At 44.7% G+C, this 288,358-nt stretch overlaps 1 long non-coding RNA gene across 1 annotated transcript; it reads right to left on the minus strand.

The window, feature by feature from the left end:
• Nucleotides 1-46,686: 46,686 nt before the first annotated feature.
• Nucleotides 46,687-189,488, minus strand: LOC146859742 (uncharacterized). The gene is made up of 5 exons (XR_014979051.1): nt 189,034-189,488; nt 180,740-180,791; nt 179,885-179,929; nt 73,963-74,106; nt 46,687-46,976 (listed from the first exon to the last, which is right to left on the minus strand). It is a non-coding gene; the product is annotated as an uncharacterized LOC146859742 (long non-coding RNA).
• Nucleotides 189,489-288,358: the final 98,870 nt, after the last annotated feature.

A 288,358-nucleotide genomic window follows, 5' to 3' on the forward strand; every position in this document is an offset into this window, starting at 1 on the left:
AGGAAGAGAAAAGTAAGGAGAATTCAAATAAAGTTCGAGAAAGTGTATTAATTGAAGAAGGTAATCGAGTAAAGTCAGAACAAACAAACAGACAAAGAAATGCCCTTGTGAATGGTATGTATCCTCTTCTGGCCGAAGGATTACCTAAGGCTACTCCGGAAATACCAAAAGACTTGCCACCCCCATTGTTTCCGATAAAAGTACATCCCAAAGGGCATCCCAGATCCGCAGAAGATGTTTTTCTTTCCTCTTATTTAGACGACGCAGCTCCCGAGTATGCTAATGCTGCGCCACATAGATCGTCTGCCGAGGGGGTTCGACGCCAAGACCCTCCTTCGTCTGTACCTCTGCAACAGCAAACCCCGACACAAGTTCCGGCAAGCACATCTGTTTCTACATCTGCATCCACACCTATGGTTGCTATATCACGTTCAACGAATCCTTTCACATCCAGCACCCCAGGTGGTGCTACCGGAGGTACATCAAGCATTTTTTCTACGCCACCCAGAACAAGCAAACTTTCCTTTCAAGAATTAGCCCACCAACGTACACCCAAACTAGTAACTCCCAACACGCTCAAGGAACTTCTAATAGATTGTAGATATGACCCTGTGCCCGGAAAAGGGGACGAAATGATGCTGGCATCATTACGTATCCGACGAGCTGCAATATATTTAGGGAAGCTACCAGGAATGACTGCACATTTAGAAAATATATATCATTTTGTCCAGTCAGGGCGAGACCCTGAGAGTATTACCAGAGCCATGGAGTACCAAAAGGTGGAAATACAGGGGGAACTGTTACGTTTCCTCATAAACTGTGTGATCAGAAATCAAGATCAACCAGGGGTAAGTCCGGAAGAAATGCAAATTCTTACCACATGGGGTAAGAATATATCAGAGGGGAGACACGATAAACGATCATGTATAGTAGCTATGAGCCGAAAGATCCGCAAAGAAATAGAACGAATACACGAGGAAAGATTAGCAGTAGACAAACCTGAACAAACCGAGGACGAGGAAGAATTAGAACTGCCCACAGGACAGTTAGAAACTATGGCCTATGTAGGTAGAGGAAGATCTTGCAATGATACTAGATGCTTTACTGATCCGATATGTCCGATACGTTCAGATAATAACAGAAAATTCCAAACTCCTATAATAAATATAAGGTCCCCCGAACATTCATTCCAAGCCGCTGACAAATTACTCCGAGAACGAAGGGGTTATCATATACTCGATTCCATGGACGAACAAGAATTAGCCAGGTCAGCTGTACACTGGGTTGATAGTCCTGGAAAATATGGTGATGATACACTAGCACATACGTTTTTGAACCTCGCCCCAGATGAACAGCGTTTAGCTGGTATCTACATGATTCAACAACTCCTTATATTATATAAAAGCCAACACTCCGATCCTGGCCCCTTACCTGATATATTGACTGAATTACTCACGAATAAATGGAGAGGTTCCGGTACTAAGTTAATTAGAGAAATACTAGAATCTAGAAGACAGTATATTCTTTTTGTATGTCCTGAACATGTCTCACTGCCCATCAAGGAAAGAACGACGTATTACATGGATAGACAGAATCCCTTACGCGAAGTGCACCCGATAAAGGGTGATGACAATGAGTTTAAACGTGTGTTTGTATACATACCCATATCCAAAATAGAACTATTAGAAATGAAGAAAGTGGTACCCAGTCATGACAAAGACCCAGCGGGTTTCCACCGTGAAATTAAAGATATGTTACTCATGGGAGAATATACCTACCCCGACATTATGACAATATTGAAGGTATTAATGCCTGCGGGCATTTACGAAAAACTCAAGGAAAAGGATTGGGAGGTGGGAGACCAGAAGATAGATTGGACAGCATTAGAAAACGAAGAAAAAGCTCGAGGTCCAGGTTCAGGGCTCGGGGACAAGACCAAAGCACTACCAGGTCTACTAGTACAGGTACTGCCACGTTTATTAACTACGAAAAAGGAAGACTGGGGTGCAATCTCAGCCTGTAAACAAAAATCAGATGAAGACACTATTGATTTCTATTCCCGATTTGAGAAATGTTTTGGTATAAATAGTGGAATAAAAGCAAGTAGCGAGTCGTATCCACACCTGTTTGTGACAAAACTGGTTGAAAATGCCTTGCCCCAAGTTAAGAATAGAATATTGAAGTTCGAGAGTACCTGGCAAGGTAACACTCCGTCACAAATGTTACAAATGCTACAGTACCATCACAATAGGATTAGAGAAGAACAAGAACATGAACATAGACGCATGAAAGACACGAAAATGAAAATGCTAGTTTCCCAGACAGTGCCAGCTGACGGTCATAAGAAGGGTATAACACAGTCCAGTGGTTCAACAGGTCCTGTAAAAGGGACATGTAACTATTGTAAACAGCCAGGTCATTATGTACACGATTGTCCAGTTTTAAAACATAATATTGCCATAGGTAACGCAAAAGAAAGACCACGACCAATTAGACAGGATCAGAACCAACAAGGAGCCCCGCAGCATGCACAGTCCATGCCAGCTCCGCAACAGTCTATGCCAGCTCCGCCACCGCAGCCTATTGCTGCCACACAAACAACGACCCGACAGATGTATCTGACCGCACAGTATGACTATCCTGATTATCAACGATATTCATGAAACAGCCTAGAGAGGGAAGTTGGCTTACCCCTTATTGAGGTCCCTGTAGATCAAGAAGGACCTTATGTACACAGTGAACTGTTAGGTCAAGATAGAAAATTCTTACTTGATACAGGGGCAAGCCGAACAACAATAAAACGTAGTGAAGTACCAGGGGCACCCCTCTCAGGCACACAGAATATTTCCCTTGGCTTTTCAGGAAAACCTATCATTAACGAAGTAACGCAGCCTCTTCCACTTACGATCGGTCCCTTGACACGAACTACAGATTTATTACTTACTAAATCATGTCCAGAAAACTTGTTAGGCATAAAAACTTTGAAAGCTCTAGGAGCTATTATATGTTGTTCTCCGGAAGGAGTAAGATTGTTTTTACGTGATTACAAAGGGTACTACGTGTCCCGAGACATGGATCACCGACTACAGACTTTACCGACACATTTATGGGCACAAGGCCCTACAGATGTTGGTTGCATGAACATTACACCATATCGAGTCACACTAAAGGCAGGAGTGGTACTTCCACGAATGCGACAATACAAGTTACCCCCAGATGCTGTAGTGGCTTTACTACAAATCATTGACGAGCTTATTACCCAAGGAGTGGTTGTGGAAACTGACTCCAATGTATGTAATTCACCGATAATTCCGATTCTTAAACGAACCGATCCAACAGCCCCGCCAGTATATCGATTGGTTATTGATCTGCGCGAATTAAATAAATGCATAGTACCACAATACCCCGTAGTCCCAGACATTTCTTCATTACTGACAGCCATTGATTCCGAAGCAACGTTCTTTACTGTAATTGATCTCAAAAATGCCTTTTTCAGCGTCCCAATAGATCCGGAAAGCCAATACTTGTTCGGATTTAGTTTAAATGGACGTAGCTTTAAATTCACACGCGCACCTCAGGGATTTACCGAAAGCCCCAGCATCTATAGCCAAGCACTGAAACGAGAACTCAACAGTATCCACATGCCAGTCAACACTGCCCTGCTTCAATGTGTCGATGATCTGCTGATCACCGCTAGAAGCGAACCTGAATGTGAAAAAGCCTCACTGACGGTATTACAATTTTTGGCCGAAAAGGGGCACAAGGTGTCCCCTTCTAAGCTGCAATTCTGTGTCCAGCGAGTTGTTTACCTTGGTCACTCGCTGTCCAAGGAGGGAAGGCAGCTTACACCAGATCGCATCCAGTTAATTGCTAATATGCCAATACCCAAGACACAAAAGGAGGTGCGGGCTTTCATAGGCCTCACTTCATATTGTAGGCAGTGGATCCCTCAGTATGCATTTCTAGCAAAACCACTCATTCAATTGACAACACAGGGGGCAGCCACATCGACTGTTCTCCCTTGGACTCAGGAACATACACAAGCTTTTGAAAGCCTAAAGAAAGCCTTATGCCAAGCACCTGTTTTAGCAACACCATGTTACAATAAACAGTTTACACTCTTCGTTACAGAACGCGAAGGTACTGCCTTGTCAGTACTCACACAGGAACAAGCAGGATCACACAAACCATGTGCTTATTTTTCTAGTACATTAGATCCCGTAGCTCAGGCTTTGCCTGCGTGCCTGAAATCAGTGGCAGCAACAGCTTTAGCAATCAGACAAAGCGATGCCATAGTATTAGGACATCCATTGACAGTACAAGTACCACATGCAGTAGAGGTTCTCTTGAACCGCACACAAACACAACACTTGACTATAGCACGACTCACTGGTTACGAATTAACATTGTTTCAGCCACATATAGAAATCAGACGTTGTAGTACCTTGAATCCTGCCACACTGTTACCTATAAATGGAACAGACCCACTAGCACATGATTGTATTGAAGTTATCACTATCACGACGAAACCCAGACAAGATTTGACAGACGTCCCATTGTCAGACCCAGACCTGACGTTGTATGTAGATGGTTCATGTATGAGAACAGGTACAGGAGAGCTAGTGGCCGCTTACGCAGTCACAACAGACACTGAAATAGTTGAAACTAATTGCATAAATACCTTGTCCGCTCAAGCCGCAGAGCTCATCGCTCTGACACAAGCCTGTATTCAAGCCACAAATAAAAGAGTCAACATATACACTGATTCACGTTATGCATTCGGAGTTGTACATGACTTCGGCGTGCTGTGGCGAGAGAGAGGTTATTTAACTTCTCACGGTGCCCACATTCAGCACGGACCCCTCATTCATGCCTTATTAGATGCAATACATTTACCCACTGCAATATCAATTATGAAATGTAAAGCTCATACGAAAGTTACTGATATCATTTCTCAAGGCAATGATCTAGCTGACAGAACAGCTAAACAGACCGCTCAAACTCAAACATCCGACATGACAAAGACAATAGTCCCGACACCAACACATTGCATGATGGTTAAGGATCCCGCTCTTGACGTAATTGACATACAGACACATGCTACACCAGACGAAATAAAGAAATGGACTGAATTAGGAGGGATCCAAACGGACCAAGGATGGATGACGAAGGAAAAATCTGTGTGGTTCCTTCCTGATTCAATGGTCCAAGTCGTTATTAACAGTGTACATAGTCCAGCGCATCTAGGAGAAAAAGCTATGCTAGACAGCATTCAACACATTTGGTTCAACAAACATTTACGAGCAGCAGCTAAACAAAAAGTTCGTACCTGTATGATCTGTTGTCAGTTTAACCCAGGAAAAAGCATTCCCGTAGAGCAGGGTGGATTTCAGCCTCCTGATCACCCTTTTGAAGTCCTCCAGATGGATTATATCCAGATGGAACGATGTCGAGGATTCAAATATGTTCTCGTAGTTGTCTGTGCTCTTTCCCGTTGGACAGAGGCATACCCGGTTTCAGATTACACTGCCCCGACTACTGCCAAACAGTTAGTTCGAGAATTCTTCCCACGGTACGGTTTACCACGTGTTGTCTACTCAGATAACGGCCAGCCGTTCTCATCCGAATTAATGAAACACGTTTCACTTTTGTTAGGCTATCAGTGGAAATTCCACTGTGTCCGACACCCCGAGGCAGCAGGTCTCGTGGAACGACATAACCAGACCCTGAAAATTAGATTGTCCAAAATTTGTAGAGAGAAAGGTGTCGACTGGGTAGTAGCCTTACCCGTTGCACTCTTTTACATGAGAATGGTAGCACACTCTCGAACAGGGCTATCCCCTTATGAGGTGATCTTTGGCAGACCACCAAATATGTGGGGGACGCCTATACCACGCAAAATAACTGATATTGACTGTAATATGCTGACAGATTACTTGGCTTCCTTGATGTCTGCACTACAATCTTGTCGTTCACAGGTAGCTGCAGCCTTTCCCAACAATACCGAGGTGAAACCCCATGACGTAATTCCAGGGGATTTGGTTTTAGTGAGGAACTTTGATCGGAAGTCTCAGCTGGATCCTAGGTGGAAATCACCTCAGCTCGTACTGCTAACGACGAGGACAGCCGTAAAGATCGAAGGACGAAAAGGCTGGATACATTCAAGTCATATCAAGAAATTTCATGGACTACCATCAGACGTAAACGACACACCTTGCGTGTCTTCCCCGATTGACTCAAAACTTCCTTTGGTTGAACTGAATAACCACGAACTATATAAACTAAAACTTAGGTCTAACAAGTCAGGCAATTTGATTGTTTAAGTCCTCTCCAAGGTGAATCGGTCGAATTTGTCTCTGACATGTATCCCTTGGACCTGTATAGAAAAAGAAACAGAAGGATAAAGTTGAAACGACATGCGTACTATAAATCACTGCGTAGTCATTGCACAGTGACGTTATTAATTTTGTTTTTCTTAAGTCTTTTAATAATTACTGCAAGTATATTTTTGCACACATATTATCCTATTTCTAGACATGTTTATAATGTTACTGCTGAACATTCTTTTAGTGAATTACCTCCGCATGAATTGTCTTATAGATTTGCGCTGCGCAATAACACGTTTATTAGTATGTTACATCATTCCCATCAGGTTAGCAATGCTACAAATTGTTGGATATGTGGTCGACTCCCTCCCTATCAGAACTATAAAGGAATTCTACCTCTCTTTCCATACCCGTTCACACACAACGGCTCCTGTGGAGCATGGTTTAGTTTAATTAATTCCCTAGATTCGAATTCTGCAGTTTACCAGAATAACTGGGTATGGGGAAATCTGAACTTAGTTTTACTCAAAGTCTGCTACCCTAACAAGGAGGGACTTCCCAAAAGAACAGGAACTGATCTAGAAAATGAAGTATATGGATTAGGTAATTTTACGCTTAATCTCATGATCCTGAATGTCGAATCCGAAGCTACACCAATTTTGCCCGCCATGTCAGTATTTCCAGTTAAAGGTGAATTATGTGTAAGAAAGAATGGTTCCATACATATGGGCCATAGTAGATGCACCACTGTGATAGAATTTAGTGACCAAGGCAAGTCTACATTTAGAGCTTCCCGCCATTCCTACTTCATATGTGGTCAGACGGCATACATACGTTTACCTCTAGATTGGGATGGTACCTGCTACATCGGATTCCTTTTACCACCTGTTTTCCTAGCTCCTCCTGATTATTATAGAAATACTCATTTAGTACACAATAGAGAAAGGAGAGATCTCCCAATAGTCGATTACACTGAGACCGCATGGGAAAAATACACAGATTTCAATAAAGGTCTCTTTCCCTATATAGGTACAGTTACCAATAGTAAGCTGATACGTAGATTAACCAGAACACTTGAAGCAGTAGTGAACGAAACTATTTCCGCCTTAGGCAATTTAACAGAAGAGCAGTCTGCTATGCGGATTGTTGTGCTTCAAAATCGTCTTGTCCTTGACGTCATCCTGGCCGATAGGGGCGGAGCTTGTAGGGTCATCGGATCAAGTTGTTGCATTTTCATACCAAAAAATTCGCCATCTGTATATAAAGCCATAACTCGCCTTCATAAGATTGTAAGCCAGATACACCAGAATCCAGGCACCTGGACTTGGTCCGGTTGGTTTTGGAGTGTATTATCTACCTTTGGATGGAAGGTCCTATCCTTCCTAGGTATTGGCTTCCTCATATTATTCAGTTGCTGTCTATGCCTACAATGTGGACCAGCGATCTGTGGTCTGTGTGCCACATCGTGTATTCCACCACCAAGATTTCATTCATCCCAGAAGAAAAAAGAAGAACAAATGATGCTATATGAACAGATCAACGGATTGATGAAGATTGATATCTCTTGACGGGCAAGTAGGGGACAAGGAGGGAATGTGGAAATATGGATTTTTATGATCAGTTATGTCCCCTATCTTGGACCCCAACGGTTTCATGTATAAATCACAAGTACATGTATGTTCCCTCCAGTTCCAGTTATAAAGACGCAAACACATGTGCGTCCACCGCCAACATGTCCTCTTTCAGATCCGCCATGAATGGGCCGGAAATTCCATTCCTAAGTACGAAAGGCCACCGGCTTTATATGGTTCACTTATGCCATTTTTACAGTCCAGGCAAGTAGGCCCTGATTCTGCCATCAAGCTTTTCCTGCCTTCTGCCTCTGAAAGCTCCAGTCTGAGCTCGCATCTGTATCCATGAACTTTGTCCTACTCCCTGCGCAGCTAACGGTGCCTGACATCAGCCTGTTGCCTGCCAAAAACTGTATTTCACCTTCGAAATTATCTGCTCCGCTCCCTACCCAATGCATTCCTGTCTAGTAGTTTAAGTAAACATTCTTCCAGCTACCGAGCAAAAGGCCCGGCTTCTCTGTCTTTATGCAAGTAATTCATAGCCCTGTTACTATGAAAGATTTCTGCCCCCGCATCTAGTGTAGACACTTAGACGCTTGTACACGCACTCACAGTCAGTATAGTCAGTATAGAATAAGATTCTACTCTAAGAAGGCCTCTCTTTTGGATAACATAGTTCTTTAAACATAGGATGTTAGATATGATTTGGGATTAGGTTGACTTGACCCTCCAGACTTCTGTCGCCACATGTAGAGCTAAATGTCAAGTCCCCTTCACCCCCTAGTTGCACGACAATCACACGTCATGCTGCTGCGCGCGCATTTCTGCCAAGTATTTCTGCTGACATTGCGAAATTCTTTCATGGAACCACCCTATTATGACATCATACCTGATGACGTTCCTTAGTTACACCCAGTTACACCCACTTTTGCTACGCATGTATGTTTTATCTTTACTATCAATTGTTACGCCTCCTGCATTTGCTTCACTGTAATGCCTATTGTATAAAAATGATTACTTATCAATAAAGTACGGTCTTCACTTCCTGAACCTTCGTGGTGATGGAATATGGAGCTCATCGATTTAAATTGATTATGGAATAAAGCCCGTTCCGAACCTCTAATACCACGGATTCTGCCTCTTATTTTACTGAGCTATTGTTATAGATTTTCCGCATCAAATTAAGTTCCGGTAATTAAATTATTTACCACAACAATTAACACATTGGACAATTCTCAAAATTACATTCAGGCAAACAAACATTTTTAAAGAATAAACATTGGCAATGCCTAAAACGGGGAACTTTTTTCTAACAACACCGAGGAACCACTAAAATCTTACTTCCAGTGGTTGAGGGAATTGGACTAAAAAATAAATCCCCCTCCCTAATATACAAAACAGTTCCCCGTGTTAGGCATTGCCTTGATGTTTGGCTTAAGTACAAATCAGGAGGCTTGGTATGTGTTGATTATACATGGTGCAAAAAAAAAAAATTTTTAATTTATGAATGGTTGCATTTTTTCAATGTTTGTTCTTAAAAAAACATTGTTTGCTTGAATGTAATTTTGTGCATTGTCCAATGTGTTAATTGTTGTCGATAATTCAAATATATGTGGATCTTCTTTTCCTACTGTTGAAAACAATGTTTTGCTAAAAAAGATTTTAAAAATTCAAATATACTGGCTGAATAAATAACCCATAATCAAACACAAGTAAGATTCTTGTTTGATAGTTGCTATAAAGAAATTAAGGCAAAAAATATCGAAGGAGTCAGGTTTTTGATAACTTTTAGAAACTTGGCATTTTCGTTGTCTAAACATTTGGTGCCTGCAGCATGTTTCCTGGATCAGATGCCTAGGTGTAGCTGACAGTTGGTCTTTGTATATTGTTTGCAGATAGTGAGACAAAGGAGCATAGGCGTTGGCAGGATGGGCCATCTCTGACTTGATGAGTGAGAGGAGTTGTATCCTTCTACACTTTCACTCACAAAGCCTCTGCCTGAGCACACTCACAAAGGGTTTAACAGTAGTCTATTGTGATCCTATACAAGCTGGGTATAGGGCACGGAGGCAGGAAATTCCAAACACCTCTGGATGTGGAAACCTCCAGAACCTTCACATACTTCAAAGGGCATCAGATATAAATAATGGACCCTCGGACCTACATTTTCAGTACACCTCTGGACTTGTGGAAGACTCCGATGGACTGCTGTGCTACACTGTAAGAAGGACTGCTACTCTAGTACCCTGCTTCCCTGCTGCCTGAGTGAAAGGACTGGACCTGCATCTTGAACCCAGAGCCACCAGAGTGACTCAAAGGACAATTTGGCTGGCCTCCTGATCAAAGCCTCAGGAACAGAAAAGGCTCCAACCACCTTCAACCCAGCACCCAGACTCTGTCTGCTGTGAGTTCTACTCCCTGAGTGGTGCCACCCCAGTCCTGGGTCCTTGGAGATAGGCCTAAAGGTGATCTGCTAGCTGAGCTGTGGTCTTGTGAGTAGAGCCAACGCAGGACGACACATCTCGCAGCTCTGCTTTGGGACCGCTGAAGTGGGATACTTCCCTGATACAGGACCTCACATTGCAGCCTGCAGTCTCCTCAGAATCCACTGCGGCATGATGCATCCTCGACACAGGCCCCCACATCGTAAGCCTCTCATTGACTGCCTCCTCGACAATGACGCAGAACTCCTCATCGCAATCCTACAGCTTCATCAGAACAATTGGTGCGCAACGCATCTTTGATACAGAATTTCGCATTGCAAGCCCTTTGTCAACAGCATCCTCAAAAATGACGGAGGACTACATATCACAGCCTCACAGCTCCTCAGAACGTTCGCTGCATGGTTCTTGACACGGGATCTCACAACACTACACAACCAGGCTTTAAGGTACTGTTGCTCAGCATGCAGAACTTGATCCCTGTATCTGGTCCGTTCTTCATCGCAGTCGGCCTGAACTTGTGACTTAGTTCCGGTCTGGCGTGACAAGATAACCAATTTTGATTCACTATTTTCCGTAAAATCTTTAAACTTGCATAGCTCCCGTTCTTTGAATTGGATTTTGTTGTTTTGGTGTCAAATAATTTAATACATTTTAATCTATTTTTCCAAAGTGGTATGGGATTTTTCTTGTAATTTTACTGTTTGAAGTGCTGCATCAATACCTTACATATTGCCTTTAAGTTAAGCCTGGATGTTTTGTGCCAAGCTACTAGAGGGTTAATCAGAGGTTAATTTGGTGTTTGGATGTGTTTCAGCCTGACAGAGATTATGGTTGCTCCTTGAGTAAGGTTTTACCCTCTTCAACCAGTAACCAATTGCTAACAAGCACAGACTGTATGCCTGAAGAAAGGACAAGCAGTTTGACCGGAGGGGGACCTAGAAATGAAAGGTGGCCTAGGAGTGAAGAAAATGGAGAGTTTCTGTGCTTGAAGGATGGATTGCTTAAGTCATCAATGAGGAGTCAGAGACCAGTGAGCAGAGTGACAGTGACATTGAACAGCCAGTAATCAAAAGATTGAAGAGAACACAGGTGCCTAGTTGAATGTACTCAGCTCGTGAACCGACGTACTTTTCCGAAAATGAACCTGACGTGAGAATACACGAGAATGATGACTGACAGGCTGTTTTCGAAAAACGTCCATGATCCAAGCTGCAATATTTGGACATTGACTGAGTTTTGATTTTTAATGAATCAGAGTCAACTGACACTTCTGAGTGAATGAACTTTTACATTAATCTTTGAAATCCCTTTTAGGGCCCAGGCTTCATTAGAAGAGTAGGGGTGTCACTTTAGGATGAGGTGATATAGGGCTAGGGATTACTTCTGAAGTAACTGACTTAATGCATTCATCAGGAATCAATCAACAGTTAGCAGATTAAAACCTTAAGAAGAAACAAGTTAAAGTGCTCATTTGACGCTATTTTTGTTTTTTTCTTTTTCTTTCTAATTGTAGAAAAACCATGGTGATTCTTTCATTGAATCAAGATGGAGCACTAGTGATTGTTACATCAATGATTTATGTTATTCTTATGATTGCCTTGTTAGCAAGTCTAATTCTCCTTTGGAAAACGTGTAATATTTTACTTGACATAAGCAACAGCCATTGTAGTGAAGATCGTTATCTACCTATGTACAACGCTAAGTTAGCATAACCGCGTTAAATGTTAGAAAGCCATCTTGCCGCTTTTGCTGCTTCTGCACACGACACTGTAGTCACATGTTATTAAATTGAGAAATGCTTATTCGACTTTGCTTCACATGAGAACTGTCTGTTGTTAACATCCCAAACAGTGAATAGCGACCTTGGTCTGTACACAGTGTAACAGAAACAGTCTGGGTCACTAGACGGTGCATGTTGTTGAGTTCAGGTAGATCGGCCCACTAGTTTAGCCATAACACGCACGCAGCTGCAAATACCTGAAAGTCGAATGCTTTTAATATTGCAGTGTTACATGTTTTCATTACATTCGGAAGAAGAGCGTTCCTAGGAGCAGAGCATAGCTGATCCTGTGATGTGAACTCTCTGAGCTGATCTATACGGTATGGGGTTCCCCATTCAAGCCTAGAGACCTTTTATTAATCTAATATTACTATTAGTGTGTTAGAGAAAGGAAGGTGGCCTAGAGCCACTGTCATTTTAGTATGATTACTCCTTTCATTTTCTATGGTATTGTAACTATGCTGATGGTTTTGATTTTAATCGTTTGTCTGCTAATGTTAGCCAAACTGCTGCATATTAGGACACGAGGTTTATAAAATAAACTCTTTAAACTTTTCCCGTATCTCTGTTTATTCTGTTGTGGACTGGTACGAGAATAATTACGAAAAGGTATTTCTGATTCCCACCATTCCTGAGAAATATACTAAGTCGCTTGTTCTGGGTTGTCTATACATTGGGACCGCCGAGTTAAACCTCGGATAACGAATGGGACACTGATGCTGGCCGGATAGGGGGCTCTGGGTTCTGAGGTGAGGTTTTGGTACACCACAATTCACTGAGGGCCTGAGTTCCTGCGCATAGTTCTGCGCATAAGCAGAATCCCTGCAACATGGCGCACCTAACGTTTGGTCTATTGATTTAAGACGCCTTAGTAGTGCTTGTATTAGTCCACAACACCCTCACTCTGGTTTCCGGATAACGGGAGTGACGGTTTAATCTACCTGTGTTTCGACTAAAATAGGTTAATTCAAGCTTGATCATTAAAAAGGTTATTTAATCTGAACCCTAGTGCTACTGATATATTGTAGATTTACTGTTAGTGTCCTGATGGCGGTCGAAATTCCGGCTCATAGCCGGGTGCCTCTGAAACATCATCTGGCGCAGTATGGGGTGTCAGACGATGGTATGGCTGTGATTTTTGTAGTAAGTGCCGATGCGTTGTTCCCATTTGAGTTGTTTTACTCTTGGGTTACTTTGCCGGCGGTGAGTGATGACGATGATACATACCACACTTATACTCCCACGGCGCTACCAGCCAACTATACGCCATATAGGACTCAAGAAATTCCTATTTCTGCCTGGCAGCATAACATTTGGTTTAATGGCACCCTTCCCCATGCGGTTACACCGGCGAGAATGGGCCCTTTGTCGATCGCAGGGGGCCACATGGCCGGTGTTAGCCGGATATACGCCTCATCCCCGCTACCTGCAGGTAACGGTGGATCAGTTGCGTGTACTGCACACTGCCTTATTACAGTGCATAGGGCTCTGGTGCAGTACGTGTCGCGCAACGTGCAGGTGGTCGCTACTGCTGTTGCGGCGCAACCTACGGACCACCACGCGGTGGTTATTAGTCCTGTTATGGTCAATTCGGTAGTGGGCAAGCGACCCCAAAATAGGGATGATTTCCCTTATTGGCTTGCTGAGAAATTTGATCAAATAGAAGCGGTTTATCCGCGTACATCTCCTGTGGAGAAGCACAGGATCCTTACCATTGCTTTGCCTAAAGACTTAGTCCCAGATATGGCAGATTGCAAAAACTGGGGTAAGGTCTTTGCAGCGACATACTCGAAGTGCTTTGGCACTCCGTCTCTGTCGGTACTGCCCTCCGTGATTAAACGTGTTCAAGAGAATAATGGTGCGGAGGCTGCTATTGAATTAGGAATGCGGCTTGTTGGTGTGTTCGATGTGGTTGCTACCATGATCATGGGCAACCTCAAAGGAGATGCTATGCAATTCCAGGTGCTTAATAAATTAGAGACGGTGAACGAAGACGAAAAGCCGAGGGAATTTGCGAAAATTATCGCGAATGCCTATAGAAAAGTTGGTCGTAGCGCCTTAGGTGTTAAACCAACTGTGAAGAATCCTGATTTGATTCAGCAGACGAAGGCAAACTCGTCTGGTAAGGACGATCGCCCTAATTTTCCAAAACAAAGTTGGAGGGCGAAAAAGCAGGAGAAGCAGCAACAGAAACAGGGGTCACGTCCTGCCTCTCCAGTTCAGTCGAGTAGTGAGCGCACTTATGATCTGCGTGATCGTGCTACTATTAAGTCACCTGATCGATTTCAGGTTTCTGACCAACGTTCTCCTCGTTCTTCACAGGAAACATCGGCTTCACAGTCCGGTGGCGGAGGCGGTGGCAAAAGTCGGGGTGCACCACAACCACGTGAGCAGTCCCGACAGACTGACGGCAAAGGCAAGCAAGAAGACTCTGCACGTCAACGACCCCCGTTTCAGAAGAAAAAAGTTGCTGCACTGACAGCGAGGTATGCCTCAGATGGTACGGACGCTGCTTCAGAACCTGACATGGGCGCTAACGCTGCTAGACAGCGCGGCATAAGTTACAGTAGTGCGACAAGCACTGCGTCCATATCTGGTGGCGACAGCAACTGATATATTTGTGAATATTGAAACTGCTGACACTCGAGTGTCTCCCCCGGATAGACTGTATAATATAGTCGTTCACATTGAAGGTGACATACAACATACAATTCAAGTTTTTTTTTGGGATAATCTGACCACTACCTATGATATTCTGTTGGCGGAGGCAGATGGGCCCCCGGCTTTCGTTTTAGCTGCTCCTAGAGGGGAGGAAGTGATCCTCCCGTCCTTTGCGCACACAGTGCCTAAGGTCCGGGCTGATAAGTATGCCAGGGAATGGGTTCAGGTGCAAGCGCCTGCGTTATATCGAACTCAAGTTGCCTGGGATAAATTGTCCCCCGGCCATGAGATTCCGTTGCGGACTACGCCCCAACCACAACCCCAATACACCATGCGTCGTGAAGCTAGATCTCACGTAGCATCGATCCTTGAACAATTGGAATATCAGGGAGTAATCGAAACATGTGTGTCACCTATGAATAATCCCTTGTTCACTGTGACGAAGCCTGACGGGTCGTACCGCCTAGTTTTAGATTACCGGCACCTTAACTCACACTGCCGAACCTGTGCAGTACAGAACACCTATAGCTCGGCTCTCGTCGATAGTCTCGTGAGAAAAAGGTTTAAAACCACGCTTGACATTTCCAATGGCTTGGATGTGGTGTCTATTTAAGTTTCCTTCGTTAATTCTTTCGTCTTTTCACTCTGCCTGTGCTATTTATTTTAGTTGACTTCCTGACTCAGCTAAAAGCAATGTACGTGCTGAGAGTTTGTAGCTGCCAGAGCACCTGGTCTCAGATGTTAACTGTCAATCATTTATTGCTGCCATAAGCACTCCTGCTCCCCCTCCCACTTTGCTGACAAAGAGGTTATTCATCTGCCCTTGTTTGCTGAAAACTATTTCTGAAACTTGTCCTCCCTATTTCTGTTCACATGCTTACAGTGCAGAAAACCTATATAAAAGCCCTGTGTTCTGTGACTTCAGTGTACTACCTCAGGCAGCACTTGAGAGTGCTGTGTGGATGTGGTCCCACTCATGAGTGATTATTAAACTTGGTATTTATTTCCTTATCCAGTGCTGATCTCTACTTTATTGGTCTTTGAACCCGTGGACAAAAGGGTGACCCTGCACCAGTTTATCCCTAAAAAGGTGCATTTCCACACTCCTGCTCCGAATGTTTTTAACCAAGCTAAATCTAAGACTAATGTTACGCACAGAAGAGGCATGTAAAACTCATTTTAAGATTTTACATACATAGAAGAGTCTAGTTTAAAATAAGTATTAGTATTAGAGATGCATATGGTTAATTTAGAGCTTTTGCATGGGAAAGAGTCAGAGGGTAACTTTTTGAATAACGTTTTCTTCAAGCTCTTGCATTGATATTCATAATTAATAGGTGCTAAAGGGTGATATGTGTGTACGGAGTTACCAACATCTTTTACTGGTAGTGTGATCTACCACCACATTCTACTAACTTATCCCCTAACTTGTAGCATAATCACTAGTTTGTTTTTGGTAGATTAGGTTATAATGTTTTGAATTTTGACAAACCCATAAATGAGGTATCTACGTTTAGAGAGGTGAGTCTGTATCCTGCAGTAAGAGCTATAAAGGAAATGGGATACTTTTTGGGTGGTGATACTGGTGCAGATCGGAGCTTCCGAATCTCCTCTACTTCCAAGGACGGAGTGATCTCACAGTCACACACACACAGACACATCACACGCTGGTGGGGCCCATTACACCAACATTCATCCTACCACTCTATCAGTGCCCTGTAAAGGAGAAACACTTTCAATACCTATCCAATCTGCATGTACTTTGAGGTCAATGGCATCTGCTTAGTTGCTTTTAAATCTAGCGAAACATTTCAAAGAATACACACTAAATTCAATAAACATGACCAGAAATAATCACCCGACACAGAGATTCAAACAGAATTAATTATTTATCTAAAATTGTAAGAAAAGCCAATTAAATGCAAATTCAGTTATCTCATATTTACCTATTCTGTCTAAATGTCAGATCCTAAGTCAGAAACGGTCCTTAGTAGAAGAAAACAGAGTTTCCTGCCGTCATGTAGAGTCACCGTCCTCTCCGTCAGCATAGGGACCTCGGATCATCAGTTCGGGAAGAAGTGGCCCTAGACCTCTCTAGTCTACTAATATTTATACTAAAATTTACATTCTATAAAGTTACAATTCATTGTTCAGAACGGATGAATGGCGGAAATAATGTCATCTTGGTACATTTGTGCTACAGTGCAAGATTTTCTCACACTTAGATTGTCCCAAATAATGAATAGGAAATAAAGATGTCCATAACTAATTCGATACTTTACGGATGTCTTCCCAGATAGAAATGTATCCCAATCATGGGATCACTAGTTCATAAGTTCAGCATTCATAGTTGCAACTATTTTCACGTTTCAGGGGCTCTTGGCATCTTTCCTGGGTTTGTCGTCATGATCATGGCTTTTCAGTTTTGTCGAGTGGGCAAGTTCACAGGCAGCACGAAGCATCCTTGCAAAATTTCCATCAACTCGAATACAGGCTGCGGGTGGTGGCCATTTTATAGCAGGCCACAATGGTCAACTTAAGCGAAGGAAACACAAAACATAATTACTGCACGGAAATGATTATACAGTGTTATTCCCATGCTAATACCCCTATGTGTGTGTATTTATCTAGCCATTTGCGACATCAGAAGCCATTAATGCATATTAATTATAAGCGCAAAACACAATAACATTACTTTAAGCAACATCTAGTTCTGTCAGTTTGCTCACCAACTTAGTTCACTTATTATTTTAGCCATGCAATAGCATTCCCGCGTGTAATCCTCTTGTTAATAAGGTTGGTTAGACAATACTTGACAAACTTTTAATAATTAATAATTAATCAGTAGTACTTTTAATTATAACATGCGAAAATGAAACAGGTATTCGGGTTTGGAGTAAAAACCCTGCTCCATCAATACACCTCTGTCTTATCAGTGCTGAACAGAATGTTTCAGAAGAACGGAGGCAGTAAGGGAACAGATTGCAAATGGTTCACCGAATAGTAAGACCAATACTTGGGACAAGGAAACACAGAAATTAAAAGATGCAGGAATACAACCTAGATCGAGTCTGGATATGGAAAGGAAATGGAAGCAATTTTTTATAAGATCAAAACAATGCATTAAAAATCCACTAGATAGTAAGGTAGGCTAGAGTAACTGTAGAATGCAGCTCATTTACAAAGAGGAAACAACTAGGAGAAATAAAGATATCTTTTCTTGTTAGACCGTTGTTGTGAAGGCATAGCATTTTGATGCATTCCCAAGTTTATCAGTCTTGGTAAGTCTGGGCATGCACCAAAACCCATGGGTGGATGCGTGAGAACACCCATGCTTCACCCATGAAATGCCTTCCCAGGACTTAGTAAACCTAGGTAGCGACTTGAGCTGCCTTGCGTTACTCCAAATTTAACAAACAACACAGGGTCCCTCAAGGAGGTCTTGCATTACTTGGTAAATATGACTTAAGGTTTGAGTTGCCCTTGCAACACTATGCTATTGTTAGACCTGGCATCCTTGGGGTGGTTTTTCTCTAACTTTTTGCCTTCATGCCTCCTGTTTTTGCTGACTTCGTTTATGCTGGCCTTAGGACTCTTTGCAATTTACCACTGCTAAACAGTGCAAAAGTGCTTGTGCTCTCTCCTTAAAACATGGTAAGATTGACTTATACCCAGTTGGCATATTTAATTGAATTGTAAATTAATTGTAACTTGAATGCTACTAGTATGTCTGCAGCACTGATTGTGCCACCCTTCTAAGTAGCACTTTAAACCTGTCCGAGGCCTGCCTTTGCAGCCTGTATTTGCAGTCTTAAACTGCCATTTCGATGTGCAAAATAAACCTTTTGTCAGGCCCAAATCTCCCATTTTAATACATAAAAGTCACCCCTAATGTTGACACTTGACAGCTCCAAGAGCAGGGTATAGTGCATTTAAAAAGTTGTAATGGTACATTTAAGTTTTACACGTCATGGCAGTGAAAAATGTGGAAAATCGTATTTCACTACTGCAAGACCTAACTCTCTGATAGGATAATATTGGAATTAACATTTTATAAGGTAATTTCCAAATGGGAGTAGATATCCCCTTACTGTTTGGTGTTCCTGGAATCACAATTTAAAATCCTAAATTATGTTGAAGTCAGATTTTAAATTACAATTCTGAAAAAAGTCCACTTTTAGAAAGTTTGCATCTTCTGTCTTTGTCATTTAGTGATTCTGGCCAGTCTCTGGGTTACATTTTATTTATAGAGTTTTATATAGCGCGGACATGACCCAAAGGTATCACAGCGCTCTACAGTTGCATGATTTAGATCTTTTAGAGAACAACGGGTACAGCAGTAATTTACATATGGATCTAGTACGTGTCTTACGTATCAGTTTCCACGATAACAATTAGTATCAATTAGGTGTACACGGTATAACAGTATTATTATACGAAAGGTTCCGATGTGTGTCTTCATATCATTATTATCAACAATATTGCAAAAGATCTATTAGTTGTATTAGTGTATAGTCTACAGTGTCTTCGCCGCTAACTGGTGAGTTTGCCCTTATATTCCTTATTGATCACAATGCTGATGGTGATCAATCATTGTTTAGGGTAGGAACGTGCTCATCAGGAATATTTTTGCCTCCCATTTGAAATTTGATGTGTTTGGGATTTTTCTAATGTTTAGAGGGAGGGAGTTCCAGATTCTGGGGGCCGCCCCGGAGAATGCTCTGTCATATATTTTCTTCTTCTGAAAGATGGGAGGTTTTAGCAACAGGTCTCTGGCAATCCGGGATGGTCTGTTTACACCTGATAATTCAATTTTCTGGGCTAGGTACATTGGTGTTTTGTAGTGGAGTGCTTTGTGGGTGATACATGCCAGTTTTAGTTGAATTCTGGCTTCGTATGGTAGCCAGTTTAATGCCTTGAGGTGTGGGGAGATGTGGTCATATTTTCTTCATCCTGTAATGAGTCTTGTGGCCGCACGGAGACAAGCATTTAGTGGTGCTGTAGATATTTTCGATAGACCTGTTAATGTTGTGCAGCCATATTCAATCCTTGATATGACTAAGGACTGAACTGCCAGTTTAAGGTCCGACGTGGTGATAAATGGTTTCACTTTTCTAAGATAGTTCAGGTGAAAACAGGCACTTTTTGCCATTGATTTGATGTGGGCTTTCATGTCTGGGTTCTTATCCAGTGTTATTCCTAGTGATTTGGTTGAGTCAACTAGGATAAGGGTGCAGTTTAGCGCTGTGATCAGTTTGGTGCACTCCTTCACATCTGCAGAGCTTTTTGGAGGGGATATTAGTAGGAATTCCGTTTTTTGCGCATTTAATTTCAGATGATTGCTAGTTAACCATTGTACTGACACTTGTAAGGCCTCATTCATTTTCTTGATCTCTTCAAGTGACGAGATCTTGATGTAGATCGGAGTATCATCTGCGTACATGTGATAAGAGATGTTTGCTTGCCGGAGAATTTCTGTAAGGGATTCGACATATAGGTTGAATAGTGATGGAGTTAATGTGGATACTTGTGGAACTCCAATCGAGTTAGGGCATGGCGGGGATAGTGCTTGGTTTACCAAGAATCTTTGTGTTCTGTTCTGCAGGAAGGATTTAAACCATTTCAGTACAGTTCTAGATAGCCCCATCCTGTTTTCGAGCCGTTCTAGTAGTTTTTCATGATTTACCGTATCAAATGCGGAAGACAGATCCAGAAGAACTAGTATACATGTTTCATTCTGATCAAGAGCCTGTGGGGCGTCATTCACTATATGTAAAATCGCTGGTTCCGTACTGTGGCCTGGTCTGAATCCTGATTGGCAGTCATCCAATAGGCTGAAATTGGAGATGTGGTGGCTCATTTGCTGTTGCACGAATTTTTCAAGCAGTTTGGCTAGTAATGGAATATTGGCCACAAGACAAAAGTTGTTTTTGTCTGCCGGGTCCCTGGTAGGTTTTTTGATGATGGGGAGGACTTGACCTGTTTTTAGGCACTCAGGTAAGGTGCCTTGAGAGAGTGAGGCATTGATTATTTTCGTCCATATGGGGATGACGATGTGATTGATTCTTTTCAGGCATTTTGATGGGAGGGGGTCATTGTAGTGGTTATTTGGTTTGATTTCTGATAGAATTTTGCAATGGTATTCTGGTCATATAGCTTGAATGTCGACCATTGTGCTTTATTTTTCTTTATAGCTTGAGTGATGTGCATGGCAGAATCAGCTTGTGATGTTAATGGGCTATGGAGGTTGTCAGCTGCCAATCTTAGTTCCTTTTCTAGAGAGTAGGCCTTGTCTGTGAAGAAGGTTGAGAACTCCTCGCAGCTCATTTGGGATTTTGTTGATTCCTGAGCAGTTTTGGCTAGTTTATTGGATTGCTGTTTTAACATCTCGAATTGTTTCCGTGGTCTGTTTTTAGCATTGTCCAGCTCATTTCTACAAAAAAAAAATTGGGATCTGAGAATGCTTTTGTTGTAGTCGTTTCTAATATTCCTGAGAGTTTTTTGCTGGGGGGAGGATGGGTGCTGTCTCCATTTTCTTTCTGCTAGTCTTAGTCTCACCCTTTCTTCATTTAGTGATCCATTAAACCAGGGATATTTATCTTTCTCTGTTATTCTTTTCAGTTTTAGCGGCATGGTGGACTTTATTATGTTCGTCATTGATGCGTTGTAGTGATTTGTGAGTTCTCTAACGTTTATCAAATTTTTGGGTGGATTAAGATCCTTCTCTCATCTTTCTACTAATTGCTCAATATTATGGTCATTGGTGTCCTGACTCCACTGTTTGAGTTTGATCAGTTGTGTGGTCTTATTGTTTTTTACGGTAGATATATAGAAGGTTATAGCATGGTGATCTGACCAGTCGCATCAAACAATTGAGTGCATTGTAGTAGCCTTAATTCTACAGATCACCCAGTCTAAAATTGACCCTTTCGACTGTGTTGGCAGTGTGCAGGCTTGAGTAAGGTTTAGGTCTGCTAAGAAGTATTTGAGTCAGTTCACCTGTTTGTCATTATTATCGTCCCAGTGTAAATTAAAGTCACCTAGGAATATATCTTTAGTGTGAATGTTAGAGTTAGCTGTGATGATCTCCATTAGCTGGTCTATGAAGGATGCATTGTTTCCTGGTGGATGGTAGAGTGAATGCAGATTGCATCTTTGATTATCTGTAGTTGTTATAGTGAGACCGAGGTATTCACAGGATTCAAGAGGATCAGATTGTATTTGGCTGACTAAGATATTCGAGTGATGTATGCAAGCTATACCACCTCCTGTCCTCTTTTGTCTGTCCAGCCTCACAATGTTATCTTGTGAAGGCACCGATAGCTCCATGTAAGGTGAAGAAGACTCCATAAGCCATGTTTCTGTTAAGATTGTTATGTCTACTTCCTGACTAATGATGAGGGCAGCAATGTCTGATGCGTGTTTTACTGCAGAACGGCAGTTTAGCAGTAGGCAAAGAAGTGGTTTCCCTGAATTACCCGAGTTCAACTCTTGAACACTGGTGGTTAACTTGACTTGTTTTAGGTTGTTAGGATTAAGTCTTCTGTTATTAGGCATTGAAGTTCTATTTGCATCGATTGGGACTGATTTAATTTCTTCACCTTTATTGATGGATGTAGACTCATATGAGATATTTAAGATTTTTGTATGGTCGATTATGTCTATTGGATAATGGCATGGCTATCCATTTACTTTTTCCTGAATATCCTTCATTGATTCTTGAATGAGTTCGACTTTGGATTGAGTCCTTACTGTGATTTCTAATGTTTTCTTCATAACTTGTAGAGTATTTAGAATATCTTGCAATATATTGCTCACTTGTATGCTAAGAGTTTCGATTTCCCTTTGTTTAAGGGGTGATATACCAGAAGTGAACATCTGCCTACTTCTTATTTTGTTTGTGTAAATTCCTTCATTCTGGCGATTCTGATCATTGCCTTTTTCAGTGATCCTTTCTTTTTCATTAGGTAGAGTGTTTGAGCCTTTTCTGTGTATGAGATGCGATGGGCTCCAATTGTCCTGTGATCTTTTGTTCGAGCTAGTTGGATCCGAGTTTCGTACATAAGCAGATGCTATTGGTACTGTTGTAGTGAAGTGTTTGGGGGGAGGGTTGGTCTCACTACCCTCTTTAGCTGGATAGGGGTTTCTGTTAGGTGGTCTCTATGTGGGAGTAATCATATCCTGGTGGACAGGTGCGTACCTTTCCAGGTGTACTGGAATAGGGACGATAGGTGGATAGGGGTTTCCATTAAGTGGTCTAAGTGTGGGAGTAATCCTATCCTGGGAGAGAGGTATGTACCTTTCCCGATGTATTGGCATAGGGATGATATTGGCGTATTGTAGTGATTCTTCCTCTAGATCTGTTAGGTTAATGGCCATGTTGTCTCTCGACATATTTGTAGGTTGTGGCTGTTGGGGTTCTTCTGATATTACTGTGTCTATGGAGGTTGCGTTAATGGTATATTGGGTGACTGCTTTGGTGCTCCAGCGTTGTTGGGAAGTTGTGTTATCTATATCGCCTTTTAAGTTTGCAAAATAGTCGTCAAACTTTTTCAATTCGTTGTTGGCTGCATGTATAAGCACAACCCCGTTCTTGTATATAGTTATGCATAGTTCAGCTCTTAGTCTCGGCGAAGGGATGATCGATAGTTTAGTACCATGTGGGATATTACTTATATTTTTTATGTTAAGCATCTTCGTCATGGCAGTGTGCCATTTCGCAGTTTTTCTGGTGAAAAATATCAAGTCATTTACAATGGTGCCTTTTTTTAGATTGATGGAAGGGTCAGAGACCAACGTATCTGGGGTTTTTCTAATTAGGTTGTGTTTGAATTTTTTGGCTGCGTTCTTAGATAAATTAGGTGGGTATATTATGGTGTAGGAGTTACTGCCTGATGATTTTAGATTTATGCCTGCCATAATTTACGACAGCGATATATAACACTCCTGTGTGGTCCTTGAGTGGTGATACCAGCTTAAAATAAATAATAAATCTCTGAAATTAGTGCATGTTCAAATCAAGTTTTTCATAGAAGACTATAGACTTGTTAGCGAGTATGCGTAGAAGTAAATCGCTGTACTTATATCATATCCAGCCTATTTTCCATTGACTACTCTGTACGGTCATAGCCCTTCTAATATGGCCACCACCTTGTCAGGTTTGACTCAGATTGCTGCTGTAGTCATTCGTTTGCTTTCCTGGTGTAGTCCTCTTTCCATTCCCATTTGTTGCCATTAATGAAGGGAGTATCACCATCTGAGAGATCATCTCTGTTTACCCAATTGTCTGGTTGAGTCCACAAAACTGCTGTATAACTGTCCTGTACATTTATACAAATTGCTATTGTTTCTGATGTTCACTGCTGCTCCCGTTAGGAGTCTCTCCTTAGCAGTGCCGATGTCTAACTTGCCTAGTTCACCCAATTAGTGCAAATCGCTGGTGTGATGTATTGTTCCTCAAGCGGTGCGGGCGCTGTGATAAATAATATTTTCAGTCTTGAAATTATCACTCTCTGTAATATTGTCATGGTGTTTTTGTGCCGCAGCCATATTAAAGTTAGGCAGTATAGTGCGATCATTGTGTCTTCCTGCTGCCGCCATTTTAGGGTCAGGCATTGTTCGTCTGTAGCTGTTATTGCGCTCTTCGCAAAGCTTGGTGCTCTGTTTTCACATTGCTTAATTATTCACTTTTAAGTAGCCTTTAACATTAACACGGAGCCCCGGATTACTTATGGAGCCGCCATCTTAATTATAGGCATCATTTATCTTATTGTTATCGTAGCATGCATATACTACTAGATGCATTGTAAATACCTTGCCGAGGGTGAGTCCGGTCGCGGTCTTGATGGTCGGATATTTGATGGGGTAGGAAGGGTCAATAATTGATATTAAATGCTCTTAGAGTGAACATTGTTCGGATTCGGCCATTTTGTTCGGTCGTGTTCAGGTTCGACGGATTGTTGGTTCGGTATGACCCTCCTGGTTTTGGTTGATTATGCATCATTTGGTCCTTCCGTCACGGTGATCTGAACACTGCAGCGCTGTTTATGCTTGTGTGTGCAGTTCCGGTCAGGGCTTGACTCCAGTACTGGTGCTCTCACCGGGGAATTTATTCCTTGATATTGGTGTTTTCACTCAATCCAATCCACGTCTACTCTAGTGAGGAGTTGCGATCTCTGAATCCCCTGAGTTCACATATTCATGGAAAGTCCTCCAGATTGATCGAGTCTTCTAGTAATTATCAGTCCACCACTCACAATAGTAAAGAGATAACTGCACGAACGCACGATATAGCGGACACCTGTGCTACAGATATAAAAGCAGTTCCTAAACCCCTCTCGGCGCTATATCTGAATGCTAGGTCTATACCTAAACATGCCCTCGAACTCTGCAGCCTTTTGGAGGCGGAAAAACCCAATATATGTTTCATAACGGAGACCTGGCTTCACAGCCTAGCTTCATCCAATGTTACAATAGCGTTCCCCCTTCAGTATCATCTAACAAGATTAGATAGAGATATGGGTAGAGGAGGAGGTATTGCAGTTGCCACTAAGGCCCCCTCTGAGATTAGAGTATTAGAGTCTCTCATACCTAGGATGTTGGAGATATTGATTTTTAATAAAGTCATTCCTGACTCGGAAACCAGGAGTGGAGCCCTAGTTTATAGACCTCCAGGACCAAAAACGCATTTTGTCAACCATTTGTTGGAAGCAATAGTGCCTTATGTATTAGATACAGATAACTTTATCTTAATCGGAGATTTTAACTACCATGCGGAGTTACTACTGGACACTGACTCCAGCCACTTAATTGGGGCAATGATACAGCGGGTAGTTGGCCCAACGCATCTAGCTGGACATACATTGGACCTAATTTTCATGAACTCTCTCAAACTGACTATTGAACCTCCCTGTCCAGTATTATGGACTGACCACTTTATTTTAAAATTTGGCGTGCCTACAAGCACACATAGGAAACTAAAGTATTCTCATTCGTCCCTGGCGTAAGTTAACTCCTGACGCTTTTTTAGCGCATTTTGAACCCCCGCAGTTATGTCAAACAGATACTGTGGAACAGGCTGCTAGCGCTCTAGAAACTGCCATTATATCGGCTCTGGATAAAGCTGCCCCTTTTTCCAAGGTTCAAGTAAAAAATAATGCTTCACCTTGGTTTACAGCGGCATTAAAAATTGATAAACAAATAAGCAGAGCTGCTGAACGCCAATGGAGGGAAACCAAAACTGACGAAGATCATAGGAATTATAGGCACTGTCATTTAAATTATATAAAAAACATCAAATTAACTAAAAAGACCTATTTAACCCAGCGTATAAACAACACCGCACACTCGATTCAAGAACTTTATAAAATATTGAAAGAATATACTTCCCCCCGGGTTGAGCAGTCCTCTCTCCCTCCTACTCAAGAGTGGGTTGATTCAGTCTCCTCTTTCTTTGATAAGAAAATTAAAACAATATATGCCTCTTTTCCTCACCAGGACAGTGACCTTAACTACCCAACCAGTAATATGACCAAGACACCTCCTCTGCTGGAAATAAATGACGTTCCCCTGTTAACCCCTTCCCCGCTCATGACGGAACCGTTCCGTCATGAGCCACGGTTGCCATGTGCTCATGACGGAACGGTTCCGTCATGACACGCCCGTTGGCGGCCGCTCCGCCTACGCGGCGCTGTTTCCCCGCCTGTGTGGGGGGACAACGCAAATGGGCGGAGTCATGACGGAACCGTTCCGTCATGAGCACAGCTCAACTGTGGCTCATGACGGAGCGGCTCCGTCATGAGCACAGGCCCACCGCGCTGCCCCCCTGCCCCCCCCAGCGCTGCAGCGGAATGTCCGCAGCAGCGAAGGGGTTAATGGAGTTCGAACCCATAACCACTACTGAAGTAGTGGAAGGTTTAATTAAGATCAAGTCCGGTTCTGCAGCTGACCCTTTTCCTCCTCGATCCTGTACTAAGATTACACCTCTGTTCGCGAATGTCTTAACCATTATTTTTAATATGTCACTAGAGCAAGCCAAGGTTCCGAATAGGTGGAAACATGCTCATGTTAAGCCAATCCTTAAAAAACCTTTGGCTGATCCCAATCTACCAGTAAATTACCGTCCCATTTCATTGCTACCTTACTTTGGGAAGGTACTGGAGCACTTAGTTAATAAACGCCTTACTGTCCATCTAGAGAACCACGGCCTCCTTGATTCCTCGCAATCAGGCTTCCGTGCTGCTCACAGTACGGAGACCGCGGTTGTTGAGATAGTGGATAACATCAGGCTTACTCTGGAAAAAAAGAGAATCAGCAATCTTGGTCCTCTTGGACCTGTCTGGTGCTTTTGATACCATCTCCCACATTATCTTGAAACATCGACTGTGGGAGGTGGGTATCAGAGGGATGGCCTTGGACTGGTTTGAGAATTACTTGGCTGACCGATCCACCACTGTTCATGTAGATGAAATGGTCTCGCATAGTTACCCAGTAACAGTTGGGGTCCCTCAGGGCTCTATTCTCAGCCCCATGTTGTTTAATCTATATCTAACACCTTTAGCGGGTATCATTAGATCGTATGGCTTTGAGACTGTGTCTTATACCGACGATACCCAATTGCTTGTTACATGTGGCTCTGATTATGGTGGCACACGATCCCATTTTAAGAGCTGCATGGTCCAAATTAACAACTAGATGAGCTTAAATAAACTACAGCTAAATGGCAGCAAGACTGAGATTATTCTATTTGGAAGAGCTGAGCAATTCTGGACGCAGGATTGGTGGCCCTCGGAGCTAGGTACTTGTCCTTCTCCCAAGGTAGCAGAACGCAACCTAGGCATTACCGTCGACAATTCTTTGTCCATGAAAGCCCACATTAACCAGGTTTTAGGCGTCTGCTTTGGGATTATGCGTAATCTTCGTAAAATTTTTAAGTGGCTACCCATCGAAGCGGGGAAACCTTTGGTACAGGGTCTTGTTATTAGCCGTCTTGATTATAGCAATGCTTTGTTTACGGCACTTAATCAAGATTTGCTTTCCAAGCTCCAGATTCTTCAAAATACAGCTGCCAGACTTATTCTCAATCTTCCCCCCAGATCTCCTTCCGCCCGATTCTCAAAACTCTTCACTGGCTCCCGGTGCGTCAAAGAGGCCATTTTTTTAAATCTTAAGTCTTACACACAAGACAATGTATTAAACTGGTCCTGGCTACCTAGCAAAAAAACTGCAATGGTATGTACCTGGACGTTCCTTAAGGTCTGATACTAAATCATAACTTGCTTAGCCGTGAATTCGAACCTCTCGTAATGGTGGCCGTTCATTTTCTTACCTTGCCTCCACGCTTTGGAATAAACTACCATCAGATCTTTCATCCATAGCTGATCATAAATGTTTTCGTAAAAGGCTGAAAACCTGGCTCTTTTCACAATAAGTTTTCGCATTAGGTATCAGGTTATTGTCTGTTTCTCTGTATTTTTTGCTGCTAGCACCTTGAGACCTTCTGGTGATTATATGTGCTTTATAAGAATGTTTGACATTGACGTCGGACCGTTGTGGACAACATTGCCATTCCGCCAGGGTGGCTTGGGGGTTGTGTTGTCTTGGTCATTGTTGCGTCGATTCTGGTGATGTATGTGAGTCCTGGCCAGAAGTCAGTTCATATTCCGGGGGCCGATGCGCTTTAAACAGACGATTCACCTCTTGTTGCTGAAAATCTCCTGAGGAGCCTCGAGCCGTGGTAGAGATGCGGTTAGGAGATGCAGTCGAGCTTGGTCAGAAGTCGGGACGTAGTCTCTGCAGTCTCGGTTCCAGAGTCCTGAAGTCCGTCTCCGGTAGGTTTCCGATCAAGGCTTTAGTTATTGCTGCATTAAGTTACGGTTTACTTGTTTCCTTGTTTCCTGGTTTGTGATGTCTTGCATTGGTGGTGCTAGTACGGGCTAAAACAGGGATATTTAGATAAGCTTCGATCCCCAGCGAGCGGAGCTCACTCCTTGAGCTCCTCACCAGTCACCATCTTGGGACTACATGACTAGGTGTGGTAACAGTTGGGCATTGTGTATCCCTCCTAGGCAGCCACACACAAGGGGATACTTCGGTGTGACTTGATGGTCCATCACTGACAGAATGGGAGGTAGAAGTTGTTCCCATCCCCTCTTAGACTTAAATAGTCTGTGTCTTTTCTCCACACAAAGTGTTGCATACCCCCTTTAGTTAGTCTGGAAACAGGGCCAGGAAGGCAGGATTCCTGTGCACTTCAAAGGCATGCCTCTAGGATATTGTCCCCACTTCAAAGGCACAACTTCTGCATCACTGCCTCACAGCTCTTTGAATCCGACTCATCCCTCCGACTGCGTGCCACATCCTCGATGCCGGACTTACCATCGCCAGCCCCATTGTTGGGATCCTTGGCGATGACGTAGGCCATCACATCTCAGCCTCTCCACATCTCACCTTCACTGCGGATCCTTGTATCGCTCTGCAAACTAGGATTTAAGGTACTTTGTTCAGCGGGCCTAACTGCCTCCCTGAAGCCAGTCTGCACTACATTGTGATCAGCCTGAACTTGTGACTTTGTCCTGGCACTGTGTGCTATTTTGCGCTATTTTTACTATGTGTAGCCCCAGTTCCTTTTTAGGTCGAGCATTCAAGACCTCTTGTATATACTTTAGTATATACTTATATGTGTATGTACTTTGTGGGCTCTGGAGATCAGCCCCAGGACTTGTCTGCTTCAGCTTAGGGACTTTTTTTCTGTTCAACTGCCTCTATTTAACTGTCTTAATAGAAAACGACCAGTAGAGGTCAGTAAAATACCAGAATTGCTTTCTGCTTGTTCAACTGCCTCTATTTAACTGTCTTGATGGAAAACGACCAGTAGAGGTCAGTAAAATACCAGAATTGCTTTCTGCTGAGGGATTTTTTTATTTTTAGTTTTCTGGCAACTGCCTCTATTCAACTTTGATAGAAAACGACCAGCAGAGGTCAGTAAAATACCAGAATCACTATAGCATTCTCTAGATTCCAGTCCATAGAAAATGTCTTCAACGAGCACCCATAGACAATAATATTTTTTTCAAATCTTGTATTTTCAGTGATATGACCACCAAAGGTCCTGATTTTATATTAAAAAAAGAGTTTTGGACTATACCATTTCCCGCTGAAAGGGAATATTTCTCTTAGTGTGTTCCCATACCTGGCGTGTCACAAAGTTTGGCGCAATGATGCAAGAGTCTGGCATTGTATTAGCTGTGAGAAGGAGGCTGACACTAAGGGGCATATTATCAAGACAGGCGATAAAATTATCGCCGCTTTAGCGGCAGAAAACTGCCGCTAAAACGGCGATAATGGGCTTGATAATATGCTCTATGGAATTCCAATTGAAGCCCATGTTAGATGTGAAGGGCATCTAACCTGAGTTTCAATTGGAATTCTATAGAGCATATTATCAAGCCCATTATCGCCGTTTTAGTGGCAGTTTTCTGCCGCTAAAGCGGCGATAATTTTATCGCCTGTCTTGATAATATGCCCCAAGTACTTTGGGAATGCTGATTTTGATTGGTGCTTATTATAGTAGGAACTGTGGGAGATGTATCTTCTCTTTCATTTGAATGACTTAGTTGTATGCTTTGGCTTTAGCTAGATAGACTTACACCTGCCCTGCTTTTCAGGTGGACATCTCTTTCCTTCTCTTGAGACCCACGTGCTCCTAATATTTCTGCTCATAAATATACTTGGTAGAGTAAGGGCATCTCCCCTTTTCTTATTTGGAACCTTCATTTGCTTCTACTTTGGATGCTAGTTTTGCTGACAGCAGCCGCTTCAAAACTTTCTGGCTCAACCACAACCTTAGGCTTAGCATTAGGGAGTTTCCCTTAAAGGGAACAGAATGTTATCTCACTTTGCATATGCTCTGCTTAATTACATGCACTTGCATTTGCTGAATTGAATTGGCTGGATCATATTCATACATGCAGTATTCAGGTGACTACTGATTTTTGCAAAACTGATTACATTTGAGATTGTAACTTTACTAAAATGCTAATAAACTTTCATTGTTTGCACAATTTCCTCTTTGTCGTTTCAGTGGCCAAAATCTGCTTCACTATCACTGAGATGTTACTGAGTTTAGATTTTAGCCTCAGCTTGAGACAAAGGTCCATGGGGCATATCAGCAACACCCGGCGATAATTATCACTCAGCGCTCTTAGTGTGAGGATAATTATTGCCGGATAACGAGGATTTTTATCGCTGAGCTAGTGTGCTATTAGCAACGCTTATCTCCTCAGCGATAAAAATCCTCACTCTAACTGCCCAACGCGAGATTATCGCTGGAAACCCAGCGATAATCTCACGCAATGTGGTGTTAGCTTGATGATAGGGACTCACAAACTTAGCCATGATATCCACCTTCCAGAGGATATCATGGCTAAGTCAGTCCTGAAGCAGGTGTAAGGAAAGTAGCGATAACAGGTGTTATCTCTACTTTTCCTGACGCTATGCTTCATAGCGTGGGGCTTGATAATAGGAGAAATGTCGCTTAGCGACATTTCTCCTGTCATGTTAGGTCAGGAACGCCCACTTTGCATCTCATTAGGGATGCAAAGCTGGGCGTAAAGAATCCCCACGCTAAAGCAAGGTTTCATGCGTTAGCGTGGCCTTTCTAAGCAGGCGATAAAATTATCGCCGCTTTTCGGCCGAAAATGGCTGCAAAAGCGGCGATAACTTTTTATCGCCTGCTTGTAAATATGCCCCCATGAGAGTGGACATAGCCGAGTAAAGGGTTTGAATCAAGTTATCGTGGTGCAAACACCATCCTTATCTCTCGCCCTTTCACCCTACACTCCTCACTTTTGCTTCAGTCAGACTATTGGTTTCTACCCCAGATCGATGATGTACACCGATAGGCAACCGGTAGAGGTATACATAAATACCCAAACGAATCCTCAGCCGTGGCCCATGCAGGTAAGAGAGGTGGGCCGGGTTGGGAAGGGGATATCGACAGATGACCACGAGAGCAAATTAAATAAATAATACATTTTCCCTTGTAGTCGTCTGTTGAAATCCCCCCCATCGAGCCCCACCGCCCCCCTTGCTCTTAGCTGCACAAGCCGCGGCTGCAAATCCTCCCTCAAACTACCAGCAGCCTTCTTTTGGGATGAAAGGGCAGTGAGAGTGATTCGCTCACACATTTTTATTCTTCACGCTCTGGTCAGGGTCTTATTCTCCTAATTTTCTCTAAAAATCGCTTTGGCTTAGAGACAGAGATTCAAATTTACGATGAATCTGCAGGACGTGATGTGCTTTTATAAATTTGTAATGCAGATCAGATGACAAAACCAGCTGGTTAAGGATGAATCCATCACTTTGAAGAAGGCATCAGACGCCTGTGTATCTTTTTTCAGATTTAAACACCACTTAATGTTCACCAAACGTGTTCAGATTGAAAAACTTGCTTCTATAAATAAAACAGAAATGGAAAGTATGCCACCCTCTCTGCAGTGGTGCAGCTGGTATTTCTGCATTAAACGTTACTGCAAAGTTCCTGCCCAGAGGTAATGTCTTTAAACCCACTCTTGTGACCTTTTCAAATGATTGATTAACTTGTTTGTAACTCAGTTATTATGTTTATTACATATCTACACTAAATAGCATGGGGCAGATTTATGTTGCACTTGCGCCACTTTTGTGCCACCGTTGCGTCACTTTTGTGACGCAGCAGCAGCGCAAATCCTGCACCATGGTGCAGGGTATTTGCAACGTGATGCATCTGGGAGATGCGTCACGTTGTAAAGCCCTGCGCCACATGTAGGCGTTCCAGGGCAGGTGGGGGCGTTCCGGCGCAGGAACGCCTCCTAAAAGTGGCTGAGTGAAATCTACAAGATTTCACTCAGTCACTTTTGAGCCCATGCTGCGTCAAAACCCTGCGCCTGCTTGAAGCAGGCGTAAGGATTGACGCAGCATTGTACAGATAGGGCCCCGCAGAGCATTGCTGGAGCTGCGTCGTGCTTGCGACGCAACTCCAGCAATGCGCCACTTTTACGGCACAGATGCGTCACGCATCTGTGCTGTTTTTGCCCCATGGTGCGCCGCATTATAAATGCAGCGCATCCATGGTGGCGCAGCTGTGGCGCATAATAACTGGCGCATCCCTGCTGATATGCAGGGATGCGAGAGTTATCATAAATCTGCCCCAGAGTGTTTGATTTAATCTCTAACTACACCATTCGCAAAGCGATCTGATGCCTCAACAAACTATATATAATGCGCTAACCAATGTGCTAAATCACTAAATAAAAATATGTATTCACTGGAAGCCTTCATAGACCAGTTAATTAATACTTCAAGGATGTGTCTGGGCTAAGAACTGCTACAAAGAGAGCTAAAGGGCATAATGATATGTCTGCATGGATCTGTAGACAATACCAAGGTCACAGGTTTGCAGCCCAGCAGTTTCTCCCTGGCTTTCATTGTTTGGAGGTCGATAAATCAGGAAGGGTGGCTCGGTGAGTTTCTGCTCGACGCTAAGCATGCAGTGAGGCCCAGTGCACAAACCTGAGCTTTAGCTCGGTCAACTGACCACCATTAAACTGGGTCGTATTAACACCTGGTACATACGATACTTAGAAACATCAGAAGTGGAGCATGAACAGCTGGATAAAAAGCAAGTCATTATTAGAACCGTAGGGCATATATCATTAAAGCTGCCATGAAACAAATACAACTTATAAAAATCACTGTATGAAAGGAGGGAAGGTTTTACTCTATTGAATATTTGTTGGAATTCTACTATTTCTCTCTTGCAAGGGCCTTCGGTGTGTCTTCTCAAGTTCACAGATATTCAGCCGTGCCTGTAAATTCCTCGCTGCTTCACATACGCAACACATTTTGCAATTTTCCAATTCCTAAGTAGAAAAAACCAGAGAAGATTGACCTGTAGGTGATTTTAATAAATGTTGGACATTTTGTAAGGTTAGCTCTATATCCCTCTCTTTTGTATACATTTATCTCCAAAGCTTAATATAACTCTAATGCAGTGGCGGATGATGACATTTAAAAGTGGTGGCGTAAAATTAGCGGCTGAGTGCACTGGGCGAGCGACCGCAGCGAGCGTGCCCAACCAGCATAAGAGGGGCGTAGGGAAATTCTCCCTTCCCCCCCCCCCCCCCCAGAGAAAAGTTTGAAAAATTAACGGGCAAAAGCAAATTTGAAAAAGCAAGAGGGTTAATAAAGCAATTGTGATAGACCAGGGGGCAGATTTACAAGTCCCTTGCACCGCAGGTGCATCACTTTGCGTGACGCACTGGTGGCGCAGCCTGCTAAGTGATATTTACAAGAAGAGGTAAAGTCACCCTGCGTAACTTAACCTGTGCTTGTAAATATCACCCCTGTTCACGCAACACTTTGCATGTTAGGGGCGTGACATGGGTGTTGCTGTGGGTGTTCCCATGCACCACCCATGTCCACTTATGCATATCCATATTACGAGAAATCATAAATCTGGAAATGCATCAGAATTCTACGCCACCCTAGGGTGGTGTAGCGAGGTGCAAAGAGGAGACATTTTTCCATTTCTCCTCGATTGTTTCCTCTCTCAATGCGTGCTGCATTCTACAGCACACGTTGGAAGAGGAAATCACCTCAAATGATTGTTTTTGTGCAGGAAGGTGCCCCTTCCTGCACAAAAACAATCCCCCCACGACGCAGGGATCCTTGCACCATGGTGCAAGGGTGCCTGCGCCGGTGCATAGCAGCAGTTTGTGCGCCAGCGCATGGGGAAGCACAGAGATGCAACTGTTGTGGTTTTACTTATACAATTCTTTTCTTTTTATATAACTCTGTTCCTGTTTCACTACTTCTTTCCCTGTGCAGCTCGTTGCATTCTATGTTCTATTTGTGACTAGCTTGGCAACAGAATGTGGGCAAGGGAGAGTGGAGGTTGGTGTTGGAGGAGGCGGTTAGCTGTAATAAGGACTGGTGGTTTTATCCTTCTTACTGGAAATAAAGTTACTGAAATCTACTTGAAGTCTACCTGAATTTCGTTGATTTTACACTGGCGACGAGTGACCTGCTTGGGGACAGGAATTGATGCCACCAGTTTCCCCATACCGAACCTACTGCCAAGGGATACTTATTTCAATTCAGCTGAATCTGGATTTTGAACGTTGGTGCACAACAAGAATTGATGTCAAATACTACATAGAGACATCGAAGCTGTACTTGTGTATCGATTTTCGTTTGGTATTCTAAGCGCTGCTCCACAGTACAGCTGTTCACTGTGTCAAGTCAGCACGGAAATCTTTATGGGCGAGAATATTTCTATATTTAAATATTTTGTGGATGTCAACATGAAGGCTTTGCTGATGGATACCGATGTTAACTGCCCGTATTCAAGGACATGGAATAAATCTTAACGGCGTTCGTGTTGCCGTACTATCGTACTGTCGTGGGGGAAGACAGATTTGTTGAACTGCTGTGCTCACGTACTGACTGAAGTGAGGGGAGACTGATCCTTTGAAAGAAAAATTCAATTTTGCGCTAAAATATTGTGTTTTCTGATGGCCCCACCAACGTTGAATGATTACATTTGAATGATGACATTTGAACGATAACGGCTCCGCGAGCTGGACTCACCTGCACGTGCGCTGCTCCCGTTGCTGTCGAGTCGAGTAGCGAGCGGCAGCGTTGCTGCGAACCACCCGGCTCACGTTATGTTAGCGTCGTGATCAACGACGTTGCTGGCGTTTCATCGTGTATCAGTGATACACACACTGGATATCTACGGCGTTTGGCTACGTTTCGTTTTCTCGAATTGGGAGGAGAGCATGTTGTGTATCAGTGATACACACACTATTCACGCAGAGGATTTATAGAGAAAGGTTTTAGAACAACGTTAACCTTAAGTTTTTATGCAAATTTTGGACAAAACTAATCTTTATATTCAATGTATTGAGATTAATGACAACTAGTTTTTTTTTTGTTTTGTTTATTTATTTATTTATCTTTACATGTGCATGAGTGGTTACTCTTTTGGTGCTTATTCATAATGACTGCGTCTAGCATGTCGCAACCTCCTCAATTTTTGAGTGATGTGGGTGACCCCATGTTACCATGGAACAGATGGAAACCTCTCTTTGATTCGTATTTACTGGCTATTGGGGGAGAAAAGTTCTCAGCAGTGCGAAAGCAAGCTACACTGTTACACAATTTGGGGATTGAGGGTAGACAGCTGTTCTTAGACAATGGAGTGTGGGTGATGTAGTTTTGGTCAAAAGACCTGGGCTTTTGAGGAAGGGTCATTCACGTTATATGGGCCCATTCATTATCAAAGAAGTGAGGAAGAATGTCGTGGTATTGGGTTCTGGGGAGGTTTGGAGTATGTCTCGGTTGGTTAAATGGGTGCCAGGTTCTGAAGGTACGTCTGATGGGTCTACTCATGATTCTGCCTTGACTCATCACGATTGTACTCCGATGGCTATGCACCATCCTGGCAACCACCGTAGGATCAGGTTTACGCCATCTTGGCATAAAGATTATGAAATATCTTGAGGTTATCTTGACAAGGGGACTATAAGATGTCTGGACTGCAACAATGGTTATGTTGTAAGTTTTGAGGTTTTGTTATTGCTTTTTGTAAGTTGTCTTGTAAATATAAGTTTTAAATATTGTGGGGAGGAAGATGTGTTGTGGTTTTACTTATATAATTCTTTTCTTTTTATATAACTCTGTTCCTGTTTCACTACTTCTTTGCCTGTGCAGCTCGTTGCATTCTATGTTCTATTTGTGACTAGCTTGGCAACAGAATGTGGGCAAGGGAGAGTGGAGGTTGGTGTTGGAGGAGGCGGTTAGCTGTAATAAGGACTGGTGGTTTTATCCTTCTTACTGGAAATAAAGTTACTGAAATCTACTTGAAGTCTACCTGAATTTCGTGGATTTTACAGCAACATATTGTTGTAAATAAGTTGCATCCCAGTGCTTAGAAAATAACGCAGCGGGGCGCAGCAAAATGTCTTGCGGCACCGCTCTGTGTTAGTTACTTGTAGATTTCCGCCATGTGCATAGTCATAGCCCTTAACTACTTTGTAAAAATAAAGTAGGTATCAGTGCCCTTACCTTAAACCCTGAAGTTGTGAAAAACAGAAAAGGAGGTTGCGTTCTATGCAACCCCTCTCTGTCCAAAAATTACGTGCACTTCTTCCGGCTGTAATAAATGCAGAAAAGCAACATATTACATAAGTAGCGGTGGCAATCATTTCTAAAGTGGTCTTGTGCCCATTCCATGCCCATTACTTCTACAATATTCAAATCAGTCTTGACCCTGCTCCATAGGAGCAGTCCAGCCTAAGAGAGTGAAAACATCTGTTAATGCCCTGAACACAACCAATCCTTTAATATCTGACAGTGGGATGATATATTTCTACTGTGAGGCTAGCAGAGCCAATTGATGTAATGAAAGCAGCCGTGTCAAGTAGAAAAATTAATAACTCTGGAAATCACTTTTAATTGCTTACATTGGCGATGGAGTGGGCGAGCATGGCCGAGCATGGTCTTCGTCTGGTCCTTCATGGTCGGATGCCACATTTCTGGAGTGTCGCCACATTCTGCGATTCCATGAAGAGCAGACCTCGTGCAAACACAGGGAATGGAGAGCACACGCTGCTACAGCTGTTCAGAACTCTCAGCCATTGCTCTTGGAAGATGTGAAGAGGTAGCACCCAGCAGGTGGTCAACGTAAAACCAATACTGCATCTGCATAAAGATTGTGTTGGCAGTTTATAAAGTATGAACCTAGCTGGCAACAACACAGTGCTGCATTTCTTGGCATCAGGGCGCTAGAATTTGGAAAGGACATGATTTAAGGATGAGGGAGTCATCAATCTCTCGGAAGAGGAAGGTGATGTAGGTCCTTATGTGTGGATCATCTTTTCATAGTGTTTTTATGTCAATTGGTGGGAGCACACTGAATTGAATGTCATTGCCCCTTAGCAACAGTGAGGTCAATGCCCAGCCCTACCTTCCCAGGCAGGAACTCATAAATCCGTTGCCATTAAATCCACAAGAGATGGAGCATGCAAGGCTTTTAAAAAGTGCCCCTGTACATAATGGCAACAGAAACAAGTAGACTAATACACAGACACACTCACAGCCCCATACAAAGACACATCCAAATACACATGCTAAAACATACACACACCCTAATGTACACACACAAGCCGCGTTCAGACGCACATTGATACACACAAACTCTCAGACACTCTCTCCCACAAATTCAATGCTACAAACAGATAACTCAGCTCTGTTAAAAGCTCTGCTGGTTACCCTGGAGTGCTGAGACGTTCCCTGCATCGATATGCAGCCCTTGTCCATCTGCAGTGAGTGTCTATTTAGTGACGTGTCTGTCCGGCAGTTCAGGCATTCAAGTACTTTCATTATTACATTTCATTTTGATCCTCATCGCAGGAGCAACGGCCCAACACGGCCCTCGAAACCTTGATACCATGGAAATAAGTGAACAGAAGGCTGAGGGAAAAGTTCAAAAAGCTGCCGTAAAAACAATGCAAGTGTAAAGATGAGAAAAACTGCAGTACTGAGATGAAGAATCGTCGCTGTGTATGAGTGTGAGTGCTTGTTTATGAAGCGGGGTGTAATGGAAGGAGAGAACTTGAAAAAATGCACATATAGAAGCCCTATGTAGTGTTTCCAAAGATTGGATGAGTCCATTTTGTCCGATCGCACGGGGGGAAGCAACCAGGACTCCCATGTGCGTGATGTAAATGGAATAAACGGGCGTATGCCAGTCAAAAGTGAAAGGGAAAAAAAGCCCGGGACTCCAGGCAAGGCTCAGTTATCTGGCCACTACCAGACTGACAGCCACATGCTTCTTCACTTGGGAGAGGCAGACATCCGCAAGCTTTCAAAGAGAGAACCGGAAGCAGGTCCCCCGTGAACCTACACCACCATGCGGACTGCCATCACTGCGCCTTTTGAGCCACACACCAACCCTGACTATGAGCCATTTCTCCTCCACCAAGCACAGCAGCTGCCTGACGAATCGGTGGATGTCCTCTATGGGCGACTGAAAGAGCTAGCCAGCATCTGTACTCTTCTCGATCAAGATGACAAAGTCCAGGCCCAATTTATTCAAGGGTGCGCCTCTTCCAAGTTGCGTGAGCTCATCCTTCAAGTACACACCATGCCCATAAGAGACATTGTGACATTAGGGCGTTCCACAGAGCTATCCAATGCCTGGGTGGCCCACATGGACCCCCACTCCTCAGCTCCCATCAAAGAAGAACCATTCAATGCCATCCAGACTGAGACGTGCGGAGGCAAACCAAAGTCCACCACCAAATTATCTCCACATCCTACCAAGCAAGGACCACGGAGTCGCACGTTTGGATGGTGCAGAGGCCCATACCTCCACAACGTAACCTGCCCTGCTGAAGACAAAACATGCAATGCGTGTGGTAAGCAGAACCACTTCTCCAAACTGTGTCACTCCTTGCAAGGACGATGATTATGGGGCCCAACAGAAGCTGGTGAGCACGGTAGAGCCACACCCAGACGAGACATCAAGCAGCGACATGACGGAAGATGAAACAGCCATCATCCACGAGGTGAGAATATTGGATATGCTCAAGGCCACCCAACAGACCACACCAATGTGCAAGATCGGAGTGCAAAACCACCCAATTGCCGCACTCACAGACACAGGAGCCATTATCAACCTCATGGCCGCAAACCTCTACGACAGCCTACCCAACCCACCAGCACTTTGCAGCAAAAGCGTGCAAGTATAAGCTTTTGGCAACCTCTCATTGCTGAATCTTTGTGGCGTGTTTCAGGCAGATCTCTCCCATGACTCCACACACCAAAGTGCTAAAGTTTATGTGTCACAAGAATGGTCAGAATTCCTGCTCAGCTGCCGCAATTTGCATTTGATGTGTACGCACACGATCTTGATCGCCTACTACAGGATTTGCTGCCTGTTCCATAAAGGAACAGACAGTGCATGACTGCAGAGAGAAAAAAAAACACGAGAAGCATGAAAGAATATTGAGTAGGCAAAAGAAGTGCGACTCCAAGGAAGATGTAGAAAACAGGAAAATAAAAGGGGTGTGAAAATAAAATAAAATACACACAGCACAGACCGATTAACATAATCTCATTTTGGATTTGTTTATATTTATTTAATGTTTTTACACGGCTGCCAGCTTCAGCGTTTCTGAGGCTGCCTCCAAGACAGTGCTGCCGTGAAGTGAGCCTCAGAGCCGTCCACACTTTAATTCCTTGTCGTCGTGCCTGCACTGAGTGCAGTCCAGAAAACAATGCTGACAGTGGTCCTGGCTGGAGTCAAATACAGAGGACCCGGAAGATGATTCAGACTTCAGCACACAACAGGGGTAACGGCCAGTCACTGCATGGCTTCATAATAAAGCCATACAGTGATTGGTCACGAACACCGTGAGCCTGAAAGGATCTCTCCCACCCACCCCCTGTGCACGAGAGACTCAGAGAGACTTACTAACGCATCTCACAAGCGAATCCTGACAATGCTGTCTTGCTGAGAGCAATGCTAGGGTTGGCTTGAGCAGGCAAAGTTAGTTCTCATTAGGAGATCGGGGGTCTGCAGCTGGGATTCCCCCGGCCCACTGATTGAGCAGGCGAGAAAGGCTTCAAGTGCGCACGTAGGGTTGGGACGGCTGCCCTCTACGGCCAGCCTGACATGCGCACTTGATTGAGTCAGTTTCATGTGATGTTTTAGTTTACTTTGCGTGTGTAAGGAAAGCTCCACCCACCTCCCTCAGGATTGGATTCAGGAAGTTTATCACTTTATATAACTGGCCAGCGGCTGAAAAAAGCTGACTGCTATGCTGCGGCCAGGAACATTTTTTTATGGACTATTGCACTTTTATATCTATTATTACTGGGGATGGGGGCACAAATATGTAGGGGGGCAACACCAATATGCCCTAAGGGATGCACAGTCACTGCTCCAACGTAGTAGTTCATTATAGGTTTCTTCAACTGTGCATTTATATAAAAAATGCTTATCTAATCACTAAAATTTAGCCCAGAAAGAACCTCAATCTACAGAAACATCTTCATTCTGGTATGCGCACCATTTCGTCAAAACTCCTTTTTCTTTGCAAAGGCAAAACGTAGAAGCACATACGAAGGGCGGTATATTGAGATTTACTCACCAAAAGTGTAGCATAAGAACTGAATTATACAGATGCAGAAGGAAGCAACTCAGTCCCAGAAAATCATAACCCTAGGAACCTTTAGAGAAACCCCCATCTAAAATGTATCTATATTTAGGTATTTTCATAATGTGTTTTTTTTTGTTGTTGCAATCTTTGTATCACGGAGTTCACACTTTTGGCCTACAGAGCTGGGCTCTTCTCCAGTTTCATCCCCTTCAACGAAGAGCCTCAGGGTCACAATCAACAATGACTTTTCAATAAAGTCCCAGATTGGAACAGTAGCCTCAACCGGATTCCTCCAGTTGCGGAGGATAAGTAAAATTAGTAGATCCCTTACTAGACAAGCACTGGTGCATGTTGTCCTAGCCCTGGTCATCTCCCACATATACTACGCAAACTCCTTGAGTCTCCAGTTGCCAGAGTATTTAGTCAGGAAACAGCCAGACTGGTCTTCCATCAACCAGGATGGCAACATGCCACCCCTGTTATGCAAAAACTACAATTGATGCACAGAATGCAGAACAATGTCATACACCCCAGTACAGAGATCCGGGCCTAAATCCATCTTTTTTTTGCTCACCATGCCATTCCATTTTGGACCTAGCCATATGCAAATCAGTCTTGACCCTGCACCCAATGGAAACAGTCCAGCCCGTAATGCCAGGCCAGGTCCTCCCTGGACTGGAAACAAGCATCCTAGGACCGGTTTCGGGCTTTCAGCCCTTATCAGCCAGGATAGCTTGACTCCAGTGGCATGGAGAGCACGGGACCCACGTCTGGGCATACCCGTCCCACTCGGGGTGACACATTCAAAAACAATAATTGATGGACAGAATGCATAACAATGACATACATTCACCTCAGTACAGAGATCTGGGCCTAAATCCATCATATCTTTGCTCACCATGCCATTCCAGTTTGGACCCAGCCATATGCAAATCAGTCTTGACCCTGCGCCCAATGGGAAAAGTCCAGCCCGAACTGCCAGGCCAGGTCCTCCCTGGACTGGAAACAAGCATCCAAGGACCGGTTTCAGGCTTTCAGCCCTCATCAGCCAGGATAGCTTGACTCCAGTGGCATGGAGAGCCCTGGACCCATGTCTGGGCATACCCGTCCCACTCGGGGTGACAAATGCAGAAACAGCAATTGATGGACAGGATGTAGAACAATGTCATAAATTCACCCCAGTACAGACATCTGGGCCTAAATCCATCGTTTTTTTGCTCACCATGCCATTCCAGTTTGGACCCCAGTCATATGCAAATCAGTCTTGACCCTGCACCCGATAGGAACAGTCCAGCCCAAACTGCCAGGCCAGGTCCTCCCTGGACTGGAAACAAGCATCCTAGGACTGGTTTCGGGCTTTCCGCCCTCATCAGCCAGAATAGCTTGACTCCAGTGTCATGGAGAGCACGGGACCCACGTCTTGGCATACCCGTTCCACTCGGGTTGACAAATGCAAAAACAACAATTGATGGACATAATGCAGAACAATGTCATACATTCATATTGTGTGTTCTTTGCCTCCTCGCCCTAAGTGCGCCGGGTATGCCCAGACGTGGGTCTCGGGCTCACTGTGCACTGGATTCAAGCTATCCTGGCTGAAGAAGGGTGAAACCCCTGAAACCGGTCCTAGGATGCTTGTTTCCGGTCCACGAGGACCTGGCTTAGCAGTTCGGGCTGGACTGTTCCCATGAGGCACAGGGTCAAGACTGATTTGCATATGGCCAGGTCTAATCTGGGGTGGCATGGTGAGCAAAAGAAAGATGGATTTAACCCAGATCTCTTGACTGGTGGTGAATGTTTTGATTTGTTCTGCATTCTGTCCATCAATTTTGTGTCCTTTGACCCGTTTTATGCCGCAGCTACACTTACTCCCAATACCACAACGCTGTGCTTTTAAGAGTGGGTGCCTCGTCTTTTGATCTCAACAGGATGTGGGCCCAAAATTTGTCTCTAACCTTATTAAGAGACATGTACCCATGCGCAATCTGAGATCTGCCCACAAGAACTTACTGGTCAGTCCTCCTTATAAACGGAAGAGACTAGGTGGCAGCAGGTTCGCAGTATTGACTACCGACTTCTGAAATGCTCTCCCCTATGAAATCAGATCCTGCACAGATTTACCTGTATTCAGGAGACTTCTCAAGACATGGCTCTTTGTTCAGGCATATGAATAGATTTCCCGGGCTCAGCTACTTCTATACTAGCGTCAAGAAACCAATCGGTGTACGTGCGCTCCAAAAATAATTTTAACATAACACACGATGGAAATTTTTGTTACAGAAGCACAGCTTCTTCAAGACATTCCTGGAAAAGGATATTTTTCTTTTAAAAAGCTGTATTCACTATTCAGCATATGCTGTCCATCCCACGCTGCAAACTAGCTAGTGCTCCCCACTAAAACAATGTGGGTATCCGACTACTTTAAAGTTAGCTGTCAATCATCCTACTGCAGTGCCCACTGCAGATAGCCTCAATTCTTCCTCAGCTGTCCTGTCACCAGACTCTGCACTGTCATTTGGTCAGGAAATTGGCTATCACAATTCAGGGAGATGAGTCAGCCTAGAACAATCTAGAAAAAGAGAAAACAACTCTTTTCAGCTTCTTCCACCACTTTCCTTTCAGCTTCATGGTGATTCAAAGTGTCAACAAGGATTGGGAGCCCAGGTTTGTAAATCCTAAACGTATTGAAGTAACTCTCTCACGCTTGTGGTGCACCAGACCTACAGCTTCCTTACATTGGCCTGCACACCTTATTCCCACAATCTAATATCACCAAATGATGAGAGATTTAGGTTTGTGAAGCCCAAGCTGCACACCGCAATTCTCTTAGACTTCAAGACACGTTGCATTTTGTGAGAAGCTGGCCTGGCATATGATGTCAACTTATGTAAGTGGGCACCCTGCACCACTCCAGACAGCTCTTATGGTGATTTAAAAGGTCTTAGATAACCGTAGAAAGTGATCCAAGTGGTAGCTGCGGAGAGCAGCCTTCAGGCTTAGTCCAGAAGGAGTGCAAAGTAGCTTGTTTTACCAGAATGCAATATTATATTATAGATTAAGTGAAAAAGAACCACACCAAGTATTTATAAAATTATGTATTTATTATATAATACTCTCTAGTACGTTCAAGTATCTCCCACACGGAGATAAACACAATGCACACAATACTGTAGCAAGAAATACAGTAAACAGCACAAAATAAACTGAGGTCCCCAGGGCGGCACCAAACCATATATTAAGAACATAGAATAAGAACCACGACTCAGGTCAGGATGATGTTGAGAGTACATAGAATTGCTGGGGACTCACAGAACCATTTAATCACAAAAGGAGCTAGAGAGGGAAAAACGTGCCAGAACGCCCTCCAATCAACAATAGTTTCAACAAAAAAGTACTGGCACACTGTAGCAAAAACTTCCTTGTTATTCTGGACTAGGTAGGAGGAAGTGTGCTTTATCACAGACCTCCAACACTCATTTATATTGTATGGAGACAGCCCATCCAGAATGCTACAAATTTAAAAAAAATTAAGTAGATAAGAAAAGTAAGAAGAAAGGAGAATGTGCAGTCAGTCCACAAAAGGATACACTCTACAGAAACCCTCAATAGTAACGAGGTGAAAAAATGTGTAGAGAGAGAGAGAGTACCTCACGTGCGCACCACCAGAGGAGCTACTGGTTGGTTCTCACCAGCTTGCCCACGTTTATTTCATCATCGGTCACTCTCTCTCAAGAAAAAAGTGTGCAGTGTCCAGTGGAAAAACACATAACACAAGACAGTGTAGTGTGAAAAACAAAGAAACACATAAATTGTGCAGACAACGACAATAAAAAATGGTGAGGGTATATAGACTCACAAATGATTGTTTTATTCTGGTTAGGAGTCTATCACCCTGTTTAAAAACACAGCATGTTGCATACCTTAATAATGACGGCCAACATGTTTCATTGCCAATAAAATTTGTGGCAAATTCATCAGGGCAAGAAGGGGTCAAGAATCACCTTCTCTGGACACACACCTTTAAAAGGACTAGTTGGGGCTATGGGCCCACATAACAGCCACCAACCAGTCGCAGGGGCGTTCTAAACTTTTTACTATCGCCTTCCTGATCGGCAAAGCACGACCGTCGTTGGTGCCTGCACCCTGTCCCTTGTACAACCAGGCGGTGCCTCCAGTGTTGAGGTACCGCCTGGTTGTACAAGGGACAGGGTGCAGGCACCAACGACGGTCGTGCTTTGCCGAGCAGGAAGGCGATAGTAAAAAGTTTAGAACGCCCCTGCGACTGGTTGGTGGCTGGTATGTGGGCCCATAGCCCCAACTAGTCCTTTTAAAGGTGTGTGTCCAGAGAAGGTGATTCTTGACCCCTTCTTGCCCTGATGAATTTGCCACAAATTTTATTGGCAATGAAACATGTTGGCCGTCATTATTAAGGTATGCAACATGCTTTGTTTTTAAACAGGGTGATAGACTCCTAACCAGAATAAAACAATCATTTGTGAGTCTATATACCCTCACCATTTTTTATTGTCGTTGTCTGCACAATTTATGTGTTTCTTTGTTTTTCACACTACACTGTCTTGTGTTATGTGTTTTTCCACTGGACACTGCACACTTTTTTCTTGAGAGAGAGTGACCGATGATGAAATAAACGTGGGCAAGCTGGTGAGAACCAACCAGTAGCTCCTCTGGTGGTGCGCACGTGAGGTACTCTCTCTCTCTCTACACATTTTTTCACCTCGTTACTATTGAGGGTTTCTGTAGAGTGTATCCTTTTGTGGACTGACTGCACATTCTCCTTTCTTCTTACTTTTCTTATCTACTTAACATTTTTTACATTTGTAGCATTCTGGATGGGCTGTCTCCATACAATATAAATGAGTGTTGGAGGTCTGTGATAAAGCACACTTCCTCCTACCTAGTCCAGAATAACAAGGAAGTTTTTGCTACAGTGTGCCAGTACTTTTTTGTTGAGACTCACAGAACCACCCAGGGTTGGTCGATAGGGACCCCACAAAGAGCGTGTGCAGTTGTGAACACAACCATGTTCTCAGTACAAGTCTATTTGCCAGACACAATTGGATTTTTAAAGGCTAAGGATCCTTCCCTGTGGACCTTAGAAGAACCTCTTGGAAGACAGATGGTTGGAGAGCCACCCCATCCGTGGATAACCTAGTACCGACATTACCTCCACCAGGGAAGCCAGGTGCGTACGTGTGGATTGGTGTCGGAAATGGCAGTCACTGCTGGAAGAGGAGAAAGTGTCTGTGGGAATCCAAACATGGATTCTTGAAGGGGAGTACCTGAAAGCAGAGGGGCAGAGTCTATGTCACTCAGGAGTCCCCAGGAGACTTGGAAGACGAATGCTGTCTGATGTAAGGTGCTTCAGGGAAGATGACGATGAACTTGACTATGCAGCTGTGAGGGTCAGGCAATGCTGAGGAAGCTCACTCAAATAAAAGAGAGGGGCCCCGTACCACAAAAAGGGGTAGAGCACCAAATAGATTGTAGTCAAAAGAAATGTTCCCCTTGTTGGCTCATATGAACTGTCACACACTCATTCACAAATAAAGCCAATCTGTCACCAGAACAAGACACCAGAGTCTGGACCCAATCAGATATTCATATGAAAAGAATCAATGTATTTTATTAAAATATGGCCATGTAATTTTACACAATAACAAAATTCATGCAGCAAAATTTAAAAAGTTAAAAACATAAATTGATGTTCATTATCATGGATGCTCAATAATACAAAACGTAGGGAGAAAAAGTAAGAAAAAATGTTTTCTTATCCACTAGAGTAGGAAGACATATGATCAAGATCAACTATTCTCCTAAGCAATTATACAATTCGGAAAACAGATGTCGTTACAATCTATAGTCTGCCCACTGGACTTGCGTCGACGCGTTTCGGTTGGAAATCGAAAAATAAAAGACCACCTTCTTCAGGACAAATATTACAATCTCCCATGAAGTGTACGTGCAATCTAAATCAAATAATAAAACAATAAAATATAGACATTAAAAACATTTTGAACATTAATGCATTCAATACACATCTTAAAAAGGACAATTATTCAAAACAGACAGTCAAAAATTCTTCTTCTTTGTAAGGACATATCTGTCCGACTACATTGATTCCTGCCAAAAGAACAGTCCTACACATTAAAAACCACTTTCAAATAAAACAGTGTTGTTCTCCTGGTGACTAGACATACAACTCATTAATGCTGAGGAAGACCAGGACCAGGGTACGTGCTGTCCCATGAAGGATGTTGAGTGCTGAGGGGTCGGTGTCCAGTGGGAGCACCAACAGATGCAGCCCATGTCGAGAAGGTAAAAAGTTGGGACCAGCATGGTCCAAGGGACTCACCACAAACAGGGGAGTCAGGGTAGATCCTGAGCAATCAGGGGAGCCCAAAAGTAATAAGTGTGACCCTCAAATGGACCCACAGGCCGGAGGCATTGAAGTCCAGAGAGGACCTCAAGCAGCTCACCAAAAATGAGGGAAGGAAGACCTAGTTAGGCCCAAACGAACTCCATCGAAGTCCAGAGGGCCCAAATGGTAGAAGTAGATGTGGTGTCTGATCTGAATCTTATCGCATGATGAATTTAGGGACCTACACCGAGGTAAGCCCTTAAGTATCCTAGGGAAAGGGTTGGGACGATTGAGGGGTCCCTCCCAGGGGAGGGTCTGGACAGGGGGGATGTACTCCCATGTCTTTTGTCCTGTTTCTCACCAGAGCTGGAGCCAATGGCTCCCAGGACTGGTTTGAACTGGACTATGCATGGGGACACCAAATGTGCCCCTTATACTGAATTTCTGGTGCTGGTAAGCACACCCACCCAGCCTAATACACGAAATCCTGTCTGGGAGGTTGTTACACCTCCCTGTGACAGGATGCCTTTTGTTCTACCTTCCTCTGCTCGAGCTTGGCTCAGCAGCAGGAAAGCAGAAATGTGTCCCTGGTCGGCAGCAACCATTCTGTGCTGTCCGAGTCTGGAAGGCTAGTACCAGGAACACTGAAAGACTGATGGAGGGCTCTCCCAGTGCTTGGAATCATACCTCCCACACTGATTACAGTGTGGGGGTATGATTCCACCATGTTTGATACCAAACCTGATAGGATTCATTGCAGCCGATTTTGAGATCGACTTCGCGTAATTACGCGGTGCCCCTCTACAAATCATACTGCTGCTTCACTGAAAACCTGGGAAAATGGACTTCGTAGGCTGCAGGGGTGTCCTGCTCATGCAGGGGCACCCTCTCACTTAGAACTAAGCACCCTGCCTTCAGGATTTCTGGGTCCCCTCCAGGGAAATCAACTAACCCAGGGTACTTTTAAACTACCCATGAGTTTGGAAGTAAAGGACGCAAATCTGGCGTGGATACTTTATGTGGAAAAAAAGTTAAAGGGGCCTAAGCACAAACTACCCCAAATAGCCAGAAAAAGGGTTAGCACAGGAGGGAGGGGGGTGGCTATCAGCGAAAGGGTTAAAGCCACTGTTGGTGATCATAACAACGACAATAATTATTATTTTACTAACAACAACAACAAAACAGCAAAAAAAAAACAATACCAACAACAATAATAATATCAACAATAATAATAATAGTAGTAATAATAATAAGAAAACCAATAACAACAACAACAATAATAATAATAATTATGTACTAATGATGTGTATAATTTACCTCACAGTGAGAGACAATTAATACATGTGTGCATGCTCTTCAACTAAGGGCACGTGGTAATATGGTAATTAAATAGGCTCTTAGTTTAAATTACATTTAGATTGTTACTAGACATTTTTCACCTGGAGTTTCAAGTGTCTTCTTTTAATTTACAGATGGATCCGAAAGTTGATATTAAACAATCTTTTTTTCAATTTGAGTCTGCATTTTTTTCACCTTTCACCAAAAACCTTTCACACAGACCACAGACAAACACAAACATTTACAACTATGCACATGCGTTTACGAAACGCATCAAAAAGACAAGCACAGGGAGACTCAAATATATATGCATTCACACATGCACACGCAACACACATATAAATTTGCATGCTTAGCTCATGCAAACACAGATGCACACATATGAAAATTCAAACTATACACACTTATTACATGAATCGCACACAGCTCACGTTCACACAGCACAAATACCTACAAAAACCAATGTATTTATGCACACAGAAGCAGATACATGCATGCAAGCAGATTCCTACAAACACGTTTACACACAGGCAACATGTACAGAATTATGCACACACTTAACACACAGTTCAACACCGGCACACCTAACAGTTCACATTTATCACATAACATATACCACACATGTACTAGGTCACACATGGGCAGACCATAAGTGGATAAGAGCAGAGGCAGACCCCTCTATGCATACAGAGGCACATACCATCCAATCAAACTCATGTAGACTCCCACACACATCCCGATGCAGTACACACGTCCACACAAAAACACACACATGCACACATGAACAGATGCACATGCACACATCCGAATCCATATGCGCCCTGCAGACAGCTCAATGAGGCATACATAAACACGCAGGAGTAGAAACCCAGCCACATATTGGGGCAGATTTATAAGGACTGGCGCATCTCTGCATATTTGCAGGGATGCACCAGTAAAGATGTGACACATGAAGTACCCTTGTGTCACCACGGATTTGTCGCATTTACAATGCGGCGCACCATGGTGCAAGGATAGACAGACGCATGTTGCATCTTCTGTCGTAAGGGCGGTGCATTGCTGGGGTTGTGTCATTAGCGTGACGCAACTCCAGCAATGCTATGGGGCGGCCTATACTTGCTGTGCTGCGTCACTCCTTATGCCTGCTTTAAGCAGGCGTAAGGTTTTGACACAGTATCGTTGTAAAAGTGCCTCAGTGAAATCTTGTAGATTTCACTGCGTCACTTTTACAAGGCTTTCTTGCGACAGAACGCCCACGCTGCATGCATTATACCTGACGCAGGTATAATGTGGCGCAGGGCTTTACAACGTGACACATCTCCCTCGATGCATCTCGTTGTAAGTATGTCGCAATGTGACGCATTGTTTACTATGCCGCTGCGTCACAGAAGTGACGCAACGGCGACGCAAATGTGTCGCAAGGAGCTTGTAAATCTGCCCCATTGTCTTCATCAGGGTGTGCAAGTGTCATCCTGAAGGTCAGCAAACATGATCATCCCTCCAGCAGGCGATCCTTTGAAGCTCTTATGTGCCAATCTTTTCCGCCAAGCCATCCGACACATTTCAACTGATGCTGAAAGAAGGCTTTTAATATTCACATCTGTCATCAACGACGAAAAAAGAGAAGAAAATAGATTGGAATCCAGAAGTGCCTTTACTTAGAGTCGATCAGGTCAGGAGCTTGCCCCTGCTTCTCTTGCTTGCCGAAATCTGCATGCAAGCTTTTACCGTCTGTTTTCCTTCGCTGAACAAATATGCCAATTTAAACCTGTGAAAACCTACGTGATTGCAAAGGTTTGGATGTAGGGAAATTCTATCGAAACAATCTTCATCTCCAAAAGCACTTGACACCCTGCCAATTCCATGGAAAGTCAGTAACAATGGGAGTTAGGCCCGGGGGACAAGGCGCAGACTGGGCCGTAAATATGTAATCAACAATTGGGGTGTGACTTTGCCCTACGTTGTTTACGAACGTTATTAAATTTACGTTGGAATCAAACGCATTACTTTAGTTTGATCCGGGTTTTCTTTAAACCTTTTTATTTTACAAATTTTAATTCATATTTCTCTATTTGGTCACGTAAAGGACAACAGTCTAATTGATTCTCTGTTGTAGACATTCATAGATCATTCACACATACATTTAAAGGGCATACATGTATAGAGCTGAACGCTTTTGTGAACATACATAAATACAAAACATTACTGTGAAAAAAGATGATATTGCTTTGACAAACATCCGATACATTACAATTGAAAAAACATTCAATACATTAATATACTTCACCCAACTTGAGTGGTGTACTATAATATTGATCCTAGACTATCTGAAAAAGTCTATGTCAGGTATCCCAAATAACACGGGGAATATTGTATTGTCTATAGCAAGGAAAATTCTCTTGGTTTACAGACTGAAAATTAAATTTTTCTTTCCTCCGTGTCTGTATCTTATGCCAACGCGTTCGAATCCCGGGCATTTAGTACAGGGACTCTCGCCAGGGCTCTTGCGTTCATGGGCGATAATGTTTTCTGTAGTGGATGTACAAAACCAAAGGTTTAGAGCTGTTTATGACGCTCCCTCCTATTTTTTGTGTTACTAGTATTTATACAATCTCTTAGTCTCTTTGCAAGGTCGATTATACCTGTGAGTTAATGTCCTTCTCATCAGTTTATTGCATCCGCTGGATACATGGGCACCGTGTGGTGTGGTATCTATTTAAAAATAAGGGGGCAGATTTATAATAACTGGCGCATCCCTGCATATCAGCAGGGATGCGCAAGTTATTATGCGCCACAGCTGCACCACCATGGATGCGCCGCATTTATAATGCGGTGCACCATGGGGCAAAAACGGCACAGATGCGTGACGCATCTGTGCTGTAAAAGTGGCGCATTGCTGGAGTTGCGTCGCAAGCGCGACGCAGCTTCAGCAATGCTCTGGGGGGCCCTATCTGTACAATGCTGCGTCAATCCTTACGCCTGCTTCAAGCAGGCGCAGGGTTTTGATGCAGCATGGGCCTAAAAGTGACTGAGTGAAATCTTGTAGATTTCACTCAGCCACTTTTAGGAGGCGTTCCTGCGCCGGAACGCCCCCCCCTGTGCAGGAACGCCTACATGTGGCGCAGGGCTTTACAACGTGACACATCTCCCAGATGCGTCACGTTGTAAATACCCCGCACCATGGCGCAGGATTTGCGCCGCTGCTGCGTCACAAAAGTGACGCAACGGCGGCGCAAAAGTGGCGCAAATGCAACATAAATCTGCCCCAAGGTACTTGTAAAAATCTTGACTTCAGCTCATTAGCTTTAGCGTTAGGAGTGGTTTATATTAACTCATACCTCTTTTTTTGTGGAAAGGAAGGGCGTATCCTGATGTTTTCTGTCACTGTTTGCGCAAAATGGTGTTTCCATAAGAAATACATTAGTATTGGTACTCTAATTCATTCTGTTGTGCATTTGGCCTTTCATTATTTTATTCCTGCAGTTGAAGTTTGGGCATACCTGGATATTCTTTACTTTCATCCAGCAGCCGTATTCACGTTTCCTCCGATTTTAGGCATTGGATGCTGCAGAGAGCAAGTTATATCAGCCAAATGTCTCATAGAAATAATGCGTCTAAGCAGTGCTTTATATTTTTGTTGTTTTACCTTAGCCGGGGGTGTTTGTGCCCTCGGCCGCTATCCTTTTGTTTGGGGAGCAGTCTTCAGCGTTTATTTATTTCGCGTTTCTGAAAAGGAATTTCAGAGCGCGTTTAGCTATTTGTGTCAAGGCTTTCTAGTGAATGGGAATTGTAGTTTAGAGCGGTTTAACCAATGGCAATGCCGTAATAGTTACTGAATATCCGTGACTCGGTGTAGTGGATTATGGGTGATGTAGTTTTTATGTTTTTGACAATTCTGTCATATTATTCAGCCCTGTCATTACACTATTAAATTTAAGGATAAGATATGCCCCTTTTTGCAGTAGGGCATTATCTACATCAATCATCCGATTTGATGAATTTAGTGCTGCCAGGACTGTCCATTTGAATTGATTCTCACTATGAGATTTTTCAATGAAGTGTTCCACCATAGGGGCGGTAACAACTTTCTTTTTGATCCTAGACTTGTGTTGTGTAATTCTTGTATTTACCTATTAGTTAGTTTTGAATATGTAGATTTTCATGCAGTGGCATAAACTACATTTTTTGTCTTGCAATTAGTGAAATATTTGTGTTTCCATTTAGTGCCATGGTGTGTGAATTCCGTGCCTTCAATTATGGAATTGCAGGCCACACAGTTGCCACACTTCCGGTGGCCTTCTATTGGTTTAAGGTTCCACTGTGCTAATAAGTCACTTTTTGGTTTGGGTATCGAGATATCAGCTCGCACTATTTGTTGACCTATGCTTTGATTTCTCCTCATGGCGAACAGTGGCTTTGGAAAAGGATATTCAAGGTTCTCAAGCAGATGCCAGTTTTTTAGTATAATTTGCTTGGAATGTTTTAACAACTTTTTTGGGTAGCCTCTTTTTACCATTTCGTTACAGAAAATGGTGGCATGTTCTTCAAAGTCAAAGGGCTGTGAGCAGTTTCTCTTAATTCTCAACAGTTGTCCGTATGGGAGATTCTCTTTGAGGCTTCTTGGGTGGGCACTCTGATGATGCAGAATGGTGTTTTTATCTGTCTTTTTTTCTATGAAGGGATGTTATCAGGTGATTCTCAACTGGAATAATCTCTACATCCAAAAAACGTCATCTTGGTCTTACTAGATTGGACCGAGAACTTGATGTCTTCATGCCTTAAGTTTAGCCATTCGTGAAATGACTCTAGCTCTATTTGGTTCCCCTGCCACAGGCACCAGATATCGTCAATTTATCGTAGCCATTGTAGTATATTTCTTTTGTAAGGGTTGTTGTTTTCAATAAAAAAAAATCATATTGGGCCATATAGAGGACCGCCATCTCTGGAGCGAAGGGACAACCCATGGCGGTCCCCTTCACCTGGATATAGAATTGTTCGACAAATCTAAAATAATTCTTCTTCAGGGCCACCTCTGCTAATTGCAGGATAAAAGTTATGGGAACGTAGTCTGTTTTCAAGATATAATTCAATCACTTAGTGCGCCTCATCTTGAGGTATCTGGGTGTAAAGAGATGTGACGTCAAATGACACCATCAATTGTGACTGCTCATCAAATGGTATTCCTTCAATTTTTGTAATGAAATCTGTGGTATCTCTCAAATATGAGGGACTGCTATAAGAAAAGGTTTTAAGAAAAAGTCAACATATTTAGAGATTGGCTCCAAGATAGCCTGAGACTATTGGTCTCCCTGGCGGTTCTTCCAGATTTTTGTGAATGTTTGGCACAAAATATAATATTGGTGTTCTTGGAAATTTCTTTGTCAAGTAGTCAAATTCATTTGGCCCCAGAAAGCCTTCTTCCAATCCTGGCTTTAGTATTTTAGAGATTGTGTCTTTTATTTGTTGCATCGGGTGTTCTTTGACAGGTCTGTACCAGATTTGATTATTAACTTAGTTCCTTCCCTCAAGTAGATACATCTCTCTGGGCCAGATAACTACTGCTCCGCCTTTATCTGCCTGTTTTATCACCACAGAGGTATCTGCTTTAAGTTCTTGTCAGGCTATTTGTTGCTTAAAGCTAATGTTCTTTTAAAAAAAAAATGTTTTAATTGATTTTACAATATACAGCACAGCATATGTTAATCACGGTTAAAGATGAGGAATAATCAAACCAAATTTACAAAACAACGTTGGGTTTTCGGAAGTTTTAGCAAGTATAAACCCTAACCAAAGAGTTTCTTTAGTATGAGGAAGGAAGCAAGAGTTGGGAAAAATAAAAAACAGAGTTACCAACATATAACCAATAGGGAAGACACTCCGAGTGAACAAATTTATCGACAAAATTATAACCCAACTACAAGATACCTGTCATTTTAATACATAGACCTATGGGCCAGTATGAGACTAGGCTTCCTTCCAGCTGTAGATGGGAGCCCATATTCATCTACTGAGTGATTTTGCTCTTTTGCCCTTCCTTTCATATATTCCCCTCTCAAGATTAAATACTGAGAGGAGCCGAGCGAGCCATAACTGAAATGTTGGGGTAGCTTGATCAAGTCAGCCTGCAGCTACACAGATTCGTAATACTGCCATAGCCAGAAAAAGAAAACGGTAGGACACGATTTGCCCCTGGCTGTTATCAACCCCAAGAAGCATTACAGCTGGGGTTAACTTAACTTTTACACCCAGGGTAGATTCAAAGAAACCCATGACTGAAGTTTTTAGCAAATCAAGGTGAGGGCAAGTGGAAAACATATGGATATGATCCGCGTTAGCAGAGTTACACCGTGGGCACCTAGTGCCCTCCTGCCCTCCCCATTGTGCAATTTTTGCCGGAGTATAATATAGGGAAAAAACAGTTTTGTAGTGCTGGGCCTGTAGCCCAGCAGAGCATAAAACTGTCTGCCCCAGTTCTAAAGACTGGGTGAAGTTATCCGAATCGATGCTCAACCTGTCTTCCCATTTTTTGCCATGCTTTTCTAAATCGTCTGGTTTAGTTGCCATTAGTTCAGCGTAAATCCCTTTATTAGAGCAGCCATCCCCGCTTCTTACTACATCAATGGCTTTCACCTTAGTGAATCTGTTAACCCCGCCCACTTTTTTACTAAAAAAACTTCTAAGTTGGAGATATTAAAAAAAATACCGAGTGTCAATGCCAAATTTGTCCTGAATGTCCTTACATTGGCATATTTGAGAGATACCACAGATTTCATTACAAAAATTGAAGGAATACCATTTGATGAACAGACAAAATTGATGGTGTCATTTGACGTCACACTCAGATACCTCAAGATGAGGCGCTCAAAGTGATTAAATTATATCTTGAAAGCAGACTACGTCCACATAGGGTCCCCACAACTTTTATCCTGCAATAAGATGAGGTGGCCCTGAAGAAGAATTATTTTGGATTTGACGAACAATTCTATATCCAGGTGAAGGGGACCGCCATGGGTTCGCTCCAGAGATGGCGGTCCTCTATATGGCCCAATATGATTTTTTTTTTAAATTGAAAACAATTACCCTTACAAAACAAATATACTACAATGGCTTCGATACATTGACAATATCTGGTGCCTGTGGCAGGGGAACCAGATAGAGCTAGAGTCATTTCACGAATGGCTAAACTTAAGGCATGAAGACATCAAGTTCTCGGTCCAATCTAGTAAGACCAAGATTACATTTTTGGATGTAGAGATTATTCCAGTTGAGAATCACCTGATTACATCCCTTCATAGAAAAAGACAGATAAAATCACCATTCTGCATCATAAGAGTGACCATCCGAGAAGCCTCAAAGAGAATTTCCCGTACGGACAACTGTTGCGAATTAAGAGAAACTGCTCACAGCCCTCTGACTTTGAAGAACATGCCACCATTTTCTGTAACAAAATGGTAAAAAGAGGCCACCCAAAAATGTTGTTAAAACATTCCACCAAAAGAGCGTGATATACACCTCGAGAGAGTCTACAAGTCAAACACAAAGAACCACTACAGAAAACATTATCGCCCATGAACGCAAGAGCCCTGACGAGAGTCCCTGTACTAAATGCCCGGGATTCGAAACGCGTTGGCATAAGATACAGACACGGAGGAAAGAAAGATTTAATTTTCAGTCTGTAAACCAAGAGAATTTTCCTTGCTATAGACAATACAATATTTCCCGTGTTATTTGGGATACCTGACATAGACTTTTTCAGATAGTCTAGAATCAATATTATAGTACACCACTCAAGTTGGTTGAAGTATATTAATGTATTGAATGTTTTTTCAATTGTAATGTATGGGATGTTTGATCTTTTTTCACAGTAATGTTTTGTATTTATGTATGTTCACAAAAGCGTTCAGCTCTATAAATGTATGCCCTTTAAATGTATGTGTGAATGATCTATGAATGAATACAATAGAGAATTAATTAGACTGTTGTCCTTTACGTGACCAAATGGATAAATATTAATGGAAATTTCTAAAATAAAAAGGTTTAAAGACAAACCCAATTCAAACTAAAGTAATGCGTTTGATTCCAACGTAAATTTCATGGAAAGGGCAGACCAGTTTTAGTTTTGTGGGGAAAACAATTGCTTTAGTGAAAGGGACTCAGAACACTGCTATCAGCTGCAGCATGTTATGGATAGACTAAAGTATTGCATGTGTGTTATGATGATGAAAATCGATAAAAAGCACCTCTTACCCTAAGAGATGTCTTGGAGCTAACAGAGGAAAACTTGATTCACTGTACATTCTTAGAATCTAAGGGATTTCTTACGAGTTCAGAATTAAGGAATTAAGGGCCAGATGCATCAAGCATTTTCTCTTCGCAAACAGGCCTATTCTCCGAATCTACCTGTTTGTGATCACAAAAAATCCTTTTGCGATGCATCAAACCCAATTTTCCAATTCGGTAGCCTGTTACCGAATCGCAAGATGGGTTTGCGATTTGCTATTTGGAAGAGGTGTGTTAAGGGCATCCCTTCCAAATAGCGAATCCTAACAGTATGCATGAATGTTTTGTGACAGTGAATGCGATCGCAAAACATTCGCATTTTACCACCTACTTGAAGTAGGTGGTAAGACATTCGCAAATGGGAAAGGGTTCCCAAGGGACCTCTTCCCCTTTGTGAATATTTGTAAAAGCATTTTTAAGAGCAGGCAGTGGTCCCACGGACTACTGCCTGCTCTTAAAAAATGAAAAGAAAACTTTTAATTTTCCTTTTTGTAAAGCATCTCGTTTTCCTTTAAAGAAAACAAGCTGCTTTACAAAAAAAAATGATTGCTTTATTTAGGTTTAACTTTGTTTTTTTATTGGCATTCAGCAAATAATAACAGATAGTTCCAGATATCAGTATAATGTGTTCGTAAAACAGGACTACGTTTAGTACCTGCTCAGTCTAGACATACATTACTTAGACGCCCCTAGTACCGTCCCCGTTGGACCCATTAGTAAGTCCACAATGTCTCTATGATTACCAAATTCCTGCGCCAACTTTTAAACCACAATGCCAGAGAATAAGAAAATTAAAAAAACACATTAGGGAAAAAAGAAAAAACAACCCCCACCCTCCCTCCCTCAAACTGGTGTGCTTGGAAGCGGAGGACTTGACCCCTATGTGTGGCGTGTTCTTAAATGAATTGCAGCGTCTCTAAGTAGGTGACGTGGGGCCCCTAAGGCAGAGAAGATGCAGATATCCAGGGAAAGTGATTTCGTTCATTTCGGTTGGCAAAAGTGAGAGCAGCGACTGCCAGATTTTGCTAAAGCTTGCCATGGAGTTGGAAAGAGAGGCCTGAATGCGTCCCATGTCCAGGATGAACCATAACCTGTGTAGCCACCCAACATAGGTCGGTTTTACCCTTGTTCCCCAATCAATAAGATGTTTTGGAGAGCCGCCCCCAATGCTAACCCCATTTGCTTCCGTTTCTGGGATCTTAGCGGAGACGTTAGCGGGTTAAGCAGGCCCAACACCACATACGCTGGGAATTGAGGGATCTGCGTGTAAATCTGGCGATCCACGTCGTCCACGATCGCAGACCAATAGCTCGTCAATTCTAGGTACTCCCACAACAAATGTAGCAGCGTGCCGTCTTCTCCACATCCCCGCCAGCAAGTTGGGCTGCAATCAGGGTTCCCTTTATGCAGATGGACCGGTGTCAAATACCAGTACATAGCTACCTTAACCGCCGTCTCTTTGCTCGCTATATTTCGTGATGTGTGGGTGGCTCGGTAATAAATGTCCGACCACTCCTTCTCTGCCCCGTCATGGGCTCCCTCGGGGCCTGAGGACGTAACGCCTCGTATAACTCAGAGATCATTTTCTTATCTGTGGTCTTTGTGTAGAGCCATTTTTCAAATTTCGTTACCTTCCGAGAGACCTTCGGTAGCACCTCTGCATTAAGCAACCTGTGCCTAAGTTGCAAGTAGTGAAACCGCTCGGTCTCTGGAAGACCATATTCTGCGCGCATGTTGTGAAAGGAGAGAATCCCATCCAGTTCAAGAAAGTGCCCTGCTGCCTTGCATTCCGTCACCCTCCATAGTGAGAACGCCCTTTCGTCTGCCCCCTGGGAAAAGTCCTTGTTATCAAGAATGGGAGTCATGGGCGAAGGGAAAGAGAACAATCCCTTTTTGATGGCGACCCCGTCCCAAACTCTCAGTACTGAGTGCGTAATGGGGGAACCCTTGAGATTTGGAGGTCTATCTTCTCTTTTAAGAAATGAGTCCTTCCAAAGTGATAATTTTGCCAACGCTCTGTCTTGGAACAGCCATCTTTTCTCTGATTCGTATCTGTTCCACTCCACTAGATATCGGAGCTGTGCAGCCCTGAAATACTCAAAGATATTCGGTATCCCCAATCCCCCTTCGTCAGGTCATAGGTAGCCCAGTTCCTTCTTCAGTCGAGGCCTAGCTACTGCCCAAACCAACTGCTGGAGCACTTTCTGTAACGTCCGAAGAGTAATTGGTGGTGGCCATATCGGGATTGTTTGGGAAAGATATAATACTTTGGGGAGAATGGACATCTTGATTGACACCACCCGGCCCAGAGAACCGGTGCTGCTTCCGCTGGTGCAGGTCCCGCATGATTTGAGAGGTTAACTTGGCATAGTTATGCTTGACTGTTTGTACCACCAACTGGGCAAGTTCAAAGCCTAAGTAGGGGATAGATTTTCCTACCTGAATACCCTCATAGGTACTCCCGCCCAGGGCCTGCGACTGCCCTGCTTGGTTCAGACACAGGATCATGGACTTTCCTACATTAACCTGAAAGCCTGAGACCTGGCCAAAGTCCGCTCCTCCATGAACGCCGGAACTGAGCGCGCGGGTGATTCAAGGGAGGCGATGATATCGTCCTCATAGAGACTTATTGCGGGTCTTTCCCCCCAAATGGAATGCCTAATATATCCGGTACTCCCTGATCCTCTGAGCCAGTGGCTCGACATAGAGGTCAAAAAGAAGGGGAGACAGCTGGCACCCCAGGCGCGTTCCTCTCTGTATCTCGAATGGGCGAGATGTCACCCCATTCAACCGAATAGTCGCTGTAGGCTTATTGTAGCAGCTCGCCACCCAGGCCCGAAACCGCTCTCCCAGACCGAAATGAATTAGGGTATTATCTAGGGGTGGGCGGAATTTGCGAAATCCACTTTCGCAAATTATCGTGAAAATGTTAAAAATTATCGCAAACACGCGGAAATATCGTGAAGATGCGGAAGTTTTTTTCCCGCATGTTCGCAAGATTTTCTGCATGGTTCCGGCTCGCCAACTTACCCATGTGGTTGCTCGCGGGCGCGGCCATCTTGTTTTCAGTTGTCTCACGGTGCATGATCGCGAGAAGAAAGACGTGATCGCGCGACGCATGACGTCACTGCGGACGCGAACTGTCGCGAGACAGCGCAAATGGCTAAAAACAATACAACATCTCATGGAAAACGCGACCGGATCAAGAAAACTTGTCGGGGAACGCAGGGATTCAGGTAAGGCGATCGCGCACGCGTGAGAATGTATTATTTTACAGCGCGAGCAAGAAACAAATTATCGCCAAGCTGCGGAATGCGGAAATTTTGACATTTTCGCGCTTTCCGCGGAACGCGAAAATGTCAAATTATCGCAATTTCCGCGAACGGAATGAAATTTTGGCCCAGGCCTAGTATTATCTAGAAAATCCCAATCGACACGATCAAATGCCTTCTCAGCATCTACCGACAATAGTAGGGCATCCATATCTGTGCGATGAGCCTTGTTGATGAGATGGAAAAGGCGTTTGGTATTTTCGCTGCTTTGCTGGTTCTGAATAAAGCTAGATTGGTCGGGCTCTATAAAACCCGGCATGAGGGGACCCAGTCTAACCGCCAGTACACCCGTAAACACCTTCAAATCCACATTAAGCAACAACACCGGTCGGTAATAGCCGCACATGTACTTGTCTTTGCCCGGTTTCGGCAGTACAACTATAGAAGTCGCTAGCATATCTGAAGGAATCAACCCCGGTCCTGTGAAGGACTTAAAAAGTTTAGTGAGTATTAGGGCCAGTACCATGCAGAATATTTTATAGAACCCAGCTGAGAAACCGTCGGGCCCCGGTGACTTCAAAGTTTGAGGCTAGAAATCGCACCTATCACCTCCTCTATGCGTATGGGCACTTCTAACAGTTCGGCCTGGGTGGGGCCCAAGACGGTTATGTGTGCCTCCTTGAGATAGGCATCAACCTGGGAGGATGAAGGACGCTCCCTGCGATACAGCTCTGCATAGAATGTCTGAATCTCCTGTGCTATTTCCTCATCGCTTTCGACCACAGACCCCGAGGACGATGTGAGAGGGTGCACTTTAGCATCCAAGATGCGGGCCCGTAGCCTGCTCACCAGCATACGCCCCGTCCTGTCTCCTCCTATGTAGTAGGAGTGCCTAAGCCTAAGTGCCACATACTCAGCCATATTGAGATCAAGTCCCGCTAGCTGAGCGCATGCCCCTTTCAGTTGACGCCAGACCCTGGGCGCCCCCGTCTGCTGTGTACCCTCTCTAGCTCTAGAACTTGCGCAGTGAGCTGTTCTCGTTTAGCCCTGTGCTCTATTCTCGGCAGAGGAAATCGCGATCAATTCCCCCCGCACCACTGCTTTAAGAGCCCCCCACAAGGTAGCACTGGAGACCTCAGGGAAATCGTTGGCATCGAGGTAGTCTTTGATGCATTTGAGAATCTATTCCCGCACCACTTTTTTATGTAACAGGCCCTCTCTCAGTCTACAACGCCCTGCATCCCTACGTGTTGACGGCACCCGCAGAGTAGCTTGGACTGTATCGTGGTCGGACAGGGCCGCCGGTGTTATGCTAACCTCCCGTACCAGTGTATTAATTTCTGCTGTGCCCAACAAATGATCCAAATGGGCATAAGTGTGGTGTGCATGAGAGTAGTAGGAGAATTGCGAGGTGTGGGGGTGAGCTGTCTGCCAAATATTTATGAGCCCCTGATTCTGCAACCACTGTCGCCCGTCCACAGAGATTGCCCCAGTCTGGGCGTACCTGTGGCTAAACCTATCCGCTGACGTATCCATGACTAAATTTAAATCACCTTCGACAAGTACCCGGCGTTCCTGAGCCCCGAGCACATCTGACAGGGCTGCCTTGAGAAACTTCTCTTGGCCAGTTTTGGGAGCATAAATCACCCCTACCAACAGCGGTAGGCCCCCCACCCACAAATTGTAAGTTAGCAGCTGCCCCTTGATTTCCGCTACCTTGTCACCCACCGTCCCGGTAAAGCGTTTAGCCACCATGATAGCCACCCCTGCTTTCTTGTCCGCTGGAGGAATGCTCTGGACCTCATTCTATGCCAATCCTTGGGGAGAAGGTGAGTCTCCTGTATGAGACAAATATCCGCCCTGAATTTTCGAGATATGACAATATGGAGCACCGCTTATTAGGACTATTTAGGCCTCGCACGGTAAGCGTGAGAATATGCAACTCTGAAGGCATCATGGAATAGAAATGAGCTCAAGCCGCTTCATCGGCCCATGGGCTGTACTACGCTGCCAACCCGTACCCCCCCACCCTGCATCCGCCGCCCTCCCTCCATGCCACCCACATTTGCATTGATTCCCAAACAGCACACCAGTTCCCTCCCTCCTCCTCCCTAACCCCAACTGAACCACCCCAATTCCCCCCCAATGACCAGAGCCAGCAGGGCTTGGTCGCGCGCATCAGAAAAAACGGGTGAACTGGGACATTACGTGACTCAAAAGATGACCCCCTGCCCCCAAGTCCCCCATCCGCCCCATCCGCAGTCTGATCGGCATCAGTCCCCTCTTTGATCAGGAGCTATCGTTAGACATGTTGTCTTTGAGAACTGACTCCAGCGCTGCCCTCTGCTCCTGTGCCATAGCCTTGGGGTCGGGTCCCCACGGAGACCCCGAAGGACATCGTGGACAGACCCTCTGCCATCATTCTCGTGATGAGCTTTTCTTCATGGCTCTGGAGCGGCAGGCCCAACAGCTTGCAGGCCTCCTGAAGTGACCGGATCTGGTGCAGCCTGCCTTCCCACTTAAATATGATGCGAAAGGGATGTCCCCAGGAATATGCCACACCTTTGTCACGCAAGTGGGAGGTCACTTGTAGAAAGTCTCGTCTTTTCTGCAGCGTTATGGCAGCCAAGTCCTGGTATAACGCTATAGAGTGGCCCTGGTATTGGAGTGCTTGCTTCGCTCTGGCTACCTGCAGAATATGTTCCTTCAGGGGGTAGTCTGGCAAGAAGGTAAGAATATCTGGTAGTAGCGCCGGAGCCCTTCGCCGCAAACCAACTCTGTGGGCTCTATCAATGCAGATCTCTACGTCTGCCGACTCCCCTAGCATCTCCCTAAACAGGGCCGGTAGGAAGGAGACCATGTCCGACCCTTCTGCGTCTGATGGAACCCCAGTATCCGAATATTGTCCCGCCAAGAGTGGTTTTTGAGGTCCTCCATGTGGGCCTGAAGATCGATTTGTTGGTCCCTCTTCATCCCTAGTTTGCTCTTGATCTTCGATGGCGGCCACTCGGTCCCCCAGAGTGTCCACATCTCTGCAGATCTCTCTCACTTCACCTGCTACTTCACTCTTCAGGGTTTGGAAGTCGTCGCAAAGGGTGTTGCATCCGGGCTCGACAGTGTGGGCTTGATGAGCATATCTTTTAATGATCGGTCTTTCTTGTTTTGCTGCGTCGTCATTATGACCACGTCCAAGCTGGACCCCGGACTAGGGGTTCAATCCGAGCACCTCTAGGGCCTGTCTCCGAGTTCTCGGGTGCCTGATCCTGATGCACGGCCGCGGTGTTCACAAGTTCTTTAGATTGCTCTGGTCTACTCCCAGATGCTCCCTTGAAGTAGGCCCGCTGCCCCTGTCTCTGTTTTCAAAGGATCAGCGCTGGATGAACGTGACTCCAGCGTGGCCCAGGCCGCAGCCCTATCCCTGCCCCCCCCGGATTGCGTGCCCCTTAGGACAGTCCTTCCAATGTGGGTGAGGTCTCTTAGCTGTCCCTCTCCGGGACAACACTGCAACCAGGCAACTCCTCTGACCCCTCCGGTGGTGCTCCGGGGCTAGCCTCGCACTATGCCGCACCAACAGCTCCAGCGAAGGACCTCAGCTCAGCCACCCTTCCTGACCGCGGGTGCCAGTCGATGCGTCTGGCCGATGCCCCGCCCGGCTGGACAAGCACGCTCAGGCTCCTAACGGCAGTGTGAACTCTACTGGCTCGGACTCACCAGCCCCGCCCGGCCTGTCAAAGCCTCCAAGTGGCCCTGAATCGCTTCCGCAGCGCCAGCCGAAAATCTGGCCGAGCTCCCGGGGTTATGGTCCGGCTCAGCTCTCCCTCGTGTGGCAGCTGTTTGGGCGCCCACCATCCGCTCACCGTTCAGGCCTACCAGGCCTCCCCTCACCTCCCACAGTCAGTCACTCAGCCGGCGACACTCGACCACAAATTCTGCCTGGGGCGTCCCGCTCTGCTCCTCACCTCCGTCCACTGATCTTGGAATATTTGTGCCTGCCCCCTCAGTGTTCGCCTCGGCTCAGGGAGCTACCCCTCCACAAAGCCTCCAGGGCCCCCTCCTCACTCAGGGCCCAACCACGAGGCCCCCAGCCCGCGGAAAGCATGCGGCTGTGATGCCCAGGCACCAGCCGGTAAGTCTGGCTGCTTCCCCCCTGCACCGTTCGCTATAGTCCCTGGCAGACCTCTCACTGCTCTTACTGGTCTGCGGCCTCCTGCATGCGCCCCTGGGGCTCTCCTGCCTCCCAGGCCATGAACAGCCCAGCCCCGGTGTCTTCCTTGGCAGGCTGAAGGTAGGCCCCACTCCCGGTGTTTCCACTGCCAGGGGGGCACGCCAGCCAACGAGTCTGGCCGAGACCCCCTGCCGCTGGGCCCTCTTGTCCACGGGCCCATCCCTCTCATACTTAGAACCTGTTGCCGGAGGTGCTTCCCGCAGGCCCCACGCCGATGGCCGTCTTTTGGCTCCCTCCTCTGATGCCTCCTCACTGGCGGTGGTCAGGGAGTACTGCTCCCCTCCTCTCACCGGTGGGGTGTCCCTAGGCAGCTCCGGCACCTGCAATGCCCCCCGCTCACATGGATGTTTGCACCAGTGTCTGCAGTATTCCTGAGGCAGCCCCAGGAGGGCCCCCGCCTCATGCAGTGTCAGCGGCACCAACCTGGACACGGCCCGCCCCTCTTCTAGCCTCTAGTCCCCTATCGCCATCTTGAATGTCTGGCCGATGTCCCAAGTGAGCTCCTAGGCCCTCATCGCCGATGCGTAGTCTACCGGCCTGCGATCTCGCAGCCACACTCACCGCGGGTCTCCAGTCGGCTTTGGAGTGCAGCCGTCGCGCCAGCCGACTATCTGCCCGATGTCGCAGGGCTATGGACCTACTCGGGGCCCCAGCGGGATTCACCAGCACAGCCTCTCCTCGTCTCTGCTCCTCTCGGCCTACCAGGCCTCGCTCCGCTTCCCGCATCCAGGAGTCCGGCCGCTATATCCCAGGCTCGGGTGCCGCCCGGATCGTCTTGCCCCACTCCTCACCTTTGCCTGGTGCGTCCGGTGTCAGCACCCTCAGGTCTCGCTGTGATTCCGGCTGTCACCACTCCGCTCCTCCTCTGTAGTCCCCACCACCAGAGGGGCCCAACCACGAGGCCGGCAATCCCAGGCCTCAGTCACGCAGGACACAAGGTGCGTCAAATTCAACCCTCCAGCCCCAATTTCATTCTTCTGGATAGCGCTGGTGGGCTAGAGGTTTTTCTGTACTTAATTCCGCTTTGTAGAGGACCCCTTTGCACAGATGGGGGCAGATTTGTGTGCCTGGGAGAGGGGAGACGACGGAGAACAAGTCCTTCCCACTCCCCATCTTGGCCATGCCCCGATTGCTTTATCTAAAAGCAATCACAGACATGGTGGTCTGCTGATCTCAGCAGGCCACCATTCCTGGGATTTTTGCGATTCCTATGGGGTTACAAAGTGCGACCTACCTCATTAATATTCTTGAGGTAGGTCATTTGCGACCCCTTAAGAATTGCAGAAAGTCTACTGCATACTTTTGTGCATGCCATTTTGCGATTCCCTAATTGTGAATCGCAAAACATTTTTTTTGATGCAACTGGCACTAAGGACCTAATTACGATGTCGGGCGGATTTAAGTCAGCCCGACACTGTCTCGGTCCTGTGACCAACTGACCTCTGGTCGGCGGTCCCGACCGCCTAACTAGGATGCGACAGAACACCGTCCGTTCGAATTCCGATATTTGCCTATGGGAGCTTGCATTATGGCCACAAACAGGCCATAATACATCCTCTCATAGGGAAATGGGAGGTGCTGTTCATCCCTGCTTCCCGTGGCAGGCACCTCAATGTGCCTTCCACTTGATACAGGGATCAAAAGGGGGTCACTATAGGTACCCCATCAGCCAACAACCAATGCCGCACACACAAGGGGGCACTGCTTGGAGGCCCCCAAACACGGTTTTATGTCAGACAGGCTGACATGGAAACCATGCCAGAAACCGTGCATGGTAATAGCAAGGCCAAAAAGACCCGAACTTTGCGATTACGAGCCGGTTCTGACTAGCCGATGGGCACCTTCAGCTCGTCGGAAGCCAGCCTGAATGACTGGCTGCATTATTTTCCAACCGCCAGCATTGTAATGCAGCTGTCGGATAGTAAACCAAGGGGTGATTACGGTGCGGCCCTGAATGCTCTGACCATCAATCGGAGCCTTTCCTTGCCGCATCGTAATTGGACCCTAAATGTACTCAGTAATTTCAGGACTGGAACTAATGATACTGATCTTAATCATGGATTAAAGCAGGAATTACAACTATTTTACAGGTGTTGTGCTATCAGAAGACTTAAATGTTTGGAGCAAGAACTAGATATTTCAGCAGAAGAAGAAGCTAAAGAGCAGTCATGTTTGATGGGTCATTTAATTGCTGAAAAATGTAGGAAAGTTTGTGCAAAGTTCAGCCAAGCCTTGGCAACAAAGTCAATGTAGTCTCAACCACTACGAGATGTGTAAATAAATGGAAAAATTATTTTGTGACCTCAATAAAGAGTCAGTGGACTGTTATCAAACACTGAATAGAATGTCTGGCTACAGGTGAATGCACCACAGCTACACCTAGAATCAGGAGTAAAAAGAGTTAAGTGTATATCATTCTTACTACCTTGAAGAAATTGCCTTAAGGATTTAAAGCTGGAAGACAAACATGCTCTGGTGAGTGTAGATTATGTTTAAAAACTTCCTGAAACGTCAGTCAATACTAAGTGACTGATTGTTGTATGGTTTATACTTTTTTTATTCGTTTTTGTACCTGTATGCACTAGTGTCTCCCACACAGTAATGTTTTCACTTTTATTTTTATGAGGACTAGTTAGGCTTGCTGTGTTTTGTCAAGGTTTTTGCAAAACGTTATTGTTTGGGAAGCTTGCGGACATTTGTCAACCTAAAAAAACATTGATGAATAGCAAAAATGTTTTTTTGGTCTCAAAAAAGCACACGTTATCCCACTGGCACTAAAGGGAACTAATTTCTGTGTGGAAGTGCTCCTTCTGAAAAGGCAGTATGCCTTAACTCATAGTAAAGTAAGCCAATGGTTGAATTGCGGTGACGCATTGGCCCTTGATGCATGCTTCAATGGGTTGGAGAAAATGTGAATGACACAACGTCAGACATATGGATGAAGTGTAACTGAAAAACCCTATAAGTAACTATGTCATACACATAATTTTAGTAAATTCAAAAGGTCCTGGCTCAGACAGACCTAAAAAAAAGCCAAGTGTTCTGCCGTTGGATACCTGCCTCTTGTCTTAAAGAAATTAAAAAAAAAAGAAGGAACATAAAAGACAGAGGGGCAGATTTACAAGCCCCTTGCGTGACTTTTGCCCTGCAGTTGCGTCACTTTTTTGACGCAATACCGGCGCAAACAATGCGGCCTATTTACAATGTGACGCATCTAGAGAGATGCGTCACGTTGTAAAGCCCAGCGTCACATTATACCTGCGTCAGGTATAATGTATGCAGGGTGGGCGTTCCCACGCAGGAAGGCCTCGTAAAAGTGACTCAGTGAAATCTACAAGATTTCACTGCACCACTTTTAGGACGCCACTACGTCAAAACCTTACGCCTGTTTCAAGCAGGCGTGAGTAGTGACGCAGTGTAGTGGGAATAGGCCTCAACACGCATTGCTGGAGTTGCATCGTGCTTGCGACCCGACTCCAGCAAATGCGTGACTTTTCCGCCAACAGATGCGACAGAATTTCTGACGCATCTGTCAATCCTTGCGCCATAGTGCACCGTATTGTAAATACGGCACATCTATGGTGGCGCAAGGGTTTCTAAGGGTGGCGCAGGGAAAGTGACGCATCTGTACAGATGCGTCACTTTCTTGTAAATCTGCCCCAGAATGTACAAAAAAGAAAAAAAGGCACAAAAAATGAAAAAAGGCACAAAGGAAAGGAAGGCATAAAGGGGCAGATTTATGAGGGACTTGCACCCCTTTTATGCCGCCGTTGCGTCAATTTTGTGACGCAGCGGCGGCGTAAACCCTGTGCCATATTCCGCCCCATTTACATCGTGACGCATCTATGGAGATGCGTCACAGTGTAAAGCCCTGCGCCACATGAAACCTGCGTCAGGTTTCATGTGGGCGTTGCTACTCAGGGGGGGGGCGTTCCGTCGAAGGAACGCCCCTAAAAAGTGACTCAGTGAAATCTATAAGATTTCACTGAGTCACTTTCCCACCGCTGATGCGTCAAAACCCTGTGCCTGCTTGAAGCAGGCGTAAGGCTTGACGCACCATGTTAGGGATAGGGTAGGTTGGAACAGTGCTGGCGTTGTGTCGCGCTTGCGACGCAACTTCAGCACTGCGCCAACCTTACGCCGGCAGATGCGTCACGTATCTGCTTGTCCTTGCGCCACGATGCGCCGCATTGTAAATGCGGCACATCTGCGGTGGCGCAAGGGCAAACTTGCGTGACGCATCTTCCCTGGCGCATCCATGCTGATTTGCAGGGATGCGCCAGGGAACATAAATCTGCCACAAAGAAGTCATAAAAAGAAAGAAAGCAAGAAAGAAAGAAGAAAAGAATGCAAGAAAAATAGAACGATGGAAAAAAGCAAGAAACAATAGAAAAAAGGAAAGGAGCAGAGAGAAGGAATGAAAGAAAGGTAGAAAGAAAGAAAGAGAACAAATACAGAAAGAAAGAGAAAGAAAAAAGAAAGAAAGAAGGCACAAAATAAAGTAGGACAGAAAGACAGAAAAAAGAAGGAAGGGAGGAAACATGGAAAGAAGGAAGGAAAGCAGAAAAAGGGAATAGAAAAAAGGATATAAAACAGACAAGAAAAATGAATGAAATAAATAAAGAAAGAAAGATTATAGAAGAAAGGATGGAAGAAAAGAAAGAAAGTAAGATAGAAATCCAGAAAAAGGAAGGAAGGAAAGAAAGAAAGAAAGACAGAAAAAGGAACGAAAGAAAGAAGGATAAATATGGAATGCGAAAAAAGAAAGAAAGAACAGAAAGAATAAAGCATAGATACTTTTCATTGCCTTCCTGGCCTTGTAGATATGGAGTGAGGCAACGCATTGCTAGTCGCTGCGTTGCCTCACACTACGATAAGGTGGAGTGCCATGGGTGTCATGGTGGGTGTTCCCACATTACACCCATGGTATTTGACACATTCCCAGATTTACAGCAGACTATAAACCTGGGAATGCGGCAAAAGCCTATGCCTCCCCAGGGAAGGCATAGGTAAGGCACAACAAGGTGAAATAACATTATTTCTCCACGTTGTGTCCTGTTTCTATGTGTGCTGCATTTAGCAGCACATATAGAAAGAGGAAATCACCTCTATTGATGGTGTAGGGCAGGAAGGTGTCTCTTCCTGCACAAAAACAATCATCCCTACAACGCTTACACCATTGCACCATGGTGCAAGGGTGCCTATGTTTGAGCATGGCAGCTGTTTGAGCGCCAGGGCAGTAAAAGATGACAGGAATGTGCCATATCTCATAAATATGGCACATTCCTGGCCTTCTCTTCTGGTCTAGGGCAGCGCAGCAGGAAAGCTTGCCGCACTGCCCTGCGACAAAAGTTTGTAAATGAGGACCTGAGTTTTAGTAAATCAAAAGATCCTGGCTAACGCCAGACACATAAAGGCATGACAAAAGAGCAGCACAACATCTATGCATTTATCAAATGGAGGGTGACAGCGCTAATTACCATACTAGTTGCAATGCTATATGATACAGTGAGTCTGCAGCCAGAGAAGCCCCACAAACTATAACTCAGGGACAGAGGGTGATATGTAAAATCTAATGATAACTTGCAAAGGGACAGGGGCCACTAACATCTGCTGTCCTAGAATGCACGCTTTCACGAATTTGTGAAATGGAACTGATGGAAGTGTCATTATTGTCTACATCATGCAACATCATCCCCCCTTAACCACCATCATCTGCTCAAGTAACACAGCCAGTGTCATTCATTTGCCTGAACTGAAAGTGTGTGACTGTTCAAGTGTCGGAAAAACAACCATCGTCTACCGAAAGAAGTATTTTTTAGTTTAAAGGAAGTTTATTTGATACAAACATAAGATATAATGCAATAAAAAAGAATTTCATATATGCATAAAATAACATTGTAAAAATAGGAGGGGAAGGGAGAAAGAAGTAACGGAAGAAAATAAGAGGGAAGGGGAAGAACATCCATTTTATGCATGATATACAAAAAGCAACAACTATGTATAAAAATTCCTACATATATTGAAATATTCTATGACCATAAGATAAATCCTAAGTAAGACAGTAGTAAGTGTAAATTCAAGGGGGTTTGGGTATTTCTTCAATGCAAGGGTTATGCACTGATCGTTTTTTAGCCGAAGCGTTTAAGAATTCAGTAACAGGCTTCCAAAGAGTTACTCTTTTAATAGCAAGTGAGATTGGGTGGACATAAGCTCTATCTAATCTATGATTATAGCAAAACGCCATACCACCATGCTTGAAAAGATACTGCAGAGGCGTCTTTCCATGATTTGGTGATTTGTTTAAATGCAACAGCTATTAGCAAATCTATAATATAAAAAGAAGCGCACCTAACTTTGGAAGCACTACCCAGGAAAATATGTGAAAAAGAAAAAGGGATATGGGAATGACAAATTACGTTAATCTGTCGCCAGACTTGGGTCCAGAAAGTATGGATTGCTGGACAGTAAAAAAGTACGTGTTTGAGATCTGCGGATGGAGTGTTACATGACAAACAGGAAGAGGAGATGTTAGGGTCAATCTTATGTAGTTTAGCTGGAGTGATGGGGAGTCTATTATAAATTAAAAATAAAGTTTGAGTAGTATTATCTGTTCTAGAAGATGTCCTCACTTTAGCCTATATTTTATTCCACATTGGAATAGGGAAAGATTCGCCCAAATCAGTTTCCCAACTTCACTCTACATCAGATTTATTGCGAGAAATAGGAATATCCATAAACATTTTGTATATTAGAGAAGCCAAAGGAGAGTTATTAAAAAATGATATGGTAATAGGAGACAAGGGAATAGGAGTATGAGAGGTGGAGAAAGAATTGTAAGAAGCCTGGGCCACTGTTGTTAAAGACATATATTTGGAATGAAATGAAGAGGGAAGGGAAAAGTGAGCTTGCAATACCGAGAATGGTATACAAATGCCATTTCGAAAAAGTTGATGAGTCCATTTGAGACCATAGGATAACCACTCTTTCCAGAAAATATATTTATTGTGGCGTTTAATATGCTTACTATACCAAATTGATGTATTAAAAAATTGAGCACGTTCATCTAGAGCAGATGAGAGAAGCGGATACAAAGTTTTCGAGCATTTTTAAGAATAGGGAGAGAAAATGATAAGGGTACATGGGAAAGAGAAATAAATTCTTCGAAGGAGAAAGGAGGAAAAAAGGTTCCAATCAGCTGAGGTAAAAAAGAATCTAAACGAAGGGCAAGGATTTTTGCAAAGATTTTATAATCTAAGGGGCATATTAGCAAGACCGGCGATAAAATTATCGCCGTTTTAGTGGCAGGAAACTGCCGCTTAAATGGCGCTAATGGGCTTGCTAATATGCGTTATATAATTCCAATAGAAGCCCAGGTTAAATGTGCAGGACATCTAACCTGGGCTTCTATTGGAATTCTATAACGCATATTAGCAAGCCCATTATCGCCGTTTTAGCGGCAGTTTCCTGCCGCTAAAACTGTGATAATTTTATCGCCGGTCTTGCTAATCTGCCCCTAAATTAATTAAAGAAATGAGCCTGTAATTCTTATAGAGTGTGTGGTCCTTGTTTTCTTTTGGGAGCTGGCAAATCAACGCTTCTTGGAAAGTCCTTCCGAATTACAAGTAGAAAGAAAATATGTGAATAATTGATGTAATTAGGGAAAAAGGGATGGGGAGAAATGCGAATAGAATTCAATGGAAATCCCATCAGGGCCAGGAGCTTTACCTTTCTTAAAAGCTTGAATAGCAGTAAAAATATCAGTAGATTGGATAACCTCCTCCAAAGAGGAAAAATCTACATTAAGGGATAAAGGCGGAGGAATAGAGGATAGATAACGAGTAATATCATCCTGCTGGGAAGGAGACTCTGGGGTATAAAACTGTTGATACAAATTTGAGAATTCTAAAAGAATATCTTCATTTTGTGGACTTTAGTGTTAGTTGAAGTTAAAATAGATCCAATCTTGTTGCGTTCTTTTTTGATTTTGAGATAATTGGCAAGAAGATTACCAGCTTTGTTTTGCGCGCTATAATATTTAGCACTAGACTTAAGTAAGTATAAGCTGGCAGATTCAGTGGAGAGTTTATTTAAGGAAAACTTAGCATTGATAAATTCAGACAAGTCAGAGGTGGACTTTGTGGAGTAATAAGAGTGTTCTAATTGCTTAGGACCTGAAGTAAGCAAATTCATAGTTTGGGTGGATGCTCTCCTTTTTTGAGCTACAAATGAAATAATGAAATCTCTGGAAGCAGCTTTGAAGGTGTCCCAGATAAGAGGAGGAGAGGTATGAGGAGATTCATTTTCTAAAAAGAAAGTGTCTGCGAGTTTCTGAAAAGCAGGTGTTAAGTTAGGGACTAATAAAAGGGCATTATTAAATCTCCATCCATCAATGGGGGGGAGTAAATCTAAAGCTAGAGTTATAGGAGCATGATCTGAAATTAATATAGATCCAATGTCTGAATGGGAAATATTTTGAGTAAGGGCCTTTGAAATTAATAAATGATCTATACGAGATTGTGAGGAGTGAGCGGGTGACAAAAATGAGTATTCTCCGACAGTGGGGTGACATAGCCTCCAAGAATCAACTAGGGATCTTTGGGTTATAGTAAACGTAAATTGAGTGTGCATGGAAGAGGAGATAAACTTAGACTTGGAGCATCTATCTACGAAAGGGTTCCATAACCATATTACAATCTCCTCCCAATATTAAATAATCATCAGTGCATAACATCAATTTAGATAAAATATGAGGCCAAAAGAGCTTATCTGGAGTGGTGGGTGCATATACATTAAAAATAGTTAGAGGAATTTTATTAACAAGTAACGAAACTGAAATCCATCTGCCTTCAGAATCAGCATCTTGATGTAGTAGTTGAATATCTAAACATTTATGACAAAGGATAGCACACCATTACGTTTGCCTGAACCCGGAGATGCAAAAACGTGACCCACCCATTGGCGATGAAGTTTGGTAATTTCATTACTTGTTAAGTGAATTTCTTGTAGTAAAACTATATCACCCTTTAATCCAGCAATATGCAATAAAACCCGTTGACGTTTGATGGGGGAACCCAAACCTTTAACATTCCAGAAAATAACTTTTAACTACATTTATACAGCAAAAACTTTGAAGAAAACTTCATATGAAGTGCAAATAGTAAAAAGTAATAACACATCATAAATAACACGCCCAATAAGGAGAACCCAAGAAGAAAAGCACCATGCAGAGGAAGGTACAAAGTAGGAAGAAATATCATAATGAAACAAAAAAATTAGTAATAATGTGAAGGGAAGCAAAAGACCAGTGAATAAAATAGTGAGAAAGAAATGGTTGAGAGGTAAAATGTAGAATCTGTGTGAGAAGAGATGAAGACAAAAGATAGAGAAGTAAGGAGAGAGGAAGAACATAACAGAAAACAGAAAGACAATACAAGTCAAACAACTGATAGTGATTTTAAAAGAACAAAATGACATACCACAAACAGACAATGAAGGGGGGTCGGTGGAGCCACATAAGGAAGACAGTATACCGAGCGGGAGACTCCAGGACGAAGACGGCAAGGGGGGACACCATCGAGGCGAATTGAGGGAACATACATTGGGGGGACCACAAACCGCACCTGATGGAGAAGAAAAATAATTCATTAACAGAGGGCAGAACAATACTACAATAAACTACATCAAGGGAAATGGGATCACATAACAGGAGACCACGATACTGCAGCTGACATTAGAAGAGAAAATGATGACTAGAAAACAATTAAATCAACGATAAACGTGGAATTTCCATATTTTCTTTCTTGCTGGTATCCAAGAAATGTTGCAGGCGAGCCAGATCTTCATAAGCAGTAGTCTTATTGTTATAAGTCACCTTCATGAGGCAAGGATGAAACAAACCATATCCAGCATTCGAATTGCGAAGACCAGGCCTCATGTCCCCCCAAAAATTCCGTCGGTCTGCTGTCGATTTGGCATAGTTTTGAGCGAAAAAGAGGTTGGAACCTCGCCAGGAGATCTTTCCTTTGTGTCTGGCAGCTTGTAAAACCTTAAGCAAGTCGGTGTACTCCAAAAAGTATAAAATAACACCTCTTGGTTTGGTTGAGGAAGCTGTTAATCTTGGATGTTGCCCCAAACGATGAGCCCTCTGAATATTTCACTTAGGAGCTTTGAGAAAACCAAGAAGATTCGGGAGAAAAGTTTGAAAAAAGGAAAGAGGGTCCGACCCTTCAAGACCCTCCGCAATGCCAAAAATGCATAAATTATTACGCCTGTTGCGGTTTTCCAAATTTTCCACTTGCTGCTTGAGGTGTGAAATTTCCAGATGCAAGGATGCAACTTAGCTGGTAATAACTTGAACAGAGTCAATTCGTTGTTCCAAGTTAACAACTTTTTGCTCTGTATGTGACCATTTATCCTCAAGGTTTTGGAGATGGATATTTGTTTCAACCATGTAGGGTTTGAGAGCATGTATTTCTTCAAGAAATAACTCCATAGAAATTGATGTTGAAGAGCTAGAAGGGGAAGGTGGATCTTTTTTGACGCGTTTACCAGAGGCAGACGATGAGGCAGAGCAAATTTTAGAAGACTGTTTAATAGTGTTGCGAGGCATAGTAGGCGTCACACCATCAGCAGTAGAATGACCAGGGTCTAAGACTTCAACATTATCCTGTAAAATGGTGAAAGGGTTATAGTGCTCCAATGAAGTACAGTCGGGAGTATTAGCACTACTACGAGTAGGGCATGCCTTTGCCATAAAATATGCACTTAAATGAGGCTAAGGAAGGTCAGAAAACTATCTTCTCAATAGTGAAGTCAAACACAAATCCTAAAGCAGAACAGAAGGAGCTTCCGGCCTCGCAGAAACCTTGTGATAGTATCTCACTATTCTTTGAGGAAAAAATTCAAAATTAATTCAAAGAGATTTTCCGGTCTCCCCCATCTACAATCAGGATTCTGCTTTTGATCCTGTTTCAGTGAAAAGCTCTGTTTCTATCTGCACTTTTGAATCAGTCCCATTGGAGCTGACTCTTGCGGCGATAGAAAGGTGTAATCAGTCTCGCCATTGGATACCTACCCCCCAACGACTCTTCATAAAATTCTAGAGACAGTGAATCCTATCATTAATCATATAGTTAACTCTTCCCTAAGGACAGGCATTGTACCAGACGAGTGGAAGCATGCGCTGGTCAAACCGTTAAAAAAGAAACAAAATATTGACCCGTCGGTACTTTCAAATCTTCGCCCGATTTCTCTCCTTCCCCTGCTAGGAAAAATAACAGAGAAATTTGTCCATAAGGAACTAACTAAGTTTATTGAAGAGCATCACATTCTCCATTCACAACAATCTGGATTTCGCCCAAAACACTCTACAGAATCGGCTCTCTTGGAAATATCTGATATTCTTAAAATGATTGCCGATAAAGGTAGGAAAGCGGTCCTGATTCTTTTGGACTTGTCGGCTGCATTCAACACCATCTCCCACGATATTCTTTTGAAGCGTCTCGAATGCAGCGGCATTTCAGGCACGGTATTGGAATGGATTAAGTTGTTCCTCACTAACCGGAGAGAAGCAGTTACCTTGGGTACGTTCTTTTCTACAGAACGTAACCTAACGGCAGGGGTTCCTCAAGGGTCCTCTTCAAGCCCCTTATTATTCAATATATACAGGACCCCACTTGTCTCTTTGATTGGATCATTTGGGATAGAGGTCACCTCATATGCAGACGATACCCACATGATCCTCTCAATAGATAATGGTACCGTGGATGCTGAGACTAATTTTAAAAGTTGTCTGACTGCTGTTCTTCGGTGGATGAGGAATAATCAGCTAAAATGTAACACGGACAAAACAGAAATTCTCCCAATAGGGAAAGATGTCCTCTTCCAGCCTTCCAAATGGTGGACTGAACGCGCGACTCCTCCACCAGATGTGGTAGAAGTTGCTAAGAACTTGGGGGTACAATTTGACACCTCACTCTCTTTCCTACCTCATGCTAAGGCAGTGGCAGGAACTTGCTTCAGCCTGATTAAATCACTAAAAAAATTCTTCAAATTCCTCCCTTTGGCAGCAAGGAAATCTGTGGCTGTGGCTTTGATACTCTCGCGCCTAGATTATTGTAATGGTCTTCTTGCGGGAGTTAATAACGCTATTTTAAAGAAGTTACAGGTTCTGCAGCATGCAGCTGCTCGGCTGGTGCTAAAACTTCCAAGAAGATCTTCAGCCTCTGCTGCTTTGAATAGTCTGCATTGGCTCCCGTTGCGTAAGAGAATCCTTTTTAAGATTCTCCTGATCACTTTTAGAGCCAAGCTTAATATGGGACCCAAATACCTGGTGGCACGTTTTGTCCCATACACTACAATAAGACCTCTTAGGTTTTCCTCAGCAAATTTGCTTAAACTCCCCAGTTTTAGATACAAATTGAAAGGAGGTAAGACCGCGGCTTACCTGGGTGTCAAAGCCTGGAATTTGCTCCCTTCCCATCTTAGGCTATGCAACACAGAATCTGTATTTAGGAAGGCTTTGAAAACCCTTGTTTTTAGTGCTTCTGATGAATCCTGTCTAGCTCTGATCTAATTTTCATAGGGGTCATTCTCACCGCCAATCCAGCGCCATGATACTCCTTGCGGAGTGACAGTTGCGCTTTACAAGTACAAGTCCTCCCTCCCACTCCCTCACTAGTAAAAGTAGTTTCACCAAATAAATGGTATAAAATAGTCCACACTGCCTGGAAACGCTTAAAAGACCAAGAAAGTGCTCCTGTGACCAAACCTTCCTCAAAAAATGCTGTCCGTTTTATGGAACAGATGAACCCTTACATCATGAAAAAACGACCTCATGGAAAAATTAAGTTGTAACATGACAGCCCCCAAAAACTATTAGGAGCAATAAACAATGAAAAAAACGCTGAAGTATTTAGGCGACATGAGGAGAAGTGAGAGACCGGGTGACAGCATAAATTGAGAAAAAACAAAACAAGAAGGGAAAAATAGCGGTAGTGCTCACCCCGGTCTCTGTCATGCAGCTCAAAGTGCACCACTGGGCTTCATGCATGTTTGCATGCGGATGTGGGGTCCAGAAAGCGGGAAACACCGCCCAGAGGAGACCAGGCCGTTCACCCCATCACGGCGCTCCACACAGAGGGGGTCATCTTCATTGGCTTTGAAGCCACATCTCCATACCGAAAGAAGTATGATACAAATTCTATTACACAGTGAGCAAAGTTATTGTAGTTCTTAGTTTACGATATAAGATGCGCAGATTACATTATTCATAGAAAAATGTTGTTGTCAGGAAAGTGTTTTCTGAGATCCTGGAGAATAGATATATAAATATTCACTGAAAAAGCCAAAGGTTATAGGGATGTTATAGTTAGCGGCAGTTTTCACTGGTACAAAACCATAGAAATTCAGCAGTTATAGTTACATAAGCTAAATATAACTACCTATAACTTATGACCCCCGCAATGCACTGTTTATGATCTCACACATTGCATCACTCATGACATGGCCAGTGACATTACTGATGACATCTCAAATGAGTGTAAGAGTTTTATAAATGTTTCTGGGACCTAAAGAAAGATACAGCATAAGTTAATGTACTGTTCTTTCTGTACTACTAAATGGTGATACTATTTCTAACATATGTCATCTGAGTGGCTCTGTGACTTTATAAATCAGTGTGTGAGTGGGTGTGGGAGTGGCAGTATGGGTATGTGAGTGATTGTATGATCTGTCAGTGGGTGTGTCTGAGGCTATATATGTCTGTCAGTTGATATGTGAGTGACTGTATGGGTCTGTGAATGGGCTTGTATGGCTTGTGAGGGGTTTTCTGGGTGTGTGAGTGGCTATATGTGTCTGGCAGTAGGTATGTGAGTGGCTGTATGGGTCTGTGCATGGGCTTGTGAGTGGTTTTCTGGGTGTGTGAGTGACTGTGTGAGTGGTTGTATGGCTGTGTAAGTGGGTGTGTGAGTGGTTGTATGGGTGTGTGAGTGGTTGTGTGGGTGTGTGAGATGTGTTATATGGATATGTGAGCAGGGGTCTGAGTAGCTGTTTGGGTGTGTGTATGGTTTTATGAGTGTGTGAGTAGTTCTAAGTGTGAGTGGTTCTATGGGTGTGTGTAAGTGTGTGAGTGGTTTTGGTGGTGTGTGAGTAGGTGGTGTGTGTGGTAACAATATTCTGATGATGGTGACTGCCCCCAGGGTGGCCAGGGCCCTGATTGGTATCTATTCCAGAGTCAGTTTCCCAAAAGAGATAATCTCACGTAGGGGGATAAACTTTATGTCTGCATACTTCAAGGCCAGGTGTTGGGTGACTTATAAGTTTGCCACCTGTTATCACCCCAAAACATGAGCTTGAGAAGAGATTAAATAAGAGACTAAAAGGTATGATTATAGGGTTGTTTGAGAAACTCTGTCAGATGTGAGATGTCATACTTCCATGCCTTTTATTGTCCACAGGCAGGTACTTTGAAAGAAAATGGGCGTCAGCCCATTTGAGCTTTTGCATGGGCATCCTGTAAGAGATCCCTAAAGACTTGTCTGAGAAGGGTGTAAGAACATTCTCAAGGAACACAAGCAGAACATTGTGGACTCTGTACAGGGCCTGCGTGAGGACATGAAAACTGTGAACAAGAATTTGTAGGCCATCCAGGAGCTGATCAAGCACTGGTATGAGCATCATGTTACAGCAGCCTTGATGGAGTATCAAGCTAACATTTTCCCTCCATGACCTTTCTCCCACCTTCTTCAGGACTAATAGCTGAAAAAACACTCAGAGAAAACATAAAATATATAACTCCATAAAAACGGTGGTGAAACAGATTTTCTAAACAGATATGGTTGGGCATACAATGTTGTTCTTACTATTATTATTTTATACATACCTCATATTAAAACAAGAAGACATGATTATCAACATGGTGTATATTCATACATATCAAGCATTAATAGATATGGTTTTTAATATATCATTCTTTACCATGTCTAATTTCATACACATTTAATTAATATGCTTAGGGTATATTGTCACCATGAGTATCAAATAAAAAGTTCCTATGGGGCATCCTTAATTTCCTTCCTTTATATTTTAACTTGCTATAACAGTGTTCTTACCAATTGATATTCTCCAGTATTTTATATCACATATATTAAAGGTGCCTTACTTCTATTGTCCTTCACCCATAACTGTATGAACAGTCTGTTTCTTTCCCAATGAGATAAGAAACTGCAGGAATAAAAGGCTTTGTTTCATTCTTTTATAATGACAATAACAAGTTATTATTAATCTTTATATGTCCCTTATGCTCTTACCTAATATTTAAGACTTTGCAGGTGAAATAACATGTGGGTAAACCAATGATGACAAGTCTACTGTTCTTTTCCTGCCTCAAGCAGGACCGCTGCTAGGATAATGCAGATCTCGGAAGTCAATAAATTGCTCCTTAAAGCTGCATTTTCAATTACCTACACAGCATAAAAATCTATTTTGTAACTCAACTTATATTACATGTCAGTTTAATGTGCTCTATACCTTAGAGGCACCATACATTTTCTACTGTCGAGCTTATCACTAAAAGTCTCACCTGTCTGTTCAGTGCGGTTCACACAGTTAGTGATATCTTCTAGTTTACGAACCAACACAGGTCTTGCAGGCAGCCAATACGGTGCCCTGGGCTTCTATATACAGATTGTCAGACAAAGTAAGGGCCAGCCTCAAGAAAGAAATTTCCAAAATGTTGTCCCTGGAGGTGATTGAGCCCTCTAGTAGTCCCTGGGCCAGCCCATACTGCTGGTACACAAGTTCAATCCGAAAGTTGGGACTCCAGACCTCAGGTTTTGCATGGACTACTGAGGACTTATTGTGATCACCTAGACTGACTCACTCCTCGTTCCCAGAGATGAGGAACCGATCCACCGTTTGGAGGACTCCAAGTGGTCTATTAGGATGGCCGGTGGAAAAGCACCCCGACCGTCATAGAAGCGGAAAACAACCGCCCGCCGGCACTGTGGGAAAACTGGCGGCCAAATTAGGATCAACCGGCAAAAAAATCCGACCGCGCGGGACGAGGCCAAGAAAAAACGCCCGTAGTGGGCGGAGGTGGCCAAAATCAGTCCGCGGCGTTTGGAAACGCGGAGGAAATAATCAACCCGCCGCAAGTATAGTGGAGACACCGCATCGGAAATTAGGATAACCCCAATGGTCCCGCGGTACGTACCGCTGTCTCCGATGGAATGAATGGAAGAGCCAGCGGAAGAGCTGAAGCACAGCCACCGCGGCGGATGATCCGCAAAAAATATGGTGGACGAAGCCAAAACCCCACAAGAAGGCCAAAAAGTGCACACAGAAAAATAGCCATGTCCACAAAATACACAAAACACACCCCCAATGAAACAACCACATGGCAAAGTGAAAAATACAAATCCCAGGACAACACACCTGTCATCAACACCCCAATTGGACACACCCACATAGCTAAGTATAAAACCAGCCCCTTCCCTGACCACAATCCCTTGCAATACTCCAGGAGAGAAGGGACACATACCCCAGCTGACAGGAGAGGCAAAGGACACAACATCCCTAGCCACACCACACACAGCACCACCACCACCTCCAAACCAGCACAACTAACCCCCCTGCACAACACACACCATACACAGCACACCCACAACCACCACTCTCACTCCTGCACCCACAACCACTTTACACACCACACACCATGGCCACACAGAAAATGCCCAAATTCACTGAGCGTGAGTTGAAGGTCATGGTAGATGAGATAGTCAGAGTGGAACCACAGCTTTTTGGTACCCTGGTCCAACAGACACCATTAGCCACAAGGACACAAATGTGGGCAAGGATAGTCCAAAGGGTCAATGCAGTAGGGACCACCCCAAGATCAAAAAAGGAGATCATGAAGCGGTGGCATGATCTGAAGAGGGTGGTCAAGGAGAGGAGGAGCAAGAACCGTGAGCTGGCTCAGAGGACTGGCGGTGGCCCTCTCATTCCACCAAAACCATTCACACAATGGGAGGAGACGGTGCTTGCCATTCTGCACCCAGAGAGTCTCACAGGAGTAACCGGGGGAGTGGAGGCTGGTAAGTACAAACAAATGACTACCTCCACTCTGCTAGGTACTTGCTTGCACAACTACAAAGCTACACCACCTAGGACACATACCATCCATCTGCACCACACACTCACAAAAAATGGCTCACAGATCCAACATTCACCCACTTCCATCCACCCCAAACGTAGCTACCAACATGACCATGAGGGCATGTGTACAGGCAGACAGCACTACAACTCCCACCACAGCATCAACAAGATGGATCCCTCCCCCCACCCCACCCAGAAGCATGTGTCAGCCATTACACAACCCACATCAAACTCACAGGTAGGTAGCCATCTTCCCTGGGAGGGTGTCTGGGGGTGGGGGGCCTGCACCACTACTCCCACCATGGCCCCTGTCCCACAGCCTAGCAAGATTGATCCCTCCCCCCACCCCTCCCAGAAGCATGTGTCAGCCATTACACAACCCACATCAAACTCACAGGTAGGTAGCCATCTTCCCTGGGAGGGTGTCTGGGGTGGGGGGCCTGCACCACTACTCCCACCATGACCCCTGTCCCACAGCCTAGCAAGATTGATCCCTCCCCCCACCCCTCCCAGAAGCATGTGTCAGCCATTACACAACCCACATCAAACTCACAGGTAGGTAGCCATCTTCCCTGGGAGGGTGTCTGGGGGCAGGGGGCCTGCACCACTTCTCCCACCATGCCCCCTGTCCCACAGCCTAGCAAGATGGATCCCTCCCCCCACCCCACCCAGAAGCATGTGTCAGCCATTACACAACCCACATCAAACTCAGAGGTAGGTAGCCATCTTCCCTGGGAGTGTGTCTGGGGGTGGGGGGCCTGCACCACCACTCCCACCATGCCCCCTGTCCTACAGCCTAGCAAGATGGATCCCTCCCCCACCCCACCCAGAAGCATGTGTCAGCCATTACACAACCCACATAAAACTCACAGGTAGGTAGCCATCTTCCCTGGGAGGGTGTCGGGGGTGGGGGGCCTGTACCACCACTCCCACCATGCCCCCTGTCCCACAGCCTAGCAAGATGGATCCCTCCCCCCACCCCACCCAGAAGCATGTGTCAGCCATTACACAACCCATCTCAAACTCAGAGGTAGGTAGCCATCTTCCCTGGGAGTGTGTCTGGGGGTTGGGGGCCTGCACCACCACTCCCACCATGCCCCCTGTCCCACAGCCTAGCAAGATGGATCGCTCCCCCCACCCCACCCAAAAGCATGTGTCAGCCGTTACACAAACCACATCAAAGTCACAGGTAGGTAGCCATCTTCCCTGGGAGGGTGACTGTGGGTGGGAGGCCTGCACCACTACTCCCACTATGCCCCGTCCCACAGCCTAGCAAGATGGATCCCTCCCACCACCTCACCCAGAAGCATGTGTTAGCCATTACACAACCCACATCAACTCACAGGTAGGTAGCCATCATCCCTGTGAGGGTGTCTGGGTGGGGGGGCCCTGCACCACTACTCCCACCATGCAAACTGTCCCACAGCCTAGCAAGATGGATCCCTCCCCCTACCCCACCCAGAAGCATGTGTCAGATATTACACCACCCTCATCAAACTCACAGGTAGGTAGCCATCTTCCCTGGGAGGGTGTCTGGGGTGGGGGCCTGCACCACTACTCCCGAAATCCCCTCTGTCCCAAACCTGAGAAGGATGGAGCACTCCCCCACCCAGAAGCAGTTGGAAGCCATTACATCACCCTCATCAAACTTAAAGGTAGGTAGCCATCTTCACAGTGAGGGTGTTTGTGTCTGGGAGGCCTGGACTACTACTCCCAACATCCCCCTGTCCCACACCTGAGCAGGATGGAGTACTCCCCCACCCAGAAGCAATTGGAAGCCATTACATCACCCTCATCAAACTTACAGGTAGGTAGCCATCTTCACAGTGAGGGTGTTTGTGTCTGGGAGGCCTGCACTACAACCCCCAACATCCCCCTGTCCCACACCTGAGCAGGATGGAACACTCCCCCACCCATAAGCAGTTGGAAGGCATTACATCACCCTCATCAAACTCACATGTAGGTAGCCATCTCCCATGGGAGGGTGTTTGGGTCTAGGAGGCCTGCTCTACTACTCCCAACATCCCCTCTGTCCCACACCTGAGCAGGATGGAGCACTCATCCACCCAGGAGCAGTTGGAAGCCATTGCAGTACACCAAACAAACTTACAGGTAAGTAGCCAGTACGTGCACCCACCTATTTTTCACAAATTAAATGGTGCCATATGACAACACCAGCCCTCTCATTGCACAAAGAGGCATACCTACACCATTGCCAAGCACAGTGTGCACACAGGTAAGCTAAGGAAACTGTCACAGCTACCAAAGTGTGACACACCAATGAACAAGTAGAAGAAAGTCAGGGCACAATCATGCATAGCACCTCGTTACATGTGCATCGCCATGGGGCAAGTGCAACAAGGACCATTAGAAAAATATGAAAGCATGTGTGGTGGCACAAATTAAGATATGCACATGACAGGACAAAGGGATGCAGGAGATGACAATGGCCAGTTCATGGCCAGATGTGACGTATGCCAGGTCAGACAAATAAACAATGAGTACTCAATTAAATACATGTTGTGCCAGGCCCTAGATGGCAACAAGTCCCTGTAACCCTTAATTGTGCACGGGTCACATGGTATGCCTTGACACCTCACACCATGGACAAGTAATGCCTCCACCACTGCATCATGTCAGGAAGCACAGTAGTGCACATAGTCAACAATGTGATGCTATGTCAATTGTGCAGTGTACAAAAAGTGAATGACACACAGCTAACACAAAGCTTGCTGGGTACACTGCAATGACCATTTCACATCTGACCCACAGGTGACCAAGAACTCACTGCAGAGGACAACACCAGGTACCTGCAGAGCCAATCTCCACCCCCGGTACATGGACTCTTGAATGTTGACTCCCAGGATTCCATGGACGATGAGCTCGAGGCCGGCCCATCTGGTGTGCCAGTGAGCAACAGGTCCCAGGAACCCATCGTCCCCCCCACCACATCAGCACCAACATCAACCTCACAGCAGACCCTGCCACCGCCACTGCCACCACCACCACCACCAGTGCTGCCTGCAACAACCTCCCTGTCCCAGAGGACGACCAGCACACACCACCGATGGAGGAGTGCAGGGAGAGGATGCAGGGGCCCACAGTGTGAGGCAACAGGTCCGTGGCAGCAGAGCAGGTGGGAGGGGCAGGGTCACCCAGGGACACCAGGAGGCTGGGACCCACTCCCTGGAACACATCACCAGAGTCCTGGGCACATACGAACAGGCCCAGGGACGAACAGGCCAGTCGGACGAACTGTTGCACGAGTTCATCCTGCTGATGAGGTCCATCGACACATGCATGGGACAAATCGTGGATCTCTTGGGCCAGCAAGTGGCGGTACTGAGGGACACCACTACTCCCACCATGCCCCCTGTCCCACAGCCTAGCAAGATGGATCCCTCCCCCTACCCTACCCAGAAGCATGTGTCAGACATTACACCACCCTCATCAAACTCACAGGTAGGTAGCCATCTTTCCTGGGAGGGTGTCTGGGGTGGGGGGCCTGCACCACTACTCCCGAAATCCCCTCTGTCCCAAACCTGAGAAGGATGGAGCACTCCCCCACCCAGAAGCAGTTGGAAGCCATTACATCACCCTCATCAAACTTACAGGTAGGTAGCCATCTTCACAGTGAGGGCGTTTGTGTCTGGGAGGCCTGGACTACTACTCCCAACATCCCCCTGTCCCACACCTGAGCAGGATGGAGTACTCCCCCACCCAGAAGCAGTTGGAAGCCATTACATCACCCTCATCAAACTTACAGGTAGTTAGCCATCTTCACAGTGAGGGTGTTTGTGTCTGGGAGGCCTGCACTACAACCCCCTACATCCCCCTGTCCCACACCTGAGCAGGATGGAACACACCCCCACCCATAAGCAGTTGGAAGGCATTACATCACCCTCATCAAACTCACATGTAGGTAGCCATCTCCCATGGGAGGGTGTTTGGGTCTGGGAGGCCTGCTCTACTACTCCCAACATCCCCTCTGTCCCACACCTGAGCAGGATGGAGCACTCACCCACCCAGGAGCAGTTGGAAGCCATTGCAGTACACCAAACAAACTTACAGGTAAGTAGCCAGTACGTGCACCCACCTATTTTTCACAAATTAAATGGTGCCATAGGACAACACCAGCCCTCTCATTGCACAAAGAGGCATACCTACACCATTGCCAAGCACAGTGTGCACACAGGTAAGCTAAGGGAACTGTCACAGCTACCAAAGTGTGACACACCAATGAACAAGTAGAAGAAAGTCAGGGCACAATCATGCATAGCACCTCGTTACATGTGAATCGCCATGGGGCAAGTGCAACAAGGACCATTAGAAAAATATGAAAGCATGTGTAGTGGCACAAATCAAGATATGCACATGACAGGACAAAGGGATGCAGGAGATGACAATGGCCAGTCCATGGCCAGATGTGACGTATGCCAGGTCAAACAAATAAACAATGAGTACTCAATTAAATACATGTTGTTCCAGGCCCTAGATGGCAACAAGTCCCTGTAACCCTTAATTGTGCATGGGTCGCATGGTATGCCTTGACACCTCACACCATGGACAAGTAATGCCTCTACCACTGCATCATGTCAGGAAGCACAGAAGTGCACATAGTCAACAATGTGATGATATGTCAATTGTGCAGTGTGCAAAAAGTGAATGACACACAGCTAACACAAAGCTTGCCGGGTGCACTGCAATGACCATTTCACATCTGACCCTCAGGTGACCAAGAACTCACTGCAGAGGACAACACCAGCAACCTGCAGAGCCAGTCTCCACCCCCGGTACATGGACTCTTGAATGTTGACTCCCAGGATTCCATGGACGATGAGCTCGAGGCTGGCCCATCTGGTGTGCCAGTGAGCAACAGGTCCCAGGAACCCATCGTCCCCCCCCACCACATCAGCGCCAACATCAACCTCACAGCAGACCTTGCCACCGCCACCACCACCAGTGCTGCCTGCAACAACCTCCCTGTTCCAGAGGATGACCAGCACACACCACCGATGGAGGAGGGCAGGGAGAGGATGCAGGGGCCCACAGTGTGAGGCAACAGGTCCGTGGCAGCAGAGCAGGTGGGAGGGGCAGGGTCACCCAGGGACACCAGGAGGCTGGGATCCACTCCCTGGAACACATCACCAGAGTCCTGGGCACATACGAACAGGCCCAGGGATGAACAGGCCAGGTGGACGAACTGTTGCTCGAGTTCATCCTGCTGATGAGGTCCATCGACACATGCATGGGACAAATCGTGGATCTCTTGGGCCAGCAAGTGGCGGTACTGAGGGACAGGCATGCGCCACAGACAACACCTCCACCTCCCTCTGGTGGGCTGAACGGTGACAGTTCCCCATCCTCCCCTGCACCCACAGAGAGGGGTGAGTCCTCAGACCCCACAGGCCCTGTAGCAGGGTCCCCCCTGCCAAACTATGAAGGGGCCATCCCAAGAAGACCATGGGATTATCTGGAGGACAAGCATCTGCCAGACGCCAGTCATGGAGCCAGCCATGATGGCAACCCTCTCCACCACTGCATTGACCTTTTGGGCTGTCCTTTTCCACACTGCCTTGTGAATGGCATCTGTCTGTTGGACTGGGTCACCACAGCAATGTGGTGACTACTCGATTATCTCATCTACCACAACTGTCATCTCACTGCTCCACCCCACCCCACAATTGAAATGTACACCCCCCTTGCATCTCACCATTGTAAATAAAATATCCTCACACACATGTTGTCGTGTCTGCTCCGTCTTTATTGCAGGATGTACAGTCTCCAACATAATCACAGTGTACCAGGAGCATGGGCTGTATGTAGGTAAGAAGTCGAAGGCACCTAGGGAAACACAACAGAACAACTGTCACTGGTCTGGGTGTGGCATCGCAGACATCAAACAACCCCTACCATCAGGATAACCCAACATGCACATGTCACAATGGCCAAGTGTCAACATACACGTCCCGTTGATGTTCCCAAATGACATGTCCCAGAAACATTTTCAACTACCACTGAGTCTACAACTGGCTGATGCTACAATTCTCAGATGCTCCATCACAACAGCAATATCATCAGACAATTGTATGTTGCACATTGACACCCACCGTCAAGTGAAGTAGCGGGTGATGAGCTGTTCACGCAGGTCAACACCTTCTTCCTCTCCACTGTCCTCATCACTGGACACGGCTTGGTTTGCAGGCTGGGGCCTTGGGTCCTCACCATCATCCAGGAGCAGGGGAATCTCCTTGCGAATGGCTAGGTTGTGGAGCATGCAGCATGCCACTACAATCTGACACACCTTCCTGAGCGAGTATGCCAGCGCACCTTCGGTCTTCTCCAGGCAGAGGAAGCGTGACTTGAGCAGGCCAAAAGTACGCTCCACCACACAACGTGTCCTCCCATGGGCCTCATTGTAGCAGACTTCCGCCGGGGACCTGGGATTCCGCAGTGGGCTCAGCAACCAGGGACAGTTGGGATATGCAGAGTCACCTACGTATGACAAACACAGATAGACAGTGCAACGTCGCAGAGGCTCAGGGCAGCAGGTTGCACACACAGCACGCCACATGACTAGGCATACTCACCCACAATCCATGCATGCTCAGGAAGAAGATTAGCCATCAGCTGGGGCACTATGCTGAGCTGCAGGATGTAGGAGTCATGGGCCGAGCCTGAGAATTTGGCACACACGTGCGAGATGGTCATATCTACCAGGCACACCACCTGCACATTTATGGAGTGGTAATGCTTGCGATTGCGGTTAATGTGCTCACTTGCCTGTGGTGGTACAAGACCGACATGGGTGCAATCAATGGCCCCAACAACATTGGGGATGTGTCCAAGGGGATAGAAGTCTCCCTTCACAGCTGGCAATTCAGCACCCCTGGGGAAATGGATGTATCTGTTCTTGTATAGCATCATGGCGGACAGTATATTACGCAGCACCATGCTGAACATCGGTTGTGACATCCCACCAGGCTGGCCACAGACTCCTGGAACGATCCTGTTGCAAAATAATACAGGGCTGCCATCACCTTATAAGTAGGGGTGAAAGCTGTTGGATATGTCCTGCTGGGCTGCAGGTGGGGCTCCAACAGATCACAAAGGGTTTTCAGGGTGGCTCTGTCCAGGCGGCATTTCCGTATGATCGCAACATACTCCATGTCCTCCAGCACCGTCAAGTGACAAGTCAAATTTGTCCTCCTCCTGGTGGAGATGATAGTGGACACATGTCAATGCAATACCTCATGAGATGTGCACAGCATATCACGTCCTGGAAGACACAACGACAACAATGACTGACATCAATATTGACTAACAGGCCAGCTTACATGTAGGGACACCTTCAGCTCCACAAAGGGCACACCTGTCAACTTACACAAGACAAGTACCTCAAACACCACCTTGGTCAATGTGAATGCACATAGGGATATGGCCACATTTCACATGGGCACGCCTGGGAGTATAGCATCCAGCATATGTGTAACTAATCAAAACCGCTGTCTCATACCTAGCTGCTGTACCTGTCACACCTTAATGCGTCATTACAACCTGGCACATATCCACGACAAAATGACTACAGTCGGCGCTGGAATGACAAATGTGTTCATGAGCAGATATGGGAGGCAATGCAAAATAGAACATCATTCATTGAGACAAGCATCGCTGTGATTGTCACTGGACCTCAACACATTGACATGTGTACACATTGACATGTGTACACATTGCACAGTCCTGAACAACACTGTCCTGCCTACACCAACATCAAATCCATAAGTGACATGTGAGTGGGTACAGGCCAATCTAAGATACACACACACACAAACATAGCATGTGTAGCCATCAGTGGAGTAACTGGAACATTGGCATCGTGTGCACAATGATGTGCCATTGAACATGTTGGCACTGTGCACTGTTGATCTTTGACAGATGGCCATTGCGATTGTATGGCACCCAAATTGTGGTAGCTACCGCCTGGCCCCGGCAGTGTGTCACCAGCACCCCCATTAACACAAGTGCGGTAGTGATAGGCATGGAGACATGTAGAAATGGCGGTTGGCATACTCTGCCGCATGAATGGCGGAGCCTCGTGTCAATGTATGGCACCCATATCGCATGGAGACATGTGGAAATGCTGGTTGGCATACACCACCACTAAAATCGCGGTAGTGTACACCGGGCCCCTGCGTTGACCACCAATTGCTGCAGCTTGGCACCTTTGAAATGACCCCAGGGGGCTATATATGTGTGGGAGTGAGCCTCACATTTCCACTGCTCCAAGAGTCTGCTGCCTGAGACCCCTCACCTGCTGCTGTTTCCAGGGACTGCTGCCTGAGACCCCTCACCTGCTGCTGCCTCCAGGGACTGCTGCCTGAGACTCCTCACCTGCTGATGCCTCCAGGGACTGCTGCCTGAGCCCCCTCACCACCCAATTCCGCCGCTGTTGTCTCATGTCCACAGTGATGGCAAGGACAGAGAAGATCCGTGCCAGTCTCTTCACGAGCGAGGAGCTGGAGGTCCTGGTGGACGAGGTGCTCACACTGTACCCAAGGCTATATGGTGCCCCAAATGTCGTGGTAAGTCTTCGACAGTGGTGGGGTGGGGTAGGGCAGGGGGGCCTCACATGTAGTTGGACTGATGCAGTATGTCCCTGGGAGTGTGGGGTAGTGTCATGCACTGCCTGACATGTTGTCTCTAGTGGGAGGGTGTGTGTACCCAATGCCACAGCTTTCCCTCCCTGCACATGTATGTATCAGTGACCTGTGTTGTGTTGTCAGCCAAACAGTGACACAGAAGGTTGTTCATGCTGTAGTCAGGACAGTGATTACTTTGCTGGATCGCTGTGTGTGCCCCTGTAGTTCATCTCAGTGTGAGCCCAGCTGGCCTGCACAGTCCCTGCCTACAAAGACAAGGACACCTCACTTAACTTACAAAGTATGACATCAGTCTTTTCACATTGCACTCCAACTATGGGCCATGTCAGCACTGTATTTTGCACACAACTGCCCTTGTGAATGGCATTTTCTATTTGTGTGATCATGTCCCTCAATGTGACCACCATGACACATTCATCTATTCACAGGACAGGGACATTGATGGCTGTGCAGTCTTGGACACAGTGAGTCCACCCCCAAACACAGGTTGACATGTGATGTATGTGTTGCTCAAGCCAAGGTGTTTCAGTGCTGGCATCCTGCATGTGCGTGAGATGTGCAGGGACTGTGTTCCCACTTACATGCTTTAACATCAGTTTTTCCCATGCAGGTGTCCCATGTGAGCTGTACTATAGTCTCTGATTGCCAATTTCATTGAATATGTGATGATTTTGTATCTTGCTGCTATACTGATAGATGTTGGTACATGACACTGTGCCACTGATCATTTCCCCCTCTTGTCTCCCATGCCTGAAGCTTAAGTTACACCAGCGTAAGGCCGTGTGGAGGGCCATTGCAGTGAAGGTGCGAGCTCTGGGGGTCTCAAACCGACGGTGCCCCCACTGCCACAAGAGATGGGATAACATCAGCCGGCTGGCAAAGAATGTGGCGGAGATGACGTCTGGGCTGCTTCCTCACACTGGGCGTGACACCTCTTATGGGGCACATCTTGGCGGTGACACAGCCTGAGCTGGATGCACGTTTGAAGGAGCATCAGCAGCAAGCCAGGGGTGAGCATTTGGGGAGTCTGCATTTGGCTGGGAGCGGCTGCATGTGTACAGAGCCTGTGCCAGCGCTGGCCTATGTGTTGTTGGTAGAGTGATGCTGTGGCATGTACGTGGCTGCTGGCCTGGGTGCCTGTGGCATGCATTTGCCCTACCTGTACTTACAAAGGTGATTTGGATGCTGTGCCTCCACATTACTGAGTTGTGCTCCTCAGGTTTCTTCTGCATTGGTGTAGTCTTGGGAATCCCATGGGAGGGGATGGTAGGGTGCCCATTCTGACTGTGCGTACATCAATGCGTCCATTGCATGCACCCATATTGGGGAGGCCTACACATCTTATAGCAATGTGCAGCATTATATTGTCCCCAAGGTACGACATGGTGGGTGGCATGGGCTAATGTCCATTGTGGACTGTAATGTTGTAGTCTGGGTCTGTGTTGTTCCCTCCCGTTCCATCCAGTTCTGTCATTGGCAACAAGTAGTGTGCCCCCATCATGTCCCTAGGTGTGCTCAGAACTAGTTGTGTGTCTGTTTAAACAGAGCCACAAGCAGGGTGTTGTGCTGCGTGGTCATCACATGGCTCACTCAAGCCTGAGCTTCCAGTTTCCACGCACTGCTTGAGTCTATGCAGTGAGTTGGCACGATGTGATTGCACAGGGTGGTGTGCAACATGTAGATTTGGTTAACTTTTGTTATGCATTGCTTGCATATGTTTGTTCTGTTGCTGCCACTGACCTGACCCTACATCTCTCTCTCTCATGCAGCATCACCTGTGGTTACGGAGGGACAGGAGACGGACACCAGTGGGGGTGAAACTAGCACCACAGCTGCCCAGAAGCCCAGTGACACAGATGTCACCAGCGCCTCAGAGGGGGACAGGAGTCTGCTGGAGGAGTCCCAGCCTGAGACGCAAAGCACCACATCATCCGATGCCAGCGGGGATGCATCCATGTTGGAGGGCACAGGGAACGCAGAATCTGCATCGACTTCCACCACACAGCGGCCATTGCCCACCCTCCCAGCAACTTCCTCCGGTGCTGCCCGTGTCCGCCTCAGTAAGAGGGAAAGAGTGTCCTTCACCCCTGGCACCGCTGCCCCTGCCCTGTCCCCCCTGCTGCCATCAGTGCTGAGTCTGTGGACCTTTTGCACCAGCTGTGTGTAGGCCAGACAACTCTCCTCAATGCCTTCATTGACCACAACAAGAAATTGTCCCAGATGGTTGCTTTCATGGAGGGCATACATTCTGACGTGGGTGGGCTGCACCGGACACTCCAGGCTTTGTCTTCAACAGTGACGTCTGCCCTGCAACAGACACATACTCATAGTCCAGCTCCAGTCCCTTTATCCACCCCCCAGGCAGTGGCCCCATCTGACGATAGTGACCACGGTCCACATACATCAAAGTCACGATACAGCACACAAAGCACACAGCAGCAGCAACCCTAGCGGTTCCGGGCGCAGACCCCATCCCCACAGAAGACCAAAGCCACCCCAGAGAGCAGGGAATAAAGCCTGTCAGGCGACAACAGTGGACAAAAAGCCAAGCACACATGCCTCAGTGACATCCCCATCCAAGGAGTCTCCTGCCCCTAAAGCATCGCACAAAGATAATCGTACTTTGTCTGTGCCCACCAATGAGGTGGTGCATGCCAAGGGTAGACCTAGGAAGGGCTCCAAGGCAGAATCACCAACCACCTTGACTTCCATTCCAAGCCCAGTGAAGCAGGGGCCGGAGGGCACTGTAGGGGTAACACCTAGTAAACAGGGGAAGGGGGGGCAGAGGCGAAGCTCCCTGGTCAAGTACCCCGCCAGTCCCCGAGACACAGCCAGTTCCCAGTCCACCTGACAGCCAAGTCTGAGTGTTAGTCACCCTCACACACCTGTCTCTCACACAGGTGGGCCTGTACTTCAAATTGTTGCCCACTGACTGTGTTGCTAAGCATGGAAAGGTACAGTTGCACACATTCTCTGTGCAGCTTCTCGTGGACTCAGTCTGCACCCTGGACTGGCCACTGGCCTTGTTGCTCTTTGCTGTGTTGAACTCTTCCCTGTGCAGCTTCTCATGGACTCAGTCTGCACTTTGTCCTGGCCACTGGCCTTGTCGTTCACTGCTGTGTGCCCCCAACCTGTGCAGCTTCTCATGGACTCAGTCTGCACTTTGTCCTGGCCACTGGCCTTGTCGTTCACTGCTGTGTGCCCCCTGCCTGTGCAGCTTCTCATGGACATGCTCCGCATCTTGTGCCTTGCTCATCACTTCTCATGGTACCGATCTGTGCAATACGTGAATAAAGACAGTTTCTCCTGTTTTCTATTTTGTCAGTGTCTATACTGAATAAAGTTATTTTGCTGTGTGTAAATGGTTTACTGTGCCACATGGTCTGTGTGGCACTTCAACATGGTCAATGTTTGGGCTCACTTACTCTCTTTGTTTTAGGGGTGACAGGGTCTTCATTTCTGCCTAACCCAGATATTTGTGGTGGTAATGGTGTTCATTCCGAATGGTTATCAGTAGTCATTTACTTGATTAGTTCATGTTGGCTCTATTGTACACATGTCGGGGGGAGGGGTCACTGCCAGCACAGAGTGGGTTTCTGCACACAGTATTGCAGGCAGGCTGTCCAGGGTCATCATGTATGTGTGTTCTTCCTTCATGTGTGCCCAGTGGTGTATGTGTGTGGTCATCTTCTGATGGCCAGTCATCCTAGTCCCATGGCTTACTTTCTATTTGTGCTCTTGGACGGCCAGGTAGTGTGCAGTGTGAAGGGGGTGAGTTTGTGGTGAGTGTTGATGTGTACATGCCTCTGCAGTGTCAACTACACACATGTGTCAACCAGGAGTTGTGTGCCTGTTGTTTTGATTGTTTACCCCTGTGGATGTGGTTGTATGCCCATGTGTGAGTTGTATGTTGTGCACTGTGCAGTATGTTGGTGTGTCCTTGCAGTTCTGTCTGACTCCTACTTGTTGTTTTTGTTACTTGTGAATATGCAGGGAGTGTTACTGGCAAGTCAGTGTTGTGTTTTGTTGCACATCCATGTGTCTTGTTGCTGTATGTGGGGACTGTGCAGACCTTCTGCTCCACACTGCCATTGTGGTTGTGTTTTCTCATGCCTTGCTGTCACATGGTGCCTTCTTGCCTCCAGTGTGGCATATTGTGTGTGTTGTCATGCCATCCCCTATCTGTGCTTCAGCTGCCTACCCATTGTGGGTCTGTCTGCACTTCCTCTCTTTTTGTATGTTACACTCCTGCCATGTCCCCTACTGACATGCAGTACACTTCACTTTGGTGTGAGCTGTCCCCTTGGTTTATGTGTGTGTGCCTCCCCATGACTTCATTTGTGCCACTGTGCTTTGTGGTGCAGTTCTTTGCCCAGGGTCAACGTGTCACTCAGGGCATTTCCCCAATGGGTCATGTGTGATGTTCTGGTGCTGTTTGTCAGTCATGTTTGCTCCTATGCAGTTCAACTGTGTGTGCTGCCCAGTCCTCTGGTCAAGTTGTTTCCACCTTTGTGTCCCAGACTTGTGCATCTGTTGGGTGTTGTGTTGAATGTATGAGTGTTGTTTGTGTTTTTGCTTCACTTCCTGGGTGTGCTGTTGTCTTTGTGCTGTGCTGTATGGTGTTGTGTGGGTTGCTGTTCTGTCACTGATGTCTGTGTGTGTCTGGTATGCTTGGTGTGCACACACAGCTTGTTGTGCTTGCTGTGCTGTGTGTATGTTGCCTTGTGATTGCCTGGTGTGCATCCCCTGATGTCCTGCTGTGTTTCCTATGTGATTGTTCTGCCTGTGCATCTGTTGTTTGTTTGCTGTGGCTGTGTTGTTCTGTGATGGTGCACTTCTTGTGTGTGTTGTGGTATGTTGTCTGTGCAATGTTCCTGAGTGAGGAGTTTGTGCACTCCTGTTGTGTCTTTGCTCCCATTGCCTTTCCCCAGTTTAGCTGCACAGGGCATGTCTGTTGTTGTGGCTCTGTGTGTGTTTCTGTTGAGCTATGTGTGTGTCTGTTGTATTTGTTTCCACATGTGTAGTGGCATCCCTGTGTGTGTGTGTGTGTGATGTTTGTGGCTGAGTCCAGGGTGTGTGGTTGTTTGTGTGTATATTGACTGTCAAGTATTGCCAGCCTTCAGTGTGTTTGGCACTGGTGTTGTGTGCTGCTGGTGTGAGGGGGGTATGTGTGTAGATTCTTACTGGTGTTTGTCAGTCCTAAGGTGTGTAGATGGTCCCTGTGTGTAGTGCTGCTGGTGTACTCCTGTGAAGTATTTATATGGATGTGTGGCTGTTCAGTTTGACTTCAGGGCCTTCCTTTCATCCTTGTGCCTATCTGTGGTTTGCCTTGCTGTCTCCCTGTGTGGTTGCACTGAGCTGTCTGTGGTTTGTGTTCACTGACTGTGCCAGCCATGTGTGCTTTGATGGTGTGAGGGTGTTGTGCTCTGTTCCTTGTGTTGATGTGATGTACACATGCTTGCTGTGTGTCTCCATAGCCTTCCATTTGTGTGCAGGCCACCTTGGTTTCCCTATTTGTTGTGTTCCATTGCTGTTGGCATGTAGGATGTGCATGTGTGTGTGTGTGTCAGTCTGTGGTATGTATGTGTGACTGTGCAGGCTGTGTGTCCATTTGGATGTTAATTCCTTGTATGTGTTCATTTATTGCTTGTCCTCATTGATATTTCCCTGAGTGTGGTATTGTATATGTTTCCCTGGCCCTGTGCTACTGTGCTGTGTGTTGTGTGTTCCTGTGCAGCCACTCCTGCAGTGTGTGTCTCCATGATTGTTTGTTGTGTGGTGCAGGGAGTGTATTGCCCTGGCTTGATGTTGGGCATGGGGTGCACAGGAGGGGCACATGGCATGTGCCTTCATGGGGTGTGCAAGTGTGTGGTGGGAGGGGGTGTAGCCCTGTGGTCTTTGTGCCCTGCCCATGCCTGGCACTGGCCCTGCCTTCTGCATTGTATGCATGTATTTCCTTGTGTTCGCCACTGCGGTGATGTGACCGGGACATTACTGCACGGTGGCGGTAGCTGTGGGCCCGATTCACAGAACTAACTTAAGACAAAATCCTAAACTTACTACCATTTTGGTATTCACAGAAGGCACTTACTCATTTTGGTATTCACAGAAGGCACTTACTCATTTCGGTATTCACAGAAGTTAGGAGTCCTAACTTTAGGACTCCTAAATGCCTTCTGTGAATACCGAAAGTTTTAAAATTAGGATTTTTCTCAGTTTAGTAGTAGTATAGTTAGGACTCCTAACTTTAGGACTCCTAAAAGCCTTCTGTGAATACCGAAAGTCTTAAAATTAGGATTTTTCTCAATTTAGTATTAGTAAAGTTAGGACTCCTAACTTTACGACTCCTAAATGCCTTCTGTGAATACCGAAAGCCTTAAAATTAGGATTTTTCTCAATTTAGTAGTAGTAAAGTTAGGACTCCTAACTTTAGGACTCCTAAATGCCTTCTGTGAATACCGAAAGCCTTAAAATTAGGATTTTTCTCAATTTAGTAGTAGTAAAGTTAGGACTCCTAACTTTAGGACTCCCAAATGCCTTCTGTGAATACCAAAAGCCTTAAAATTAGGATTTTTCACAGTTTAGTAGTAGTAAAGTTAGGAGTACTAACTTTAGGACTCCTAAACTGAGAAAAATCCTAATTTTAAGACTTTCGGTATTCACAGAAGGCATTTAGGAGTCCTAAAGTTAGGACTCCTAACTTCTGTGATTACCGAAGTGAGTAAGTGTCTTCTGTGAGTACCAAAATGAGTAAGTGCCTTCTGTGAATACGAAAATGGTAGTAAGTTTAGGATTTTGTCTTAAGTTAGTTCTGTGAATCGGGCCATTGGTGTCCAGAATCCAGCGGGGTGACTTTGTGGCAGGTGGGTGATGTGTGGGTGCCCTTGTAGATGTTTCTCTGTCTCCCCAAGGGTGTCTGATGTGGATTTGGACCCTGTGTAAGGCTGTGTGTTGTGTTGTTGCATACCTCCGGCGGCGTCCGTGGGGGTCCATGAGTTCCTGGTGATGTAGCTGGTACAGCACCGGAAATACGCGTAGAGCTGGGTCCATAGCGGTCGTAACCGGAACTCTGCCTCCGCGCTCCGCTGTAGAGCTTCTGCCGTCTCTGGTTGGGCAGTGTCTCCGCTGCGGTGCGTCTGCTTGCTTGAGTCATCCTAATTTGGAGCGGGGCGGATGTCATTCCGCACGGCGGTGGGTCTCCATTGGCTCCCACTGCCACAGTGGCGGGCGCACTTTGATGGCGGTGCGCGCCGCACCGCGGCGGTCGGGAATTGGCCTATGTTTGTCAATACTAGTATGGCGGGCGTGATGTCCGCTGCTGGCGGCCAGAAAAAGGCATTTTTCCGCACTGCCAGCGCCGCGGAGGTGTCACCGCCCTACATCCTAATGGACCCCCAAGTATCTCAGCACATTTGATTGGTTTTTTGGGTACTGGCAGATTGCCCTGACTGAGGGAGCAAAGGAGAGATCGGCATCCCCAACTCCTGAAGACTACAACCAATTTAAATGAATGCCCTTTGAATTGAAGAATGTCCCTGCCACCTTCCAGAACAAGGGTTGAGAACAGGGTTGTCTCTGAGCTGGGGACATTTAATGCAGCATATCTAGACGATATTGCTGTCTTTAGCTCCACCTGGCAGGAACACCTGACCCAGCTCAGTGAAGTGCTTCAAGCCCTGTAACAGGCAGGACTGACTGTGAAGGCCAGCAAGTGGCAGGTAGGGCAGGGAGAGTATGTAGTGTACCTGGCCACCAAGTTGGCAGAGACTTATGCAGACTCTACATCCCAACAGACAGACAATCATAGCTTGAGAGCCTCATGAAATTCAGACTCAGTTCAGAGACTTCCTGGTTATTACAGAACATTTTCCAATGGATATTGCACCACTGTACCACCCCCTCCCCAGTAAACCTGACTTCAAAGAAGCAGCCAAATAAGGTCATATAGACTGACAAGTGTCAGAAGGCCTTTGGCACCCTGAAGGAGTTGCTATGTACAGCACTTGTACTCAGGGCACATTATTTCAGGCAGGAATTTTGACCAAACAGATGCTTCAGGACATGGAGTGGAGTGGATCTTGGAATTACTATTGCAAGCCCAATCCATTGGTAAAGGCAGATTTGTAACAAATAATTTGCAAAACTTATTTTGAAAAAGTCACCTCTTACCTACTTAAAGCGTCTAGAAGCCCATTTGCGTAAGTTATCAACTGTCCACCAGGTGCTACATGGCTCCTTTGAAGAGGTTTGAACTTGCTTCCAGAGCTGAGAAATAGACCTTGGGTGTGGGTAGGTGTTCTGTTCCACTGACAGGATGGCTACCTGGACTGTGCCTGGAACTTAATTAACTTCAAAGAGGCCTACTCTGTCACAGGCAAATGTGACATAGCCCTGCCCCCTCTTTTGACCCTCTAGTCAGCCAGGCACCAATCCCAGTGGGAGAGGAGCTGCCCCCGAACAAGTTTTGAGTAACCATAGAGGGGTTGTTGCCTATTTCCCGGGCCACACCTTTGGCGTGCGCACAAGAGTTCTGCACAAAGGTAGAAAGGTTCTTCCATGTTAAATTTAGGTAGAGAGAAGTACTGTGGGATTGTTTGCAGTAAGGTTTACAGGAACTGCTGCACACATGGGTAGGGTCAACGCTGGAAACTTTTTCCATATTGGGAAGGGAGGGGCCAGGCAAAAACGTGGCACCCCTGGGAAACTTCTTAAGAACACTACTAGATCTATGGAAGACAGAAGAAGGACTGTACCTGCTTTTAAGACTGAGAGACATTCAAAAATATAAAAATAGCTGTATTTCAACATTCAGAAATTCACTTTTTGGTGAAACAATATTTAGTGTATAAGGGCCTGGATGAGGCACCGTGAGTGTTGCTCATATTTCCTCACAGTTGTGTTTCTTGTATCACTGAATATCATACTTATTGCACAAGAAAGTATATTTGCCTTTTCAAAGAGCACCACTGCCTGTAGGCTAAGTTTGTGCAGTAGAAATACATATTCAAAAATTCAGGCACAGTTCCTGTTAGAAACTAATTAGCACTAGAACCAAGCTACCCACATTGGCAACTGCCTCAAAGCAGCTAAATTAATATAATACATAGGCACAACAAAAGGAATGTTTTCATGAAGCTGCATCAACAGGGCCCAAACTGAAAATAGTTTATGAAAAGAGTAGTTCTAAATTGAATCAAAAATAGGCACACTGTCTGTACAATATTAAAGTCAATGTGTGTCAAGATATTCGTTTTTCCAATGATGTTAAAAATAAAACGTGCCCTCACATTGTAAATACTCTGCTTTGAGGAGTGTTCAACAGTTGTAGGAGAAAAACAGACAATCTAGTAAAAGTGATCACTTGAAAAAATAATATTCCATAAAACAAGAACTAATAAGGTACTTCATCAGTTTCATTATTTGCTTGCATTAAATTTTAAAACAATCAAATTGTATTAAATTCAAACCAACCATGGTCCAACTAGCACCACACAGACCTTTAACCTCTCGTAATCAAGTGTCAGTTGTTGTATCGTTTTTTAAAAATCAGGAGTTATTACAACACGGTCATTACAAAGAGGGTACCTTTGGCACGTGGTTTATTACATCAGGAGTACTAATACATTTTTGAAAAAGTAGTAAAAAGTTTTTATGTTAAATAATATAAGCTCATTTTGCATATTTATTTTAAGTATATAAAAAAGCTACAATGTTAATAACAATGTTCAATGACATATTTAATTAATTTAATTATATAAAATTAAATTAACTTTCTTAAATATTTATGTACAAATCCCACCAAAAGTTGAATGGTTATGTTCATGAATAATGTATTAAATTTACATTAATGTACTTTTTTTAAAGTTGGATTTATTTTTCAAGTTAAACGGGTGATTAAAAGAGTTTACCATAAAATAATAAATATTTATTGATTAATAATTAATTACCATTTAAGTTCATTTATATTTCTTCTTTAAAAAAGTCTAAATTAAATTAAATTATTTTAAAAATATTTTTAAAGGGCTCTTTTTTTTATCAAAGTCAGGAAAAGGTTTATATATGTTCAAAATAGTTTATTGAATTTTTATAATAGATCAACAATAACAAGAAACAGTACAAAGAATATTACCGCATATATACCCAATGGTAATAGATAAATCATGAAAAACATAAATTAAATTGCAATAGGTAATCAATGAATATAATATATATAAAACAGAAAAGAGGGGGAGGGAAAGGGAGCAATTATAAATGATTTATACTACTGACGAAACAGAGTTTCTAAAATTTAAAACACTGGATTACTATACAAAACAGTATAAAATTGAAAATAATACATATTTAGGATGATAAATAAATATCAATAGGTTTCCAAAAAGAATGATATGAATTAGAATTATGATTAATACCATGCAAAGATAATTGAGCTCTTCTTCTAGTAAATATAACCCAAGACCACCAAGCATGAACAGACAGTAATGAAACATCTTTCCAACATGTTGTAATGGATTTTAAAGCAGCTGAAAATGAAAAGTTGGAAAGTTTACCTTCTAATTCATTAACTTTTTGTGAAAGAACAACAGATTTGCAAATTATTATTTTGAATGAAACATATTCCTAAATATTAAATATCTTTTTTTATAATAATCCAAACTTCATTCCAAAATTTAAAAACAGAGGGACAATCCTAAAGCATATGCCGTAGTGAACCAGAATGTAAGTTACAGTGCCAGCAAATTGAAGACGGGAGAAGTTTAGCATGAAATAATCAAAATGGAGTCCATAAACAGTTATATAAAATATATGAGTTAGTTTGATATAGTGAAACAGGTAACCAACGAGAAATATTATTAAGCCAAATAGTTTCTCATGTATCAATAGAAAGAGAGATTAAAAGTGGATTATTCCAAAACGTTAATATTATATTAATATTGGTACCTTGCGATTTGGACTTTTTAAAATATAATATAGAGACACCATGAGTGGAAACAGTTTGAATATAAATTGATAAGTCAGATGTAAGATTAGAAGGAATACTATGAGGAAATGAATCCAAAATAGAATTACATAACGAATCATATTTAAAAAAATCCGAAGAAGGTAAAAGAAATTTTGTTTGCAAATCTTCAAATGATAAAAAAGCATTATTGTGATAGATATCCTTAAGGTAAAAAATACCAGCTTTAATCCAAGAGGACCAAAATCTAACATTTTTATTAAGTTTTATAACTGGGCTATACCATGATGACATATCTTCAGTAGAGGATATCGGTGACTGAAAAATTAAATGGAAATCATTAAAAATTTGTTTGGTGGACTTTAAAATAATAGATTTATGAAAAAATTTAGATTTCTTAGACATAGTTACCAAAGTGGGTAATGGAAAAGGTTCTATTAAAGCCTTTTCAATTAAAAGCCAAGTAGGGGGATTATTTAAGAAAGAGTGATCATACCAAATAGAGCTTTGTTTTAAAATAAATGCTTGTGATAATATTAAAAGTCTGGTAATCCAAAGCCTCCATTACATTTAGGAAATTTAAATTTTTTATAACTGATACGAGATGATTTATTATTCCAAAGAAATTTGGAGAGGAGTCTGCCTACAGTTTTATAAAGCTTTAAGGGAAATTGTGTGGGAATCATGGCAAGAGTGTAAAATATTTTGGGTGCGATAGTCATTTTTATAGAATCCATTCTACCCCACCATGAAAGATGAAGTGAAGACCATTTGGTTGTTTTATCTTTAATATAGTTAAGGATGGATTCACAGTTTAGCAATATTGTTGTTTTTATAGATGAAGAGAACTCAATTCCAAGATATTTCAATTGATCTCTTTGCCAAATGATATCAATCATAGGTAACATATCAGGAGTACAATAAATATTTAAAGGAAAAGATTCTGTTTTGTTAGTATTTACCTTATATCCAGAAACTGTGGAATAGAACAATATAATGTCAAGTAAAGAAGGAAATGAGGATATAGGATCACTTATAAATAACAATACATCATCAGCATATGCTAAAGTTTTAATAATAACCCCTTTGATATTAACTCCTGTAATATTATCACATTTTCCTATAGAAACAAGCAATGGTTCGATACCAAGAAGAAACAAAAGGGGGGAGAGGGGACAACCTTGTCTTGTACCTCTGAAAAGAGAAAATTGACTAGAAATTTGGCCATTAATAAATAAACGAGCAGGAGGAGCAGAATATAAAGCAGAAATCATACGAATAAATACATCACCAAAATTAAATGACAATAAAGTATGAAATAAAAACTGCCAATGAATTTTGTGAAACGCTTTTTCAGCATCCAATGCTAAAATTCCTGCTGGTAGAGATAAAGAGGATCTGTGTTCAACAGTGTGCAACAGGGTTCTAGTGTTATTGGATGATTATCTATTTTTCATAAAACCAGATTGATCTGGATGGATAATAGAATATAATACAGCGGATAATCTAGAAGCAAGTATTTTGGCATACAATTTACAATCTTGGTTTATTAAAGAGATAGGGCGATAATTTGATATAAGGGTAGGGTCTTTATTAGGTTTGGATAAAACAATAATTAGAGCTTCAGAAAAAGAACCGTTAGTAGTTCCCGTAGTACCAAAAAAGTAAAAAGCTGGAGTAAATGAGGAATACGTTGTAATTGAAATTCATTATAAAATTCAGCGGGGAATACCGTCAGGACCAGGGGATTTATTTTTTTTAAGAGATTTTATGGCAGATAGAATTTCATCTTGAGTAATAGGGACTTCAAGTTCATTTTTATCTAATTACGAAATCTTGGGTAAATCACATTTTGATAAAAAAGAATCAATTAAGGAAGCATCATCAAAATCAGGTTTGTTATATAGAGCAGTATAAAAATCCAAAAATTCATTAACAATATCATTTTGGGATATAGCAATTTTACCATTAGTGCCATGAATTGAAGTTATTTGTGTTTTATGTCTTTGTTTTTCTCAAATTTGGCTTTAGAATTTGAAAGCTGAATACCAGCTCTTTTGATAAGGATTGAGTTAAACTCATATCTAAGTTTCTGTAATTTGAATCTGTATTGAGGGTCAGTGGACGTGATAACAAGTCTCTCATATTTTGCAATTTGTTTTTCTAAAGATTTAGGGGCAGATTTATGTTGCACTTGCGCCACTTTTGCGCCGCCGTTGCGTCACTTTTGTGATGCAGCAGCGGCGCAAATCCTGCGCCATGGTGCGGGGTATTTACAACGTGACGCATCTGGGAGATGCGTCACGTTGTAAAGCCCTGCGCCACATGTAGGCGTTCCAGGGCAGGTGGGGGCGTTCCGGCGCAGGAACGCCTCCTAAAAGTGGCTGAGTGAAATCTACAAGATTTCACTCAGTCACTTTTGAGCCCATGCAGCGTCAAAACCCTGCGCCTGCTTGAAGCAGGCGTAAGGATTGACGCAGCATTGTGCAGATAGGGCCCCCCAGAGCCTTGCTGGAGCTGCGTCGCGCTTGCGACGCAAATCCAGCAATGCGCCACTTTTACGGCACAGATGCGTGACGCATCTGTGCCGTTTTTGCCCCATGGTGCGCCGCATTATAAATGCGGCGCATTCATGATGGCGGAGCTGGGGCGCAAAATAACTGGTGCATCCCTGCTGATATGCAGGGATGCGCCAGTTATTATAAATCTGCCCCTTAATATTTAGTCCAAAGTCAGGCCCTCTCCTGAGCACTTACTCCGCCCCCCTGACAGAGAAGCCGGGCATTACCTCAAAGCAGGGCTGGGAGCTGAAGCAGGAAGAGATAAAATGCCACTGCCACCGAAGAAAAAAACGGGAAAAGCCTCACAGCGTAGGTAAGTACTTCAAAGACACAGCGACCTCATTATCTTACGTATTCCGACATAACATTTTTCGTAATTTGTTGAAAAACGGGGAAAATCAGCCGGAGCTCAACAAACGGTGGTCATCTTGTTTCGCGCGCAAAATTTCCAAAGGGTTCCTATTTTAAATCCATTACTCTTTGTGTGGAGGGTATTGCAGTACCAGTAGTTGACCATGTGTGGTGCTGGACGTACTCCAGGTCAGAGCTGGAGTACATTTCTAACAGTTTTGAGAATTTCTTTTGGCTGTACAATTTTTATAAGTACAGTTTGTGAAATGGAATGGGCTTTCTCTTATGTGGGTGGGTGCATGTCCCTCACTAATCCTCTCCTTAACCCTTCCTAAACTCCTCCTTACACTTCCCTAAACACTTCGCTATTTGTAATACGTATTCTCCATTTTCCAGCCACTTCCCATCCCTCTTACATTTACTACTAAATTGCAGACCTAAGAGGACAGAAATCTTCATAATCAGGGTGGAGATCTCAGCAAAGAATAGATAGGAGATGCGGAGGTATCCTCATGTAAAATTGTGAATGGCATTTTGCTGCACACAAGTAGTACTTCTGTTGGACCACTAAACATACTACAAAATGCAATTTGTGAATAGGTTATAATATGCATTTGAACGAAAGATATAAAAAGACCACCAGCACCATGATCAATCAATCCATCAGGATTACCCACTAGGTTATCCAGTCTCTTGCAGGTCACTGCGGCTTATTTGAACAGCCAGGTCTTAAGGGCCATTCGGAATTTCATAAGTGAGGTGATGGTCCAGAGGAGCGTGGGGAGGCTGTTCCAGGTCTTTGTGCAATGTGGGAGAAGGAGCGACCTCCATTTCTGCTTTGGTAGATTCAGGGAGTATGGGCAAGTAAAAGGGAGGTTGAGCGTAGTTTTCTCGATGGTTGGTGGAAGGTCAGGCTGTGGCTAATGTATGTGTGTTCTTGGTTGTATAGAGCCTTGTGTGCTTAGATCAGCAGCTTAATTGGCATCTCTTCTGTACAGGGGCTGGTTGAGTTGCCTGAGGTGAGGTGTGATATGTGTTCGTCAGAGAAGGCCGAGGATGAGTCTTGATCTGGCATTCTGTATCGTCTGAAGTCTCTGTAGCAGGTGTGTGGTGATTCTTACGTAGAGGGCGTTACCATAATCCAGTCTACTGGTGATGAGGGCCTGTATCACGGTGTATCTCATGCATAGGTAGCCACTTGAAGATCTTACATAGCATGCGCAGAGTGAGGAAGCAGGTGGAGCAGACATCGTTGATCTGTGATTTCATGGTGAGCTTGTTGTCAATGATGATTCCGAGATTTCTGGCTTGGTTGGAGGGATTAGGTGCGGGTCCTAGGTCTGATGACCACCAGAGGTTGTTCCATGTGTAGATGCCAATGTCAAATATCAGTACTTCCATCTTGTCTGTGTTCAGATGCAAGCAGTTGTTCTTCATCCCATCTGTGAAGTTTGGCATGCATCTGTGGATGTTGGTTCTGGTGGTGGTGGGTGCATTGGTGAGTGAGAGGATAATTTGGGTGTCGTCTGCATAGGAAATTATGCTGAGACAGCGGATCTGACAATGTTGGCCATCGGGGTCGTATAGGCATTGAAGAGAGTGGGGCTGAGAGTGGGGCTGAGGGATGAGCCCCGGGAACACCAAAGGTGATCTCCTTGGGTTCAGAGATGAACAGTGGGAGGTGAATCCTCTGGGTTCTTCCGGTGAAGAAAGAGGTGATCCATCCAAGTGCGCCCCCTTGGATGCCAATGAGGAGAAACTTGATGTTGTAAGGCACTTTCAAGGAATATACATATAAGAGTTTTCATTAATTTCTGTTGGCTATTAAGTCCCCAATCGTTTTGTCTTTTCTTTGACCCTTTTTTAATGTTAGCAAGGATTCTGCTCGAGTATGTAAGAGTATGCGTTATGTGATAGACTATGAACAAAAAACTCAGAAGCCCTTAAGAGGCAAATAAGAAGAGATAGAGCATAACTTAATTTCCATTAAGGGACAATATGGCTGTGGTGCATTAAAATAATAACAGGCCATAATACAAGCAAGAAACGTGTCACTTGTTGGGCATAAGCCCTTGCCCCAAATTGTGTTGATAGTGAACCTGAGCTACCTGCCACTTCATGTCACGTCTTGAAGGTTTACAGTTGATTCTGTCCCATACTTTTCACTGGTAGCCCTGAAGAAATACTCTTGACTTTTTCTCGTAACTTATGGTCTACCAATTAGCTCTGACCCTTGTGAGAAGAGTTTAAAACAGTCAAATTGTACAACTGAAAGTCCAGTTTCTCTAGGTTTGCAATGTGTCATAGAATCCCACCATAATTCAAAAGTTTATAGAACCTTCCTTCCTTTCGATATTTCACTTCTTCTCATGTTCCCGTCCTGCATCTTTATCTATCTATGAAGAAAATTCTACTTGCAAAAAACAGGATGGTAAAAATGAAATGTAACACAAATATCAACATAACAATAATTAGACAGCCGAGGTATCATTCAGAGTAGGCATGTCTTATAGTCTCAAACAGTACATAAAACGTTTTGGTGCATAGTACTTGTGGGTTAAAACTCCAAAGATGCCTGCGATTACTAAACATGGGTACAATTTTACAAGAGAAAGTCTCGCCAGATGTAAAATTCTGATACATAAATGTGCATTTACAGATTTTAGGTAGGGGAACTCACAGAATTTGGCGGTTCTGCGTTACTCTTGGAATGCAAAGTTCCGTACAAATTCTGACAATCGCTGTGTGGCAGAATTCTTTTCCTGCCTGACTCCAGAAATGCGAGCTGGCGATGGTGAGCGAGATTTGGTGTCCCCTATCATGATTTTCTAATGTGGGTGGTCACGCATGGTCGCATTAAGAGGGCTACTTCTTGAGTAGATGTGCTGCCACTCACGTAGATTTTCAACTCGAGTGGCAGCAAAATCAACTTGAAAGGTTGCGTGCTTTTGCGCACCGTATGGTGCTATTTGAACAAATTGTTCACTGGCACTATATTGCAGCGTGAGATGCATATGTTGCACTCTTTGACAGAACTACATGGACTCTTAGCAGAGTTTTTCTGCAACTCCGTGTAATTCTGCTGTGTGAAAGATCACGAGTTCCTCCCACGCGTGATTAAAAGTGAAATTTGTAGTTTATGCAGCAAAATGTGCTTTCACTGCATAGAAATCCCTTACTCACAACCCAGTTTGCCAATGCTTCTTTTCCATCATGAGCCAAAAAAACATACAAGCTGATATCCCTATCTTTGAAAAAGCAAATTTACAAAGTGCTTCTAGTGTGCAAAACTACCCTCAAAGTGTGTGTGTTGCAGGGACTCAGTAACAGAACTATGCTTGGGACAACAGAACATCGGCATGGAGAGACTGGGTCACCATACCACCTGAGTTTCTATGAGTCCGAGTCCGACTAGCTATAGAGCCTCCCTTTCCCTCCTAACCCCTCCAGAGAAACAAGTGAATTGGCACCCCGGAACACAGTACTTTAAACTCTCGCAGGGATTGGGGTAGCGGGAAACACCCTTTCGCTCTCTCACTCATACTCGTCTACAATAAGATAAACAAGAGACACAAAGGATGTTTATAATATTTATTTAAACTATCATGCTCAAGAAGCAGTATTTGTGCCACAGTTAGACTACAGATGCATATCAAAAATATCATTAGCATGGTTAACAAACCATATACCATAAAAAGCCCTGTTGTGTAATGAGACAGGTTAGCCTAGTCCCCCCTTTCTACTGAAGCTAAATGATTGTATATCAAAGATCTCTGGGATTAGGGGAGGATCCCATACTTCAGCACACATAGGTGGATGTTCTACTTCCCAGCTGACGGAGCAGTCTTTCTTCAGGACCTTCACTCAGTGTGTGTGTTTTTTCAGAGTCCCTGTCCTCCGTTATATGAAAAGAATAGTGTGCTCACAAGCAGCAGCTGTATTCTCTCATTATGTCTAGGTGCTAGTGTCTGACCAGTGAAAATAACAAGGGGCATTGTTGTTTGAACTTGTTTAGGGTCCCCAGACTAAGGACCTGATTTTGATGTTGGCTATCTTCCTGCTGGACAGCCGCCGTGGAGGTCTGAGGAAGGCTGCCAAGCCATCTGTAATCCCACCCGTCTGATTACAACAGTAATTCAGGGTGGACGGTGGGGCGGCGGAGGTGGTGTCACAGCGGTGGTAATGTTTGGCTCATAGGAGAGCCTAAAAAGCAAACGGCTGATGTGACAGCGACTCCAGCATGTCCTTGCACAGTGTGGCATGCACCCTGTTGTGCATGCCACACAGTGCAAGCTTGACCATGCACTTTTAGCGGGTACATCATCTGCCCCCACAGACACTCACATGGGCTGATGTGCCCAGGGGCCCTGTTGGGGGCATCTTTACATGCCTTTCTGCCAAATATTTCAAGGCAGGGGCAACCACCTTGAAATACTTGGAGGAAAGGCAGGTCAGAATCTCCTCTGCAATGCCGTGATTCCTTCCTGCTTTCCCCACAGCCAACGCCATGGGATCCTGGTGGCGGTGACGGTATTGTGGCAGTCCCACAGCCATCTTTGTGATCTGGTAGTAGGCCCAACGCATTGGCAGCGGTAAGACCACCATCCACTGGTACGGTAGTCCCAGGACCGTCAACATCAAAATCCGTTGTGGAGCCAAATTGTATTGGGAGCAAGTATATACAGGATTGATTGTCTATTTAACACCAAGTGCTGAAGATGGTCTTGCGGACCTAGTTGGCCAATGGAGACCGAAACGTCGATAACTCCTCCTCCCTTAACATTAAGAGTTACAGCTTTTGTTATGTCTAATTCCAGTTGGATTTTCTAAAAAACTCGCTTGTAGATTAATTTGATGGGGCATGTGTTCCTGTGAAACCGATTTTATTAAGAGGATTGAATACTCTGCCATAGGTCCCTATATTGTCTACATTTTGTAAAAGACTATGGGCCAGATTTACAAAGTGCAAAATAGCACCTCGCAAATTGCGAGTTTTTTGCGACTCGCAATTTGCGAGGCTCTATTTTGGATGTACAATACTGTGTATCACACTGTTTGCGATTCCCTGGGGACCCCTTCCCTTTTGTGAGTGCATAGCCACCCTCTTGAAGAGGGTGGTAATTTGCGAGTGTTTTGCGCCCGCATTTGCAGACGTAAAGCATTCATACATGGGCTTGCGCTCGTTTTTAGGAAGGGAACGCGTCTTCCTAATAGCGAGTTGCAAAACCTATTTAGTGAGTGGCAAATAAATTGCGACTCGCTAAATACGCTTTTTACGTGGCCCATGCTTTTTTTGCATGCTCAAACGGGATCGCAAACCCGTTTGCGCATGCAAAAACTGTTATACATCTGGCCCTATATGATTGTATGGTGGCAGCAGTGTTTGCATTTAAATTTATGTTGGTATGTATGAGTCATTGTTTTGAAGATAAGTTATAGGATCAATTTTTGTGATCAGTTATAAGACTACATTTTGGGATAACTGAGTCCTCAGGGAACAGTTTTTGTGATTTAACTTGTTTACCTAGTTCCTTGGGGAAGATTGGGTTGCCCTATGTTGTTATATAACTTCTAAAGTAGGACCTAAATCCCATGAAAAAACAAAACACAGGTGTGGAAAAGAAATGTGGCATACAACGTGCACCATTTGGCTAACAGGGAAAAGAACAATTGGCCATGTGAGAAACACACAACATGCCACAAAGGTAAATAAACACTTTTGCACAACAGGCGTTAAATTAGATAGTGTCTATTTCTCCTTTTTGCTCACTGTTATCTTTTTCACCCCTGTTAATCGTAATATATCTTAATAGCTTCTGTTACAGACTGCGGCGCACCGGGTGCCTGCCACAGCCTTACAGCAGCTTGTAGCCCGTCATGACATGCTACCAGAATCAATACAATATAAGTAAATATGAAACTCAGGGGCAATAATATCCTTTAGTAGCTGTGTCAGGAAGGTCCCTTCTGAAAATGGCTTTGAAAAGAGCAGTTGTAAATTGGAGAAACAATAAGAACACTGGCATTTGCAACATTAAGGTCAATGCGTATCAAGAGACCCTTGTAGAAATGATCTTGCAACATAGGCCTCTCTGTCATAACTTAATGGCAGATACTGCAAAACATGGATTAAAATCCTCCAGTCCCAACATCAGTCATGTCAATCTGCGCGGCTCCGAAATAGAAACAGACTGGCTTGTTTCACTCGCCCACACGAACAAACTAGCAATCGGTGGTTTTAATTCCTGAGGCACGAACTTTGAGTGATTCTCTCAGGATGTAATGACGGCAATATGTTCGGCACTAGGACCGGCCTGAGTGGGGAGACCAGGGCGGGCGAAAGGGAGGAGCCGAGGGCTAGGAAGGCAGTTAGCCATTAGCCCTGTATGAGGAAGGAGCTAATAAAAGAAGCTGACCAACTAGACGCTGTGTCCGTGTCTTTAGTATCTACAAGAATACTACAACTGGCGACGAAAGAGCTTCCACGTGTGCGTGAAGCGAGGAACAGCGCGACGACAGAAGTGCCCACCGGGAGTCCACCCCGGCGGCAACAAAGCAGGAGCTCGCCCCACGTGTGGAGGCTGGAGCGCGAGACGGAACGAGCCTACCGGGAGCCCACCCCGGCGGCGACTGACCGAGAACTGCTCACCCTGCGTGTGGGGTTGGAGCGCGAGACGGAACGAGCCTACCGGGAGCCCACCCCGGCGGCGACTGACCGAGAACCACAGGTGATATTGAAAGAGCCTACCGGGAGCCCACCCCGGCGGCAACAGTGAACAGTGCCCAGAAATAAAGAAAATAACCCTACCAGGCATGGTAGCGGTGTCCAGAAGCGGAGCCCCGGTGAGTGATATTGAGTAAAATCAAGCGTGAACGAGCGCGGGTCTCCGGCCATCTGAAAAGCCAAAATCTCGCTGTACACGAGATTCTCGCGGCGGCCATCTTGAAATCAGGCACGAGATTTGCCCGATCCCTTGTTAAGAACCACCGGCGGCCATCTTTAAGTCAGGCGGATGAATCAAAATGCAAACAAACACTGGTAAATGAAACGAAAGCAACAAACAAGCATTAGCAAATACAATAGAAGCAACAAACAAGCATTGATACATGCAATAGAAGATACAAACAAGCATTGGTAAAGACAAACAGAAGTACCAAACAAGCATTAGCAAATGCAACAGAAGCAACAAACATTGGTAAATGCAACAGAAATAACAAACAAGCACGGGTGAGTGCAACAAAACAAACAAACAAGCATTGACAAAGGCAATGGAAGTAACAAACAAGCATTGGTAAATACAACAGAAGTAACAAACAAGCACTGGCGAGTGCAACGAAACCAAGAAACAAGCACTAGCGAGTGTAAAGGATAACAAACGAAGTTCAATCAGCAATAACAGTTGAACAATGCCCGACCCAGCTCCCGCAAGTATGTTTGGAGCCTCATTCCTGCGCCGCCCCGAGCCACTCGTTCTTGAATCAGGTGGGGGCATGGGCCCGCGATGGCAAGAATGGATAGAAGATTTCGAGGACTTCATGAAAGCGTCCAAAGTGACGGACCTTGATGAACAACTGTTTGCCCTCAAGAACTTGATTGGCAAGGAAGTGGGCCGAATTATAAAAGAACTGCCCGCTGAGTCATCTGGTACCTATGACAAAGTTCGCGAAGCACTAAATGGCAAGTTCCTACACAAAAGGAACGTGGACTACGAGCGGTACACATTCAATCTGGCCGCGCAAGAGAAAGGTGAACAAATGGAGACGTTCGTCACACGTCTGAGACGACTGGCAAGATATTGTGACTTTGACAAGTTTTCAACTGAAGACGCCCTTCGGCTGAGGGTCATAGAAGGCTGCCTCTCTGAACAACTGAGACGCAAATTGCTCAAGAGAAGCTACTCGCTGGAAGAGGTAGTAGAAATGACGAGAATAGATGAACAAGCCGATGAACATGCAAAGAAAATAGAAGCCGGGAAAGGTGAAAGACGGGAACAAGCATTCAGGATACAGTCTCGGCAAATGCATGGAAGATCACCACCACAAATGCGATCCAAGAAACATCACCACCAGTCAAACAAAGGACACAAAGGCAGAACTCACACCAGGGAACGATCGGAGAGACAACTCAAATGCTACCGATGCGGATACGACTTCCCACATGCCGACGCGTGCCCGGCACTGGGGCAACAATGCCGAAAGTGTGGCAGAGACAACCATTTTGAAAGCATGTGCGGGGCGATACCTAAAGGTGATCAACAAGGAAGACACCGGCAACATCAGCCATCAAGCCGTCGTCACCATGTCAGAGCAGTCCAGGATAGACGAGACTCATCGACTGGGTCGTCACAATCCAGCTGCCACTCTTGCAGGACATACCAATCTCGACGGTCATCATCAAGAGAATCACGATCCACATCACCCATCGCTCAAGACAGAAAGGAATATGTTTATTGTGTAGCCGACCCTGATCGGCTGAAAGAGTACCCGAGATTGGACATCAGAATTGGTACCCACCCCACAAAGTTCGTGCTAGACAGTGGGGCCTCACTAAATTACTTGCCCGTGACAGAATACCAACGAATGAAGTCACCTCCCAAACTGGATAACGCACATGTACGAGTATACACGTGGATGTCCAAAAAGCCACTAACGTGTCTTGGGAAATTTGCAACAGAACTGTCGTACCAAGATCGCACAATATCAGCCTATATCCATGTCATCGAGGGGCCTGAGGCCGACTGCCTCCTGAGCCTGGCCACTGCAGAAAGACTGAAACTGGTTGACATCCTATACCGAGTAGCTGACAAACCAACTATCATCCAAAAATTCCCCAAGCTATTTCAAGGCTTGGGAAAGATGAAAGGCTGCCAAATAAGACTACACATAAACGAACAAGTCACACCGGTAGCACAGCATCACCGGAAAATACCGTTCCACCTGCAAGAAGCGGTGGAGAAGGAGCTGCAGGATCTACTGGAAGCAGAGATCATAGAAAGAACAGAGGGACCAACGCCATGGGTCTCCCCGGTAGTGGTAGTCCCGAAGAAAGGGGAGACTAACAGAGTACGACTATGTGTGGATATGAGAGCGCCTAACATGGCGATAGAAAGAGAGAGACACCCAGGCCCTCACATCAGCGACATGATCACGTCCCTTAACGGAGCCAAGACATTTTCAAAACTAGACCTCAACAAAGGGTACCACCAGCTAGAACTGCATGAAAGGTCAAGATATATCACGACATTCTCGACACACCTCGGACTATTCAGGTACAAAAGACTGAGCTTCGGAGTATCATCAGCAGCGGAAATATTCCAAGAGGCAATCAGGAGAACAATACATCACATTCCACATGTCCTAAACTACAGTGATGACATCCTCGTATATGGCGCAACGACTCAAGAACACGACAAAGCGCTAGATCAGGTCTGCCATGCACTCATGGACGCCAATCTCACACTCAACAGAGACAAGTGTGAATTCCACAAACCAACGCTGAAGTTCTTCGGCCACATATTCTCCGGAAGTGGCATGAAACCAGACCCAGAAAAGGTAGCAGCATTAAACGACGCACCGAGCCCGGAGGACGTGGGAGACGTACGATCGTTCCTAGGCATGGCCAGCTACTGCTCCAGGTACATACCTGACTACGCCACGCTAAGCTACCCGCTGAGGATGCTCACCAAGCAAGGGCAACATTTCCAATGGTCCACCCAATGCGAAGGGGCGTTCCGAGAAATCAAAAGAACGGTCGAGTCGGCCAAAAACTTGGCATACTTCAATCCAAAAAAGAAAACAGAAATAACAGTGGACGCCAGCCCCGTAGGACTAGGAGCCATCCTAGCACAATATGAGAGAGAAGAAGATCAGCGACACATAGTGGCATATGCCAGCAGAAGTTTAACAGACACGGAGAGAGCATATTCACAGCCAGAGAAAGAAAGCCTGGCTGTCGTCTGGGCCTGTGAACATTTTCATATTTTCATATTTGGGAAACACTTTACACTAGTGACTGACCATCAAGCACTGACCACGATTTTTGGTAACCCACGAGCAAAAATGCCACCAAGAATAGAGCGATGGGGCCTCCGACTCCAGGAATACACCTACACCATCATCCACAAACCTGGAAAAGCTGCAAACCCAGCAGACTACATGTCCCGGCACCCCATCAGATCAAACGGATCAGAACAATCAATTGCGGATGAATACATCCACTTCGTAGTAGACCAAGCGAGACCTCCTGCCGTTCCACTGGAAGCCATTTGTGAAGCGACACAAACAGATGACACCTTACAAGAGGTGAAACGTCGGATTCAAACAAACAGCTGGAGACACACGCAAGACAATGAACAAAACGACCGAGAAATGGCGGCATTCAAACATGTCCACGACGAACTGTCAATAGCAACAAACGGCCTTGTGTTAAGAGACACCAGAATAGTGATACCACGACAACTGAGACAAGGAGTCATCAACTTAGCGCATGAAGGGCACCGGGGCATCGTAGCAACAAAAAGAGCACTCCGTGAGAGAGTCTGGTTTCCGACACTAGACATGATGGTAGAGACAACTCTGAACGACTGCCCGCAGTGTCAACTGGTGAGCCGTTCGGACCCCCCTGCACCGCTACAAATGTCTCCACTACCGGAGGGTGTCTGGCAACACACTGCCATTGATTTCTTTGGGCCCATAAAATCAGGCCAATATGTCCTAGTCATCATGGACGAGTACTCCAGATTCCCCATCGCGCAACTGTGCTCGTCAACGAAAGCATCGAGTACCATACCCATACTGGAGGAAATCTTTGCCGCATGGGGCATTCCCCTCGTGGTGAAGTCAGATAACGGGCCTCCATTCAACAGCCACGACTTTGCTGATTTTGCTCAACACCTTAACTTCAAGCACCGCAAGATTACACCATTGTGGCCGCAGGCCAACGGAATGGTTGAACGCTTCATGGCTACAATAAAGAAAGCCATTCAGCAAGCAGAACTCACCGGAAAGAGCGTTCAGACGGCACTCAACGAGGTACTGCGAGCATACCGAAACACGCCTCACTCCACCACAGGCAAATGTCCGGCCACTCTCATGCTGGGACGCCCAGTGCGCACCAGGCTACCGATGATGACGATGGCAGCGGACGAACAGCTTTCCGACTCTGACCATGAGGAGATGGCAGCCAGAGACAAGATAAAGAAAGAGAAGATGAAGGACTATGCAGATGGACGGCGACGTGCCACGCCCCCTCAAATACAAGAAGGAGACTGGGTGCTGGCCCGACAAGAACAACACCGGAAGACGGACAGCAAATACCATGAAGTTCCGCTGAAGGTGATACAACAAAAAGGAACCATGATTACTGCAGAGACTGAGGGAAAAAGACTCACCAGGAACGTGACGTACTTTAAGAAGTGCGGACCCACAATTAAGGAACTACTGACTGACCCAAAAATAGAGAAGAGAGAACCAGAAACACTGCCGCACCATAGTCAGGCATTGATGGAAATGGCCGACGAGAGCGAGAGTGACAACCCTGAACACCAAGCACGCCCCAGACGGATCATCAGAAAACCGTCTCGTCTCATTGAGGAACTTTGAAGAGACAGCTGCTGTGCTGGTCATATTATGTTTTTTATTTACAGAGGGGGGAGATGTAATGACGGCAATATGTTCGGCACTAGGACCGGCCTGAGTGGGGAGACCAGGGCGGGCGAAAGGGAGGAGCCGAGGGCTAGGAAGGCAGTTAGCCATTAGCCCTGTATGAGGAAGGAGCTAATAAAAGAAGCTGACCAACTAGACGCTGTGTCCGTGTCTTTAGTATCTACAAGAATACTACACAGGGAAAGGTTTGTTTTCCTTGTGGAATACATGTGCCACTTTTTAAAAGAATTAAATCTGCAGGGCAGATTTCATGGAATGTTCCCTACTGATGAGGAATTTTGACCATATAATGCATGTGGAGCAGCACAAAAGCGAGGCCTCTGTTTTGCTTCGTGTGTTTTCACGCGGAAGAATCGGTGACTTCCAAACTACCAGCAATGAACAGGCCGATGGTGGAACAACATTTTCCAAAAGGAACATTTTACCGCTGAGAAAGAGGCGTGTGGAAAATCATCCTGGCCCCACCCATCGTTGAGAACATCAATACATTTCAAAACTGATCACATTTTCATTTACATTTGTGTGTGTGTTATTGAAGCCACTAGACTAAACATAACATCGCAAAAAAATGTTTCACAGAAAAGTTCATTTTCATAACATCCGTAGTATTTTTAATGGACTTTACCAAGCTGAAAAAAGATCTTGTGCAGTAATAGGGCTTGATTTTAACTCTGCTAGGTGCCCCCATACTGTCATACCGTGTCAAAGGTTACCTGGCCTATGAGTGGATGACAGCACTAATAGTATAGTGCTGTGCCCCAGATAGTGTGCAAGCATTTGCTCAAGCCTATGGGTGAGGAAAACTGTGCACTTGGCTCCTGAGATTTCTATGAAAATGTCAAGACATTATACAATTATGCTCTCAACTAGCTTAATTGTTTTTGATGAGACCCCCTAGAATGCTAAAAAAAACATTACAAGATCAAAAAGGGGGGGGAGGTAAAGGGAAAAAGCTAGGTCCACCCTCCTATGTCAAAAGTAATCAAAAAATCTGAACTCTCAGATAGAGAACCTAGCTGGAAATGATCACTCAAATGTTGGTGAAAATCAATGAGAAGAAGAAGGAAAAATTTCCTTTCTTGAGTCCCCTCACTCACCAGGGTTTCCCCACGGTGACATGCTTCATCATAGGGGCCATCTCAACCCGCTGCGGGTTGAGGCGTGCTATGACTTGAGAAAATACGTAGGAGCACTGTCGTGAGACTATGTGTGGTGTGGAGTGAGTTTGAAAATATCTAACCAGTGGGCTAAATGACTTTTATTCTTGCTCCTAGTTGATATATTAAAAAGGGGTGAGTCCCTAGAGGGTCTGGCTATAATGCATCAGATGTCCCTAGTGGGTGTCAACATGTTTCGAGCTTCCCCTCAGCTCTTCAGGACAGGCACAGGGTCCAGCCCTATGCCTTCCACTCCTTAAGTGACCTAAAATAGAATTAAAGATACGTGCTGCAACTAATAAGCATGCACGTTAATACATACGATATCTTAACGTTGTATATCTGTAAAAGGAAAAACACAGGTTATTATGTTGGACTACCTACTCCTGATTGGGTAGGTAAACTGCACTAAAAATCGGTGAATACGTAACAAATGAGTGTGCGTGCTAATGACATGCACTCACTCCACTCCATAAACAGCACCACACCACACATAGTCTCACGACAGTGCTCCTAAGTATTTTCGCAAGTCGTAGCACGCGGTGAGGGGACTCAAGAAAGGACATTTTTCCTTCTTCTTCTCATTGATTCATTTCCAGATAGGTTCTCTTTTTGATAACATAAAAAAAACCTTAGTCATGTATTACTCAGAGCATATATTTTCATTACAGATGTCACTCAAGAAGTTCAGAGACACTCATCACTAGCTCTGATGAGTATCCCCATGGACAGATTGTGTACGTTCGTTTGTTAAACACTATGGAGCCAATTACGATATGGTCCATAAAGGTTCCGTCCTTCGGTCGGAGCATTTAGGTCTGCATTGTCATGGATGGGTCGGTTTTCTTTCTGGCCACCTCATTACGTTGGAGGCGGTCAGAAAGGAAACTTGCTGGTTACTCCGTCTGCTTTTGATGGGCTCGGAGGGTCCGTCCTCCCGTCGGAAGCAGGCAAGTAATCTCAAGGGCGGTTCTTCCCAACATGGTTTCCATGCCGGTCTGTCTGACATGGGTAACCATGGAAACCATGTCAGAAAGCGTGTTTCGGGGCACCCAGCATGGCCCCCTTTGGTGCATGGCCTCTGGTTGGAGGGCGAGGGGCCCCCTAAGTTTCCCCCCGGTTGATCACTGCACCTTGTGGCAGGCATCTCGCGGTGCCTACCACAGGGTGCAGGTGTTGGACTTGGCCCTTCTGGCAGGTTCACCCCTGAACTTTTTGCTTTTTATTGGTGACTTGGTGTGGTGATTTGTTTGGTTCCTGCGCACTTTCCCTGTGTCCCAGGGTAAAGTGCGTGCGTGCTCTGAGTGCATGTGTTGAGGTTGGCCTGCCCTCCCATAGGAATGCATGGGGGAATGTATGTGTCCCGGTAGTTCCTGATGCGTGGGGTGTGCAGGCCCGTGTTTGGTATGTGCGGACTCGTGTGAGTGAATGCTGCGCGTTGATGTGTGCGGCGTGCATGTACCTGGTGTGGAAGTGCCACTTCTAGAAGTGGGCACTTCAGTGTGCAGTCTGAAATGTGTGGCTTGTCTGGCGATTGGCTGGTGAGGTCAGGTGACGGACTAGGGAATTCCCCAGAGTCAGGATGAGTCACCCAGTGGTGAATGGGGAGATCAACAGCTAGATGGGTGGGAGGAGTACACCTGGGTCCTGAATAGGACAGGGTTTTCCACACACAATGCTGGCCCCGCCCCCTGCGGTGCGACTGACGACCCTAGCCCTGCCAATGAATAGAGTGAGGGGCTGAGCACATCAAGGGTGCTCCCCAACCAGCTGCGACTGGTTTTCCCCCTCACCCTGAACCCAGAACAAAGGGATGTGGTGTATAAAAAGGGGCTGTGTCCCCTTACAAAATGTTCTTGTTCCAAACTCGAATCTACCAGGGGCATGCTGCTGCTGGGGCCCAGGGGAAGGCTTGCCTCCCTGGGCCCTGCCCAGCCCCTGGATACCTGGAGGACTTCTGGGACCTTTTTGGACTTTATTTGCTGTGCTTCCTTACTAAGCCTTATGGACTCTAGGCTGCCCTAGCGCTTGGTGGGCGCTGTACCTGCACTCTGCTGAGAGGCGCTTCATTTCTATGGCAGAGCGCTTCCCTGGTTTACCCGAGCGCCTCTCTCTTTACTGCCAGCAGCGCTGGGCTGCGATCTTTTTTAGAGGGAATCCCCAGCGTAGGGATTCCCCCGCCTTGTGTCCTGTTGCGGGTGCCCACCCCGCTTATTCCTTTATTTCTAATTGTGTGCAGGTGCCCACCCTGCGTCTTCATTGCCGTATTATCCCTATTGCGGGTGCCCACCCCGCTTATGGTTGTTTTATTGCGGGTGCCCACCCCGCGATCATAGAAGGAGAAGTCACCGCCGCGGCCCGAGCTTCAGTTCAACTGCCGCCGAGTCCGCGGCCCGCCTGGTTGTGGGCGGGGCCGCGGGACGGAAGCGGAAGTGCCGCCATTGTCCCCGGAGCCTCGCAGGCTCCACCAGAGAAGTCCCGGTCCCGAGATGGGGGACCGGGCGAGGACCGGCGCCTCCAGGGACGGAGCTCTCCTGTGGTGAGAGAGCCCCGCAGGCAGCGCCGAAGGCAGACTAAAGGCGGAGGGGGCTCGAGGCACATTGCCGGTGCCTGCCCCACCGCGGATGAAGAAAAGAGCCCGGTAAGTGGGGGCTCCTTGTTGTTGGTGCCCCTCGAGGCACAGTTCTCTCGGAGCGGCCCCGTTTGGCAGCGGGTCGCTCCAACCGGGACCGGATATTTTTCTAGAGAGCGAGTGGCGCTCCCACGGTCAAGGGGCCATCTTCATGGTCCCAGAGCCCCCTGAGGGGGACTCCAACGAGACGGGCAAAATTGGTTATAGAGCCTAGAGGGCTCCAACGTCCCCCACATTGTTTATGTTAAGAGCGCTAGTGCGCTCCAAAGTGACTTTCTGAGCTAGGTGGCTCCAACGTGCTGGATATTGTGTCATGGGCCATTTGAGAGCCCCGGCCCCTATTTGCCTTCCCCAGCTGCGCAGCACTTAGTGCCAGCTGCAGCGTTTAGGCCCTGTGCTTGCCCCCAGCTGCCCAGCAAGTAGTGGGCAGCTGCTACGTTTAGGTTCTGGTGCGTCCTGGACTCTAATGGGATTGAGGTGTTATTGCGATTCATGCTAATGTGCTTTTGGGTGCTAGGAAATGTATTGTGTATAGCATGTTTTGCGCACCCTGTGTCTGATACCTCTAAATGTGGTTATTTCGGCCTAGAAGGTTGTTTTAACTGCTTAGGTTGATGGTAGGGAGAATGTACTTCCCTGTGCGATGTGCGCCCCTAGTATAGTTATGGCTAGGTGGTTAGGTCTAATGAGTTAGACCAAGGAGAATTGCATGATGTGATTTATGCCCCTGTGATAGATACAGGATAGGTTTTATACCTGATGCTAGTGTGATGACGCTGAGGCCATTATTGCGCCAGTAGATACTGGTTATGTTCTACATGTACACTTGGTAATTTGTGTTATGTTCTAAGTGCTAATTCCTGACAGTGGTCCATGTGGCCCTGTCCCCTGTACATATAATCCCTTGTAAATTCTGCCCGTGCCTGTTGGCACATTGTAAAGTGTGTGGTTTTATCTAATGTGTTGTGTATAATACAAAGGCTATTTTTATAGAATACCTAGTGTGGAGTTTCCTTTGTGGTGGGCCTTGGGTGTTGTTGCTGGGTGCGCGCGCAAACGCTTTACACATTGCCTCAGGGATAAGCCTGTCTGCTCGTGCCAAGCTACCAAGGGGGTGAGCAGGGGTTATCTTTGGCGTGTAACTTCCTTGCCCTGACTAGAGTGGTGGTTTCTGCCTGGCTTTGGCGCAAGCCTCAGCCAACCAGAAATCCCATTTCTAACATTGGTGGCAGCGGTGGGATTTGGACTTGCGTTTGCGCTGTACCGCAGCGGCAACTGGCCGCACTACAAAACTCTGCATTTAGACAAATCACATGGTATAGGGATTATTGTTTTAAAGTTTGCTTTTAAATGTGTTCTTGTGCACTGTGAGTTAGGTGTCCCTAGCTCGGGAGGGTAGATCATCCCCCTTAGTGCATTGTGTTTTCTGGATTCACCAGAGGGTGGGATCCAGTGGTGGCAGCAGATGTGTGTCCAGTGCATGTATTCCCATTCCCAGTTCCCGGGGTAGTGGTACCTGTGTCACGTGGTGGTCAGGTTGAGAAATCAGGGGCGGTAGAAACTGTCTTACCAGTCTTGGGAGGGGTTTGGAGATGAATGTGTAATGCGCTGGATGAATGTGAATGTCCCATTCCCAGTTCCCAGAGTGATAGTACCTGTGTCACGTGGTGGTCAGGTTGAGAAATCAGGGGCGGTAGAAACTGTCTTACTAGTCTGGGGGGTGTGAGTGTGGATGAATGTTGTGTTGCACTGGAAGATTGAGTGTTAAATGGTGTGTGTAAACTATTTTGAGCTTGTTTTTGGGAGTAACCCTAGAAGAATGGTGCAGGTATCTCCACAAACCCTTGCGGCGGAGATGGTTTAGAGTAGCCCAGCTAGGTACCCTTATTTGTGAGGAGGTTGAGTGGTCTCACGCCTGAACTGGTTGAGGGTGTGACCCTGGGTTGTATTCCCAACCCCAACCTCAGTCTCCAGGACTGGTTGGTTCCATGAGGGAACACCAGGTAGGGAGCCTAGTCTGTCCTGTTGGACTGTTCTTCGAGGTGGTTCTTCCTGTTTGAGGTAAGCTGGGAGTGTCTGTAGTCAGGCCTCCATCAGTTTTGGTGTCGAGCAGTGCCACTCCTAGGTGGAGGGTGCAGAGGTTCAGTTTTGAGGGGTGAGAGGGGGAAGAGTCCCCAGTGGGAGCCAGTGGGTCAGGGGCCGGCCAGAAGGGCTGGGCCACCAATGAGTGACCATGGTGACGCCACTTCTGTCCTGGGACATCTTCACGCACTGTCGGAGGGACAGGAGGTCGTGAGCTCTGCGCCAGGCAGACTGTCACACGACACGCTAGGTATGTGTCACCCTCGGGAGCGTATATGTACTCCCAGGAAGTCCTGGTTCTCCGGGCAATTGTGAGGTGATACCCCCCTGATAGCAGGTGGGGTACAGTTGTGAGGGGTGAGAGGGGGAGAGGTCCCCAGTGGGAACCAGTGGGTCAGGGGGCCAGCCGGATGGGCTGAGCCACCAATGAGTGACCATGGTGACGCCACTTCTGTCCTGGGACATCTTCACGCACTGTCGGAGGGACAGGAGGTCGTGAGCTCTGCGCCAGGCAGACTGTCACACGACACGCTAGGTATGTGTCACCCTCGGGAGCGTATATGTACTCCCAGGAAGTCCTGGTTCTCCGGGCAATTGTGAGGTGATACCCCCCTGATAGCAGGTGGGGTACAGTTGTGAGGGGTGAGAGGGGGAGAGGTCCCCAGTGGGAACCAGTGGGTCAGGGGGCCGGCCAGATGGGCTGAGCCACCAATGAGTGACCATGGTGACGCCACGTCTGTCCTGGGGCATCTTCACGCACTGTCGGAGGGACAGGAGGTCGTGAGCTCTGCGCCAGGTTGCTGGGGCATCTTCACGCACTGTCGGAGGGACAGGAGGTCGTGAGCTCTGCGCCAGGTTGCTGGGGCATCTTCACGCACTGTCAGAGGGACAGGAGGTCGTGAGCTCTGCGCCAGGCAGGCTGTCACACGACACGCTAGGTATGTGTCACCCTTAAGAAGTCCTGGTCCGCCAGGCATCTGACCAAAGGGTACGTCCCTCGGTTGGGGAGCCAGTAGCCGGTGTTTCCGGATCTGGACGTAAGGACGACTGTAGTCAGTGTCCTGGCCGGTTTGCCTTCTAGGGGTACCACTCCAGTTGGGAGGGTGCGGAACTCTGGAAGGGGGTGCAGAGGGAGGGCGGCCTCGCCTCTGACCCCGGTGCAGCCGGCGAACTTGGATCCCAGGTGGTAGACCAGTTGGTGGAGAGAGGTCCTGAACTGGTGGGAGAGTTGTGTTCTGGTGGGTGCTTCCCTGGGAGGGTGCGGAACCCCAGAAGTAGAGGTAGGGTGGGGCATTCTTGCCCGTGACCTCTGGTCAGCCTGAGGGTGCGGACCCTAGGTTGAAGGATCAGTGGTAGTTGGGAACTACACTGAGAGGGAGAGTGGAGAATGGCTTGTATGCCAGGGGTTACTACCCCCCACTCTGGGTTTGGCAAGGACCAGTGGTATCTGGGTGGCCTAGGGCCTGGTCCTGGCCGTGGACAACTAGGTAGTACCAGTGGGGTAGCCTAGTTGGGCCTGAGTTCTTTTCGGTTGTTTTTTTTCGGATGGAACCATGTTGATTGAGAATGGCGTAGAACCGGAGAGTGTCCCTGCAGTGCGGGCCTGCGTCCGTGTTCTATCGCCCCAAGCAGGGAAGTCCATCACGGTGGTGATTGGGCTGCCCTGCGTTTTGGCTGGAAGGGGGTTGTGTTGGACTTGGCCCTTCTGGCAGGTTCACCCCTGAACTTTTTGCTTTTTATTGGTGACTTGGTGTGGTGATTTGTTTGGTTCCTGCGCACTTTCCCTGTGTCCCAGGGTAAAGTGCGTGCGTGCTCTGAGTGCATGTGTTGAGGTTGGCCTGCCCTCCCATAGGAATGCATGGGGGAATGTATGTGTCCCGGTAGTTCCTGATGCGTGGGGTGTGCAGGCCCGTGTTTGGTATGTGCGGACTCGTGTGAGTGAATGCTGCGCGTTGATGTGTGCGGCGTGCATGTACCTGGTGTGGAAGTGCCACTTCTAGAAGTGGGCACTTCAGTGTGCAGTCTGAAATGTGTGGCTTGTCTGGCGATTGGCTGGTGAGGTCAGGTGACGGACTAGGGAATTCCCCAGAGTCAGGATGAGTCACCCAGTGGTGAATGGGGAGATCAACAGCTAGATGGGTGGGAGGAGTACACCTGGGTCCTGAATAGGACAGGGTTTTCCACACACAATGCTGGCCCCGCCCCCTGCGGTGCGACTGACGACCCTAGCCCTGCCAATGAATAGAGTGAGGGGCTGAGCACATCAAGGGTGCTCCCCAACCAGCTGCGACTGGTTTTCCCCCTCACCCTGAACCCAGAACAAAGGGATGTGGTGTATAAAAAGGGGCTGTGTCCCCTTACAAAATGTTCTTGTTCCAAACTCGAATCTACCAGGGGCATGCTGCTGCTGGGGCCCAGGGGAAGGCTTGCCTCCCTGGGCCCTGCCCAGCCCCTGGATACCTGGAGGACTTCTGGGACCTTTTTGGACTTTATTTGCTGTGCTTCCTTACTAAGCCTTATGGACTCTAGGCTGCCCTAGCGCTTGGTGGGCGCTGTACCTGCACTCTGCTGAGAGGCGCTTCATTTCTATGGCAGAGCGCTTCCCTGGTTTACCCGAGCGCCTCTCTCTTTACTGCCAGCAGCGCTGGGCTGCGATCTTTTTTAGAGGGAATCCCCAGCGTAGGGATTCCCCCGCCTTGTGTCCTGTTGCGGGTGCCCACCCCGCTTATTCCTTTATTTCTAATTGTGTGCAGGTGCCCACCCTGCGTCTTCATTGCCGTATTATCCCTATTGCGGGTGCCCACCCCGCTTATGGTTGTTTTATTGCGGGTGCCCACCCCGCGATCATAGAAGGAGAAGTCACCGCCGCGGCCCGAGCTTCAGTTCAACTGCCGCCGAGTCCGCGGCCCGCCTGGTTGTGGGCGGGGCCGCGGGACGGAAGCGGAAGTGCCGCCATTGTCCCCGGAGCCTCGCAGGCTCCACCAGAGAAGTCCCGGTCCCGAGATGGGGGACCGGGCGAGGACCGGCGCCTCCAGGGACGGAGCTCTCCTGTGGTGAGAGAGCCCCGCAGGCAGCGCCGAAGGCAGACTAAAGGCGGAGGGGGCTCGAGGCACATTGCCGGTGCCTGCCCCACCGCGGATGAAGAAAAGAGCCCGGTAAGTGGGGGCTCCTTGTTGTTGGTGCCCCTCGAGGCACAGTTCTCTCGGAGCGGCCCCGTTTGGCAGCGGGTCGCTCCAACCGGGACCGGATATTTTTCTAGAGAGCGAGTGGCGCTCCCACGGTCAAGGGGCCATCTTCATGGTCCCAGAGCCCCCTGAGGGGGACTCCAACGAGACGGGCAAAATTGGTTATAGAGCCTAGAGGGCTCCAACGTCCCCCACATTGTTTATGTTAAGAGCGCTAGTGCGCTCCAAAGTGACTTTCTGAGCTAGGTGGCTCCAACGTGCTGGATATTGTGTCATGGGCCATTTGAGAGCCCCGGCCCCTATTTGCCTTCCCCAGCTGCGCAGCACTTAGTGCCAGCTGCAGCGTTTAGGCCCTGTGCTTGCCCCCAGCTGCCCAGCAAGTAGTGGGCAGCTGCTACGTTTAGGTTCTGGTGCGTCCTGGACTCTAATGGGATTGAGGTGTTATTGCGATTCATGCTAATGTGCTTTTGGGTGCTAGGAAATGTATTGTGTATAGCATGTTTTGCGCACCCTGTGTCTGATACCTCTAAATGTGGTTATTTCGGCCTAGAAGGTTGTTTTAACTGCTTAGGTTGATGGTAGGGAGAATGTACTTCCCTGTGCGATGTGCGCCCCTAGTATAGTTATGGCTAGGTGGTTAGGTCTAATGAGTTAGACCAAGGAGAATTGCATGATGTGATTTATGCCCCTGTGATAGATACAGGATAGGTTTTATACCTGATGCTAGTGTGATGACGCTGAGGCCATTATTGCGCCAGTAGATACTGGTTATGTTCTACATGTACACTTGGTAATTTGTGTTATGTTCTAAGTGCTAATTCCTGACAGTGGTCCATGTGGCCCTGTCCCCTGTACATATAATCCCTTGTAAATTCTGCCCGTGCCTGTTGGCACATTGTAAAGTGTGTGGTTTTATCTAATGTGTTGTGTATAATACAAAGGCTATTTTTATAGAATACCTAGTGTGGAGTTTCCTTTGTGGTGGGCCTTGGGTGTTGTTGCTGGGTGCGCGCGCAAACGCTTTACACATTGCCTCAGGGATAAGCCTGTCTGCTCGTGCCAAGCTACCAAGGGGGTGAGCAGGGGTTATCTTTGGCGTGTAACTTCCTTGCCCTGACTAGAGTGGTGGTTTCTGCCTGGCTTTGGCGCAAGCCTCAGCCAACCAGAAATCCCATTTCTAACAGCAGGGATGACCAGCACCTCCCATTTCACTATGGGAGCATAAATTATGGCTAGTTTATGGTATGCTCCCATAGTGAAATATAGGAATGCGACCTAACAGTGTTCGGTCACATCCTAATGGGGTGGTCGGTACCGCCGACCGGGTGTCGTTCGGTCCAATGACGGAGTTGGTGTCAGGCGGAAGTGATTCCGCCCCGACATCATAATGAGCCCTGAATTTTGCAAAACTAAGTACTGAAAACCAGTACACATTACAATCTCTCCTCTCCCATCTGCCTATTTTCACAGTCAAAAGTTTTTCTTTACAGAAAGGTTAAAACTGTTCATAAAAGATGAGCTCAGTGTCGTGCAGAGCCTTGTAATTAGCGTCGAATAACAATGAAGTATTTCTAAGATAAAACTTAAAGACATGATTATGATGCAAGTACTCACTTCCCACAAAAGGTTACTTTGAAAGTTCTAGTTCAATTAACTTTGGAATGAGACATTGTCATAAAACGTGGCAATTACATTTTCTTCCAGCTTCCTCTTGAAACCTTATGGGGTTGGGGAGGATTTGTACACTTTCTTACACCAGCAAAAAATGTGTAATTCCATGGATTACTTTTACAAAACACACAGGGGCATAGAGGTGTGCCAAAATTTTCAGCGCCGTGGGCTGGCATTTCTAAAACGCAGGGATGCACCGCATTTACAACAGCGTTTCCCTAGCACAAACTTTAAAACTAGCTGCCTAGTGCCAAAGCAGGCACTCTTGCACCTTCCTGCACATAAACAATTAATAATGTGCTGCATTTTGCAGGACACATAGAAGTAGCAAATCGCCATTATTTAATGATTGCAAAGGAAATGCTAATGCAGTTCAATTCAAAGCATTTATAGAGCGCTCAGTTAGTCATCTATGAAGAGGTGTCCTGGCGCTGATCCTCAGACCAATCGTGTGGGAAGCATTAGATCCATTCTAGGATACAATAAACAGTACTACAGTAGGAAAGACACACAAATAATATGATGCTATTATTCCTATGTGGATCTATGGTACAGTGTGAGGTTCTTTGCCGGTAAGTCAAGCTGAACTGGGTTTCAGCCAGCCCAAAAAACTCCAAGTCAAACACACCTACTTTTCTTGCTCCCCTTGGGTGTGACCTTCCTGGGCAAGCCTCAGCACTTTGTCAGCTGTCAACGACTGGAGAGCAACTGGTGGATGTGTTTTGTGTGACATAGGAGATATGGAAACAAATATCCCACTGCTACAGCAAAGAGTGCCAATTACATATGACCAATTATCTTCACCAAGGGGGTCATTTCAATGAGGGAATGCCACTTGGACATGAGTGGTGATGATATGGAAAGAAGTTTTGGTTTATCTTACAAGTGCGAGGACAACATATCCGGATGTTCTACTGCTAATAATACCTCCACTTTGTATGCAGCATCAGTGAGGAGCAATATTTTTAATTATATTTATGTGTGTATCTCATCAGAGAGAGGCTATAGGAATTAGTGTTTGAGCATTGATCAGAAGAAAATATTCATGACATCAGCATCAAGACGAAACACAGTGGCGTAACGAAAGCTCAGGGGGCCCCCCTGCAAGTTACATGGAGGGGCCCCCACTCCGGATTTAAATCGGAGCTCTAAGGCCTTAGTACTGGGCTGAGGGGGCCTCCTGCAGCTCGGGGGCCCCCTGCATGGAGGAGGATGCGTGGGCCTGTGTTACGCCCCTGACGAAACAGGCTAATGACAGGAATATCGGCGAGAGGGTTTTGGATTATTAGTTGATTACTGATTAATGGATTTCTACAAAAAACAATGGGGATATATATCTTGTGTGTGTCTTTCATCTGGAGATGTGTTAACTGAAATGATTATGGAGTCATCAGAAAAAAAATTGCACTTCCACTATTTTAGCTTTTAAGCCATGTGTGGTACCATTAAGTCAGGAGCGGCTCCTCCGCTAAGGCAGGCGAGCGTTGCCTCCCAAAAAAATAAAATGATAATAACAAAGTTATTATCATTTTATTTTTTATTATTGGGCAAGTAAAGGTGCAGGCGGGGCGGGACTAAGCTTCCCGCAGAGCTGGGGGGAGAGTGATGGCACTCTCCTAAGTGCGAGGATGGATTGTCCGGCGTATCGGGCCGGCCAAACCGTCATGTGCACTTGGCATGTTCTCCACCGGGCTGTGTTGTGCATTCCAGTCGAGAACATGCCCAGCCTCCCATTCCCTCCCTTAGCGCCGCACCACGGTGCTCAGACCAATCACAACTCTGCTGTAAGGCAGCTTTGTGATTGGGCAGTGGAGTTGGGAGTCAGGGGGCTTCCTGTTTTGTCGACTGAAGAGGACGAGGTTGGGAGGAATGCCAGCCCCGGAAAGGTGAGCGATTTCGTTTTTCCTTTTACCCTCTTCTTTTTTTTTAACCCTCCTCCCACCTTGCCCCACCACCACTGCCCGTAAGCAGCCGCTACTGATTCATGGGGGGCAATGTATAGAGGTGTTTTGCATTATATGGTATGTGTATGTGTTCCCAATAAATCCTGGGAGAAAATCAAATTAGGCAGCATAATTTGCATATTTTCGGGAATTTTGCATTACACTTGTTATGCGAAATTCCCGAAATTATGCAATTTAGACTCTTCGGGTAATTATTCCACCATTCATGCCATAGTTATAGCACGAGAACAAAGCAAAGAACTAGAGTGCAAGAACTGTTGTTTGCCGCACTTGTGCTTGGTTGTTCTGTGTTTAATGTAAAATGCATCCCTACAAGAAAAATAGATGAAAGGAGGCATTTTGTGAAAATACTGGATAGGCATTTTAAATCTAAGTAAAGAGTATTAGGAGCTGATTATGAGTCAACCAGATACTGGGTGACTAGGATTTCAACCGATGCTGCTATCTCTGCACCTATATATGCTTAATGAATAAACCCCCTAGAATGGGGATCCCAGGTAGAAGTCCACATGGAAATGGAACTTCAGTGGGATTTAACACTTTGCTGTGATCAGGTAATGCATGTGTGTAGGTGGGGCGATGTGAGGTAGGTGTTGGGGGTAGGTGGCCAAGGGAAGGGAAGGTAGTAGTGGCCTGGCATGGGGTAGCAAATGCCTTAGCAGGGAGTCAGATAGGCTCCAGGAGTAGATAGTCATGGACGTCATTTGGGGGTACCAGGGGTCACAGCTGCGATCCCTGTATTGCCCCTTGTGACCACTGGTGCTGCCTTTGTGACCCCTAGCTTCCGAGGTGTAAAAATCAGTGCCAGGAACGCAGGAGCTCCACTCTCCTTATTTTCTGTCACTTTTTGAATTACACTAATAGTGAATAACAGCTGAGGTACATAGAAAAAATGCTTTTAGATGTAAGCTGTGTGCAGGCTTGCTGGGGAGAGCATTTATGTGTGTGTGTGTGTGTGTGTGTGAATCCGTAAGAGTGTGTCAGTCTGTGTGTGTATAAAAGTTGAAGCTTAAAGGCCGTGTGAAGTCACTCCTGCCACCACTGGTCTTTTGGTTAGCTGGTGCATGCAGAGCGGCCTTTCACTGTAGCTCTTTTCCAACAAAATCTCGGATTTTCCGGTTTGCAATATCATCCCATTCACACTATAGCTCTATGCCACCCCGGAGCACGTGGAGAAAGTTTAGCAGATTATGTTATGGTTTTGAATTGGCAAGCTAACTCGTTTATTTGGAGAACAGTTTGGATGGAGTTTGCAGTTTAGGTGATCCCAACATGATCGAGAAGGCGCATCTTAATGGCGTCCCTTTGCTGAGTGAAAGTTTAGCACTGGCAAGGAGGAGTGGGCATTTATTGGATGGTTTGAGAACAAGCCCCAAGAGCAAAGTAAATGAGACACATTAAGGGGCATATTATCAAGCCTGGCGATAAAATTATCGCCGCTTTAGCAACAGAAAACTGCAGCTAAAGCGGCGATAATGGGCTTGATAATATGCTCTATGGAATTCCAATTGAAGCTCAGGTTAGACGTCCTTCACATCTAACATGGGCTTCAATTGGAATTCCATAGAGTGTATTATCAAGCCCATTATCGCAGTTTTAGCGTCAGTTTTCTGCTGCTAAAGCGGCGATAATGTTATCACCTGGCTTGATAATATGCCCCATAGTGTCTAAACTGGTCCATCCTGTTAGTTTTGGGCAGATGGCTCAGAAAATTAGCCAATGTTAGTGGAGTTAAGTATCATACATGTGCTGCAGTGCATATTTACACCACCCACACACATGACAAAAATATAGTTGCCATGAGCAGCCATGTGCTCTGGTTGTGTTTCTGTTTAAAGGCACTACATGAACACCTGGCAAGGAAATGTTTTTTACCCTGTAGGAAAAGCGATTTTATATATAAGTAAGTCACTCCGAAAGAGTACCTTGTAAGGCCACAAGTTGGGTGCTTAATATATAAAAAAGGCTCAGTCCATATGTGTTCGCTGAGTAGATTAATGGATGTCGCCTGTAGAGTTGGGTATATGCGGGACATCTGCCAAAAATTGGTGGATGTCTTGTTCACCCCATTTACAGTGTGCACACAGGTACACCCTCTAGGGCAGACAGGACATCCACAGTGTTTTTGCATCTTCCTCATTGGTTCATTTCTAAATTACACCGTTAGGGAAATGAGAATTTGAGTTTAAAATAAGGTACTAAGGGGCATATTTACATGGGCCATATCTCCGCTTTTTTGACTTTTATAGCCAAAAAAGCGGAGATAAAAATATCGCCCTATCAACAACAGGGTGCTAACATGCAAAATCGCATGTTAGCACCCTTTTTCACAACTCGACCTGAAGGTATTGGAGCGCTTTACATAGCACCGTATTTACATTACACATTCAGGCACGGGGAGATTAAGTGATTTGCCCAGAATCACAGTATGTGGACGCGACCTTGAGGCTTGAACCCTGGTTATCTACACCAGAGGCGGCAGCGAAGCCGACGGACCACGTCCTCTCCAGATATTCAGATTAGATAATTAGATATTCAGGGTTCATTCCCTCTCCCCAGGTGTGCACATGGGTCGGCAAAATGATCGCACCCTCACAATTTCCCCATATAGATTCTGGCGGATCAACACTGCTGAAATTTATGTGCGGAAAAGGCCTGCGAAAATGGCAATATGCGAAATCTGGTGTGTTAAATGCTGTTTCCGCATGTTATGCAACATTTGCAAGTTGAAAATTCAGAACCGAAGGCCTCCACTACACATAGTAAATACCTCAATCTGGGGTAATAAAGTTGACCAAGTATGGTAAGTATCTTGTCCTATACTGCTTAAATTGTAATGAAGGCCTCTCTTGTTAAATTCAGAGCCATAAAAATTACTTTAGGGTAGACAAGGAAAAGCAAAAGAAGACATTGAGAGATGTTAGTCATTTTAATAGTAATATTTCTCCAACTAAAAGCATTGTATTCCAGAATGTCAGCTGTTCATGGTTTTTGTTTATCAGTGTAATATAATTTAAGTTGTAGAATTTAGACAAGTTTGCAGTAAGCTGAATGCCTGAATACCACCCAGGAGAATTATTGATGGATACTATGATTTCATTCACAAGAGAACACTTCCCAGCACCAAACCATAGAGTTTCGGTCTTTTCATGGAAAAGTTTGTACCCTGCAAGACTACTAAGGGCCATATCAGCAACGGCCAGCGATAATTATCGCTGGCTGTGCTTAGCGATAATTTTCTTATCACTAGCTATCTCTGCTTTTTATTGCCCTGGTAGCGCGTTATCATCAACGCGCTGCTCCGGGGCAATAAAAATTCCACAGATAGCGATGTTATCGCCATTTTACAGGGAACATCGCTGGTTTTCCAGTGATGTTCCCTGCAAAAGGGCGATAACCTTGCTGATACGGCCCTGTGTACCCAGAGGCGGGGGAATCGGATCTGATGGAAGAGCAGTTTCCCTGTCTTCAAATTCCTGGAAATACCCTGCCTGGTAGAACTGAGAAGGGGCATGCCAACCTTGCATGAAGAGTTCAGTTTCAGCATGGACAAGAGCAGTTGTCCATAGAGCTCAGGATGCGTACACCAGGGATTCTTAAGAGTGGGAGCAATGTTTTCCTATCCACAGCACCTGCTGAATTGACCCTGAGCTGTTTGTCTCAGTAAAAACTAGTTCCTTCTGGTCCATGGCACTTCCCAAATGTTTCTAGAATGGACCCTTGCTGTTGCAGCCTGTGGCACTTTCCATACGTGAGCTAAGGTGGACTGAACTGCTGTAAAAGCAGCTGCTACCTCAAGTCACTTACCCCCCGTGAGTCTGAGTGACATGGCGTTGTGATCCTGAGTGTGATTGCCTGTGGCCGCAGCTGAGAGAGTAAAACGCAAAGAAACAGCCAATGCTACCCGACCTGATACCAAAAGCGGCTACATCACCAACTCAGGAGATCTGCCCAGGTGTAGCGCAGACTCACCAACCAGCATGAGTTGAAGTAGAATCCTGGCAACAGCCATGGATTGTGACTTTTTGCCAGCTTCGTATGTGCCAAGAAGAGGATCAGCACTTCAATGACAGCATGAACTCCTGCTTACAGCTGCCTCGTGACTTCTCCTCATGGACCCACATTGGCTCTAGGGGCTGGTTTTGAGGTCCATCACCCCAATACGAGTGCATCTTCGTCGACCAGAGTGTGAATATAGACTGGTCAATGCTGAGGCCTAGCAGAGGCCTCCCAAGAGTATCTGTAATTGAAGATAAACTTAGGACTGAGAGACTGAGAACACAACTCTGACTGAGATGGGAAGAGTGTTGCTTCCCTACATGAGCCTCACAACAGATTTGCCGTACTGTAGAGAGAGAGAAAGAGAGAAGAAGGAGCATAGGATACAACTCTGCCCATGGTACACTGGCCTTGTCCCGGAGACTCACAGTACAGGTGTAGCGTAATGTGTAATATCACAATTTAGAGGGTATTAAAGTACTTTAATTATACAGACATGCATTGGGCTGAACAATCAGTTATTATGCTGTTGGATGTTTGTTGAGTGCTGAGCTTGTTATAACCCCATGCTAATCTGCCTGGGAAGCATTGGACTGTCACCATTGCTGCAACTGAGTCTAGTGTTGAAGGGATTGTATTAGGCTCAATCTGCAGAGCCAATGAAGGGTGGAGCCCCAGACATCGGAGGAAAATGACTCAAGAGTCAATGGGAGAGGCCCAGTAGCCCCTGCATGCCTGAGGTCTGCCGAAAGAATGTGGTTTGACAAAGATAATGTCGTTGCTAGTGCTTTGTTTTGGCAGTTACTGCCGCTGTCGCTGTAGCGTGAAGTGCAAAACTTGTATTGCCTGTCATCACTTGAGGTAGCTGTAGCGCAAATAGTCGAGTTCAATGGAGCAACGTGCTGGCGATCGGCACAAGCGGCAGAGTCTCAGCACAAACTTGCTGCCCACGTTCGCAAAGAGACCAGAACCTTAGGATTTCGACTTTTCTCCCAGAGCAGTGAACTTTATTGTTAGCCATGGGCCCAGGGCCTCAGGAGGCATCTCCTGGGGGTGAGAGACTCACCAGAGTAGTGGACAGCAGGTCTCAGGAAGGCCCAGTTGCAATTTCAGGCTGGTCCAGCTGCAGCAAGTCATCTGGGCAATTACAGGGAGGCCTTTGGAGCTTGTTGTGTCCTTGAAGCTCACAACAAGAGGTCAAACTACTGAGCCTTGCAGTGATTCACGTTAGCCTAGAATGAAGTGAACAGGTCCAGTCTTTCTTCTCAGTAAGCAGGGCAGACCTCAAGCAGCAGGGCATTCCACTGGAGTACAAGCCATGTCTCAAGTAGCAGGGCAATCCTCTGGTAGCAGCAGGGCAGTCCTCTGAAGTACAAACCATGCCTCAAGTGGCAGGTTAGTCTTCTGGGGAATAAGGCAGTCCTTCAGAGCTCCGGTAGTGTACTGAAGAGTTGGTCCAATATTTATACCTGGTGCCAGACTTTAAAGTGAAAGAAGCCTTTAGACTACCCCACATAAGGTTCTGGAATTTTCCATCCTTTCCCTGCCCAGGCTTCAAGTAGTGTACGATGATAAGGGACAGGAGTCATGTTCCTTTGTGGGTGTACTAGAGGCAACCATTTGAAATGTAAGTGGGGAGAGGATGTAGCCTTACGGTTAGAGCGGTCGACCTCAAAGCTGTGGAACCGGGTTTGAGTCTTGGCAACAACGCTAAAACATCCTGTGAATCTGGGCAAATCACTTAATCTCCCCGTGCCTACCAAAAATTAATGTGTTCTTCTGTAATGAAACTGGTGCTCATGTAAAGAGCTCTGATACCCGATTTCTCAGGTCTAGTTTGCGCTATGTAAAACTCTTTAAAAAAAAAAAGTGGGGCAGGGAATAGCTCCGCTCCACCCATCTTAGTGGGATGGCCCATCCTACCAACACATAGCCCTCCCCCCTTTGTCTCAGTGTCTGGAAGGAATACACAAAGGCTAGCTGCAAAGAAATTCAAAGTCATATGACCCAGGGCACAGGCTGCAGGCATTATCAGTATTATCTTATAGGAGAGGTAGGCCTTACAGTACTGAAAAACTAATTTAATAGTTTTTCACTACCAGGACCTATAAACCTTAAAGCACCATGTCCCACAGTTTAAATATAGTGTACCCTGTTGTATGGGTTGCTGTTTCGAGCCTGCCTTAGGGATTACTTGTATGTTTTCAAAAGGAAAATTTAGGCTCCAAAGGTTGAATTGTCAGTTTCACAAGTGCACTACAGGCTGCAATTGGAGGCCGGAGACATGTGTTTAAAGGGTTACTTTAGTGGGTGGCACAATGAGTGCTTCACTCCCACTAGTAGCATTTAATTTACAGTTTCTGGTTACATGTAGAGCCATATGCTAGGAACTTATAAGTAAACTAAATATGCAAATCAAGTGTAAGCCAATTGTAGTATGTTAGGGAGAGAGCACAAGTTCTTCAGAACTGGTTAGTAGTGGTGAAGTGTACAGAGGCAACAACGAAAATTAAACAAAAGAATTTCAGAGGTGGGCACACAAGACCATGTGATCTACTCAGTTAGAGTGAGTAAGAAGTGTGGTAAATATTCTTTTTTACCTAAACTGAATTTCATACGGAATCTTTAAAATAAAGTAAAATAGCTCAGAATAACAAGAGGCAGAATCCGTGGTATAAGAGGTTTTCTAAATGGGCTTTATTCCATCAAAAATGGCCGACTCGAGTCGCGGCCTTCAGGTTCCGTCACCACGAGGGTTCAGGAAGTGAAGTACAATACTTTATTGACAAGAAGTAACTTTTATAGGTCATACACTTACAATGAAACAAATGCAAAAAAAGGCGTAACAATTGATAAGATAAATTAACATAGTGATACGTAATTGAAACTAGGCGTAATAAGGAGCAAAAAGAAACATGATTGGCTCTGATTATCTTACATAGGTGGATCTATACGATAATACTTAACATAGATGCGTGCGCAGCAGTATGACGTGTGATTGACGTGCAACTAGGGGGTGAAGGGGACTTGACATTTAGCTCTACATGTGGAGACGAGAAGTCTGGGGGGTCAAGTCAACCTAATCCCAAATCATATCTACCATCCTATGTTTAGAGAACTATGTTATCCACAAGGAAGGACTCTCGGACAGAATCTATTCTATACTAACTGTGTGTGCGTGTACAAGCGTCTAAGTGTCTATATGAGATGCGAGGGGCAGAAAACTTTCCATGGCAACAGGGCTATGAATCACTTGCAGGAGGACGGAAAGGCTGAGTCCTTTGCTTGTGAGCTAAAGGAAATGTTTACCTAAATCACTAGACAGGAATGCATCGGCTGGAGAGCAAAATAGATAATTCGAAGGTGAAATACAGCTTCTTGGCAGGCAGGCGAAAACTGGCCGAGGCAGGCACCGTTAGCTGCACAGGGAGTAGGACAAAGTTCATGGATACAGATGCGAGCTCAAGCTGAAGCTGTCAGAGACAGAGAGCAGGGAAAGGCTTTGAGGACAGAATCGGGCCTACTTGCCTGAACTGTAAAAATGTAGTAACTTAGCCATATAAAGTCGGTGGCCTTTCATACTTAGGAATCGAATATCCAGCCCATCGATGGCGGATCTGACAGAGAACATGTCGACGGTAGACACACATATGTTTGCGTCTTAGAAACTGGAACTGGAGGGAACATACATGTACTTGTAACATGCATATAGATCCGTTGGGGTCCAAGATAGGGGACATAACTGATCAGGAAAATCCACATTTCCACATTCCCTCCTTGTCCCCTACTTGCCCTTCAAGAGATATCAATCTTCATCATTCCATCGATTTGCTCATGGAGCATCATTTCTTCTTCCTTCTTCTTCCGGTATTTTGAACGAGAACTGTGATATGGAATGCATGATGTGGCACACAGACCACAAATCGCTGGTCCACATTGTAGGCATAAACAACAACTGAAGAGCATAAGAAGGCCAATACCTAGGAAGGATAGAACTCTCCATCCCCAGGCTGATATCACACTCCAAAACCACCCGGACCACGTCCAAGTGCCTGGATTTTCGTGTATCTGGCTTACAATCTTATGAAGGCGTGTTATAGCTTTATATACAGATGGCGAATTTTCTGGTATGAATATGCAGCAGCTGGATCCGATGACCCTGCAAGCTCCGCCCCTATCGGCCAGGATGACGTCAAGGACAAGACGATTCTGGAGAACAACAATTCTCATCACTGATTGTTCCTCTGTCAGATTGCCTAGGGCGGCTATAGTCTCGTTTACTACAGCTTCAAGAGTCTTGGTGAGTCTGCGTATCAGCTTACTATTTGATATGGTACCTATATAGGGAAAGATACCTTTATTGAAATCTACATACTTGTCCCATGCCGTCTCAGTATAATCGACAACTGGGAGATCTCTACGCTCTCTTTTGTGTACTAAATGAACATTTCGATAATAATCAGGGGGAGCTAGGAAAACAGGTGGCAAAAGGAATGCTATGTAACAGGTACCATCCCAATCTAGAGGCAGACGCATATATGCCGTCTGACCACATATAAAGTAAGAATGGCGAGAAGCTCTAAATGAAGATTTACCTTGATCACTATATTCTACTATAGTAACGCATTGGCTATGGCCCATATGTATGGAACCAACTTTTCTCACACATAATTCACCCTTAACTGGAAATACAGACATAGTGGGCAGAATTAGTTCAACTTCGGATTTGACATTCAAAATCATAAGATTAGGCGTAAAATTACCTAATTTATACACTTCATTTTCTAAATCAGTTCCTGTTCTACTGGGGTGACCCTCCTTATTGGGGTGACAGACTTTGAATAAAACTAGATTCAGATTTCCCCATATCCAATGTTGTTGATAAACGGCTGTGTCTGGGTCTATGGAATTTAATAAACTAAACCATGCTCCACAGGAGCCATTGTGTGTGAATGGATGTGGAAAGAAAGGCAGAACTCCTTTGTTATTCTGATAGGGAGGGAGTCGGCCACACACCCAACAATTGGTGGCATTACTAGTCTGATGGGAATGATGTAACATACTAATGAATGTGTTATTGCGCAGCGCAAGTCTATAGGACAACTCATGTGGGGGTAGGTCACTAAAAGAATGTTCATCAGTTATATTGAAAGCACGTTTAGAAACAGGATAATACATATGCAACAATATACTTGCAGTAACTATTAAAAAACTCAAGGAAAACAAAATTAATAAAGTCACAATACAGTGGCTACGCAGTAATTTACAATAAGCATGTCGTTTCATTATGATTCTGGACTCTACATCATTCAGACCTAAGGGATACATGTCGGGACAGATTCAACCGCTTCACCTTGGAGAGGACTTAAACAATCAAATCGTCCGACAGTTTGGATCTGGACCTGAGTTTCTGCTTATAGAATTCGGTGCTACTGGCCTCAGCCAAGGGTAGCTTTGAGTCAATGGGGGAAGACACACGGGGAGTACTGTTTGTGTCAGGAGGAAGTCCATGAAATTTCTTGATATGGCTGGAATGCACCCAGCCTTTTCTCCCTTCGATCTTCACAGCTGTTCTGGTCGTCAGCAGGACCAACTTAGGAAGCCTCCACCTTGGCTCCAGTTGGGTTTTCCGATCGAAATTCCTGACGAGAACATAATCGCCGGGAATTACATCATGAGGTTTCACCTCGGTGTTGTCGGGAAAAGCTGCGACTACCTGTGAACGACAAGATTGTAGTGCAGACATCAAGGAAGCCAGGTAATCTGTCAGCATATTACAGTCAACATCAGTTATTTTACGGGGTATAGGCGTCCCCCACATATTCGGTGGTCTACCAAAGATCACCTCATAAGGGGATAGCCCTGTTCGAGAGTGTGCTACCATCCTCATGTAAAATAGCGCAACTGGTAAGGCTACTATCCAGTCCACACCTTTTTCCTGACATATTTTAGACAATCTGATTTTTAAAAGTTGATTATGTCGTTCCACGAGACCTGCTGCCTCGGGGTGTCGGACACAGTGGAATTTCCACTGATATCCCAACAAAAGTGAGACATGTTTCATTAATTCGGATGAGAAAGGCTGGCCGTTATCTGAATATACAACACGTGGTAAACCGTACCGTGGGAAGAATTCTCGAACTAGCTGCTTGGCAGTAGTCGGGGCAGTGTAATCTGATACGGGATACGCCTCTGTCCAACGGGAGAGAGCGCAGACAACTACGAGAACATATTTGAATCCTCGACAACGTTCCATCTGAATATAATCCATCTGGAGGACTTCAAAAGGATGGTCAGGAGGCTGAAATCCACCCTGCTCTACGGGAACACTCTTTCCTGGATTAAACTGACAACATATCATACAGGTACGAACTTTTTGTTTAGCTGCTGCTCGTAAATGTTTGTTGAACCAAATGTGCTGAATGCTGTCTAGCATAGCCTTCTCTCCTAAATGTGCTGGACTGTGAACTGTAGCTATAATGGCTTGAACCATGGAATCAGGGAGAAACCATACAGATTTCTCCTTCGTCATCCATCCTTGATCTGTCTGGATCCCTCCTAGTTCAGTCCACTTCTTTATTTCTTCTGCTGTGGCATGTGTCTGTATGTCAATTACGTCAAGTGCGGGATCCTTAATTGTCATACACTGTGTTGGTGTCTGAACTATTGGCTTTGTCATGTCTAATGTGCGATTCTGAGCAGTCTGTTTAGCTGTTTTGTCAGCTAAATCATTGCCTTGAGAAATGGTATCAGTAACCTTCGTGTGTGCTTTACATTTCATAATCGATATAGCAGTGGGTAGATGTATTGCGTCTAACAAGGCATGAATGAGGGGTCCGTGCTGAATGTGGGCACCATGGGAGGTTAAATAACCTCTCTCTCGCCACAGCACGCCGAAGTCGTGTACAACTCCGAATGCATAACGTGAGTCAGTGTATACATTAACTTTCTTATTTGTGGCTTGAATACAGGCTTGCGTTAGAGCAATAAGTTCTGCTGCTTGGGCTGACAAAGTATCTATACAATGTGTCTCAATAACTTCAGTGTCTGTTGTGACTGCATACGCGGCCACTAAATCTCCTGTACTTGTTCTCATGCACGATCCGTCTACATACAACGTCAGGTCTGGATCTAACAATGGAACGTCTGTCAAGTCTTGTCTAGGTTTCGTCTTTATTTCAATGATTTCAACACAATCATGAGCTAGTGGGTCTGTTCCAATTACAGGTAATAGTGTAGCAGGATTCAATGTATTACACCGTCGGATCTCTATGTGTGGTTGAAACAATGTCAGTTCATAACCGGTAAGTCTTGCTATGGTCAAGTGTTGTGTTTGTGTTCGGTTCACAAGAACCTCTACTGCATGTGGTACTTGTACTGTCAATGGGTGTCCTAATACTATGGCATCGCTTTGTCTGATTGCTAAAGCTGTCGCTGCCACTGATTTCAGGCATGCAGGCAAAGCCTGAGCTACGGGATCTAATGTACTGGAAAAATAAGCACATGGCTTGCGTGATCCTGCTTGATCCTGAGTGAGTACTGACAAGGCAGTACCTTCGCGTTCTGTAACAAAGAGTGTAAAATGTTTGCTATAACATGGTGTTGCTAAAACAGGTGCTTGACATAAAGCTTCCTTTAGGCTTTCAAAAGCTTGTGTATGTTCCTGAGTCCAAGGGAGAACAGTCGATGTGGCTGCCTCCTGTGTGGTTAACTGAATGAGTGGTTTTGCTAGAAATGCGTACTGAGGGATCCACTGCCTACAATATGAAGTGAGGCCTATGAAAGCCCGCACCTCCTTTTGTGTCTGGGGTATTGACATGTTAGCAATTAACTGGATGCGATCTGGTGTAAGCTGCCTTCCCTCCTTGGACAGCGAGTGACCAAGATAAATAACTCGCTGGACACAGAATTGCAGCTTAGAAGGAGACACCTTGTGCCCCTTGTCGGCTAGAAAATGTAAAACTGTCAGAGAAGCCTTTTCACATTCAGGTCCGCTTCTCGCGGTGATCAGCAGATCGTCGACATATTGAAGCAGTGCAGTATTGACTGGCATGTGGATACTGTCAAGTTCTCGTTTCAGTGCTTGGCTGTAAATGCTGGGGCTTTCTGTGAATCCTTGGGGAGCGCGTGAGAATTTAAAACTGCGCCCATTTAAACTGAATCCGAACAAATATTGGCTTTCCGGATCTATTGGGACGCTGAAAAAGGCATTCTTGAGATCGCTTACAGTAAAGAATGTTGCTTCGGAATCAATTGCTGTCAACAATGATGATATATCAGGGACCACAGGGAATTGTGGTACAATACACTTGTTTAGTTCACGCAAATCAATAACCAATCGGTACACTGGTGGGGCAGTAGGATCAGTTCGTTTAAGAATCGGAATTATCGGTGAATTACATACATTGGAGTCTGTTTCTACAACTACTCCCTGGGCAATCAGCTCATCAATGATTTTCAGCAAAGCCACTACAGCATCATGCGGTAACTTGTATTGTCGCATTCGTGGTAGTACCACTCCTGCTTTCAGTGTGACTCGATAGGGTGTAATGTTCATGCAGCCAACATCCGTAGGGCCTTGTGCCCATAGATGTACTGGTAAAGTCTGTAGTCGGGGATCCATGTCTCTAGACACATAGTGACCTTTAAAATCACGCAAAAACAACCTTACTCCTTCCGGAGAACAACATATTATGGCTCCTAGTGCTTTCAGAGTTTTAATTCCTAACAGATTTTCTGGGCATGATTTAGTAAGCAATAAATCTGTAGTTCGTGTCAAAGGTCCTATCGTAAGTGGTAGAGGCTGTGATACTTCATTAACAATAGGTTTTCCCGAAAAACCAAGGGAAACATTTTGAGAGCCTGAGAGGGGTGCCCCTGGAACTTCACTTCGTTTTATAGTTGTTCGACTTGCCCCTGTATCGAGTAAGAATTTTCTATCTTGACCTAATAATTCACTATGTACATAAGGTCCTTCTTGATCTACAGGAATCTCGATAAGCGGTAAGTCAACTTCCCTCTCTAGGCTGGTTCATGCGTAGCGCTGATATTCAGGGTATTCATACTGTGCAGTCTGATACATTTGTCGTGTTGTGGTTTGTGTGGCAGTAGCAGGCAACGGTGGTGCAGCTGGCACAAACTGTATGGGTTGCTGTGAGGCTGGCATGGACTGTTGCTGAACTGGCATGGACTGTCCATGCTGCATAGCTCCTTGTTCATTCTGATCTTGTCTAACTAATCGTGGTCTCTCCTTTGCAATACCTGTAGCTATATTACGTTTCAGGACTGGACAATCGTGTACATAATGGCCTAGTTGTTTACAGTAATTGCAGGTTCCTTTTACAGGAACTGCAGAATCACCAGAATGTGTCACACCCTTTTTGTGACCATCTGCTGGTACTGTCTGAGAAACTAGCATTTTCATTTTTGTATCCTTCATGCGTCTATGCTCGTGTTCTTGTTCATCCCTAATTCTATTGTGATGATACTGTAACATTTGTAGCATTTGCGACGGAGTGTTACTTTGCCAGGTACTCTCGAATTTCAATATTCTATTCTTCACTGGGGGCAATGCATTTTCCACTAATTTTGTCACAAATAGATGTGGATATGAGTCACTACTTGCTTTTATACCACTATTTATACCAAAACATTTTTCAAATCGAGCATAATAATCGCTTGTGTCTTCATCTTGCTTTTGTTTGCAGGCTGTGATTGCACCCCAATCTTCCTTTTTTGTAGTTAATAAACGTGGCAGTACCTGTACTAGTAAACCTGGTAACAGTTTAACTTTATCCCCGAGCCCTGAACCTGCAGTTCGGGCCCTTTCTTCCTCTGCTAATGCTGTCCAGTCTATCTTTTGGTCTCCCACTTCCCACTCTTTTTCTTTCAGTTTTTCATAAATGCCAGCAGGCAAAAGCACCTTTAATATCGTCATAATATCAGGAAAGGTGTACTCTCCCATTAGTAACATGTCTTTAATTTGTCGGGGGAAACCCGCTGGGTCTTTATCATGACTAGGTACTACTTTCTTCATTTCTAATAATTCCATTTTTGATATGGGTGTGTAAACAAATACACGGTGAAACTCATTGTCTTCGCCTTTTATTGGGTGCACTTCCCGTAAAGGATTTTGTCTATCCATATAGTACGGCGTTCTTTCTCTGTGGGGCAGCGAGAGAGAATCCGGACTTACAAAAAGGACATACTGTTTACGTGACACTAATATCTCTTTAATTAGCTTGTTACTAGAACCTCTCCATCTGTTTGTGAGTAGTTCCGTTAATATATCAGGTAAAGGACCAGGGTCAGCATGTTGGCTCTTATATAATATGAGGAGTTGCTGAATCATATAGATTCCAGCTAAACGTTGTTCATCTGTACTGAGATTAAAAAACGTGTGTGCTACGGTCTCATCACCGTATTTTTCAGGACTGTCAATCCAGTGAACAGCTGATCTGGCTAATTCTTGCTCATCCATGGAATCGAGGAGGTGGTAACCCCTTCGTTCTCGTAGTATTTTATCTGCGGCTTGAAACGAATGTTCAGGAGACTTCAGATTTATTACAGGCGTCGGATACGTTCTGCTATTATTTGGGCATACAGAGTGTATGGGATCAGAAAAACATCTAGCATTATCACAGGATCTTCCTCTGCCTACATAGGCTATGGTCTCTGACTGTCTTGCGGAATTCCCTGATTCGGACACTTCATCTTGCTCATACTCGTCTGTTCCCAATCTTTCTTCATGAATACGCTCTATTTCTTTACGGATTTTTCGGCACATGGCTATTATACAATTTTGCTTATCGTGTCTCCCTTCTGATATATTCTGACTCCATCTTGTAAGAATAAGCATTGCATTCGGGTCTACCCCCGGACGATCTTGATTTCTGATCACACAGTTTATGAGGAAACGTAACAGTTCCCCCTGTATCTCTACTTTCTGGAATTCCATAGCTCTGTTAATACATCCTGGATCTCGTCCTGTTTGAACAAAATGATATATGTTATCTAGATGCGTAATCATCCCTGGTAACCTCGCTAAATACTCTGCGGCTCGCCTGATACGTAATGATGCCAGGACCATTTCATCCTCTTTACCAACCACCGGGTCATATCTACAATTTACAAGGAGTTCTTTAAGCGTACGTTCACTTACGAATTTAGGTGTACGTGAATGCGCTGACTCTTGAAAAACAAGTTTATTTATTCTGGGTGGTGTAAAGGTACTGCTAGCACCTCCCGTGGCCCCATCTGGGGCGTCGGGTGTGAATGGGTTCGTCGAACGTGACACAGCAACTATGGGCGTCGACGCCCCTGTAGAATCGACTGCGGAGACAGATGCGGAAACAGATGTGCTTGCCGAAGCTTGCGTCGGGACTTGCTGTTGCACGGGTACAGATACCTGATCCTGACGTTGAACCCCTCCGCCAGACGGTCTATGTGGTGTGGCGTTAGCATACTCGGGGGCTGCATCGTCTAGATATGAGGAAAGAAAAACATCTTCTGCGGTTCTGGGATGCCCTTTTGGATGTACCTTAATTGGAAATAATGGGGGTGGCAAGTCTTTTGGCATCTCTGGAGCAGCCTTAGGTAGTCCTTCGGCTAGAAGGGGATACATACCATTCATAAGAGCATTTCTTTGTCTATTTACTTGTTCTGATTTCACTCGGATACCTTCCTCAATTAATAGATTTTCTTGAACTTTATTTGAACTTTCTTTACTCCTATCTTCTTGTCTACGTGCTTTTTCTGTTCGTCTATGAGATTCTTTACGCCATAACTCAACAGCGTCTTTCTGTGATTGTCTGACCTTTCTTTTCCATAACTCTTCCTCCACTTTCATGATGCACTCTGCATCCCAGGTTCCCGCTACGGGCCACCTTTGACTTTCCGGCAATCCCTTGGTATAATCTACCCATAGATCAAGAAACAATATGGCATCTAAGCCATGCTTATGGTACATAAAATGCCCTGGAGTGTCCCTAGGAGGAATAGGAACTGCTTCTTCAAGCACCCCTTTTCTGGTGGTAATCTGTCTTAACTTCGAGAAAAGCGGCATATTGACAACTGATCTGATACTTACTCTTGAATTCACTTAATACGAAAAACACAATAATGAACAGTGAACAATGAACAATCATTCATACCACAATATGCAAGACATTTAAACACTTTAAATATTGAACATTAAATATTTTAACGATGACCGACAATGATGACAGTCTGCCTAACTAATCACCACGCTGAATTCTTGACAGTAACTGAATACTTCGGAATACTTGATATACTGCTAAACAGTACATATACACTGCTAAACAGTGCAGACCGGATTTGTGTACCCAAATCCGTCTTGACCGGCACAACCTATGTGCGCGTCAACACGCCTCCCCGGCGATGGTACTCACCGAGTAGCTCCTTGAAACGGAAGGCCTCAGAGAATGGACAGGACTCGATGACTGCGGACAGCGGACCCTCTGGACATCGGGATTTCGAGAAACCTGGTGGGCCTCTGTATACCTCGGATCTTGCTCTCTCAGCTAGGCTCTGGTCGGGATACTTCGCACTTCTCACCGCCTCGTCTGGGTTGATCGCAGCCTCAGTCGCCCCCGCTTGACCGGAGGGAGCTTACAGGAAATCCTGCTGGTACGCGTTTATGGTCCGTCCAGTTGTGGCAGGAGACCGGGCCTGCAACGCACCGCCGGCGCGTGAGATGAGAAAGTGTCCCTGTTCGGGCGCCATTATGTGGTAAATATTCTTTTTTACCTAAACTGAATTTCATACGGAATCTTTAAAATAAAGTAAAATAGCTCAGAATAACAAGAGGCAGAATCCGTGGTATAAGAGGTTTTCTAAATGGGCTTTATTCCATCAAAAATGGCCGACTCGAGTCGCGGCCTTCAGGTTCCGTCACCACGAGGGTTCAGGAAGTGAAGTACAATACTTTATTGACAAGAAGTAACTTTTATAGGTCATACACTTACAATGAAACAAATGCAAAAAAAGGCGTAACAATTGATAAGATAAATTAACATAGTGATACGTAATTGAAACTAGGCGTAATAAGGAGCAAAAAGAAACATGATTGGCTCTGATTATCTTACATAGGTGGATCTATACGATAATACTTAACATAGATGCGTGCGCAGCAGTATGACGTGTGATTGACGTGCAACTAGGGGGTGAAGGGGACTTGACATTTAGCTCTACATGTGGAGACGAGAAGTCTGGGGGGTCAAGTCAACCTAATCCCAAATCATATCTACCATCCTATGTTTAGAGAACTATGTTATCCACAAGGAAGGACTCTCGGACAGAATCTATTCTATACTAACTGTGTGTGCGTGTACAAGCGTCTAAGTGTCTATATGAGATGCGAGGGGCAGAAAACTTTCCATGGCAACAGGGCTATGAATCACTTGCAGGAGGACGGAAAGGCTGAGTCCTTTGCTTGTGAGCTAAAGGAAATGTTTACCTAAATCACTAGACAGGAATGCATCGGCTGGAGAGCAAAATAGATAATTCGAAGGTGAAATACAGCTTCTTGGCAGGCAGGCGAAAACTGGCCGAGGCAGGCACCGTTAGCTGCACAGGGAGTAGGACAAAGTTCATGGATACAGATGCGAGCTCAAGCTGAAGCTGTCAGAGACAGAGAGCAGGGAAAGGCTTTGAGGACAGAATCGGGCCTACTTGCCTGAACTGTAAAAATGTAGTAACTTAGCCATATAAAGTCGGTGGCCTTTCATACTTAGGAATCGAATATCCAGCCCATCGATGGCGGATCTGACAGAGAACATGTCGACGGTAGACACACATATGTTTGCGTCTTAGAAACTGGAACTGGAGGGAACATACATGTACTTGTAACATGCATATAGATCCGTTGGGGTCCAAGATAGGGGACATAACTGATCAGGAAAATCCACATTTCCACAGGAAGATGTTTCCGACATCAATTTTGGAAATGCACCACCATGTTTGCAAAAGCTTCCTCCTTGTCAAAAAATGTTTGACTGGTGGTCTAAGAATACCAGCTTCATTACATGAACCATGACCAGGGGAAGCAGTAGTAGTTCAAAAGAAGGCCTCCACTGCTCAACTGGAATATGAAATAAGTAGTAACACATATATAGCCTTAAAGATTATGGAAATTCTGGAGATAAAAGGACCAATATGAGCATTTTTTTATTTCTTTGAAGTTGGTACTTGGGTGCATTTTACTTTACTTCAAGGTGTTGTTTTCCAATTACACAAAGATATACAAGTCTTCAGCCGACAAGCACTGGCAGCGTTCATTAGATAGAACATGACAAGACCGTAAGAATCTGAGAGTATAATTATAATATTTGCAATGGAAATGAGTGTTACTAGTCCGTCGCCTTTCTGTCTTTGATTAAATCTTGAAACAGCAAAGACAATTATGTTCTTGTAATGAGACAGAAAGGAGAAATGTAAAGGGTTGCACCTCTTTCTGAACATTGTACAGTCAGATGTAAGAGCCTATTTGTTCTCTTTTTGACTTGTAATTTTTTAACAAAATATAATTATCTGCATGCACTTCTCCTTTCTGATCAATCTGTTAACACTCACTGAGTCCATTTCAGAGAAGCAAAGCTTAAATTCAGAGTTCACTGAGTCTTTTTCAAGTTCCATCTGCTATGCCAAATAATTTACTTGAGAGATTTTTAGGCAAATAAATATGCAGAATCTATTTTGAGATAGTCTCTACGTTAAACAATATTGCCTGTTAATCTGAAAATTGTAAAATCATCTTGATCAATGTTTTATGTTTTATTGCCACATATATCACTGTGACAGTATCTCAGGCACCAACCCTGGCCTCATGCTAAATTTGAGCAATGGGTTTCGGTGCATAGCATCAGCACTTGAAATTCTCTACACTAGCACTAATGACATTCTACCACAAGGTGGCACTGTCTAAATTTGAAAAGATCACACTTAGGGGGCCGCCTGACTGGCAGTGGCGATCCGCCCGACATCTTTCCCCGTCCGCACGCCATTTAACCCCCCACCCTATTACAATGGCAGAGGGCACAGCGGCGGACAGAAAGACCGTCCTCCGCTTTTCCGCAGGCAGGCAATCGTTATGATTGTCTGCCGTGCAGTCCTGGGCCATAACATGGTGGCGGTGCCTAGCAGGCACCGCCTGCCATATTATGATGTTTGTAGTTTTTGGCTTTGGGGGCCCGTTGCGGGTCCCCGTGGTGTTGGGGGGGTGAGGGGTGCACTTGGGGGGTACCTATGGTACCCCCCTACATTGGCATGTACAAGGTGGTAGGCCCAGCGCTGTTCCTGTCACGTTGTGCATGCCAATGCACAACATGCATATTTGACATTGTGGCGGGTGCTGCACAAAGCACCACCCGCCACAATGTTAAATATGCAGGATGCGACCGCCAGGGTGGCGGTCGCATCCTAATGGGCACAGCGACACCACCGCACCTCTGGCAGTCGGTCCCGTTTACTGGTACGGTGGCAGCCGGACATTGTCCGCCCATCATGACCCCTAAGTGTTTAATAATTACATTTATATTAAAAATGACAATTCACACTATTCCATGTCATTTTTTATAGATTTTGGTGGCCTACAATAGTGGAAATTGCCACACTTAGGAGTGTGATGGTTAGTAGTCGTGTTGGTACTGTTATTGGCATCACTGGCAGGAGCAGTAGGTGCTGCAGGCTGCAGTGACCTCCTAACAAGAACCTTGGCACTTACTTTTTTCACAAATTAAGCACTGCCAGAGCCAATCATGAGTCCCCAGGAGGCTTCCCATTACAGAAGCCAGTTGAAAAGGATAATCCCTACCATCGGACACCTCTCTGCATCCCTCCACACTTTCCTGCAGCAAGAATGGGCCCATGTCTCTGCCTCGTGGTCCAGCACAAGACACTCAGGAGTCACCATGTACTCCTAGCAGTTGCACAAGTTCCTTCATCTGGGAGTTCTCAGTAAAGGGAATCCGAAAACATTGACTCATTTGGCCTTGTTCAGGCTAATAAGCCACCTGAAGCGTGTACCACACACAATGCAAATTAAACAACAGATTTGCTAGTACTGCCACTTTTTACACCTCAGATCAACTTGTGAGGACACATTTTGAAAAACAACAAAATGCGTGAAAGACTTTTCTTTTTTCGACTTAATCGATCAATTTAATAGTATCAAAATAACTTTATCGTCCTTCCATAGTACAAAATACAAGAAAAAAGTTACAACTCACATAAATGGGACATAGTGCATACAATAACCATCACACCTTTCAATCACACATTTCAACCATTCTGAGCAACACAGTCTTCTTTGCTCCAAACATACTGGTACCGATAAACCATTCACACAACTCAGTCAATCTTATGGGAAAACATAAACATTTAATATGCTATTTTCACAGACCACAGAGAGTATCGTTGAAATAGTAACTCTCAATATTATTTGTTTTTTAACCAATTCCAAATTCTTGTGGTCAAACAAAAAGGTCTACGCGTTTCGAGACCCCTTGGTTCAGAGGGTCTCTCATCAGGACCTGCAAATTAAAATGACAAAAACCTTTTTGAGTAACACTAGAACGTACAATTTCCTCTCAAAGCACAACAAAAATCACTATTGACTTGATTACCTCTGACATATGAAGAGAAGATCAGCCGATCTAATCCAAAATGACTCTGAAAAAAGAAAACATGGTGCTAAGCTAAGGGGATAGAATACGAATTCTGGTGGTATTAACAGAAGAAAAAGAGTGTTAATAACAAACGTTCATTCATCATGCACTTACATAAGTTATGGCGCGTCGTAGCTATCTTAGTGTGCGTGATCAAATAGCTGCGGTTGTGGAAGAATCCCTCGTAGGCTGTGGAGTAAATGTGGAGTGAATTCAATGTAGGTCAATAAAAGCCATGGACAAATCATTCGTTGTCAGATTACAATTAGAATACCTGAAGTGTCTAAAAAGACATGTTACGCTGCTCAACGGTGGTCACTTGTGGCACTACACCGAAGGAAGAAAGAGTAAGACGTGTCCAGCAAGCAGGGAAGGACGCTATTTTTCACTAGCGTAAGGAGCCGGTGTGCTTAGTCACACTTTGTTGTAGAATCTGTAAAAATATATCGGGGCAGCTTTAGAATGCGAAGCGGTCAGTGGCAACTCGGGCGGTTTTTTAGAGATAAACTATAAACAATTAAGTGGTGGCTCAGTTTCCAGGCAGTTGATTCCCGTTCCATTGTCTCGAGGGCCAAGCCCAGAGGGTTGTTGCTAAATAATTACAGCCTTAGAAGCAGGCTTACCTGAGTGAATCTCCATTCGTCTCTCCAGCCGATAGTGAACGCCAGTTCCGATCACGTGGGAGGACACGTGATTGCTGTGTTTTTATCTCTTGTGGGAGACATGAATAAAGGACTGATTCCGTGTTAGAGCGGCCCCAATTCAAAATGGTGGAAGCTCATACTCCAACTTTGGAAGCAAAAGCTTAAAAAACGCTTATAGTTCCGTCCACAAAAAGGAAACGTGTGGAAATAAATTGCCACAATCAATATTCACAAAAGAAAATTTGTGGTATAAACGGAAAATGAGTGCTTAGCAATAAAAACTGTGGTGAATTGAATACGTGAGATCATAATCAACTGTATGAAACCCTGCCCGCGATATCGGTTCAGGTTGGCAGTGAAGTCCAGGCAAGTCTTGGCAGCTAATGGGAACATATTGCCAGTTTAGTAGACAACATGAAAACTATATTATTATTAGAATGCTCCACAGATAACACAGAGGAATTCTTTCCACATGTTGGGCGTGATTCCAGGTGGTATAGTATTAACTCAATTTGTATAGTTCAGAGTGCTCATTCAATCCGTTGGAAGCTGTATTAAACTTTAATATCATGAAAGCCTCTCTTTGAGATAGCTTCAATTCTAGGTTGCCTCCCCTTGAGTCTCGTTCTACTTTCGATATGACTGTCCATTTTAGATCATTGATTTGGTGATTTTTAGCTTTCCAATGAATGACCAATGGAGCTGTTTCGACATTTTTATTAATGCGAGATTTGTGTTGTGATATCCTTGTGCGTACCTCTTGGCTTGTTTTACCTATATATAATAGGTGACAGGGACAGCGAATGCCGTAGATGACAAACTTGCTTTTACAATTTGTGAAAGAGTCATGTTTCCAGAAGATCGAATTATGTTCAAATAAATTGCATTCCTCTGTAGAGTCGCAACAAATAAAAGTACCACATTTATGATGTCCCTGTACTGGAGAGAGACCCACATCATTGCGTAAAGTACTTTGTTTTTCTTTAGGCATGGATGCTCGCACAATTTGATTAGCTATATTTCGGTCTTTTTTTAAAGCAAAAAGTGGATTCTGCTTGAGTGAGCCATCGAGATTTTTTATCAGGTGCAAATTTTGGTTAATTACCTTCTTAAAATTGTTAGAATTGGGGCAAAAGGTAGAGACACAAACAATCCTTTGTAGTGGTAATTTGTTTTTTGGAGTAATTCCTCTCTCGGGGTCCACAAAGCTCTCTTCATTGCCCTTTTTAGAAGTTTCTTAGGATATCCTCTTGCCATCAGATTATTTAATAATCCGGTTGTGTGAAGAATGTATTCATCTTTAAATTTGCAATTACGTCTCACACGTAAAAACTGGCCGAATGGCAAATTTTCTCTCAGATTTCTCGGATGGTTGCTAGTAAAGTGTAACATTTTGTTTCAATCCTTTGGTTTTCTGAATAAAGTCGTTACTAGTCCGTTGTCAGATGGATATACTTCCACGTCAAGAAATGGGATTTTAACTTTAGAGTAGTTCAAACTGAATTTAATATCCTCAGTGCGATTGTTGAGCCAACAATGAAATGTTTTGAGGGTTTCTTCTGTGTTAGTCCATGTCATAGAAATATCGTCAATATAACGAGTCCAATTTCCGATGGATTGGGAAAAGGGATTATTGTTATAGATGTATTTCTCCTCAAATTTAGCCATAAACAATATGGCTAGCTCCGGCGCGAAAGGACACCCCATCGCGACTCCTTTGACTTGATAGTAAAAGTCACCATTGAAATTAAAGTAGTTTCTCTTTAATGCGAGGCTGGCTAGTTCCATAATGAATTTAGTGGGAACTTTGGGACTGGATCGACTTTCCAAAAAATAACTGATCACTGAGAGTCCTTCATCCTGTGGGATTTGCGTATACAGTGAAACTACATCTAGCGTCACAAGGTAGTGATTCACTGAGTCGAAATTTATTCGTGCCAACTTGTTGATGAAATCAGTAGTGTCACCTAAGAATGATGGTATTTCAAAGATGAATGGTTTTAAAAAATAGTCCACGAATTTAGAGATGGGTTCCATCAAGGACTCGCAGCCGGAAATAATGGGTCTTCCCGATGGTGTAGTCACGTTTTTATGTATTTTGGGAAGTACATAGAATAGAGGGATCCTAGGGTTTTTATTTTGCATGAAGTCGTGTTCTTTTTTTAGAAAGAAAGCCTTGTTGTAGTCCTGTGTCGAGTAGTGGGAAAAGAATATTTTGTAGTTCAAATATAGGGTCTTTGTTGATTTTGCGATAGCAGACAGCGTCATCTAATTGTCTCATGACCTCCTTGGTGTAATCAGATTTGTTCAGTATGACTATTGAGCCACCCTTGTCTGCCTGTTTAATTATTATGGAGTCATCATTTTGAAGATTAGATAAAGCTTCCATCTGTGGTTTAGTCGTGTTATGCTTGACCCATCTCTTTTTCTTTTCCATCTCAGCGATAGCTGAAAGAATAGTTTTTTCAAAAATCACTACTTCCTTTGGAATTTTATTAGTTGGTGGACAGAATGAGGATTTTTTCCTGAGTCCAGTGTCGTCAGTAGTTTCTGTGGAGGGATTCGTCATAAAAAAAGTTTTGAGTCTGATCTTTCTACAGAATTCTATAGAAAGATCAGACTCAAAAGGAGGTCATGAGACAATTAGATGACGCTGTCTGCTATCGCAAATTCAACAAAGACCCTACATTTGAACTACAAAATATTCTTTTCCCACTACTCGACACAGGACTACAACAAGGCTTTCTTTCTAAAAAAGAACACAACTTCATGCAAAATAAAAACCGTAGAATCCCTCTATTCTATGTACTTCCCAAAATACATAAAAACGTGACTACACCACCGGGAAGACCCATTATTTCCGGCTGCGAGTCCTTGATGGAACCCATCTCTAAATTCGTGGACTATTTTTTAAAACCATTCATCTTTGAAATACCATCATTCTTAGGTGACACTACTGATTTCATCAACAAGTTGGCACGAATAAATTTCGACCCAGTGAATCCCTACCTTGTGACGCTAGATGTAGTTTCACTGTATACGCAAATCCCACAGGATGAAGGACTCTCAGTGATCAGTTCTTTTTTGGAAAGTCGATCCAGTCCCAAAGTTCCCACTAAATTCATTATGGAACTAGCCAGCTTCGCATTAAAGAGAAACTACTTTAATTTCAATGGTGACTTTTACTATCAAGTCAAAGGAGTCGCGATGGGGTGTCCTTTCGCGCCGGAGCTAGCCATATTGTTTATGGCTAAATTTGTGGAGAAATTCGTCTATAACAATAATCCCTTTTCCCAATCCATCGGAAATTGGACTCGTTATATTGATGATATTTTTATGACATGGACTAACACAGAAGAAACCCTCAAAACATTTCATTGTTGGCTCAACAATCGCACTGAGGATATTAAATTCAGTTTGAACTACTCTAAAGTTAAAATCCCATTTCTTGACGTGGAAGTATATCCATCTGACAACGGACTAGTAACGACTTTATTCAAAAAACCAACGGATCGAAACAAAATGTTACGCTTTACTAGCAACCATCCGAGAAATCTGAGAGAAAATTTGCCATTCGGCCAGTTTTTACGTGTGAGACGTAATTGCAAATTTAAAGATGAATACATTCTTCACGCAACCGGATTATTAAATAATCTGATGGCAAGAGGTTATCCTAAGAAACTTCTAAAAAGGGCAATGAAGAGAGCTTGGTGGACCCCGAGAGAGGAATTACTCCAAAAAACTAAAAAATTACCACTACAAAGGATTGTTTGTGTCTCTACCTTTTGCCCCAATTCTAACAACTTTAAGAAGGTAATTAACCAAAATTGGCACCTGATAAAAAATCTCGATGGCTCACTCAAGCAGAATCCACTTTTTGCTTTCAAAAAAGACCAAAATATAGCTAATCAAATTGTACGAGCATCCATGCCTAAAGAAAAACAAAGTACTTTACGCGATTATGTGGGTCTCCCTCCAGTACAGGGACATCATAAATGTGGTACTTGTATTTGTTGCGACTCTACAGAGGAAGGAAATTTATTTGAACATAATTCGATCTTCTGGAAACATGACTCTTTCACAAATTGTAAAAGCAAGTTTGTCATCTACGGCATTCGCTGTCCCTGTCACCTATTATATATAGGTAAAACAAGCCAAGAGGTACGCACAAGGATATCACAACACAAATCTCGCATTAATAAAAATGTCGAAACAGCTCCATTGGTCATTCATTGGAAAGCTAAAAATCACCAAATCAATGATCTAAAATAGACAGTCATAGCCAAAGTAGAACGAGACTCAAGGGGAGGAGACCTAGAATTGAAGCTATCTCGAAGAGAGGCTTTCATGATATTAAAGTTTAATACAGCTTCCAACGGATTGAATGAGCTCTCTGAGCTATACAAATTGAGTTAATACTATACCACCTGGAATCACGCCCAACATGTGGAAAGAATTCCTCTGTGTTATCTGTGGAGCATTCTAATATTAATATAGTTTTCATGTTGTCTACTAAACTGGCACTATGTTCCCATTAGCTGCCAAGACTTGCCTGGACTTCACTGCCAACCTGAACCGATATCGCGGGCAGGGTTTCATACAGTTGATTATGATCTCACGTATTCAATTCACCACAGTTTTTATTGCTAAGCACTCATTTTCCGTTTATACCACAAATTTTCTTTTGTGAATATTGATTGTGGCAATTTATTTCCACACGTTTCCTTTTTGTGGACGGAACTATAAGCGTTTTTTAAGCTTTTGCTTCCAAAGTTGGAGTATGAGCTTCCACCATTTTGAATTGGGTCCGCTCTAACACGGAATCAGTCCTTTATTTATGTCTCCCACAAGAGATAAAAACACAGCAATCACGTGTCCTCCCACGTGATCGGCACTGGCGTTCACTATCGGCTGGAGAGACGAATGGAGATTCACTCAGGTAAGCCTGCTTCTAAGGCTGTAATTATTTAGCAACAACCCTCTGGGCTTGGCCCTCGAGACAATGGAATGGGAATCAACTGCCTGGAAACTGAGCCACCACTTAATTGTTTATAGTTTATCTCTAAAAAAACGCCCGAGTTGCCACTGACCGCTTCGCATTCTAAAGCTGCCCCGATATATTTTTACAGATTCTACAACAAAGTGTGACTAAGCACACCGGCTCCTTACGCTAGTGAAAAATAGCGTCCTTCCCTGCTTGCTATACACGTCTTACTCTTTCTTCCTTCAGTGAAGTGCCACAAGTGACCACCGTTGAGCAGCGTAACATGTCTTTTTAGACACTTCAGGTATTCTAATTGTAATCTGACAACAAATGATTTTTCCATGGCTTTTATTGACCTACATTGAATTCACTCCACATTTACTCCACAGCCTACGAGGGATTCTTCCACAACCGCAGCTATTTGATCTCGCACACTAAGATAGCTACGACGCACCATAACTTATGTAAGTGCATGATGAATGAAAGTTTGTTCTTAACACTATTTTTCTTCTGTTAATACCACCAGAATTCGTATTCTATCCCCTTAGCTTAGCGCCATGTTTTCTTTTTTCAGAGTCATTTCGGATTAGATCGGCTGATTTTCTCTTGATATGTCAGAGGTAATCAAGTCAATACTGATTTTTGTTGTGCTTTGAAAGGAAATTGTACGTTCTAGTGTTACTCAAAAAGGTTTTTGTCATTTTAATTTGCAGGTCCTGATGAGACCCTCTGAACCAAGGGGTCTCGAAACGCGTAGACCTTTTTGTTTGACCACAAGAATTTGGAATTGGTTAAAAAACAAATAATATTGAGAGTTACTATTTCAACGATACTCTCTGTGGTTTGTGAAAATAGAATATTAAATGTTTATGTTTTCCCATAAGAGTGACTGAGTTGTGTGAATGGTTTATCGGTACCAGTATATATGAAGCAAAGAAGAGTGTGTTGCTCAGAATGTTTGAAATGTGTGATTGAAAGGTGTGATGGTTATTGAATGCACTGTGTCCCATTTATGTGAGTTGTAACTTTTTTCTTGTATTTTGTACTATGGAAGGACGATAAAGTTATTTTGATACTATTAAATTGATCGATTAAGTCGAAAAAAGAAAAGTCTTTCACGCATTTTGTTGTTTTTCAAAATGTGTCCTCACAAGTTGATCTGTGGTGTAAAAAGTGGCAGTACTAGCAAATCTGTTGTTTAACCGCTTCAGTGCCCATGACGAGATGGTCTCATCATGGAGCGCGGTTGCGCTGTTCCCATGACGAGACTATCTCGTCATGAACCCCGCCTGCTAATGCAACGGCCGGCACAGGGCGGGGAAAGGGCGTGGCACTGAAGGGGTTAATTTATTACGGGCTCAGCTTTACTGCTCTCGGCCTACCTCCAACCTTTGGTTTGGGTTCTTTGCCACACACAATGCAGCACTCTTTATACCCAACTTTAAACATAGACCACGCAAATGTTAAGATTGTTGCCACTCAGAAACTAACGAAAATCCCATTCACATTTCAATGACTAGAACACACAAATCACCTCTAAAAATTATCGAAGTCTAACTCTTCAATACACATACTGCAGTCTTCCCTTCCCTGGATGTAGCTGTCCAGGTAACACAACACAATCTAGACACACATTGTATCACAGAAAAATGCCTTACACCCTCTTCTTCATAAATCCTTGGCAACATCATCCCTGCAAGCTACAACACCAAACACATTGATTGTACACACTAGGCTGGATGAGGGCTTGTCATCATCCACAAGTCTAATTTTCCCTGGACACACAATGTCCAAGCACCCTCAATTGATTTGAGCTCCTTATTAGCTGGGCAGAATAATAATAATAATGATAAAACAATGTCCTACTTTTATTTATTGAGAGTGTTTTACTACCATGGATCTTGGTGTATTGCAGACTTTGAGAGTTGAGAATTGCTTGACATGGTACCACATACATGGCAGGGTCATGTGGTTATAGAAAGTGCACAAGAATGTTTCTGTTGCCCAGAGGAACCAAGTATAATGTAGGTCAGTGGTGACTGGTAATTTTATTTGGAATGAGGGGGCACACATGCGCACATATACACTCACTCACACCCATGCATTCACACATTCACACACACTCACCCATCACAACACTAACAACTGCAAATATATTCATATAAAAAAACATAAAATGTACCTTCACTGTAGAGATGGAAGTCTAGGAGGACCCAGGAGGGTCGGGACCTAAGGTCAGCCAATCAGGGAAGGCAGCAGTCCCTCAATCAGCGTCAGATGGGGCCAGTGACGAGGTGTCACTGATTGACACTCGTCCTGGGAACTTCAGAGCTTAAAACTGAAGCAGCCAAGTCTGAGGCAATTAGAGACACTCCCCCTCATCTCGAGGGGGAGGGACTCGAGGCACTTTTACCAGGCTGACGAGGTCACACCCACAGGAAGGTGAAATCCTCTGCCTGGCAAAGATCAGCTCAGGCAGCCAGGAACATGCGCATTAGATCATGTCTAGCTCCTGGCTGCCTGACCCGAACAAGAAGAGTGTCTGTCAGGATAACCTTTGCTCAGCCTGACAGATAGTCTTCTTGCTGGGAAAAATACACATGTGCACAGGCCTCTGCTGATGTAGGCAGCCTCGGCCTGTGCAGGTAAGAGCGGTGGGGTAGGGGAGCCTATTGGGGGTGCGGGGGTGTTCGACAGACGATGACGAGGAAAAATTAAATAAATAATGTATTTTCCCTCGTCATCATTCATCTAAATACCCCCCCCCCACCTGGCCCCACCGCCCTTACCTGCACGGGCCACCACAGCTGGATGTAGGTTAATACATATTGGGAAGAGGGCTGGACCTGGGTGAATTTCTCTGTCTGATGTTTTCACAGGTTTTCTTTACTATTTGATACTACTACACTCTATGTAACAGCTATTGCTAGCAAAGTTAAAGAAACACATTTTGATTTGATTACAAGAATAATTTTAGTAAACTGCTGAAGGGAACGCCCATAGCTACATCCATCTTGTTATCGAGCGTGGCATTCAACTATTTGCAGTGCACATGCATAATTGCTAAGAAGTAGTCACCTGGACTTAGAGATTTCCTAAACTGCTTCTGATTCAAGTGTTTTCAACTTTTCTCTAGGTTACCTTCTTTTTTCAGATTTTTGGACGTAGGACCTTTATATTATGGCCTATGGAGCTGCTGAGGCTTGCTAATAAACCTCGACCTGAATCAGTACTTAATTTGTAACAGTATGAGTGCTGGTGCCCAAAGCTCTGCTCAGAAGACCACAGCTGATGCAATTAAATGTTGGTGCATGGCGTACAAAGGTTGCACAGTCCTGACTCGACCTCCGTGGCTCTTTAATCCACAACCAGACATTACCTGCACCTTTATCTCACCCTTGCCTTATCTCGGAGCAAACAATCAAGACAGGCGATAAAATTATTGCCGCTTTAGTGGCAGAAAACTACAGCTAAAGCGGCGATAATGGGCTTGATAACATGATCTATGGAATTCCAATTGAAGCCCATGTTAGACGTCCTTCACATCTAACATGGCTTCAATTGGATTTCCACAGAGCATATTATCAAGCCCATTATCGCCGTTTTAGCGGCAGTTTTCTGCCGCTAATGCGGCGATAATTTCATCGCCTGTCTTGATAATATGCCCCCTCATTGGGATGTATTTTCTGTCTTTTTTTGCCTACATCTTTCTGCTTTTTGTGTATATTTTGTTCTCGTACTCTTTATAAACGGCTAATGCAGAATAGTGCTGGTACCCAAAACGTTTTCTGACTCTAGACCCTATTTACGTAAAAAAAGTAGACACTGTTTGGCATCAGAAAATAGCACCTATTTCAAATAGGCACTTTGTAGGAGAAATGCTTTTCTCTTCTTTATTTTCCGACTTTGCATGGGTGCTGCACTGTACAGCACACATACAAAGTGGGAATTTTTTTAAAGTTAGTCTTAGCATAATATTTTGCACTGGAAGGGCATCCTTCCAGTAAAAAACATGTGCTAGACTCACGGTGACACCCTTGCACTTGGATGCAAGGGTGGGTCCTTGGCACATGGCCACACATTTCTGCACCAGCGTTAGGAAGAGGGGAGGAGAGTGCCATGTATTTCAGTAAATATGGCACTCTCCCACTCTCTCCTTCTTGCGCAGCACAGCAGAGCATTTGCGGCTGCTGTACTGCGCTGAGTGAGAAACTGGTAAATTTGTCCCTAAGAGTGAAGGAGGCTACCAAATTCTATAATGGGGCCTGTAGATCTGCCCATGCAGTTTACTGCTCGAATAGAATCTTTTCAGGTTGATAAATCTTTATTGAATTCCTCTCATTGTCACCGTATTTCTCCCTCTCTCAAAAGGAGTGCAATGAAGTTGTGGAAGTTTTCTGTAACAAGTTAACAACCATTTACTCTACCTTTAGCAGCTTCAGACTATGCTGTTACTACTATTAGGGCTCCTACAGGGAGACTGACTTACTTTCAACGGCTAGAGTGCACAAACTCGCCCGCTTTCTGAACTTTTAACGCGGGATAAGTGAAGCATGGTGAGTGGCAATCGCTGTGTTATCATAATTGATCTGCCGCAGTAAGGCTCCTGCGGTATGGAAGCATGCCAGGGTACTCCCACTACTCAAAAAACTGAACTTGGAGGTATCAGACTGGGCTAAATATATTCTATTTTTCTTCTGGCTCTCTTAACACCATGATTCTGTGAAAGCATATCACTGCCCAGCTAGAAGCCCATATTGCACTACATCAATCAATCAATCAATCATAGTATTTATAAAGCGCACTACATACCAATGAGGGTCTCAAGGCGATGGAAAGGGGGTGACGCTGCTACTGTTCGAAGAGCCAGGTCTTGAGAAGTCTCCTGAAGGTTAGGAGGTCTACGGTCTGCCGCAGGCAGATGGGGAGGGTGTTCCATATCTTGGCGGCGAGGTGGGAGAATGATCTGCCGCCAGCGGTCACTCTTCGGATGCGGGGGATGGTGGCGAGGGCACGGTGTGCAGAGCGGAGCTGGTGGGTGGGGGTGTAGAGGCTGAGTCGGCTGTTGAGGTACGCTGGTCCGGTGTTGTGGAGTGCCTTGTGTGCGTGGGTGAGGAGCTTGATGGTTATCCTCTTGTTGATGGGGAGCCAGTGCAGGTCTCTCAAGTGGGGTGTGATGTGGCTGCGGCAAGGGTTGTCGAGGATCAGGTGGGCGGAGGCGTTCTGCATGCGTTGGAGCCGTTTCAAGAGTTTGGCCGGGGCTCCTGCATAGAGTGTGTTGCCGTAGTCCAGTCTACTGCTGACGAGGGCCTGGGTGACCGTCCTTCTCATTTTGGTGGGGATCCACTTGAAGATCCTGCGAAGCATGCGGAGGGTGTTGAAGCAGGAGGAGGAGATAGCGTTGACCTGCTTCGTCATGGAGAGGGTGGAGTCGAGGATGACCCCTAGGTTGCGTGCGTGGTCGGTGGGTTCAGGGGGTACTCCTAGTGCAGTCGGCCACCAGGAGTCATCCCAGGCCGAGGGGGTGGGTCCGAGGATTAGGACCTCCGTCTTGTCCGAGTTCAGCTTCAGTCGGCTGTTTCTCATCCAGTCGGCGATGGCCTGCATTTCTTCGTGGAGGTCCAACTGAGTCTGGACTACGTATGGAGCGCATTACTGAAACAGTGCTGCTAGGCGTTAGCGATCACCTCAGGCAGGAGTTGGATAGAGGGGTGTTCCTGAAGAGACTAGAAGTAGCTGAGGTCCAAGGGCTAGCTCTGTCCTGGTTTCACCATTTTTGGAAGGCCATGCGTTTCAGGTAATTACAAAACCTGATGAATCTGCATTGTATAACCTGCCCCATGGAGTTCTCCAAAACTCCTCCTTGAGTCCTAAACTACGTTATATGTACGTCCTCCCATTGGCAGGTATAGTGGAAAAATATCACTTCTCCATTTACTCCAATGTGAAGGACATGTAAATTGCGATTTCACTCTTCGTAATGGAATGGACAACAGCTTTCTGCCTTAAGAAAGGGGCTGCCTGGATACCGCTCAACTGCCTAAAATAAAATGGTAGCAAAACAGAAGTGCTAATATTAGGCAATCAACCCCAGTTGTGGGGGCCCCATTGTTGGCCAGAGGAGTTAGGTACCTGTCCTACTCCTAATCAGACGATTAAGACTCTAAGCTTCTAGCAGGATGACAGACTGACTATGGATCTGCAAATTACCCAGGTAGCGGTATGCTGCTTTGGTTGCTTAGCTGACAGATACTACAGTTTTTACCCTTAGATACTCAAAAAACTGCTGTGCAGACTCTTCAGATTGCTGCGGCTCGCATATTATGCCATCCTCCTCACAATGCATCAGTCTCCCAATATCTATGCCAATGCACATACTGTAGGAAAGTAGGATCTGCCTCTATGGTTACCCCCACTTTTTGCCTGGTGGTAAGCTGTATTTGGCTAGTCTGACTTGGATCCTGCTAACCAGGACCCCATCTATCTGCTTTCTCCCTAAATTGTTTTGCTCAGTACTTAGGTACACCCTAGGTCGGATACAGGGGTAGTCCCTAGCATATGGTACCAATTTACCCAGAGCATAGGTAACCCGAGGTCTCCCATGGGCTTATGCATGTAGTATGCCACCCATGAGAGACCATTCAAAATGGAACTATAGGCCTGCTATTGCAGCCTGTTTAAGTTGGTGGTTGCACCACTTACTAAAGATATAGCTCTAGGGTCACTGCACTTAAAATCTATAAGTCTCCCCTCTAGCAGGCCTTTGCAATCCTGAAAGCAGGGTGCTTGGTTCTAAGTGAGAGGGTGCCCCTGCATGAGCAGGACACCCCTGCAGCCTACGGAGTTCATTCTCCCGGTGTGTCAGTGAAGCAGCTATATACTATATATAGAGGCACCATGTTATTAGTCGATGACCATCTAGAAACTAGCTGCAACGAATCCTATCATGTTTAGCATCAAACACGTTGGAATCATACCCCCACGCCATAAACGGTGTGGGAGTATGATCCCAGCACAAAATTTTTGCTGCCGACCAGAGACACGATTCTGCCCTCCTGCTGCTGAGCCAAACTTGAGCAGGGGTAGGCAGATCAATAGACATCCTGTCACAGGAAGGTGTGACTACCTCCCAGAAAGGATTTAGTGTGTTGGGCGTATTGGTGGGTGTGCTTGCCAGAGCCACAAAGTCTGCATGAGGGGCAGATTTGGTGTCCCCATGCATAGTCCCGTTTAAACCAGTCTTGGGAGCCATTGGCACCCGCTCTGGCGTGGAACTGGCCAAAGGACACGGAGGTAACCTCCCCCCTGTCCAGACCCTCCCCTGTGTGGGTCCCCTGAGTCATTGCAACCCTTTCCTTAGGGTACTTAAGGGCTTACCTTGGTGTAGGTCTCTAGATTCGTTATTGTATAAGATTCAGATCAGACACCACTTCTTCTTCTACCGGCTGGGCACTCTGGACTTCGTTTGGGCCTGACTTTGTCTCCCTTCCAGTCTGCTGCATCATCTGTGCCTGTGCATCATACAGGAACCCTCCAAAGCCTGTTAAGCATCAAAGACACTTGATGGAATCTCCCTTGGAGTAAAGGAGTCACTCCCCTGCATTCGCAGGCACCGCAATTAAGTAGACCGGTCTGCTGATCCTGTGCTCTCTGTACCCCGTACGGTTCTGCAACACAAGTGGTGGGTTTCCAGGCTTGTTGGCTTCCTTTCAAGAAGATCTTTGGGCTTCAAGTAGCCCCAACCTCGAGCACCTCCTGTGACCAGAATGTTCAGCCACACCGCATTGTGACCTGCATCTTTTGGTGAATAGCTTGAAGTCCTCTCGCGACCCCAGTGCCTACGGGCTGTGGGTCCATTTGAGGGTCACACTTGTTTCTTGAGCTGATTGCTCAGGGCCTGCCCTGACTTCCCTGCTGGTGGTGAGTCCCCTGGTCCTTGCTGGTCCCAACGTTGCTCCTTCTTCACTTCCTGCATTGGTTGCATTTGCCAATGCTTGTTGATGCTCCGCCGGACACCAAACCCTCAGCACTCGACCTCTTTCATGGGACAGCTCCTGTATGGCTCCAGGGCTGCCTCAGCATCACCTGGTCCTCACATTTGCAGAGTCAAGGTCATCGTTGCCCATCCTGCAACAACTGACATCGGAGGGCATTCGTCTTCCAAGTCTCCTGGTCACTCCTGAGTGACATAAACTCTGTTCCCTCTGCTTGCATGTACCTCACATCTAGAATCCTCCTTTCGATTCCAATGGACACTTCTTCCTTCTGCAACAGCGGCATTTTCCTGAAGTCCCCCGTTGGGTTCGACGGCAGTTCCCGACACCACTTCACACGTATTCACCCGGCTTCCCTGGTGTAGGTAACGTGGGTAATAGGGTGTCCACAGGTGGAGTGGCTCTCCAACCTTCTGACTTCCACAGGGTTTCTTCAGGGTCTACTGGGAATGGTCCTTAGTCTTTAAAAATTAACCTCAACTTACACGTAGACTTGTATGGGGCACACGGACGTGTTTCCAAATTGCACATGCTCCCCATGCGGTCCATATCTACGTACCTTGGGTGGTTCTGTGGGTCCCCAGCACTTCTACATCCTACAGACATTGTCTTGACCAGAGTCATGGTTCTTTTACCACTTTTTTAGTATATGGTTTGGTCCCCCCCCCCCCGGGGTCCACTGAGTATTCTGTGCTATTTATTGTGTTTCTTTGCTGAAGTAATGTGTACAATGTGTTTATCTTCGTGTAGGAGATATTTGAATGCACTAGAGAGTATTATTTAATAAATACATATTTTTATAAATACTTGGTGTGGTTCATTTCACTTAATCTATACTATAAGATTGGATTCTGATAAAACAAGCTGCTTTACAGTCCATCTGGACTAAGCCTGAAGACTGCTCTCCACAGCTACCACTTAGAGAGCATTCTAGGTGTGTCTAAGACCTCTTAAATCACCATTAGAGTTGTTGGGACTGGTGCAAGGTTCCCACTTACACTAGTGGAGATCATATACCAGGCCAGCTTCTCACATCAACGTACTAAGTTCAAGGTGCTTTATTATGTACAAAAACCTATGCACCTGATTGCCCTTTTCTATATACTTTCTCTGATCTGCCCTTAATCCCCTAAATGGGCGCCCCAATCATGCAATTCTAACCTGCCCAGCATCCCTAAAATTAGATTGACGAGTCAGAAAGGTTGGTCCCTTGCTTTTTTTAGGGGCCAAAGTTAAAGAACGCTGTGTCTATGTAACTCTTATGCGTTGATTTGGGAGATGCTGAAGACCTGACTCCTTTAACATTATTTTGGCTTTCTCCGGCTCTTGTCCACCAGTGCTGGGAAACCCTGTTGGAGTAGCCATGTGCTTTACAAATTGAAATGATGATGATGATGTGTGCCTTGTTTTCCATGTGTCACTCATGCATCCTCTTTTTGACTTTTACTGCGCACCCCTGCTGACTGCTGCTTGCATCTTCCCCTTTGTGCTGCCTGCCGTCAGTTTCTCTCCCCCCCATTCCCGCCGAATTCCTCTGCCCACCCACCCCCGCTCCCACCTCCCAGATACACGTCCCAACCCCCTCCCCTACTTAATGGCAGCCGCTGCGGTGGAGCGTGAGCAAGACCCCAGACCCTCGGTCTGAGATCTGCTCTTCTCCAGCAGCTCCGCTGTGCTTTGCTCTGCCACTGAATCCTGCCTAGCAGGGTTCGAGACTGTACTGGTGCCCAGTACTCTTTTGTCCCTGTATTTGCGCCATATTTATCATACTATTTCATTACTGCCTCCCTTCCTCCTGCTGCCCTGTATTAAGTTAGATATCCTTATCTTTATCTCTTTTTGACTTTTATTGCGTGCCCCTGCTGACTCCTGCATGCATCTTCCCCTTTGTGCTGCCTTCCGTCAGTTTCTCTCGCCCCCCGTTTCTGCTGAATTCCTCTGCCCCCCTGCCCCCACTCCCACCTCCCAGATACATGTCCCGTCCCCTCCCCTACTTAATGGCGGCAGTTGTGCAGTCGCGCCGCTGACACGCCTAAAGCAAGCCGTACTGCGCCCGCCCGCGACTCGACCGCGACCAGCACCAGGAACCCTCACACTACCAGGCCGCACCGCTATGACTCATCAACCCTCCACGCACTCAACTCTGGCAGACACGCTGACTGTGCAAGATCCTCGCCCAACACCACCCATGGGCAGTTCTCGTGCAGAGCCTGCCGCAGATCCTTCACCATCGACAAAGCTCCCACTACTGCCGAAGGCCCGCCTGATGCACGCACCACCAAAACCCTGACTTGCATCCTCCTCAACGTGCCCTCCCTGCACCGACACGCCATAGAAATCTGGGACCTGATCGACACCCTCTCGCCCGATGTCGCCTTCTTCACAGAAACCTGGACCAACGCTACCTCCGGCCCCGACGTCGCCACTGCCATCCCAGATGGCCACAAGATCCAGAGAAAGGACCGCCTGCACCGCCCAGGAGGAGGACTCGCCATCGCACACAAGACCCCCCTCCGACCCTCCACATCCACCACGAGTGACCCCGACTCCAACACAGAGCACCTCCACTTCCAGATCCAGACCAACCCCAGGACCATGCTACGCGGCACCCTCATCTACAGACCGCCAGGACCTCGCACCCAACCCGCAACTACCATCGTCGAGCTCGCTGCACCCCATGCCATCACCTCCAAGGACTACATTCTACTCGGGGACCTGAACTTCCACCTCGACAACTACAACGACCCCGACTCCACCACTCTCCTTGACAACCTCAAAAACCTAGGACTGAAGCATGCCCACCCACAGAGCAGGTCACACCCTCGACCCCATCTTCACAGGAGGAACAAACATCCGCTTCAGCCACACCTCTCAGCCCCTCAGCCCACCAATGCGTCCACTTCACTTTCAACTCCACCACGGCACCCAAGCCTGCCCCGCGCCTGCCACAACGGAACTGGAACAAGGTCACAGAGGAACACCTCAACACCACCCTCCGTCAAACACCCCCAGCGCAATGACTGACACCAACGCCGCTGCCAGGGAATTCCACCGCTGGATCTCCTGCGGCGCCGGCAAGCTGGCACCCCTCTGCCATCCCACCAAACAACGCCCTCTGAAGGCTGCCTGGTTCATCACAGAACTTCAAGAAACCAGATGCTCCTGCAGACGCCTAGAGAAAACCTGGCAAAACCAGAAAACCTCAGAGGCACAGAACAACCACAGGAGCGACCTGAAGGAATACCACCAGCGCATAAGAGACACCAAACGGACCTTCATAAGAGACAAAGTCTTGAACTGTTCAACATCATACAGCAGTTCACAAAACCCTCCAGCGAAGCCACGGACAGCACACCCTCCCAGTAACTATGCGACAAGCTCGGTTACTACTTCCATTTGAAGATCAAGGTCCTCTACGACAACTTCAGCGAACCAGCGCCGGACACCAACCCCCTACCCACCGCCGCAGATAAGCCGACCATCACAACCTGGGATCCCGCTACCATCGAACTCATCACCACCACCATGAAGAAAACACACTCAGGAGCCCCAACGGACCCCTGCCCACCGCACGTATTCCAGAGGGCCAGCGCCGCCATCGCACCCAAACTACAACGGACCATCAACGCCTCCCTTAGATCCAGCATCTGCCCAGACGACTGGAAACGAGCGGAGGTGAAACCCTTCCTCAAGAAACCTACAGCCAACCCAACAGACCTGAAAAACTACCGACCCATCTCTCTCCTCCCCTTCGCGGCCAAAGTCACTGAGAGACTCGTAAACACCCAGCTGACCGCCTTCATTGAAGAAAACTCCATCCTAGATGCCTCCCAGTCTGGATTACGCAGCAACCACAGCACCGAGACCGCCCTCCTCGCCGCCATCGACGACATCCGCATACTACTCGACCAGGGACACTCAGCGGCCCTCATCCTTCTAGACTTCTCCGCAGCTTTCGACACCATTTCACATTGCATGCTCGCAGCCGGACTTCGTGACGTGGGAATACAAGGAGCCGCCCTCGACTGGATCCAATCCTTGCTCTCCAGCAGAACCCAGAGGATTCGACTCCTGCCCTTCCTCTCCAAACCCAAGGAAATTAACTGCGAAGTACCCCAGGGATTATCACTCAGCCCCACGCTCTTCAACATCTACATGGCCACCTCGCCGCCATCGTTAGACAGCATGGACTCAGCATCTTATCCTACGCCGACGACACCCAGCTCATCCTCTCACTCACGAAGAACCCAGAAAACACCAGACTCTGCTTCCAGGAAGGAATGAAGAACGTGGCAGCCTGGATGAAAGACAGCTGCTTGAAGCTCAACACAGAGAAGACCGAGGCCCTCATCCTCGGACCCTGCACCTCCGCCAGGGACAACACTTGGTGGCCCCCCACCCTTGGGAACCCACCCATCCCTACAGAACCTTGGAATCATCCTTGACTCCTCCCTCTCCATGAACCGCCCGATCAAAGCAGTTGCATCCGCCAGTTTCAACTGCCTGCGCATCCTCTGTAAAAACTTCAAATGGATCCCCCCACTGCAGAAGGACCGTCACCCACGCACTCATAACCAGCAGACTGGACTACGGCAACGCCCTCGATGCCGAAATCAACAAGACCCTTCTACACAAACTCCAAACCATCCAGAATGCCGCAGCCAGACTCGTACTCGGAACACTGCATCACAAGCACATGACCCAACACCTACATGACCTCACCTACATGACCTCCACTGGCTCCCCATCGAGAAGAGGGTCACCTTCAAACTCCTCACCCACACCTACAAATCCCTCAACAACATTGGACCCGAGTACCTCAACAAAAGAGTATCCTTCCACGTACCCAATAGGAACCGCCGCTCCACCGACCTCGCCATTGCAGAAGTCCCCCGCATCTGCAGAAACAGAACAGGCGGGAGAGCTTTCTCCTACATCGCAGGCAAGACCTGTAATGAGCTCCCTGTGAACATCAGACACTCCCCGACCCTGCACACGTTCAGGAAGGACCTCAAGACCTGGCTCTTCGACTGATCCGGAGCTGCTCCCCCCCCCAGAGCCATGAGACCCTCATGGGTGAGTAGCGCGCTATACAAACCCCTGATTGATTGATTGATTGATTGATTGATTGATTGATTGATTGATGCAACTGGCTAGTAAAAACCCACATCCTCTATTGCTGGTCCAAGGGACTAAAATGTATGAGGTCAAACAGATCTGGATTCATGGAGTTGGCAGGGCAGAAGTGAAATTTGTTCGATTGGTTAGGCTATTGTCCGGATCAGCACTTACGGGAACCAGCAGCTCGTGTACATGCCTGTTATACCTGCTGCTGAGCCAGTGTGATTGGGTTGTGGAATGTTGGTGTATGGAGATGCTGTGGAATGTTGGATGAGTGAGAGAGCCATTTGGAGAATGGGATGAACAGCAGGAACACTGCCCCTGGTGGAGTTCTTCATGGCATCTACTTAAATAAACATCCTATTTAATCTATCGTGGACTACTGGACGTCCTTGTAATGCAACAATACCCCTTGCTTGAATGTGTGCTTCCGTCATCAGTGAAGATTTGGATTGGGATCCTGATTAACTGGGTGCCCAGGGCAGCATCTTGCCTTCTCTTTCAAGACCACTAGTGAGCCTTGGGCTTTGCCTGGTATGTATCATTGTTTGTGGGGCACTGCTGGGCACACTGAGCCACACTGTGAAGTCTCGCTGGAACTCCTGAGATTTTCGTTTTACAGTGAGACCTGGAAGCCATCTTGTGGGTCTCTAAGACCAAGCCCCATGGTTTCTGTTGCTAGTCAATAGTTGTTCTTGGCAGAGTCCTCTTGTAGACTCAGCATCCATTGTGCCCTCTAGCCTGAAGCTTGATAGGCTGATCAGTGGTCATTGTGTGAACCGAGTTGGTAGGTGGTAATGAGGATCCAGCCTTGACCCTGAGCCAAATTCATTTCTTAGGAACAGAGTGACTGAGTGTGTGAAGTGGGATTATTTCCTCATTTTTAAAGCAAACTAGTCAGCCCTAATTCAAGGCACATCGATTGAGCCGACACATGATGGTAAACCTAGAGCTTGACGATATGTCCCACAGTCGAATTTTTCAAAATCTCTAGAACCAAATAAGCCATTCTATAGTTTACACCCGGTTCAATTTTAGTAAAATAGGCTTTTAAAAACGGTTCTACTAACCCACTACGATACTAATTAAAAAGAAGTAGATGCAAAGAGGGATAATGTAGCACAGCAATAGTATACTGCGCATGCTCTCGAAAACAGTTTTTACGCCTAGGCATTGGTAAGACTTGACAGTGGCCCAATGAAATAATATTTTCTTACCCCTAATCTGTGTGACTTGTGCTTATTAATATTAATTTTCAACCTGTTCATAGAGGAATAAGATTCAAAGGCAAGTAATACTCTTTCAAGTGGCAGCAAAGCATTCACAACATGCATAGGAGAGCTAGGTCCTTCAGGAGAGGATATTTTCTTTGATTTTAGGAAAACTGGAATCGAAGTAGATTGCTTCTATAATTGATGACTGTGGTACAAGAGACTCTTGCATGCCTGTAATAGTAGATAACGATTCTGAATCACTAAGTAAGTACACTTGTATGTAGCAGGCAAGAAATGCATGTGGTTTGCCTTCTTTGCAGCTCAAAAAGTCAATTTCCTGTATAACACCAAATCGTCAACTGTCTCAGAGAAAGACCCCACATCAGAAGAAGTCGAGAAAATCGTTGCTGCTGTTCTGTCTTGAATCTATGAGACTTGTAGCCGCTTACTGATCCACAATGGGAAAGGATTTCTGGTCCTGTGTGCTGGTCCTGTAAGGTCACATGCCTAAGAACCTTGTCTTCTGTTCTGAGCAGCAAATTGAGAAGGTCCAATGGACTGAAGATTCTGCTGTGGCTGAAGTACAGTCTTAGATCAGTGGCAACTGAACTGTTCTTCAGTCAGCACGTGTGAAATGTTCCCATTGTATCTGGGAACTAGAGAAGGCATTAAAGACTGAGGGGCAGATTTATCAAACTTTCTTGCAGTGCAGTACAGCACAGCACAGCAAGCTACATTGCTGCGGTGCGTAAAAGACAAGCGGCAGGAATGCACCATATTTAACATCATACGGCGCATTGCTGTCTTTGCCTTATGCAGGAGCACAATGTGCTGCCTAGTGCCAATGCAGGCACTCTTAGCTTGTGATGCAAAGACAGGATTATTTCTGTGCAGGAAGAGGCAGCTTCCTGTTCAAAAACAATCCTCTGAGCAATTTTCCTCTTTCTATGTGTGCTGCAGAAAGCAGATTTCTGCATGGTGAAATGGATACTGAAAAATAGCTCCTTTAGCTGAGCTTGAAGGGAATCAAGCTAAAGGAGTGATTGTTGCATCCAGGGATTGAGAAGTTGATAATGGAAAAAGTATTCTAGCTACATTTTAGTACATGGCCCAACCAGGCCATGAAGTTGATTTTCAACCTTCGGAATTTTGAAGTTTGAAGGTAAAATATTCAAATTGGATAAACCACTAATGTGTGAACTTTTTAATGTAATGAATCACCAACTACTGTCTGACTGCACTGCATCATCAGTTCACTCTAGTTCAGTCTTGGATAACACACTTTAATTTTTGACTTCTGATTCATTTTCATGGGGTCTATTCTGTTTTAGTAATAATTCCTGACACCTATATTCAATTTTCATTAATGTGGCATCATGTTAATCATTACAAGAGAGAGGTGTGGTACTCCAGAGTGGCTGACTCGGGAGAGCGGGGCTTACGGTTCGATCGGCAGCTCAGCTCAGCATCATGTGACTCTGGACAATAGATCACTTAATCACCCTGACGCCTCCCCGCCTGGATACCCTTAGGGGTGATAAGTTTGTGTTTTACCAATGTGGAATTATTATTATTATTATTTCATTGACGTTTCATAACAGAATTAGTTAGGACTTTTCAAATAATTATTTCCTAACTATAACACTTTTTCACAAGTAGCAAATTTGTTGTTATCTGAGAAATGCTTGCTGCTCATGAAAGACTACCAAGGGTACCCTAAGGATTCCTCAAAGTAGCTAATTCCTTAGAAAGCATATGATTGTTTTGGTTTTGGTGGAGCAAGATCGCTTTGACATAAGAGTTATCGAATTAAAATTTCAAATTTAGGCTGTCTCAAATTAACTCAGACCTACATGAATGTAGACCCTAATATTATGCTATAATAAAAATATTTTTCTTATTTGCTCATGAATGTTTGAAATAGTTTACTTCTCCTCCTCATTTCTTTTTCAATATAAATATTTTTTTTAATTGTAGTTGAAAAGATAGTACACTATTTAGTAACCACGCATTATCAGAATTGCTTACTTTATTTGATTCTTCCATGATCAAATAATTACAACTTTTCTCTTCTCTATCTAATAGAACTTTCAATGTGTAGGAGTTGATTCACAAATCCAATCAAGACTGAAGTCTCTCTTTCCCAAATGACACAACAGTGTGGTTTTCTGAAAAGTGTTTATTGTTTTTTTACTTGATGGTTGTTGTTGTTATTTTTTCTAGTCTGCTATTGCTAACTTTACAAAACAGAAAAACCACAGCAGCAAGTAGCAGCAGGCAAGTTATGTTTAGAGTACCATAGAAGAACCCACACCGAACCACAGTTGAAATTCTCCAAAGGAGATCCTGGCTTCTTTGAAGCATCTTTCGGCCTGCTGAAGAGTTTGCCATAAGGTATAATTCACTTGTAATACAGCGGACAGGATATTCGCCACATCTGTGATGGAGTATCTGGGGTTTTCCTTAAGGGTTGTGATGACTGATCTTTGGAAGTGGTGGGATGTAATACTTGTCCTCAATTCTAGAGAGTGAAGGGAGGAGAACAAAGGGACAAATGTGTCAAATAGTGCATTTTGGACAGCCATTTGAGAGTACTCTGGGCAAAGGGGTAAATTCCGAAGCATAGCAATAGATTGGGCAGTTCAGTACATACCACTCAACGTCACAATATCCTACTGCTTCTGAGAGATGCCCTCGGTCAATCGGAACTACCCGTCAATGTAGTGATGGGGTTTCGAGTGTACCGGAGCAAGTCCTGCATGTTCACACTACTTTTAGGTTTACTTATTTTAACTATTGCCTGGTTTATCCCTTAAATACCTTGCTTGATCCACTCCAACGAAAGAGCAGTCCTGGCTACGTCCTTGCCTAGTGGACGGAAAACATCTGGCCAGCCCAGCAGAGGCACATGGAAAAAGCAATGCACGGCACTGACTTGGACTTCTGCAATCTCAGTATTTTGCTTGAGTACTGGGTACCATTCTAGTAGGTCACTATGCTGTGGGGGCTCCAGACCCCGCCTCCAAAACCTGCTAGCCTCTCTGGAAATTCCTTTCTGTGGCTGCAGAATGCGAATATTCCCCAAGATAGGTCATTGCTATCTGCATGGGAGAATTCCTTGGGAACAAAGTGCATGGAGGTGCCAGATCTGATGACTACAGCACTTTTTCTTGAAGGTAGTAATGCTACCAGAACTTGGAGAATAACTCTGAGGCCAATTTAGAGTTTGGCAAACAGGTACTCTGCCACAAACGTGATGCGTGTCCCGTCTACCTTACTGCAAGTGCATGACATCCAAGGGCACCTGCAAATAAACTGGACGAGTTAAGAAGATCAGAAAATTATCCATGAAAAAGACATCACCTCGGCAGGGTGAACTTTTCTGTTTTTCTTACTCAAGAGAGTCAAAGCTACAGCAGTAACACCCAATCCTTATATTGAACTTCGTGCAGCTCTCATCAGACACAAATTCAAGTATGATCTAGTTGGTGCAATTTTCTTACAGAAATATTTCCTAAGTCCCGAAGTTAAATCTTTCACTTAGATTTAACACCAACTTATATGTGATGGCGTTAACTCTTGGGTGAGGCACAGGCAACTTAGGCAGCAGACGATTTAGGCCGCAGTCAACAAAAAAACAAATCTGACATTCCCCATAGAGTAACATTGAACTCGTTATTCTAATGCTTTCTTGATGGGCACTATTGTTTTCCTCATAACTTATTATTCCATATATTAGATTTTCTTATTGTTTAGTGACATCTCTCTTTCTAAAGTCACAATCTCTCCGATTGGATCTTTTCAGTTCTTTATTTCCTGAATGCATTGTGGTTTTTGATCGCTGTTTCCCCACAAAACTTAGGGGTCTTCTTTTAGCAACACAGCCGTCTTGAGCAAAGCCACCAGGCGTGAGTTGAGGATTTCTGCAACAAGCCTGTGTATCTTTGTGGGTCAGACTGTTCTGCCTGTGTGGGGCTCAGTCACAGCTTACATCAAGGCTGTGACCTCTTTCCCCATCGCTTGGTATTGTGACTCGCAGGACTATTAAAGAGTCATTGTGAATCTGATAAATGATAGAGAAGACGTTGATCTGGAACACGAGTGCCATTTGTTCCAAGAACATCTTATATTTCTAATAGAAATGCTCAGCGAATTAAATGATACCACAGTTCCCTTGGGAAGATTACTGTTAATGAGAAATCTTCATTGTAAGCAGGATGTTTATTTATCATGAAGGGACCCATTTCAGTGAATACCCTTTGGCAGGTTACACAGCTAAGGGCTAATTAGCTTCAGTTGAAATGGAGTGATGATACATACCTAATGAATCCTGGGAGGCACACTCTAACCTTGTTTCGAATCTCACAGAGTAACACACAGCAGATTAGTAGAACAAAGCTTATTGAGGAAATGCGGCCCTTCACAGAGAGCTTCCATGAAGAAGTTGTTCTCCAGTGTGCTTGGACATGGTAGGGTACACATTAGAAAGATTCGTAAATTGTGTGACAAATTCAACAGTGGTTTATATACTATAAGGAGGTGTATTCGATTTAATGTATGCAATATTCATTTGTCTGTCACCCATAGTTCACAATTACAGGATAAGCATTATGTGTACTACTCAGATACACGAAAGAAGGCTCAAACCTTAGGTTGCCAACTGTTGTGGGTGCATGTGTGTGCTCTCGAGAGTGTGTGGCCTACAGTGACACACTTGCAGTACAGCTTACAAACACTAAAGTCGACGTTCAACCACCATCTGCAGACAGGGGTTTACTGTATGCTGCTTAACATATATATTAACCTGAAAGAGCACTAAAATAGTCTGTAGTCATAGTGTACATCTACTGACATATATGTATTATAAACCACCAAACATGACATCCTGGTGCGTTTGTATGTCAGAATATTGTAAGCAGACATATTCTCTCACTTAAATTTTAAATCATAAAGTCATTTACAAAACTATTGTCCAATTGGTGAATATGTTCGGCTTTATATTAAGAACACAATATTTATGTCTGATAATATTTTGACAACAAAAATCTGGTTACCACACTGTTAGAACTGGGGGTCTCGAGTTGGCAGAGGTAGGTACCTTTGACCAAATAGGGACCCTTGCTTCTAAGTCAGGGAAAGGGGATTACACTACTGGATAACCCCTGCTCACCCCCTTGGTAGCTTGGCACGAGCAGACAGGTTTATCTCAAAGGCAGTGTTTTAAGCATTTGTGAACACATACAGTAATACAGTGAAAACACTACAGATGGACACCACACAGGTTTTATAAAAATAAGTAGTCTTTATATAGACTTAACACAAGACCACAAACGACAAAAATCCACAATACTGTACTCAAAATTGACTTAAAGATGGTAGAATTAACTTAGTTCAAGTTGATGGTAAATGCGACACAGCTCTCACAAAAGTACCTGGATGCGTAGCGCAAAATAAACAGAAGGCTCGCATCGCTGGAGATGCATCAGTTCCTTGCTTCAGGGGAGACGATGCGTCGCGCCTCAATTTTTGCGCAGAGTAGGGGATGCGTCTTGATCCTTACTGGAGAGGAGGTGATGCGTAGATTCTCGAACTGCGGCCCGGCTGCGATGAGGCAAGATGGCGCCGCGATGCGACAATCCGGTGCGATGCGATAAGATGGCGCCCTTGATACGACGATGTGAAGACGATGCGTGCACGCCCTGGCAGCATTGCGGTGACTCTGTACGTTGAAGCTGCGACAGGCCCTGCGACACGCTTCTCTGGTGATAGGACGGTGGCGCCACGCTTCTCCGGTGATGCGTCAACAGACAACTGTGACGAAGACACGCTTCTGGGGAGATGCGGCACGCTTCTCCGGTGATGCATCGACTACAGCTGCGGCGGCGATATGATTCTTCTTGTTGCGTCGTGCTTCCAACTCCCAGCGACACGCAAGCTTCTGCAGTTAGAATTCCCAGCAAGGAAATTCAGAGGGGAGCTGGTGGTGAAGTCTTTTGTCCCTGAGACATCAGCAGGAGGCAAGCACAAGTTCAAGCCCTTGGAGTAATATTCTGCAAGATGATGAAAGTCCTTTGAAAGATCCTTCTCCTCTCCTGGGCACTGAAGACACCACTGTAAGCCAACCCAGCTACACAGCACACTGGCAGGGGGTGCAGTACAACTCCTACAGCTTCCTTTGGTTCTTCTCCTTGGCAGAGGTTTGTCTTGTTCCAGAAGTGATCTAAAGTCTTGGTGTCTGGGTTCCCATATTTATACTACTTTTCTCTTTGTTCTCTGAAGGTAGAGAGGCCTTTGCCTAGTCCGAACCAGTTACGGTCAGTCCTGGAGTACTTTGTTGACAAGACTCCTTCTTTCCTTTCACAGTGTAGGCCAGGCACATCAGACGCACCACAGGAGGTGGAGCCAGCATTGTGTAGGGAAGGCACAGCCCTATTCAGGTCTCAGGTGCAGCTCCTCCCACCCATCTACATGCAGATCTCTCTATTCAGCCCTGTGCTGACTCACCCTGTCTCCTGGAATCCCCCAGCCCCTGTCACTCAAACTCCAGACACACAATACTCAACCTAGCAGAGGCAGGCTTGGACAGTTAAGCAAGAAAATACGAAGGGCCCGATTCACAGAACTAACAAAGACAAAATCCTAAACTTACTACCATTTTGGTATTCACAGAAGGCACTTACTCATTTTGGTATTCACAGAAGGCACTTACTCATTTTGGTATTCACAGAAGTTAGTAGTCCTAACTTTAGGACTCCTAAATGCCTTCTGTGAATACCGAAAGTCTTAAAATTAGGATTTTTCGCAGTTTAGTAGTAGTAAAGTTAGGACTCCTAACTTTAGGACTCCTAAATGCCTTCTGTGAATACTGAAAGTCTTAAAATTAGGATTTTTCTCAGTTTAGTAGTAGTAAAGTTAGGACTCCTAACTTTAGGACTCCTAAATGCCTTCTGTGAATACCGACAGTCTTAAAATTAGGATTTTTCTCAGTTTAGGAGTAGTAAAGTTAGGAGTCCTAACTTTACTACTCCTAAACTGAGAAAAATCCAAATTTTAAGACTTTCGGTATTCACAGAAGGCCTTTAGGAGTCCTAAAGTTAGGACTCCTAACTTCTGTGAATACCGAAATGAGTAAGTGCCTTCTGTGAATACCAAAATGAGTAAGTGCCTTCTGTGAATACCAAAATGGTAGTGAGTTTAGGATTTTGTCTTAAGTTAGTTCTGTGAATCGGGCCCCTACTTTCTAAAAGTGGTATTTTCAAACACAGAATGTTAAAACCAACTTCACTAAAAGATTTATTTTATCATTCTGAGTTCAGGCATCCTAAACTCGAATTTCTACCATGTTCCCTGGGTCACTAAGGATTATAAGATGTAATGATCAAACTGCTCATTCTGGCCAATGGGGAACAGGTAGCCTTGCAATAGTGAAAAACGAAAATGGCTGTAATTCACTATTAGGACATGCCACCCACACCAGGGCATGTCCTACCTTATACTTACAATGCACCCATGCCCTTGGGCCTACCATAGGGGTGTCTGATATGAAGAAAAGGGAAGGTTTAGGGACTGGCAAGTGGGTGCACTTGGCCAGTCAACATGGCAGTCAGAGACTGCAAACAGGCTCTGCAGTGGCAGACCTGAGACACATTTTACAAGCTGCTTTTGTGGGTGGCATAACCAGTGCTGCAAGCCCACCAGCAGCATATGACTTACACTCCCTGGGCACACATGGTGCACTGTACTAGGGTCTGACAAGTAAATCAAATAACCAAATCATGGAGTCACTAATCAATACATCAATTTAACATAGGGAGCACTTACACTTTGCCACTGAATAGAAGTGGGACAGTGCCCAAAGCATCTAAACCAGCAAAACATATCCAAAACAGAGGAGGCAATCAGAAAGAATGGAAGGGAGACTCACTCCAATGGTACCAGGTCTAACATGTGTCCCCTCCAGCTGAAATGTGGGGAGAACTACCCTTCCCCTTGGGAGTTCTCATCACTAAGTCGGAAAAATCTGGACAGACCATCAGCATTAGCGTGTTCTGTACCAGGGCGGTGTTCCACCGTAAAGTCCATCCCCTGTAGGGAAATGGACCACCTCAACAACTTTGCGTTCTCACCCCTCATCTGCATCAACCATCTGAGGTGCCTGTGGTCTGTCTGAACCCGGAAGTGAGTCCCAAGCATGTGTGGTCTCAACTTCTTCAGCGCCCAGACCACATCAAATGCCTCACGCTCAATTGCACTCCACCTCTGTTCCTGTGGAAGTAACCTCCTACTGATGAAGGCTACAGGTTGGTCTAGGCCCTCTTCATTAATCTGTGGTAGAACAGCCCCCACGCCATGCTCTGAAGCGTCTGTTTGAACAATGAATTCCTTTGAGAAGTTGGGCGCCGGAAGCACGGGTGCTGTGCACATGGCAGTCTTCAGGGCGTCAAAAGCCTTCTGACAGGTGTCAGTCCAGTTCACTTTCTTGGGCTGCTTCCTGGAAGTCAGCTCAGTCAAGGGTGCAACAATGTTGCCATACCCCTTGACAAACCTCCTGTAGTACCCTGTGAGTCCTAAAAAGGCTCTCACCTGTATCTGAGTCTTAGGGGGTTCCCATGCCAGGATGGTATCAATCTTGGGTTGCAGGGGCGCCACCTGGCCGCTCCCTACCTTGTGCCCCAAGTACACCACGGAACCCTGCCCGATCTGGAACTTACTTGCCTTGATCGTGAGGCCTGCCTTATGCAGTGCCATCAACACTTCCCAGAGGTGGCACAGATGTTCTTCCCAACTGGCGCTGAACACTGCAATGTCATCCAGGTAGGCATCACTGAAATCTTCCAGTCCAGCCAACACCTGGTTGACCAACCTCTGAAAGGTGGCAGGGGCATTCTTCATCCCAAAGGGCATAACCCAGAATTGGAAGTGCCCATCTGGTGTGGAGAGTGCAGAACTCTCTTTGGACCCATCAGTTAAGGCGATATGCCAGTACCCAGACGTCAAATCAAATGTGCTGAGGTACCGTACAGCCCCTAACCGATCAATGAGCTCATCAGCCCTGGGGATGGGGTGCGCGTCAGTCTTGGTGACTGAATTGAGTCCTCGGTAGTCCACACAGAACCGGAGTTTGGGTGTGGCACCAGGCGCGGCAGCCTTCAGGACCAAGACCACTGGGCTGGCCCAAGGACTGTTTGAGGACTCAATCACCCCTAAGGCAAACATCTTGGAGCCTTCCTCCTTGATTTAAGCCCTGACCTTTTCAGTCACTCTGTAAGCCTTGTGCTTCACAGGAGGACTGTCTCCAGTGTCCACATCATGGATGCACCACTCAGTGACACCAGGAACCAAGGAGAACAAATCAGAGAATTGTCCCAACAGTTGGCGACAATCTTGCTGCTGATCAGGGGTCAGTGTGGCAGAGAGGCTGACACCATCCACTGACCCATCTTGCTCTGTTGCAGACAGGAGGTCAGGAAGAGGCTCGGTCTCCTCCTCCAGTCCATCATCCGTTGCTAGGAGCATGCCCACTTCAGACCGTTCTAAGTGGTGCTTCAGGTGGTTAACATGTAAGACCCGCAAAGGGTTCCTTGGAGACTGCAAGTTCACCAGGTAGGTGACATCACTCTTGCGCTCCACCACCTCAAATGGACCGGTCCACCTGTCCTGGAGCGCATCTGGGGCCAATAAAAGTGGGTGGCAAGCCTCTCAAAAGTCTTGTCCTGCCCAGATGTCCAGGTACATCATGAGTCAACCCCACTAGGAAGGTTCTGAAGCGCTGGGGTACCACCAGCACACGGGCTAACCCAGGCTCAGCAACCTTAGGCTCTGTATACAGGAGGTCATTCTCCCAGTAGATCCAATGTGATCCAGACTGATCACTTGCTGCCTGGTTTGTGGCCTGTTGCCGCAAACACACAAGAGAAGAGCACTTCTTCTGTTCTGCACAAAATTCCTCCCTGGAGAATCCTCCTTCTTGCAGCCAATGGGTCAGCTCAGGCAGGTCCCCCAGTTCGGCAATCTGTTTCCCTGTAGGTTCCAGGGCATCCCCCTCTATGTCTGCCTCCTCCTGGACCGTGGGAATAATGCGGGCTGGTTTCCTGCACCTCCTACCTCTTCTCATTAAGGCAGGTCCCTGGGCCATACTTTCAGGCTCCAGGACCTCTTCAACACCCTTACTGGCTGCCATAGATCGAGTGGTTACACACGCTCACTGAGGCAGACCCAACATCTCCAAATGAGCCTTCTTCTCCACCTTAGCCCAAGGGGAGCTTTCCAAATCATTGCCCAACAGACAATCCACAGGCATGGCTGGCCTCACAGCTACTTGAAGAGTACCAGAGACCCCTCCCCCACTCAAAGGGAACCTGAGTCACCTTGCAGTGGCTCTCTGTGTTGTCAGCGGCAACACACACCTTAAGGGACCACTTGACAGAAGTCTTATATCCTGTTAGGTGTGACAGTTCAGGTACCAGGGGCAGAAGATCTTGCCTCAAAGTCTTGCATTGATCAGTGGTCAAAATCAATAACTCAGTACTCCATCCCTTAGTTACACAGCCTAGTTTTCAAGCATTTCCTAGCTGGTTGGATTCTGAGTATTACAATATTTAAGTCTTGTACTTCAGGGGTCGAATCCCAGTTTTTATCACTACAGGTTTCGTTGTCATTTTCAACTGGATATTGCTTTAAATGTGTGTGAGGGGATAGAAAGAAGAAAGAGGAACTTACCTGCTGCCAGAAACCACTATCCAACAATGCTCGGGGTGACACCACCTATGGGAAACAAAACATATAGTCAGGGAACAGGATGAGTCAAGGAGGAAACAGTGCAAAGGACTACCCTACGCAGGGAGAAGGAGGAGCAAATGGTAGTAAAATGTCAGAGGTTGGGGAAGTAGCAAGAGACAGAAAGCGAGGACATTGAGGCGAGGAGCCCGATTCTGGAGAGGCAGCAAAGCAGGGGAGGAAAAGTTCCAGGCAGAGAGGCAAATCAGGAGTATGGGGAGCCTGACCTGGAAAGAGTGGAAAACAAGTATGGCGCAACATTCAAAGGTGAGGAGGAGGACGAGTGGTGTGGGACTGTTGGATGCCAGCAACAGTCACAAGAAAGCCCAGGGCAAATCAGGAGAGTTGTAGCATACCAGGTGAGGGACCAGGAACCTGTCAGAGGGGCAGGAAAGGGGGATATCGAAGTATATATTTTTTCTTTGGGTGGTCACGGGATAAGATTGGGAGTGATTTATTCTCTTTTCCCTTTCTCTGTACTTTCCATCCACGGTTTGAAAAGAGAAAGAGAGGTGAGGGTGAACCATGGGAAGAAGGGAACGGAACAAACAGTCCTCGTTATTAGATATACAGAGCCCCTTCCTTGGACAGAGGAAGGGGAAGATACCCAAACCGATGAGGAGATCCTAATTCCGGGATGACTGGGGAGATATGGTCACGATTTACTCACTTCCATTTGACTGGATAATCACACAAGGGTGAATGGGCTATATAATTCAACAAAGGTTGAAGACAAAGCAAGTGATAGAGGAAATCCATAAAGGAACAGAAAGAGTATTTTGTCTTCCTTACATATACCTTGGAGTTCGGGTCTTCTCCCAAGATTGCTGGTGGCATCAGTCCAAGAAGCCTAGGTAAAAGAAGAACCAATTAACCCCCATAAGACAGAGGATTTTTATGCTGAAATAACTTCAGAGTATTCTGGCAGACCAGAGACTTTTCGGCAATTTACCACTAAGTTTCTCATTTTTTTGACTTCTCATTTTTAAATACCTACATTAAAGGCAACAATTCAGAAATCCGTCAAGCCTCCTAAATCCTATTTCCGACCATTCCTCCAGAGTGTGTTTTTTAGTCAGTGGTCAGTGTGTGGGGTAGGAAAATCTTCATATATAGGATTGTGCTTCTTCATGAAGGTATAAATGTTATTGTGCATGCCACAATTAATTTGGTGTTGGGCTCATAATAGTTAATTGATTTTTTTGTTAGAAATTATATTACAAACTCAGGGATTTAAAAAGTTAAAATACATATTCCCCCGAGTTCTCACTCTAAACTTGCCATTTGGACCTCAAAGAGGGAAGCCAACCTGATCTCACTCTTTAGAAGCATTGGTAGTGCTCAGGCTTAACCTTGTAAAATAAGGCTGACTGGTGCACTGATCAAGAGCTCAAACAAGCAATGAATTCAAATGACTAAAATATGCAAGGTTTAAAGGATAAAAAATACTGGAAGAAACTGATAACGCAAAAAGCTTTAACTATGTCAGTGACAATGAATTATATCCTAGAGAGAATGATTAAATATTCTTAAACATAATGTCACTGTGGTTCCTTGAAACCAAACATTGGTAAGGTAGCCTGACTCACAAGTGAATGCTGTATGATAGCATATGTAGGTTTGATTGTGTCAACAAAGTTACCTTAAGAACGTAGGGGCAGATTTACAAGCTCCTTGCGTCATTTTTGCGCCGCAGTTGCATCACTTTTTGTGACACACCAGCAGCGTAAAAATGCGGCCCATTTACAACGTGACGCATCTAGGGAGATGTGTCACGTTGTAAAGCCCTGCGTCACATTATACCTGCGTCAGGTATAATGTATGCAGGGTGGGCGTTTCAACGCAAAAAAGCCTCGTAGAAGTGACGCAGTGAAATCTATAAGATTTCACTGCGCCACTTCTAGGACGCCACTGCGTCAAATTCTTACGCCTGCTTAAAGCAGGTGTAAGCAGTGACGCAGCATAATAAGGATAGGCCTCCCCCTGCATTGCTGGAGTTGCGTCGTGCTTGCGACACGACTCCAGCAATGCCTGCCTTTTGCGTCAACAGATGCGCCAGAATTTCTGACGCATCTGTCAATTCTTGCGCCATGGTGTGCCGTATTGTAAATACAGCGCATCCATAGTGGCGCAAGGGTTTCTCAGGGTGGCGCAGGGAAAGTGACGCATCTTTACAGATGCGTCACTTTCTTGTAAATCTGCCCCCTAGTATTTTAATCTCTCCATCCATTCATCCATAGGGTGCCTATGATATGTTTTCTGCATCAGTATTCTAGAGCATGGCCTGGGATAGGTTTTCTTGACAATGTCTATGTGCCCACTTGAGACAGAAAGCCAGATAGGCTGCAACCTCCTCTCAACCCACTGAGCAATATTTGAGTGAGGTGCAATAAAGCTGAGAGATATCACCGGGATAGTTAGTTGAGTCCACACCATCATAGAAAACCATAGCATAGAAATGCAGACTCAAAAACACTAGGAAACCAGTGATATCTTTTGAAGACTTATTTTTAAAATCAAAACCCTGACCCCCTGCATACAATATGATTGGTAACTATAAACAAATCTGCAAAAAAAAGTAGGCACATGCTTACTAGGAGTGGGAACAGTAAGTATACTGTAACATATTTCTTGAATCCACTCTCTTTATATCAGTATTTCAATTGCATCTCTTTAGCCAACTAAATTCATTTTAGCACCAAAGAAAGGGCCTAATTCATGTTGGTAAGATGACTCACACCTGCATAACTTGTGTAAACAATAATGCCAATGTTCTATAGCAGTGTCTGCTCTTCTGGTTGGCAGGTAGGCCGATAAGCTCATCCAGCGAAGGCTAAATGTACTCTCTATAGCCTATGGCAAATGTTGGTGATACGATTATGCATGGCCTGTCTCAATTCTCTGGCCCAAAGTTCCTCTCATCTTTATCACACCCGATTCTTAGGGGCATATTAACAAGCCAGGCGATAAAATGATCGCCGCTTTAGCGGCAGAAAACTGCCGCGGAAACGGCGATAATGGGCTTGATAATATGCTCTATGGAATTCCAATTGAAGCCCATGTTAGTTGTGAAGGACGTCTAACATGGGCTTCAATTAGAATTCCATAGAGCATATTATCAAGCCCATTATCGCCGTTATTATAGCGGCAGTTTTCTGCCGCTAAAGGGGCGATAATTTTATCGCCTGGCTTGATAATATGCCCCTTAGTTTCATCTCTTAAAAAACAATTCGTAGAAACAGCCTTCGCACCTTTCTCTTACATTCTGAGAAATCATTCTCATTGTTTAATAATAGGAAATGAGAAGTGAAATTATTAGCTTCAATGAAACCTTGCTCATAATTCAAAAACAATTACTAAAACTGAAATTTCGTTTCATACTTAATAACATGAATATATTCAAGCAGACTTGATTACCATGATGCAATGAACAATGGTTTGAGTGAATGTGCATTTTATATTTGACATTTATCTCCAAATAACCAAAATATATAATTCCATTCAAGAAGAGAAAATGAAAATGAAAAATCTGTATAATTTTTTGATGTCTGTTGTTGGCTGCAGGGTGTTGGAAATGTACCACAACGGCCCCTGGCAAATTCTTACTGTTCAGAAGTTTGAGACCCTTTCGCCCATAATTGTAGAAGGGGCACAAGGACAGTAACATCAGATTACCATGAAATGATATGCAAGGTCATCAGCTTTCTGGAAATTGAGAAATATCAAAGTGCTTTCGAAGGCTGTGGATGGTGTGCTTCTTTCGTAATATTAGCAGTGCTTTATGCCCATAAACATTTGGTGATTTGAGAGTATGCCTGAATTCACAAACACATACTGAATACGTGTGTTAGACCAGACAGCCTTAGGGTGATTTTCCCCCAAAAGTTTTGCCTGCTTGCCCCCAAATTTGTCAGAGTTTTGCTTCTGTAGTCCTTAGTACTCTGTGCACTTTATCACTGGTAACCAGTGCTAAAGTGCTTATGCTCACTCACCTAAACATGGTTTGATTAACATTCCCCTAATTGGCATATATAATTTATCGATAAGTCCTTAGTAGAGTGCACTACAAGTGCTCAGGTCTTGTAAATTACTACTTATTCGCCTGCCCAGGCTCGGCAATAGAAGGTCTGAGATATGTTCAAATGGCAACTTGAGTAGGTGATTGTGCCACCTACTCAAGTTGCCATTTGAACATATCTCAGACCTTCTATTGCCGAGCCTGTATGTGCAGTTTTAAACTGCAATGGCTACTTGGTAAGTTAAACTTCTTGCCAGACCCAAACCCACCTTTTTAATATATATATATCCCTTGGGTAGGTCCTGGACAGCCCAGAGGGTAGGGTGCAATACATTTAAAAAGCAGGTTTTATAAGCTTGACTTGTCCTGGTAGTGAAAAACTCTTACATTTGTGTTCTACTACGGCTCCGCCTACATCTCCCCCATAGAAAAACATTTGGATTACCTTATTACATTTTATAAGTCTAATTTCCATATGAGAAATTATAACTGATTCAAGTTTGGTGTGTATGGAATCTTAATTTAAAATCCTAACGTATGGTGAAGTCGGATTTTAAATTGCAATTGAGAAAATGCCACTTTTGGAAAGTTCATGAAATATAATTGGGTGACCCAGTGTCCCTCAGAACCTGGGCATCTAGAAAATATGCTACAATTGGTTCTGTTGGGAAAAAATGTCTTAACATTCCATCGTTAAATGTACAGAAATGAACAGAAACACACAAGAATAAGATAAATCAAAGTTAGTATATTGTACACTTTGTTTTTTTAGTTTTTTTTTAGTTTTGTTTTTGTTAGGCTGTCAACAAAACAAGTTCATAATTGGAAAGACAAGAACGTGACTTATAAGTAAATAGGTGAACTTAAGGTGACACGGTGTATGAGTGAAGACAATGTATACAGTGCAGTATATTTACAAAACAGCATGTAAAATGTATGAATCAATAGACAACCATCCCTAAGAGTGCAAATCTGCACAGGCCCTCTTTTGAATTCTGTTATTTTTCATCGGGTGGAGAATGTAGGGTATGGATTGTCAGAATCCGTCGACATTGCGACCCAAAATTGTGCGCGATTGCAACAGAGTCACCACGGGTCTTCTTCAGGACTAGGAACGGACAGGCTCAGTGATAGTGGTGTTGGATCCCACTTGGAGTCCTATCGCCAAATTAAAGATGCAAAATCCATCGTCCGGTTGGATTCAGTAGTAGTGGTGCAGGGTACCACATGTAGTCCTCAAAAGAATTAGGGGTGCAAAATCTACCGTCCGGTTGGATTCTTGGGGGAGATGATGCTTGATTAAATCAAACTTGTTCAGAGTGCAATCGGATTCCGTGGGTCAAGGCTTCAGCGAAGGTATCCTTGGAATGGTTACGTGGCCCTAATTTTGAGGACTACATATGGTACCCTGCACCACTACAACTGAATCCAACCGGACGGTGGATTTCGCATCTTTAATTTGGATGTGATAAAGTTTGGAGGACTGATGACCTGACTTATTGAGGAAGAGCATTGTCTTAATGATGGAGGGATCTTTGTCCGGGCAGCTGATCTTAGACAAACTGACATTGAGCTTAAGAAAGTCATAAAAATCTATGTCTAGAAGAATATATACTTGTTAGAGTACTCTGAAGGAAATCTGTATTTCTTAGGTGCCCAGGTACTTTAAGAAGTGGATGCCTTTTGACGCCAATGATTCCCAGAAAATAGTTTTCCCTGGATTTTGATATTTGAGTTTTACCATTTTAAACAGCTGAACATGTTCCACTGGCCTACAATTTTATAAGGTGTGAAAAAAGAAGATCACTCTGCTGGCAGTGTGCTAAAAAAAAGGTCTAAGTGCTCAGTCTACATTTCAAGTCACGAAAATAACCATAAAGCAGAATCACAATACCTAAAGATGAATTTATCTAATAATGTTATACTGCTGACGAGTATTTAAATTGAGCCAGTGGTTGCAGAGAGTGGGCACATGGCTCTCATCTTTGGGATACCGTGGCTTATTTTATATCATCTGAGTCTGGGGCACAGCAAGAGAGAGTAATAGGCAGAAAGAACGAGGAAGACAAAGATAATACAACTGTGAAATAAAGTGGTGAGGCAGAGATGAACAAGAACCTGCAAGAGTAGGAAAAGGAGACAGGAAATGTAGGATTATGAAATAAAAAAGAGGCATACAGTGGAATCTAGACTATGCTTACTTGGTATCTGGCAACCCTGCAGTGCCAGCCGCACATTGCTAAGAAAAACGTCTACAATTTAAACACTGGTGCTGACTAACAGGTCTTCTCGAAATAAGCATAGATTAGTAACTACTGAAAAGTCAGAACATCCGTGGCAAACTTACTTGTTTCAGTTGCACATCAGTGCTAGCAATATAAAATTCTGCAAAATGAAACAGCTGGAGTCTTACATCGTGCCTGTAATAGGAAACATTTAAAATCCAACAGGTCTCGTCTTTGAAAGGTCTTAGATGACTTTTTGGCCCTGACAATGCTTTGCATCAGTGATGAAAAGCAAAAAGAAAACAAAAGATTGTTGTCCAAGCTAGACCAAAACCAAACAAAAATGGGTGGTGCCAGGGTCATAACATATACGCATGCATGCATCACCACACAAAGATGCTTATGGGCTATGACGCCGTAGTTGAAATGTTGTTTTTACTTGATTGCTATTTCCAGTGCGTAGATGTATGCGCATACTTGTGTTACCATGAGTGTAATACAAATATACCATAGCCCTGCATTTGACAGGTTTTTTATGCTTACAATTTACTGCACGCAGATGCCCATCTCGGCATGTTAAGTGCCCCATTTTCTTGTTTTACGCGTTTGTTTCCCTGGTTTCTTGGGCCTTGGTTCTACCGAGGCACAAGGTGGCTGCCAACACTTTCTGGTTTGAAGTGTTGACAGCCAATTCGAATAAAGCTCGTGGTTGGGAGGGTGCGCGGATCCACCGCGCCTCTATATATCGAAACTTTTATTTTTTGATTTTCTCAGCAACTACTGAACGGATTTACACCATTTAAAAAAAGGGCGTTTCTGAACCAAGCACTACTTTTTGCCAAATTTGGTGTAATTCCGTTCAACAGTTTTGGCTGTAACCGTGTCTAAAGTTTCCGATGGAAAATTGATTTTTTTACCTCTATTTTTTGATTTTCTCTGCAACTACTGAATGGATTTACACCATTTAAAAAAAGGGGCGCTTTCCAAACTAAGCACTACCTTTTTGCCAAATTTGGTGTAATTCCGTTCAGAAGTTCAGGCTGTAGCTGTGTCTAAACTTTCCTATGGGAATTAACATGGAGAAAACACGTTTTGGTACCCCCCTTTTTCTCATACCCCACTTACCAAATCACCCCAAAACGTTCAAGATAGAAGCTGACCGGAGTGCCCCACTTGTTTTGAAAAGTTTGCGATGATTCGTCATCCGGCGCCAAAGTTATTGGGAAAACAAAAACGCTTTTCCTATGGAAATTAGGTCCTAACTATAACTACCTACTGGCGACCGCCAGTAGGTAATATATATATATATATTGCCGTATATGTTTCCTTTCTAAAGGTGTAAATAGGTATATATAATCCTAGAGTACTATACGTGTTTATGTGATTACTTATGTAAGGTAATGACATGTATATACAATTATAAAGCACGTCACGTGACCACCCGTGCTTCCCAATTCAGGGTAATTTCTGTGCACCAGATTAATTGCCTCTACGTATTTGTCGATTAGTGATGCAGAATATTAGCGATGACACAATATTTGTGTATTTAATTTCAATTTGCAATACAAACGCTTGCTAATTCATGCTATTAGTAACAGAGCTACAATTGACAGCGTGTTGAATGCATGGCACTATGCCAATCATAATGTCCACAAATAGCTGGTTTCCAGCCCATCATGTTGATACACTATTGTATATTTATCTTTGAACACTAAGGTTTACAATGATTTCGTTGGCATAGCATGTAACCAGCTATATAGTCATGAAATTGTATAATCTGGCATCATTTTTTCGACATTTAGAAATGGCCGCCAAAGTTACAGGCACCACTAGACAAACTTTTGTCTGTCGTTTATTTTCCCAGCTATGTAAAGTTCATCATGTTGATACACTTTTGTATATTTATCTTTGAACACTAAGGTTTACTATGATTTCGTTGGCATAGCATGTAACCAGCTATATAGTCATGAAATTGTATAATCTGGCATCATTTTTTCGACATTTAGAAATGGCCGCCAAAGTTACAGGCACCACTAGACAAACTTTTGTCAGTCGTTTATTTTCCCAGCTATGTACATACCTCCCATTTTGTGTACACTTCGTGTGATCAAGTCAGTTTCACTGACGAAACGTGTTACGAGTGACTAAATAAACAGTCAATTCTCCCTCCTGAGTGCGAGTCCTTCTGTGAAGAAGACGCTGTATGCTTATTGATTTACCGGGAGACCTGCTCGGTTTTTACTCGCCACCTGCCTATGGGACACGGATTCCGGAAAACAAGGTCGTTTTGTGGTAAATATATATATATATATATATATATATATATCCACAGAAAACGCGCGCTTCTTCCAGCAGCGTCAGACGGGCCACACCAACAGTGCTTCCAAAAAGTTCTTTATTAAAAAGACAAACAGGCATTACGCGTTTCGAATCCTGGGACTCTTAATCATATGCCGCTTGCTGCAATTACAGTGGGTTCGTTAGCTTTTAAAACGTAACTTGTTAGACATTGAGAAGGGCCAATTAGTCCAATTTAAAGGAACAGTTTCATTTCTTAAGTGTTATTCAGAATTTTATCACGTATTCGTATATTTAGCAGCAACGGTAAGTACAGTTGTTCATTCATTTTTTAGGTTGATCCTTTTAACCCCCAGTGGTTTCATATTCGATGTATTCCTTCAATGCCAAATTTAATTTCACTCTTAACTTTGTTTCCGGGACTACATCTCCCAAAATGCTCCACATCTGTCCTTATTACTTTTCTGGTGTCCATTGTCGATTTTGGCAAAACTTCACTAATTTTCCTGTGTACCGAGTGCAATACATGCTATAAAAGGAAAGTTCCATACCTCGGCCACAGTACACAACAAGGAAGTCCCACTACCACCGTATTCCTTTACAGCTTTCAGTTCGCCTTTCAAGGTGGTCTCAAGCACGAAGTGCATAGGAACATTCCTCTTGCAAATCCTGGCAGTAAAAAAGTTCATATCCCAAGTTGAGGCGGGCCTCACAAAGTGGCCCTTCCATCGAAGCTTAGTTCATGTTCAATGTCGCAGCCGGTGGGCATTCCTCCATATAAGCTTCAAGCTTCCAAAACAAACCCTCACATAAGGAATGCCTCTGCCTCTCGGATTCAGGGCCCGTTTCAGGTGTGTCAGACACCTCTTTAACAATGTATATATATATAGATCTCCAAATGAAATCCCAAGGTACAATCACCCTGGAGGAACACACAGGCATAGACTCAAAGAAGATAAAAAACGTTGTTTAATATCACATCACAAAGTCCAAATGACGAGTTTCGGCCGCCAGACTGTGGCCTTGATCACATGGCGCGCTGCAGTTAGATTACAGTTTAAGTAGGCATGTAAGTATTTCTTCTGTGTTTACATTCTTTGTATTTTTTTCATTTTTTTTCTAAACCCCAACGTGAGTTCTGACAGGATCCCAGACGGTCACATGCAAGTGACTCATGACAGACATAGTGTGTATTTGACTGACGTAATGGGCAGACTTTAAGTGAGTTGCATTCATGGGTCACCAGTACAAATTCCTGAAACCTGGGTAAATATATTAATATCTTCCAAAGCAAATTACTGCCTCAATTAATAATGTACGTTAGTGTAAACAATAATGAAACCACGCAAAGATAACAAATAGATCCTCAGTAGGCCTGGTTACAGTGTATGCATACATAGCCCCGAAACAGAGACAAGACAACAGGAAGAGCGGAATAAACTCCCTTATGGTGTAGTGGAGGAACAAGATTAAAAAATAAGGCCTAGCATATTTAACAGGGTGGACTGAAGTCTCAAAGCACAAATGCGTTACATGTCTGGTGTTGCGGTGGGCTATGGTCAGATTGAATGTGCAAAGAAGACAGTGAAGAAAAATGAAGAAAAACAAAGGATGAGCAAATAAATTGTAGAGGCAAGAAAGCAGTAGCGGCTCCTGGAGGGAGTGCTGTGGGATGGTGGGCGGGGCGGGGGAGGGGCAGGGTGGGGGGTAGTAAAGCCGACATACGGCCGAGCCATGGTAAGTGCATAAATAAATAAATGAAACAAATTACATTGCGCACGCTGCATCGCAATTTGGTCGTTGTTGTTCCCTGTTGTTTCTCAGTGAGGCGACTTTGGTGGATGTTTTACATGCGGCATGGCACATTGAGGGAACCCGTCCTAATGAGCCCAGAATCGAGTGGCACAGTGTGTGTTTGTTTCGAGGGATCGAATGATCTGGACCGCTGCGGCCACAAGAGGACAGTTGTTTGGACGCAAATGGGGCCATAACTTCACGGTGAGCTGCTATGTATTGACAAGGTGCCTCCTGAACCTGTCCGCATCGGAGTCTGCAGAAGACGATGGTTAAGCACAGGTGGGATTGTGGGGTCTCAGGAGAACAGACTCTAGTGACTGGTAGCTACCTACAGTGTCCAATGAAAGGGGATGCTGGGACTTGCAGTTTCCACGGGCCGTCGGGTTTCTTCCAATAGGAGAGATGCAATTTGCATTTAAATTGGGAACTGTGAAGAAGCGCCAGTACAATTATTTTGGCATCTAAGGAAGGCAGTAGCTGAAACGCGTCATGCCCAGGATACAATAAACCGACCTGTGAAAAGGCCGCTGTTTTTCCCTGTTGTTTCTCAGCGAGGCGACTTTGGTGGATGTTTTACGTGCAGCCACGACACGTTGGGGGAACCCGTCTTAACGAGTCCAGAATCGAGTGGCACAGTGTTTGTTTGTTTCTAGGGATTGAATGATCTGGACCGCTGCGGACACGAGAGGGCAGTTGTTTGGTCAGAAATAGGGCCATGATCTCATGATGAGCCACTATGTATTGACACGGCGCCTCCTGAACCTCTCGGTATCAGAGTCTGCAGAAGATGTTGCTTAAACACAGGTGGGATTGTGGAGTCTCAGGAGAACAGACTCCGGTGACTGGTAGCTACCTACCCTGTCCGATGAAAGGGGATGCTGGGACGTGCAGTTTCCACGAGCCATCCGGTTTCTTCCAATAGGAGAGGTGTAATTTGCATTTAAATTGGGAACTGTGAAAAAGCGCCAGTACTATTTGTTTTGCATCTGAGGAAGTTAGTAGCTGAAACGCGTCATGCCAAGGATACAATAAACCTACCTGTGCAAAGGCCGTTGTTGTTCCCTGTTGTTTCCCAGCGACGCGACTTTGGTGGACATGTGTATTTATATGTATGTCAAGCAGGGGCTGAAAAAAAGGGGGGTCAAAAAAGTGCATTTCCCATGTTAATTCCCATGAATATTTTAAACACGACTACAGCCCAATTTGCTGAATGGAATTACACCAACGTTGGCAGACAGCTTCATCTTGGTACAGAGAGCAGCCTTTTTGTGACTTGGTAGAATTACGTTCAGTAGTTTTTGAGATATTAAAGAAAATCAAAAGTTGACCATTTAGTGTTGCAAAGCCTACAAGACTAATATGTGACGCGTCACAAATACATGCACCAACAGGAATGCTGTGATTGGCTGGCCACAACTTGTGTACAAACTTGTGGCCACCATTTTATATAACGGGACACAGTCCCGGGTGGCTCAATTAAAGATTGGAAGATATAGACGGGGTGAGGGTAGAGGTACCCTGACCACACAGGTGTGATAAAGGGGTCTGTTAGGGACCCCTTATATGAACAAGACATTGAAAAACATTGATTTTCTCCATGTGCGATACTCATGAATTTGATGCTTTGCTCAGCTTGACCCCTCATGTAATATTCCCAGTAATATAAAAAAATGCATTCAAATACTCATTCAGATGCTAATGTACTCAAAGACCCACACAGACACTCATAGACCCACTCACAAACCCACTCATACACTCATGTACCCAATCAAATACCCACTCAGAGACTCATGCACCCACTCACAGACCCAAACAGATACTAATGCACCAACTCATAGACCCATTTAGAGGCTCACACACCCACTCACAGACACACCCGCACCCACTCACAGATCTACTCAGAGACTCATGTACCCACTCACAGACCCACTTATGCACCTACTCACAGACCTGAGAGACTCATGAAGACACTCACATACCCACTCAGAGACTCATGCACTCACTCACAGACCCACTCAGACACTCACACATCCACTCACAGACCTACTCAAAGACTCATGCATCCACTAAGAGACACATTGAGAAACATGCACCCACTCACAGATCTACTCAAATACTCATGGTCCCACTCACATGCCCACTCAGACACTGATGCACCCACTCACAGATAAACTCAGGCACTCATGCACCCACTCACAGACCCACTCAGAGATTCACACACCCACTCTGAGTCCCACTCAGATATGCTTGCACCCACTCGGTGACCCATTTACAAATCAACACATCCACTCAGAGACCCACTCAGACACTCTTGCACCCACTCACAGACCCAGTTAGAAACTAATGCACCCACTCACAGAACCACACAGACACTCAAACAGCCACTCACAGACCCACTCATACACTCATGTACATACTCACAGACCCACTTAAAGACTCATGCACACACTCACAGATCCACCCAGATACTCATGCACCCACTCACAAATCCACTCAGAGACTCTTGCACCGACTCACTGACCCACTAAGACACTCATGTACCCACTCATAGACCCACTGAGACACTCACACATCCACTCACAGCCCCACTTAGAGACTCATGCACCCACTCAGACACACTCAGACACACACACCCACTCACAGATCCACACAAATACTCATGGACCCATTCATATACCCACTCAGACACTCATGCACCCACTCACAGATCCACTCAGGCAATTGATATATATATCTCTATGCTTCTTCTGGTACATATACCACCTTACTCATGCTTTACAAATTGCCATTTGATAACTCAACGGCTGCCTTGTTGTGCTAACCTGCTTCCTTCTGCCCTCTTGTCTGGAGAAGAAGAACTGGACCTGAAACTTCATCTTGAACCCAGGAATCCAGAGTGCCTTAAAGGGCTAGTCTACTGTCCCCCTGATGTGAGCCTCAGAGACATAAAAGGCTTCCCTATAGCTCCTGGACCCGTTTTCAGCAAGTTCCGGACCCCCAAGGGATGCCCCACAGGCATCCCTTGGGGGTCCTGGACCCTTTGTGTGGCTCAGTGGGCTCTTAAATCAAGCTTTTGGACTCTTTACGACTGCGATGGGCCAGTTTGCACCAGAATGGCAATGCTCGCACTGAAAATCAGCACGAGCCACCACCAGTGCATCCCTTTGCACAGCAAGCATCGATCGCCGCGGAAGACCAATGAAGTGAGGCTCCAGCGTGCCCTTTTCCGACACCTGGCCTGCTCCTCGATCCATTCCAACCAACTCCAGTGACTCTCTCCTTGCTCCCTGGGATCCTCTTCACTGCGAACAGGATTCTTGGCACAAACTTGAGAAGGTAAACCTTCAGCGAGGCTAATATTGGACTGTATCCGACACACACTCCATCACTTCGGCCTGAACTTTTGAATGTGACCTGGTCCAGCGCAACCAGACAGCAGCAGTTAGCACTTTATATTTTTAGGGGCTATATTGCAGTTCTCGCTTTAAGAATTCATAGCTCTGGTTCTATTGATAGAATTTTTGTGATTTTGGACTTTTCTTAATTATTAAATGAAGATTTATTTTTGTAACTTGGTGTGGTATCATTTTGTGGTGTGTTTTTACTGTTTTACTGTTTCAAGTGTTGCACAAATACTTTACACATTACATCTCAGGTAAACTTGACTGCTCTGTGCCAACCTACCACAGGGGTGAGCACAGGTTAACTTGGAGTTGTTTGTGCCTTACCCTGACAAAGACTGTGGTTGCTGCGTGACCAGGGGTCACATCCCAGTCAACCAACAACCCTATTTCTTACACGTTTTTAGTAAACGAATCTACTAGAGGTCTATGATCCATTCTTACTTGAAATTTAGTTTCCATGCATTTATTTTCCAACATATTCAAAACCCCACCAACACGCTAGGGTTTCTTTCTCCAATATAGAATAGTTGAACTCTGAGCCTCTTTGTGGTCTGGAAGCCAAGACAATAGTTACCGATTTATGATTTTGATCTTGTAACAAAACCCCTCTAATACCGATGTACATAGCATCTGTCATATTTATTGAGTCACACTCTGCGAAATGAAGATAATGCTAGTGCATCAGCAATTTACCTCTTTATAAATGATCAAATTCTGATATATAATCATCATACCATGGATTTTCTTTTTTTAATTCTCTCAAATGTCTAGTTTTGTAAGAAAATACTCTGCCAAACCTAAAAATTATCTTAGTTTAATTCTTTTGGGTTAGGAGCATCCTCGATGGTCTTGACCAAACTTTGCTTTGGGCATATGCCTAGCTTACTAATGTTATGTCCCAAATAATAAAAAGAATTAACTTAAAATTTGCATTTGCCTTTTGTTATGGTTAGCCCATTCTCTTGTAAAATCATTAACACTTTAAACAAAGTCTCAGCATTTTCTATTTTTTGGCTTAACGAAGGCCAAGATATCGTCTTGAAAATGGGAAACATTATGTAAGTCCCTTAACAATTTGTGCATTATTCTTTGGAAATCAGCGGTGTGGAAATTAGCTCAAATAACATTATTTTGTAGCTAATTGCTCCTTCGGGTGTAATAAATAAGGTATGGTGTATGCTCGTGTTAGGTAAGGCTTCTTGGTAGTATACATTGAGAGATCTAAAGTACTAATCACTGTAGCACCATGTATCAAGGAAAACATTTCACAAATATTGGGCAATGGATGGCGAGCTACCCACACACAATCATTAAAACCACTCAAGTCAACACACAGTCTGATCTTACCATTTGGTTTATGTACCACAACCACTGGTGACAACTCAAAGGTTCTATCTCTTCTACAATATCCTTATAATATCCTGCTAACATAATTTTATCAATTCTTCCTTTAATGCCTTTCTCATGGATATATGAATATTTATTACTTTGTTGACTTTGGCAACAGCATTTTCCTTTAAAATGATAATTTGAACAAAGTTTTTAATAAGTCAAGTTCAGATGAGAATCCTAGGGAAATAAGTTATCCTATTCATAGCCTTATCCTCATTAAAATACACAATCAAATCACTAAATCCCAAAACCTGGTGTGGATGGTTGGGATTGAGAGTTCTCATAAAATCATAAGATCTCATAAGATCTCTTTGTTGTGGCCATCCTAACAGACATGACCCTTCTTTAGTAACATCTATCTTTCTGTCAATAGTCTTAGCCATATACCTCAATGTTGCAGTAAAGTACCCTAGCGAATTAATGGGTTTGTTTTCATATCCTACAAGTTTGATATCAGGTGGGTGGTAAGAGTTTCACATCGAGAAAAGAAATTCAATAAATCCTTCTGAATCAAAATATGCCTTGCCTCTAAATCAGCCAATACCTTTACCTGCAATCGCCACCATACAAAATGGTGCATCTTTTTTCTTCACATTAATTTCATACACCCGAATATATACTCATCAGGTACATTATCTCCCTGCTCCACTATTCTTACATGACTGAAAGTGGCTTAGTTTCATTTTACATTACCCTGAATCTTACTCTTGCGCATCCTCGCATAATGGCCCTTAGTTTTTCAATATCTACAAACCTGACCAATTTTTGGATATCGTTTAATTCGATAAATAAACCATAAGACCACTTTTTAAACATATGTATTCTTTCTTTTACCACAACCACATGCCTTAGGCTTGGTGTCAAATTCAAGTTTTTATCTCCAATACCTTTTCTGACTACTTGTACTTCATCTGCAACCTTGTAAGGCAACTCTATAATGACTAGTTTCATCTCTTCAAATTGATGTGCTATTTCAATTGCTTTTTCTAATGTTACATTTTCCTGTAATAAAAGCTTCTCTTGCAACTTAATATCACATGTCCTATGTACCTTTTGGTGTCTTATTGTTTGATCCCCAAAAGTACCATAATTACATTTAGTGGCAGGTACTCTTAACTCACTCACAAAATAGTCTTTTGATTGATTATGTATTTGCCAATCCCTAAAAATGTGTGCCTGGCAACCAATGTATTCACCTTTTCAAGCTGTTTAGTCATAGTTTAATACACATCCAACTCTTCCTCATCTTCGTCATCTAGGTCCAAATGTGGTGAACGACATAAACCTCACCTTCAGGGCCCCCAATTGTTTCTACAGAATTCTCAAATTCATATTTCCCTTGTCCCCAATCAAGAGATGGTTTGCGTGAAATGCTGAAAGTGCTGTAATACCTTCCACAGTACATATATTTGAGCTATTGGTTGATAATCCCCAGATGCACCGCCAAAATACTTTGTGAATCACTGATCACAGAAAAGTGAACCTTACAATGTTTGTCTGCTGTTGGAATATGGAGGTGTGTGAATCACAGTTTGATGCACACTGTACAGTGTAAACCACAATTGAATTGCCCACCATAAAAAAAGCTGTTCAAAGTGTGCAAAACACTGATCATGTAATCCACACTGGACTATTGCAAAATGGCCACTGTTGAGATTCTATCACCCATCTCCTTTCAGTATGAGCCTCTTATATACCATGGCTATGAAGTTTCATAGCTATGTGGCACATAGTTACTTGCCCTAATATGGCCTGCAAGACAAGATGATGCATTACCTGACCACGTCACATGCCCGGAATGCTAGCACTGCAGTCGAGATGCCACACTGACAGACTTCATATTATGCCATTGACGCAGTCGTTTCATGAATCTTGCCAATCTGCGGTGTATCAACTCCTTCACTACAGAGCTCCAGGCTCCTCTCCACGTTGCCCAATCATCACTTGTTAAAATACATTACTTGTGCAGAGGTGGGTTTATTTAGCACACAACAAAGTAGCTTACTCTCGGTTGAGAAATCCTGGTATAACTGACATTTGTGGAATCCAGAACATACAAGATTCCACAATGCATCACCAGGTTCCTACCAGAATGCCACACAATAGGTCTCATTGATCTCTCAGCAGCATGATCCAGTTTGTGCAGTGGTTCTTAACTTATCATCTTGTGGGGTAAATTAATCCCTCACCTTGAGTTCATTTGCACTATCTACACTGCATCCTTATACCTCCTACACAACCTACTTTGCCAGGTGAAGTCTACATCAGACATGATGCTACATAATAATGTATTAACAATGTTATTGCTGAGAACATATTCAAATCCATGGAAATGTGAACGTTTGTATGGAAGCCAACCTGACAGCCATTTCTATTAAAAGTTAGCTTTGTTACAGACTTTGCTCAGTAGTAAACCTTTATGGTGAGGCCCATTGTTCTTCTTTCACTGCTTCACTTACTCCTTTCCAATACTCTTAGGTGGAATAGAAGCTTTCAAGCTCATAGCAGAGACATATTTATGATATCCAGACTCCCCTGTGACTTCAATTGTAATAATATGTAAATCATTTTGAAAAGAAAAGTCTAATGCCATTGAGATGACAAGAAATTCACTGAATACTTTCTGTATGTAAGGAGATTCTTAATGTTCTAACCTTCATACATCAAATAGATTTAAGGGCACTCATGACTTCATTGATCAACATGTTTAATCACATTTCATTCTTCATCTTGTGCATTATTTGATCAGATTATATATTTTTAAAAGTCATATCTCAATATTATATAAATCAATGGTAATCTTCTCAGGAGAGTACTATTCTTGTGCCTTGAAGACACTGACAGAGATGTGGTGTTTCATTAATTCATACGTGATAGTTCACACATTAAGTATGTCAAACAGTGGCAGTCACCACTGTGAAGTTATATTTATGTCAGAATTTCCAGGTAAAGTGTTTTGTTTTGCAAATACTTGGGCTCCATTTGATAATTATTCATGAAGTATTCCATTAAAAAAAATATATCCACCTAGGCTCCTTCATAATCCATCAAGCGGGCCCATGAATTTCCTTTTTTTCTGTTTCCTCAATGAAACAGAAAAAGAAATGGCTGAATGAAATTACACTAAATTTGGCAAACAGAACTTTACTCAGAAAGATACATGTTGTAATTTGGTCTAAATCTGTTCAGCTGTTTTCAAGACATTAGTGTTTAAAGAGGGGCTTGGCTTGGGCTTGAAAGGGTTACAAAATTAGTTCTATTTGGATGTAGGTCTTGCACGAGTCCCATGGTAGTGAAAGTTATAAAAATAGGGCCTTCTGATTGGTCAATAAAGCTCTTTCTCCCATTAGCCATGTTGGTTCAGAGCAACTGGTCCCTGAGTACAGAGTGATCTGTTTGGCTGGCCGCAACTCAGAGGAAAATGTTGAGGCTGCCATTGCAGGATGTGGGGATTTTATTCCAGTGTCCTGATTTTTTTTTTATAAAGGGTATAATGGTACAGGTTAGTGACACCGTGATTTCAAAGGACTGGTCGAGGGAACCCAGAGTACTTCCAGAGCTTAAAATAAAAAAACAAAAGGTTTTTGGTCAACCAGAACAGTGGTACTCCTGTGGAAGCTCTTACACAGGCTCCCACCCCAAGGTACCATAGTAGTGCATAAGCTTCCCTACGGCAGATTGCATAACATTGCATTATCATGGGGTGGAAGCATTTGTGGCGGGTACTGCAGGAGTTCTAGAGTATCCATAAAAATAATAATAACAAAGACAAGAGAATGCAGGTTAAGCCCCTGTTGTGTGTTGGGTGCCCACAGGGCTTTTGGGCGCAGACAGTATGCAGTGGGGAGTTAGCTGCCAGCAGGGGGTTTGGGTGAAATTAGGGGTTGGATCTTGCATAGCTGGGACACTGGCTGCAGGTTACCCGAGTGGGGTTGGGCACGTTCTCAAGTTTGAATTCGATGAAAAACCCAGACATTCAGTAATTCACTAAACAAGCAAATGTTAAAGAGACATTAGAGTGACGTATTGTAATGAGATCTTAGTTTAAGTTAAAGAAAAACTAGAAATTCACTAAAAAAACACAAAGTTCAAAGTGATGTTCTAGTTTGGTGTTGAAACAAGATAACAACGAACGTTTTAAAAAAAGCATGGCATTGACCAGTTATAGTTACTATAATGTGTGACCCACTACGTAATGCATATGGGCCATAAATTACATCACCCATGCCATGTTAAATCACCGATGATTTCTCAGAAGACATTATCCAGTCATTGTGACAGCATCCTACAGAATTTGTGGACATCTGCAGGACAACCAATCATGTGATAATGGACATAACCTTTTCCCAAATGCTGGACCTAACGTGTATATGTCAATTCACCCACATTCAGTTTATGCTACTTTCTTTTTATAGTCTTCAAAGACCTAACAAACACAATGCATCTATAGACTTTAATTGGGTTATCTCCTTTTTAAACCTTGTACACCCTCCAAAAGAGAGTTTGTACTCTAGTCACCTTAATGGGTTTACCCTCTTAAAGACTTCACATTGACTGCAATTTTAAGTTGCGAGGTTAACAGGAATGCATTTACCTCTGAAAACACACTTTCTGTCAGGCCCTATGCAGAGCGCCTGTCGTTTGGTAAAATACACTACACATATTCCTGAAATGGACATAATAGCATACAACTTTACATTCATGCTCACAACCCCAGTGTGATATTTACAATCTATAAGTGTGACACCCCTACATTATTCAAAAATCAGACATGCTTCAAAATCTTCAGCGAAGCTCTGGAAATAAATATCCACGCCTTATAAACTTCCTCTGTACACAGAATTTTCCCATGACATTGTATTACAACTATTTAACATAGGCATGTGTCCAGATATTTACAAGTGGATAATCTATTGTCAACAGAAACTTCAGGCATTCTCACAGTTTTTTACCTTTAAGTCACAGCATAATTTGAAAGATACATCTAAAAATCCACTAGCTGGTGCGCTCATCACTTACCTTGTTTAACGTGGAGTACTCCTTTCACACAAAACCCTTCTGCCTGTTGGCCCTTGCCTGGTGGTGAGAAGGACTGGACCTGGCTCTCTACATTCAGAGAATCAAGTGACTCCTAGGGCTTGTTGGCTTGCCCCCTGTTCTGAAGTGTCAGGGACATAATTCAACTCTACTTCATCTGCTGGACTCTGCCAACTGTGAGACCTGTCCTGACAAGAGGTGCCAACCCTGTCCTGGGCTTTCAGTAGGGGTTCTGTAGCTGTCTTCTACATAAACCTACACAGTGCCTGGCACAGGGATGCTTTGGAGTGTACAGGGATTCTGTGGAGTCACAGAACTATGCTTGGGACCATAGAACCTTGGTTGGCAGGGACTGAATCATCCAACCACCTGAGGACTCATGTGCACCGGACCGACTAGCTATAGTGTCTCACTTGCCTTCCTACTCACTCACCGAGGTACAAATGATTAGACACCCCAGAACACAACACTCCCGACCCTTTCAGGAATCGCAGTTGCAAGACACACCCTTTCCCTCTCACACTCGTATTAGTCCACAATAAGATCTGACAGAGACATGAGAAATGTTTTAAATATTTTTTTACTTTTGTGCTCTAGTATGCAGTATACGTGCCACGATGAGTAATAAAATGCGGTCAGCGTAATAAGTCCTCCATAAACCCATTTAAAAGGCAGGGTAGCCTAGACCCTCCACTTCTAAGTGTGTTGTTACCTAGATTGTGCATAGCTACATGACAAAGTTCATGTTCCCAAACAACAGCTGAATTTGTGTGTTTTGTCCAGGTGCTGAGGCCTGACCAGAAAAAAATAACAAGGGGCAATGTTGTTTGAATTTGTCTACGGTGTGCAGACTAAATCCAAGAAAAGAACAGAACGCGAAAACAACGTTTGGTTCTGTGTGAAAGTACAGTGTGGCACAAAGCAAAATACGTTTGTATAGTAACGTGCGCAAAGCAGAGGCTTGTATGTAATTTGCTTGTACTAACATAGGAAAAATGACAATGGGCTTGCATGGGACATGTGACAGGAGACTCCATAGAGTCGACAGCACAAGTCAACAGCACCTTCATTGTAAGGGGTTCGACGATGACAATGGACACAACTGCAAGGCTCAACGATGATGCAGTGTTTTCATTGTAAGGGATTCATCGTCAATGTGGGACCCGTCTACATGACTCAAAACAAACGCAGTTGCTCCTCAATGTCTGTCATACCACTCACATGGCTCTTGTCTACAGAGACAATGCTGGACCTTCTACCTCTCCTAGGGTGGCATTTAATCAGGTAATTATAACTGTGAATCAACTGCAGCACCATAAGGGCAGCGGGTTGGGACAAAAGAATAAACAGAGAGGATTGCGTGCCTTCGAGTTCAGCCACCGTCTTCTTCGAGTCATCCATACATCTATTCTCTGTCCTGGAGAGCGCTGTCATGATCTGCACATCATTTAGTGTGTGGTGAGCTGTACTCCAAATGCAAGTAAAGAGGCTATTCAAAGAGGTTTTACAGCCAATGAGTAGTTCTAAAATATTTCCTCACGCCTTTGACATCTGTATGAACAGTCACTCACACAATAATGAGTCTATCGCTGCGTAGGCTTCCAATACTCAACTGTTACCATTGGAGTTGCGGCACTCTCAGTACAAGCTATATCGTGTTTTCACATCACAAACTAAGGTCCACCTTGTTTGTTCAACACTAGGCACAAGATGTGCAACAGTGTGCTTTTGGATTTACAGGCTACAGTACAATAAAAGATGGCACAAAAGAATGTCCCAGGGTGCTAAAACTAATGTCTCAGTATGCGCGTTAAATAATACCCTCAATGTCTCAATGTTCAAAAGCTGTCCTGTATCTGATTTTCAGCATCTTAAAAACAAGTCTTTGGTTGATACACTTTCCGTTAGTGCACTAATCTTAAGGATGGTACTTAACCATGTTTTATCCTTTTAGGAGCAGTGTTTCAGGGTTGGAGTTCGCTGCGTCACTGGATTTGCAGTGGAGAAGATGTCGGCAGCCTTGGAGATACGCAGGAGAGCCACAATGCAGAAGAAGCGCCGCTGGGTCGTGGAGACATTCAGGTGAGCCAGATCACTGAAGAGGATCCGACCTCTTCAACCAGTGAGTAAGCCAAGTAATGCCTCGTGGTTTGATTGCAGTAGCAGTACAGTTTCTAAATCTTATGATTCAGACGAAATATACACATAGTCATTTGCCTATGAGTCAGCCCAAATATCCCCATAGTCATGTGCATATGAGTCAGCCCAAATATCACCATAGTCATGATGAGTCAGCCTAATTATCACCGTAGTCATTATGAGTCAGCCTGAAGGCCCTCGGGGATGTTACTGTTTGTACTTAGGTGTTTTGATGACTGAATAGCCGAGGGCCCTGAGGGACAATTACCATGCCGAGAACATTGTCAAGCCTACGGGCAATGAGTCCCAGGAAAAGCCAGGGAGGCATTGAGATGTGTGCTTGATCCTGCAAGTTCCCTACACACAAGGTACAGGAGGAGTGAGAACACAAGGAGGTATGGGTCGGAAAGATTCTGTTGTCAGCGGTGCCTGCATAGCTTCTGTATCCGAGCCACTTTCCAACGCAGTCGCTTGACTTTTCTGATTTGACCCGGTCCAGCGCGACCTCAAGTAATCCTAAAGCGCTATTGACTTTTAAGCATTATAATTCAAGATGTTCTCTAAAAATTCATACCTCCTGTTCTATTTATTGGATTTTTGTAGTTTAGGCTTTTTTTGTTCTTTAAATTAAGCTCTATTTTTCTAACTTGGTGTGGAGTTTTTCACTGTTTTACTGTAATAGGTGTTGTACAAATACTTAACAAGTTGCCTCCTAAGTTAACCCAGACTGCTCTGTGCCAAGCTACCAACCACAGGTAATTTAGTTTGTGTTCCTCACTTACCCTGACAAGAGTGGTGGTCCCTGCTTAGACAGGGTGCCTACCTCTGCTAGCTGGAGACCCCATTTCTAACAATGGTTTAGTCCTCCTGCTATGTTCATCCTTCTGAAATAGGTAGGATTTTTTTTGTGCCGGTATTATTGTCCAGGAGTAAATTGTCACACTGTACAAACATAATAAACCAAAACTTAATGTAATGTTATTTAGTTTAATTCCCTGCCTCCATTATTTTCAAACGGAGGGTGTTACAGTAGCAGTGGATGGCCATGTGTGGTGGTGCACTTACTCCGCTTTGAGATAGACTAATTTACTACTGCTCTTGGTCCCTTTTGGCTGTATCAACTGTAGAAGTGCAGTTTATGAATAGGAATGGCCCTACTCTTTGCAAATAGGTGGACGTCACTCCCTAAACCCCTCCTTAGTCTTCTCTAAAACCCACCTTACTCTGCCTTAACGCATTGGCATGTATAATTCCTGAATAGCGAGTCGCAATGTATGCTATTTAGGAATTGCGACTCGCAATTAGGAAGGGGCGTTCCCTTCCTAATTGCATCCGCAAATCAATGTGCGAATGTTTTGTGACCGCAATTGCAGGTGCAGGTGCAAAACACTCGCAAATTACCACCCTCTTCAAGAGGGTGGTAATGCAGTTGCAATTTGACGGGGTCCCCAGGGGACCCCTTGGACTTTGTGTCTGTCTCCAAAAATATTTTTTAAGGGCAGGCAGTGGAAACAAAAACATTTCTTTTTTTTTAATACATCCCGTTTTCCATTAAGGAAAATGGGCTACATTTAAAAAAAAAAAACTGCTTTATTTAAAAGCAGTCCCAGACATGGGGGGGTGTGTTGAGCCCAGCAGACCACCATCCCTGGGAGGCCAGCCATTCTCAATGGGGTAACAATTTGCGAGAGGCTCATTAATATTAACACGGTTGTACATGCAAAATAGAGCCTTGCAAATTGCGAGTCGTAAAAGACTCGCAATTTGCCAGGCGCAATTTTGCACGTCGTACATCTGGCTCTAGACCCCTTAGCCTACAAGGCACAACAGATGTAAACCGTGAGCATTTAACTCGCTCAAGCACTGATGCAAATGAACAGAAATGAACTGTTAGTGCCATTTCTCCCCCACCTGGACTCCTACACACACACACACACACACACGCACACACACACACACACACGCACATGCACACGCACACGCACACACAAACACACACACACAGCTCTAAGAATAAGACACTTTATGCTTGAAAGTGTTCAGCAGTCTTATCCTGTTGCTTAGCAGAACTAAAATAACCAAATAAAATATTATTAAAACAGCACTAATGCATATTGCCTACAATTACATTAAAATGAACATTTCAACCATAGTTAAAATTTCATCTAGCAACCCAAAACTCTAAAACCTACTTTTATGTGCGATAATATTAGAGTTTGAGTAGTATAATGTGTATCTAGAGTTTATAAGGGAGAATCTGGGATCTGGTGTGTAGGATCTCTCCTAATAAGTGGTAGACTGGCAGGACTTTTATATTATATCTTATCTAAGATTGGAATTTCTGATATAACCTTAGGAATGTCTGACATAACTTGTGTGCATTAATATGCTAGTCATATACCAATTCAGACTAATTTGATTATGTTGTTTTTATTATCGAACCTTGAGATAGAGATAACAAGGCACATGTCCCAGACTGAAGTCACAACTGGTGTTCTATTGAGGTCATAGTATACACAATAAGGGCCTCATGTAGGTAGCCAAATACCGGTCGGTAACGGCCGAAATTCGGTAAATATCCCGTTACCGACCGGTATTTAGTCAAGTGAGATGTAGGAGGCCAAAAACCAAAATTCGGTAAATATGAAGCGGTAAATACCGATTCGTATTTACCGAGTTCTAAAATACCGATTCATATTTACCGAATACATATTTTCCGATTCGGTAAATATGAAGTGGTAAATATGAAGTGGTAAAACGGAAAAAGACATGTAGGTAAATTCGGTAATTTAGAAATCCATGAAATTCGGTAATTAAGAGTCGGTAATTAACACAGATTGAAAGCAGGTGGTAATAATCAACAGTGCATAAAAGAAATCCCAAAATGCATCAGCGTGGACAACATGGCCGCTCTGTATGTCATTGCAAGGCGTCTACGTCTACAGGCAGCAGGACTGAGGATTTGGAGACGGGAGGAACGCATTTACAGACAGTGCATCACACTATTCCAACTGACTGAGGATGAGATACATGAAAGGTACAGACTACACCCCCAAACCATCATGGACCTGATAAGGGACTTGCACCCACTCCTGGACCAGCCAACACCAAGGGCGCATGCCATACCACCACATGTGCAGGTACTCTGCAGCCTACATCTCCTCGCATCTGGCAGTTACCAGGGGGTGATAGCTGCGGTGGGCGGTGTATCCCAGAGTTGCCTGTCCCGTTTCTTCAGGAAGTACCTGGATGCCATGATGCAGAGAATGCACCACTACATCAGCTTCCCAAACACACAGGCTGAACTGCAGAAAACTAAAACTGACTTTTATCGCATGGCACAGTTCCCCCATGTAATTGGCTGTATTGATGGCACACACATCCCAATCTGCCCACCAGCTGCCACTGAGCACATCTACAGGAACAGAAAGTCCACCCACTCCATCAATGTGCAGGTTATCTGCGATGCAGGGAACATCATCACTGACATTGTTGCCAAGTTTCCTGGGAGCACCCACGACTCCTACATCTTCCAGAACAGTGGGATCTACACACGACTGCTTGCCGGAGAATTTGGAGAGGGATACCTGCTAGGTAAGTAACAGTGACGCACCATGAAACTTGCAAATCAAAGTGTATTGAGGCATGTGACTGATGGTTCCCTTTCACTCACCTAGGCGACAGTGCATATGCCGTGCGCTCATTCATCCTCACTCCCTACCTACACCCATCAACCCACAGTGAGAGACGATACAACGTGGCACACAAATCAACACGCAACGTGGTGGAGCGCACGTTTGGACTATTGAAAAGCAGGTTCCGCTGCCTCCACAAGAGCGGAGGCGCACGCCAGTACACACCCATCATCTGTTGCAAGATCATCGCCACTTGTGCAATGCTGCACAACCTTGCCACGAAGAGAGGCACAGAGGTGGAACTAACAGATTTTGAGGACAATGAGGATGATTCAGGACAGCCAGAGGCCAACGCAGATGGAGTGCCAACAGCAACAGATGGGAGAGTGAGACGGGCAGAGATCACATGCAACTATTTCTGAGTAAGTAAGGGGACACAGGCAGTTGTTGGTTGTCATGTAGTAGTTTAATATTGCGCCACTACGCCACGAAACCAAGATTATGCAATTCTGGTAACATTGCTTATTCACAAGTGTGAAGTCCAGGGTTACGTCACCCAATAGTCTATTGGTACGCGGTGCAGCATAAAAGTTTGCGGCCACGCGCTACATTGTGGGATGGCACGGATTCAGCCTCCTCACTGGTGCCAGCCCCATGCCGCCTGCTGCTCCTGCGTGTTTCTGGGACGGGGGTGTGATGCTGCTCCTGCTGCTGGTGTCCATGCTTTCAGCAGCATCCCCTGCACCACTTGTGGCCGCCTGACTGGTCAATAGGACCTTCAGGGCACTGGTGACCTGCACCATCCCACTAGTGACGTCACTGCTGCAGTGTGTCAGGCCCTCCTGCATGTTCACTGAGCGCCGGCACAGTAGTGATGTTGCAGTTGCCAGGCGGTTGAGTGCCCTCGTGTGCCTGTCTCCCCTCTGCCGTTCCCGGCGCCTTGCAGCTCTATCTGCGTCCAACTTGCTGCACAACAGCTGCATGGACTGTGACACGTCCCGCAGGCCCGCTGCCATGTCAGAAATCCCCGCCGCCATTGCGCAGATGTTCCTGTCCATGTGTTTGAATGTGGTTCTGAGTCCCCGCACATGCCGCTGTACTGAAATGACTGCCTTTGTTTGCAGGCGCTGTTGTTTTAACATGTTGGCCTCAAGGCCCCCAAAGACCCCATGGCTGAGATCGATTGGTGGTGGACTTTGCTCACGCGACCTGCGGCGCCGTCCTGCACCCGTGTCTTCTCCCTGTGAGGTGGAGGGCACAGTGGTATGTCTCCCATCCTGGGGCATAGTATTTTCTCCGGGCCCCTGCTGTCATCAGATGATGTGTGTAACACGCGCAGCCTGGCAGCAGCACGCCTCCTCGACCTCACTATTGCAGGCGGTGATGTGGCCGGTGACTCCAGCATGAGTGGTGATGCTGGCTTAGGTACTGGGGATGCTGGCTCTGTTACTGGGGATGCAGGCTCAGGTACTGGGGATGCAGGCTCAGGTACTGGGGATGGTGGCAGTGGCAACGCTCTCTGGCCAGAAATTGTGCTGCCCGTAGCTGAACTGGACTGACGGTGTGCCCCCTCTCCTGTGCCATCTGCAGTCCTGCGCGATGTTACGTCTGTGGACAGAAATGCAACATCAGCTCAGTGTACCTGAAGGCATGCATTGCAAGCATGACAATAAATTGATGTAACACTCTCACATTGTCCTCTGTCTGCTTTAGGCTAATGTCAGTACCATGCATCATTGTTCTGTGCTATTCTGTTCATGGTGGGGGATCCCTGACTACATCTCCCATAATGCATTGCCTGTCTGCAGTAAAACATGGACTGGAGTGGGATACTCATTTCACTATGGGGGATGTGGGTTCAGGGTAGGGGGGGCTACATTGCTGTGCATTCCTCTTACCTTGTTGGGTGGCGGCTCTGGCAGAGCTGTCGGCATCCCCAAGGCCCACGACACTCTCGGGCTCGATTGTCGACTGCACCAGCTCCTCCAGTTCGGTGAGGGCAGGTGCCCTGTTAGTTCCACCACCTGTCCGGCTGGCCTCCTTCTGGATGTCCCCCATCTTCCTCTTAGTCACGATGCGCAGGTCGTACCAGCGTTTTTTTAGTACGTCAATGTCCCTGTGGGTCACTCCCACAGCATTTACCTGCGCCTGGATTGCCAGCCAAATGGTGCGCTTCTCACACTCTGCCACTTGCAGGGATTGCCTCCCAAAAAGCTTCTGGTGCTGCTTCACCACCTCCTCCACTAGCACCTGGAGTTCCTTGGGGCTGAATTTCACCTTGCGCCTCCTTTCCCCTCCTGTCCTCTGGCTGGACATAGTGAAGTTTGGTCTCAACAATCAGGCACTGGCTCCCTGCCTCTCCTCTGCACTCCCAGCCTCTCCTGAGTCTGTTGATTGAGTGCACCTGCCTGGGTGTGGCCACTTCCTACTTGGGTGGGGTTTGGTTGCACAGGATTGGCTGTTTCAAACAGTCATGGGATTTCGTTTTTCCGATTCGGTATTTTCCGAATCGGTATTTACCGATTCGGTAAATACCACCTCGGATTTTACCGATTCGGTAAATACCACCGCGGTATTTACCGATTCGGTAAATTCCGATTCGGAAAATACCGAATGTTACCGATTCGGTAAATGTTACCGACTTGTTACCTACATATAACTTATCGATTCTTAAATACCGATTCGGTACGGTTCGGTATTTACGAATCGGTAAATTTTATTTACCTACATGAGGCCATTAGTGTCTTATCGTTGTCATTGTCTGAATCACTTGACACTTTAACAGGTACTTGGACAGACAAGGAGAGACAACATCTGAATCAAAGGCAGACATAAATAAATATGCGAAAATATAGAAAATGGAGTCTCAGCCTGCTCAAGGTGGAGTCAGGCTTTGAGACTTTAACTCAGTGAGAATTTAGGGATTTTATTATGACGCTACGACGGCGTAAACCTCTCAATCATATCTATGAGGCGATACAAAGCCAGTAAGACAAAGCAGTGCAAGTCGCTGCCTTGCCTTACTCTGCCTCAAGGAGGAGTTCCATGGGTGTTGCAGTGGGTTTTCCCACGCAGCACCCATCGATGTTGATGCTGCACCAGAAATACCTATTCACATAAACCTGGGGCAGCGTCAAAACCCTATACCTCCCCAGAGCAGGAATAACAAGGAGAAATATTTGTATTTCTCCTCATTTTTTCTACTTTCGATGTGTCCTGCGTTCTGCAAGACACATGCAAAGAGGAAAACACCTCTCTGGATTGGTTTTGTGCAGGAAGGGGCCCCTTCCTGCACAAAAAAGAATCTTGCATGCAACAGAGGCACCTTTGCACTATGGTGTAAGTGTGCCTACATTGGCGCCAGGCAGCAAAATTGTTCACCAGTGCAGGCGGAAAGGACGAGAATGCACCACATTTCATAAATACAGTGCTTCCTTCCCTTTCACAATGGCGGAGGGAGGCACAGCTAGAAGACTTGTAGTGCTGCCCTACGCCACTTCCTCATATATGAGGACCTTAGTTTCAAATAAGTTGGGAATGTTGTTTTACCTTTTCTAAGCTTCCAATGTATTTGAAATCAAGCTTGCGCTAGCCTTACCAAAAGTGTACTGCATTCTGTTTTCAAATGACGCTGCACAACACCACATGATCATTGTTGAGCTCTCATGTACCTAATCAAGGACAACCTAATTTTCCCAGACCGCTCTGAATACAATGTTACAGTTCCTGTCACCTGCATCCACTCTGGGAACCATCGAATCTAAAACAGTAGTATCATGAGAGAATCTTCAACTGTATCCTGTAGTATAATGTTTCTCTTTACCTGTTCCGCATTGGTGCATATCCTGAGAACTGTGTATTTTTGTAGTAATGTGTGAACTCTTTTGTCTAAATTCCTTTAGAGGGACCTGCATGTTTCACGTCAATAGAAACCCTATTTTCCCACTCTTAAGAAGCTGAATCTACACTAAATTTACTTTTGAACTTTACTGAGTTCCTTGTACTTATGATCTGTATATTTGCTGCTAACCTAATCAATACTATTTCAGGTATTTTACAAAATATTTTTCTACATAGAGCCTTGAAACTTTGACCTATGTCTGTCATTCTTATTGAGAATGTCACAGTCCTAGTTTATTACTAAGTCTTATAAAATGTAGAGGTGGGTGCAGTCGGGGAGCACCAAAGTCTATATAGGGACTACACAACTCCGTTCCGAGCCATTGGTTCCGATTGGATCGGATCCACTTTAAATAAACCCATTTGGCTATAGAACCTGTACCTTAATTGTTCAGGGGGTTTAGCACCAAGATCAAATTGACTCCGCCCTGTCCCGATGCTGGTTCCGAAGAATGAGGTAGCTGTAACCCGCAGAATGGCGTGAGTATGAATAGGGACTTATGCGCATGCGATAGGTGAATGAGCAGGGAGTCTCACGTCAGTGCATGTTTGGACCTGTAGCAGGTGCATTGTGGCAGAATTGAGTGCATGGACTTTGATTTAATCACCACATGACAGTAGTTCTTGGACTTTTTGGTATGGTAGTTACTGTGTTTTGGATGATTTTTTTTATTTAGATTTATTGCATGTATACAGCATAGAGTTTTAGAGAAATAACTCAGTTACATTTTGTTGAATTGTTGAACTGTCTGCTAAGGTGTGATGTACTGTGAGGCGCTACCAGTTACACCAAGATAACATTTCTATTGTGGGACCACATTAATTAAGCTCAGTGGTAGTTCATTTCTTGGTGCATTGGAGTAAACACGCCGCGTACAGCAACTCCCACAGGTTGAGATTCTGATGATGTGTGAACGTAGTCCTCTTGGTACTATGGAGGCTTCTGATTAGCGAAGCAGACAGAACGTTAATTGTGGTGAAAGGCGTTGAGAAGGGCTTGTCCGTTGTCAGGTGTTTATGCCATTTGGTGCCACTTGTTAAGACCCTGATCCGAAATTGATAGATGAATGGATAGAAGCAGCATCGGATGTTCAATGCATTGGATGGGGACTTTAATCAAATATGCAAATATTGGTAGAATGTCTATACTGGAACAAATTGAGGCATTGGATAAAGAGCTATCATAGGAAGAAAATCAGAACTACATTCAATAGCATACTTATCAGTAAATAGGAAACTAGGGAAGTATGACCAGGATATGAAAAATAAAAAGAGAAACTCCTACAAAATAAAAACAATAATGCACTGGGGCAAGTCTTCCTATTTGCTAAACGCTGCAACTCTAGGAGAAAAGAGATTTTGGAAAAATTCAATTCAGCAAAGACTGGAAATAGTTACAAATTCTGAAACTACCAATGGGTGTGACACCTCTCTGATGTTGACTCTATTACCTCTGATGGTTCAAATGAAATCAACAACACCACTGGCAATAGTGGTACATTTTTTAGACCAATATAGACTTTTGAAGAAGACACAAATTACACTTCCAGAGAAAGGGGCAGGCAAAGATGCAAAGGCGGAAAATCTAGAAGAAAAGACAGTGGAAGGAGCAACAAAAAGGAAGATGAGCCATGTTAGATCTGGCATCCTCACCATGGTTTCCCTTGAGTTATTGCCTTCTGACCTCCTGTTTTGTTGACTTCATTTTTGCGGGCTTTAGGATTCTGGGCACTTTACCACTGCTTACAGTGCTAAAGTGCATATCCACGGTACTCTAAACATGTTAACATTGACTTATCCACAATTGACATATTTAATTTAATTATAAGTCCTTAGTAAAGTACTTTTTAATTTCCCAGGGTCTGTAAATTGAATTGTAGAGGGCCTGCAGGACTGATTGTGCCACCCACTCAGTAGCCCTTTAAACATTGCTCAGACCTGCAATTGCAGAATCTGTGTGATCAATTTTAAACTACCATTTCGAACTGGCAAGTTTACCTACTTGCCAGGCCCAAGCCTTCTTTTTTATTACATGTAAGTTAACCTTAAGGTAGGCCCCAGGTTGCCCCACGGACAGGGTACAGTGTATTTAAAATGAAGGCCATGCACTTTAAGTTATACGTGTCCTGATTATGAAATACTCCTAAAATAATTTTTTACTACTGCAAGGCCGTTCTCCCCCATATGTTAATATTGGGTTGCCTTAAACACCTTTTAAGTGTAATTTCTAAATGAGGGCAGATATAAATTTAGAGTTAAGTGTCTCTGGACTCAACATTTTAAATCACAACTAATGGTGAAGTTGTATTCTAAATTGTAAGTCTGACAGTGTCACGTTTAGAAAGTTGACATTTTCTTGCTTTAACCAGCCTGTGCCTTTGTCTGTCACTGAATACACGTTTGGGTTGGGTGACAGCTGCGCTTTGTTCATACCCTCTAGATAGACATACAAAGGAAGAAGGGTTGGTACATTTGCATCCTGATGGCCCATCACTAGGCTGATGGGACTTCCTGAGATAGATTGAGAGGTAGGAGCTGACCTTTGCACATGATTAGGGCTGTGCCTGTCCCCACGCAAAGAGCAGCCTCCTCCCTGTAGGGTGTCTGGAGGCAGGGCAGGAAAGACAGGGACCTTGTGATCTTCAAAGGCCTCTTTAACGTCTCCCCCACTTCAAAGCCACATTTGGGGATAAGTACTAGACCCCTGTCACCACCAATTCAGAATGTTGCTGTAATGAAGAACATTCTGCCTGGAAGAAGAGCTGCTTTACTGTCGGAGGGACTACCACTTTGCTACCTACATTGATATGTTGACCTGTTGCCTCCTGATTGCTTTGCTACAGGTGGGACTTACACATTGCTTCTTGCTCTGCTGTATTGCCTGCTGCTTCTTGGAAGTAAGAGGGACTGGCACTGCTCTCTATATCCTTGAACACAAGCTTCTCCATGAGCTTGTTGGCTTGCCTCCTGTTTTCTGAAGTCTGAAGGACACAAAAGACTGCTTGCAACTCTGCTGGTGCTTCTGGACTATGCCATCTGTGAGTGCTAGCCTTGCCTTAGGTGCCCCCTCCAGTCCTGGACCTCAGAAGTTTGTTATGCAGCTGTTTTCTGCAAAAACCCAAACAGGTGAGAAAAATCTACGCATTGCTCGCCGACCCAGTGCCGAATCGATGATGACAAGGATCCCGACTGCGAGGCTGGACGACAATGCAGAGATGAATTTTCAACGCTGTGTGCGAGGCCCGCTTCCAACGCAGTGCCAGGACTGCAGGGAAAATTCAGACTCATAGTGTGCTCGATGCGTACGCTTTGCTCCATACAAAGTACTTTCTCAATAGGTCCTTGATGGATTCTCTAGCTGGCCCACACTCCATCATGGTCAGCCTGAACTTTGGATTTGCACCCGTCCCTCGCAATCTCAAATAACCTTTGACTGCTCGTAACTTCTTAGCACTGTTTCTACATTTAATCTTTAAAAATTCATATCTCATGTTCCATGTATTGGATGTTTGTCATTTTGGTCTTGTTTTACTCAGATATATATTCGCTATTGTTCTGAACTGATGTGGACCCTTTTTGGGGTTGTTTTCACTTTGTTACTGTGATTAAGTTGTACACAAATACTTTACACATTTCCTCTTAAGTTACGTCTGACTGCTCTGTACCGAGCTACCACAGGGTAAGCACAGGTTAATTTATGTTGTGCATCTGACTAGGACTGTGGCTCCTGCTTGGACAGGGTGTATACTCTGCCAACTAGAAACCTCCATTTTTTAACAAACAGACACAAAGGGGCAAATTTCCTGGAAAATGACATAGTGAGGCGCTGCAAGCCATCTTGCTGCACTGAGCTGCATCATCAGGGAAGTGTAGGGATGCATCGTATTTACAGCCATAAGTTGCACCCCTGGCTTTAATCTGTACTGAAGCACAATTGGCTGGCTAGTGCAAATGCAAACACCCTTGCACCATGATGCAAGGGTGCCTGCGTTGAAAGGATGATTGTTTTTCTGCACAAAAACAATCATTCTTGGTGTTCTCCTCCTTCTATGTGTGCGTCAGAATTCAGCACACCCACAAAGAGGAAAAAACAAAAGAGAAATAAAGGTATTTCTCCTCATTGGGCCACTTTGAAGATTTCCCTAGGGAGGTGTTAGAATCTGACGCCCATTTCATGCAGAAAAAGAGTGAAAGAGGGCCACATTTACAAGGCCATGAAAATCCATGCAAGGTGGCTTTGTGTGGCCTTGTAAATATGGCTCAGCTTTGTGCGCCACAGGAGCATCAAAAAAAGTGATGCTCCGGTGGTGCAGGGGTCTTGTAATATGCCGCAAGGCCCACAAAGAGAGGAAGCAGCGAACCAATCCTTAGAGCTAAAGGACTCAAAATTAACGGTTGCAAATTTAATTTCATATACTGTGAGCACTAAGGAACAAAGGGCTTTGGAGCTAGGCTCATCATATTTCCCCAGAAGAAAATTTTATTTTGTGGACACTTGCATTGATACATTCAATTTTGGAGAAGGCTTAAGCTACATACATCTTATCATTCACGCCCTAGGCTGACATCACAGAGAATACTGTGTCTTAAACCAGTTTGAAAATATGGACACTGAACAATTGACTACACTGTATAACTTGAAAAAGAAATGCTTTGATGACACAGAAACATATATTGATTTCCAAACACTTTTTGAATTGGATGTTGATACTGGAATTATCACAAGCTGGTTGGAATAATATTGTTTACATACATAGAGTCTTGACCCCAAGGAAGGGGCGATTCCTTTCAGCAGTCACTGTAAGGACTGTTGTAAACTGCTAGCAGTGGTCAAGGGTCTCTAGAAAGAAACTACTGATGATGGAGGAGAAAGTAGTGACAGAACCATAACAGGAAAGAGCTGGGCACAGAGCAACACCAACACTTGAGCTATATCAGAAACCTAATAAGAATAAGAAAAGGTACAAGTAAAGAATGTAAACAAGTGAAGCAAAATGACCCTAACATAAGCCAGACCATTTGCAATCTATTACTACTTTGGCTGACTCAGCGTAAACAGGGAAGCCCTGACTTGGAAGCTGTGGACTCCCTCATGAAGCATATATCCTCCATTACTGGTGGGGAAATCCCAGAACCAAATTCGCATTGCGCCATCTTAAATTGGAAAGAATCAAATATCCAAAATGGTGGATATTGTGGCAGACTGTTAAAAATGGGGTTTGTGGTTGACTAGGGTATGCCCCTAAGCCAGGGAGAACCGATGACTCTAGTCAGAGCAAGTAAGTTACACACCAAAGAAAACACATGCTCATCCACTTGGTAGCTGGGCAAGAGTGATCAGGCTTATACCAGAGGCAATGTGTAAAGGCAACACGCTCACACCAGAGACACAATAAATGCACCTCTCCTCCTATCTATCTGTGAGCTCCTCAGGAGACAGGGAATGGGAGGTGACACTGCTCCTGCCAATAGACCCAGCAAGGGACTCCCTATCTATTGGGTCCTCACTATCTACTGGCGTCCATGCCCAGTCATTTTCTTCCTCCTCCTCAGTCTCATCATGTCCACTGCCCTCCAGGGATGCAGATTTCTCAGAGTCCTCACTAATCTCGGGGTCTCCTCAGGGTCTTCTCTAACACACCACCACCCCTGGTTCTCTTTTAAGGCTGCAACCTGCAGAACCAGGGCCAGACTGGCCGTAGCGGGCACCGGGCAATCCCCCGGTGCGCCGCATGGGAGGGGGCCGATTTGGAGCCCCTGGGGGCCGTTTTTGTTACAGGGCCGTTTTTGCAGCATAGCTGCAAAATCGGCCCTGTGACAAAATCGGCCGACAACCAGCCCTGGCAAAGAGCTCGGCAGCACCCCCAAGCCCCCGTGGGGAGGGGGCGTCCAAGCACTTTCCCAGGGCCGATTTTTGTTCTCAGTCTGGCCCTGTGCAGAACCCCTAGAACTCCTTCTCAAAGTACTTCAACAGGTCATCTTCAGCATAAAGTAACCCCTTTCTGGCAAAGTACACAAACACAAGTGTAGTAGTATGATTCCCAGGTTCAAGAAAACAAGACAGGAGTAAACAATGAAAATGACCAATGAGAGAATCAGGAAAAAACACATAATGGTCTAAGTGCAGAGTAAATAGTGCAACACTGAGTTGCTGTAGTATCATGAAAATGTAAGTCCTTTGCTCATGGATGATCACAATCACTGTATGTTAGAAATGGGATTTCTGGTTTGTTAGGATATGCACTTAAGGCAGGCAGAATCCACCACTATAGTCAGGGCAAGTAAGTTACACACCAAAGATAACCTGTGCTTACCTGATTGTTAGGTAGGCAAGAGCGGTCAGGTCCTTCCCAAAGGCAAAGTGTAAAGAGTTTGCAAACACACTCACACCAACGGCACACTCAATTCACCACCAAGAGAGACTCCACACAGTATTATATAAAAATATGTTTCAGTGTTGCATATAAACATAGACCAACACAACATAAATCAGCAGTTACGTTACCTACTAGACAATTGCCTAAAACATCACAAAAGTAAAAAGAAGGACTGTGATGATGGAATACTTCATGAAAGACACATTACTGTGCAGCTATGCAGCCTCTGAAATACTACTCGTTATCCTGCCAGATTAAGGCACAAATATAACATGCATTATCACATCAGGGAACAACATTCAGTCTTAAATGTGGAACAGATATGAGTCACCAAGACAGCACAATATACTCATAACCAACAACAATCTCCCTCTCAACCAATAGGGCACAGCACTCCTGTGCTCCTAGTAGACATATTATGGTCATTTAGGAAGTGTTCTTGTTCAAAATATTTTATTGAATTTTATAATAAGAGATCAACAGCACAAAAAGAGCACTAAACGGTACTTATACAAGATCATTATTAATATTAACAATGAAATTTTATGTTCCATATAGGTACCCCAATATAGGCGCAGGTAGTCACCTAACCTTTCACCTATATTCTCCCTACCATTACACCACATAACGGTTCTTGGGACTGACCTTTTACCAAGTTACAGTTCTGCTTACAGGACGTAGGGTTTTCCCTGAAAACTTTCCCCATCCATCATGCATGAGGATTCTTGGAAACTCAGCTGGACTACCTTCTCCTGCATAATAACTATGTACAAGGGTCATTCCTTCCGTCATCCTAAGTCCGACAGGACACAGCAAGGTAGAACCCCTGAGGGTACCACTTTGGGTACATAAACACCATATCTTGCTGAGGTAGTAAGAATAGAAAAGGACTTCCATGCCGACACACTGATGCAAGACGCTGAGGTTCCTGCTCGCAGAGGTCTGACATCCGTTGCGGGGTGTCCATTTCGAGACCAAGACAGGGTCTCACAGTCTCTCACTTCAGGTAATGGGGTTGACCTTATCCTAGAGGGATTTGTTGTAACTTACCTCTTCCCATGCTCTGTTGGTACCTCCCCTTTCCCCCCTCTGCCCTCCCTCATAGAATGTTCTGAAAGTGCTCATGTTAGAATGTTGAGATGAAGAGACTCACGGAGACCGGGTGGATGGAATAAAGAAGCAAGTTCTTACCTGCATGGATTCTTCTTTCTTTATTTAAAATTACAACAGGATTCTTGGCTTTTTTATTTTTATTTAAGCAATTTGTAAAGCACACAAATACCCTTAGGTGTCTCGGAGCTGTGGACTAGGCAAGGGAGACCATGCGTGGAAGGGTTATTGGCTAAAAAGCCAGGTCTTTATTTGTTTGCGCAATGTAAGCAGGGTGGGACTGGCCTTGATGTGGAGGGGGAGCGTGTTCCATAATTTGGCGGTGGCGACCGTGAAACTTCTGTCGCCCCAAGATGCTTTCTTGGTTCGGGGAACCGTCAACAGGTTCGCTGCTGATGAGCGCAAGGATCTGCTGGGCTTGGAGAGGCAGAAAAGTTTCCTGAGAAACTGAGGTCCAGTGTCGCGGATTGCCCTGTATGCAATGCATAAGGCCTTGAACTTGGTTCTGCTCCTGATGGGTAGCCAGTGGAGCTGCCGCACCACGTTTGATATCGGTTTGAATTTAGGAGTGGCTGTCAGAATCCTAGCGGCTGCATTCTGCACCAGTTGTAATTTATTTATGACTCTTTCTTGAGCATTGAGGATTAGACCATTACAATATTCGACTTTTGACATGACTAATGTACTGATGAGAGTCCTGCCTGTGTTGGTTGGGAGGAATGATAGGAGTTTCTTTATCATCCTGATCACATAGAAAGATGCAGAGATGACTGCGTTGGCATGGTGCATGAATGACATTTACATCTATATACATGCTAGGTACACTTAGGTACATCTAGTTAGGGTTGCAACATAGGAGTACGCATTGTTTTTGCTCATGGTAGAAATCTACCATCCTTTTACTCTATTAGTGCTTCTAATGATGTATATCGGTTTCTGTCTAATGGTTGTTTCAGCACACCTATTTTACATTAGAATGACACTGGTTCAATAAATGCTTATTGAGAAACGTATCCACCGTTTATTCTGTGTATCTCTCTGACACAAAGTGAGCACAAGTGACTGAGCGAAAAGTATCGCACTGTTTCCATGATCCTGAGGGATCAGGGTTGTCATGTTCGATAGTTGCCAAGAACTATTCTCTCCTTGCTGAGATGGGTTTCTAGTGGCACTGTGAGCTAGCTGGTATACAGGCTAACATACCCCATAGGGGTGTCTAGAATAAGTCTGGACACCAATCCTAGAGTGTATGTTGTCTAAACACGCAGATCCCATATAAGTGTATAGGAACTACAAGACAGAATAAGAGTACCTATATACAAGGATTAAAAACGTCTGTAGTATGTAGTGAACAGAAATTGTTACACAAAATTAAAAGAAAGAGGAAGAGGTATAGATTATCATCCATTCAAAGATGAAGAAGAGAGCTACAATTAATAACTATAATACATCATATAAATATGTGTTAGACCTGGATCCTTGATGTAGTTTCCCCTGACTTTTTGCATCTTCCTGATGTATTTTTGACACTGTGCCGGAATTCGTTTTTGCTGGTTTAGATGCTTAGTGCCAAAATGCAAGTGCTCCCTGGTTAAATTGTAATTGTGATTGGTTGTCCATGATTGGCATATTTGTTTTACCAGTAGGTCAAATGCTACTAGTGGGCCTGCATCACTGGTTGTGCCATCCACAGGAGTAGCCCTAAGATGGTGTCTCAGGTCTGCCATCGTGGTGCCTGTGCACAATTTGCTAACTGCCATGTTGTCCTGGCCAGTGTACACACTTGCCAGAACTGACCCTTCCCTTTTCTTACACATTAGACACCCCTATGGTAGGCCCAAAGTACCCCCCTGGGCAGGGTGCAGTGTTAGGTGAAAGGTAGGACATGTACTAGTGTGGGTAACATGTCCTGATAGTGAAATACTGCCAATTACGTTTTTCACTATTGAAAAGCTTTCTTGCCCATGGGACAGAATGGGGAATGCTGTGTTACATGTTTACCTGCATATATACCCTAGGAGCAAGATAGAAATTTGGAGTCTGGTATCCCTGAACTCAGAATTTAATAACACATCTTTTAGGGAGAATGGTTTTTAAATTCAGTGTTTGAAAATAGCACTTTTAGAAAGTGGCTATTTTCTTGTTCAACCTTTCTGTGTGCCTCTGCCTGTTTGTGAATTGACTGTCTGGTTTGTGAGTGACAGGGGTTGGGGGTGGCTCCAGGGGGTTGGGGGTGGCTCCAGGAGGCTGGGTGAGTCAGCACTAGGCTGAATAGACATATCTGCATTTGGAGTTTTGGGAGGAGTAGCACCTTGGCCTGAATAGGGCTGAACCTGCCTTCCACAATGCTGGCTCCACCTCCTGCAGTGTGTTTGGTGGCCCGGGCCCACACTCACAAAGGAAGAAGATGTGCACTGGCAGAGTGCACCCAGAACTGGTTTGGACTGGGTCCAGGACCCCTCACACATGGAGAACAAAGACTTTTGGGGTATAAATATCAGAGCTGAAACCCCTGAATTTTAGACTACTTCGTGATCAAGAGGAATCCCTGGCAAAGAAGATCAGCTGAAGAGACTGAGGAGAAGGACTGCCCTTGCTGTGTGTCTGGGGTTGCCCTGCAGTGTGCTGTTTCTGCTAAGGAGAGATCTAAAGGACTTTGCTGTGTGCTGTGTCCCCTGCTTGAAGAAGGATTTTGCTTTGTGCTGTGTCCATCTAAAGAAAAGTCTCCAAGGGCCTGAGAAGAGCTGGCCTCCTGTTTCTGAAGTCCCGGGCACAGACGGACTTCACCCCCAGCTTCCCTGAAGTTTCTTACTGGGAGTTCCAGACTGCCAGCAGGGCTTGTAACAGTGTTTGAGGACTCTTTTGCTGTTGGAAGCTGGAAGCCCGACGCAACGAGAGAGAAGCGTGACGCTGCCGCAGCAGCCACCGTCGCATCACCGGAGAAGCGTGCCGCCGCCACAGAGGGTGCCATCGCATCACCGGAGAGGTGTCTCGCAGGGCTGTTGCATCGCTGAGGAAGCGCACCGCCGCTGACGACCGCCGCAACACCAGAGAAGCATGTCACCATCACCGAGGATGCCGTCGCATCACCGGAGAAGCATGTCACAGGGCCTGTCGCAGCTCAGAAGTTCACCAAGTTTGCCGCACTGCCGTCGGGCGTGCACGCATCGCATCTACGTTATCGCATCGCAACAAGAATGCCATTTTGTCTCATCGCACCGGATCGTCGCAGCGCATCAAGGCGCCATCTTAACGCATCGGAACTGGAGCGCAGGAAGAATTAATGAATCACCTTATCTGCAACTCATTTGTTTGTTTTGTGTTCTGGTGTGAACATAGGCTTCTATGGGAATTCACAAGGGCATATTATCAAGCCTATTATCGCCGTTTTAGCGGCAGTTTCCTGCCACTAAAGCGGCGATAATTTTAACGCCGTCCTTGATAATATGGCCCCCAATTTCTTCTAAAGTAATTGGGGATTCTAGCTTATCTTTGACTGATTGTGATATTTTCTGTAAACCACAATTGTGCAAAAAACCTGTCAATCAAAGAAGAGTCAACAAAAGGCGGTTTATTATATAAAAATTCGTAATAAGTTAAAAATTAATTAACAATATCCTTATGGGATAAGGCCACCTTACCATTAACACCATGGATCGCAGTGACATGAGTCTTATCTTTTTTTTACGGGTAAATCATTTGACAAAAATATACCTGATCTTTTAGCATTAAAGGAAAATCTGGCCTTATTATTGAAAAGTTGTATACCCACACGTCTACTTTAAATGGAGTTAAATTCATAGCGCAGTTTTTGTAGTTGTATTTTGTATGTGAGATCATTGAATGAAATAAATAGTCTTTATAATTTTTCAATTTGTCTGTCTAATTCTTTCATTTTAGCACGAAAAGATTTGTTTGCCTGACCCATAATGGTATTGGTGACACTGCTCATATATGCTTCAAATGTATCCTATTGTCTTATTAATGACACAGAATCTTCAGGATTAAAAGTAAAATAATACTGAAATGCAGACAAACGTTTTGGTGTTTTTTTTTCATTAAGAACAGTACGAGTATTCATACGCCATCTGAATTGAGTAGAAAGAGTAGGGGTAAATTGAAAAACAGCTGAAATAAGAACATGTGATTAGAAATATCTGTATTATGTATTAATGGGGTACAAATTGACTAAATTAATTGTCTGGATGCTAATAACTAATCCAGTTTTGAATAAGAATTATGAGGATTTAAGAAAAAAGTTTTTAAAAAATCAGTTGGATGGTGTAATCGACATATATCAAATAATTTAGTTGTTTTATAAAAGATTTGAAAGTAAAAGAAGCTTTAGGTGGGCGCTTTTTAGATTGTGATGCTCTATCTAACAAAGGATCACATATTAAATTAATGTCCCGTCCTATAATGAGTTGAACATTACCTAGTTTAAGTTCCTCTGTGGTAAAGAAGGATCATAATTTGGGATCATCATTTGTTGGCTCATAAACATTAATTAAGTAAATAAGTGTGGTATCAAACTTAATTTCAACAATCATGTAACGACATTCTGTATCTAAAAATGTACTCAACATTTGAAAATGTATTTGTTTTAGAAAAGAATAGCCACTCCATTTTTCTTATTAATTGCAGGAGAAGAAACTATAGTACCAATCAATTTTTCTGCATATATAATAAAACCTTATAATCAATATGCATCTCCTGTAAGAAACAAATGTCAGTTTTGTGGCTTGCTAAATAATCTAAAATGTTAATACGTTTAACGGGATGTCTTAAACCTCTAACATTTAAAGAAGCAATTTTAATATGATTGAAATTAGCCATATGTGAATAAAAAACAGCAGGAAAAGGACAGAACAAATACATATAGCACATCACAAGTAGCTCTAGATAAGATAAATGGGGAGAAAAGGAAAGACAAGGACAAACATACAAAAGACAACACGAAAACATAAATAGAATTATAGGATCACGTACACGCTTGACCAAGAACAGCCTGCTAGGAAAAAAAAGAGAAACGTCCATTTAGCTAATCTGAAAAAAAATTGAAATTTAGATTGAGAAGCAAAACCTAAAAAATTATCTAGAAAAATGAAAATAATATATAGAAAATAGATAAAGTCAAGTATTTGTAGCATTTGTTTCCGTGGACATTGATGATTGCTGATCCAAGAAAGCACGTAGTTCTTCTGGTCGTTGAAACGATTTCGAAACGCCATCTTTGCAGACTCTCATCGTAGAAGGATCGAAGAGACCATATTTGAAACCTGAGGAGCGTAGACGTGGTCTCTTTCAGTAAATTCTTTACGTAGTTGAACAGTTTCTTTGGCAAAGTCTTGGTGTATGTAGATTTTATTTCCATTTACCTTTAAAGATGGAATTTCTCTAGCTGTTCTCCTAATCATCACCAAATGGTTATGGCGTAAAACTTTGAATATCATTTGCCATGTTTTGCTATGACGAGGGTTTCTGTGAGAAGGAATTCTGTGCGCCTTTGTCTGTTTCGAATTTCTTTGAGAATTGCAGCTTTAATAGACCTGGCAGCAATTTTTCTAAATATTTCCTATAATCATGTCCATCCATGTCTTCTGGCAGATAAAAAATACGTAGAATATATTGATGGTTGCGATTTTCTAAATCTAACAACAATTGACTCATTAGCAAAGTATTTGCCACCATAGGGGCAAAGCTATCAAATTTAGCTTTATTATTTTGGATTTTAATTGAATTATCTGAAATTTTCATTGAGAGACTAGCCATGTCTTTATGAATATTCTTAACTTCTGATGCAATAGAGTCAGTATTTAGACGTACAGCTTGCAATTCTTCTAACAAAGTAGACATTGAAGGATCATTTGAGACAACAATCTTCGATTTCACAGGTGGTGGGAACATATTTTGGTTTTGTTTGTTACTCCCTGTAGAGTTGTTTTTGCCTTCCATTTTACTGAATTAAAACACGAAAATAATTTTCTCCCAGAGTTAAAATGTCCATGTAGAAATAAAAGGTGTTCACCAAGTAAAGAAGAGTGCAGCAGCTAAAACTGACTCTGGGAGTGGTTCCAGGCCTCTAGCCTGGCCGTTTCTGGAAGTAGAGCTCCACCCTCTGGACAGAAATTTCAGCTACATGGGAGCAGAGGAGCCGGTGAGAGCAGCAACCAAGGAAATTACTTTAAATTGTCTCAAAGATCCTCCAAAGATCCTCCAAAACCTGTCAAATTGAAGCACTGGGGAAAATGATCAGTATTCTGTATTAAGTATCAATTAGGCTAATGAGAGCTTCAGCAGGAGGCAGGCATCTTGGTTTGCCAAAGAAACGGTATGGTCCTATACCCTCGTACCCTTGTGGATGTTGGCGGGAAAGTACACGGGGAAAGCAAGGATGGTGTAGGCTGGTGTATCTCCATCGGTATGACACGTCTCGCCAACCAGACATCAGCGGAGTTCCACTGCTCCCGCTCCACCTTGGAGTTTCCCTGCACCTGCAACAACTCTCTTCCCCTGCAGATAGTGGTGTAGGAGAAACAGTGGGAGGGAAGGAGATCCTGGCCCACCACGAAAGAACTCAACATAAGCTTGACAGGTGCTTCTAGTGAATAGAGGTGCAAACACTCTTTTCAGCTATCGGGCTACCACCCACCACATGCTCCTTAAACCGGAAAAGACCACTTACCCCGCATTGATCCCGGCAACTCCTTGTAACTAAAGTAATCCTGAAGCACCTTGACTACATTTTTAAATAAAGTAAGCATGGAGCGCTTGACTTAACTACAGGGTGCAATGAACTATAATCATCAGGTCTCTCCTGAGACATTCACGGAGTGCAGAACCCACAGCACTCAGGTAGTGCTGCAGTTTAAAGGAAAATGTAGTCAGACTCAATGCTGACAGCACGGTGCAAGAGAAGTTGAAAACACACCCTGCTTCTCTTATCCAAAAGTAGCACGTCGCTTGAGAACACTGGGCAGAGCAGGGTACAGGCAGGCAGGCCTGCACAAGGGTCCTCAGAGCAAAGTGGCATTACTTATCTCATGTATCAAACAACAAGAAACTACCATGACTAAGTCTCTGATTCTTAAAGAAGGTAGAGGCACACTATGCCGATTACCTATGTGGTATTGGGCATCTAAAAAAAATGTAAGGACTGTCCTCACACACTACCACGCGTCATGCTTCAAAATTGGCAGTTCTCGCTCTTTAAAAACCGCAGTTGATAAAGAACGGGCCTACACCTGGAGACAGGGAGGCACTTCTATAACTAAGTGGAGACCAGTTCCTAGAAAGTGAGTGAGTGATGCTAAAAATAGATGCAAATGCTGTATGAAAACTTTAATTGCGCAGAATTTGCTCAATATTAAAACTAATAGTGGGGACTTGGGGGATTAGTACCCCTTCCCCATCAGTGCTGCCAATATATTTCTGCCATTGTGGCCAGGAGGCTCCATGGCATTCATCAGGGCATGAGAGAAAGGGCTCCGATCTAGTCTATAAGAGACTAAGATGAATCCAGTTAGGTAGGTTGACTTTGGTCCAACTCTACTACGAAACTTCAGAAAACCTGTAAAAATATATCACAGTACAAGAGAAAGTTTTAACTCACACTGGAAAGGTGAGAATCAGACTGAAAACAAGCATAAGGTACATTGAAATACATGTGGTAGTGAGCATACGTGTGACTGCAAACGTCGTGCTCAAAGATAAAAACAGTTGCGAGTCACAGATCTGGGTCGAATCCATCATCATTCTTTAGCTCACTTCGCCACCCCAGTTCAGACACAGCTATACAAATCAGTCTTGACCCTGTACCTCTAGGGAACAGTCCAGATTGAACTACCAAGCCATGTCTTTCCTGGACCGGAAACAAGCATCCTGGGACTGGTTTCGGGGAAACAGCCCTCATCAGCCAGGCTAGCTTGAATCTAGTGGCAAAGTGAGCAAGGGACCCACGTCTGGGCATACCCGGCCAACTTACGGCGAACAAAGCAAATGCAAGGAGATGATGGACGGAGCGCTGAAACTTTTCAGACACTCACCCCCAGTCACAGATCTGGGTTGAATCCATCATCGTTCTTTAGCTCACTTCTCCACCCCAGTTCAGACACTGCTATATGTAAATCAGTCTTGACATTGTGTCTCATGGGAACAGTCCAGCCTGAACTGCCAAGCCATGCCTTCCCTGGACCGGAAACAAGCATCTTGGGACCAGTTTCAGGCTAACAGCCCTCATCAGCCAGACTAGCTTGAATCTAGTGGCAAAGTGAACAAGGGACCCACATCTGGGCATACCCTGCCAACTTAGGGCGAACAAAGCAAACACAAGGAGACGATGGAAGGAGGGCTGAAACTCTTCAGACACTCACTCCCAGTCACAGATCTGGGTTGAATCCATCATCGTTCTTTAGCTCACTTTGCCACCCCAGTTCAGACTCAGCTATACGCAAATCAGTCTAGACACTGTGACTCATGGGAACAGTCCAGCCCAAACTGCCAAGCAATGTCTTCCCTGGACTGGAAACAAGCATCCTAGGAGTGGTTTCGGGCTAACAGCCCTCATCAGCCAGACTAGCTTGAATCCAGTGGCAATGTGAGCAAGGGATCCATATCTGGGCATACTCTGCCAACTTAGGGTGAACAAAGCAAACACAAGGAGATGATGGACGGAGCGCTGAAGCTTTTCAGACACTCACCACCAGTCACAGATCTGGGTTGAATCCATCATCATTCTTTCGCTCACTTTGCCACCCCAGTTCAGACACAGCTACATGCAAATCAGTCTTGACTCTCTGCCTCATGGGAAGAGTCCAGCCAGAACTGCCAAGCCAGGTCTTACTTGAACCGGAAACAAGCATCCTGGGACCGGTTTTTGAGTAACACCCTTCATCAGCCAGGCTAGCTTGAATCCAGTGGCAAAGTGAGCAAGGTACCCACGTCTAGGCATACCCTGCCAACTTAGGGCAAACAAAGCAAACACAAGGAGACGATGGACGGAGCGCTGAAAGTATTCAGACACTCACCCCCCAGTCACAGATCTGGGTTGAATCCATCATCGTTCTTTAGCTCACTTCGCCACCCCAGTTCAGACTCAGCTATGTGCAAATCGTTTTGACACTGTGCCTCATGGTAACAGTCCAGCCCGAACTGCCAAACCATGTCTTCCCTGGACCGGAAACAAGCAACGTAGCATCCTGTGACCGGTTTCGGGCTATCATCTTCTTTATTAGCAAAGATCAATATATTGTTTGGTTTTGTTATGCACAGCAAAATATGGGCTTAGGTATAGGAATAATGAATCACTGAGCTATGAAGCCCTTTATCCTTTATCATGTATGTATTGTTATTGTATTTGTTTTATATTTGCATACTGTCATTAGCATTCATAGATATGACATTTTTATTTATTAGTCATGTTGTTTTTGTGAGGTTGTGTGTTATAATTGTGATCTACGTATTACATTTGTTTATGTTTAATTTTATTTTTGGTTTGTGCCTACCTAAGTATTAGGTCCAACTTCCAGATAATAATTTCGTTTATGGAAATTGGTATGTGATGAGCCTCATCAGTTATATGTAATCCGTGTACCATTTCATTATTTTATTTGTTTTTTTTATGCGATTGTGTTATATGTTATTTACATGTTGGTATTTATGTTGTTGTTTATGTGATTTACTACAGCCCTAATGAAGTTCCAGGAGTGTATGGAACAAAACCCGTTGGCTGGATTTTTACTGTTGTGGGTGAGGAGAGATAAGGGGCTCTGGAGTACGCAATGGTGGCCGGCGACCTTGGGCAGCGCCCCCACCCCTAAGTCGGCTGTGAAAAATCTTGGGGTCTGGCTAGATTCCACTCTTGGGTTTCAGGAGCACACTAAGAAGGTTGCAGGCACCTGCTTTGGCCTACTTCGGGAACTGAGGCCCATGTTGGGTTTCTTCGATCCACTCACCTGCCAGTTGATAGTCGGCCAGTTGATAGTCCAGGCGACTATTTTGTCCAGACTGGACTACTCTAACTCACTCATGTTAGGCACTAACAAGGCAGAAGTGACTCGTCTACAGCGAGTCCAGAATGAAGCCGCCCGAGTCCTGTTGAGGCTCCCTAGAACTTGTTCTGTGACGGATGCAATGCGCCGTCTACATTGGTTACCCGTGTCCAAAAGGATTGAATTCAAAACGCTATGCCTGACTTTCAAAATAGTAAAGCTTTTATCCCCTAAGATTCTGTCTAATCTGCTGGTTCCTCATGTACCCACCCTCCAGCTACGCTCTGCTGAGCAATATTTGGCTACGGTCCGTCGGGTGAAGTGCCTCAGAGCTGGGGGCCGGTCCTTCCGGTATCTAGCTGCTAAACTGTGGAATTCCCTCCCTATTCAGATTTGTTGCCTGGAATGCTTGCTATCCTTCCGTAAGGCCACCAAAACCTACCTGTTCCCCTTGGTTTAGTTCCTAGCTTTCTACTGACACTGCTACCAGTACCGGGACGCCCCTTCGCTGAGGCAGCTGCGCGCCATATAAGAATACCTAACATAACATAACATAACTTCATTTTATGATTTCTTTTTTATTAGCAATCTTCAATCCAACCTTTCTTCGCATCACCCTTGGATGTAATCTTCATCCAGCATGATTTCAATTTTACCCACCATGGCAATCATGTGAAGATGGCTCATTACCCTACGGTAACTTAAATGAGCTGCCGCACTGGTGCTGTTGGTACCATACAATAAACCCAATTTATTCCTGCTCATGGTCCTTCCAGTCACTGCAAACATTCCTCTACTTCAAGTGTAAAGCACTCAGACTGCGACTCTGTTACTGTCAAGAACTCATCAAACAATTCCTCTTGCCTTTGGACATCTATAAAATGTTTATCTATCCAAGGCAATGCCTGTGTTGGGCAAAAATCTCCCTCCAACACTTACGAGAGCCTCATTAAATGTGTTACTATCTCTTTGAATTTCTTGGGGTAAGAGTTTTGGTGAAGACCTTAACAAAACTTTTTGTTTGCAACCAGATTTTATTGGGTTTTAAAGACTTCAGCTTGCATGAAACATATTCATGCCGTACAGTGTACATAGAATCGACATACTTGCTCTCTGGTGCGCTTCAGTTAACGTCCCTTATAACTAAATTGCCCCCCTTGAGTTGCACCTGAGTTGGTGTAATGGTGTCACTGGGTACTGCTAGATCTTTATAAGTCATTTCTTTTATTTCAATGCGTTGGAATGCCTGTTAAGTCTGGCACTATTGTTCACCCTCTCTCCTCTCTTGTTCCCGTGCTGTCAGCTGCGGGGAGTCCGTCCCGCTGGATCCCTGTCCAGCAGCTGTTAATTCACCTACAAGGCGTTCCCATGCCTTCGCCCTGTCTATTTTACCTATCCCTCGGCTGGCTTCTCTGAGTAAGAGCCTACCCTCTGCACCCACCCATTTTTTGAGTTCCATTTTCATGCTCCTATCTGTGGTCCCCCTGGTGCTTTCCAATTCCTAGCTATCTCTCTCTTAGCCAGAACATAGGAAAGGTCCTGAGACTTCCCAGTCGTCTTGTTTTTGGCCGTGTGTGGGAACCATCCTACCAGATAGTGCTCTGGGGTTTGTGGAAGCTCTTTGTCGATGAGGTGTCATATCTCCTCCCAGAACTTTTGTAATGTGTGGCAGCTCCAAAACATGTATAAAAGAACAGCCTGAACTAGTCAAGTAGAAGAACCTAACCTAGGGGGATGGGAGGTGTCAGAAAACAAATTGATTCTGAAATACACCAAATGTAGAAAAAGGAAAGCTCCAAAACATGTGCATTATATGTGCTTCCCTCTCTCCACATCTCGGGCATGCTATGGTCTCTGTCCCAAAGTATTGCTTAATGTGGCACAAGGTGAGGTATGCTCTGTGAAGTATGTAAATGTTTATTCATTTAAATCATGCATTTCTAGACACTTTTGGGGTTTGTTCTAGTATCATGTCCCAGTCTTTCTCTGGGATCTATTTCCCCAGATGCTCCTCCCATTGTAGTCTCAGGCGCTCTTAGCAGCTTTTGCATATCCTGCTTGATCGCCTTGCAGAGGCAAGAGACTGTTTTGATCTTCGCTGCCGATAATGCAACATATCTACACCCTGCAAGTGCCTGAGGTTCCGTGCCGCCCGCAACTCATTGCTCCCTGATCCTCCTAGTAAGTGCTCCATGTTTCAGGTACTGGCCTCCCAGCAGATCATACGCAGCTTCCAATTCTTCAAAAGGGAGCAGCATTGAGTCTTCGTATAGGTCCCCCATTACTTTCAAGCCTGCCTCTTCCCAGTCCTCTAGCCCTGTCCAGTGCTCTCCTTGATGTAGACAGCGAAGCATTGTCATTGGCAAGTATGGAGAGTAAGGGATCCTAGCACCCACTCGTCCCAGGTACCTAACCCAGTATCGCACTACTACCCTGGTTTCTGCTGTGTCTCCCAACGCGTTGCTCCGCACTTGCAGCAGTATCTTTGCAAGGGTTTGGCATCTGGTGCAGATAGATATTGTTCCCTGTCTAGGTTTCGTTCGGCTGCTAGCCTTTGGATCAGCCATTACAGCTGATCTGCTAAGTAATATCCCTCAAAGTTGGGGACCGCTAAGCCTCCTTCCGCTGAAGAGCTCTGTAACGCCACACTTCTGCATCCTGTTCCCCATAAAAGGATATCATCATTGAGTGGAGGTCTTTGAATGTTGCTCGCAGTATCCACTCCGTGAGAACCCCAAAATAATAAAGCAGCCTCGGGAGTACCACCATTTTCAAGACTGCTACATGTCCAGCTACTGATAACGGCAGTGTCCCCCAGTTTTCCACTGAGGACCATACTGTGTGTATTGCTCTATCGACGTTACCCTCAAGCAGCTCGGCTGAGCCATGATATATTTTGACTCCCAGGTATGGCAGGCAGTCAGGTTCCCACTTCAAGTTCATCAAGTCAGGCTGTGGGGGGGTATTAGGCACCACAGGGTAAAGTTTAGACTTCTGCCAGTTGATCTTAAGACCAGATAGGTGGCCAAACTGGGCCAGCATACCCCATGCCACTCTCAACTCTGCAGCTGTGTTACTAAGGAATATCAGGAGATCGTCTGCGTATAAGGCTTTAGAATGTCTCACTTCCCCTGTCCGTAAGCCATTGTAGTCCTCCCGCTCCTCACCCTGCACTCCAAGAGTTGCATGGCGAGAGCGAACAGCATTGGAGACAGGGGCATCCCTTCCTCATGCCCTTTTGTGAGATAGTTTTCCCAGTAAGCACTCGGGCTGTGGGGGTTGCATATAGTAAGCATACCCACACAAGAAAACCACCTCCCAGTTCCATCTTAGACAGGACCTCATTGAGGTAAGGCCACTCAAGGTTATCATTGACCTTCTCACTTGCCACTGCGAACACCACCGCCTCTTGCTTGTGATACTCGTTGGAGTCCATGACAGCCAGGAGTCGCCAAATATTTATGGCCCTGTTCCGCCCTGGTATAAACTCTGCTTGGTCTGCGTGGACCAGTTCTGGCATATGGGGTAAAAGACGCATCGCTAATATCTTGCTTAGGATTTTATAATCCATGTTCAGCATGGATAGAGTTCTGTAAGCTGTTTAGTCGTGCGCCTCTTTGCCAGGCTTAGGCACCGGGTTGATGAGGGCCTCTCTAGTGCTCTCCGGCAGTGTTCCCGCCCCTCGTGGTATAGTGTGACCAGTCGGGGTATCAGTTCCTTCACATATGCTGCGTAAAATTCGTCCAAGAGGCCATCTGTGCCCGGGGTCTTGTTCCTTGCCATGCATTTGATGGCAGCCTTCACCTCTTGCAGCGCGATGTCTGCTCCTAGATGCTCGGTCTCCTTGGGGCTCAGCCTCCTCATCTTCAGTCCTGCAAGATACTCCCAACCGCCGCATTATTGCATTCTATTGATCTTTTTTAAATAGAGCATCGTAGCGAGCGACGACCTCATTGATCTTTGCCTGAGTGTAATGTCTAATCTCTTCCTCATCTTCTATTTCCACCAATGGTGGGCTCCTACTCACCGGATTTGCCAGCCACGCCAAGAGAGATCCTGATTTATCTCTTTCTGCATCGGTGCGCTCTAGGTACTTTTATAATCAAGGCATCTAAGCCTCTCTGACTGCCTTGCCATCTCATCTTTGGCTTCGAGTACTGTCTGTTGGAGCTCTAGGTGCTCTAGCTATCTATGCTCTAGCCCTCCAAGGGTTATCTCTGCCCCCCTACCTCTCCCAGAAGGATGCGCCTGACCCCTGTAGTGCGTGTCATACATTGGCTTCTCAAGACCACCTTGAAGGCGTCCCACTCTGCGTTCGGCGAGGAGGCTGTCCCTGCTTTGGCCGCAAAGTATTGTATAATTTCACCCCTGAGCTCTTCCTGAAAACCTGGTCCTCTAGAGTGTCGGGGTGGAGCCTCCATGTGGGGATCGACGGCACAGGGTGCACCCATCTGAGGGATAGGACTGCAGGGTTACGATCCAATATCGTGTGCACAAGATATTCCGCTGAGATAACTTGGCACTGCATGTCTGCTGTACATAAGAAAGCATCTAGGCGTGCGTGTACCACATGGACCACGGAAAAGTAGGAGTAGTCACTATCTCGGGGATGTAATGTTCTCCAGGTGACACTCAAACCCCAGCTCACTCGCCATGTATTGAATGCTTGTGTGGCATCAGGCAGTGATTTAGTTGTGTGAAGAGCGACCCTTGACCCTGTTCCAGGCCGGTTGCTCCCCACGCCGCACAGCTCCACCTGCTGCGCCCATGTCCCTGCGCCTAGATCTCGCTGCTGCTGCGAGTTCGAGGCCCTCCTCCACCCGCAGGCTCCCGCCTGCGCCTCATCCCTGGTGGCCCGGTTGTGAGCCGTATGTATCTGTCTGCTCGCTCTTTCCCTTTGTATTCCTTTATTTCCTTTTTGTATTTCTTAGCTGTAAATGTACTGTATTTGTATTGTAATTGTGCTGTAGTCTGTTTTCTACTGCCTCTGTATTTCGTTCTCTGTCCGTTTTTCATCTTCAGCCCTTCCTAGTGTTTTCAGCCTTCTCCTCTCCTGCCGCTGCGTCCCCTGCGGCACAGCCCCCCTCGCTTGCCCAAGCACTCCTGCCTCCCAGCTGCTCCTCCCTCCCACCTCCCCTTCATATGACAGCCGCTGCGAGGCCGCGCCTTAGGCAAGCTCGTCTGTGCCCGTCCATGCCTGGACCGTGCCCAATGCCAGACCCCCTGGACCCCGCGAATGCCAGGACGCCCACCGCCACTACGAAGCCAGCACCCTCCATGCACTCAACACCGGCCGATCATACATCTGCTTCCAGGCCACCCTGATGGGCACCCAAAGACCCTTCTCCTGCCGGAACTGCAGCTACACCAGCCTCCAGGCCCCCACCATGCCCACTGGGGTAGGCCGCAACAACCTCCAGTGCATGCTACTCAACACTCGCTCCACCCGCAAGCATGCCATCGAACTCTGGGACCTACTCGACTCCTCCTCCCCAGACGTCGCCTTCCTGGCGGAAACCTGGATGAACCCCTCCTTTGCACCCGACATCACCATATCCATTCCTGACAGCTACAAGATCACCCACAGGGGCTGCACTAACGGAGCAGGAAGAGGAATCGCCATCATCCACAGAAACACCCTCAGAATCTCAACCAGCACCGATGACACCTTCAGCACCGCCGAACACCAGCACTTCCATATCCACATCGACCCCAACACCACCCTCAGAGGAACACTCATCTACAGACCCCCCGGCCCCCAGTCACAATTCAGCGACTCCATCGCCGACTTCATCAGCACGCATGCCCTTGTGTCCACGGACTACATCCACCTAGGTGACCTGAACTTTCACCTCGAGAACACCAACGACAGCAACTTCACCACCCTGCTCGACAACCTCACCAACCTCGGACTCAAACAGCTCATCGTGACTCCCATCCACTCCGCTGGACACATGCTCGACCCCATCTTCTCCGCCAGCAACCATGTCACCTTCAGCCACACCACCGAACTCCACTGGACTGACCACCGCTGCATCCATTTCACCTTCAAGAAGCCCACCGAGCACCACCACACTCAACGGGCCCCCCACCGCTGCTGGAACAAAGTCATCAAAGACCAGCTGAACACCACCCTCACCCGAAACCCACCTACTGACACCACCGACACCGTCATGGCCGCCCGCAACCTCAGGAAATGGATTGATGACTGCGCCAACACTCTCACCCCGATCAAGAAACCCTCTGACTGACGCACCGACAGAAAGGTCACCTGGTTCACCGCCGACCTCCAGGCTTCCAAGCAGGCCTGTCGCAGGCTCTAAAAGAAGTGGCACCAGGCACAGACTTCGGACAGCAACGCAGCCTACAAGAGCACCATCTGCACACACCACCAACTCATCCGAACCACCAAAAGGACCGACTTCAAAGAACACATCGACAACAACGCACACAACAGCAAAGAGCTCTTCAACATTGTGAAAGAATTCTCCAACCCCAGCGCCAACTCCAACGACATCCTGCCATCGCTAGACCTCTGCAACTCCCTAGCCACCTTCTTCCATCGCAAGATCACAGACATCCACAACAGCTTCAACAACCAGGCCCACCCGACAGATACCGACACCTCAGACTCACCGCCCCCCAGCCACAACGTCCCCATGCTTTCCTGGACCCACGTCAACGGCGAAGACACCATCAAAATCATGAACACCATCCACACCGGCTCACCATCAGACCCCTGTGCGCACCGCATCTTCAACAAAGCAAGCTCCGCCATTGCACCCCATCTCCACAAGATCATCAACAACTCCTTCGAGATCACCACCTTCCCAGAGAGCTGGAAGCACACCGAGATCAATGCCCTACTCAAGAAACCCAAGGCGGACCCCAAGGACCTCAAGAACTTCTGGCCCATCTCCCTACTCCCGTTCCCGGCGAAAGTAATCGAGAAGATTGTCAACAGGCAACTGACCTCCTTCCTCGAAGAGAACAACATCCTGGACCTGTCTGAATCCGGATTCCGCAGCAACCACAACCCCGAAACAGCCCTCGTCGCTGCCACCGACGACATCAGAGCCCTGCTGGACAACGGAGAAACCGTGGCCCTCATCCTCCTGGATCTTTCGGCTGCCTTCGGCACCGTCTGCCACCCCACCCTACGCACTCACCTCCACAATACAGGGATCCGTGACAAAGCCCTGGACTGCGCCTCCTCCTTCCTCGCCGGCAGAACCCAGAATGTCCGCCTCCCTCCATTCCGATCTAAAGACACCAAGATAATTTGCAGCGTACCCCAAGGATCGTCCCTCAGCCCGACACTCTTCAACATCTACATGGAACCACTCACCAAGATTGTCCGATCGCACGACCTCAACATCATCTCATACACCGATGACACCCAGCTCATCCTCTCCCTCACCAAGGTCCCCACCACCACCAAAGCCAACCTCCACGAAAGTATGTAGGACATCGCCAAATGGATTAAGAACAGCTGCCAGAAACTGAACTCGAACAAGATGGAGGTCCTCATCATCGGATCCACCCCCTCTGCCTGGGATGACTCATGTTTGCCGGCCACACTGGGAGCTGCACCGATGCCCACCGACCACGCACGCTACCAGGGGGTCATCCTGGACTCTTCACTGTCTATGACCCAGCAAGTCAACGCCGTCTCCTCCTCCTGCTTCAACACCTTCAGAATGCTCTGCAAGATCTACAGATGGATCCCCACCGAAACGAGTAGGACGGTCACCCAGGTCCTTGTCAGCAGCAGGCTGGACTATGGCAACAACCTCTACGCGGGAACCTCAGCCAAACTCCAGAAATGACTACAACGCATACAGAACGCCTCTGCATGCCTCATCCTCGACATCCCCTGCCCCAGCCACATCACAGCCCACCTGAATGGCCTGCACTGGCTCCTCATCAACAAGAGGATCACCTTCAAGCTCCTCACCCACGCTCACAAAGCACTCCACAATGCCGGACCAGCGTACCTCAACAAACGACTCACCTTCTAAACACTGAACCGCCAGCTTCGCTCCGCTGACCTCGCCACCATCCCCTGAATCCAACGAGCGACCGCCAGCGGCAGATCCTTCTCCCACCTCGCCGCCAAGACTTGGATCACCCTCCCCCTCCGCCTATGACAGACCCAGGATCTGCTGACCTTCAGGAGACTTCTCAAGACCTGGCTGTTCGAGCAGTAGCAGCACCCTTCCCCTCCCCAGCGCCTTGAGACCCTCATGGGTGAGTAGTGTGCTCTACAAATGGTCTGATTGATTGATTGAAGAAAGCTGACTATTCTGCGTTGGGGGCGTAGACACTAACTATGCTTAGTTCCCGGCCCTCTATTTGCCCCCGTATTGCTACATGCAACCCTCTGGGTCTACCAGTGATTCAGTTTAACTGAAATGGGAACCCCACTTGGATCCAAATTAACACCCCCATGCATATGCCGAGTATGTACTGTAGTAGAGTTCGCACCTCGAGCGTCTCTGAAAGCGGATCCCTCTTTCTGCGTTAGGTTTGTCTCCTGCAGTAGGGGTATCTGGGCTCCCTGCCTTCTGATGTAAGAGAGGACTTTATGTTGTTTCGTCATTGTGTGCATACCTCTAATGTTCCATGTCATGCATTTATATTTCTGTAGATCATCCATTAGGTAATTTCACAATTCTCTGCCCTCCTCCCGCCCGACCATTGCTGTCAGACTGTTTTCCCCATCCAATCCGTGCTGAAACTCAAGGTATCCCCCTATGCAAACAATAAACAGTTCCCCCAACTCTTACTCCCCAGGATAAGTATGGACCTTAACAGAACTTAACCCTAAGAAGCTAAACAGAGCAGAACTGTGTACTTTTCTTTTTAGATGGGCATCTTATCTCCCTCTATCACTTTCTTGTATGAAATAAATTGCTTTTCCCACCTTGGCAAAGATATAGGTGTTGACCTTTGTCCAGCAGAAATTAGGGCAGTTGCTCAAATTGCATTTTTTTTCAAAATTACTCACATCAGTGGATTCTATTTAAAAAAATCACAATTAGAATCAGTGCCACTCTAAATTAGCATCTTAGACAACAGTGGAAGCAGTCAATAATTGTTTACATTTCTGCATATCTTAATCCAAATTTGCAATACGTATGTATGGATATCACAGATAGTTGGTGAAGTCCAATGACATGAATGGCTCATGTGTGCATATCACAAGTAGGGGGTGAAGTCCACTGACACGTAATACTCATGTGTGCAGATTACAGATAAACAGTGAAGTCCACTGACACGTAATACTCATGTGTGCATATCACAGATAGACAGTGAAGCCCACTGACATATATGGCTCATGTGTGAATATCCCAGGTAGGGGGTGAAGTCCAATGATATGCAATGTTCATGTGTGCATATCACAAATATTTGGTGAACTCTAATGACATGTTAGGCTCATGTGTGCACATCACAGGGAGGCTGACGGGCAGCTTTAAACAATGGAATGCAATTTCTATGTGTATATAACAGGAGTGACAATATCCAATGATATGCAATATACATTTGAATATCTCAGATGTGAATAGTGCATGAATGTAATAAAAGCTTACGTCGGTTCCAGTGCATTGGACCAGCACAGTAGATTCCCTACTCAATACTCGGTACAGTAACGATGACCAGCCACACTTCCGACTGAAGACATACATTGACGCAAGCGGCACAGGAATCAAAGCTCCATTCTAGAAGTCCACCACCTCCAGTGATCTGAGTTTCCACTGGCTTCTTGTGGTGAAGAGCAAGGAAGGCATAACCTCCTGGAGCACCACACTCGTTGTTAACTCTTTCTAAAGGTTGGAACTGCTGTTGGGCCCTTTATGCTGTGCATTAAGGACAACATTCTAGCTGAGGGGAGCTTGCCCCAGCTCTTCCACCGACCAATAGATAGAAGTGTGTTGACCACAGCAAAGGTAGGCAGATTGGAAGCCACCTCCCCACCCTTAAGAGGAGGCACAGTGACAACAACAGTCATTTGCAGCAGCTGGCAACTACGCCACAAAAGTCCCCGAAATCATGGAATTTTGAAACAAAAATGGTTTTGGGAAGGCTGCATCCACCCCAGTCCTGATAACCACATTAAGACGCAGTCCATCTTATCCTCGCTGCCAATATTTAAAATAGAAGACCAGGTGAAACGTTGTCTTTTATACCAAAACATTAACATAAGCAAGGAGTATCAGCATTCATTTTATCCAGAATGGACCTCTGCAATATACTGTAGCTAGGTCAACCAGAATCTCATGTGTGTGCATTACAGGGAATTCAAAATCTGCCTGTTATAACATTAAGTGATCTATGGAAATTCAAGCTTGTGTATTATACAGTAAGGGAACTGAACTTGTTTCTAGTAAGACCGAGAATCCTGCTTGAAACTCTCTCTTTGATGTTTTGAGTGTTCTGGAAAACCAACAAAACTTCTCTAGCAATCAGATTAAAATGCTATGTGGCTCACAGAACTCTCCGTTCCAACTCAAAACTATTATTTGTTGTACCCTGTGGTGACGATACCAATTTAAGAAGCCATGGATGGGTGGTGGAGCTCTTTTATACACGCTGACTTAGAAATAGTGTTATCACTGGTGATGTCATTAGTGATGCAGTCAATGATGTCATGTGTGAGTTCAATACTTGATGACATAAGCAATTCAAGGGGGGTGGCACAAGTTATGTTAGTGGTAATGCATAAGTGATGTGATCCATATTATTAGTTATGATGTCGTCAATGAAGTTCTATGTGATGTCATTCTTCAACAGAATGAGGGTGATAGTTATAGTTTGTACAGTGAACCAGAACTGTCAAATTTCAGTGTTTTTATACATTAGAGGCAGAACCATGTACAACTTTTTAACTCAGTTTTTTCAGGAAATGTTAATGTTTTTAAAAGATTTGTAATAAAAAAGGAAGCATTCAATTAAATTGTGTGTCTTTGCATAAGACAAATTGAACAAATAATGATTTCTTACGTCTTTGACAATTTTCATACCTTACTTCTTTGGCTTCCCTTCATGCCTAGTTTAACGGCCCCTGCTACAGAGTAGAGGGCCTGTACCTGTATGAAACACCCACTGCCCCTCCACACCTTTGGCACCATTTGTGACTACACATCCCTGACTTTAGCCATGAGTGTAAGTGAGTGAGTGCAGCTGGGAATCAACTATCCACTGCGTTGGACACCCACCGCTCACTCTGCCTCTTCCTGCTTCAGGGTGTAGATATCTCAGACTGTATATGTGAATGTGTGTCACACTGAGTGCCAGTGCTGATGATGGTGGGCCTCTCTTGGCCATCCAATACCTCACTGCATCTTTCCCTCCAGTGGACATTTCATATACCAGATTGTACCCTTGAGGTTTTATCTCTGACTGTCTGCATCAATTTGTACCTGTGCTGAACTCTCATTGCTTAATTATTGCTTTGCCTCAATGAACTTGTACCTGTTTTAAGATCTCTGACTTCAGCCCAGAGTTAGTGTCCCAGTGAGTGCTGGTCTGTGTGAAAGTAGGTCTGTGTTGGACAACTACTACCTCACTGTACTGTTCAATACTTCGGGGCCGGAATATTCTAGATCTATTTCAATGTGTTAGATACTCAAGGTCCTAAGGACAGCAAAAAGAATCAGCAAAAATGGGAAGCAAAAGGCAAAAAGATGAGGAAAAAACCACCCTAGGGATGCCAAGTCAAGCACAATAAAGGACCATTTTCATGCTCTTTGTTCCCTGTTGGACACCCACTGCCTTAACTTAACTCTCAATTCTTCACGTTACTTTGTGTTACTTTGCCTTAATCTTAATATTGGAAAATACAATGTCAATTTATGCATATCAATGAACTCTCATCACTGTTTTCAAATCCACCCGATATGACTTCCCCATCAACCCCGAGTCAGAAATTTGTGGTCAGGCAGGACTTCCAACCTAGGCCTGAAGCAACCGGTTGAGAGACCACAGGTGGGGTGACACGTAGCTCGTAGACAAACGCGTGAGCAGGAAAACCCCAGATCAATCCCACAGATAGGCAGCAAAACCACAATGGTCAAAGAAGATTGGCCCCAATGAAAACACATTTTGTTGGAGGGGTGTGTGTTGCCTAAACACCATAAAGTTAGATGCCACATGAAGTTAGCAACACTCAGCCAATCAGAGCACATCATGTACACTACACACAGTTATCATGGGCTCCCCATCCCGGACATCTGGGCACGTACCCACTGTGCCGCACTGTGTCCACACAAGGTTGAAACCCACCTGTGCTCCATACCAGGTGGTCAGATTTATGACTCCATGACTAGGCTCAGATTCCCTCCTTTGCCCACTTTGATAATTGGCAAAAAATTGACAAATGTTACTGAGTAACAACTCAATAGCATGGTGTAGAATGGTACATTTAATTCCACACTTTCAGGCCCTAACGGGTCGTTATTATGGCCAGTAGACACTAATGGATGACATGCTCATTTTCTCAGCTCCACACTTGGGTTCAAATCAAGCATACCCGATCCCTGATATTCTCACACATAACATTCTGGCATTGTTACTACCTTTTCAGTGGGGAAATTGTGTCAACAATGGTTCGAACATTCCACACTGTCTTCAGTGAAACATCGTTCTCTCCTGTCGTAAGACATGACTTTGTCAATTTTCTTTTAGGTCCCAAATCTCCACATTCTAAAAAAATTATTTATGATACTTTGAAGGAAATTTGGAAATTGCCCCAAAGCTGCCGCATGTTTAAGACAAATGAACCAATATAATTTGAATAAAGGGCTTACGGCTGTTGATAATTGAATTAATACAATGTCTTTTCGTATTTATAATCTGAATAACATTGTGTTGTCTGGTATTGATATTATGCAGAGTGATATGTCAACATTGTATCATGGGCAAAGTCAGCTTAGATCTAATATGCAGGTTAGCTGGCTGTTTCAAACCCTTAAAAATGGTCGCGTACCATGGCGCTTTATGAATTGCAGTAATTTGTACTTGCCCTTTAATTTAACATGCAAACAACAACTGATGCAACCTACACAATGCTACATTTAGAGAAGTTAGAGCAACTCCCATTCACGATAGCTGAGACCCATTTGGCTGTCTAGTTAATATATGGCGTTTTCTTGTTACCTAGTTTGACATTTCAGTTCACAGCATGCATGAAACATTTTTCTGTTTCTAGATATGAACCCCCAGGAGGCAGCTTCATTCATGAGTTATAGTCACTTCCCTATTCCTATTGTTGGGAACGTGCCAATAGGGAAGTTTCCCTACTGAAGAGTAATGTGACTCTTCTGTTGGATATTCACTAATTTGAAAACATGTTAAGATCCACAACGCATGTAGGGCCCGATTCACAGAACTAACTTAAGACAAAATCCTAAACTTACTACCATTTTGGTACTCACAGAAGGCACTTACTCATTTCGGTATTCACAGAAGTTAGTAGTCCTAACTTTAGGACTCCTAAATGCCTTCTGTGAATACGGAAAGTCTTAAAGTTAGGATTTTGCTCAGTTTAGGAGTAGTAAAGTTAGGACTCCTAACTTTAGGACTCCTAAATGCCTTCTGTGAATACCGAAAGTCTTAAAGTTAGGATTTTTCTCAGTTTAGGAGTAGTAAAGTTAGACTTTACTACTCCTAAATTGAGAAAAATCCTAACGTTAAGACTTTCGGTATTCACAGAAGGCCTTTAGGAGTCCTAAAGTTAGGACTACTAACTTCTGTGAATACCGAAATGAGTAAGTGCCTTCTGGGAATACCAAAATGAGTAAGTGCCTTCTGTGAATACCAAAATGGTAGAAAGTTTAGGATTTTGTCTTAAGTTAGTTCTGTGAATCAGGCCCGTAATGCTTCAGCGGCAAATCTGTCCTGTTATTTCATTCTTCCACTTATTACAGTCCTTACAAGTTGGAGTTATGTAATGCTTAATGATCAAGACTGTTGTGGAATGCGAGCTGGAGTCCACTACATCGTGTCTGTTTCCCAGCTCGTCACTTGTTGCAATATAATGTTGCTCACTACGCATGGGATTGTAGATAGCTCGTTGTGGCCTTCCATTCCAACTTTGACGGCAGATCTCAACAAGTTAAATAGACTAAGAGCCTAATTGTTTCATAAAGAGGTAGCTCTCTCATCTGCTCGTGAAATCTTCGAATGGCAGGTGGCTAGCGAAATAGACATTGTTTAACACTAACCTCCACCTGCATTTTGGTGATTTAGTGCAACAAATTTTTAACGCATCTAACATGACCGGTCTCACACATTTTTTTAAGATTGTTGGTTCCAGCCTAGTTAGTTCATTCCAAATTGTCTTTGGAATAATACCAGCTTTTATTCATTTAATTTTTTCCAGTGTGTTCGGAGGATTTCCACAGCTGTTATTACTCATTTGCGGCATTCTCATCCTGTTTCTGCCACCCCGCAATGGATGTTCCATTCGCAAGTCCCCTGGAACAACAAATGCTCCAACACTATTGTGAGTGCATGCTTCAGTATTTTGGAAATTTTCTACTACATGAACTGGATCTTGATTGGTCATTAATTTTCCGCCTGCCAGGTTTACCTGAGTAAAATACGTGTTTTGCTCCTTGTGGTGTCCGATTGAATGGGCGCTGAATATTTGCCTGGCTTTGAAAATTCTCCCTGACATGGACATTGAACTGCTGATGAGTCCCTTTGCGACCCAATTTTCATGACGTTCCCTTGGGTTTGCGGCTACTCCACAATACAAGGTCGAAGCCAGTCACTTTCAAGGAAATGTGTGCATCGGCGCATGGATCACAGAATACAGGCTGTACTAACACAGATGCAGGTTACCAGGGCTATCTCTTCATCGGCTTTGACTGAGGATCATATCTGTTTTTTGGAACTTGTAACTTGGGCTGTCAACCAATCATCTTCTGCAGAGTCGGACTCCTGTTTGTGCCATGGCCTATGAATTTGCATGTGACATCATCTATTTCTCTGAAGCAACATCATTTGACCCTTTTTCAAAATTGACAATTAATTTTTTAGCTTTTCCAATATAATTTTATGCATTATGCTTTGATGTCTGTTTATCTTTCAAATAAATGTATATTTTTAAGTGATTTATCGTGCCTTTACCTTACCATAGAGAGAGTGTTGTGCGTCGCTTGTATCGCACATTGTCCTTTTCTCTATGTTAGCCTAATTTTGCTCGATGTAGGCTGCTTTTGTTTTGCACACATCACTAAATATTACACTTGCTTTTGTGCCACATTGGATTTTAAAAGAGAACCAGCACATGTTTTCACATTTTATTCTTTCCTGGGATGAACAGCCTAGACAAGGTCACACAACATTGCCCCTTAATTATTCTCTCTGGGCAGACACTAGCACCTAGACATAATAAAAGAGTGCAGCGCCTGATATGAATACACATATCTTGTCATATAACTTGGACAGCGTTCTGGAAAACATCAAACACACACAGGGGCTTATGTACAAGGACTTAACGCCACCAGAAAGTAAATTTGTAAGATGTTCTGATGGCGTTAATTCCATCGCCTTATTTACAAGGCAGCGTTAAGCTACTTAACATGGCTTAACGCTGCCTTGTAAATAAGACCCCCTTTCCCGCTGCACTTAGTGTGAAAGGGGTGGGCAATGGAAGTTGCGGTGGGCGTTCTGCTGCAACACCCATTGATTTTGACCCTGCCCCCTATTTATTTACAAGCGTGGCGTAAATATGGGGCAGCGGCAAAATTAAGAGCAAAAAATACCTGGGGGCAGATTTACAAGCCCCTTGCGTCACATTTGCACCGTTGTTGCGTCACTTTTGTGACGCAGCGGCAGCATAAAAGTTGCGGCCCATTTACAACGTGACGCATCTAGGGAGATGCGTCATGTTGTGAAGCCCTGCGCCACATTAAACCTGCGTCAGGTTTAATGCATGCAGGGTGGGCGTTCCCTCGCAGGAAGACCCGTAAAAGGAATGCAGTGAAATCTACGAGATTTCACTGAGTCACTTTTACGTCCATGCTGCGTCAAAACTCTGCGCCTGCTTGAAGCAGGCGTAAGAATTGACGCAGCATGTTAGGCATAGGGCGGCCCTGAGCATTGCTGGAGTTGCGCCGTGCTTGCGACATGACTCCAGCAATGCGTGACTTTTCCATCAATAGATGCGTCAGAATTTCTGACGCATCTGTCAATCCTTTTGACTGTATTGTAAATACGGCGCATCCATGGTGACGAAAGGATTTGGCATGTTGGCGCACGGAAAGTGACGCATCTCTACAGATGCGTCACTTTCTAATAAATCTGCCCCCTGGTCTTAACATGGTTTTTTCAGTTTTTATGTGTGCTGCATTGTGCAGCACACCTGGAACAGCAAATCGCCATGAATTATTGTTTATGTGCAGGAAGGTTTTCCTTCCTGCACATAAAAAATAATTTAAAAAAATAACGATTTGTAACTTTTATGTGTGCTGCACATTGCAGCACACATAGCAGTTACTAATCCCCATTCTGCATTGTTTATGTGCAGGATTGGACATCGCCCTGCACATAAACAACCATTCCCCTCAAAGCGGTCACCCTTGCACTATGGTGCCCCATAGGCTGGCAGGGACTTTTGCAAGAACACAGGTTGAAGCTGGGTGGCAAGTGACACAACACACAGGGGCCTTTCCTGGGAGTTTTATGTGCCAATGTCCAGGATACTGATGCCCCTTCTGCTTGTTCTGAGTCAGAATGAGTGCAACTGCCCACCTCTGCCATCAACTCTGCCCCTGATGCTGGCTTTTCCTGCTTGGATTGAGATCTGGAAATGTTTTTTTAATTATTATTTCGTGCAGTTTTATATAGTGCAAAGTTGGCCCAAGGACATTAACCACTTTACATGGGCACCAGATTAAAAACTCATGCTGTTGCTACGCCACTGCAACAAAAAATATATCAGGTACCTCTGAATGCAACATAAATCCACATGTGCTTTTTTGTAAATGAAAAGAAACACTTCTAAATGAAAGGATTTCTTCATCTCGGGTGTGTCTCTACAGCAGTGTACAGACTTATTTCTCAAAAGTGATCATTACACCTGCTGTGGGTGTATTGGTTAGACACGTAGAATCTCTTTGTTTTTATTCACTGATCTTCCTTTTACTAAATTATTTTGAAGTTGATATTAACAAGTGCCAGTGTCCCTGCAGGTATGGGGCACGTGCACTACTGCCCAGAAGCTTTGTGAAGTTTGCTGATGTCACAGTGTGAATGATGCGTTCCTCATTGTGACCTATTCAGCTGAAACCGTAGCAACCTCTATTGATGTGATTCAAGTCACCAGTGTCTCGCTGCTGTCACAGCGAAGACTGCAGGTTCCTGGTATCTTCTGAGTCAGTTTACTAAATTTAATTGGTAGGTTTTACGTCAATTTTATTGATCAGGATTTTGTCCGAGCCAAAGATGAGACAGAAGTTATGTTTACCTAAATGATTTTGTTCCAGTATACAATGAGATAGAAGTTAATTGGGCTGTTAAGTTTACCTATGTAAAAGGTGGTGTTTTAGAAGATTTTAGTTGGGCCTGATAAAAAAATGACTTTCTGATGTTACAGTACTGGCCTGAACTATAATAAATAGTTATAACGTTGACTTTTGTCAAAATGTGCAGAAACCTGTAATGCTGGAAAGTAAACCCCTACTTGTGAGAGCTCGCCCTGTTGATTGACTGCTTGTGGAGAGATGTTTCAATGTTTGATAAATTTCTGTATTGGGAGATTCCACTGTATGTGGGATATGAGATGTAATTGTTTTGAGACTGAGGTCTTTTCATGTAGTTGTAGCAGTGACATTTGTTCATTGGAAGTGTGGAGTGCTGTCTCTCATGTTTAGCCGCCTTTAATTGCATTCACCAGAATCCACTGGCGGGATCGAGTTATTTGTGTTACCAGTTTCTTTTTGCTGGTGCCCAATCTGCGATTGCCTTCCAACCAGGAATGTCCCCCGGCACGCCTATACTTTCCTATTCCTTAACAAAGTATGTCCCACAGGGTGGACACTCAGCACAGATGTGAGAGCTTTGATGGAGGGACATATGTTTCGCTGTACGCCGGGAGATGGTTTGCACAATAACAGTCACTAGTACCTGGTGTTCCTCCCTACCATAGACAATCAGGGGACTCGTTTACAAATTTGGATGCAGGTGCCCTGTGTCAAAACAAAAGGGCAGGAATGCGCTGTATCTTTAAGACAAGGCACATTCCTGTCCTCTTGCACTGCGCTGGCGCACAATTGTCTGCCTTGCTCCAGCACAGGCTCATTTGCACCATGTTGGAAACCTCTCTGCGTTGTAGGAATTATTGTTTTTGTGCATGAAGGGACACCTTCCTGCACAAAAACAATGAATGGAGGCCTTTTCCTCCTTCTATGTGTGCTGCAGAAAGAATTACACATAGAAATAAGAAAAAACAAGGAGAAATAAAGTTATTTCTCCTTATCACGCCTCCGCTGGGGTTGCGTAGGCTTTTAATGTAATCCAAACTGTACAGCATCAAAATCCATAGGTTTTGCAACGGAACACCCACCGTGACGCCCGTGGAAGGCCTTTTTGACGCAGAGTAAGGCAGCGCAGTGACTTGAGCTGCCTTACCTTACTTTATATCTATGAGGCCATGAAACACCATGCAAAGTGGCTTTGCATTACCTCGTATATATGGGTCTATACTCTGCACCAATGGTGTTTAAAAAGACGTGCTGCACCAGCGGCGTAATGGGCTTGTAAACCCCCAATTATTTAATTTCAAGTCACAGTTGTGCTGTATTGCGCTATGTGCAGTTTGGGGTAGCCTGCTCTCACTTTCCCATGCTAAGTACAAGTCTGCTTTTCTGAACTGAGTTGCTTTGAGAAGTTTTTAAGTTGTAATCATTGATGTGTGGGTTATCAGTGTGGGAGTGGGAGGGAAGGGATTTGGTTTAATTTACAATTTTGGTTTGGCGGCATTCTCTGAGGAGTGACGTGGCTTTAACTACTTAACATTCATTAATCCACTGTGAATCTACATTTGCATCATGTTGTTTGATATGTGCTATGTTTCTCCTTACAGGTGGCACATACAATTAGGTGTATGACATTGAATGTGCAGGAACTTGGTAGCCCTAAAAATGCAGATTTAATACTTGCATATTTTGAAAGTCACAGGGCAGAAGTGACTTTTCTACAAGCAATGCACCTGACCGTGTGACAGGGCTAGCTTTGTGCATCGCTGGGGAACCACAAATCGCTTCTTTAGCTCATACATGTTTAGGGTTGCAATATCTATCCATAAAGCATTGCATTTCTCATTTAATTATATTAATTTAAACTCCTAGAGCAGGATTCCTTTATCTAGCTGGCTTAATTTGTGACTCTTCCATCACACTGATAAACTCCTACACACCTAACTACGACTTCCAAAGTTTTCCGAGAACATTATACAGCATTACTGTAGACATAATGAAATCAGTGTTACTTTGGGGTGACTTTAACCAAGTTCCAAATTCCGAACTCGATAGCAGACACATGACTAGCACTCTAGCAAAGTACAAGCCTTGCAACGATCCTACAAAAAAAGTATGGAGATAAAATTGTAAGCAAACTTGTCTAGTTTCTATCAATCTGAGGCACAGGCTACTACATTTCAACATCCTCAGTAGACTATTTGGCAGCCCAAAACTATTGCACCTTATGGGCAATGCTCACGAGTTTCCGTCAGTCAGAGGCGCGTGCTCATGCCGTTCAATATCCTTGGTAGACTATCTTATATTCCTAAACAATTGCACCCAATGGGCAATACTTGAGCCTCAGGAGGGAGCTCGTGCTGCCTTGTTAACCTGGCACCGTTTATGCATCTTGCTTCCTACTGCTCCCCTACCTCCAGTGGCGTAACACAGCACCCGCAGCCCACACGGAGCGAGGGGCCCTCAAGCTCCAGGTGGCCCCCTCAGCAAAGTACTCTGACCAGAGAGCTCCCCATTTAGTCGTGAGGGGACCCCTCCAAATACCTTGCAGGGTGGCGCCCTCAGATTTCGTTGCGCCAGTGCCCCCCACCCTCAATTCACATGTTCTGGGTAGAACCGGTGCCAGTTCTCAACACTGAAGTGAGCGCTTTTCTGCTCTCTGCTCCTCTCGCACTGCTGCTGAGTTTTGTGGAGGATGTCCTTCAATGCATGTGATGGCTGGTGATGCTGCTGCTTGTACTGGGAAGGCGGTGAGTAGCTGAACGTGCCTCAGTGCTCCCATATCAAAGATTAATGACTGGCTGCATGATGCTGTCTTTCATAATGAGCATGCTGAGGCATACATAGCCTTACAACCACCGAGACTACCCCTGAGTGACATTTGGGGTGCTTTTAGTGAATATATGCTGGGAGGAAAAGAGTCTGATGTGCACTTCTTGCATAAGAAGATAGCCCCGGGCATTAACGATGATGGTCTATAGTGCTGTACAGTGCTTTCCTGTTATGTGTATTGGAGGTGACTTTCCGCGTAGGTGCGCAGTGGTTTTGTACTGTGCACAAGTCACCCACAACAATAAGGTTAATACAGTTGTTGTATGTGCCAATATGTCGCCATCTTTTTTCACCTACTTTGGAATAACTTTCTACCCACCTGTCTCTCTCACTGCCATCTGTATCACGACCCTGACTTTTTTTGGTTGTACCTAATTTTTCTTTCCTTTTGTTGTCTGAAAACTTAAATAAACAGAATTTGAAAATAAAAAATAAACTAATAAGCACCAGGTCTTGCAGATAGATGTTCGTCATTGTCTGAGAAAATAAAGAAAAGAAGCCCCTCGAAGGCCCCTCTCCCCCAGAGTGTGGCTGTCATGTTCCACAGCCCCAGCAGGCACTCAATGACTCAGGTTTTCAACTAGCAGAACTGGAACCTATGGGTAGTGACTGCTGATATGGGCTGTTGAGTGTCAGTATTACAAGTGATCCTATGTGGACAGTAGTATGGAAGCAGACAAACCCCGAAAGTCTGGTAGGAATGTTGGCAAGATCACGGATTGAAAGTAGGTGGCAAGGGACTCAGGACACAGCTGGTTTCCTGGGCGCCTCCAGTGCCAATATCCAGGGCTCCGATGCCCTTTCTGCTCGTTTACAGTGAGAAGGAGTGTAGCTGCCCACTACCGGCTTCAACTCAGGCACTGAAGGTGGCTTTTTCACCCTAGGGTGGGATCATAAAATATTAATATTATTATTGTTTGTAGTTCTACATAAAGTGAGCTTGGCCCAGGGGCATCAGACCACTTTATTTGAGCACCGGATTACATAAATCATGCTGTTGTGGTGCCACAGGGCAGCTGTGAAATAGTTAAAAAAAAGTTATCAGGAAATGAATTAAATGCAACATGAATCCAAAAGTTATTATTGCATTTTCCCTGGATGTTTTGTTGGGACACCCAAAATCTCTTTGTTTTCATTAAATAATCTTCCTTTTAATAATTATTGTTTAATTTTATATCAACAAGCGCTAGTGACCCTACAGACATCTATTTATGGTTCATCCTTTCTTGAATTCAGAAATTCAGTAGTGCACCGTGATTGATAAATTGACAACAAATACAAAATTAAAATCTATCTAGTAATTCATTAGAAATAGGTGAACTGCCCTGTACCAGTCCTCCCTCGTTGCCATGGCATTAGGGCATGTGCACTGCTAGCCTCAAGCTGTGTGAAGCTTGCTGATGTCACAGTGTGAGTGATGCTTTCCTCACTGTGACCTATTCAGCAGAAGCAGTTAAATAGCTGCTGATGTGATCCAAGTCACCAGTGCCTCCCGCCTTTTCAAGCAAAGACTGCAGATTGCTGGTGTCTTCGGGTACAGTGTACTAATTTGTTGGTAGGTTTTTCTTCAATTTTTTCATCAGCATTTTCTCCCAGTATAAGATGAGACAGAAGTTATGTTTTACCTAAATGAAAATGTGGTGTTTTAGAAGATTTAAACGAGGCCTGATATAAAATGACTTCTGATGTTATGGTACTGACGTGAACTTTTTAAATAGTTAGAAAGTTTACATTTGTGAAAATGTGCACCAAATTGTAATGCTGGAATGTAAAGTCTTACTTGTGAGATTCCACTGTATTTGCTGAGAGATTTTAGAGAGATGACGCAAGGTCTAAAATGCTTCTATGTTGGCAGATTACACTTTATATGGGATATAGGATGTGATGTTATTGAGATGGGGGTCTTTTCAAGTAGTTTTTGCAGAGATATGTGTTCATTGCATGTGTGGAGTGCTATCTCTCAGGATAGACCACCTTAGCTGAGATTGCTTACGTTCACCAGAATCCACTGCGGGATGAAGTTATTTGTGTTGGCAGTATTGTTATTGCGGGTGCCCGATCCTACCAGCGGGTAAGCCTGTGTGCCTTAATTCACAAACCTAAAGTTTACCGGTTTGTGTAAATTTATGCTGTTTCAGTGTTCACAAAACTACATTTTAATATTACATTTATGAGTGCCATGACTGTGCAGTCGAGGCGGAGAACTTTGCACATAAAAAGTTCAGCCTGTCCTATCTTTTTTATGAGTTCACTGTTCCGATTTCCGAGTCTGTGTACTTGTAAACTTATTAATAAAATGCAATTCTGTGAATACTGAAAAAGCATAAACTTACACAAACGTATCATTTTAGATTTGTTTATCAGGCACTGTATTTTTTTAAGTGGACTTCTGTAGAGCTCACATCATCAGATAATGAAGAGAATAAAGGGCACTTTAAAATAAATCAACCACTTTTTTCATTGACTAACCCCTCATCAACCCCTCATCAGTCAGGCAAGCTTGAATCCAGTTGCACAGTGAGCATGGAAACCCCGTCTGGGCATACCCAGCGCAATTAGGACAGGAAAGCAACAGACACAGTTAATGGACGGAATGCGGAACAAAACAAACATTCACACCAAGTCAAGAGATCTGGGTTACATCAATCATTCTTTTGCCCACCATGCCACCTCAGTTTAGGACCATGCATATGCAAATCAGTCTTGACCCTGCTACTCATGGGAACAGTCCAGCTCAAACTGCAAAGCAAGGTCCATCCTGGACCGGAAACAAGCATCCTTGGACCTCATCAGCCAGGCTGGCTTGAATCCAGTGGCACCGTGAGCCCAGGACCCACGTCTGGGCACAAATGGCGCACTTAGGGTGGGAAAGAAAAAGACACACAAATGATGAATGGAATGCGGAACAAATCAAACATTCACCCACAGTGTTGGGAGCTATGGATTCATTCCATCATTGTTTTGCTGACTGTGCCACCTGAGTTTAGACCCAGACAATGCTCACGAGTTTCCGTCAGTCAGAGGCGCTGGCTCATGCATTCGACATCCTCAGTAGACTATATGTCACTCCTAAACTATTGCACCTTATGGGCAATACTCACTTGTTTCTATCAATGAGAGGCGCAGGCTCAGGCCTTTCAACATCCTCAGTGGACTGTATTCACCCCTAAACTATTGCCCCTTATGGGCAATGCTCACGAGTTTACGTCAGTCAGAGACGCGTCCTCATGCCTTTCAACATCCTCAGGAGGCCATCTTATATTCCCAAAGTGCACCCTATGGACAATACTCTTGCCTCAGAAGGGAGCTCCAGCTGCTCTGTTGACCTGCCTCATTTTATGCACCTTGCTTCGTACTGCCCCTCACCTCCGATTCACATGTACTGGGTAGAATTGGTCCCGGCTCTCAATACTGAAGTGAGCGCTTTTCTGGTCTGTGCTCCTCTCGCACTGCTGCTGAGTTTTGTGGAGGATGCCCTTCAATGCAGGTGATGGCTGGTGATGCTGTTGCTTGTACTGGGAAGGCGGTGAGTAGCTGAACGTGCCTCAGTGCTCCCATATCAAAGATTAATGACTGGCTGCATGATGCTGTCTTTCATAATGAGCATGCTGAGGTATACATAGCCTTACAACCACCGAGACTACCCCTGAGTGACATTTGGGGTGCTTTTAGAGAATATATGTTTGGAGGAAAAGAGTGTGATGTGCACTCCTTGCATAAGAAGATAGCCCCAGGCATTAACGATGATGGTCTATAGTGCTGTACAGTGCTTTCCTGTTATGTGTATTGGAGGTGACTTTCCGCGTAGGTGCGCAGTGGTTTTGTACTGTGCACAAGTCACCCACAACAACAAGGTAAATACAGATGTTGTATGTGCCAATATGTCGCCATCTTTTTTCACCTACTTTGGAATAACTTTCTACCCACCTGTCTCTCTCACTGCCATCTGTATCACGACCCTGACTTTTTTTGGTTGTACCTAATTTTTCTTTCCTTTTGTTGTCTGAAAACTTAAATAAACAGAATTTGAAAATAAAAAATAAACTAATAAGCACCAGGTCTTGCAGATAGATGTTCGTCATTGTCTGAGAAAATAAAGAAAAGAAGCCCCTCGAAGGCCCCTCTCCCCCAGAGTGTGGCTGTCATGTTCCACAGCCCCAGCAGGCACTCAATGACTCAGGTTGTCAACTAGCAGGCCTGGAACCTATGGGTAATGACTGCTGATATGGGCTGTTGAGTGTCAGTATTACAAGTGATCCTATGTGGACAGCAGTATGGAAGCAGACAAACCCCGAAAGTCTGGTAGGAATGTTGGCAAGATCACGGATTGAAAGTAGGTGGCAAGGGACTCAGGACACAGCTGGTTTCCTGGGTGCCTCCAGTGCCAATATCCAGGGCTCCGATGCCCTTTCTGCTCGTTTACAGTGAGAAGGAGTGTAGCTGCCCACTACCGGCTTCAACTCAGGCACTGAAGGTGGCTTTTTCTCCCTATGGTGGGATCGTAAAATATTAATGTTATTATTATTTTTTTTTAGTTTTACATAAAGTGAGCTTGGCCCAAGGGCATCAGACCACTTTATTTGAGCACCGGATTACATAAACCATGCTGTTGTGGTGCCACAGGGCAGCTGTGAAATAGTTAAAAAAAGTTTATTAGGAAATGAATTAAATGCAACATGAATCCAAAAGTTATTATTGCAGTTTCCCTGGATGTTTTGTTGGGACACCCAAAATCTCTTTGTTTTCATTAAATGATCTTCCTTTTAATAATTATTGTTTAATTTTATATCAACAAGCGCTAGTGACCCTACAGACATCTATTTACGGTTCATCCTTTCTTGAATTCAGAAATTCAGTAGTGTACCGTGATTGATAAATTGACAACAAATACAAAATTAAAATCTATCTAGTAATTCATTAGAAATAGGTGAACTGCCCTGTACCAGTCCTCCCTCGTTGCCATGGCATTAGGGCATGTGCACTGCTAGCCTCGAGCTTTGTGAAGCTTGCTGATGTCACAGTGTGTGTGATGCTTTCCTCACTGTGACCTATTCACCAGAAGCAGTTAAATAGCTGCTGATGTGATTCAAGCCACCAGTGCCTCCTGCCTTTTCAAGCAAAGACTGCAGATTGCTGGTGTCTTCGGGTACAGTGTACTAATTTGATTGGTAGGTTTTTCTTCAATTTTTTTTCATCAGCATTTTCTCCCCAGTGTAAGATGAGACAGAAGTTATGTTTTACCTAAATGAAAATGTGGTGTTTTAGAAGATTTAAACGAGGCCTGATATAAAATGACTTCTGATGTTATGGTACTGACGTGAACTTTTTAAATAGTTAGAAAGTTTACATTTGTGAAAATGTGCACCAAATTGTAATGCTGGAATGTAAAGTCTTACTTGTGAGAGTCCACTGTATTTGCTGAGAGATTTTAGAGAGATGATGCAAGGTCTGAAATGCTTCTATGTTGGCAGATTACACTTTATATGGGATATAGGATGTGATGTTATTGAGATGGGGGTCTTTTCAAGTAGTTCTTGCAGAGATATGTGTTCATTGCATGTGTGGAGTGCTATCTCTCAGGATAGACCACCTTAGCTGAGATTGCTTACGTTCACCAGAATCCACTGCGGGGATGAAGTTATTTGTGTTGGCAGTATTGTTATTGCGGGTGCCCGATCCTACCAGGTGGTAAGCCTGTGTGCCTTAATTCACAAACCTAAAGTTTACAGGTTTGTGTAAATTTATGCTGTTTCAGTGTTCACAAAACTACATTTTAATAGTACATTTATGAGTGCCATGACTGTGCAGTCGAGGCGCAGAACTTTGCACATAAAAAGTTTGGCCTGTCCTATCTTTTTTATGGGTGGAGTTCACTGTTCCGATTTCCGAGTCTGTGTACTTGTAAACTTATTAATAAAATGCAGTTCTGTGAATACTGAAAAAGCATAAACTTACACAAACGTATTATTTTAGATTTGTTTATCAGGCACTGTATTTTTTTAAGTGGACTTCTGTAGAGCTCACATCTTCAGATAATGAAGAGAATAAAGGGCACTTTAAAAAAAATCAACCACTTTTTTCATTGACTAACCCCTCATCAACCCCTCATCAGTCAGGCAAGCTTGAATCCACTTGCACAGTGAGCACGGAAACCACGTCTGGGCACACCCAGCGCAATTAGGGCAGGAAAGCAACAGACACAGTTAATGGATGGAATGCAGAACAAAACAAACATTCACACCAAGTCAAGAGATCTGGGTTACATCAATCATTCTTTTGCCCACCATGCCACCTCAGTTTAGAACCATGCATATGCAAATCAGTCTTGACCCTGTCTCTCATGGGAACAGTCCAGCTCCAACTGCCAAGCAAGGTTCTTCCTGGACCGGAAACAAGCATCCTTGGACCTCATCAGCCAGGCTGGCTTGAATCCAGTGGCACCGTGAGCCCAGGACCCACGTCTGGGCACAAATGGCACACTTAGGGTGGGAAAGAAAAAGACGCACAAATGATGAATGGAATGCGGAACAAATCAAACATTCAACCCCAGTCTTGGGAGATATGGATTAATTCCATCATTGTTTTGCTGACTGTGCCACCTGAGTTTAGACCCAGACAATGCTCACGAGTTTCTGTCAGTCAGAGGCGCTGGCTCATGCATTCGACATCCTCAGTAGACTATATGTCACTCCTAAAATATTGCACCTTATGGGCAATACTCACTTGTTTCTATCAATGAGAGGCGCGGGCTCTAGCCTTTTAACATCCTCGGTGGACTGTATTCACCCCTAAACTATTGCTCCTTATGGGCAATGCTCACGAGTTTACGTCAGTCAGAGACGCGTCCTCATGCCTTTCAACATCCTCAGTAGGCTATCTTATATTCCCAAAGTGCACCCTATGGACAATACTCTTGCCTCAGAAGGGAGCTCCAGCTGCTCTGTTGACCTGCCTCATTTTATGCACCTTGCTACGTACTGCCCCTCACCTCCGATTCATATGTACTGGGTAGAATTGGTCCCGGCTCTCAATACTGAAGTGAGCGCTTTTCTGCTCTCTGCTCCTCTCGCACTGCTGCTGAGTTTTGTGGAGGATGCCCTTCAATGCAGGTGATGGCTGGTGATGCTGTTGCTTGTACTGGGAAGGCGGTGAGTAGCTGAACGTGCCTCAGTGCTCCCATATCAAAGATTAATGACTGGCTGCATGATGCTGTCTTTCATAATGAGCATGCTGAGGTATACATAGCCTTACAACCACCGAGACTACCCCTGAGTGACATTTGGGGTGCTTTTAGAGAATATATGTTTGGAGGAAAAGAGTGTGATATGCACTCCTTGCATAAGAAGATAGCCCCAGGCATTAACGATGATGGTCTATAGTGCTGTACAGTGCTTTCCTGTTATGTGTATTGGAGGTGACTTTCCGCGTAGGTGCGCAGTGGTTTTGTACTGTGCACAAGTCACCCACAACAACAAGGTAAATACAGATGTTGTATGTGCCAATATGTCGCCATCTTTTTTCACCTACTTTGGAATAACTTTCTACCCACCTGCCTCTCTCACTGCCATCTGTATCATGACCCTGACTTTTTTTGGGTATACCTAATTTTTATTTCCTTTTGTTGTCTGAAAATGTAAATAAACAGAATTTGAAAATAAAAAATAAACTAATAAGCACCAGGTCTTGCAGATAGATGTTCGCATTGTCTGTGAAAATAAAGAACAGAAGCCCCTCCAAGGCCCCTCTCTCCCAGAGTGTGGCTGTCGTGTTCCACAGACCCAGCAGGCACTCAATGACTCAGGTTGTCAACTAGCAGGCCTGGAACCTATGGGTAATGACTGCTGATATGGGCTGTTGAGTGTCAGTATTGCAAGTGATCCTATGTGGACAGTAGTATGGAAGCAGAAAAACCCCGACAGTCTGGTAGGAATGTTGGCAAGATCACAGATTAAAAGTGAGTGGCAAGTGACTCAGGACACAACTGGTTTCCTGGGCGCCTCCAGTGCCAATGTCCAGGACTCCGATGCCCTTTCTGCTCGTTTACAGTGAGAGCGAGTGTAACTTCACACTACCGGCTTCAACTCAGGCACTGAAGGTGGCTTTTTCTCCCTATGGTGGGATCGTAAAATTTAATGTTATTATTTTTTTTTTTTTTAGTTTAGCATAAAGTGAGCTTGGCCCAAGGGCATCAGACCACTTTATTTGAGCACCGGATTACATAAATCATGCTGTTGTGGTGCCACAGGGCAGCTGTGAAATAGTTAAAAGAAGTTATCAGGAAATGAATTAAATGCAACATGAATCCAAAAGTTATTATTGCATTTTCCCTGGATGTTTTGTTGGGACACCCAAAATCTCTTTGTTTTCATTAAATGATCTTCCTTTTAATAATTATTGTTTAATTTTATATCAACAAGCGCTAGTGACCCTACAGACATCTATTTACGGTTCATCCTTTCTTGAATTCAGAAATTCAGTAGTGCACCGTGATTGATAACTTGACAACAAATACAAAATTAAAATCTATCTAGTAATTCATTAGAAATAGGTGAACTGCCCTGTACCAGTCCTCCCTCGTTGCCATGGCATTAGGGCATGTGCACTGCTAGCCCCAAGCTTTGTGAAGCTTGCTGATGTCACAGTGTGAGTGATGCTTTCCTCACTGTGACCTATTCACCAGAAGCAGTTAAATAGCTGCTGATGTGAATCCAGTCACCAGTGCCTCCCGCTTTTTCAAGCAAAGACTGCAGATCGCTGGTGTCTTCGGGTTCAGTGTAGTAATTTGATTGGTAGGTTTTTCTTCAATTTTTTTTCATCAGCATTTTCTCCCAGTGTAAGATGAGACAGAAGTTATGTTTTACCTAAATGAAAATGTGGTGTTTTAGAAGATTTAAACAAGGCCTGATACAAAATGACTTCTGATGTTATGGTACTGACGTGAACTTTTTAAATAGTTAGAAAGTTTACATTTGTGAAAATGTGCACCAAATTGTAATGCTGGAATGTAAAGTCTTACTTGTGAGAGTCCACTGTATTTGCTGAGAGATTTTAGAGAGATGATGCAAGGTCTGAAATGCTTCTATTTTGGCAGATTACACTTTATATGGGATATAGGATGTGATGTTATTGAGATGGGGGTCTTTTCAAGTAGTTCTTGCAGAGATATGTGTTCATTGCATGTGTGGAGTGCTATCTCTCAGGATAGACCACCTTAGCTGAGATTGCTTACGTTCACCAGGATCCACTCCGGGGATGAAGTTATTCGTGTTGGCAGTATTGTTATTGCGGGTGCCCGATCCTACCAGCGGGTAAGCCTGTGTGCCTTAATTCACAAACCTAAAGTTTACCGGTTTGTGAAAATTTATGCTGTTTCAGTGTTCACAAAACTACATTTTAATAGTACATTTATGAGTGCCATGACTGTGCAGTCGAGGCGGAGAACTTTGCACATAAAAAGTTCGGCCTGTCCTATCTTTTTTATGGGTGGAGTTCACTGTTCCGATTTCCGAGTCTGTGTACTTGTAAACTTATTAATAAAATGCAGTTCTGTGAATACTGAAAAAGCATAAACTTACACAAACGTATTATTTTAGATTTGTTTATCAGGCACTGTAATTTTTTTAAGTGGACTTCTGTAGAGCTCACATCTTCAGATAATGAAGAGAATAAAGGGCACTTTAAAAAAAATCAACCACTTTTTTCATTGACTAACCCCTCATCAACCCCTCATCAGTCAGGCAAGCTTGAATCCACTTGCACAGTGAGCACGGAAACCACGTCTGGGCATACCCAGCGCAATTAGGGCAGGTAAGCAACAGACACAGTTAATGGACGGAATGCGGAACAAAACATACATTCACACCAAGTCAAGAGATCTGGGTTACATAAATCATTCTTTTGCCCACCATGTCACCTCAGTTTAGAACCATGCATATGCAAATCAGTCTTGACCCTGTCTCTCATGGAAACAGTCCAGCTCGAACTGCCAAACAAGGTCCTTCCTGGACCGGAAACAAGTATCCTTGGACCTCATCAGCCAGGCTGGCTTGAATCCAGTGGCACCGTGAGCCCAGGACCCACGTCTGGGCACAAACGGCGCACTTAAGGTGGGAAAGAAAAAGACACACAAATGATGAATGGAATGCGGAACAAATCAAACATTTACCCCCAGTCTTGGGAGATATGGATTAATTCCATCATTGTTTTGCTGACTGTGCCACCTGAGTTTAGACCCAGACAATGCTCACGAGTTTCCGTCATTCAGAGGCGCTGGCTCATGCATTCGACATCCTCAGTAGACTATATGTCACTCCTAAACTATTGCAACTTATGGGCAATGCTCACTTGTTTCTATCAATGAGAGGCGCAGGCTCAAGCCTTTCAACATCCTCAGTGGACTGTATTCACCCCTAAACTATTGCTCCTTATGGGCAATGCTCACGAGTTTACGTCAGTCAGAGACGCGTCCTCATGCCTTTCAACATCCTCAGTAGGCCATCTTATATTCCCAAAGTGCACCTTATGGACAATACTCTTGCCTCAGAAGGGAGCTCCTGCTGCCCTGTTGACCTGCCTCATTATATGCACCTTGCTTCGTACTGCCCCTCACCTCCGATTCATATGTACTGGGTAGAATTGATCCCGGCTCTCAACACTGAAGTGAGCGCTTTTCTGCTCTCTGCTCCTCTCGCACTGCTGCTGAGTTTTGTGGAGGATGTCCTTCAATGCAGGTGATGGCTGGTGATGCTGCTGCTTGTACTGGGAAGGCGGTCAGTAGCTGAACGTGCCTCAGTGCTCCCATATCAAGGATTAATGACTGGCTGCATGATGCTGTCTTTCATAATGAGCATGCTGAGGTATACATAGCCTTACAACCACCGAGACTACCCCTGAGTGACATTTGGGGTGCTTTTAGAGAATATATGTTTGGAGGAAAAGAGTGTGATGTGCACTCCTTGCATAAGAAGATAGCCCCAGGCATTAACGATGATGGTCTATAGTGCTGTACAGTGCTTTCCTGTTATGTGTATTGGAGGTGACTTTCCGCGTAGGTGCGCAGTGGATTTGTACTGTGCACAAGTCACCCATAACAAGGTTAATACAGTTGTTGTATGTGCCAATATGTCGCCATCTTTTTTCACCTACTTTGGAATAACTTTCTACCCACCTGCCTCTCTCACTGCCATCTGTATCATGACCCTGACTTTTTTGGGTGTACCTAATTTTTCTTTCCTTTTGTTGTCTGAAAATGTAAATAAACAGAATTTGAAAATAAAAAATAAACTAATAAGCACCAGGTCTTGCAGATAGATGTTCGCATTGTCTGAGAAAATAAAGAACAGAAGCCCCTCGAAGGCCCCTCTCTTCATTATCTGAAGATGTGAGCTCTACAGAAGTCCACTTAAAAAAATTATGTTCCACAGACCCAGCAGGCACTCAATGACTCAGGTTGTCAACTAGCAGGCCTGGAACCTATGGGTAATGACTGCTGATATGGGCTGTTGAGTGTCAGTATTGCAAGTGATCCTATGTGGACAGTAGTATGGAAGCAGAAAAACTCCGACAGTCTGGTAGGAATGTTGGCAAGATCACAGATTAAAAGTGAGTGGCAAGTGACTCAGGACACAACTGGTTTCCTGGGCGCCTCCAGTGCCAATGTCCAGGGCTCTGATGCCCTTTCTGCTCGTTTACAGTGAGAGCGAGTGTAACTGCACACTACCGGCTTCAACTCAGGCACTGAAGGTGGCTTTTTATCCCTATGATGAGATCGTAAAATATTAATGTTATTATTATTTTTTTTAGTTTTACATAAAGTGAGCTTGGCCCAAGGGCATCAGACCACTTTATTTGAGCACCGGATTACATAAATCATGCTGTTGTGGTGCCACAGGCCAGCTGTGAAATAGTTAAAAAACGTTATCAGGAAATGAATTAAATGCAACATGAATCCAAAAGTTATTATTGCATTTTTCCTGGATGTTTTGTTGGGACATCCAAAATCTCTTTGTTTTCATTAAATGATCTTTTACTTAATTATTGTTTAATTTTATATCAACAAGCGCTAGTGACCCTACAGACATCTATTTACGGTTCACCCTTTCTTGAATTCAGAAATTCAGTAGTGCACCGTGATTGATAAATTGACAACAAATACAAAATGAAAATATATCTAGTAATTCATTAGAAATAGGTGAACTGTCCTGTACCAGTCCTCCCTCGTTGCCATGGCATTAGGGCATGTGCACTGCTAGCCTCAAGCTTTGTGAAGCTTGCTGATGTCACAGTGTGAGTGATGCTTTCCTCACTATGACCTATTCACCAGAAGCATTTAAATAGCTGCTGATGTGATTCAAGTCACCAGTGCCTCCAGCCTTTTCAAGCAAAGACTGCAGATTGCTGGTGTCTTCGGGTACAGTGTACTAAATTGATTGGTAGGTTTTTCGTCAATTTTATTGATCAGGATTTTGTCACAGCCGAAGATGAGACAGAAGTTATGTTTACCTAAATGAAAATGTGGTGTTTTTGAAGATTTTAATTTGGCCTGATATAAAATGATGTTCTGATGTTACAGTACTGGCCTGAAATGTATTAAATAGTTAGAAAGTGTACTTTTTTGAAAATGTGCACCAAATTGTAGTGCTGGAATGTAAAGTCTTACTTGTGAGAGTCCACTGAATTGATTGAGTGATTTTAGAGAGATGATGCAAGGTCTGAAATGCTTCTATGTTGGCAGATTACACTGTATATGGGATATAGGATGTGTTGTTATTGAGATGGGGGTCTTTTCAAGTAGTTTTTGCAGGAACATGTGTTCACTGCAAGAGTAGGCACTGGTGAGTGGGACCACTGCCTGCTCTTAAAAATATTTTTGCAAACATTCTTAAAGGGGAAGAGGTACCTTAGGGACCTCTGCCAATTTGAAAATGTGTTACAACCTACTTGAAGTAGGTTGTAAAATTTGAATGTTTTGCGGCCTCATTTTGGTTGCAAAATATTCACACATACCACTGCGATTTGGTATATTAGGAACGGATGGCCTAAACTGCCCTAAACATGCCCCTTCCTAATACCAAATCGCAAATTCAACTTGTGATGTGGTAATAGATCATCAAATTGCAAATTGGGGCTTTGTACATTAAAAAAAAAATGGGGGAGAGGGTCGCAAATGGCCAGATTTTGCGATTCGAGCCATTTGCGACCTCACATAAGCTTTGCACATCTGGCCCTAAGTGATTTAAGAAACAACACTTCTGTTTCAAGGTACATTATAATACACAAGGTTAACATGAAAATAATGTAAGATTATATGTCAGAGACTGATAAGGACCACAGGTGGCCATTCCTGTCCTACAATGGCTCCTGACCTATACAAAGAATGAGACTGTATTTGCCCTCCCGGGTAAAGTGGCCACCTCAGGCATATAATTTCTCAGATGGAAGCAGCTACTATTGGCCAGTCTAAGGCTAGCACATTGCAGGATCTATAACTGGACTAGTGGTCTTCTTTGGCTTATAGCCTGAATGATTGTGTATGTTTGACTGAAAAAACTGACCCTCTCAGTCCACACCATGAAAAACTCATATAGTTAAATCAGGGCAGGTCTTATATTCACTTTTATTAGTTAATGTGACTGATTTCAAATACTAAAGTGAACTTACAGTATTTACCTTTCTCCTGTCATTACAGTTCTATAGAGTTCTGCGAGAGTTCAGACAGCTGATTGTTTGAAAAGTAACTAACCACTGCATTATGGGCAGAATACTCTGCAAAATCTGGACTCTTTAGTAATTTTGAGTGCAAGATCAGGCCAACCAGTGTCCACAGGCATGTCCCTGCCCCCAAATACTTAACACAATGGGAAATGTTCCATCAATATTCTAATCTGTATTGGATAAACTTAAAATGAATTTCCCACAAAACCAGCCAAATTCGACTCCAACAATTGACTTTAAATTGGCAAAACTGCAGCATTGCAGCTGATTCAAAATTGAGAAAATCAAAGCAAACATGGGAAGTTGTAGTCTCTGCTGATCCACTACTATCTCGTATAAAAGCAAGATTTGAGTGCCGTTGCTGTGATACAATTTGCAACAGCAACAAACAGGATAGAGATACCAAGCTACGGTTCACCTAACGTGATCTGAGGCAGACCAATGCTTAACAAGATTTGAGATGTCACTGTCCAATATAGCCTACAGCATGCCACAGAAAAGTAAAAAACAACCAAACCCTGTGAAAAACCCTGAGCTTGTAGGGGAAGATCAATCACCCACCTCAACAATGAACCTATTGCCTTTGGCAAACGAGTCTGCAAATACAATAGCAACAAGAAACAGACTAAAAAAAAGGGGGACTTTGCTGCAGCAAAAAACAAGGACACTAGCTGCGCAATGATAAATTAAAAGAATAATTTAGGTCATACCTTTTAAAAAAACAATCATATTCATATACTAATCATGTTGAAAGCAGTGATCCAACAGCATCAGAGGAGCATGATATTGGACCACCCCAGTCCTCACCCACCGCCATCAAGATCTACTGGCTAAGATGGAAAAAACATTCAATTTTATCATGAACACAACCAACAATACCCCATAATTGGGAGTAAGAGCCAAATCAACAGAATAAAAGAATGAAAGGGATCTCCTGTAACTAAATCCATTGCGATCTGCAAGGTACTGCAATGCATCCTTTTCCTAAGGCACAAGAAAGCTGCAGAAATAGTGCAAAAAATATCCAACAAACACCCCATTTCTATTCCCGCTCTATCAGTTCATCAAATTGTGCTACCTAAATCTGTGGAAGAGTCCTCTCCTCATCCTCTGCATATAGATAGGCCTTGCCTGTGCAATTCCTCAAACTTTTTGAGGGAAGGAGTACTACAATTAACCCAGAAAGATTACCACACCAAACATTTTTGCTCCGCCAGTTCCAAATTGTCATTTCCAGTCTCCACTATCCTGTCATTGTGTCCCTTTTTGCCTTGGACATGGACCAGACCGGTATAGTCCACAGTACATTTGTCATTGCCGCCATATGTTTTCCAACTTTATTGGGGCAGCCCTTCCACTCATAGACCTCCTTTTCCGCCAGCATGTACCAATCCATGTCGTTTTACCCAGAGGTCATATTTTGAGACATATCAGATCTTCATTTCTGGACCACATTCCTTTTTGCTACTATCAAGAGTTTTTGTGTGTGGGAGGTGTGTTCAGTCTCCCCAGATGCTGAGTAACTCTAGCATAGGATGAGTTTTTCCTGGGATCCGGTGACGCAGCTCTGGCATGCCCATACAGCCTTCCAGTAGCCAGTTAGCATTGGGCAGTCCCATATTGTGTGGAGAAATGTTCCCAATCTGCTGGATCCCCAGGCACAGAGATCTGACCCTATTTTCCCCATCTTACACAACCTAGATTTTGTATAGTATGATCTATGTAGAAACCGCAGCTGGACCAGGTAGAAACCAGCTCAGATCGCTATATCTCAGGGGCACTAAGTAGCAGCTCCCACCCCCCTCTTTAGCTTCCTAGGACATTTGGGTAGTTGTTGAGTAGCTATAAGGAGGTGAGTTGGCTTACTTGGTAAGGGGTTCTGACTGCAGGTGGTCTTCCAGGGGGGAGGCCTCTGCAACCTCTGCTCCCACCGCTATGTGAGTAGACATAGCATGGTGCGTCTGGAGCTAGGTAAAGCCCCTGTCTCAGCCATCTGGCAGTCCTCCCAAAGGAAAACCCCAGTGTATCAGCCTCCCATCTCGCCACAAGTCTCCCAATTAGCTGATTCATACCCTGTCCCATCTCTCATATCTCTGAATTCTCCCCACTTTAGCCAGTAGCATACTGTCCCACAGAAGGGTTTGATTCAATAATGCCTTCTCCCATACAAATATCAAGTGGGCTCCTTCCATGTTCTCTTCATGGACCTGATATGTCGCGGCAGTTCTGCCCTTGTCTCGGATCCATGCAGTGCTCTCCCACCCTCTTGTTCCCACCAGGTAGGATTGCATGGTTATCACCTCACTTTCATACCAAGGATTGAAGGTCAAGCAAATGGTCCCACATCTGATGCTTAATAAATTGAACAACAAATCAAGGATAGGCGACACAGTAGTTACTCATTTACGAGATAAGGCATTGGGATTTCAGAAACTTGGGACAACCATACACAAAGTCTTTCTTGCAAGTAATGTATCAGGGGTGGCCACATCTCTTCAGATTTATGCCTTGTTGGAATTTTGCCATAGGTATATTTTTCCATTGCCTATAACTTCCAGAGTTTTCCCGCCCATTCTTCAATTATCAGAATAAGAGGAGATTTCCATTTAAGTGCTATGAGTTGTTTGCTGCCAGAGTCATTGTGAAAGTCAGTCTCCGGTCATGTTTTGATTTGCATTTAATCTCAGGTGGCCTCATATTAAATACCAGTAAGCAATGTCTTGCTTAGCAACGGCATAGCCACCCATAGTTTTTGTCATCGCAATGAGGAGAGTTGCATTTTCAAGGACTTTTGCCAGTGCTTCATAAAAGACCACTCCGGTGCATTGCCTACATCTATCAAAATAGCTTATATATTGGAAATGAGCCCGGTAGGACCATCATACATAGCAAAATGCTTTTTCCGGACAGTCAAAGGTCTAAGTGCTGCAGCTTTATTCTTAGGGTTAGGACCCCAATGTTGCAACTAGAATTAGTGGATGCGGTCTGTCTCTTTGAGTTATTATTCTTGCTGACATTGAAGGGTTTAATAATGTCAGACCCATGAAACTAATCTAGTAGCATCAAGCACTCCCTTCCATCCAGCGTTCAAAGTCTCTCTTACCAAAACCTAGAGGGAAATCCAATGGCGTAAAGGGAGATGGAAAGGAAGTCAGAGTTATACTATCACACTATCATGGCTGGTTTCAGAAGTTCGGAGTAATGGCAGACTGTCTTTCTTGGGAATCCACAGAACAGCTAATGGGGCATGATTCATCACAGTGGCATCAATATGGATTCATTGGCGTTCAGTTTCATGAAGGGACCATTAAAAAAAATGTGAGTTCAGAGGCCTAAAGGTATTTCTTAATATCTGATAACCTCAATCCGCCTATGCATTTGTGCTCTTTCAATATTTACTCGAAACCCTTGCTTTTTTTCACAGCTTTATAAAGGCATTGATCCCTTTTTTCCTATTCCCTATGTCACACTTTGGGGGAATCACTATCTGTGCTTGAAAAAGGTAAAGCAATCTCAACAATACATTCTGTTCAATTACTGCCACCCTGCACATCCATAAGAGAAAGAGATTGCTTCACTTGTGTAAATCTGTAGTGATAGCATTAGACAGGTGAAGGTAGTTTGCCGCACACATCAAGTGGTGCATTGGAGTAATATGGACTCCTAAATATCCAGGAAAGCATGTGGCGCTATGTTGAAGGACCCCAGCCACAAAAGGTTTTCTGGTGCCCAGTTTTTGATCTTAGGTATGAGGCTAAGAATATATTGTTGTTGACCTTGATTAGGAATAAAGACATTGAGTATAACTAGAACTAGTGCGAGTCCCTAATGTCTACCCCCAAATAAATATAGCGACCTTCTGCTGGGCCCATAGTACTTTGTTTTGAAAGTGTTTATGTCTTCCAGTGATTACGCCCCTTTCTTACTAGCCGTAGCCAGATAGTACTGTGTGGGTATAAGCAGTGTTCCATAAGTTAGTGTCAGAGGTTTCTCAAATAGGTCTCTTAAAGATACACCACCTCCGGAAAAACCTCTGGTATACCCTCCAAATCTTGTGTCACTTAATAGGGGAATGTAATCCTTCTAAGTTCCATGTGACTACTTTAACCATGAAATAATAGAAGGGTTGCGATATCATGTACCTGTTGTGATATTCAAATCTAACTGGAAGGGCCAATGTGTCGCACTGGATGTCACCATTAATATAATGCTATATTTCAAAACATACTCCTATTCCTTCACCTAGAGTCCCTTCCCTCTCCCACAACCCCAACCTTCCTTAAAAACTCCCAACTTGATGGGAAGAGGAACCAGCACATCACTCTCCCAGTGACCCTGCCATCTCCGTCCCCTGCCATGTACCCTACCATCTCCATACCCATGGTACCCCCCGCTGCCTACAGCTAGAGCGGAACCCTCATCTCTCATATTCATACGAAAATACACTGGGTTGGACGGGTGTATCAGTTCAACAGTTTGGTCCACCGCACTCGGACTGTCACTCCTATAGGCACATGTAGGGTTCAGGACTTTGGCCTTGCACCTCTCTAGTTAGTTCCTGACATATAACGTACGTCTGGTGAGCCTTTCTTGGTCCAGTGAGAGGCAAAGGTGCTCTCCATGTACCCATAGCAAACCTGTGGCCCCTATCAAAGCCACTGTCTTTGTAAGTTTTTTGAGGAATCCAGAGGGTAGCAACAACTTTCTCCCACTTGGCTCTCAATTTCCAGGGTGGATTCACTTCCTCCCTCGTTGTTGATTGACGGCCATCTCTTTGCTCACTTGGGAGGCTGTCATCGGTCTTTTCAAAGGGACTTGAGCTGCTTCTTGACAGACTCAAAACTTTCTATGCCTCCTCTACAGCGTGGAACATATCAGACTTAGAGTAGTCTAGCTGAAACCACAATATAAAGGGACAAAGTCACCTATAGCATATTTGCCATCTACACAGCTCAGCAGTCACTGAGAATAGCATGCATTGTCTGTTCAAGGTCATATGTGGAAGATCCTGGATGAGATCTTGGAATATTAGCTAATCTCAATTTGAGGATTCTTGCATAAATATGTTCTTTAGCTGGGAGGACCCTAGCTTGACGAAGTCACATGGGCGGGTGGCTGGCTCATCCGTGGATACCCCACTCTTTGTGCCTAGATTATGGGAATCACATGCATTGGGCTGTCCTTAATTACAAATTAGGAAAGGGACTTACATTACAGAATAATGTCATTACTTTCCTCTTGTTACAAAACTTTCCGAATCCGCACATTATCTTGCTATGATCAGTCTTCCAAATCTATACATTTGTCCCATAGCGCCATCATTTCTTCAGCAATCTGATATTGAAAATCCAGTATGTTCTTAATCTCTTTTCTCATGGTGACAATGCCATCTTCGTTGGTTTCCACATGGTGCCATGCGTTGCCACTCAGTGCCTACATTTTCTTAGTCATGTCAGAGACCAGAAGCTAAGTTTGCTTCTAGTGCCTACGTTGGTGTTGTCACCAAATGCGAAGGTTTTGGAACTTGTAAAAGAGTTTGGACAGGGTGGTAATTTTGAACATTGTGCCCAGCCTAGTATAGCCGGTGCAGGGCCCTCCAGTTCCTAACCTCATTCCAGAGGCTGTCTAAAATAGGGTATAGATGTTTTGATAGGAAGTCTTCCTTGTTATCTGTTACATATTCCCCTAAATATTTAGATCACTCCAGAACTATTTATATGATTTATCTGTGCCTCACCTCCCAAGCCAACCTGTTGATGGATGAAATAGGGATTTTTCCAAGTTGATGCTATATCCTGAGTATGTGCCAAAAATCTGGAAAATTTGTAGTAGCCTGGAAATGGTGTCATTAGTGCGTTACACATACAAGAGTATCATCACCGTACACAGAGTTTCTGCTCTACCAGTCTTCCTACCCTCCCAGTCCTCAAACCTACTGGTCTTCATGGATCCAGAAGGCCAGGGGTTCCAGCGAAAGCACAACTAGCATTGAGGATAGCGGCCATCCCTGCCTTGTACCACTCTACAACAAGAAGGAGGCACAATATAGTACCATTTACTTTTACCCTCGCCATTGGTTGAATATAGGAGAGATTTATCATCCGTCAGAAGCAGAGGCCTATGCATACTCCTCCCAACACTAGATTCAGGTATGTGCACTTCAGAATGGAGGAGGCTTTTTTGGAGTCAAGGGATAGTACAGCTGTGTGATCTCTCAATCTACTCCGGCAGCCATAGAGGCATGTGATGTTCAGAGTAAATTTTTTAGTTAAAGAGACTTTTATTGCTTCTTAACATTTGTACATTTATATAAATCCATACTTTCAATATGTTGGTTTTATTATTTTATATCAATAACTCTCCCGGTGCCCAAAATTCCATCCCTCAATTTTCCCACCCTCCCCCCGAGCCGCATCATACATCAGTGCAGAATCAACCACAGAAGATCCTGGTCAGCAAGACATGTCTTACCTACATTCACAGTCCCACATAGTTAAGCAGCTTATTTTAACAATTTGTGTTAAGAACTTATAAGCGATATCCTTTCTTTAGTTCCCATTCCTATTCTGTGTTGCCCCGGTGATGCCAATGCAGATGAAGTGTCCGGTTCCCTCATACAGTCCACCAAAGCCTACAACATTTGTGCCCCTTTAGGGGAGCTACGGCCTCATTTGGCTGCTCAGAACAGCACTCCACTTTTATATATTGCCCATCTCTCAAGCTGACCGTGCCAGGCCTTTGCTCTGGGCCCCCCGCTGCTTTCTAATTCTGGGTAATTTCCCGCTTTGCCAGTATTAGAGCCAGGTCTAGAAAACTACATGTATCCTTAGTCTTAGCTATGTTAGGGGATCCAGCTTAGCAAGCAAAGACTCATTGAAAAAGGAAGCCCCATCAACGTAATAGCCACAACAGTAGGACAATTTCTACCCAGTATTCTGTTAAGGATGGATAGAACTATACCATATGATAGGTCTCTGTCCCCACTGTTCAACATCTGGGCACCCAGCTTCTGCTGCCTGAAAGAACTTGTAATGTAAACAGAAACATTCACACATACTATATTTGCATTCTACGCAGCTCAACAGTCACTGAGGATAGCATGCGGCCTTTGCTAAAAGTCACTTGTGAAAGAACCCAGGACTTCCTAGGCCTCCCCTACAGCATGGGACATATCAGACTCAGAGTCTATCTGAAACCACAATATAAAGGGAAACATTCACCTATAACATATTTGCCTACTACACAGCTCAGCAGTCACTGAGGATAGCATGCATTGTCTGTTCAAGGTCACGGGTGGAAGATCCTGGATAAGATCTTGGACAATTAGCTCATCTAATTTTCCTGCTTCTTTCATAATTATGTACTTTAGCTGGGAAGACCCTAGCTTCACTATAAAGTCATACGGGCGGGCGCCTGGTGCATCCGTGGATGCCACACTCTATGTGCCCAGATTATGGGGATCTCATGCGTTGACTATCCTTAATTCCAAATTAGAAAAGAGACTTACAATACAGAATTATGTCATTACTTTCCTCTCACTCCGGAGCTTTCCGGATCCGCACATAATCTTGCCATGATCAGTCTTCCAAATCTGTACACTTATCCCTGAGTGCATCATTTCTTCAGCAATCTTACATTGAGAATCCAGTATGTTCTTAACCTCTCTTCTCATGGTGACAATGACATCTTCGTTGGTTGCCACGCGGCGCTACACGTTGCCACTCAGTGCCTGAATTTTTTTAGTCATGTCTGAGAGACCGGCAGCTAAGTTTGTTTTTAGGGCCTATGTTGGTTTTGTTATCAAATGGCAAGTTTTGGTGCAGGTAAGAGAGTTTGGACAGTGTGATAATTTTGAACATTGCGCCCCAGCCTAGTGTAGCCGGTGCAGGGCCCTCCAGTTCCTAACCTCGTTCCTGAGGCTGTCTAAAATGGGGTACAGATTTTTGTTGTTGGTTTAAAAAAGAATTTATTCCAATTTTTTAATGCATATTCAACCAAAATACAATTATAAGACAGAGTGCCATGTCTGCCCACCCCCACCCACCCAAGCCATCCCCCACGGCCCCACACAAATCAAAATCTATATAATACAATCCAGAAGAAATCCTTTTGAGTTAATTAATCCATATTATATTTACCTCTGAATTCATTATATAAGCTAAAATAGTTACCGAAAAAAGTGCGTAGATGACATAAAGTGCTAAGTGCCAAGTGGAAACTGCATATGCAACACGGTTTAACCCAGTAATAATCTTCCGGATGTACATATTTATCCTCAAGGTGTATTGCATAGATCAAAATATATTTATACACAGATAATATTCCCAAATAGTCGGAGATACACAAAATTTATTAAAAAAGTGTCCAGTGCAAAGTGCGAAGTGCAAGATGCAGCAGCTCGGCCATAGGCAAGACCAATTAAGCTTGAGAATTCCGCATCCTAAAACCCTCCAATTTCATTATGGATTAAAAAGGAGAAAAAAAAACATCTTGGGGTCTCCCACAAGTGAATAACATTAGTGTACAAAATACAGAATATACATTTTACAAAATATACAGTACAGATAACTATTTTGCCCAAACTCACAGTTTTGCTACCTGGATTCAACTCCCCCCATACTGCAAAGTTGGGTGGTGAGCCAACTTGGTTAGCAGATCCCAGATAACCAATCCCTTTTATTTGGCGCAAATTACCTTCTTGGCATATATTGCTTCCTCCAAATTGTGGATTGAGTGTAATCGGGCCAACCACTGCTGGACGGAAGGGGGATTGTGATCTAGCGATGCGGAAGCAATGCACAGCCTGAGTATAGCCATAGCAATAAAAATCAGGTCCCCTCCCTTGTTTCTTTCTATGATATCTTGTACTCCCAATAAAATCCTAGGAGGGGTTAGAGAAACATTCCGGGAAAAAAAAATCTTAAAAAAGCTTGTAATATCTTACATCAAAATGTCCAAGCTTCCCACAAGTTGCTAACATATGTACAGAATCAGCTCCATGTTCAAGACAACGGGGACACTTGGTACCTTTACCATCCCCCTATTTCACAATCTTATTTGGGGTATAATATGAAAAAAAGCAAGTTTTATAAATCTGGACTTGAAGATTAGCAGATAGTAAATCACTTTGTGCGAAGAGGAGGGCTTGCTGGAAAGCATTATCCATGATGCCTAATTTCATCTGCCATTTCTCGGAGATCTTACTCAGGTCATTCAGCATTAGGCTATTGAGGATACCATAGATAGTCCCTATTCGTGGCACGTTATTCTCGGCTAATTTCTCCATAAATTCGCACTTGACAAACCCCAAAGACCCACCTCCCTTGCGTTATAAAAAAATCCTAATGAATAAATATAAAAAAAACTCCTTATGGCTAAGGCTAATAGCCATGACCCCGTCAAAGGAATAGAGAGCTCACAATTTATTAATCTCAGCTTTAAACCAGGTTGCAAAATAGTGTCCCCCAAATATATCTGGCAGGTTCTTCTTGTTTCTTGTGGGAGTTTAATAATTCAATCTGCCAATCCCTAGTAGTTCACAGACTGCAGTAAAGACTGTATAGGTCCCAATGAGGGTCTTCAACCTTACTCTCTTGAAATATCCCAATTCTGATTGCCGCCACAAGCAGCTGCAAGCTTCTGGACCGATCAAGAGCTCAAACGGAGAAAGAAGCTCTGTCGTTAGAACTTGGGAGTGATCCTGCAGCAGTACAGGAGAAAGCTGCATAATAGTGGCCCAACAGTTTAGCTTTAGATTTGGTAGCGACCATCCACCTCTCTCCCTGGGGAGTGATAGGTACTTTAAAGATCTTCTAGTCTGAAGTAGGCACCTAAAACTGCGTAAAAAGATGATAAAATTTCTTTAACATTGAGTTTGTAAATTCAAGAGGAATAGCTCTAAAGAAATATAACATTTTCGGGGAAAAACATCTTTAGAACATTGCACCTGAGGCTAAAGGGGCTACATTTTCTTCCACAATCATATCGTTGTTGGACAAAATATTCACCCACAGATATCTCACATTGCTAACCACCCTATGGTCAGCCCAATTAATTTTCTCGTTCACAATAATCAGAGTTTTTCTTTGTTTAAAGCATAGCCCGAGACCTCTCTGAAGCTTTCAGCCTCCGGTTCAATTGCTTTGATTGCCCTTGCAGGATCAGAGGTAACCAGCGCTAAATCATCGGCATAAGCCATAATTTTAGTGTCAAATCTGTGCCTATGTATTGGAGGGATCCTAGAGTTTATTTCTAGTTTTTGATAAATAGGTCAATATACATTGGGAAAAGCAGAGGGGAGCAAGACAGCCTTGGTGGGTCCCCCGTATTATTGCAATTGCTCTGTCTGTGCCCCGTTTATCAAGATGCTGGCCACGGGGTTTATGTATATTGCCTTAACAGCCTGAATAAAACCGGGCCCTATCCCCATTCTCTGCAGGATGGTCCACAGAAAAAGCCAAGAGACCCGATCAAAGGCCTTTTCGTCATCCAGCAAATTTAGCGCCATCGGGTCACCTGTAACCTGAATTGCATCGAACTATGTGATAGATCTCCTTATATGATAAGTAGTGCTTTTTTTAGGAATAAATCCATGCTGCCATCTAGATATACTAGTCTATGAATTACTACCGATAGGCAGGCGGCTGATATTTTAGAATATGTTTTGGAGTCTCTGTTAATTAAGGTTATTGGGCGATAAGAGCCCATTTCCTGGAGAGGTTTGTCTTTTTGGGGGAAAATGATGATTTTTGCTAACGACCATGACGGAGTAGGGGACGAGCTATTACAGATTTGTTCAGACATGGTTTTAAATGTCTCTTTGATTTGATCAATGAAGCCTTCATAAAATTCGACCGGAATAAGGTCAGAGCCTGCCACCTTCCCATCAGGTAGACTAGTTAATGCAGTAGCAATCTCCCCCCAAGAGGGGCAGCCTTCTTAAAATTCACGATTCCCCGGGATCAGTCTGTATATCAAAATTGGATCTAAGTTATCGATGGCGCTTTGTCTAGTCAATACTTCACCTCCCCCTTTCTTGGTATATAGAGCTTGGTAGAACTGAAGGAAAACTGTTCTGATACTCAGATACTGCTCATATACTACCCCAGCCACTGGGTCTCTGATTGAACGTATCCCATTATTAGTGATTTGTTGTCTGGTTCTCAGAGCTAACTGATGGCCAATTCACTCACTAAATTCGTGTACCTTTTCCCTAGAGGCGGCCTACTTGGAAGTTGCTTACTCAGCTAAGATTTCACCAATTGCTGTCCTGGCCGTCGCAACCTCTAATTGTGCCAAGTCTATTTCCTTCCTTTGTTATACTGCCCCAATCAGTTTTTCTTCAGAGCTTGCTAACTTCTTTTGGAGCTCTTGAAGCAAGTGTTTGTCCTCTTTATTCTTCCTTGATGAAAACTGGAGTGTTTCCCCCCGTATACGTGCCTTTAAGGTGTCCCAGACCACTCCTATTTGAGAGGAGCCATTATTTCTTTGCAAAAACTTCCGGGTCCCCCCTTTCATGTAGTCACAATATTCCTTATTAAATAAGAAAGCTCTCTCAAAATTCCAGGCAGAAATTTCTTTGCTAAGGTGTATCCCCTTGACCCCTAAAATTAAAGGATTATGATCTGACATGAATCGGGGGGACAAGCTCAATATTGACATCCTGACTCAGTGAGGCAGATACTTAAAAAAATAATCGAATCAGGCCTGTGACTGATGTGGGGCAGAATAATAGGTGTATCCAAAATTGAGCGGTCTCAGATGAGACCATACATCAATGAACATGAAATAGATTCCTAAGTGCCTGGAAAACTGTGAGTTTTCGACCTGTATAAGACTGTTGGCCATCCGTGGCCCGGTCACAGGTTAGATTAATGTTCAGGTCCCCACAAATTATAATGGTGGGAGGCCAGTGTGCCAGTTCCACAATAAGACAATTACCCCAGGGTCGTCTGCAGTGCTACCGTATATTGAGCATAAAGTAAAAGAGGGCTTAGATAAAGGCCTACACTCAGTTAGGACCCATTTCCCATGACGGTCTGCCTTAGTTTGGATAGTTTGGAATAAGCTGCTGTTTCGGACTAGAATGGCTACCCCTCTAATACGTGTACTCTGTGAAGTCACTCCTTTCAAAGTATATCCCAGCAAGGTTTAGAGATACGCCTGTGCCCCTGCAAAGTATGTTTTTTTGAAGGCAGACGAAATTCGCCACTAACAATCGTAATCCCTGTTAAACCTTCTGACTTTTCTGTGAATCATTTAGCCCACATACATTAAGAGTGACAATTCTAAAATACGCTAAGTTTGACATTCTGGATTATCTGAGTTTCCACTGTTATTTTGCAGATAAAAATGCCTTTCCTCTCACCAGGAGAAATAAATCAAAGAAAACAAAAAGAAACTACATAGCTGCAACAGTAAAACCACATTTCGACATACACAAGCATGATTCATTGTGTGGACCCCTCCGTCTAACCCCATTACCTCCAACCCCCTAGATCCCTTCCAAACTCCCCCTCACCATCACCACCTCCAGAAACTGAGCAATCAGGACTTGCCTGAATGATGGACACCAAAATAGGATGCCGCCACCCAACCCCACTGTGTTAGCCAAAGAAGTATATCGGACGTTAGGCCGAGCACGACCAGTCTCAAATTGGTTTGGGTTTTTCTTGCTTTTGCCACGACCCCCGCACTCTGGTCCCACTTCTTTTTTTTTAAATATACCAGGTGAGGAAAGCACGTCAACCCACAGCATCTGAATCAAAAATATGCGAAGAGTGCTGACTTTACCCAGGTTTTGACTTAATTTCATTAAGATAATCCTGAGCCTTAATTTCCGAAGTAAAGCTGCGAGAAGAGCCATTTAAATTAATTGTAAGCTTAGCCTGATTCATTAAATTAACTTGGGCTCCCATCTGTTGAAAAGGGACAAACAGCTGGTGAAGACGCCATCTGCGTTCAACTGTAGCATGAGTGAAATCTGGTTTAGCAAAAAAAGACACCCCTTCAAAGATTTTTTTGAGTTCGGACGAGCATGTTCATATACCCATTGTCTTAGTAGAAAGTTGCCAAAATAGACCGAGATGACTCTGGGTTCTCTCCTTCGTTAGAATGCTGTTTCTTGTTCGTGAAAGGAAATGTAGAAAAAATGCGGCAGCAGCCACCAGCAAACATTCTAGTGAAATCAGGCTGTCGCTCCCTTTCTTGGATCCGCAGGAGAAATGCCGGCGTCCGCCCAGCGCGAGGAGCAGCAGCTTTCTTAGCAGAGGCCAGGCTACAGGACGCACAGCCAATGGCCGATTCCCTGAGAGGCACAGTGCGGGCGACGAGCAGCGTGATGAACTATTCGGGCGCCATCTTGCCCACAGGGGTACAGATGTTTTGATAGGAAATCTTCCATGTTATCTGTTACATATTCCACTAAACATTTAGGTCCCTCCAGAACTATTAATATGATTTCTCTGTACTTCACCTCTCAAGCCAACCTGTTCATGGATGAAATTTACAAGTTGATGCTATATCCCGAGTATGTGCCGAAAATCTGGAAAATTTGTAGTAGCCTGAAAATTGTGTCATTAGTGCGTTACACATACAAGAGTGTATCATCAGCGTATACACAGATGCCCTCCCAATCTTCCTCTCCTCCAAGTCCTCAAGCCTGCTGGTCTTCATGGATCCAGAAGACCAGGGATTGCAGAAACAGCACAAATAGCATTGAGGATAGCGGCCATACCTGCCTCGTACCCCTCTACGACCAGAAGAAGGCATAATATAGTCCCATTTACTTTTACCCTCGCCATTGGTTGAATATAGGGAAGCTTTATCCTCTGTCAAAGCAGGGGCCTATGCATACTCTTTCCAATACTAGATTCTGGTATGTGCACTTCAGAATGGTGGAGACTTTTGTGGAGTCTAGGTATAGTACAGCTGCGTGATCTCTCAATCTACTCTGGCAGTCGTAGAGGCATGTGATGTTCAGAGTAGATCTATTTGTTAAACAGAATTTTATTGGTTCTTAACATTTGTACATATATATAAAGCCATCATTTCAATATGATGGTTTCATTGCTTTATGTCAATAACTCTTCCAGTGCCCAACTTTCCATCCCAACTCAACTGTCGCATCCTCCTCCTGAGCCGCATCATACATCAGTGCCCCATCAACCACAGCAGGTCCTGGTCAGCAAGACATGTTTTATCTACATTCATAGTCCAACATTGTTAGGTAGCTTATTTTAACAATTTTTGTTAAGAAGTTATAAGCGAAATACTTCCTTTAGTTCACATCCCTATACGGTGTTGCCCTGGTTGAAGGAATGACCCAATTAGGGCCACCAGGTCACTTTCGACCTCCTCTAGCCTTCCAATAATGTAGAGTCGATGATGCATTAGAGAATACTAGCAAACTAGTTTATTCACAGAGTACACTGCAGTGGAGTCCAATCTGACCAGCCTCCTATGATGGCTGACTAGGAGAATGACAAGCATAAAGTTACATAATGACCCGCCTACAAAGGAAAAACACTGGTAGATGTCGTAATACAATGGGGATACAGAACATACGTTTTGATTCCTTAGCCAGGCACAAGTTATCCACTATCCAAGGTCGTCTGGCCTATCCTCCCCTCTAGACAGGTGGGAGAAGGCCTCTATATAACAGAAAAGGCATGCGTTAATGAGCAAGTTTCAACTCTGGAGAAACGAAACTTAGCAAGGGCCATTTCTCGTAAATAAGCAAGTAACAGTTTCGATTATAATACAAAATGGCGTCTTCGAGAACTAAAATGATGGCACGTATGTCAACCTAACTTGCATAACATCTACACTTACTAATAATGTATGAATATAGCAAGAACCTATTTCAAGATAGCTACATGAATGCTAACATAATGTCAAGTAAAATACGACTAATATAGGAGTAAAACATTTTAAAACTATCAGACCCCCCCATTTAGCAGAAAGGGTCTTTACAATTCTAAGGACAAGTGGAACATGAAGTTCCAGTAACAACAAGTCACAAATGGACATATATATATTCGCTCTACCAATTCCGGTTATAGGAATATGCCCGACTGGCTCACTGGCCGTTCGAGTTTGGGCTCCCGGAAGCCCCAAATTTTCATCCAATAGTTCTCCGCTGCTACGCAGAAAGCACTCGGACACCCAAGTATGCTGAAAAAAGTTTTAATAGCTATTATTATATATATATATATATATATATATATATATATATATAATATATGCATAGCGAGTACATGAAAGGAAAAAAAGGTCATTATATATTAGCAGTACAAGAAATATCATGAGCAGAACCTGAAAGGGAAGTAGTTGAATTAAAAACATTTTCATCAATTTGAATAATAGTATCAAGCTCCTTTTGAAGCACAATGGTTGCATTGGTGTCATGAATGGAAACACTTTTTGGAGAGGGGAAAGTAGTACAGTACGTACAGCATCGAGGGAGTCACTGAATCAGAACACAACAACAAATTAAAAGTACAATCAAATATATCACTTTTTCGACAATCCAACCCCAACCTCCAAATATAGACCAACTTGTGTTACCGCTTTCCATTCCTCAAACATTTTCCAGGATATAGAATATGCTGAGTGATATTCCTTTTCATATTTGTGATTCCGACCACACACTGCCCTCATAATATTGCACATGCACCACCATTCTTAGCTAAAATAAAGTCAACTGCATATCTTGTTTGTTCAGAGTATATGCACATACTTTATAACTGAGTGGTAATGTCCCGTAAGGCTGCCACTGTAGAATTAGATAAAATTTGCAACTTACACCCAAAATACTCTCTAGCTCGTTCGACCCTGGCCATGGCAGTGCCACTGAATGTAATAATAGGTAGAGGAAAGGATATATCCAAAAGTGATACCATTACCATAACTATTAACTTCCAAACCGGTAACGTCCTCACAAAATTCCTTGGTCAATGTTCTTTTTACCCATCTTATATTTGGTAGGGGTTCCCCAAGAGTTAGAACTATTCCCAAAGGTACATCCTCAGTACCGTTGTACATATTAGAATACGTACAGTTTGAGAAAAAAAAAACCTGAACGTGCATAAAGTGCACCCTGATAATCTAATGGAGCATATCTATTATTCCTTCCCTTCATACTGGGATCGTATTTTCTTCCTAAACCAATTACATTATTGTATGCTACTTCTCTAGAGCAATTGAGATACAAAGAAGCATCAGTACTATTTATTACAGGGCAACACGCAGGATAAATACCTGCATTTTGAGGGACAGTCAGATCATGAATCGTGCCAACCCATCAGGGTGATATTTCTTTTACCAAGGTACCGATCACCACAATACATTTCGGGCATGTATCCTGGGTACCCTGTCCCCGTTGGCTTTCTATAGTATAAGCAAGGTCCAGGATATCCCAGGCCAGATTCACCTTTCGCCTCTACGAAATGGGGAGGACAAACATGTGTATAATTTACCAATGATAATGGATAAGCGGTCCATAAACTTGTAACAGAATCAGTGAGATAACAAGCTGTATTATTTCCAAAGAATTTCCGGTATGTGTCTAAGAAAACATTGCTATGCGGAGTTCTTTAACTACGATCTGAGGAAACTGTCTGATATAAAACACATGATGAGGGAACTCCAGAACACTCCAATGCCCAGAACAGCACCCTTCCCACCAGGAAAAACAACAATATGACTACAGTTCAAAACATTTTCTTCCTGAGCAACCATTCAAAACTGATCTACCCCGGTCGCGGGGAAACAAAAAACTCTTCATCTTCTACACGGGAACAACCGAAAAGATACATGATTAACATGAATCTACAAATGAGATCACCAGAGACAGAGATGTCTTGTAATGGAAACAACGATGGAAAGAACACAAAAATTGAAAAAATATAAAACTGTTGAAAAGATCAGGGCCTGTTACAAGCCTCCCTGGCAAGCTTCTATTGTTCAATCCTCAGTGGTGATATCGAGCACTTCACGGTGGAGCCACACTGTTGCAGCCCATCAGCAAATGTTCACTGTTCTCAGGCTAGGGCGCTCTCCCTTCTTGGAAAATACCCTCAACTTATCCCGTCCTGCATCACAGACAGTGCACCAATCTTCTGATCCCTAGTCTTATGGGGAAAAACAGAAACAAGGGGCATTTTCACTAATCTTATCCACAAAGTCAATCAATGCTACACTTGATTCTATTTTGGTACACTATCCTTCCATCAAGGACGCAAATTATACCTTTCTACTCCAGGTACTGTCTCATCACGTAGAAGAATCTGAAATTCAGGGGGTGTTGGAGACCGAGACTTAGGCTCCTGCGGATCAGATATAGAAGAAGCCTGGGCAGCCCTAATTTCTGGGGCAACTGCTGCTGTCAAGGCTGCCTCGCTCTTTTCCTCTGTCTGCGCTCAAGTGAGCTGGGCATCGGAAAAGGGAACAAAACATGGAACCTACTCCATTTCGTGGTCCCCCATCCACTCTTAAACCCATCGATCATAGGGAAGGGGGAGCGGCACTCACCGGCGGTATGGATCCAATGTTTCCGGCTGTCCACTCTCACTGCCATCCTTGTTGTAATAAGGACCAGATATGGTTCTTTCCACCTGGGTTCCAAGCTGTATCATCTCTGGATAATTTTCACAAGGATGTAGTCTCCTGGCTGTATGATATGCCCGTGCCCCTCCGGTGCTGGAGGCAAAGCTTCATGTATCTGTTGATGAATGGAACGCAAACATTTAATGAGATTATAGAAATATCGACTAACAGGACAATCAATTTCTTTTTCGGTCTCAGGACGGCCCTACACATTTGCGGGACGGCCAAAGACCACCTCATAAGGCGATAATCCAATTCTAGAATGGGCTGTGATTCTGGTGGACAATAGAGCAAGGGGTAATGCATCTGGCCATTGCAACCCAGTACTTTCCTTAATCTTAGCCAATTTTAGCTTGAGACTACCATTATACTTTTCAACTAAACCTGCTGACTGGGGGTGATTGGCTGAGTGGAATTTTAGCTTGATGTGCAGATCATCGCACACCAATTGGATCACTTTTGCATTAAAGTGACTTCCATTGTCACTCCAAATCAAACGGGGCAACCCGTAGCGCGGGAAAAACTTCTTAAGAAGAGCCTTCGCCGTCACCATGGCTGTGTTTGCTTTCGTTGGGTAAGCCTCAATCCATGTTTGCTTTCATTGGGTAAGCCTCAATCAATTTGCTAAATGCACAAACCACCAATAACACATATTTCAAATTATTAACTCGCTGTAGCTCTATGTAATCCATCTGGAGTACCTCAAAAGGGAAATAAGGGGGTGAAAATGGCCAGAAGGTGTAGGGGTACCCTTCCCAGGATTGAGTTTCAAACAAATCATGCAGTGTTTCACTAAATTAGTAGCACATTTTGAAATATTGTCATTTTTTGCCTTTGGCACTATTATGAGCCGGACCATGCGCAATGGTATCTACTGGAAGTACATATGCATCCATCTCTGTCGGACTTATCAGTCCAGCATCCTTCGTCATCGAGACACCCTGTACTCTCCTGCCACACTGCCAACTCCTCAACTGTTGCCTCAGTCTGAACAGGGAACGCCTAAAGGCGCTTGCCACGCCCACTGCGAGGCCACGCCCCCTCCACCGAGTACAAAATCGCTGATTGAGAGCGGATTTGGCACTCTTGCGCTGTGATCCTCTGAGGCGGAAGCCGGAGGACTGTATTTGACATTGTTTTTAAAATTGCACTGTCCGCCACTTACATTGGTTTTAAATTATCACTGAGCTCACCTGTTTAAAAGCGCCGATCTGAACGCGCTCTGACAACCCTTCGGGACCACACCTGAGACAGCGACCCAGCGCTGAACAGGGAACGCCTAAAGGCGCTTGCCACGCCCACTGCGAGGCCACGCCCCCTCCACCGAATACAAAATCGCTGATTGAGAGCGGATTTGGCACTCTTGCGCTGTGATCCTCTGAGGCGGAAGCCGGAGGACTGTATTTGACATTGTTTTTAAAATTGCACTGTCCGCCACTTACATTGGTTTTAAATTATCACTGAGCTCACCTGTTTAAAAGCGCCGATCTGAACGCGCTCTGACAACCCTTCGGGACCACACCTGAGACAGCGACCCAGCGCTGAACAAGGAACGCCTAAAGGCGCTTGCCACGCCCACTGCGAGGCCACGCCCCCTCCACCGAGTACAAATGTGTATGCCATACCAGCGCAGCTGACGAGCGCAGCGGGAGCGCCGTTTGCGTGCCTAAGGCGCGCCTAAGGCAAGCCCGTCTGCGCCAGTCCGCGCACGACCGGGCCTAGGGCCAGAACCCATGCCGAATTCCACCGCCACAAAGGTAAGCTACTCTCGCAGAGCGCACCTCAGCCTCAGACCCTCCAAAAACAGCACCTGTCACGTAATGCACGACAATAATGGTCCTTTCACCAGCTGCGATACGTGTAAACCAGGAAAGCTACTCCTTCCCAAACCCTCAGCCCCACCCCCTGTCCTTAAAATTTCGACACTAAATTGCAGATCGCTTCCTAAGCATGCCCTGCTCATTGACCACCTTATTGTCGATCTTAGCCTGGACATACTTTTCCTTACGGAAACGTGGATCACCGAGCACTCTAACTCGGATATAGTACTGGCTTTACCCCCAGGCTTCCTTATCACGTCGCAACCACGCCCCTCAGGCAGAGGAGGTGGACTAGCTATCATCCACAGGGATCACTTCTCCTGTCGATCCAACGAGATTCATACCCAGGAGTCAGAGAGCTGCCTTTTCACGATCCAGTTATCCTCGACTAGCTCCCTGTCAGGCCTCCTGGTGTATCGGCCACCCGGCCATCCCGGCCCCTTCTCGGCCACCCTTTTGGAAACCGTCTCTTCCTCGGCCCACCTGACATCTAACTTCCTAATAACAGGAGACCTGAACATGCACTTCGAGGACCCCTCAGACACTGGCGCTTTGGAGCTTATTCGCGACCTAGCAGCTTATGACCTTCTCCTTGCCAACACCGGGGCAACACACACGAAAGGGCACCTACTTGATCCAGTGTTTTCTAATATCCCCTCTCTCCAATTCATTAATTCCCAACCACTGCCATGGACGGGCCATTTTCTGGTCACAACCCACTTACCAGGGGCTTTTAAGAAACCCCAAAAACCCACCACCCTCACCAGAGACAGATCGTGGGCCAAACTCTCGGTGGAGGACTGGTCCACAGCCGTGGACTCTTCGACCCCTAGTCTCTCGGAGGACCCCTCCACCGCTGATACCCAATTTAGAGAATGGATCTCCTCCTCCCTCGACAGTATCATCCCCATAAAAAATCGGGAATACAAAAACAAGACAAAGGGCCATGCCCCATGGTACAACTCTGAACTCAGAGCTCTCCGCAAAGAGTGCAAAAAGGCAGAGAGACTGTGGAGAAAGGACTGGCTCCACAACAATAAGGACTTGTACAACCGCTCGGTAAGACGATACAAATCTGCCCTAAAGCTAGCCAAGGCCGCATTCTACGACAATAGAATAAAAAATGCCACCAACTCCTCCAAAGAATCTTACCTGATAGTCAAAGAACTTCTTAACATCCCTGTGGCACCCGCTGCCTGCTCCCCGCCCCCAGATAGAAGCAAGGACCTAGCCTCCTTTTTTGTCTCCAAAATATTGCGTATACTGGACTCCCTCCCGACCATCAGCCCCCATAACCACTCGGGCACGGAGACCTGCACCAATAGCCCGCAGCTGCAGTCTTTTAGAGCAGTTTCTCTTACGGAAGTCACCTCCACGCTGGCCAAGATGAAAAGCGGATCCCCCCTTGACCCAGCCCCGGTTAGATTCCTAAAAACCGTGTTACCTAATATAGCCCCCTCTATTAGGGATCTCATCAACACCTCCTTTTCCCAAGGCACAGTGCCCCCCAGCTGGAAGAACGCCGTTGTCAAGGCATTACTGAAAAAGCCCCAACTTAATCCGGACGACATGGCCAATTATAGACCCATATCACTCCTTCCGTGCATCAGCAAGATGGCCGAGAAACTAGTGAATGCGCAGTTATCCCAATTCCTTGAGACTAACAAACTTCTTCGCCAATCTCAAACAGGATTCCGGCCCGGCCATGGCACGGACACTGCCCTCCTCTCTGTCATCGAGGAGGCAAGGTGCATCCTGGACTCGGGAGGATCAGTGGCAGTGATCCTCCTGGATCTCAGTGCCGCCTTTGACACGGTGGATCACCGTGTCCTTCTCCACCGCCTGTACAGGGCTGGAATCACGGGAACTGCACATACATGGATCAACTCCTTCCTATCCGGTCATTCATTTCAGGTGTGGGACGGCAATTCACGATCAGACCCACTACCTCTCTCGTGTGGTGTCCCTCAGGGGTCTTCGCTTAGTCCCACCCTGTTTAATGTCTACATGGCCCCCCTTGAAGACATCGTGACCCCTTATGGGATAAAAATAGTGAACTACGCCGACGACACACAACTTGTCGTCTCTTTGTCACACCTTGATAAACACCCAGACAGCCTGCTGAACTGTCTCCAGGATATTCACTCCTGGATGTGCGATTCTTCCTTGAAGCTGAACGGTGCAAAAACGGAAATCATGCTCTTGGGCAACAAATGGACCTCCATCCCACCATCAGTATGGCCGGATGCTTTTGGTGACATCCCCAAACCTAAAAAAGAGATTAAGACACTGGGGGTGTGGCTTGAACCTGACCTCACCATGAAGACCCAGGCAACCAAAACTGCGGGAACTTGTTTTGGCCTCTTGCGGTCAATTCGTAAGATTCTCCCCCTCCTTCCTCCTCTCTCCAGGAAACTATTGGTTCAAGGGCTCATCCTAGCCCGACTGAACTACAGCAACGCCGTTTACCTCGGCGCACCCGAATTTACCCTGGCCAAACTCCAACGGACCCAAAACGCGGCGGCGCGGCTCATCATGAACCTTCCTCCCAGAGCCTCTGCCAAGCCGGCTCTCAAAGCTCTTCACTGGCTCCCTGTCCGCCAGCGTGTTGAGTTTAAAGCCCTGTGCACCACCCATAAACTTATCAACGGGGTCGGTCCAGCAGTCCTGAAAGACATGATCACCCCCTACAGGGCTTTCAGACTCCTCCGCTCTGACGGCGAACATCTGGCCACAGTCCCTAGGTTTAAGAAGGCACGCACCGGTGGCCGACGCTTCTCTGTCAAGGCCTCTGTAGGTTGGAACTCTCTTCCTCGCAAGCTGCGTCTGGAACCCTGTCACGCTCTTTTCAGAAAAAAAATAAAAACCTTCCTGTTCCCCAAATAGTTCACTCGGTCTTCCTCTCTTGGTTCACACAAAGTTATAGCGCGGGGATGCCTACGGGTCACTAGGCGCTTTATAAATCGCAAAATAAATAAATAAATAAATAAATTTCCCTAACACTCTGCAACGAATTCTGAAACCTAGCAACATCCGGTACCCATCTAGCAGGTCCTGCCACAAACATTTTCGTTGTTCTCGACCTGGCTGCCTCTTTCGCTACCTTATCTGCAAAGGCATTTCCCCGCCCGCATCATCAGTAATTGCTTTATGAGCACTACATTTCACTATTGCCAGTTGTTTGGGAAGAGTCAAAGCTGTCAAAAGACTCTCTATCAACGGACCGTGTTGTATCTTGGACTCATGTGAAGTCAAGAATCCTCTCTTTGCCCTGATGTGTCCAAAAATATGGGCCACTCCGAAGGCATACTGGCTGTCAGTATAGATATTGACAGTCAGCCCTTCACTTAATTCACATGCTCGCAAAAGAGCTATTAGCTCCACAGCTTGTGCTGATTGGTGAGGAACACGTGATGTCTTAACTACAGTGCACAGCGTAGTAATAGTAAACGCCACTGTAGTGGTGCCATCTGACAATTTGAAACAAGAGCCATCGATATATATTTTCCTTGAGGGTCAGATAAGGGAACATCAGTCAGGTCCACCCATCCCTTCGTCTCCTCCCCAGTATGAAATAAACAATCATGGACATCTTTGTCCTCTTCTTCCAAAGGGAGGGGTAGTAATGTGGCTGAATTCAATGTGGCACATCTTATGATAGTAATATGAGGTGCGAATAATGTTAATTCCTAACCAGTCAGACGAGCACTGGGAATCATCAAATCAAATTAAATCAAATCATGGGATATTTATTAAGCGCACATATCACTACAAAAGTCTCATGGTGCTGGTGGATAACTCTTGAGATGAAATAGATTTGGTGCAGTTAGATGTCAAGCAGCCATGTCTTCAACTTCCTACGAAAACAGTTGTGATCAATTATAGCGCATAGATGAAGGGGAAGTTTGTTCCAGAACGTAGGGGCAAGGAAGGAGAAAGATCTGCCTCCATTTGTGGTGGTGCGAATTCTAGGAGATGCGAGGAGTGCTGAGTTACTGGATCTCAAAGTTCTGCCAGGTAGACACCAGCTTAACTTTTTGGCCCAAAAGCCCGGACCTTTTACGTACATTTTCTTATGCGTTAAGCAAAGAATCTTAAAACGGATTTGTTTCCTTACAGGCAGCCAGTGTAGGAGTTTCAGATTGGGTACCGATGGAGATCTTGGTGTGAGATTGAGTACCAACCTCGCTGCGGTGTTCTGCAGAACCTGCATCCTTGAAAGAAGGTTTTCATTAGTGGCTGCCAGCAAGGCATTCCCATAGTCCATATGGCTAATAATGAGTCCCTGGACTAGGGGTTTTCTCACCTCCAGCAGAATCCATTTAAAAACTTTGCGCAAATTACACATGATGCCAAAACAGGAGCTGACTGTCTTATTATTGTGGTCTTTCATTGACAATTTATTGTCCATTTGAAAACCAAGATTACGCACCGTTGGTGTTGGAGAAGGACAGGGGCCAAGGCTTGTGGGCCACCAGTCATGTGACCAGTGCTCATGAGCCCTGCCATAAAGCATTATCTCAGTGTTTCTTCCATTTAGCTGCAGATGGTTGGTGCACATCCAATTATCAATGTGAGACATACAGTTCCATTTCCATTGGATCTGGACCAAGAGTGATCAGAATCTGAGTGTCGTCAGCATACGACACAACATCAAAGCCATAGGATCTAAGCACTTTGGCCAGAGGCGTCACGTAAAGGTTAAAGAGTGTTGGGCCCAAAATAGAGCCCTGTGGTACTCCCATCCTGACTGATCTACTACACAAGATGGTATCTCCTAACTGTACTATTGTAGTACGATCGGTAAGATAGGTTCTGAGCCACTGTAAAGCCTTTCCCCTGACACCAATCTCCCAAAGCCGACGTTCAAGAATGTTGTGGGAGATGGTGTCAAACGCTGCTGATAGATCTAGCAGCACGAGGATAGATGACAGCCCCCTGTCCAATGCCCGTCTGATGTTGTCCGTTACTTCCAGCAGAGCAATTTCGGTACTATGGGCTGCCCTAAAACCCGATTGTGAGGGGTCTAGCAGTCCGTGGCTCTTAAGGTGGTCAACGAGCTGTTTGTTGACCAGTGACTCGAGCATCTTACCGAAGTGAGGGAGCAGCGAAATTGGGCAATAATTAGAAAGAAGTTTATGGTCTGCGGTCGATTTTTTTAATATGGGCCTGACTCTGGCAGTTTTCCATATTTTAGGAACTTCCGATTTTGACAATGACTTGTTAAATAAGTCAGTGAGGCTGTCTAGCAAAGCTGGAGTTATGATTGGAAGGATTTTTGGTGGCAAAGGATCTGTAGGAGAACCTGATTTTACTTTTATAATAGCTTTGGTCACTTCTTCAAAACTACACTGGTTAAATTCTTCCATGATGTGAGGGGGATCAGAGGCAGTTAAGGAAAGATTTCCTGAAACATTGATAATATTTCGTGGGGGAAAGGAATTATCAATTGCTATGATCTTATCATCGAAAAATTTGGAGAGGGAATCTATCCAGTCCTGAGAGATAGATGATTGCGTCTGAACAGGTGGAGTAGAGAATTCTTTTAAGATTTGATAAAGCTCTTTGAGTTTGCTGCCTTCTCAATACAATTTAGGAGAAATCATTTTTTTGTCCGTCTTATGTTTTCCATATACTTGTGGTAAACATCTTAATATGATTCCCTGTCTATAGGGTCTTTAGTTTTTCTCCATTTCCGCTCCGCAGTCCTACAAGAGAGCTTTGCTGACTTTAATTGTTCTGTGAACCAAGGAGCGGCTCGGGTTTTGACTGTAACTTAAGTGAGAGGGGCAATTTTGTCCAGTGCATTAGTTATTGTTATTTCTAGGGAAATTGCTCTTTGATCAATATTGTCATTTAGACTGGTTTGAGTTGAACTGAAGTAGGTAGTAAAAAGAGGTAAGGTGACTTTACGCCAAGGTGCTGCGTCTTTGTTTTGTTCAAAAGTACATCCACAGCATGTGGTACCATTACTGTGAGATCGTGATTAAGGACGAGCCCTGCTGATTGTCGTATAGAGACTGCAGCAGTCACCGCAGACGCAGATCTTAAACAACTCAGAGGGCTCTGGCGACAGGGTCAAGAGTGGTAGAAAAATACGCACACGGCCTCTGCTTACCTCCAAAGGCTTGTGTTAAGACCGACACACACCCAGCCATTTTGTGTATGTACAGCACGAAAGGCTTCTTATAATCAGGCGTACCTAGCACAGGTACAGAGCAAAGCGCAACTTTCATTGTTCAAAAGCATGCTGACATTCATGCATCCGGGGCAAAGGCTCATGCACATCTTTAGCTGTTAAGCAAAGCAGAGGATGTATTAATAAAGAAGAAGCGGGTATCCAATTCTGAGAATACAAGGTGATGCCTATGAAAGCACACACATCCCTCTGAGTCTGAGGGACAGGCATCTTAACAATGGCATGAACTCATACAGGTGTTAGCCTCCGACCCTCCTTCGACAGCAGGTGACCTAAATAGTTTTTTCCGTCCGACGGGGACAAGGCAGACAAAGAAGAGAGACTCAGATCCACTGGGAAGAAGATCAGAACCCAGGAGCATACACACAAAGCAAGACCAAAGAACAACAAGCAGGACCCATCTCCAGCCAAACCTAATAACCAACTTCTCTTATGTTCTCACACAGACAGAAGAAGATATTCTCAACAAAGATCTAGGTTTTGTGCCTACAGCACAACTTGACAAATTCAAATTACACTGCAAGATGGCAGAGTTTTTTTGGAAATTAAAACTCCAGGCATTCTTCCAAAACCAGCCTAATGAGACACTAAATGATAAGCAAGGCGACACCAACTTCAAGCTCAAATCTACATTTATCCCTTCCCCGAATGTCATACCAGTGGAAATAACTGTATTTGAACAAGCAGTGTTCAACGAGATAGAAGCTACTCATGAGGAACAAATTCAAGAACACCAGTGGAAAAGAATTTGAAGCCGTACAGACCCTGAAAGCCAATGAAAACATCATCTTAAAACCAGCCGACAAAGGCAGGGGCATAGTACTACAAGACAAAGATGCCTACCAAGAAGAGTGCCGATGTCTACAGAGTGATACCAAAAATTACAAACTGGTGGAACAAGATCCAAGTGGCAGTTTGAAAAATAGGATCCGGAATATGGTGGAAGATGCGCAAAAGTTAGGTCAATTTAGCAAACAAGAAGCCCAATTTCTAGCCGATAGCACAGGCAAGATCCCATACTTCTACACAATTCCAAAGATTCACAAAAACAGAATTCCACCACCTGGCCGCCCCATTGTGTCGGGCATAAGTTCATTGTTAGAACCTCTCTCGCGGTTTTGTGACTTTTTCCTCCAACCAATCGTGCAGACAACATCTACCTACCTGAAGGGCACTAAGGACCTACTGGGACAAATTAAAACCCTCTCCTTCAATCCTGCAACATAATTTCTGGTCAGTTTGGATATAGAGTTTATACATCAGTCTACCTCAAGATAAGACACTGAAAGTACTGGAAATATCACTAAACTCTATAAGTTGGGACTACAACACCCCGAAGTCTTTTGTGTTGAAATGCGCAGAACATGCGCTCAAACACAACTTCTTTGAGTTTGAATGAAACCTTTTAATACAGTCATACGGTACGTCGATAGGCAACA

Source organism: Triturus cristatus, chromosome 3_1 (genome assembly GCF_964204655.1).
Source record: "Triturus cristatus chromosome 3_1, aTriCri1.1, whole genome shotgun sequence".
Lineage (NCBI taxonomy): Eukaryota > Metazoa > Chordata > Amphibia > Caudata > Salamandridae > Triturus > Triturus cristatus.